The sequence below is a fragment of the Embiotoca jacksoni genome, unplaced genomic scaffold (genome assembly GCF_022577435.1).
Source record: "Embiotoca jacksoni isolate LCO1_2020_lvr unplaced genomic scaffold, fEmbJac1.0.p SCAF_18, whole genome shotgun sequence".
In the NCBI taxonomy this organism is placed as follows: Eukaryota; Metazoa; Chordata; class Actinopteri; family Embiotocidae; genus Embiotoca; species Embiotoca jacksoni.
In genome coordinates, this window is record NW_027185318.1 from 3,169,394 (window position 1) to 3,420,954 (window position 251,561).

Genomic DNA, 251,561 nt, shown 5'->3' on the forward strand with positions numbered 1-251,561 from the left:
CTCCTCCGTCGAGACGCGAGGGTGATTGATAACATCTTCCCAGCTCCTCACACTCATGCCCATTTGTTTAGTTGGTTGGAGAAGGGCCCCTGGTGTCCACTGACATGTACAGTGCCCATCATCACCTCACAGCGAACATGACATCAGCCTTGGAAACGTAGCAACTATGCCGTGACACATGCCAGGAATGTGCAGGGTCTCATTCATAAAGTGCAGAGTGACGGCCGCTGGCAGATCACTTGTACCGGATACTGATATTTGTATTTTCACAACAATAAAAGCATGAGCTAAATCAACTGTATAGCCCATATATTATCACAGTTGATAAATGTTTATTGCCTATTAGTTTGTTGGTACAGTTTATTGCTTCAGAGATCCTCAGCTGCTGAGTCCAGTCGGAGGGTTGAGATCACTGAGGGGAATCCTGAGTCGGTTTTTGTATACAGTTATATTGGCATCCTGGCCGAGCTAATGGCCACTTGGCACATAGACAGCTATCCATCCCAATCTCAGCTTCACTAATCCAATTGAGGCAACCGGCTTGGCATGAGGGAGACTCATCTGTCTTTACTGTTCATTAATAGGGCTCCTCCTCGAGCTCGCAGCCCATTCACATTCCTTCGGATCGGCTCGAAACCAAACCCTATCACTAAAACACTGGCTCTGTCCTGCGAGGGGAGGGGAGGGGGGGGGGGTACATATATAATCACTTCTCAGATACACAATCACTACTGTGTGAGGTAAAGTATCAGAAAACATGAAACCTCCCAAAGGGATGAGCTACATATTTTCACAGACAATATAAAACACACTTTCCTGTGCAGGTATGAAATTCAGCTCAATATTATGCTGCATTTTATGTATTTTTGAGCTTGTCTCATCCTGTCCTGAGTAAAGAGCCTTCTTCAGATTGTTTTTTTTCTGTCTTTCTGCAGCAGGGTTTTATGTCTAGCGGTGGGATGATAATAATGTTTCTAATCTTATTACATTGCACACAGAAGTGTTTTCCGTGTTAATGATAGACCAGCCCCCTCCCTGCTCCACTGAGATGCTTACTTTCAATTTGTGTACTGTCATCTCCCCGCCACGCAGTTGAAATTGATGCCCCCTCTTCCTTCTAATTAAATCAAAAAACAGTCGGGGGTCCGTGCAGGTGGGGGACCTGCTCTCACATGCAGCCCTCACGAAGACCTGGCTGACTCCGGGACGAATCAGGGCTGCCCCCTCTTCGTCTTTCTCCGTGTACGTGTCCACTCACACGGATATCTTTCAAATACAAGCACATAAAAGATCCCAATGAGGTTAATAAACTATATTTTACAATTATATTCAACTTCTGTCACTTTAGTCATGTGTTTTTGTCAGAAAAACAATAGAATTTTGGATTCTACTTCTTTCCAACTTTCTTATAGTATTGATTTTAGTCAAAAGCCAGTGGACATTTTTCCAGGTAAATAAATAGCCGTGAATCCCAGGAATCTTTCTCAGGTAGGTTTTCCCTCCGGGCATAGCTGAAGCCAAAGTCTAAGAAATGAGAGCGTAAAATTCCCACACATTAGAAGGCAGATAATTGGATTTCCTGTGTCCTGTACGGTGGGCGGTGTGGTTCCTGCAGCTGTGACATTATCAAGGTAACATAACCTGAAGGCTGCGGTGTAGCAGCACAGGCCCCGCAAGGCCTGTCCTCCAGTTCCACATCACTGCCTGCTTGGCTATTCATCCTGTGGACCCTGCAAATGAAATTACGGGAGGAAGAGCAAAGGACATTCTTTGGGAATTAATCCCATTTATGCCTAAACCCACTTCAGATTTTTATAGTGAGGGCCTCTTTAGATGTAAGGTGCATTTACAATTAGACAAGGCCTTAGTAGGATTGAAAATACTCAGTGTTGGTTTGTTTGGTGGGTAATTTGTAGATGCCGACAGAGGGCTCGAAGAACAAAAAATTAAATGGACTGAAAGTAAAACAAAAGTTACAGTGAAAAATTTGATTTCACACAATATGGAATACATTTCAGTCATTTGACTTAAAGTATCTAAATGCTGCAATACAATTAATATTGCAGCATGGACACTAATAAGCAAATGCATAAATGCCTTAATTATGGGAGTAATAAAAACAGATATCCTCCACAGTATCCTGCCCCTGAAAGAAAAAGACTTGACACAATAACACCTACAGTATCTGCAATAACTTAAAAAAAACCGAAAAACTTCTGTTTCAATCCTTTTCAAAAATATTTAAACATCAGAAGAGATGTCACATTTCACCAATTAAAAGAAAGAAGACACTGAAGTCCCAGGCAGCATTCACCAAAACAGTCGAAAGATAAACAGTCGAAATGACGAAAAAACACAGAATTGTGAAATATCCTTTACAAATTAATGGTGTAATATATTTGTCAAGAGTGATGCAAAGTTATGACTCCATTTTTATAGGCTACTTAAAATCCTAAATTTAAAAACGAGAAATCCTCATTAATATCAAACTCACTGTAGAGAAAGATGCCCACAGGGATGTTAAAGGGATTTTCTAGAAAGATTGTTTTGGTGGATGAACCAAATTTTACTGCTAATGGGTTCAGTGTTCACGTGTTTAGGATACAAAATCAAACACATGTCGTACCACCAGTTGTCTGATATGTTTTTATTTTTTTTATAAAAGCAATATTCCCACCTTACCTCTAAGACAGATGCACGTTTTGCATTCTTGTTGTTGTTTTTGTGCTTCGCATCTCTGTCCTGACAACACAGCCACGAGAAGCACCTGACATCAATTAGCCCCGTCTGTGTACTCTCGCGATGCATTGCAGATAAACACTGCCCCCTAGTGACGTCACGTGAATACAGCTGTACAAAACTAAGATTAATCTCAGCATGTTTGGAAGATTACAGGACAGTTATATACTCAGGTTTTGTTTTTGTTTTTTGTTTTTTTTAATTAAAATAAATTTGAAAGAGCTTTAATCGTATGTGGGTAAAATATACAGATGATTCATAGTTTTCCTTTACAGTACGGGCTATGTAAGCACCGAGAACAAAAAGACAAATATATTAATGTTCAAATTCACATTTTTAAAAAATAGAAAAAAGATATAAAAAAAATACTCCAAGTCTTTGCTCCTAATAGATATATATATATAGTATATATATATAAAATCTCGATTCAAAATATTATATAAGGCTGCTGTGTTCAAAGCTGGCTCTGCCTTCATATATGGATTAAGGCACATATGTTACATACCTAGCAATACAAAGCTGGACACACACACACACACACACACACACACACACACACACACACACACACACACCATACAAGTATTAGTACAAGGGCTGGGCTGATTACATCTCCTTCACTGTCCTCATCAAGACTACTGCAGACCACAGTCAGAGATGAGAGGCCCCAAACACACACACACACACACACACACACACACACACACACACACACACACACACACACACACAGTTAATACAATAATCTGTCCTCTCCACTGCACACACACACAGACGTACACACACGTACTGTACTTACACACATATAAACAAACAACCACATACACCATGACAGCCTCCTCAGGCAGCCTCGGAGCTCAGGCAGGTCCCTGCCATTATCCCGTCCTCTACCCTAAACACGCAGTTTTAATTTCAAAGCTCTGATTAGCTGATGATTGCATGACAGCCGCCGACCAGGTTCCCTTTTCGCCCGGCTCCCAGACTGCAACTCAATCATGCCCAATTAGTGGGTCCCCAAACACTCTCTCTTATTAGAGGACTCATAATCGACTCATTGTGTCCTGATTTGGCAAATAAATCACTCTGGAGGCTGCTGACTCCCCCACCTCCGCCCCCCCCCCCCCCTTCCCCTCACCCACTTCTCCCACCCTGTCTTTTCACTGCCCACTCCCTGTCTTTTCCTTGTCCAGGGGTTCAGTGACAACGTTTTCAGGCGTGCTTTTCATTGGAGCTGACAGTTTGAGCAAAGCCGGACTCCTTTTTTTTTTTTTTTTTTTTTTTTTTTTATTCCCCCCGAAGAATGAAGAATAATTTAGCAGCTAAGGCAAGGCAGGCAGCATGCGGGCGTCCTTGTCCTACAAGGTTAAGAATCCATTCCATCTGAGCAAGAAAGGAGTGAATTAAAATAAATGATGGCCCGATATTTATTGCGAGTTTGTAGATGAAGCCAAGTCACTCCGGTGGACCAGCGGGGCCTGCGCTGCCAGTGGCTCAGTGTAGCTGAGTGACCTCCCCTACCTCTCGCTGCCTAACTGGGGAATAACAGTCAATGTCACACTACTCTTAGCCTGCATTTGATATATTTATTTATATTCCTACACATAATCATGTCTATATCAGCATATGTTGGGGACATCAGGACAAATGAGATAGCGGGACATATTTGAAATGATCTGGTTGGGGGATGCTAAAAATAATTGTAATTTGATTGAATGAAGGGAATTCTTGAAAAAAACTGAGACACGGAGAAGGAGACTGTGATGAGACGGGACAGGAAACACGGACACACAAATGTCCTTCAGGCTGAAGACCTAAAACTCAAGGCCGCTCTGACATTAACGTGTCACAGGGTTTAGGTAAAGGTAACGCCAACAAACTGATGTTGATCATCGTGTTACATTTGAACACACTTGCTGTTGTTGCAGTGAAATTATCCAATCAAAAGCGAATACAGCTTGCTCTTCTAAAATGTAAACAGGAGCTGTATTGCTTCTAAGAATTTTTTCTACATCCAGATCCTCAGGACGGAGATCCAGGAGAGCTTTACGCACTCAGCGGGTGGACCAGCTGGAGCTCGGGGGCTCCAGGAGCACTGGGGGGCCTGTGATGTCTCACGCAAGCAAGAAACCAGCAGACTGTGATGTAGTGGACTCAGTGTCAGAATCTGAGAGGAGCTTTAGCAACGTCCCGCTGTGATATGAGCTCCCTACCCAAAGCTCGAACAGCTTCTCCTGCAGCAACGGATCCTGCAAAGTAACCTCAGGACGCTGCTTTCATTCGCCCCAACCAAACCGAAGCCTTTTCACCTACATCGCCTCCCCCTCCCCTTCCTCCATTCTACCAAGGGAGATGTGTGTGTGTGTGTGTGTGTGTGTGTGTGTGTGTGTGTGTGTGTGTGTGTGTGTGTGTGTGTGTGTGTGTGTGTGTGTGTGTGTGTTGAGTGGTCATTAGTCTCTGTTTACAGATGAGAAAGCCTGGCCAGCTGGCATGTGACGTGTGATGTGCCGCGCTGTGGTCTACCACTGTGAGACCCCCGTGGCAGAGTCGTGGAGGCCCAGCAACCCCCTTCCCCAGGCGGGCCGCCGAGACCGCGGCGAGCCCTCGGCAGATGGAGCCTCCAGCGCTTCTCGTCTCTCTTCCACAAGCAAAGAAGAGGTGGAGCGAACGCTGGAGGTGGGACTGGCCCCGGCCCCCATCACAGATGCCAGAAGGCTGAGACTCTGGCGAGGCCCTGCTGGGAGGGTGCTGGGCCGGAACAGGTGCAATCTCGGCCCCTCTATCCCCTCTGTCAGCACCTCAGTGGTGGAGCCCACGCTCTCTTCCTGTCCTCGCTCCTTCTCATTCACACACTCGAGAGGTGTTGTGGGACCACGTCCAGCCTCTCCCCTCCACCCAGCAACAAACCGAGACACCAAAAAAAAAAATCCCAACCAGACACAGTTCAACAATAAGAGGGCTAATAAATGTTGCTCCTGCTGCCTTCTGTCTTCCTTTCTGAAGGAACCAAATTACAAAGTACCAAGTTCATAGCAGAGTTGACCCTCAGAGGGCAAACTGCAGAGTTGTGTCGACTCAGGTGTTTTCCTCTGCCGGCCATGATAAGCTCCTCAGGTGACCTCGCCACTGCCAGAAGGGGCACAACACAACCACTCTCCCATCAGCCACTGCTTTATCGCCGGCAGCTACAAGACAAAGAGGTTCTGCTGTATACCTGGCCGCGGCCAGCCGGCATCCTGCATGATGGAAAGAGTTTATGACGGGGGGGCGGGGGGTGCGGAGGTAGGAAGGGGAGGTGGGGTGGCAGGGGCCTACAGGCCACCTTGACCTGTCCCTGCTCAGAGGACCCTGTTGAACCTTTTCCCATTGCCCCCATCTCTTCACGGCGACCTGGCCACTCCAACCGCCACTGAGTTATTATCATAATTTCCCAGAGAGGCGTTGCAGGGCCTCCAGACCAGAGAGGCACCCGTGTTTTACAGAATGTTTTGTGTTTTATTGCCTTTAAGTCACTCATAGGCCGGCGGAGAGGGCCCACAATGATAAGAAAACCAGTCATGTGAAAAATGAAGGACCTTGCCTACAGGACTGAGAGGTGAAGGAGGGAAATAATAAAATACATGACAAATGTGGAGCCTGACTGTATTTCATGTTCAAACCCTTGTCTCGCCTTCCAGCTCACAGCTGCACTAAAAAACATACGGGGAAGAAGCAGGAAGTGATAATAATGAATTCAGCCGATCTCACTGTTACTAAAAGAACAGAAGCTTTTTTTTTTTTTTTTTTTTTCCATCTCATGGTCTATACTTGAAAAAAAATGTAAAAAAAAAATCCTGGCCCTCGCACCCCTCCCCACCCCCAGGTCCTTTGACAACATGACGGCCGTAAGATGCCCAGGGGCATTCCAAGCTGCCACTGTCCCAGCCATTTCATGTCCGAGCCCACCTGGGGTAAACAAAAAAAGGACTTCGAACGATAGAATATTAACTAAAGAAGAGAGGGGAAAAAAATAACTGAAAATACTTTTCAGCCCGTCAAACTTTGGGTCTTAAAAAATACCACTTTCATTGTCTCTTTTGTGGAGTAATTCCCCCTCCTCTCCCACTACCCCCTGCGGGCTTTTAAAGGGGCAGTGTAACTAATGAAAAATAAAACAGCTGTTTAATCTAGCTGTTTCAAAGGCAAATCCCCTTTTGATCAAAAAATGATATTGATCTGACTCCCTTAGTTGTGTGTTGAGGATTTCTCCTTTAAACTTGAAATATCATGGAGTCTTTGTTGCAAATCAATACTGCGGCCGCTTTTTGAGGTTTCTTTCAAAGGGCCTGACTTCCATTTGAATATGGTTGCATTTGCATTTATTATTTCTAGCATCAGAATTCAAATTGACCTTGCATATATTTATGTTATGAATTAATGAGAAAAACATGATGTGGTTTAAAAGGGGGGCAGGTCTTTGTGTTCTTGCCTTTTTAAACTGATAATCATCCTCTCGTGGCCGCTTCTCGGCACCCGACTGACGCAGCGCCGGCCGGGTCACCGACAGGGAACCTGTGACAGGCACACGGCCCCTGGTGGAATGAACTGGACCTAATATTCCTTGAGCTTTAGCGTGTCTGTCCTCACCCCTCACTCTGTGTCTGAGGGGCCCCGGCATCGGGCCCCAGCTATCTCCACATCTCCCCATTTTCTTTAATTACACCTCGGCATATTGCTTTTGGGCCATATGGAAGGCAGATATTGAGAACAGATAAGATGTATAAACTTCTGTCAACGCCACAGCATATTAGGTAGAGCTGGAAGCATATTATCTCTATTCTATCCTTCCAATTAGCGCCCAATATCAAAATACATTAAGACAAGCCTGTCGACGGGGAGCGGGAAAAAACATTACACAAATGGGGCCCTCGTTCTTTTATTTTATTAATATTGTATTACCCTCCCTGCGTTTGTTTTCTTTGCCACAAAATGAAAAGTCATTTCCACCGAGGGACCCAATAACAACATATATAAATTACCCATTTAAACCAGTGGCCTGAGAACTGCCTGTGATCAGCTGGTCCACATTGGCCTTTAGGTTTTACAGGAAAAAACTGCCACTGTATAAATAAACAGTGCAGATTCACACGAGAAAACTTATTTTCCTCCATAAACTCTTGCGCCGTAGTGTCACATGTGTCCCGTCGAATCAAAGGTTTTCAAACATTGTGTCACTGCTGGAGCATTTTGAATGAAATATCGCATTACGGAAGCACGCATGGAGGCCATGTGGGGTTTTACAGCAGTAATGGCTCCATTATTTTAATAGAAAAATGTCAAGGAAAAACAAATTACATCCCAAAGCCATGTGAGGCCTGTATCATCTGATCTGATATGAAGAGAATCAACATGGCCTCAGACTCAGCTCACCTCCTGGTGACACCGTGTTCATCCGAAAGTTACCGCCATAACCACGAAGCTCGAGGAACGCAGCTGTCTTCCTTAAAGACATGATGTATACACTGTAGTTGTTTTGATGTGATGGAATTCAGTGCACCCAGGCAGGGAGAGGTCATTCCCAGCCTCGCTGCAGCATCGGGATATATACTGTATACATATGAGAGACACGGAGAGAATAAAGGAAGAGAAGCAAGCAGCGGGACGAGGCGGAAGAGAGAGGTCACTTTGAGAAGCTGGATGCAAGCACATGCCAAACAGCGTCTCTGGATCTCTCTCTCTCTCTAATCCCCTTCTCTGATCCACCGAAGCCCGGGCCAATCATTCGAGGCCGGCCGCAACCCGTGACCACCGGGTCCTAATCTGAGTCCTCGGCCCGTCCACAGTCCGCCTCAGACAGCACCGGCTGGCTGCCAGCAGAGGAGTGGCAGGCTTAGCCTTCTCCAGAGAGACAGCTAGAGGTTGTCTCTACATGGATGGGCACTTCGCAGCTCGGCGGGGGCAGGAGGAAGGGGCAACATAGCAGCTGCTCAGGGCATATGGGCAGAATTCATTAAGTCTGGCTAAATAAGCCAATTGTGGAGGCGGTAAAAAAAGTGTGCATCTGTATGTCTGATAGAGAAACAGAGATCAGTCGCTGAATTTGAGCACCGGGCTCAAATATTCAGTCACACACAAATATTCTGAGCACAAATGTGATCACTTGGTCCTGAGGTATTACACTTGATGAAGTTGATTCAAGGCCCCACCAAATGGAAAAAAAAAAGAAAAGAAACCTGGATCTATTTGTGATGGGCAGTGATTGAGCTGTTAGATGTGTAGATTGTGTGTCCTTGAGGACTTTGCTGTGCATCTCCAAATGTCATGAGGCTGCTCGCTGCTTTGGAAATCAACCTAATCACAATCTGTAAATGTTACAGCTGTTTCCCTAGCAGACCTGGCCTCACTTTGGAGGCCTGCATCTATATTCACACACATGAACCAAAGACAAAACTGAATGCTGATACACATGACCAGCACGCTGAAACCACAGTACTCAACGTAATTCATACGTTATGACTCCTATTATGAAAATGGCATTTTAAATTGAGAAATGAAAACATGTACTTCCCACCGGTCTGTCCTGCTTCCTCTACAATGCTGAAGAATTTGATGTTTCACTTTAAAGAGCAGACACCTGATACTTGCAGCTGTCTTGTTCCTGACTTACATCTCATCCCTCTTTATCCAGTGAAAAGGTATAATGTATGCTAATCCCCCAGGTGTCAATAGGAACTCTGTTCAATGCATTTGAGATAATAGTGAAGAAGGGGTTGCTCCTATCGAAGAGCTGGAAGATAAAGTCAATGGCACAGTCAATAACAATAAGGTTGTCGGCTTTAATGAGGAATGTTAATTTAAACACAATCAACTGGATTTCAGCTTAGCTGATTATCAACCTTGGACTTGTATGAGGCTGTTGATAATGCTGGCAGTACAGAGAGGGTGTTTTTATCTGTAACTGCTATTTTCAGAGGGGCTTTTCAAATAAAAATCAGTTTGCCTTTTGGCTGTTTAAACAAACAACCAAACACACAAAAAAGAGAAAAATTTCAAAAAACTAAACAAAGACAGGGTAACACTGCACATAAAACTTTATTTAGAAAAACCTTATAAAATATAAACTCTGGATAACAAACAGCAATTTAAAGTAAATATAGCCAAAGTCGCTGGTCCCTCTGTGAAATGGACGTCCACCCACCGTTCCCACTGGAGCCATTTAAAGTCTCAGTTCAAACCTCCTCCTCATGTTACAGGCAACGCAGCGAGCTCCTCACTCTCTCCTTGATCCCATTCCATCAGCAGCTCTGAGGACACCTCTGTAAACAGATGATCCCAGTCCCAGCTCACATCATCCTGCACAGCAAAAGAGGGGCAGAAAAGAAGAATTAGAGACGCACCAACGAAAGGGAGCATGGGGGAACAAAGGGGGCAAAGAGAGGAGAATGTAGGGAGGGCGGGGGGGGTTAATGTACACATCATAAATCTTGATTACCTGGGAGACAGAGTGGCAACCTCCCCTGCTGCTCTAGAAACAGCTGGACGGGCCTTCGTTGGGAGCTCACAAGCTATATTTACTAAAAACTCACTCACCTCCTTCACCTCCTGCTCCGGTGCTAAAACCTTGGTGAGGAGCTTCAAGTCAATCTCTCCGTCCTGAAGAAAGAGTGCAGGAAAATTCACTGAGCTTGAACAAGTTGCAAAGCATGAATGCACCACCTTGAAGAGAAAAGACACAAAGTTGTGAAACGTATTAAAAAATAAATGTCCTTTACTTACTAAGGTTTGGAATGCAGAATAGTTAGTCAGATCATTGTCCAGATCTCTGTAGGTCATCACCCGGTTCACCTGGATGCTAACAAGAGTGACAGGAAGTCCAGAAAGTTGAGAAAAACAGGCCAGTGATTGACTCATGCTGATAACGAACTTGTATTTCAATCAAAACATCACGTCGCAGAGAAAAATACTGTCCTCACACGCCATGGACAGGAAGACCGAGAAGTGGCTTTAGATAAGTTTGAAGTTTGTGCACTATTAAGCTCCAAGACTTCAAGCAAAGACCACAGAGAGCAGGAGATGGTTGCCAAGTGTTAAACGCTTCAAATTGAAACCCAGCTGCTTATCTGTGGGTTGGAATTAAGTGGGGGGGCTCTCAAAGTGGCCGGGGCCTAGCAGTGCATGCCAGTCCTACTTACTGCACATTACACGCTACATTGCCCCCGCAATGAGTTCAATGTGGATATTATCTCGCACAGAGAGCAAGCCCCAGCCTAATAACCTCCACCGCTGTCATAGCCTTGCTACATATTCGACACATGTCGGCGTGTCTCTCACTGCCCTGTAAATCAAAGGGCCCGGTTAGTAAGGACCCTGGTAACAGAGTTGCATAAATCACACCCAACTGTTATTTCTCCATTTCAGCCCTATAAAGCAGGGCACTCTGCGACGGCAGGAGTGGAGGACAGGTAACATCACAGTCACCGGAGTGAGCTGCTGATCCAGAGCCCTGTGCATGGATGGAGGTGTCATACAGAGCGAGAAGGATAAACTACGGAGAGTTTAAGGAGTTCGCTACCTCGGTGGAGCAGCAACCTGCATGGTGAGATCTTCTTCAAGGTCTGGAATCACTGGAATATCTGGAAACCAAAAACAGAAAGCGTCTGATTGAGAGAGGTCTAAAAAAAAAAATGTTTTTATACAATCAAATGACTATTCAGTCATTTTCCTCTCAGTACAAAAACACTGATTAAAATACAGTAAATCCCCTGTGAATGGCTGCTAGAAGTGTGTGTGTGTTTCTGAGACTATGTGTATGTGTGACCATATCTGTGTGGCACTTCCTCCCCTCCCGCTTGCTACATCCTCATAAGAGCTGCCCTGTCACAATAGCCATGCGGCCATGAATATTCAGGAGGCAAGGCGGCAGCTCATCCTGCTGTGAGAGGGGCGCTGGCCAGGGGCTCCCCAGAAAGCACCCCCTGCTACCTTAGCATTTGGGCCCTGTCAGCGCCGCCCACCCCGAGGACCTGCAGTGGCCGGTAGGCCGACCTCCGTGTCCACTCTGCCACTCCGACTGGGGCGGCATCCAGCCATGTGCAAGAGTATTTGCTTGCGGGCCCATCTGTGTGGGGTCGGAAGTCACAGTGCGGCCTGGCAGGGGCTGCAGTGCCAGGAGCCGCCAGCCCGCTGCTCAAACAGTGGGAACCCACTTTAATTGGCAAAACGCAACAGGACAGAGGATGGCTCCACTCCCAAGAAGGACAGGGCAAACTTTCACAGCATTTTTCAGATGGACATATCAGGGCAGGGAAATAACAGAGGGATAAAAAGGGATGTAGAGGGATTGGTTGGAAATCAGCTACATAGTTAATAACGAATAAAGAGACTGAACACCTCCCTGCATGCTGACTTTCATTGTCCTAAAGCCACTTTACAGGGAAAGATAATACAATAATATAGCGTTTTTTGTGTCATACGAATAGCTGCCAAAACTGTAACAGGCTACCCAGGTGTCCAAGCTGTGGGGGCGATGTGTCTTTCCTGAACAATATTTTGTGGCGGGGCAGCAGACTGCACATCCTTATTAGCTCCACAGCTCAGTGTTGACAGTAACAGAGCGAGAAAGGAGTGGAAGCAGGAGTCAGAGGAACAGGCAGATAGTGGGAGAAAGAGAGAGAGCTGGACTGCATGAAGAGGGTTGTCAGTAATCTCTAACCACAGTACTGCACCCTGAGGGGAAAGTCAATAGAGGAGCTAAATAGAGGTGAGGAGATGGAAGTCTGCATCTGATGTGAGGAAATATCTTGGCATCTGTGTCACCGTTCCTCCAAAATAACCCCTGAAAATAAACTTAAGTTGAAGAAACATCGATCTTTGATGGAAGGAGGAGAAAATATTTTGATTCCGGACATGTTTCTCAGGTGGATGAAGAATTCTGAAAACTACCCATCAAGTTTTCTCTATGGAAACCAAAAGCTCACCCCCACGCTGATAACTTACTTCTTTCTTTTTTTTTTAATTAAACCAAATTAAAAATGCCACGCTCGTTTAGCCGCTGACAAGATTCATCTGTGTTTCTGATATCCAAATAAATGCGGGCGCGGGTATTTCATATTCATGAGGCCCCGGTGACACTTTGTCCTCTCATTTACAAAGCACAGCGTTCAGCAGAATCCGTCCCCCCTGGACCCCCAATCAAATTTAATGGTCTTAGTGCAATGACATCAAAAAGCTTTGCCGTCCGGCTTTGCAAACAGCTTCGTGGTTGTCTATCTGTCCACACACTCCGTTTTTCATCTGAGCCGGTAATGCACTATTACCACAGTCCATGAGAGTTCGGTGTGACGTGCGCTGGCATATGTTGTCTATATGCAAAGTCTATTATTAAGTGAAAAAAGGAACAACATCTTTTTAAATGAGCCTCAACTTCAAACTATTACCGGAGGTCAAGCAGGGCACAAAAGCAGCTGCAAACAAGTCAGTGTTTTCTTCCGACTCCATCAGGAGGAGCCGTCTCTCACCGGCGGGCCACACATTACCCACACCGGCTTCCTTCGCTCAGCTGGACATGTATCAAGGTGGCTTTTGTCTGGCAGCGAGCAGGCCACGCGTATCCTTATTACACGGTCGCGTCCGGCTTCCTCGCTGAAGCATGTAAATATCAAAAGGGGATAATTTGCTTGTGGATGTAGACATATTCCCGGCAGGCACGTGCCAGTCAGCGACTTTGGAGAACAGGACGTCTTCTCCACATCGCTCGGGCTCCTATAATCTGCGCAGGGGTCCGGTCAAATGATTACCTCGGCACAGAATCCATTTGAAAGGCTTATGGGACAATATTCAACATATCACAGTCTAAAGAGCACGCCAGCGAGACATGAAACAGATGAGTGTGTTTGCGATACTGGTGCTATTTTAAGTGACCAGCAGGAGGCCGCGGGGCCAGCTGATAGGGAGATGGGAGCAGGGGGGGACTGGGTAGCCTCCTCTCCCTGCCTCTCTCTGTGCTTGTAGCCAGTGGACATAAGGGATAAGGGTAGGGGACATAATCAAGATCGCAGGGGCTATCTCACTAACCCTCAGCACTGTAATTTCCAATGCCCCTGCCTGCAGCTCTGTATTAAGAGGTCTCCCTCCACAGAGTAATAATCTTTCCGGCGGCAGTAACTGCAAGAGAACCAAACCTCTGGACTCGTCTTTCAACCGGCTGTTTTAGCCAGCATGCTGACAATACAGTATGTGTGTGTGTGTGTGTGTGTGTGTGTGTGTGTGTGTAAATATAAGAGAGATTTACTGTTTTATTAAACATTTACTGGAAGCCCTGCAGTTCATGTTAGCAATTCATTGATATTCATTACAATCTAACATCATCCATGTTTTAGAATTTATACTTTTTAAAATGTAATGTTCAACCAGCACCAGCCAATTAAATACAGTGTTGTAAGACAACACTGCAGCAAAATACAGAGGTGTGGAATTAACATCGAGCCTCAGTGATATTTAATGATATTGTTCACAATGTCTCTGAAAACCTGAGAAAATGATGATTAAAAGTAAAATATTTCAATAAATCAAAAACAGACATTTAATGAAATAAATTTGTTTTCATTGTTTGAAATGTCATCATGTATTTGTAGCTTTGGTTTAAGTTGAATACATTATTTTTCGTTTCTTTTCTTAGAATTTACTAAAATATCCTAAATTAAATAAATCTTGCTCAACAATTTTTAACAAAGTTACAACACGCAGGTTGTGATCAAATGTCATTTGTTAATTTGTTCATAACTGACATCATACAATAATATCGTTAGCACCAATGTCTTGAGGTCCTTCAGCAGCGTACAATAACCGATCTTTACTATTTCCTATTTCCACAGCTGCTCCACACTGCAAAATAGAACAATTATCTTTGGCAGCACCTTGCTGAACTTTCCCCCCTCAGTCCTCAGGTTGTTTGTGGTGTGCAGTCGAGCCCTCAGGTCACTCAGTCAAAAGCAGCAATGTTACGAGATCTGTATTCAGCAGCACCTGTCTGACAATGTGTGTGTTCACGTGTGTGTGTGTGTGTGTGTGTGTGTGTGTGTGTGTGTGTGTGTGTGTGTGTGTGTGTGTGTTTGTGACTAACTGTGTCGCTGTGGGTGGCGGGTGGACGACCTCAATCCAGCCACAATACTCTCCATCAGCGACGGATCTGATGTTATTAAATGAACATATTCACTTGTCATGTTCATCAAAAGGGTTCGAGCTTAGACGCTGCCGCACACTCAAAGGCAGACTGGTGACACATGAATCCACGCTGGATCCAAGGAGAAATATGGCCGGAGCATCAGTGAGAAGCGATGATCTGACTGCCTGCTTATCTGCTCTACTTTCACAGGATGAATGTGCCGGGGAGGCACTGAAGGGCTCCTCTTTGCCCGTGAGGAGACACACCGAGTGGGGGATTGCAAGGGTGCTCTTACCTCCTTCATCATCTGATCCCGGGGGAGTTTGTGGTCGCAGGCGGCGGCTGTAGAAACAGGAAGTGTGAGAGTATGAATTATTGAATGCTTTCCAAAGCCAGCCTGACGGTGAGGTCATCATAGGGAGTGAGTGAGTTGGCTCCTGGACTTTGCTTTGATGATGGGCCTGTTTTTGTTCTTTCTCGTGGTCGGGCACTTGCTCAGACTTCAGAACAGCAGCCTCTGACAAAGGTGCTCTGAGACGGCGTTGTGCTGTCTGGGCGAGCAGCCCACCGGCCGCCGGACAAGATCACCTCTAAGAATTTCAAAAAACAAAACAAACCCAGCTGGAGCCGCCGTCTGAATAAGTATTACTAAGACACGACAATTGTGACAGAAGCACAACGTAGGGGATTTTTCTGCAGGGTAACATCATCAGTTTCGCACAAAGCCTCTGTGTCACTACAGCCATTCAGACACCAGAGCTCCAGCTGCGATGATGAGTAAAACATACACGACTCCGTCCTCTACCTGCCTCTCCTCATGGTGATGTCTATTCTAGTCACAGAATGATGGGAGGGAGGGTGAGACAAAAAACCTTAGAAGAACAGGAAAACAGCAATAAAAGTGATGGCAACTCAGTCACGCTGTTTTTGTTTTTTTTAATCATGTTAAGTGATTGTTCTCGAAAGGCAAGGATTAGTTGCTACCAAGGACAATCTGAAAGCACAGCGTCATTTCCACTTTACTGCGAAGGAAACAAACGTTTAAACTATTTTTATACAATCACACAAAAATGTAACTGCCATCGATTTCAATCAACAACTGCAAGAGTGCAATGAAATGTGTTTCAGGTGTGACTCACTCTTCCAGGTCCTCAGCTGCAGGTCTTCTTGAAGATCTGTATATCAGCAGAAAGAACACATCTGAGACAAATTAAATAACACACTTATTACATTTTTTTCCTCCTTAAAGTACAATATTAAGCTTAAAGCTTCCTGACAGATAAATCTTCTTCGTCTGTATCTAACGATTAGAGTCTATAACAGTTGTGTGCCCTCGCCTGCTCTGTTCAGGATTATGTAACTATTTTCAGACTTCTCTCTATTTATTCAGCTCAGCATGAAGAAAGCATGCCAGCACCCCAAAATACTGCGCTTGACACTTCTCTACCTCAACACAGCATATTTAGCACACACTGTCTATTTTCTGAAAAGTATCAACCACCTGGTGTGAGAGGAGAACAAATAAAACCACATCGTCACTGCAATAAGATATTAAACACATCAATTCAGAAAGAAAACTAAAGTTTATGTTTTTTTTACTATATATATATATATATATATATATATATATATATATATATAAGTAGTCTAAAAAATATGTTTCAGTACAACAAGTTTGAATCTTTTTTTTCTTTTTTTATGGCGCACAATACTTTTGCTAGTTCTCCTGGTTGAGTAGTGCCCCCTACTGGACTTAAAGGTAATTCATTTAGTGCTGCAACAGTGTTTTCCTTGATGTTATTTCAATTCTTCTTCACTACCAAATCTCAAGACGCTCCAACTGTCAGTATTTACAGATGTACAATAAATTCATATATGAAATATGCATCAATTTGTAGCACAAGAATTAAGAGGTGCTTAATACAATATGGGGACAACACGGAAAACAAGCTTGGAAAATAAATCCAAGCTTGTATGTCTTCACAATAACTGTAACCCATACTTTTATTTCAACAAAAGAGGGATCCAGTATTTGTTGTGCTTCATTTTTTTTTTTTTTATTCCTGAAGGGATTCTGGGGGGTGATTTTCCCTTTTGGACTCGTGTGTCTACGGATGGAGGGTGTTGTACGCTGTGCAGATTGTAAAACCTTTGAAACCTTTGAGACCGATATGATTTGTGATTTTAACAACGAGAATATAACTGATTTCAACATTTTAAAAACAACTTGCCTTACATCTGAATACATACAGACACTCAAGTTTTAATGAATTTATTTATTAACGTGTATTCAAAAACATGGAAATCTCTCAGTTAAAATTGAGTTTCTTTATTGAAAAAAATTATGGATATGAAACATTATGAGATAACCTGTTATCTGCTAATAATGTTAACTCCTGCTTTGTCAGTCTTTTGCATGCTGTCTGGTGACACACCAACAGCCTTCAAGGTGCTACAGTCCAGCCAGGCGAGGCAGAGAGAAGCTGAGGGAGCCTACCTGCCTGCCCTTGGACGGTGTCCTGTCTGGGGGGGGCGGGGGTGGCGACACTTAAGACACATTACAGGCCCCTTGATTAAGACTCATGTAAGGCAAAGCGATAGACATGGTAAAACTGTCTGGAAAAAGTTGTTAGGGATAAAATATATTGTGACAACCTGGTTTCAAAGGTTCATCAATAAACTGACAGATCATTTAGTGTCAATTAGAAGTGATAGATCGACAAATCCTGGGATTTCTGCGCTGGGATTAGTGGGAGGAGGGCAGTGGTGATTGAGCATGAGGGGTGACATTGAAGGGAAAAGTCCTTGCCGGTTCCAGGGGGGACCATTACTTACTTTGTTTCAGAGAGGATCAATGCACGTGCAAACCCCTTTTACACCTCCTGTATTTCAATCACTTTGAGACTAAGAATCAAGTTGGGTTACGCAAAAGCGCAGAAGCGACACGCTGACCTTCTGTGAGAAAGGAAAGATCTATTGAGTTTGCTGTTTTCCCTGCTTGCACTAACGGTGCAGTAAACTACGCAAATAAGCACAATTGACTTTGCCTGCTCACTTCAATGCATCTCCGAAGCTCTCACCTCTACTGAGACTGAAGAATAGAATCAGTGGCAGGTGGAGGAACAAACTGCCCTGCAGTATATTAAAACGTCCCAGTCAGTCATGTACAGTGTTCAGATTTAGATTTGTTTGTTGGAGGCGAAAGCTTTTAGCAAACACCTTCCATCTGTTCCAAATATTTCATGAATTCTCCATGTTATGCTCCCTGTGTAAAGAGCAGACTGCAGTGGTAAGGGGTGATTAAGTGGCTTGAACCCCTGTGATGAAGTGGCTAGCTGACTAACAGTGCCCTCCTGTGGCTGATGCATTAACCATGTCAATTACCGCCTTGCTCACAGATGAAGACGAATGGAGAGTTGCCTGCTCAGACAGGCTCCCTCTAACCTTGTTGATTCACAGCCTGAGTGCCAAATATGCACTGATAAATAAGCTCATTCAACAGCATGAGAGTTCATTAATAACACATAACACAAGACCACAGCTCGCGGTCCCCGCAGCACAGGAGACGGAGGGAAAAGGTGAAGATACGTACTTGGCAGAACCAGGCCCGGAGCTCTCTTCTGCCCAGCCACCCTGCCGCCGGGCGGGTTTAGGAGGAGGGCCCTGGGAGAAAGAAAAAAAACTGAAATGGCAAACAGCTTCGTTGAAAGTCTACTCACTCACGTAGAAGACAAATAAATTCCTTTTGAAAGCATTATCCCTTCTGCTAGGCTTTAATCTTTGAAAAGAATTATTAAAAAATAGCATGTTTTTATAAGATAGCGCTTTAAATTTCACCACAATTATGTGTCACATTAATACGTATTTGATATAGCACTGAATAGGCTATATTTTGAGCTTTCATCCATAAACAAGAGACAAGAGACCTGTTTTCAAGACTTTATAAAGTGTAAATGTGCCAGTAGAGGGCCCTCTTGTCCAAAGCAGAAAATCAAAACGCCAAAAGGAAAAGCAGCCCCCACAGCATGGCATTAATGCACAAGGCAGGAAAAGTACGTTTAATTGTCCTGCTAAAGGCACAAACTTATCTTCTAATGTTGTTCTACAATAAAAGTTGCAGACTACTAAAACAGTAAGAACATTGCCTGGTATGTGCAGCGAAAGGTCACCTAATTGTTTTGTTTATTATAGTTTTCAGTGATGTCCGTTCGTAGCATTCAAACATAAAGAGCAGAGTGTGGGAACAACATCTGACCCTAAAATAAATTCAGAGGAAAAAAACGCACCCCCGCACCCCGACCCTACTCTCTCTCTGTGATTCTTTGATTCTGAAAATAGTAAACTGAGTATACATCTTGATCCTGAGACCGAGGCCCTGAGACCAGCACTTGAATGAATGAATTCCTCGGAGCACACGAGAGTGGGCACCAGACAAATGAATTAAAAGGGGGGACGGGGAGGGGGGGGGGGAGAGGCACAACATTTCTCATTACTAAATTGGGTCTGCAGAGGACAAAGTGTTCGTGAAGAATTTCTTTCATTTATGATGAAAGAGGAAATAATCTTTCATGGCTGGTTCTTTTACCGAAGCCATTTATAAATCTGAATGTCACCATTAAGCGGGGCAGAGGGAGGGGGAGCCCACTCTGCCCCGCTGTATATTACCATTAATCGAGAGAGCTGAGGCTGAACGAGCTCCCTCAACTTTGTGTAATTAGTAACTGTCTCTTTAATAAGAACAAAAAGGATTACAATAATGACAACTGAGGCTTTCCAAGCAAGATTACAAAATTTCTTCGAGTAATGTGAAATTCCTCTGATGTTTAATGTTTGGTATTTCTGACAATGAGCAATCTTCACGAGAGACAAGATAAGAAGGTCAAGTGTGTTTGAGTGTAATAAATTCTTCCTGTGAGACTTCAACAAAAAAGTGGAGAGGAGCATACGTGTCCTGAGAAACAAAACACATCCGTGCCTCAAATTCTGCATGACCAAATATGAACCTCAGAGTTGTAGTAAAATAGTTCTAACTGTTGAGGTAATTAGCTTTGCCCTCATGGTTTCTAATTTGGGATTTTCTGATGGTCTCTAGTGCACGGAAATAGTGATGGCCAAACCCTATGAGCCCATATAAGCAACTGAGTCTTTGTTTAAAAGGATGTCAAGAATGTGACCAATCAGTTGGGTATTTCAGGCAGAGGAGGTCAGGGTTGATAAACGAAGACTGCAAAAAAACACCCTTGTCGCACGACACGCTGGAAAAATGCATTGCATGTGCACAGCAGGTCAGAGAGAGCGCGAGAATACTGGTTCATACATTAGGGAAGTTTGGCCTAATTTGGGAAGATTAGCCTAAAGCAAGAGCATCGCTGACATTTTTTTTTTCGTGCTTCGGGAATGCTGGCTGGTTTACAGTTTGCCGATTCAGGAGATATGACTGATTCCATAAATGCCAGCAATAGCGAAGGGAAGTTATTTGTTATATTTAAAGTGTGGCTTCTGATACAACTTCTGGTGTGGATTTTATCCTATATTTAATCTAAACTTCATCAATACATCAAACATGTTTCGGTGGAGGGGAAGTGAACCCGGAGTGAATCATGTAAAACTAAGCAGTGTTAGAAGAGGGGACTTATTATAATTGATAGAAAGGTAATGGGGACTGAATTGGACCATTTACAGGAGCACATTACTGTGTTTTGTGACTCTAAAGTTTAAAAAGGGTTGCAGAGTTAATATGAGGTAACGCTTCAAACACTTAATGCAAACACACACACACACACACACACACACACACACACACACAGGGCAAACAACGAGGAGCAGCTTTTCTTTAAATCCTGCCGAAGTAGTAAATAGAAACTCAAGACGTCTGAATCTGTGCTGTGTGTGTTCAAATATCAAAATCCAACCAACTGAACTGAAGCAAACAAGAGTGTTAACTCACGTTTAAAAAAAAAAAAAAAATCTAAGATGACAGTAAACGGTATGAAGATGATATTTGGGGCTTTAGCAGCAGAAGCCATGCAAAGTCACTGCTTTTTGTACCATGCGACCTACCTCATCATCATCCTGCAATTCATGTATAAGAAAAAAAAAATGCATGTTTATGCAGCTTAATTGTAAAGTGTAATTATAGCACACGGCAAAGTGTTATCAAATAACCACCTACTTCTCCCCCTGAAGCGGAGGTGGACGACTTCCGTGTGTGGCGAGAATCTTCAAATGGCGACTGGTCGGCTGCAGGGCGAGCTCTTCGTCCAGACCTGGCAACCTGGAACATATGCCTCATGTTAACATGGGAAATCATTTTGTATTTTATTTATTTTTTTTACTTTTTTCAAGCCAAATGCTGACACATGCATTCATAATTTGTGGTTTTGCTTGAACTGCACCATCTGTTGACAAATGACACGGTTTACACACAAAATACAGCAGGTCAGGTTGTTTCTACTGACTGGAAGATGCATCGTTTTTTAGACAGAACAAAAACAATACAAACACGTGATTATCTAACGAAAGAAAACACTGAGCGGTGCATGTCGGGAAATTTCGGGTAGCATGGCAAACTAACTTATCTAACGTTAGTAGGATACTCAGATACACAAAAAAACATCTTTCTGTCGTTGCTCAAAAGAAGTAAATGACCGTGTGTGTCTCCAAGAAACGATTAAGTGAAGCAGCTTTCTTCCCGACTGACTGAGGTTCACGCTATCTTATTAGCTCCGTAGCTAATGCTCGTTGCCACCGTTACCGTGTGGATTTATTTCACGGGGCTCCAAAATGCCTGTTAGATCTGCCTTCCCATTTCCTCACAGCATCGTTCACGGTTCAACGCAGTTACTCACATTTTTTACCGGTGCAGAATCGCCGAGCTGAACGTTATCGTCCATTTTCCTTCCCTCCTCTTTCCCCGTGCTTAGCGAGCGAGGCCAGGTTCTTCCTGGGTGTCAACAAGCGTCACGTGGCAACGCTCTCCATGGTTACGCCAAAGTCAAGTCTCGTTAAAAGGCTAATATGAGAATAATAATAATTAAAAAAAAACATGATATGAATAAATTAATAAATTACCGATAAAATTAAATCGAACTGAAACTAAATAAACAGGAGAATAGCTCAAATACAAATAACGTATTTATGACAAATTAACTGTAATAACTGTTGCCCTTGCTGTCGCTGAGTATGATGATGATGATTATGAACCCCTCTAAAAACATTTTTACTTTTTCTTCAGACATGAAGCTCTATCATCCTAATTCTCTCCCAACTGAACTGGCCTGGATTTGAAAATATATATATTTAAAAAAAAAAAAAATATATATATATATATATATATATATATATATATACAGTTCTCCTTATTGCCCGCTAGATGTCACTGTCGCGCGTGTTTTAGTTGACTGAGACGCCGAACGGTAGCAGCACGCAGCGGATCAGAGCAGCTGGCCGGGCTCCCCTGTGCACCCTCAAGCTGTGGCTCTCTATTTGTCCTTTATTTTTCTTCTAAAACTTTATTCTATACTTCAAAAAACATAATAATGGCGTGCGCAATAACCACAAGTCAAGTCCTTCATTGATGGGGATGGATGAGCACGCAGCAAAAGGTTGCTTCATTTCAATCCTATTCATCAAAATACAAATGGTGTTTGTTCTCCATCTGAAGAAAGAACAGAAAACAAAAGTATTCCCCTGCCAAATCAATGCAGTCATTGGGTCTCTCTGTTCTCTCTTGCGAAATCACATTGCTCAACAAATACGCACGGTCCATTCAAAAACAGATTTCACTGCATCAAATTCGAAGTGTCATTTCAGAGTAGGACAGATCTCACTGTCCGAACACAGCAAAGCTATAACTTGCTGCCCCTCCCTCGGAAACGTCACAGCGCGTGGCTATAAAGAAGGAGTGCGAGCGAGAAGCGGCCGAGTGTGTTTGAGGTTGGACTGCAGGGTGATAACAGAGGCGCACTGGCTCCATACGCGCAAGTGGATGGTAAGAGACTAATGCAATGGAGAAGCTGAACCACGGTGCAGAGATCGGCCCCCTGTAGACTGAAGAAGTGAGGGAGAGGTGCTTGAATGAGACACGGGGGAATGAAGAGTACAATTAAGAGTTTTGATGAAGAGTTGAGACTATTTTCCAAAATGGCACGGATTTGCTCCCAAGCAAATGCGAACTTTGCAAAGATGACATAGCACTTGAGAAAATGGGATTCCTGCAGGAACAGAACTCACTCACGACCTGAATGAAAAGATAAAAGGGATTCTATTCAAATCGGAATTTTGTTTTGTTTTAATTTTTCTTCTTTTTATTTGACAAGCCTCGGTTGTGAGTGAACGCAAAGTGAAATATGAATCTGGGCAAAGCAATTCTGTTTTTCCTCCTCTCAAGTTGTGTGACAATGACTTTCTCGCTATCCACTTGCACCACTGTGGACATCGACCACATAAAGAAAAAGAGAGTGGAGGCGGTCCGGGGACAGATTCTCAGTAAACTCCGGATGACCAGTCCGCCTCAAACAACAGGTCCAAGTCAAGTACCGTTTCAGGTTCTGGCCCTTTATAACAGCACCAAGGAGCTCATTGAGGAGCTGGGGAGAGACCGGCAGCAGAGTTGCGGACAGGATAACACGGAGACTGAGTACTACGCCAAAGAGATTTACAAGTTCAACATGATCAATGGCCCTCCAGAGAACAGTGAGTTTATTGTTTTTGGTCATGAATATTCACGGTTTTCTTCCAACAAACCGTGTCTGTTCCATAAATGTGTAGAATTTGTCATATTTGATTTTGCCTGTATGGCATGCAACTCGAATTTGATGCCCAAACGCAGAAATCATTTTACAAATCTATCCAAAATCCTTTCCCTGTTGGGAAATTCACTTGCGCAAATCTATTTAGGCCCATTAAACACACGCTTTTATCTCGCCTCGACACGTAATTTGTAGGCGGTGTAAGAATGGCAAAAACAGTAATGAGATTTTTCCAGCTGGTGTGAAGTCCACTCGTGTCCGTGCAGCTTTTACGCACAGACGCGCCAGTGAGCAGTGGAGCGTCGCGCGAAGGAGAGGGCAAAGTAAACAGTCTAATTGGAATGAGCACCACTGCTCATACATACCTCACCTCGAAGCCATGGGAACTCCAGCCTTAGTCTGACACATTCCTATGCGAGGAAAATTCTCAGGCTGTTAAGTCTACGATTTATTGCCAACTCCAATACCTCATTTCCATTTTCTGGCCGTGAGTTTCCCAATATTTTTCATCCACTGTTACTCGCTTCTATTTCTCCACTATTTCTAGTTGCTGCGTATTATGATCTAAGTCCCTCGTTCATCCATATTGGTATTTCCTGAATAAAGCATGGCCCATTGATTGTCCCAGAAATCGAATCAGAAGCTCAGTGAGCAGCAGATTCTCCAGAGAAAGTCGGTTTTTGAGAGGAGCAGTTGGATTTGTGCCATATATTCACGGTCAGAGGCCTTTAGTGCCTGGTGTTACCAGTCCGAAATCAACAGGTGTTTATGCTGTGCTGTGACACTGAGCAGAGCCTCTGCCGGGTTCCAGCGTAAGCCCTGAATCAAATCCATTTCACAGGTCCCACAAAGTGCTTCTGACATTCAAAATACACAGCTCGGGGGTTTATCCGCTGGTCAGAGGTAGCCAAAGCTCCCAAAACAAACAGAGGTCTAAGGAGTGGGATCAGTGATGGCCAGGTGCCCGGGATACATCACTGGTCTCATACTGTAGGCCATAGGTGACAATACAATACATGAACTTGACTCACTACTGGCAACACTTTCTGCCCGACAGCTTATCCAAGAAAGATATTACTCAAATTAACAGAAGGTGCCAGCGTACATTAATTAACACTTTTCTCTCCCCTTTCCATTATGTAATTTTAAGGAGAGCTGGACATGTTGCAGTCTGTATGAACATAACGTCTGTCACCTTGATAATTTTGCAGTATAGTTCATTTTCATTCCTGCTGGATATAATGAGTTTTACATTCATCGTTCTTTGGAAGGTGGGAGTGTTTGGGAATATGCTCAAGTTTTGCCCTTTTTTTTTTTTTTATTCCTTCATGCTCAGTTAAGAAGTTAAACAGAAACGCTTCTCTCATACTTTAATGCACCACTTTGGACTACTTTGCTAGACACGACTACAAATGCAAATTTAAGGCATTTGCTATTTATGAGTGGATGAAGCAAGCCCGAGGCAGGGCAGCGATTTAGAGCTTCCTTCTCTGGTGCATCAGAAGACAAGTGTGTACAAAACCAAGACAAAGACATATTTTAACTGGGGCATCCCCCGGTTAAAATAAACACGATGTGACACGATGACATTATGAGACTCCTCTGACTGGCCATGCCTCTCGCACTAAAGCATGCAGTGCCAGTGAAATTTCAAGCCAATCATTGACTCAGTGTTGGGTCAGTAGAAAAATGAGGACTGGCGCTGAGGACAGCAGGGTATCTGATATATGGGATAGTAGAAAGATGATGTCATCTGAACAAACAGAGACAGAGGTCTTTGGCTTGCTCCCAAAGACACAGCATCTCTCCAACACACTCCTACGCCTTTAAAATTTTTCGCTTCCTCATCTTTTAATCAAGCGGGGAAAAAGTTGTTTTTCTTCAGAGTGGAGATCCATCACATTATCTCATCTACTGGAAGGCCAGCAACAGTCAGTGTCCACAGTCTGACGGAGGAAGTAGAGAAATTAGACTTTTTGAATTGTGAGCATTAAAATTGTTGTGTTAACTTCTTGGATAAAAGCTGAGTAAAAAAAAATAAAGCTTTTCTATTTGAGTTTAATGCAAAGATATTCAAATTCCAGATCCTGCAGTTGAAGTAGGATAACAGAAAAGTCTAACGAATACATTTCCAAAGACATTTCTGTTACGCTCTATGAGATCTGGACACCCCAGCGGCTGGCCGGCACCTGCCGACTTATGCTTCCTATTTCCCTTGTTTACCTCCACAAAGCTCCGGAGAGACTGACATCACCAACTATCCTCTGGGCAAAAGGGCAAAGAGAGGTGATTCCTGAGAGCTTTTATCAGGGAGCTTCAGTGTCATGGGAGGATCCCCGACACAGCAGGCTGAGCGTGTGTCAGGGCGTGAGGTGGGCTCAATATAGCGTTCTGGGCGAGGCACTTTATTTGGGGCTTTGCAGCTGAAGTATTCAAGCTGTCTGTCCCCAGGCTGTCTCTACAAGTTGACTTCTAAATCCCACATTTAAAACACATTCCATGTTTAAATTAATTGAGTGATAATATGAGAATGAAATCAAACTGGGCATCATTTTGCTATCCAGGCTTTTATATGGGACTATAAATACACTTTAATGAACGTGTTAATGAGGATACCACCCAGTAAAACTCTAAATAGATCAATTCTCTAATTAGAATCGGATCTAATAATAGAGTGTTATTTAACTAAATCGTTAGGCATAGCAGTAGGTCTTTTGTTTACTTACATAATGTTTAAATTAACTCACTTTCTTTTCTTATTGGATTTAGTTGAAGAAATTGGACTCCGGAGAAGCTTATTGACATTAATCTGTGCTGCGTCAAACAGTTGCCAGGTTTAGCTTGTGTCCTGACACCCTGGAGAGATATCATCTAAAAATTTAAGGGGTCAAACAATTAATGAATGTATCTCATTTTAATTACACAAGCAATTCCCTCCCCCCCTCTTCCCCCTCCCCCACTCACCAACATGGAACAAATTACCTTGCAGACCCTTGGCAAAAATAAGCCATAATGTGAAATCCACCTAAAACCATTGCAATGGGAAAAATGAGGTCATCCAAAAGGAAACCAAAGACTTGATTAGAATTTCAAATCTCCCCTCGAAGTGGGGCTTTCCACCTTCTGTGGGGGAGGCAGACGGGGGCGGGAGTGGGGGGGGGGGGGGCAGAGCAGTGAGTGAGGGGAGGAAAAGGCTACTGAGGTTTCCTCCTTATAGATTGTGTGGAAACACTGGACAGATATCTGGCTGAGGATAAATGTTGAGAAGGTCACCTATAAATAGGGAAAGTTGAAAACAAAAACTTAGTGGAAATATCAGATAATGACTGGGAGGACACTGAAATAGGATTATGGGTCAAATGAAGTACAGATACTTGGAGATGTGCGAGTTCCTTTTGCGTGACACATGAAACAACTCAACTTCTGAGTTTCCATTCGTCCCACGACTGCTCGAGGTGCAAATCAGCTAAAGGTGCAATGCGTCTCTTAACCACCAGCAAATCTGAGGCTTGGTAGTAAAGCTTAAGCTTGAGGTAATAAATTAGCCAAGGCTTGGCTGTAAATGACTGTTTCCACTTGGCTCATAAAAAGTTTGCTATGTGCTTGTTTTGCTCAACACTGCATGTGCTCGGCCTGTTAAAATAATAAACTGCTCGATGGTATAATGGTATAAAAAAGGGGGAAGGCTTCAATGCAGCAGGAAGCCTTTGAGAAAGAATCACAGCGTGGCCATTTATTCAGCTCACACTGCTAAAAGGCCAGCGTGCACACACACACACACACACACACACACACACACACACACACCATGTTAAGGTGCAGAGCAGGTTACTGTTTGTGAAGCTCGCTCTCAGTGGCACCGCTGTTATGATGGAGTCTCCCTCCTCAGCTGCTCAGGTATTGTTCCGCTCCAGCACGTGAGCCCACATGTTTCCCGCTAAACCTCGGCGTTCCAGGGAGCACTTGGCTCGCGTCCGAAATCCTTGGAGCACCTGTTGGGCTCCAGTGCTGGCAGGAGGAGGAGCACGCCGCCGCTGTCCCACTGCAGCCTGCTCCACCACCACATGGGACATTTGGTTTTCATTTCATGACTTCAACTTGTTGCTAACTCGGACTGTGCAAAGCACAAGCAGATGGTTTGTCGTAATGGCTCCCTGGAACGGACTAGAAATAGTTAAAAAAAATAAAAATTAAAAAAAAAACCACAACTTTTGTTTTTATCTGAAAAATATTTAATGTCGTGGAGGGGAATCCTCTGCAAAAAGCTGATTAATAATCACCAAGTAAACATATCCACCCCTGTAAGGTTGTCAGTGGAAAACAGGCTCAGATAACATGTACACAATGAGGTAACAGACGAGTAAGAGCTTAAAGGGATTGAGAGGGGGAAAAAAAAGACAATCTGTTTTTAAGGAGATAACATTATGTAAAGGTGCTTGATCAGTCATTGTTTCTACTTTCCCTGCAGATGACCTCCCCTACTGCCCCAAGGGTATCACCACCAAGGTGTTCCGCTTCAATGTCTCCATCATGGAGAAGAACTCCACCAACTTGTTCCGGGCCGAGTTTCGAGCCCTGCGGATCCCCAACCCCGGCGCCAAGAAAAACGAGCAGAGGATTGAGCTCTACCAGGTGTGTGTGAACCAACCGTTCGTTTCCACAGTGAGCAGAGGGCAGGAGGGGTTACGGGCTCTATTTCCCCCAGAAGGCCCGTGTAGGTCAGTGAGAAAGATGAAAACATTTATATTAGGGTGTCCAACTCCCTCTCTGCTCTTTTCAAGTGCTGATCATTATTCCATGTGCTTATAGTCAAATGGATTCTACATTAGGACAAATTTAAGAGCTTGTGCAGCCGTCTTTGAGATTACCATTCGGCAGTTTCTCCTTTCTCAGCTGTCAATCTCAAAGCAGTTGTCCGTCCATGTTAGATCAAGGAGGGTATATATATAGATATGCCCGTGCCTTTGTGTGTTTATGAACAGTTTTTGAAGTGTGTTAAAGCATACATCTGGTAGATGTCTGTGTGTAGGGTGGCAAGAATAGATTTTTTTTTTTCTGTTTCCTCATTAATCTCCCATGAGAGGCCAGGAGTAATGATCAGGTTCCAACATTTCCTGCCAGGGAGACAAGCGTCTCCGGACTGCATACCGCCTCTGAGGCAAGGCTCTGGCCAGCACTGAATACAGACTGTCAGGCCCCCAGATTGTTTCCAGGGGCCCGGGAGGAGATAGAGGCAGGGTCACCCACCGGGGGAGTAAACGTAGCGGCTCCCTCGCCCCCAGACTTTTCAGGCTGGAGCTGATTGGCAGCGGGGGGACGCTGGCGGTCCTCTGGCCCCTCGTTCCCACAGGAAGACAGATTAGATGCTGACAATGTTCAGGAACCTGGTTATCCATAGCGCCGCTGTGGGGCTAAGTGCTTGTACCCGCCACCCAAACACACATCTCTCACGACGGATAAACACCTTTGTTCGGAGGAGTGCCGGTGGAGATATGAACGTCTGTTGTATTTTCCTCCATCATCAGTTTTGTACAATTGAGGTCTTGACATCATAACACAGTTGGGACACGGTTGCCCTCTGAAATACTTTTTTTTTTTTTTTTTTTTCTGGACTATGTGACACTACATCTGAGAAGTTTAAGTTTGAATGGCTAATGTGAAGGACAGCCAGGTTCTCATTGGCAAGAGGGTAACACGCAGGCATTAACTTGCAAAATGGGGATATCAACACTGGGAGTCACTTTTTCCATGAAGAGTAGACATTTGGCCCAAGGCATCCTGGAGAGTCTGGCTCAGACAGATGGCCTCGGTTCTGTGTGTATATATGTGTGTGTATATATATGTGTGTGTGTGTGTGTGTGTGTGTGTGTGTGTGTGTGTGTGTGTGTGTGTGTGTGTGTAAAAATAAAAGAGTTTATGCAGCTGGGTCACATTTTCATCTTTCCTCACAGATCCTCCAGAAAGACGACCCCAAAGCCAAACAGCGCTACATCGGGGGCAAGAACGTCCTGACCAAGGGGACGCCCGAGTGGGTCTCCTTTGATGTGACAGAGACGGTGAGGGAGTGGCTGATGTACCGACGTGAGTGGGACACCTCAAACTTTTCCCTGCATCACACCTTATTACGTATCCTGCCAAGGAGTACTGGTTGAGTTAAAACTAAAAGATGATGGCCTCGGGGAAAAAATGTCGTGTCCTCACGTCCCCGCTCTGCTCTCGTTTCCTCCTCAGAGACCAATCTGGGCCTGGAGATCAGTGTGCACTGTCCCTGCCACACTTTCAGGCCTAACGGTGACATTATCGAGAACGCCAACGAAGTGCTGGAGGTCAAGTTCAAAGGTGAGATGGCATATGATATTAAAAATGAAGATGGTTTGGATTTGTATCAGAAAGCTTGTTTTGAAGCTGCTTTCAGTTTTAATAAAGTATCATGAAGGTGTTGGAAGCCAAATTGCAAAAGTTTCAAACTGATAATCATGTAGACAAAGGAGCAAGAAATAAAACATAAAAAGAAGATCAACAATAGTAATGGATCAGATACATATTGATTGATTGATTGATTGATTGATTGATTGATTGATTGATTGATTGATTGATTCACCTCCATGATGTGAAGTGAAAAGAATAGTTTGATATTTGTGGAGTTTGATGAGGAGACCACTCTCATGTCTGTACATTGACTTCGCTGGTTAGCTTCGCCGAGCTCAAAGCCTTTATAATCTGTTCACTTCTCTTCTGCAGCTCCCAGATGAACAGGACATTTCTGTTTATTTAATACATACAAAAACAAAAGTGGAGGGTTTAATGGGGCTTAAGTGTCACTATTTCTTAACTGGTTGCACTGATGGATTTTGTTACCATTTCAATGAACAAGACTAATTGTTTTTCAGTTAATCTACGCTAATGGCTGCTGGCTGCAGTTTCATATTTTAATAGAAAAATATTGTAAAAAAAAAAAAAGTTAATCTTCACATCGGTCGCTCAGCAAGAAAGCGAACGAGCGTATTTCCCCAGATCGACAACAATTCCTTCAATATCTCTCTCCCTTAAGAATGAAATGAGTGAGTGAATGATTCATAAGGAAATCAAACGAACAGCTTCAGCTTCTTCAGATGTTCAAGATTAAATCAGTCTCCGTCTCATTGTGTGTTGAACACAGACCGTTGCTTCTGCAGGTTTCCCAGATCTTTGGTCTCTACGACCAGACTGTGTTTGGTCGGGATTTCTCTCTGCTTCTGATCTCTGTCGTCTCAGAACAAACAGTCATTCTGCCAGTTTGCATTCACGATCAAGAGCCAGATAACTATTCGGTTTGTTTGACTCCAGTTTGGTTTGTCTAATGTTTGAGATATGCATCTTTTCTTTGTTGAAAAATGTGGTTTATTCTGATTAGCGCTATTAAAGCTCTGCTCGTGCTCGGGATGATTCAAGAGGCTCTTTTTGGCTCCTTTTTTCCTATTTTAGTTTGTAAGGCCTTGTTTAGGTGTTTTGCTAATTAGTTATTCATGGCGTTTGCTGTACAGCTAGTTTAATTATTTATGTTTAATATGGTTCTACAAAACTGTACAGGACACAACATCTGAAGATGCCATGTTTGCACAGTGGATTAGGTTTATAAATTAAAAGCTACTTTGTTTTTTTCTACTTTATTTATAATACTCTTCTTGTTTTAGAGCATTTACTGCCTGAGTTATCCGAGCCACAGATTTTGAGTCATTGTGCTGGCTGTGTTTGGCAATAATATTCCTCAGTCTGAATGAGAATCCAGTTATACAACACAGCGCTACACAATACTCCCTTCAGTCTGGTCATCAACATGTTCCTCTAGCGGCGACACTCATCGAGGTCTTTTGGTTAAGATAATGGGGTTTCTTTGTGAGAGGAAGAGAGACACAGAGCATGGGAATACAATTGATCTGGTATCTCACTTAGCGCCGGGGCCCCCGGGCCCATCGGCCCTGGGAACACTCCTGACTGGCTTGGCCACAAGGAATGTGCTGCCACGGCGCTCAGACGTTTGGCCCCAAATTAAAGAGGGCCGTACACATCCACCAGCGGCATCTCTCCTGAGATATCCACTGCTTTAGCTATCAGGGATAGATTGGATGAGCAGACACAGGCCCAGGGGGGAGAGCGGAGGGAAGAAGAAAAAAAAAAAGGAAGTTAGAAGGACCGGTGTTAAATAGAGAAAAGGATGAAAGGGATGAGACCGAAATGAGTGAAGCCGGGTCTAGAGATTATCCTTATGTAACACTTACTGATGTCTGGTCTTGAAGCGCAGGAGTTTACTTCTTGGTATCAAACTTCCTCCTGCAGGAATGGAAGCGGACTATGATCTGAGCCATGTGAAAAAACAGAAGGAGCAGCTGTACCCCCACCTCATCCTCATGATGCTCCCTCCTCACCGGCTGGATGCCCAGTCCTCCTCCCGCAGGCGCAAGCGGGCACTTGACACCAATTACTGCTTTAAGTAAGGCCCTTTCCCTCGGACTGGAAAATGTAATGCACTGCTTGGACTATCTCTCATTGTCTTTTTAAAATAATTTCTCTCACTGCAGTTTTACAAATTTCAACCACTGGGCTTCTTCAAATAATGCCAATAAATGGCCTTGCAGACGGGGCTAAAGAGTTAAATAGCCCAAAGCAACAGCCAATGGAAATATCAGCTGACACATCTCTGGAAGATGACAGGGAGGAAGCGCACATGGACAGAGTACACAAAATAAGCTTGTTAATCACCCAGACGAGCATGACAGAGATATTAGCTGATACAAGTCCGGATCTGTCGGAGGACGAGCAAAATGCTACCTCCTCTTGCACACAGCCTCCTCAGCTCTGGATTTCCTCTGTTAGGCTGACAGGCAGTACCAAAGACACCTGGGCTGAATGTAAGAGGGAAAATAAGGGCACACCTAAGAGTGGAATTTCTGTAATCCTCTCTCACCTCTGACTCAGGCCATACGGTGGAAAATGTAAACAACTCTTTCAATTGTGTGCTATCTGTGATCAATCCCGTCTCGCTTCTCTTGTCTGCAGCAATTACGAGGAGAACTGCTGTGTGCGACCACTATATATAAATTTCCGGCAGGATTTGGGCTGGAGGTGGATCCATCAACCTGAAGGGTACTACGCCAACTTCTGCTCCGGTCCCTGTCCTTACCTCCGCAGCGCAGACACCACCCACAGCTCGGTGAGACGGAGCGCCGCGACACGTTAAAGCCGTGAATCGCTTTAGGAAATGCGTCTGATTTATCTCCTCTTGCGTGTTTCTTCCACAGCTGCTGAGCCTCTACAACACCTTGAACCCCGAAGCGTCCGCCTCACCCTGCTGTGTTCCTCAGGACCTGGAGCCCCTCACCATCCTCTACTACGTGGGTCGCTCCCCAAAAGTCGAGCAGCTCTCAAACATGGTCGTCAAGTCCTGCAAGTGCAGCTAAAACTTCAGGTGTCCAAGGGCCCGGCGAGGAGACACGGGACGTGGCGGCTCCCAGCACTACTCAGAAGCGGGTATGAGGATTTAAAGTGGGCATGGTACAGTTTCTCCTCCATGAGTACCTCTTCCCCCTGCTTCATTCAGCCTTGCCCAAGCTCTCTCAAGAAAAGAAAAGAAAAAAAAAAGTGCAGTCCACCACTTCTGCTCAAAATCATTGGCAGCATTTTACCCAGAAGACTTGTCATACACCACTTCACCGTCAGCGCTCTCCAACCCATCAGACCTCTTGCTGATCTTCAGCAATTGCCTTTTGACATCAGTGTTTCTCATGTTTGTTTTTTGTTTTTTTTTATATTCCAGCATTTTGAACAGCCTGTACCTCATATGACTATCATATGACTAATCTAAGCCTGTTTTAACTGAAAAGAGGAACAGAACAATAAATGTCTTGCGATGACCAACACATTCTCAAGGACATAAAAGTAATTGCAGCCAAAAAGAGAAAAATGACAGAGAATGCCGACTAAACCCAGAATAAAAATGATGGTTTGCTGAGAGCTCTTGGCCCCGACGCACGGGACACGTTTGGATGTCCTTGCTGGAAACTGACGCTGTGCATGCCACGGCTCCCGACACTGTTTGTTTAGAAGTAAATGCTGTTGAATAAAAATGATCTTAGGAAAAAAGAAAACATGCTGGAAACCAATCTCGATTTCAAAGTAGTATTTCCATGGTTCTGTTTACCTCTGTTATGCAGCAGGATGGTGATTCCAGGGATTGTTTCGTTTTAAAGTGAAGCCTTTCTGTTGTATGAGATGATGTATGTCACTAAGTGAATTTAACTAGATCACAAACTGTAAATGTTTTTCTTATTACTCTTGAAAACACTTTTTTTTTTTAATTAAAAAACGGTCAGTTGGATAGATTTGTTCTATTTTAATTGGTGGAGGTTTGATGTTTTTGTTAGTCAGTATTTTGGAGCGATTTTACTTTGAAGGGTGAATTATGATGATCAAAGCTGAGAAATCAAAGTCCGGTGATTGAGCAAAGGAACAAACACATTTATTGACACAGGCGTCATGTTTAATGTTTTCTCGGCTTTCACTTCACTTCACTTCAATGTTTTGTTTTTGTTTTTGCTACAAACTGCCTTGATGGTCCAAAAAAATATCACATTTCCATGCACGTAAACAATCAAGTTTGAACAATGTACTGTAAACAACGTATCACCACAGTAGATTATACACATTGATTTGGATTCTGCTGTTGGAGTCTTGTAATACAGCAGCATGCACTGGCTTTAACGGGAATGGACTTTAACATCGATCACACACACGTTACAAAACCATCAGCATAGTCTGTAAATCCAGCTCTGCATTAAAAACTACAGTCTGTGCAGAGTCACCCTGATGATAAATCATCAGCTGATATGAGAAGTCATGCACAAAATTCAAGTATTTCTGACAAAGTCATCATAAACATATGGTGAATGTACTGACATAAAACATACATCTTTAATTCTACTAATACACCCCTGAGTGAACTCACTATATGGTCCCAAGCAACAGAGCATCCATGACGATATTGGTCTGCTGGTGCAGCATTAGATTCATTACAGGTCTGTACAACCATAATTCCTCTTTACGTTATGCTTTGAGCTACAGAAATGTCCAGAGAGAACTTTTGGTGGACAATATACGATAAATAAACATCGATGCCATCACAATAATTTACTTGTAAAAACAAAAATATTGAATTTGGTCCATTCAGGACAGACAACAGTTCACAGGAATAATCACAAGCTGACGTGAAACTTGAACATCCCTGCAACGGTGTTACGTCCTCCTTGTAAATAGGGAACAAGGCAACAACCAATCATATTTAAGCTCTGACAATCAGAATTTCCTTATCAAGCCTACAAAAAAAAAGGATGCAGTTTAACACATCTGTAGGCAATAAGCATGGAGTCTGATTTGGCAACTGTCAGAGGAGTCGAGAGTGTTTCCTGCATGAAAGGGATTTCTCTGCGTGATCACCATTCACAACAGTAAGATGAGAAGCTGCTCAGACAGTCTCTACAATACATGTCAAAGACTCAAAAGAAGTCTCCCATTACCCCCCCCCCCACCCCCACTGATTTATTTTCTGTGCAGGAAGAGAAATCTACATGTATGGCCGGGGGGAGGGGGGGGGGGAGGGGGGGTGCACATGCCACTGAGCACAGGGTAAAACCCCTGAATCCTGCAGTTAAAATACCAACAGGGATGAAGAACCATCTGCTGAAGGCTATCTGTCAGTGAAATCTTCCTGTGGCATCAGTAGCATGAAGAGAATGAGGGCAACTGTTGGGATATAGACAGATTGTAGCCAAGGGCGATGGGGGGAGGAGGGGGAGGCGAGGGAGTGGAGCTGCGCAACAAAATCCCAACCTGCGTCAAAGCAGGGCATTCCTGGCCTGGCAGACTGACCTCTCGCATGTCTGCGGCTGTATCACAAGGAAATTAATAGGACCTTGTCCAATGTTTGCCATACTTTTATTTGTTGTCCTTTCCCAGAATATACCTCCGTGAGATGTGGTTACATGCAGAGACACCTGTCAGGCCGGCAGAGTGGCAGGACGGGCCTCTGGTCGCCTTCCTGTCATCTGTGAGCGGGCTCCTGGCCCTGGAGCAGCTTGCGGTACACAGAGAGACCTGGGAGGGCGAAACCAAAGAATTTTTTTTAATTTTCTTTTTCAAAAAGAGGTTAAAAACAAAAAAAAAAGCACGTTTAAAGGATGTCGACCGTTCCTTCACTTGCAGCCCCCTCACCCCTCATCCTATCGCCTGGCATGCAGCCAGGTATCCAGTAGAAAAGGCATTCCAAGAACAGTTCGAGCTGCCGTGTTTGTGCTCCCAAACAGTATTCCCTTTCATTCCCTCTCCGCACTCTGTTTGTTTTGGTGCTCTTTTACTCCGTGGAGCCGGACTGAACTGCAAAACGAAAACATCTCCCTGACTTCCAATCCGATGACATGACCGCCGCTGGAAGTGGCTTCCTCTAGCTCAGCAAAAGACAGATGAAGGGACGATATTCTCCCCCAACCCCAAACGACACCGAACTACAAAAATGATCCGAAAAAAAAAAAAGACACAAACTAGCCTGAAAGATTAAAAAAGTATAACAGTAATATCATATTCACTAATCATCACCTTGCATTTGAAATGCAGCAATTTGCTCAAAAGGTTTTTACACTGAATCATATTTTCTAAAAAGAAATACCTAGAAAAATACATTGTTTAAGAAGAGAGACTCGGTGACAAATCAAACATCCATTAACTTTCATAATATATCTGAAACGAAAATGTCAGCCAAAAGTTATCTTCCTTTCCCACTTTTATTTTGACAGAGAGGCCTAAGATGATCAGACTCCCGTTAAAAAGGCACAAGTGCAGCATTCATTTCCTTCTCAAACTCCAGCAATAAATCTCCTCAGTCACCGAGAACTCGAAGGAAACTTCAAGGGAAGCTTTGTCGAACACATGTGGCCGATATAATCTAGTTTTGTAGGCTTTGGTGGGTCCTCATCAAAATCCTGCCCTCGTGTCACGTCAAAAATCAACACAGAAGAAGAAGTGGGGAAAGAAGGGGAGGGGAGGGGGCAGGAAAAGTTTTCAGTGGATAAAGGGAGAGTTATATGAGCGAAGGGAGGAAGAGATTAAGAGAGCGCGCAAGAGAGAGATAAAGGGCGAGTGTGATTAATGATGGTTGACAGCTGATCATAGAGAATGCTCTCCGTTTGGACTCGCTCTAACTGCCTGTCAGAGTCAATCAGGGGAGCTCAGTCATCTCCCTACAAAGGTACACTGGGCAGGCAGAAGGACCTGACGCACTTCTAAGCTCCACAAAGGCCGTGCCCCCTTTTAATAACACCCTCCGCCCCTGCAAAACACCACACTGCATCTCTGTTCAGCTCACAGTCCCATTCTCAATGCATGGTTAAACCTGCCCTGCTAACTGCTCGCGAGGTTTCTTTTTTTGTTTCAGATGGGTTTTTTTTATAGAGTGAAGCGTGTGCCCCCCCCCCACCCACCCCCCCTCCCCACACACACCCCCACACACACCCCCGCACCCCCACCCCGTGCACCCCGAACGACGGAAAAAATGCATTCATGAAATTCAGAAGCTGCTCCCAAAGGATCCAGTTACAGTAATTGATGAGTTTATAAGATGTTTGTTAACCTCGGCCAGCTTTCATAGTTTGGAGCGGGGTGGGGCGGGGCGGGGGGTGGGGGTGGGGGTGGGGGGACACAGACACACACACATCTTTTTCAGATGTGTGTGTGAGTGTCTTTGTGTGAGGTGGGGCGGGCGGGTGGGGGGGGGGGGGTCAATGCACAGCTACTGTATTTTTCCAACAAGTTGATCCCTTGACTGTGACACCGACATGATGTGAGGAGGGGCCTGATTTGCTAATGTACAGTAGGTCTCTGAAAAAAAAAAAAAAAAAAAAAAGGCCTTAATCAGACAAACAGATGTGTGCACAAACTGCTTAATATCAACGTTACTGCAGTAAGCTCAACACTTCGCCGAGGATGGAAAAGAGCTGTGGAAATATGTCAGGATGACGAAACACACGTGAGCGAGCGTGAACCCACAAACTCGGAGACGCAATTTGTCGTTTCTCTCGTGAGAGGTGTGATTTCTGCGGGACGGCATTCGTAGGATGGATCGTAATCACGACTACGTGGGAATGGTCAACAGATGGGAATGCCCAAAGTTTTCCCATCACTGGTTCTCATTACAAAATACTGAAGATTTCTCCACTGCGATCCCTCTTCATCCTTCAGTAATCCGACCACTGGTGTTGGATGCAGAAAATACAATCAGACAGAAAATTGCTGGAAATTTTGTTTGTGTCCATCTGGCTGCTTTAACCCCTCTACGTTTAAACTCTTAAAGGAATAATCTCAAAGATTTTTATGTGTGGAGCAAAATACTGTAGAAGAAGACAAAGAAGAAGAAGAAGAAGAAGAGGCATACAGATTTTTCTGGTATTTGCTAACGTTGCGAGGAGACCGAAAATCAAAAAGATCGACGACTACATATGACGAAACTTCCAAAACAAGTGCAAATCCAAAGAAAAAGACAAGATATCATACAGGTGACTCTGTTTGAATCTCTGGGAAGTGAAAGTCCAAAAACACAGCTGCAATTACCGTTTATCTCCACAGGTGCCGCCAAAGACATCTTTGAGATTGTTACTTTAAGAGGTCCTTTGAGAGCCGCCGGAACATAAAACATCCCTCATCTAACGAGACTGTAATTAGAGTGCGTTCACTTTTTATTAATAGGACAATGCCGTTATTATTTACAGTCTGCAAAATACATTTACACATCCTGCACTCAGCTGACAAGCAGGAGCAGGGTAAAAATATCCAGTGGTGTTTATCAGTCCTCCATGGGGAATGTGCACTATGCCTGGCTGTAATCGCTGATGCTGGCGGAGAAACGGCATAACTTCCCCTCCTGCCTGAGGACCACAGCGTAGTGTTAAACATATGCACAACTGCAGCATCAAACCCACCCGTTTTAGCGCAGATGGCCTCGTAGACCACCTGCTGGCCGCCGGACGCCGTCCCACCGGCCGAACTCTCCGAGGACTTCTGCCTGTTAATCACACACAGGAAGAAAAACACGGGACGTGATCATGACGCAGAAACAAACTGTATTTCAAAGATCATTGCTCATCTTCACAGTCGTCATTTAAAGCCGTGGGAGACCTCACTGGGATCGTCCCGTTGTTCCACGCTGAGGTAAATATCAGGATAGATACATAAAGGTAACTGCTGGTGAGGAACTTTCTGACAGAACAAGTCGGTTTCAAACAGTTGCTCTTTGGGAGCGGTCGGTGGAGGCGAGGTGTTTACTGAGAGCCTCTCAGGAGCTATTGTGACGAGAAGGGGAGAAATTCCTGCTACCTGTCCCGGGTGATGTGACGGTGACACTGCCAAGATCACCGTGGTGATTACTGACTGTGCCGACCAGTGGGAAAAAGATGCAGACAGAAAGGGAACGTATGGCTACAGTCTGCCATATACTGCAGGTTTATCCTACAGGGCTCCGTGCATAAGCCTGAAGATCACAGACAAGGAATTACACCGGGCCTTTAAATACAGTAAACATAGTGTTTTCACAGAGAAAACCATTATAAGAACTACTGAGGCATAGAGCAGGAGCAGACATGTCTGTAACCTTATACATTAAATCTGTTGAGCATTTTTTTAGGGGGAACAATAAATAAAGCTTAGCTGGCATTAACCTCTTGCCCCAGAACAGCAGCTTGCCAAAGGAGCATTAATAAGGTAATGAGGGTACACACTGCCTCCTTGTAAGGGGCTGCACAGTTGTTCTTTCATACCATTACACAACCACAAATAGAACTGGGCCACTTAAAGCGTGGCATACCTCGACAGGAAGCAACCTCTTTCATATTGAGAGGGTGGGGGCGGTGGTGGGTGGTGGTGGGGGCAACTTGACCTCAGGGCTCTTCACATCGCTTTCTTTGTCAACATTGTCTCGCTCTGTCACTTCAGGAGTCATGAGCCAGAAACACTGCAGGTGAGAGCTGATTCTGAACTTTGCAGTGTGCGCAGATGATACATGAGCCCAAAAGTTTTAAATTTCACACTCCTCACACGGAGCTGAAGTTCTTATGCAAACAGAGCTGAAGTGCAGCTTTACTCTGTGCGCTCAGGTAGTTAGTGGGCCTTTAATGTTACTCACACTGACCAAATGGGGGATAAAGTTTAACCATAAACACACGTTTGGCAGCTTCTGTGTGTATACAGTATCCTGTGAAAATAACTACTGTTGTGGCTGATTAATAGGGAGTGAAAGCAGCAGCGAGGCTGACGTTAATGGTGCTGCTGTAATTGTCACCCTATTAGTAATGCCACACGACAGCCCGGGTTTCCGTAGTTACAGCTGCAACTAACCAAAGCTTGCAAACAAAATACCAAACAGGCTCATTTATTTGTGTTACAAATTGCTAATTTCAAAGCCTTCACTGAAGTCATACCACTTTGAGCTCTTGCAGCTCCTTGAGTTGGCAGCTGGGGTGTGTTGATAGAGCAGAGAGCGCCCTGCCCGGTTCAGTACGATACCAACATGCTGCACATTTGCTTCGAGCAAGTGTGCTGTATGTTAGCTGAGCTTAGAACCAAAGGCACAGAGCACAGAGAGTTTCTGCGGTCAGAGCCAAAGTCTACTCAGCTTTACTTGAAAGTGAATGCTGACTTGTCACTTTGTCGAAATCACTGGACAACAGTCAACCCTTTCAGACAAAAGTCAGTGGAAAGCACTCTTGTTGGATTTTCTCTTGAGGTCTTCCAAACAGAGGAAATCTTTGGGCTGCATCAACAGAAATCTCAACTCCATTTCTAAACAAGAGCAAAAAGCAAAATGTCATTCTATTGAACAGATTCAACAAACAACTGTCAACCATCATCAGCGGCGTGTTCCTAAAGGGAAAACTAGGTGAAGTCAGTGCCAGTATACTTGTATCATTTGTACAGTTGTCTAATGTGTTTGAAGGGCTGGATAACCTTTACCTGCGTGAACACACCCGGCACAGTGGTTCTGTTATGCATTTCAGATGTGCCTCAATAACACAGGTATTGAGTTTCCCCTAGAATAAGCACTGGAAATAAAGGGAAGCAACTTATTATCCCACCATTATCTGCAAACAATCATTTCTGCTCTCCTGCACAGTTTACTTCCCTCTGTCATTCTCTCTTTTCCCCCCCTTCTCTTTATTCTTTCTTTTCATTGTTTCCATCAGCGCATTTTTTGGTCCTGAAGCTTCCGTTTTTCCCACACTCTCCCCTGTCACACTGGTCGACCACAAAAATGCAGGACAGAGGAGAGTGTGAGGGGGCTCAGGAATTCCACATGCAGAGGGTAAACACTGCAACTGCCAGGAAGACGAAGACACACACACACACACAGGAGCAAACACAGCACCTACCCGGCCGCCCTAACCTACTCTGCAACCCCTACGCCTGCCCTCTTAACTCCTCACTTGCCAGGTGCAGTTTGTCCAGTCGAGTGAGATGACTGAAGGCAACACGTCAGCAGAGCGAGGGCTTTCGCTCTCAGTCTCAGCGGCAGGCCTGCAAAGTTGCACTGAATGAATTAAGTCCCACAGAGAGGTGGACTGTCAGATTGTTGGATAATTCACATGCTGTGAGGGATTAAGTCAAACGCTAGAAAAACAGTCTGTGCTCCGGTCCAGTTGTGTCCCTTCCTCTTCCACATTAAACAAGTGTGAAGAGGCCCTCACGACTGCAACGGCATGCTTTAAACAAACAATCAGCCGCGATCACGAACATTTGCTGTTGTTGTGTAATGTCTCCAGATGTTGCAGTAATAAAATCATAAAATAAAGTGAGGGAAACAGCTGGCAGTTCAGCCTTTTCACTCCTTTCCTTTTATTTTTCCTTCTGTAGTCTTCAGCTTATCTCCAAACCAAACAGGATTTGAACAGCGCTCGGAGCCCAGGCCCTTCCACTGAACCGCGCTCTGTTTACGGTTCAGGCAGAAATCAAGCCTGTGATGAGGTTGTTTACCGAGCAGGCAGATACACCCTGCGGCCAAAATGAGTGGGAGTCCTCCACTACACGCATATTCTAACTCTCATTAGCATGAACCACGTCCTCTTGAACTCACCGAATCCCATGAACCCGAGCGGGGGCTAACAAATGCCCCACCCCCCTCTCCCCCCTCCTCTCCCCTCCCCGCTGCACTTAATGTGGTATAAATTAAGTGGTGACTGTTAAACTTACAGTAATACTCGATTTAAACAGCACTAGGAGTAAATACGCTGACTGTGCTTCAAGGCTGGTCTTACTTGATGAGGCGCTTTGTTGCTGTTTTCCTGATCTGACCCTCTCGGGCGCTGCTGGGAGGCTTTGGAGCGAGAACCGGGCTGACACAGGTCTGGATGTGGCCGTGGCTGTGACTGGGCCGGACGTGGAAGCTGGATGGAGGGCAGCTAGATGATTTTGTGGAAGCCTGAGTGTGTGGAGCACTTGTCTGGTCTGGAAACTGAGCCTGAGAAAGAAACAAAACAGACAACTGTCATTTATTAAGATTAAATTATTACAACAATCAAACGACTCCTGATTGTCTACTTTGATTGTAGTTTAATCTTCAGGGACAACGACTACTCAATAGTCAACATTTAATAATCCTGTGATGAACATATTCACTGGAGCCATTATTATCATGTCTGTATTACTTTTGATCATTTTATCCTTAAAAGCCTGAAGCTTACAATTAAACAACAGGATTCTTGATACTAGAAGCATCCCGGTGGACCAATTCCCGAGGGATTAATGACTCTACAATATGTGTCTGCATCAATGTGCAAACTGTTGTGAAATATACCAAATATTGAGATTTCATAAGCACTCATTACCGAAAAAAGATCTGCAACAGCAATTGAGCTCGAACTACCTTTGAAACTTTGGATAACAGTTTCATAAGTATGCTTACAATTTCCACACCATTACTAATGACTAATGATAATAATGACCCACAATCTATATTCTCTATTTTCTGGTAACCTCAAGATCTGTTTTTGATGCATAATTTGAAACATTCTTACACAACACAACTTTATTACTTCTACGTGAGTTTGAATCTACTGCGCTCTGTTTGCCTCAAATACCAAAGCTGCTCAGAACAAACGTCTTAACACCTTCATCAAACCTGCAGTGTGGAACTTTGATCTCCCTCCTCTGCCAGCGAGAGTAATTACAAAACCTCTCTCGCCATGCCTACATCCACTGACATTTGGAAAGTCTAGAAGAGCTGCGTGATTGAAATATTTAATCGCATTTCAAATTAGCATAAATCTAAATTATCTGCTGCACGCTCTGCCCATAGAGGATGTCCAGAATACATCCATCCAGCAAGGGAAATAAGTAGTATTTGCTATTGCTTGTATCAGAGGTTGGCCTGAGTTTGGGACTTTGCACGTGTGCGGTGTCTGTTTAGGACAAAATAAAGTTAAATTCTAATCCAAAAGAGGCCTCAGGAAGTGTAATCACATTTGGAATGAGCGGGTCATGGAAACAATGCAGCCTCTGGTCATCAAGGTGAAAATTCAAAGTGCTTGACATGAATTAGTGCAGATATTAATGAAATGCCATCCAGTGTCAAAATGAGCTCAATGTTTTTTGGCTGCAATGAAAAGCACATTTTTTTAACATTATTTATTTGTTTGTACAAGATATTTTCAAAGGCTTGGGAAGGAGGAAAATACTGTTGTCTTTCTAAAATAATATTTTAGAGCTACGTTTGACTCTGTCCTTGCAGTGCTCGGGAATGCTTGCATACATTCCTTCCACCTCTCATGTCCATGCTATTTTCTCTGCAGCTTTATACGGCTATCTAACAAGCTAATGGTTTTCCAGCTTCACGGTGGAGCCGTTCAAAGGGTCGGCAGGGTGACAGGGAATATCTGATGTAATTTCTGTGTTGATAAATGAGAAGCTGAGTTTCCAGGTTGCAAGGCCTATGGCCGCAATTCAGCTTGAGCGGGGCCAGGAAGGGCACCTTTCTTTGGCTGCCAGGTGGCCCGGGGCCAAGCCTGTGGAGGAGCCGTGCAGTCTGCACCCAGTAACTGGAACGTGGATTGGAGGGCCGGAACAGACCCCTGTCTCTCTCTCTCTCTCACACAGAAGTACACACTCACACGCACACACATGCGTACATAAACACTGACATTCAATGAAATGTTTCCTTTTGTGTCCCCAGTTTATCCAAAGTGAGACCAGGAAAGCCAGAAAGTTCAGGAATACAAAGTGCGTTTGTATCAAAAAAGAGCAAAGCCGCTCTATAAGGCCACGAAAGAGGGGAGTCAGGTCACTGACTAATTCCTGGACCAATCAAGGTGCACGTTCTGCGAAGAAAGATGAGGTCTAACCTCCGTAAAGTAGCAGACAGGACCCATGTGGGCGGAACAAACCGGGTGGGATGGCCAGGATTTTAAGGAGGGATGTCTGACTTGATGGTGAGACAACCATATCCAGAGTCAGCCTTCCTGTGACCTCAGTTTATGAGGGTGAACAACAGGATGACTCCGTCTTAAAAGTGAGCGTACTGCACTGTACATATGCAGCACTTCATGCCACAGAGCATTTTTAGATTGTAAGAGATCTTCCTGCCTCCAAATGCCTGGAGTTTGATTGACCAATGTGGTCAATTGTGTTTAATCTATGGGAAAAGAAAAAGATGAACAAACGGAGAAAGGCAAGGGATCGTTTTCATAAAGTGGCTTGCGTAAGGCCACCAGACCAAGCCAAGAGAAATATCACCTCAATTGCATTAATTAAGGCCCAACCAAGACGATGAAAAACAATGACGTGAGCACAACTGCATTACTCAGGACACATCGGAAAAAGCGGGTGCATCCTGTCCCGTGGCACTCTCCTGTCTTCATTACGCTCCATCCATAGATTGACTCCACAAAATCCTCTGGAAAATGAATAAATACAGTCTTCCTGTGAAAAGATCCTCTTTCAAAGTAAATGTACAGAAACACGGAGGTTCTCTCTTTTTTTTTTTTTTCAGTATTAAAATTACACTGTGCAAAATGCCCGAGACCTTTCTACCTTTCCAATCGCCCTGTAAAAACAGCCAAATTACATTTGTCACGGCTAGTCAGCCATGACTAAAAAGCTTTTTATCGCTACATTACTACTGCTGAGAAAATCATATTCCATAATTGTATTTGCGTTGCAATGTTAACATAAATGGAGCTCAACTCTGATATGAACTCTACTGGTGAGACTCATGCAGGAAACGGTGCCGGGGCCTCTCTCTGGTGCCCTCATGGGCAGAGTTCCTGGATTACTCACCCTCCATTATAAGCCTTGTCGAGTCACTCAGCCAGACAACGTAATCTCGGGGTGAGGAGTCATGTTTGGCTCTCTAGGAATGAGGAAGATGTTCCCACACAAACATGATTCTGTTAAGTGCTTTGGAAGGAGATTCTCAGAATAGCTCTGTTAATGCTAACATGAAAGCTCTCCTCTTGATGTGGGTGTGTTTTGTACTATATTTGACAGCGCTGTGGTTAGGTTAGAGGATATCAAATATGAGGGTTTTTATGAGTTATAATTTCATAGTTCTCATACATTATTATACATATTGTAGTAAAACATCAAACCAAAACAAAAGGATCTGAAAAACATATTCTAATTTGCCCAGATTTATTCATACAGAGTCTGAGATATCTATAGGAACATGAGTATAAGAAATAAAAATGGTGTCAACAGCAAATGACAGAAAATAGAACAAACGTAAACACTCCGGCCAGTTGTGAAAAGGAAAACCATATTTCCCCTGAAGGACCTGCGTGTCTGAAACTGTCCAGCTGTAGCGTACTTGAAGATAAGAGTCAACCTCTAATACCTCTGTGTGCTTTGTGGACGTTCGGGGAATCCCCTTTTAAAAATGATGAATGGTGATCATAAAAACAACAAACCAAACAAAAGACCTGTGCGGTGTCTTGTATGTACCTGATGTCTGCAGTGGCTCTGGTCCACAAACTGATGGGACTTCAGTCTCTGTTGTTGCAGCTGCTGAATAGCAAACTGAAGCTGGTAGCTTCCTGGGGTGGGCTGGTAGTGCTGCGTGGGGTTCACCCCAGTCACCAGGCTGTAGGCACTCTGCATCTGCCTCTCCCAAAGACCCCCGTCATCCTTCGGCAGCCTGTGGCTTAGAGAGCAGGGGTGAAGAGAAGTGAGAAAAAGTGAGACAAAAACTCAAATTCACTCTCTCCTCTGAATCAGATAAACCTGTGATGGTTTGCAGTTAATACGTTCTGTGTACTAGTGTTCGCTAAATATCATATTTGCACTCCACATTGAATATCTAACAAGGTTTAAGCTCATGTTGAAAAGCAGCTCAAACATCACCCTGAAGAAAAATACATGGTTATTTAAGGACATTTTGTCACCAAGGAAGTCGTTTGGTCATTTGGTCACACATGGAGAGCAGACAAAGACAGAGAGGGGAGAATCATTGTGATAAAATAGTGTTATTGCACACATTAAGAGGTAGGAGTGCAAGCTTAATGTTAAAATGATTGCATTGTTACAAAATATTGTCATTGGGTTAGTGATGACATCATCAGGTTTGTGCTCTGTACTCTTAAAAGAAGACACACCTGACTTAAAGATATAAGTGTATTAACGGAGCAGGCTTCAGTGACAGCATCTGCCGACATCTTTTCCTCGTTAGTTATTTTACCATCGATTCGAGGCGGAGATGTGACAGTAGCTAATTAACTTCCCGCCACATGTTGAGATGCAACACCGCCGGCTGACAGCATCCTAACCGGCGACCGCTGGACCCGCAGAAGCCTCAAATCAAAGTGTGCAAATCAGAGTCAAAGTAGAGGGCAAGCCTGTGGCAAACATAGGCTGAACTAAAAAACCTTCCCTCTTTGCCTCAGTACTTCCCGAGCTTCACGTTCCATTCACATCACAAAGCCACAACCTGGAAAGCAAACCTTTTGACGAGCTCCACGAGTTTGTAACTGGATTATCTGTCATTAGGACTAAGCCCGTTTCAGCCTCTTTTTTTTTTTTTCCATTTTGGCCCCTGCTAAAGCAATGAGGTGACCAGCCTCCCCTTCAGACATGCTTAAATTAAGTCTATGTGGAGTCTGGTGTGCTGCTGTATATATACCGCCTCAGCCAAAAATAATGCCATAAAGAGCACTATTGGGAGCTGCAAGGAAAAATGTAAAAGAGAAAAAAGGAGAGAGAGATGCACGTACAGCTGAAGAAATGGGATCCCTGGAGGTCTTAATGACAAAACAGTTCTTGGAAATTCCTCCCATTACAAGCAATAACATTTGTCCTTTGGTCTATAGTTAAAGAAAACACTGCAGACCTAAAATCACAATAGCTACAATATTTTTTAGAAGCAAACTATGATAAGCTCTAAAATTAGAATTCAATTAATCTTGAACAACAATGCACACTGTGGGATAATAATCTTCAAGTCGCTCAAGTGAAAAAAATATGGCCAAACAAAGACACAAGGGATCTTAAACTCATGTGAACATGCTATCCGCCCATGCATTTCTCAGTTCACATAATAGCAAATATATTGCAAAAGCAACTGGTGTGACCGCGGGCCAATTCAGTTTTTTTAGCTTGGGGAAACAAAGGCTTGTCTGTGAACCTCACAAGACCAGAGATCCTACAACGCCAGGAGACAAAACAAGAGCTCCTTCTTTGTTTACAGCTCTGAGTTGCTTTAACTTGGCTGCAGTTTGCACACTGGAGCACAGGGACCTCCAGTGCTACCATTTTATTAGAATATGGTTTAAAACCCACGATATCGGGTCGAGAGCACGTGTTTTTTAGTGCCACTGTAGAAGCCTTGTCAGACAGGGCTCGTCAACACAACACCTCACAAAAAACTACAACACATCAGCGTGGATTTTAAAACCAGGGGGAAGCACTACGGCCTATATTTTCGGCCCAACACGGCAACCAATGAAATGAGGAAAAAAGAAATGAGAAAGAGAGAAGAGCAGTTTTTACATCTGAGTTTCTCATCACAGCACACGTGTGGAGCTCCAACTATCTGGGACTTCCCTCCCTGCCGGACTTCTGCTCATGGGTGTCAGCTTACTCCCCACTGTGCTCGCCATCCTTTAATATGCTGATATAACTTACTGTAGAACAACACAGCAGTGCAAGTCGAGCACATGTGCGGCATCAATCTAACTCGGTGTGAATGTGGGAAAGTGCACCGTTTGAGATGACATCATGCCAGAGTATCTGAAAGCCCTGCCTGGTCAGTGTAAACATCGGCCGCCTCACGATTGTGACGGTATTTCCAGCCATTAATCAGTGTTTGTTTACCATGTATCATCGCAGCATCGTGACACAGAGTAGACCTGTACCTAAAAAACAAAACAAATGCCGAGTATTTGAATTTGTTGAGTGCAGCGTAGCGAGGGATGCTGCTGCTTCAGTCAGTGCAGCGATAAGCACTGCGTTAACTCTCACAGTGGTCCGTTCCAAAAAGCAGGTTGATGACTTTTCTGAGTAAAAAACCTTAAATCTTCTTTCAAATATTCCCTTTTCAAACTGAAAAGTAAATAATTTCATACAGCCAATATAATACTTGACTAAAATCCATGTTCACGGCAGCAACTAACAACTGCTTTCATTGTCAATTAATTTGATGAATCAATTAACCGTTTGTTCTATCAAATGTCAAACAAACCAAACAAACTATTACTTCAAATGAAATTCAAATGTGTTGTTTTGTCTGACAAAAAGTCCAAAACTTTTAATTCCCTATGATATAACAGAGAGAAGCAGCCAATCCCCCATTTGAAAAGCTGGCGCCTGAGAATATTCTTTTAAACAACTAATCAGTTAAATGACTCAGTTCAGCTCTACTCAATAAGAAACTGGGCAGATTTTAAATTACAGTTCAGAAGGGCATGGATTGGATTTTGGACATACATGTATATTTCCTATACACTCTAAACTGTAGAAACTATTTCTCCATGTACAAAATAAGAAAAATTGATACATCCCAAAATGATTGGCAGCTGAACTTCACATATTTAACTTGATGTCACAGCTCATCATGCAGCGACTTCCTGTTTACATGGCTAAGGCTTTACACTGGATGGCACTGCAGGTGCTTTTAATGGTGAAACTTGATTGAGTAGTCATTTCAAACTGGACAGTAGTGACTAAGAAGTTCCATACAAAGGGTTTTATACACAAACTTACTGAGAAAAATGTGCAACCCAGTTCCTAATTCACTCTGCAAAATGGATGATATAGTACATGTAATAATACTGCACACTGTGGGACTGAATACTGCTGTGAAGGTGTGTGTGTCGGCTGAACGACCAACATCTATTTTCATTGGAATTTCACTCGTTCTTACCTTAAGGGTTCTCCTTTCTATTACCACATCTGGCTTCAATCAAAGTGAATAAAAACGTCTTCTCTTTTAAATTCAAAGGAAGAGAGACATCGGACCAATTTTGTGGGGACTTTGTCCCCCATCAAAGAGTTTTTACATTTTCAGCAGAGTTTTTCTGATTAGTTGGATTGTTGGTTCAGCAAATGGGCTGTCATAAAATCCTCTGGAATGGTACTGAATGTCCTTACACAATTCGACCAAGTAAAACATCAATCTCAAGTATTGAACAGAACTAAAAATACCCTTTCAGAGCAGGGTTGTGCTGCTACTCAGCTGGAGTGAACATAACAATGCAGAGATAAAGGTTTTGCAGCTATTTGGACGTACAAGAAGAAAATTGGGAGGCAAATCTCGTGGTCAGCTAAATAATTACTATTCCCATAACTGAGGCAAATGGTGAGGACCCACCATGACCAGGTGAGTAAGAAAGATAAGCCAAATTAGCCAAATGTAAATCAAACCTGGGTCTCCGACACGTTTCATAATTTAACCAAATACAACAAACAGCTCTAGAGGTTGGCAGCAGTCTCAATGTTTAACTGCCTGCCATCTGAGTGTTTTAAACAGCTCGCATTAATTCAGGAGCACATTGAATGGAAATCATCAGAGGTGTACCAGGAGATCTGACGCCGGAAGTGATCCGTGTGTTAGCTGTGGTTTGTACGAAGACGTACTGCACCGTTCAAAGCCCTCTGATTGTCAGCACACTGGACTGAGGCGCTCCAAAAAGTGCTGATGCAGCATACCTGGTAGATCCTGGCAGCAGCACTTCAAAGAGCCATGCTACTCTTTGAAACCCATCATACTTCACCCCTGTGGTTGCTTAAAGAGCCAGTGTGCTTAACAGTTTCAGTATGTTTGGCACAAACCATCAGCCCGGGTGTGGGGGGGGGGGGACTCAGGAAATTCTGTGTTTTAAGAAACAGAGTTGAGAATGAAATCAAGACAATATCTTATTAAAGCCATTTCATCGCAATATGACGCCAAACAAAGAGCTGAAGCACAAGAGAGCTTTTTGTATTGCAGGCCAGTGACAAATGGACTGATAAAGGGAGTTATGTATTTTAATTTTTTTTTAACAAAAGCTACTGTATATTCTTCCTTTTAAAGATTGGAATTACTGTCCTGAGGTAAAAAAAAAAAAAAAAATTAAAAAAAAGCTGAACGCTAAACCCAAACTAACATTTATGAAAAGTAAAAGGGAAATGTCTATAATCACAACAGTAAAATGTGATCCCTCACACTGTTAAGATTACTCAAAATGTGATTTCTGTTTCCACGGTATCATATTAAAAAAAAAGTTAGACCAAGCTGTTCATACAATTATAAATTCTATTAAAAGTCTCTTCCTGGTTTGTGGAAATAAAAACATTTTAAAAAAGGAAAAGGCCAGACATTCCTGGAATTCCCTGACAGCTCGATACATAAGGAAGGGCTGGACTGGAAAAACAGAGTCCAAGATCAGGGCCAAGCTGTCTGAAGCATTGCCACTCACATATCAACAGAAGAAGAGGAGACCATTGATGCTATGTATGAGTAATACCTTCAGTCGCCTATAGGTTTATAATCCTGGCCTGGTACCACACACCACGACCATGTGATCTCTTTCTGTCCTTGTGTTTCCTTCCTCCTCCTCTCAGAGCGGTGTGACAGGGGTGAGGAAGGAGGAATTTCAATAGGTGCAGAGGCGAGATCCTGGAGCGCTCAGACTTTGTGGGTGTTGACATTGCACCACCGCCTCCAGCACCCCTCCAACGCAGCGCTTTAAGCTGCCAGCATGCTTCACACTCTGCCGGCGCTCAGGAGCCAATTCTACTGCCACTTAGCTCCACAAAGCACAATTTAAAAGGGAAACAAAATGCCAATTTCCAGACATGCAGTTGAACTAGCCTGCCCAGAGGGGTGTTGGCACTCTGAAACCCTTTTCCAAAGACTAACACTCTTCAAGCTAAAACTTTGCCGGAGACCATTAAAAAGGTCTTTAGATTCTATTGAGTGTGACCAAGTAGTCTATCACAATTTCAGCGTCTAAAGTAAAGACTTGTATAAAGCTGACAGAAAATCCTCAGGACAGTAATTTCGATCCCAAGATGATTTTAGCTTTAGAATGAGCTATATTCACGAGCTAAAATCATCTCAGGATCGGAACAAGATGCTTTCTTAAAGTTAAACATTCAACAATAGTATTTTAGTACTTCAGGCTTCATTCACAGTCACACTGAAACATCAATGCCTCCAACATCTGTGTACATCAACACAGGAGCTTGAACTAAAGTCTGTCTGTGGAGGCACATGCTGTTTACCTTGGCACTAGCAGAACCCCATTGAGACTGTAATGCACTATTCTCTGTCTGTTGCCTCAGGGAAGGGCAAATAAATAGCACACGTGTGCACAATGGTGAAACTCGACCAAAAGTATTAGTGATGCTTTTATAAGGCAGCAAAAAGGCAGCGTGCGATCAAAGCAAAAGTGAGTCACTTTAAACTGATTTTCACATAAATGTAACGCCCATACGCATTCAAGGTGATCCTTTCCATGAGCACAAACTCCAATAAAAATCCGCAGCATATACTATTTAGAAACTGAAGTGAAACATCGGAAGGTAACGCCTAAAGGTAGTAATTAAATCCACGGTCCATCCGAGATAAGGAACAAGAGTAAAAGGTTTTTTTAGGTGCTTGAATGTTTGAGGTTTCATGTGCAGAAAGATGTATGAAGGACGGCTGTTTACAAACTCATTCGCAGAAGAGGAAATCTTTAATTAACCTTAAATTTGAATGTACGCGATGATTTTGTGACGTCACAATATGTGTGGAAATTGGCGCACATTCACCGTGAGTGGAATTTGCAGTCTGGTAGGAGGCCTCCTCCAGCAGGTAAACTTTTGGAACAATTATATATTGAGCATATTCATAGACTGTGGATTGTAAAATGAGGGAGTAGATGTAATTTGATGAATTTGTCCCTAAATAACTGAAGTTTTAGAGCCAAATTGTAAATCAAAGCAGAATACTCTGACTGAAAGTGATAAAAACGTGTCTGGGGGGGAGGAGAGAGAGAGAGAGAGAGAGAATTTTAATGACCTTGTATATGTTGCGTTTCCTTGGACTCACCTCGTGCTGCTTCCAGAGGGAACGGCTCTCATCGGCCTCTGGGTGGTGGCTGCTTTAGGGTTCAGTGTGAAACTCTCTCTGCTCAGCATCCTGTTTGCCAGGTTCAGGTTGGTCAGCTGTGGGAAGAGAGATTCAGTTTCAAATAGCTGACATTTATGTTTATACGAATGTAACATTAAACTTACTGTATTAAGTGCAGCGTCTAAAGAAATGGACGTAATGAATAAGATATGATGAATAGTGTTAAGTAGTCTTCCTCCCTACATCAGGAGCTGTGTGAAATGTACACACAGCTCATGGCACAGCTAGTCTCCACTCAGCACTAAATCCCGGTGGTCTCCTTTCCCCCTTTCCCCCTCCCCCCCTCCATCCTCAACAGAATCAGTTATCATGACTCGCCAGGCTAAACGTGTTTACAACCACATCAGCACTTTCTGTAGCAAATGCACCTCTGTACTGCTCCGTGCTACCCTGGGAATTATATTCAGTGGAATCTAATGGGAGAATTCATCACACTGCTGTGCTGATTTATTTACTTTATTTCCTCCTGTGTACTAAACGTCCAATGGGAAAATTGTAAAGCTGCCAAGGCTTGCACGACATAAAATATGGTTCGGCCTGCTGTCACACAGCTACAGCTCTGGTTTACTTATTAAGGAAGACTGGTCGTATTCTTACAAAGTGTTAGAACTAGTGTGAGACCAAAGTGTGAAGAAATTAAAACACATATGTGGACACCAATGCTGTTGGGCTGTTGGACAAAATGTAGTTTAAAATATCAAGAGACCAAAATGTGAATATACAGTAAATGTCCCATAATAGGCACAGTGACCAGTGTATGTAACTGTGCATAATGACCAATAGTCTAAGATCTGTAATGCAGGTTTGTCTAGCTGAGTATCACAAGGACATCTTATCATAATATCTTGGATATAATCATGCTGGAGGGATTCACAATCATATCAATGCACAGCTAGAGCCTCACCGATGCATCAGCCAGCAGATTTCTTTTTAAATTCAATCAGCTCATATTGGCCTGTCACAAATGAATCAGTAATGTCATACATTATATGTTGGCTGATGTAAAACTTTTTTTTTTACAGAACATAATGCAAAATGAGATGCTTTAGGTAAATTAGAAATTGTTCTATTTGTGGGTTTTTTTTAATAGTTGTTTAGTATTATAAAATTCCCAGTGAAGTGATGGCAGTATAGATGATAAACTGTAAAATATCCTGCCTCTATTACATATCTCTATTACAAGTGTCAAAAGTATTTGACAACCACACTTGAGGGATGATTGCAAAAAATGTGTGTATATACAACATATATGTACAAAGAATATGGTCCAATATATCGATGTTGGAATTTTTACTCCTTAATACCGGTATTGCATCAGTGCCAGAGCCTGTGGCGCTCTAATCACAGCCCCACAGTGAATCCACTTTATTGATGGTGACCATGCCTGGCTTTCCTCAATTTCAGTTTCTGTTTTGTATATGTGTCCTAGCATGAGAGAGTAATTACTTAAACCTAAGAGGTCAACTCTGCAACATGGTGTTGTTCATGTTTACAAAGTTCTCCATTTAGTTCAGCAAGTGATTTAATGACTTCAAATCTGAGCCCTAAAAAAAAAAAAAAACTCTGAACATACTCCTGAGCCGTTAAGTGCAAAACACTGGACTATTTTACTGTGAAAAATAAACTGCTGCCATGCCCAGGATTAACTACACACAGGAAATACAGCAAACACCACTCAGATAGACAGAATAATGTACGGTGGAAAGGAAGCCATAAAAATGCAGTCTGTGTGGTCTGGTGCCATCACAAGAAACTCTGACAGAAGAACATCCAGAGAGGGAGAGAAGGAGATGATGGAGGAGGAGGAGAAGGAGGAGGAGCAGGAGGAGGAGGGAGGAATGGTAGAGGGGCTGCCCAAGCCAAAGGCCAAACCTTGGGGTTATATACGGCAGAAGAAGGTGGTGATGGAGCCAAGGTGAAGCTGCCACTCCCCTGCTCAGTGCCAATTTGCCACATTCCTCTATTTATAAGCATCAATTACTAGAAAAAAAAACAGTGGCTGCTTGTTAAGTATCAACAGAAATCGCTCCCCCATGGTGCATCTGATAATGAGACCTCACACAGAGCCGAGGCTTGATGCGGCTCACCACTGTTTAGGCCAGCCAGCTTCAAACTCCAGCTCCAGACCCGCCCCCATTCGAGCCCCATCCCAAAGACTGCAGGGCGAGCTGAGGGCTGTGGGAGGAAGGTGCTCGGTACGAGGCAGCAGACCCTCCGGCTCCAACAGGTCTGCTGAATGAGTAAGCGGCTAGATGCCGCCAATCAGCGTGGGGTCTGAGCCAGGTTTACGCATCAACAAAGAGAACTATCAAAGACCTCACAGTGAGAGACTCCAGCACAGGGGCCAGATTCTTCTCTCTCTAGAAACATTACACAGATCAGTTTACAGCTGCTTAATAACTCCACATTCAAAGCAGTTGTAGCTGTTGACTCGGTGGGCTGGAGAAGTTAAAAGTGCAATAAACCTACGTGTTGTGTCAGCAGGTTGATGTGACCGGAGTTGGTGTAGTGGCGAGCCACCTGCTTGTCAGCCAGTTTCTGCAGGGCTGAGATGAAGGCCTGCTGGTTGGACTGGGCCTGAGCAGACAGAGAGTTTAACTCCCTGAAAGTCCCTGCTGAGTCTGACCTGAGCTTACTGGAACTGCTCCTCCGTTTGACTGAAAACAGAAAAAGCGAAAGGTGAGAACATCATAGTGAATTTGAAGCAGCAAGCAGAATGTGTAGCGGTAAGTTTACCTTGGCCTGCAGATGTTGGTCTAGAGAACTTCTGGCTTTTGATGTGCGCTGCACTCGGGATGGAGGAGGCTGTTCCAGAGCCGGATGTGGATGAGGTAAAGGACTTGATCCTTCTGAGCACCTGGGTCGATGGCCCCGTGGTCATTCTGTTCGAGCCACTGGATGTAGCCGTCCCTGTCACTCTTGTTGGCTGTGTGATCACAGGGGCGGAGGTGTATGCAGGAGGCTCAGAGAAAGTCTGAGAGAGGCAGTAGTGAGACTTCGCCAAGGACTGCGCGTAAGACGGAGGCTGAGGAGGTGGCAGTGGCGGTGGTGGCGGTGGGGGCGGTGGCGGACAGTGAAGAGGCAGCGACGCCGGAGCAGGAGGGCAGCGCTGCATGTCAATGTGCATGCAGTCCAACGTCACGGGGAAACCGGAGCAGTGCTGAGACGACTGGACATGCGACTGGCTCCTGCCGGTCATAACCGCCGCCTGTTGATCTCCGGGCAACATGCGGACATAAGACTGACTCTCACTGCTGACTTTCCCTGTGGACAGCGAGGACTCTGGAGTGCTGGAGTCCTCTTTGGCCACAGGCACAGCTGTTCACAGGAGGAAAGAAGCCAGAGCTCCCTTTATCATCAGTTAGCCATTCCTCGGCTCTGACACTCATTTATTTTCCCGCAATGAGCTCTAATCATTAGAAACTGACCTTTTTCTTCACCCCAGATGACTCAATCTTTTTCCCTTTACTCTTTTGGGGGTTTACAAATCCAAACAATTCCCATCTACTGTACTTAAAAGGTACTTAAACCAGACCTAAAGTGAACATAAAATGGGGAAAAACATAGAAGAAACTCACGTTGGGAATTCTCACAGTTGCCCAAATCTCCAGAACCATTTACTTCATGAACATGTTTCTTAATACTTCTGACTTTTGTTCCTAGGAAAACGGTGGCTGATTTGTTTTTCTGTGTGTAGAATGTCAGTACTTCCTCCAGATCGTTTTCACTGTTAATAAAAAAAAAAAGGAAAAAGACAGGAGATGTGTATAGCAGATTGAGATCACTCTGCACTCAGTAGCATATATAACTGGAACAGGAAAGAGAACAAAAGTAAGCGGGGCTCGCCAACTCACTAACCTCGCCGCGGTGATGTACTCTTGAAATACAGTGGGGTTTACACAATGCTCCTCTTTACTACTCTCCTGTTTTTTCACTATATGTTCAGTTTCCTGAAAATAAAGACAGTAGATGTCATCAGTTGAAATAAAAAGTGCAACGTCTCCCGTGTCTCATTCACCTCTAACTGTAATTCTGTGATGCAACTGACGTGTGGGAGGGGCTACCTTGTCGTAACAGTGGATGAATTCCCCTAACTGGTGGGACAGGATGCGTCTGCGATCTTGGAGCGGTAACTGCCGACTGGGCAGGACTACCTTTATGTCTTGTTGAAGGTTACTGGCTGCTCTTCTCAGGAAGCGAATCACCAGGTCCTGTGCAGACAAAAACACACGAGAAATCTTTTATTATCACTGCCCTGAATCACTGAGATGATACTGCAGTTCTTGAAGCTGCCACTGTTTTGTTTTTTTCCATTTTTTTAAACACTGGGACTTTTGAATTTAAAAGGTCTAGAGATCGGCTTAAATTTGCAGATTTTCCCCAAAGGCTTGAGGTCACTGATGATGATGATGATGATGATGATGATGATGATGATGATGTATGCCATTACAATGCAGACTTTCCAATCGGACTCAGTTTTAAAGAGTCCACGTTTTCCTTCTATGCGGCCACAAATGCCTCACACACATTTCAGCTACAGCCAGGGTACAGATGAGTAACAGAATAATAAGAAGGGAAATCTGGCATATATATACATGCAAAGGAAACAATGCTCCAGGCTATTCCACTGCCCGTCTATTTATCAGGAAAAAGAGATTTAAAAAAGCTTATAGTTGTACCATTTGGTCGTTGTCCTTGTCTGGCCAAGCTGGGATTGTGTTGGCTCTGCTCTCTGCTAACAGTCTTTGCTGGACTCGCTGCAGGTAAGAGGAAAAAGCAATCCGGGCCTGCACTTTACTGAAGAGGAGAGGAAAAGTCAGAGGAGAGAGAGAGAGAGAGAGAGAGAGAGAGAGAGAGGGGAACACCATCAAGAAGTGCACAGGTAAAACAGTAGAAAAGAATCAGATGCAACAACAGATATCTGTTAGCTCCCTTCACACTGACAGGAAAGGCTGTTTCCAGTTGCTTCCTGTGATATAGAACAAGCAGTTGGACTCATTCTATTTCCTGACATATCACCCAGGAAAAAAAAAAAAAAAAAAAAAAAAAAAAAAGCAAAGTAAACAAAAACAGGTATGTATCGCCCCTTGCAGCCAAACTTTGTTGAATCACGGCGTATCTTGTCCTGCATCACTATCAAGATGATGAAGTGTCATCGTGTCCCAGGTGAACCCGGAAGGAGCACAGTGGTTGAAAACAATGTTTTGAAAAAAAAAAAAAAAAAAAAGCTGTCAAACACAAACAATGATATGCTGTACTATAATTTACCAGCTTTGTGCACAGTCCTGGCAAGTACTGAGGAATTTCTACAAACTCAGACATGTTATTGTGATTCCTCCTCAAATGATAATTTCAGGCACACGTTTAAAATCGACAGGAGACTGCATTCTTTGTTCCATGTAAGTACAGCAGTGCAGACAGTGTATTGTATTAGTATGTCTGTTTATATACATATACATATTACTCTTAAGTCAGTTAACAGAACATGCAGGTTTTAACTGGTGCTATAACAAAAAATCATACAATTTGATTACCAAATGATTAAAGATGTGGGATCTTTTGCTGACCCATCATGAACCTGGACACGAACAAAATCTGGGGTGGCGGTTCATTTTTCCATCAAGCTCCTTCATGTGAGGAGCCATGTGCCTCATTAGAGGTTAAATGAATGGTATCATCAAAGTAACATATATATTTTTTCTTTACATAAGTATTTGGGTACAGTGTGTACTTTCAGCTCTGTGACATATAGAAGTCAGAGGCGGTGGCTTAGCCTGTGATGAATAATTAGAAAATAAAGAACAATCTGTGTTTTGACCCCTGGTTTTTCATGTGGTGGCCCAGCAACACACTAGTATTGCAAAAAAAAAAAAAAGATAATCAAAACATAAACTACTCTTTGGTAGGTGAAAGTTCATGTATCTTCTTATGAAATAGGGACAAATGGGAATCTGAAGGAGATGAAAATACAGTGAGGGAGGAAGGTGAGAGGCGCAGCCAACAGGAGCAGCAGCCCAGAATACAGACTGACCTGAGGGCCCACCCCTGCTGAAGGATGTTGAGCAGGTTGACTTTGGGTCTGGCATTGTGCATGGCTGCCTCTGAGCTGGACAGAGCCTCACTGTGGCAGCACTCCAGTGGTGTGGCCACTTGTTTTCTTTGCTCTGCTACCAAAGCCTTGTGTGAGACCGGCTCAAGAACTTGTTTCACCCCCTCTCTTTCCTTCTGAGCACACTCCTCTCCCTCCTGACTGCCGTTCTCGGTCGGGGAGGCCTTGGATTCCCTCCCTGAGGTATGCAATAGCGCAAAGGGAAGACAAATGTCAGTTGCATCACTGGCATTTTGGATAAAATACACACATACACTGGAAATAGGCTTTTTATTGTTGCTGCAATGAAATGAACTCATTCGGAGTCATATTTGGCCAACCTTCCTGTGACACAGGGGAGCTATTTATTGGAAGCAAACGTGTATTAGCGTGTGATGTTGTCCTACTTAGCTACACTCTTCTCAGTTTTAGAGAAAAAAGCAGAAGCAGAATATATCAGGCCTACCCGAGCTTTTCTTCCCTGCAGCAGAGGGATGAGTCAGGTGGTGCGGTCTCTTCTTTCGTGCCTCCAGAGACAGCAGCTTCCTCTCGTACTGGACAACATGACAGCCGTGGACCATGTCCACCTGCAGCTGCACATTCCCTTTCACATTCCTGAGTGGCACCGCAAGACACGTCAGCGCAATCGTAAGAACAACAACAGTAATGATTTATATGTATGTCATCAACAATTACAAAGCAGAGAAATGGCTGTAAATTTCGACTTTAACTGAAGCCAATTGTGAAATGTGGTTGAGTAGCTTGTCCAGAAGCTGATGTGACAGATGGTGATGGTCCAAAGCAGAGAGCATCGACAGCAAACAATGACGAAAACTGAAGTCTTGCAGCAACATCTGTAATCTGGCTATCGAACGAACATGGAAAAATCATCGATGAGCTTAGCTGGGTCACAAATCTCTGGTCAATACAGCGCAATAGTCAAAGCTGTGGTTAAAACCTGAACCCCCGTACTGATTCAAAATAACTTAAATGCAAGTTGTATTGCAATAACAAAAATGTGGTTCAGTAAAAAGGCACAGTTCATCTTTAACTGTCTTTCCCCTCTCCTGCCCCCAAAATCAACTCCACAATGCCACATGGACATCGGGCGCGCGCTGGAAAAGCTGACTGTGCTTCATCTTTTCAGCTGTTCCTCTCACCTATCCAATCGAAAGACCAAACAAACACCACGTTAGAATCCAACCGTTCCCACAAACTGATGGAGAGATTTATTCCCCCACTCCCGACCACAATGGAAATGCTTACCTTCCATGGAAAAGCTTGGTTGCCAGCATGAAGTTCATTGATGTCTTGGACTCCAGATATCCACTGAGAGAAGGAAGATAATAACCAAATTACAATAATCATGAAGCGAGGGGGCCTCCAATGAGCCTTCACCTCATTATTTGCGGCAAATGTGTTAAAAGGAGACTTCTGTGATACGACTATTAAATGCACCAATAATTTCCCAGACCGCTCAATCACATGCTTTTAAAAATGCCACAAGATCCCTGCTGCTAAGAGACCCACAGATCCAATCAAGCAACAAATCCTCGTATAGGAATATAAATAATAGGCACAAGGATTTCCTCTCTAAATACGGGCTTCAGTTGCATTTCAATATAAATTCATTGTGGGACAATTATTTGGAACATAACACACAAAAGCTCTACAAATATCTTCTGACAACAAATTGCCGATGACTCTGTAGCCGCGCAGTTCCTTCGTCTGGTGCTTCTATTAGTCACAGCCAAGTGGAGTCGTACGGTCTGGCTTTAAGGAGACGATTGCATTAATTTATGCTAATTGTCCCATGTAGCCGAGGACGGCGTCACACCCCTTTCAGACTGCAGGTGAGCTGACAGATTACCTGTAGAGCTCCCACGTATCCGCGGTGGGGAAGATCCTAACGAAACCTCCTCGTCTCTCGTACTCCTCCTTGATCCTCCTCAGAACTTTGATCTGCATTCGTGACGGAAAAACAAAACACAGTTAAAGAATTAAAAAGTTTAAGATTAAAAGAATATCACTCCCAGTCAGTGTGAAGATCTCACCTCCTCAGCAGTCAAAGTCAGAGTGCTGTCTCCTTGGCTGTGTTTAGCGCCTTGCTTGTCTTTCAACTCGTCTGTTTCTGAGTTGTGGGCTGATGTGGGCCGCTGTCGCTGAAGGAAAAGAAAAGTAGAGACAATGTCACTCAACTGTATGTCGGTACCAACTGCTTTTCCTCATTTCAACACCGGTATTAAAACAAAAAGATCAGAATGATTTATGGAAAAAACATGAACTTTTAAAACAGAATTCATCTCCATTCAAATGTATTTAATTTCCATTTTTCAATGAAAAATGTGCAAACTGCACCACAGGTGAAGCAAAAGCTTCTTTTCTTCTTTTCTCCCTGTCACAAAAAAAAAGACCTTTTTTTGTTATTCATTGGCATTCCTGGCTGTCTCCCGGCTGCATACACTACCAGTCTGTGACTGACAACTTTGGCAGGCAGTTTGGAACTCGGGCCAGAGAGCGGGGCACAACCCCGCGAGATCACATACAAAATTTGTCATCTAAATAGCAGGGGGATTATATTTAATTTGTCTGACGCGGCTGGGGGGGATACAAAGGCAGCCAAAAAGTGACACGGCCTAATCCCTCAGAAAAAGCCTCAACTGTTGCCCATAATCAGAGTAAAGGGAGGGGACAGGTTCTCCGTGGGCCCCTGGACTTCTTCAACAGCCTGCTCGACTGTTGGGTTTGATTTACATATGTCTGAGCAAAGCTTCTGACCTTTTGAGTAAAGTGGTGCATTGCAGCATTCATAGCACTTGCTTACGAGGGCCATTTCCCTAATGTAATGAGGGCGCTTTAATATACAGCATTAGGAATCGATGGGAGCCGTCTGTGTGTCTCTGTGAAAAATTGTAAAGCCACATAATCAAATAAGCAAGAAGCAGTGAGCTATTTCTTACCGGTAATGAAATAGGCATCAGGGAATTGCAAAAGGACAAGGCAGAAGAAGATTAATACGTCTGAGTCAGAACAAAACTTACCACTCTGCTGTGTGCAGTGGCTGTCGCTGCAGAAAAAGGTTTCTAATAGGTGAAGACATTGCATCAGCATTACTGTTTAGCCTTTATTAAGGCGTACACAGACAACATGCAAACCACATCAACATGCAACAATGAAACATTGTTACTGTGTATAAACAGGCCCTTTACACAATATAAGGTGGAGCACAAATCCTTCTGATTTGGTAATATCCCTCCAGCAGATGCTGCGCCAAATTATGGTGCAGTAGTCGAGTGGAGGGAGCCAAATGCATTAGTTGTTGTGGCATCATTAGGCAACAAAGCCTAGAGAGAGCATTAGTCACTTGATTAGAAATGATAAAACAATAAGCCACAGAGAGTGTAGCACTCACAAACTGATGTCACTCAAACACTGTAATTACATTAGCAGTTGTTTTGCATTACAGTGAATTTTCCATGAGGGGAAGAGAAGAGCTCAATGGCAGTGGCAGGAATGTACTGTAAGCAACACAGGGATGAAGACAAGAATGGGAAGGTTTCACAAGAAAGGGTGAATGGGTGCAGGGGTGTGTGTGTGTGTGTGTGTGTGTGTGTGTGTGTGTGTGTGTGTGTGTGTGTGTGTGTGTGTGTGTGTGTGTGTGTGTGTGTGTGCGCGCGCGCTACCTGTGTTCTCGGAGCTGCTGGGTGCCTGGGGTTCGTCGGGTCCAGGGTGACTCGGTCGGAGCGCGGCTGTCTCGACAAGGGGTCCCGGCAAACGAAGCCTGCGAGGACCCAGAAGAGTCAGAAAGGGGGTATATTAATGACATCAGGTCTTAAATATGTTCCTCATTCCCATGACCTTTTCGTATTGCATCATATCATCAATGTTTGTGCAAAGCAAAGTAGAACATGAGGGGACACGGAGGCAATAAATTGAACATCATCCTAAATTTAAATCAGTTTTTACATATTTTAGTGGGAAAAAGGACTGTTTCGGATTTGCTTTGGTGACACACTGCTGCCCAATGCAACCACAGCCCCCTGCTGGGAACCACCGACTCACGTTTCATAAAGGGATTAGACTAGATTTGACTTTATTAATCCCACAGTGGGGAAATTCGGTAAATGGTCTGACATGATACCACATTCATATCTGTACAATAAAGACAAAGCCAGAAGCTGGTTAGCTTAGCATAGCATGGAGACTGGAGATAAACTTTCTGCCAATTTGTCCCAGTGGTCACTCGCAGTATTGCAACCAAATAAATCCCCTGCATCCCTGCATAAAAGCATTCTTTTTCATATACTAAATGAATTATAATAATAGAAAAAAGAAGTTATTCTTTTAATCCATGAAGAGTTCATATTTTGTAAAAACCCTAAAAGAGCAAAGAAAAAAAAAAGGTTTTTTTAAACACTGGTTTTTGTACAGATTTATTTTTTTTTTTTTTTTTTTTTTTTAAACGTATGATGTAACTGGTGAGTTGTAGAGGTGTTGGCAGGTTGGCAGGCTACCTGTTTCCCCAATACCAGCCTTTATGCTAAACTAAGATAACTAGCAGGATTTTAGTCTTTTTGTATTTTCCAAAATGTCAAACTTCAACTTTTTAGCCAAGGAAAGATGCACATTTTCCTACAATCACAAACTGCTGAGTTTATACATCTTTACATTTTAGTGCGTCATTTGTGAATCACATTTTTCAACGAGATGTTCCCACCCTGTCAAAAAGATTTATATCTATAATCTGCTCTTTATCAATTCCCACATTCCCTTAAAGCTGATGGTGAACAGTTAAGAAAAAAAAAAAAAAAAAAAAAAAAAAAAAAGTTTATGTTGTTTCTTGTGCTCACACTTACGTAGAATTACGTCTATTGACAGCTTGGAGCTTGAGGCTATTTGTTCTGCCTCATCCAAGCCGTCAGGTAAGAATCAAGCCGCTGCCATGCTCTTGCCTAAACACAGCAATTATTATAAACACGGGCGACACGGAGCTGACGGCTTCACGCAGGCAGAAAATGAATGCTAATGGAATGCTGTCATTATTTACAGGTCTGGGATGGAGCCCAAGTGTTATCAGCCAACAGCGACTTTGTGTGATGTGCTGTGTTTTACATGCCACTGCTCATTTTCCCCAGACCCGCAGTAACGTCTCCGTCCAAAGATAACTGGCAATTTATGATTCTAGTCTTTCATTTAATGAGCCGGAGGGGAGGGTTTCAAGCCGCAACACGGCCCAGGCGAAGACGCACGCGCTTCTGTGCATGCACACGTGCACGCACACACGCACGTAATAACCATTCTTTTAATATCAATAGACCACAGGTAGACATAATGGTTCGGTGCCAGTTCAGATGGACGCCTGTTAATCAGTGAGCTCTGTGTGTGAAGGTTAAAAAAAGATAAAGCAGAGGATTACATGGAGTTACATAATCGAGAGATGTTTGTGAAGTTTTAACTTGCATCTACAAAGTCAAAGACAGTATGTGTGCACTTCAGCATGTGGTGGTGGTACCGCTTTGAGATTCTACTTGTCTTAATTTCTCAGCTCTTCTTCTTCATGAGAATTCAATAATTAAGAAGGGAGGAGACACAAGAGAGATATATCTCCTCCTCCACTTCAAACGCTGTTATTTACACAGTGATGATCTCTGCCTTGGGCCAGGCTCAATGACAACACAAAAACTAAGGCCTAGGTTGACAATTTCATCCGCAAGTCATTTAATGTTAATTGATGGAGGCTGCGGTTTCTTCTCTCAACACTGGAACGCCCATTATGAAGCCGTACAGCTATTTTCGTCAGTTTGTGCAAATTTGACTCAGGAAAACGGAGCATTAAACAATAGACGACTGTTTCCATCAGCTTTCAAGCGGCTGGTTACGAGAACTAGCAGCTCCGCCTCTGCAGTGACACTAGTAAAGAAAATAAAACATAATTGCAGCACTTTTCATTATATATCAGCTTCTCCAAAATGTTTTCCCTGATTACATAATTTTGCAATGAAAGATCTCTCAATTGTGCCTCAAGATAAATGTTTTTCCATTCGGGTCTCAAGTATGAGGAATCCAGATTTTATCTTCAAGTATAGAACATCTTAACAGTCAGTGTAAATCAGTTTTTGAGCTCTGAATATGATTGTACCCATGTTATTAAAAACTGCACTGCATTGTCATTTTTAGGTACAGAGATTATTTCAGGTGTTTACAGTCTTAGTAATATAGATCTGTATTGTTTCCATGACTTCTAATGGGATGTATTACCTCAGGTTTCTCCTTCTCTGTTAATTATGTGATGGTTAAAAATGTAACTTAAAAATAAACACCTGTAGACTTCTGAAGTAGTCTACTATTTTTATCTGCATTAATTTTGCATCCACTAGATTTAAATATCTCGCTGTAAGTACTGAATATATGTATAACCTGAGCGTCTATGAAGTTCAATCACTTCTGAAAAAGCCAAAGTTTGTTTCAGCCTGCACTCACCCACAAGTGAGAACATGTCTGCTATCATGCTGGCCTTTATCTTCAGATCCAAGGGAGCATCACTGTAAATAAAGCAGATTTTTAAAGAAGAAGTGAAACAAAGTAACAAACAGGAAAAATAACATCATATACACAAAACCATCATGAGAAGACAGATTGGTTGTGCGACCTTGACGAAAATGTTCAACTGGCTAAACACTCAGCGGGAGAACCATTTATGCTACATCACAATTGAACACTGAAAATGTGACGCCCATTTATGAACCTAAATACTTAAAGGAAGACGTTTGAGATCGAGATGGCCGACTGATCGGAATGTTTTCGGGGAGAGATTCTCCTGAAACAACAAACAAGAGAATTAAATCATTGAGTCACTCACCAGGCCAGGGAGGGAGAGAGGTTCACCTCTAACAACCAGGGTTTGAGGTTGGAGTCGATGAGCACATCAAAACCATACAGTTCTACAGAGGGGAACACAAAATGAATCAAAAGGTTTTCACCGCAGACGGGGAAGTCAGCAGAGACAGACAGGATTAAAAAAAAAAGATCTGCTCGGTGAAAATGTAGGATGGAGGGTATCAAAGTCAGAGTTTTATCGTAGCCTCATCATGTGGCATTTGCCTGTAGGGCTTATGTCTTTCTGCTATTGATTACACACATGCTGTGAACCCAATCGCTCAAGGAAGAAACATTCACCGATGCCTGCTACCGAGGGACCGGCTCAATTACATTAACTAAGTTTTCATCTGTTTTGAGGCTGCTCACGTTAGACTGAAGATCCAAATAAAAAATTTAAAAAAGTGTGGCTGTGAAGATTTTAATTGATAATCGGTAATTATCTCATGAGTGGGATGATGAACAGGTCTGCATATTGTCTCTGCACATAAACAAGAAGGATGGTACCCTACCAGAAAAAACATGAACCCCATCATGAGTTAGTATCTTGTCCAACTGGAAAAATAAATCCACGCTATAAAGCTGGGAATATAACGGCGTGTCCTGAGTAGCAAAACCCAGGGAATTAGAAAGCCTGAGGCAATACAGTGTATATATTTCACTGCAGTAACAGCTTAGCATTGAGTGACACAATAAAAGTCTTTTACAAAGTGGTCAGGAAGTTCCCCGTGTAGAAATTCATCCTTTCTATCCCCATTTTCTCTCTTATTTCACGGACTAATATACGGCTCACTCTGGCCTATGTGCTATATGAAAGCCCTCGCAGCGCTCTGGGGAGTGTCACCCTGCAAGCCAACGACCCGCCGGCCCCAGCAGCGGCGTGCAGGGAAACCACAGTATTTTACAGGGAGAGGGTGAAGCCCAGCCAAATAGTTCGAGGGAAAAATCCTTCTAATGGCACTTCAAAGAACAGACTGTGTTAAGAATAGGCCGAGGGGGGTTGGAGGTTTCAAAGCTGCCATAACCAGCACTGTTTGTTCTAGCAGCTCAGGTCAATGCTGGTGTTAAGCACACAAAAAGCCAGCGTGACGGCGAGCAGTACTGCACTTAATATCACTGATAAAAACTGAGCAGTGCTAGTTTACGTTATGAGTTAACGTTACTTAATGTAGTTAAAACTCAGTAGAAGTTTTACTCATTTTCATGGACATGCAGATCTTTTATGTCTTTATTAATGTTCTGTTTATTTTCATTTAACATTGAAATTGATTTGTATTTGAGGGCAGATCCTACAAGTTTATTTAGTGAGTGATAAAACGATTATAGCAGCTGATGTGAATACTGATTTGGCAAAAATAGGACAAACACACCTGTTACGTGTTGCATGTAATGGATACGTTATTCTGTCTAATATAAAGCTGCCTGCTTCGTTCACTTCAAGAATGAACTAGAAATATGTCATCAGCATACCGTTTATCAGAGAAACTGATCTGCTGTGGTCAAATAGACACAAGATGTTAAACTCAAACTGTGTCTGAATTTACATGGTACTTGTGTCATTTATTAACAGTGTTGGTTTGGGCACCATGTGTTATTGAAATAGCTGAGTACACAATGAGCGGAGCTGCAGTTCTCAAGCATTTCTTTACCTGGGGGCAGTATTTTATGTTACATTAATCCGTTATTTACATTGTTAAATTGGCACAGTAAAAGTTTTAATATAAACAAACTATGGCATGAAAAACTTCCAGCTGTTGTCAGGGCGCCAAAGTATTTTCATTGAGAAACACCGCTCACCTAACAGTGCAGCATACACATGTTCCTTTGATTGCAAAACTGGCTCTACTTATGTTTTCATTTTCTGTATTAAGAAAATGTGGAGAAAATCCCCACTGGATTTTGCTCAGAATAAATCATTGGGCTACTGCATATCACACACGTGGGGAGTTCAAGTTATGGTGTCAAGGGTCCAAATTGGTATAACTGCAAAATGTATTTTCATGATGGAACAGAACAACGTTTGCCATACATGCATGACCCAAGAGCTGCAACACAAGCTGCCACTGCCATTTTTGACTTCTTTAACTTCTGAGGATGGACTGGACCCCCACTGCTAAACACTGCTCGCTTAAGCAGAGCACTAGGATTTTATTTTCCACTTGCTGGCGGAACCCCATCCTATCCACTTTTGTAGAAAAACACACCCAGATTGAGACTAAAAGAAGGATGGAGAGAAAATGTGTGTGTGTGTGTGTGTGTGTGTGTGTGTGTGTGTGTGTGTGTGTGTGTGTGTGTGTGTGTGTGTGTGTCATAAAACATTAAGCATTAGTTTTGGGGAACAGACCGCTGGAATAAATGGGTTTGAGCCTGCAGTGCCTCATCAGTGGCACCACAACAACAGGGGAAAATGGGGAGGTGTTACACCACCTCACCAGCCCTCGACAAGCAGGCTCCATGTGCCGCGAATTTTCCCCCAATTAGGAGCAGACGCCGCTCCTGCCCCACGAGCCTGCCGAGCCGCTCACTGTTAGACACGTTTGTTCTGCGGCTCGACCGCTGCCGGGTGGGGTGAGGGGGTTGTGTGGGGGGGGGAGAGGGGAGGAGCACTTTTAAAACGCGCCCACAGAGAGCCCACAACAAGCATCACAGACAAGGAGGCGAGAGGCGGCGAACATCCACATCACACCCATTAAAGAGGGAGGGAGAGACTCAACTGTGACAGAGAAAAGAGATGATGAAGAGCAGTTGTTTTTTTGTTTTTTTTTATGTTATTGGATGGGTGCTGCTGGAAAATTCACCACAACAGACAAACGCCCTCAAAACAATGATCTCCCCACCCTGGCCATGCAGCCTGTTGGCCCACGATAACAACAGCGACATGAAGTATTCTCTTCATGTGTTTTCTTCAGAGACAACTAAATTACTTTTGCATCAATGTGAGATAAATTATCGCTGCTGAACTGTTTCACTGCTGTTGCAAGGAGCCCAACAGAGCCACAATTGTGAAAACACTCCCGAGGACAACAAATTAAAGTTGCAGTTAACACTCTGTAGCCATATTGTGATAGTGAGACCCAAAGCATTAATCATTCTTAAAAACACCCAGTTCTACAGCAGCTCCACTGTCATCACAGGGATACAAACACTGTGCCGCAGCGAAGTGTGGGAGTATCTGACAAATGTAAAACAGCGAGAGTGGTTCACAGACAGGAGATCCAACCACACTCAGCACTTAATGAGGGACATTCAGTGGAACACAGGACCAGTAAGTGGAATGTTTTGTGTGTAATAAAATAGGCCTTTGGCTTGGCTAATCAGATCTTAGTCAAAACATCTCGTAATCAGCATCTCTCAGCAAAAAAGCCTGTCCATTAATCACACGGCAGCGGTAAGGAGCTGCATGGGTGGCATTTTCTCCCCGCAGACACACACACGCACACACACACTTCTTACAATGTAAAACGAAAAATCTGTTGTTTTTATTTCTTCCCACATGAGACATTACGGAGCTATAAAAAGATTTTGTTACAGTATGCCCGTTTAGATACACCGTGCAATTTGAGCAAAGGGAAGAAATCCCATTTGAAAACAATAAACATTGTATTAAAGCCATTAATAGACATTAAAATGGCAGGGAACAATTTGCAGTAAATTAAGATTATAATGTGCTTTATGGTCTTGCATGGCTCCCTTCCAGACAAGCCAGAGACTGTATAAAAACTCGAAACAATGGCTGCTTTTAATCGGCCCACTCGCTGCAGCTAACACGCATGTATTTGCTGCCATGCGTTCTGCCTCTTTACCTGTTTACTATTACTGGCAGCTGCTGAGGCCGATGAAGAAAGCTGAGTGTATTGTAGGTTGTGGAGTGGGAAAGTGTAGTCATGATAAGTGCAAGAGGAGGAGGAGGAGGAGGAGGAAGGGAGCTGACGCCAGCTGACTGAATATGACTCCCAGGAGATTTGGATGGGTTTTATTTAAGGGATGAGAAAGAAAAAAAAACACACAAAGACACTCAACTGGACCCCCTGAAGACACATATGTTTGTAAAAGTCATGCTTTCCACTGGTTCCTACATGCTGGTCCCCGCATTCATACCGTACTCACACACTGAGAGGGAGTTTGCATGCAATATGACCACACCGGTAGATACAGATCACCAGAAAGAGGATGAGGGTGGTCCTCTGGAACCGTCAGTGTCTGTCTTTGGAAACCTAATCCCAAAGACAGAGTATGAATGGCGTAATTAAGTTGCTTGGGGCCATCTGAAGACAACAAAATTACACTAAAGTCAACAGTAAACTGATACGGCTGAGGTAAGATAATGGGCATGTTCACGGCAGACCGCGCTGTATTATGTGTCCTCGTCAAAGGTGCACAACCTAATTGCTTTTGTTTTATCGGCCTGAGCATTAAATGGGATTCAGTTTCTACACTGCTCAACCAACACGGATGTAAAACACCCTTTAATAGTCTTAAAGCTGAAGGATGTTTCAGGTTTTTTTTATTAATTTCAGATTAGAGCATGAAGAAAAAAAGGGAAAACTAAAATAATATGTGTTTCTATATCTGTTGACACATGCTAAGACTTGGACATTTGTGACACAGATACAGGGATGTGTATGAACAAATATTTTACATAAAGGCACACCTGAAAGAAATAATGAATGAAAATAGTAGCAAACTTGTTTTTCCATTCGTGTTTTTCTCTCTGACATCAAAGATATGTGTCATCTGGTTGTTTATGCATGTCTGTCAGGTGTGTATGAGAGCCAGGTTGAGACTTGGTAAGCCACATTTCCCTGTAAATACCTGCATGGTCAACATTCACACCCCGGGTTCATGCGGTTTCCCAACCTGGCGGTGATGCTCAGGGTGCAGATAGCATCTTTATGCAGGCGAATGTCTGCCGGTGAGTCCATGCTGCTACGCGCCTACTGCAGCCCAAACAACCACCAATCGGGGGTCTATTACGTCTAGAGAAGTCTGGCAACAACTGCAAAGCCCTTTATTTTTTGAATATGCAAGAGGTGAAAGAGAGTGTGAGCAGGAGAGGGAGAATTATAAACAAACACAACCAGCAAGAGAAAAGGAAAAGAGGGTGAAAGAGAGGCAGTGGTGCTGATGGAGGCTAGGCCAGCGTGCTCGCTTTCAAACCCCAAAATCTCAGAAAGACTGCCAGACACGGAGAAACAAGCGCATACAATTAGTGCCAACACTAACATGGGTAATGGCTCCAAAATGGAGTTCACACGAGCCCGCTGCTCTGGGCAAGACTAGCCAAGAAAACAGTCAGCCTAAATCAGGCGGACCTGAATGGCAACAGAGGAGAGGAAGCAAATTCCTGCTTCAGTCAACAGGCCCTCTGCGACCCGGCAGCCAGTCAGAGGGCAGCAACAAGCAGGAAGGCTCCACATTGAGGAATGACTGTCTACCAGCTGAGCATGGCTCAGAGGACAAATAGCATGGAGGAACCGCCGGACAATGAATGTGAAACTGAAAGGAAACGTGAGGGGTGTGATAATGTTTATGACGAAGTGTGTGTGTGTTTCTGCACTGTGAGCAAAAACAGTTCTGGAGAGTTTCACTTTGTTGTCCTGAATAATTTGTACCGATGCCCTTCACATTCACACTGGCCCTGTGCAAGTGCCCCAACCGGCTTATGATTCTATCAAAGGATGTGGGTGGTGGACTAGATTGTAATAACTGTGGTTAAAAATATATATTAAAAAGAACATGAAATGATTACCAAAGCAATTTGTCTTGTGAGGAACAAATGTCTTGCAGGCGGTGCCTATCTGCAGCTCAGCACTCAGCACAGCTTTAATGATGAGGTCCTCCACTTGTCTCATCAGCACTGGAACAGACAAAACAGAAAGGACATCCTATCTTTTTTTTTCTTTATAACTATGAACCATCACTGGACAAACCATATGAATTTCACATGTGCAAAAACACATGTGACAACATGACACGTGATTGTGCACATGTGAAACATGTATTTTGCCCCATGGGAAACATGTGGTAAACATTTGTCATACTTCAGATCAAATATGTCTCATGTGTAAAACATGGGGAACTGGAAGGAAAGGTCCTCTGAAAAGTACGACGGAGTATTAGGGCCACGTCAAGAAAATGAGAGGAGGAAGATTTTATTAAATTTTTTATGGCTTTCAAGAAAAAAGTTGAAATGTTGTGAATAAAGATCCTCCACCATCAGATCAAGCCAGCAGAGTGACTGAATGTCATGCCAGCTGCCAGAGTGTGTCTGAAGAGGTGCAACTGTATTCCTGACATTTCAACTTCATTATTAACATTTCTTCATTTTTCTCGACTTTTCCACTCGATTCTAGACATTTCAACTTTTTTCTTAAAAGAAAAATTTCAAAAAAAAGTCCTCAATTTTTTTTTCCTTAATGTGGCCCTGTGTATAAAATACTTTGTAAGATTTTATAAAAACTGACTCTTTCACAGATAAAAAAAAATCAAGCAGAGGTTGAGAAGTGAAATGTTCTATCATCTTTGCATGGATGACAAAATAAAAAAAGAAGGTGAAGGTTTGACTCACATGTGGTGTCCTTTCCCTCCTGCTTCAAATACCTCAACACTGCACTCATACTCCATTTGTTCCCATAATCCTCAACTTCAGGGTCATCGCAGCTGAAAAGGAAGAAATGCACTTCAAACAGTGGAGCTGTAATAAATGGATGAGTCAGTGGGCTTTCCCGTAACAGCACCACACGTTGGATGTATGCTGGTCGGTGACGAGGCTCACCTGACATAATCACTGCTCTTTTTGTTCACGCTGTAGTTGGTGAGATGCATGAATGTGTTCTTGATGCTCTTTGAAGTCCGGTCATACTTGACTGTGGCAAATCTGTGGACAAGCGGCGTTTGTTTATGCAAGAAAAGAAATCGATATACCCATCATCCAACAGTTTTACTACATATCTATGTGCCATAACGTCCACATTCATAATGCTGACACTTGACTGAATAACAGGGGCACTCTGAGGAGCGATTCGTTCCTGGCAGTGTTCGAGAGGAGTGGATGCCACATGTGCAATAATGAGAATTCCTTGGCACGCACCATGTACCTGAATACCAACACAAGCAAAGGAATGTCAGGAGATAAAAGTGGGGATTCGGGATTTGGCCATGATTTATTGCTCACACTTGATAATGAAGCCAGCAAATTGAGGGGCAGTGGCACTGTGTTTCCAGCGAGAGCGCATACCTCTATCAGAGCCAGTCATTCTATAAATCATCTACCATCTCCTGACCTCCCTGTGTCTGATGATAGCCTCTAGTTGGTTTAATAAATTATTCTGGCTCTGAACACCCAGACACAATAAATATAGTGCAACAACTGTAAAGTCATCATAAAAGATGATATTTCAGCAATGACACAATCAGCTACATTTGATTAGCACATCCTAAAGCTGAAACAATGGAGCGCTTTGTTTCAGAGTCCCCGACACAGCACACGCTGCACAGCAGTTAGTCTGGAAAGTTCAGGCTGCCCTCTTCTGGGCACTGAACGAACACCAGCCGATGTGTCTCGGGAGGTTCATGATGGATTTATGAGCAGATCACTAAAAAATGTCCCAAGATTATTAAAACACAGAGCTTAAATGATCATGATAAAAAAACCAGCACATTACATACACTTCACAATCCCATGTGGAAGGTACATGTGTGGACAATTGTTCAATGGTCTTTACTAAATTTACTCTTAACATCTCCCCTCCAAAATGCAAAGAAATTAATAAAACACATCATAGTTCATCTCAAAACCAATTAAATCTACTACAACACAAATAAATGCTGCTTCACAAGAGGAACAAATAGTTTTTCCAGTTTCTCTCAGCCTTATTTGGATTATTTGTTAAGTAACAGGAATATGGTATGCACTTTATTTTTGTCATCTTTTGTGTGGCTCATTTTCAGAGTAACACTAAAACATACCAATTCAAACTCCAGTAAGTGGTACAGAAATGATACAGTACACTGTGCGTATAAAGATCTACTAATGACTGTACATACACATATGTCACGTATATAGCAATGCTCATAAACCCTCTCTCCTCTAATCCACACCACACCTTCAGTGTTCTCATGTAAAACAGCTGGAAACACCGTTCAGTCCTGATACAACCCCGACATCCATCTAAGCATTCAGCATTTATGGCATCCAGAGGAATTTTACATCTCTTTGTAGTTCTTCTTTGTAGTTTGGTTGAACAAGGAGTAAAATGAGGAAGAAAGGCCACCTGTGTTTCTTTATCTGGTTCCAATAGTTATTTTAACACCTTTGAGTAAAGCATGAACTTGTTGATTTTAAATATATTTTTACACACGTAGAAATGTAGGTAATTGCTTTATAATTACATTTTGTGGTAGATGATGTAAACAACTTGTATTTCAGAAAGAGAAAGAGAAGGCACTTGTGTCAACAGATATAACTTGTGAGAGAAGAAAAATATGGGAACTGGGGTCAGTTTGCCTCCATATGTACAGTTTCCTCAACATAGACTACCAACAAACAAAATGTCAGAAGAGTTTCTGAAAAAATATTCATACTATGGTCTTAAAATCGTCCCTGTGTGACATAAAGCATCGCCTACAGGACTTCACCACAGTTAAACAGGGATGCTTGTTTTTTACCAGGTTGCCCTGAATTTCTTAGTATGATATATCAAATAAGATGAGACAGGCCTACTTCTAATTTTAGATTTTCTATTTAAATGATGGAGGAACCTAAAACTGCACGACTTTATGTTATATATATCTTATTTCGATAGAAGTTAAACCAGAAAACAAACCTAAACTGTAACACAGCAGCATTGGGAGTTCCTTCGTGTCGCCTATAAGTGATCACTGAGCATTAATCATTCAAAGCCTCCACACACTTACCTGGCCAGGCCCTCCTCATACACATAGATGAGGAGTGGATCGTATGATGTCACCAACACGTACAAACGGACATCGAACTTGAACTCTACAAAAACAAAAAAAAATTAGGGAAAATCAGTGTAAATGAGTCCAAGTATGATTTACATACAAAGCATAACAGTATCTGCAGCAACTCACCGTCAATCAACAGCGGGTTATTAATATAGCGGGACACCAAGATGTTTTCATCCATTGAAATCTGATTTGGCTAGAGATGAAAAACAGAGCAAATAAGAGACAATATGATGAAGACACAATGAAAAAAAAGATACAGGCAGCGTTTTATCATATGTTAAAGCTATAATGTCCCTACTTAATTCATAAAGAGTGGCATCATTATTATTATTGTATTATTACTCATTTCCAAACAGCTTGCATGACACTGCACTTAACCATAAACATCAAAGAATAATAAAATGAAGAAAAAGTTTCAGTGACGCTGGCCACAGAAGGTCAACCTTCAATAACAGCCTATAAAAACACAATCTGCTGGTGGGAGATGGGTCATTTATGAGGTTGAAATGTGTTGCAGGTGGCGAAGTTGAGAAGACACGGGGAGGGAGGGAGGGAGGGAGGAAGAGGGGGAGGGGGGGCGGAGTAACCTCAGTGCTGGCCACAGTTCAGAGAAAATCCAACCCAAAAAATATGAACGTATTTCTTTCTTCTCTCCAAAATATCGCTCTGACATTCTTTCCACTGTTTCATAAAAATGCCTGAGAAGAAGAGGAATCGTGCATCTGTTTTCCAAGAGTGAGAACCTTGTTGAGCTCCTCCAAGACCCAGGGCCCTTGGAAGTGTGTGATTTACTCCCCGAAGCTTATTAATGCTTGCTTGATACTTATTTCGAAGACAGCTGTATCACATACACACACACACACACACACACACACACACACACACACACACACACAGAAAACATCTGGCCAAGTGACTGTTGGAGTTCACACAGTAACTTTTTATGTCAGTATGCTTACAGCTAACTCCCATTTTCCATTAATGTGAATCAGTGCTAACACACGAATTAGAAAGATTTTTTTTTTGACACACAAACAAAAAAGCTGATTGACACTGTCGTTATTATTGTTTAGCTTAGCTTAGCATAAAGATGGGCCGTTTTCTCTGTTTCCAGTGCAAACCTATGCTATGCTAACCTCAGTCTTGGTATAAACCTCCACTTGCATATCATTTAAATTTTTAGGTTTTTTTTAGCTTCTGTGCATGTACTCGTAGACAAAGAAAGGAAATGTGTTGTTTCAGTTTCTCATGCTTTGTGCTGTTTTACCTGCAATGAGGCAAAGCAGCTTTATAAAACAGTAACCCCCAAAAAAAGACAGTTTTTGAGTGAATAAATTTCCCTGTCTGTGGAAACACAGAGTCCATTCACTGCAACCTCAAACACAGGTTCATTTTATTCTGAAAGGGGTGTTAGAGCAGTGCTTCCCAAACCTGGGGTCGAGACCCCCCCACTGTGTCCACAGCAAAACTGAGAGGTCACACACAAGGTAAGAGAAGCAAAAATGTTATATCGCTACTCAAAGTTATGTTTGAGCTTCAAGGTTTATTCTTAACTTTTACACTGAGGACATAAACCAGTGGACGTGGAAATCGTTCATTTTTAAAAGGTTCAGAAGCCAAAAGAGTGAAAACTCTCAACAGACTCACATTGCTGACCAAGTAGATGCCCCGCCCTCTTGAAGATGCCACGGGTTTAATTATCCACGGGCCTTTGTCCTTGGCAAAACAATCTGAGAATGAGGAAGAGGAGAGGAAACTCAGACAGGAAGAAAGTCTGATATTTGCAGTGATTAATAATGTATATTAACGGGCAACGACTGTACACATATCATAAGTACAGCTCTGCTTAGACCGACAGCAGCAGGTGGGCGTCTCTTACTGCAGAATTCCTGGTACTCGGAGGGAAGGACGAAGGTCTGAGGAACGATGTGGAAGTTTTTGAAGCCGTGAGTCTGCTGCATTCGCTGGATGTTTTTATAGAGACGGTCTTTGCGCGTCAATTCATACGACCTGGCGAAGAGCAGAGCCTCCAGTTTAAAATGTTCGAGCGCTGCGCTCCTCTTTGACACCGACAGAACAAATGTACGAGTACATAACGGCAACCGAACGCCCCCCTGCCTGACAGGGTGATTCATTTCAGGCTTCGGAGAGGCACCGGTCCAAACCAAACGCTTGTTGCAGCAGAAGCCAACAAACACAGGGCCTGAACTGAGGGGCTTAGAACGGATCAGTGGTGATATTTATAATACAGAAAACAGTGGCAAGTATTTGATCTCTCGGTTGTACCTGGGAAAGTGGTTGACCTTCTGGAAGTCTTGAAGGCTGCGTAGTATGTAAGGCTTGAGGTGAGATCCCGTCCACATGAGGTTGAAGTCATTGCTGTTTGGGTGAACCTACAAAAAAAAAAAAAAAAAAACTTAACAACGCGGATTGACTTCAACTGACAGACCGGATCAAGTGATTTGGATTCAGCACAAATAAAATCAATAAACAGGGTTCCCACTCTAAGTCAAATGTCAAATTCCCTGACTTACACAGTCTAAACTTCCATAATCCCATGACCTAAAATGAACAGGCTACCTTTGTGCTGAGCAGACAAGAAACAGCAACATTTCTGTTAACATGCCTCAGATTTTGCTGAATGACAACTAAAATTTAAGCATGCAAAACAAAATTCCCTGATATTCCGTGACTTGGTCCAAAAAAAAAAAAAAAAATCAAATTTCCTGACTTTTCCTGTCTTGAAAAGAGTTTTTGAAATTCCCCTGACATATGGGAACCCTGAAGAAAACGCCTACGCAAAGATATCAACTTAAAAAGTCTAAAAACAGGTGTAGCCGTTGACGTTTTTGCTGAACGAGCTCTGTCAAGTTCACACAGCCCAGCAGACGCATTACACGCTGATGTCCATCACAAACCTGAAGGACTACAGCCTGAAAGTATCTCAACAGGAAGGTCAACTCGCAGATTTCCATCACTGCCATGTTATTTTATGTTCTATTCCAGCAATTCGTTAGGAGGCAGAATTCACATGACCGTCCTGTCGGCATCCAGAGGAGAGCCAGATGTTTGCAATAAAGGCTTATTAAAGTTTGGCCCTGTCGAGGCTGCGGCAGATACTCGCCTGCCTTTGATGATGGTTAGCAGAAGTCAAGAAGCATTGAAATGAAATAAAAAGGGAATTAATTGTAACGGCCGGGAGAGAGCAATAATGGAGATTGTGCGCCCTCGTGAAACGGGATTAATGCTCTTGAGATCATTTTATTTTCTTTCCATGGGTGCATTCCCGGGCTTTGACATCGGCATTAGCAGTCAAAGGGAAAACAACAGACGTGAAGTAGCGTCTGTTATTCTACATATGTGCATAGAAACTGAATATGCTGGAGAAAAAAAAAAAACACAATCTTTTGAATTTGTATGATTTAAAGGGGAACATTACCTCTTGGAACCCATGATTGGTGAGTATTCCTCGTACCAGGCGGCTCTCCGTGCGCACAATCTTGAAGGCCAAATTATATCGTTCTAGCCAAATAAAAAGAAAATATTCTTAGTACCCAACTTCGTTGAGGCTCTACATGTTAATTATATGCTTACTGCTGTTGTCATAGTCATTATTGAAGTGTACCTCCAACACAGCAGATATTTCCATCTTTGGAAACAGCAGCTTCAGGGAGAAACAAAAGAACAGGGATGGTCCTGCTAAGGCCGCTCCAGGCGATGCAAGGATGGTCTCTGGTGAGCAAACGAATTAATGAACCTCAATAATAATCAACAAGTACACAGAATAAAAACAAAATCCCAGTAACAGTGTCATAGAAATGTACTTTGGGATGAATTTCACTGCCTAAAAACGTCATTCCAGGGTGATGCGTTCTGTATATGGGCAGCTTACACCGGGAATGTGTCCTGACATGGTGTTTATGTCAGTCGGACAGATAAAGGCAGAACCACACACAGTTTCACGAGGTGCTGGGCAATAACAAACCCACGTACTGCGCTAACAAACACCTTCTCCGAGTACCAGACACAGCCCGCTTATCAGGGGGGTGGAAATAAGATAAGGGAGCACGATGATGGAGTAGGAGTCAATCAGGTATGACCTGCGGTGATAAAGAGGGGGGGGGGGGGGGGGGTCCAGGTATTTAAGCTCCTTGTTTATTATGAACATTAAGCGCCATCAAGAATACTGAGATACTACTCAACCTGTAGATATTGTGATATTTGCTGTGATATAAAGTACGATCTTTTAATTTACAGACATTTTTTCAAGATCTCGCTCTGACACGAACTGAATTCATGAAGATATTGAAATTAAAACAAACAAACTGAACATTACTCTCATCTGTCCACATTTGTTAAGCCTTAATGACATTTTCGTCCACTACACTACACGTGAGGTGTGACATTGTCAAGCAAAAAAAAAGAGAGAAAAAAAAAAAAGAAAAGTTAAAGGCCCTCTGCTGTTGTCTTTCGCCATAATAAGTTTCCTACTGCACATGCATTCACATGGGTTTGTCTGAATGAGGGCATGTCATTGATTCGCCTGCAATGTTCCACTCTGCAGTCCGTTCAACGCTGTCTGACATCACAGTCAGTTAGTACGTAAGTTAGCACGCTATCGACTGCTCGGGATGAATGAAGAGGAAGGTCACGCTGCCCTGGTCACCTCGAGGTTAAACCCTCATTCTTAGCAATCCAACCTGATTTAGTGGATGAAGCCTGATGCAGCGGCAGCACTCGGGAAGGTATAACTAAGTATGGCTTAAGAGGGAATTATTTGGAAAAGCAAAGGCCAACTGGTGGATCTATGACCGAGGGCTCGACGCTCTCCTCTCTCATTCAAAACTTTTCATCAATTATGCAGAAGGAAAGACGCCCGAAGGTTTTTATTTCGTCTAAACGTATCTTGGTGTGAATTATTAAACAAAGCCCAGGAGATCTTCTGTAATCCTGCAAAGATTACATTACAAATACAATGAATAATGTTCAGATGTAAAAAAAAAACTTTAAAAAAAAAACTACAACATTGGTTTTTAGTTCACCACGGTGGCATATTAATTATGTATTAAGAGGCAAATCTTGTGAAGCATGCCAAGAGGATCAGACACTTAAAGAAGGCCTGCAGGGACTGTGAGCAACATCCTACTCCGCTCCACAGTTTGTAACTCTGCGTTATAGTTATATAAAGAACAAAACATTAAGAAACAAGGATGTTTTGAAAGACAGAAAAAATAAAATCTGCAACAAATATAATACAAGACAGGTTAATGAATCATGTAAACATATAATAAAACAACAGATATTAAATGGATGTGAATACTAAAAAAAAAAGGTAAGAAAATGGCTTTTTACTGATTGTCATGCTGGTGTCTAATAACAAAAACAAACCAGAGTTCATTAAAAGACACTGACGTCACTCTTTTCTCTGCATTTGAATGTGTTATCCAATGCACGCGCATGCGCAGAAGTGGAGGCAGAGGACACGATTCACGTCGGTGAGGAGACGATGTCCGGGCGTGTTTTCATGCCGCTGACCTTTTGACAGTCTTGTTTCTGGAGCAGATCGTAGCAACAGAGGAGCGTTTTTTTTTTTGCGCGAACAGCTGTGAACTCGTACTTACTCCTGGTCGTCCTCGGAGGAGGACTCCGGGTCCTCTTTGTCCCGGGTAACGGCCGGCATCGTTACAGCGAGAGAGGGCGAGCTGCCCGGTGAAATCTCCCTGGGATCAAGCGACTTGGTTTCACCATGGCATCTGGCACCATGCGAGAGCAACAACAACAACAACAAAAACAAACAAACAAACCGAGAGTCAGTGACGAGCTCGGGACTGTTTACAAACTGTAAACAAACAGTCAGCTGATGAAAGCATCGCGTGAAACAACAAGACTAAACGCAGGCGCCGTTCAGCTCGCGTTAGCGAAGTAGGACTGAGGTTATTGTTTGTATGCAAAGCCCAATTAGTTTGTAGGTCTTTTATAACGACGAACATAAACACACCGATTCCAAACTCGCCTGTTATTTCTATGGAGCCCCGCTAACAGCCAGCTAGCTGACTAGCTCGTATCGCCGGGGCCGAGTTGATCATCGCGGTTAATCTTCCTGGTAACTACAACAACTGAGTAGCAACAAAGCGGGGAGCATGCGCACTCGCTGGCAATACTTGGTCCACGTGACCAAATTTGAACCTATCGGTAAGGACAAGAGCTGTAACTGTCAAAAAAAAACGGTCCAGAAAAGAGTTGTTAAATAGTGCGAGAGGATAATTTCTAACTTGTCTATTTAGATTCTGTAATGAACACGTTAAAATTAGACTACAATTGCAAATACAGCTCGATTTATGTTACTGGTACTGTTACTAAACAGGGTTATAAATCAAACCCGCTCCAGTCAGTGTCTCCAAATGGGAGCAAAGTAAAAACATTTTGTGCGGATTTGACTTGACGAAGACACAAGTGACGTCAGATACACTCTCGCTTCACATCTACTCTTTGTTCGTACAAGGTTCAGTTAAATCTGGTTTGCTTGATTTCTATTGGTTCGAGAAGGAAAATGGGCGGGACCTCGACGCTCGAACGGACCAATCGCGATAATGGTACGACTAAATGGAGTCATTTTTTTAAGCTCTCTTATTGGTTAACCCCGCGAGCGAACATTGAAGGATTTACCATCGGTAATATAACACTATACACAGCTGGCCTTAGTCCCACTTTATTGTTTTGCATGTAGTATTGCATTATTATTTTTTTTTTATCAGGTCGACAGACTCCTCCAGGTAAATACATCTATACTGCAACAGGCTATTGCGACGTCAGCCCGCAATGTCATATTAGTTATGGATGATGAAAGATGTTCTCCATGTCATGTTTTGGACAAGAGATTACGCAAAAGACATCTGTTAATAATATCGAGGTATTATTATATGATATTTTGTCCTTGACTTCAACCCTCTCCGGCAGGTGCGTCTCGCACACAGACGAGATGAGTCGCTTTATGAACGTCCTGCGGAGCTGGTTGTTGATGGTGTCCGTCATCGCGATGGGAAACACCGTGCAGAGTTTCAGAGACCACAGCTTCCTGTCCGAGAAGCTGTACACGGGCACGCCAGGGTTTGGTGAGCAAAGTAGATTACTACATTTTCAATTGGTGCTGTCAACTGTATAATATTATGTAATCAATAACTTCAGTGAACAAGTCTTTAAAAAAAAAAAAAAATCAGAGCCCTACTCGATTTGCCAATTGTAAGTATAAAACCAAAAAAAAATTATATGTTTTAAAAATATCACAAGGTAAATAAAACATTTTTGACACCTTAAATTCTCATTTACATAATGTGCTGCAGTTTCTTTAACACTGTCCAACACATACAGTTCACTGATTATTATTCCTTCTAACGGTTTAGCTCCAAATCTTGGCAGATAAAATACGTTAAAGCAGGTTTAACCCTCTTCAGATTTCTCACCAAAATCTCATTCTGAAAATAATGATGACTCTTATCATGATATTCCTTCGTTTTATTTATGAGTTGTCCGTTTCCTTCCATCTCCCCAGTGAACGGTCTCCAAGCTCGAACCTTTGGCATCTGGACGCTGCTGTCATCGATCATCCGCTGCGCGTGTGCCATTGATATCCAGAATCGAACGTGAGGCAGCTTCTCACTTCCTGCTCTTTGTTTCTGTTGGTTAGTCCACATTAGTCACGTGCTCTTGTTCTGGCTGCTGCAGACTCTATCACATCACCCTGTGGACGTTTGTGCTGGCGTTGGGACACTTTTTGTCTGAAGCCTTCATCTACAAAACTGCACCACTGACCATTGGAGTCATGGCACCTCTCATTGTGGCCGGTGAGTATAGACCGATACGAGGTTACATTACTAATCCTTACATAATCTAAATGTTTGGTTTTAACTGTGGACTTTCTTGTGAAACACATCACGATTGTTGAATAAAAAAAATTAAAAAAAACGATGTGTTTTTCCAGGTTTCTCCATCGTAGCGATGCTCATTGGGTTCCAGTGTCTTCCAGAGACGGAGGAGGAAGTCGGAGGGCGACAGAAGAAGCGTAACTGAATCCCGGTAGTTTGATCTTTCCTCCTTGTTGATTGAATCCACCGCCACCAGACACTTGTGGGCCGATCCTGGTGTGCTGCTTCTCGCCTTGAAGAACACCTCGTCCTGATGTTCGTTCATTTTCTGCTGTGACATTTCAAATCCGACTATTTTACATCAAGATCTTCGTTTTAACAGTTGACACTACAGTGATTACTGTGTGCAGGTTTATAAAAACCTCATTTTTAAATGAGTATTACGTGGAGGTTTCCTTTATATTCATGTTACACCTCAGTGTGTATCCACAGCTATAGTTTAATTTAAATTTAGTTTCAGTGTGTTGATGCTGGATGAAATGACATCAGAAATAATCCAGAGTAGATTTTTTTTTTTCAGGCTCTTCAATCATTGTTTTATTTCCAAAGACAACTTGTCTATTCTTTTTTTTTTTTTTTTTTACAATAGATCAGATTCACCAAAGCTCTCCAATGACCCCACAGTGTAAAACTATGCTCTTCATCACCAACACATTTAGCAGCAGTTACTCTTGATGTTTGTTCTGTGCCGTGAAATCTTTGTACAACCTCTGAATTTATGCACAATTACCTTCATATAAAACCTTTATAAAAAATACAATATTTTTCATTTCGTGTTTCCCATCGCAGTAATAAGAAAATATGTATTTTTCAAATCTGTATATGATATTTTTGTTCTCTAAGATCATATTTGGTATAAAGGAGCTGTCTGTACGCAGTCTGTAACTAGTGTTCAAGTTGCAGACTGCGACCAACTGAACACAACTCGCCTTTAAAGCGTGTATAATCTGTTTGGTTTGTCCCTTCTGGGACACTGTAGACATGGCAAAAGTTTACGAAAACAAGTATTCTTAGTTTTAGGTGATTAAACACTAATGAGGACATAGTTATGAATATTATTTCCCTCTACATCTTACACTCTGAACCTTTAAATCAAATATTTGTATATTTCAAATGACGAATTCTGACATTTCAGGTGTGTGGAGTTTCTGTTACTGTTGGATACGTATTCGAACATGTGGAGGTTCCCCGACAAACAAATTCATAAGCTTTCATTACCTCCAAACATACAGTACATACCGGGACATTTCTATTAGAGCCCACTGATTTACATTTATAATGAATTGACTTTTTTTTTTCTTTTTACTTGATTTGTTTTGTCATTACTATAATGCAATAGAACATCCATTACCATGTATAGTAGTCAAAAAAAATAATTATTGTCTGAATCAAATTACATCATACAAAATGGCGAAAACACTGAGGGTGTAGAAAACTCATGACACTGTAAAATGCCACCAGGAGAATTAACTAGCACCTCTCACCATCACAAAACAATCCTACTGAAATGGGAAAATCACCAGACAACGAGCCACAATACATGACATGTTGTTGACGTATAATATAAGTTCTGGTTACACAGCAGAACTACATTTCTCAGTAACAAATTTACAAGGTAAAAGTATACATAAAAACACGTATGTGTGCAAAATGACAAGGGTTGGATTTGCCTTCTGTCATGTTTTGTGCTTCGCTGACATTCTTTGTTGTTCCAGATATCAATCCTTAAAAGTCTGGTAGAGATCACTTACAGTAAAACAAGGACAAAACTGACCTTCTATAAAGTGTACTCAGATGCACAGCATCGATCATATTTAGCAGTATTTCGGAGGTACTCCTCCCATGTGATCCTGACCGCCGTGACAGGAAAACACGTCACAGTCCTTATTGTGCATTTAACATATTCTAAAAATCAGAACACACCCTTCAGCAATGTGAAGACTGAGATCTGTTACACACATCATTGGTCCAATATTAGGAAACACTCAAATATTTCTCATTAAATTCATAAAACACTATTAAAACTAGTCAAGAGAGGGGCGGTGAAAGTTAAAACTGATGTCGGTTAACGACATTATGTTGGACTCACCGAGGTGACAGGTTGCATTGCACTGATAAAAAATAAATTCCTTTATCGGAAAATATATAATGTTTTGGGTTTTTTTGTCTAGAAAAGTAAAATCCTTCCAAGTGAATTCCCTGTGTGCGCGAGTTAAGTTGCACTTGGGATAGGAGTGTCAGTTTGTGCAGCTCTGAGTTGATACAGTACGTCGCATGTGCAGCAGGTCTGTTGGTTCGTCCTCCACAAAGCTTCAAAGAGGGCAGCTCAGTTTGGTTCAGTCACAATGTACTCACTCTTCACAGCAGCTTTTTACACATTGTTTTATGTATTCCTATAACTTCTCCTCTTTTTGGATTGCAGATGGAGACACGCCTCCTTCCAGATCAGGTGTTATCTTTGTGTGAAGGACAAGGACACGTTATTATAATGCAACAAATGAGTGAAGGTTTTAAAATCAAGAGACAAATTCTCAAGTAGTCACAGCATTCAGGAAGGCAACAGAACTTAAACCAGAATTATTCTAGTCAATATTAAACATCTCAAAACCAAATTCCTGTAATCCATTAACTGTTACGTCATCATCAAAACCTATTTTTTTGTCAGTTCATCGTGAGATTTCATTTGAAATAGTTAAAAAAACACAACAAAAAAAAAACATTTCCTTTAAAAATGAAAAAAAGAAATCTGTTTTCTTAAAGATTAATTTCATCGTCTAAGTGAGTTCTCGAGGAGGAAAACACAGGATAAAGGTTTGATTCCCGAGTAACAATAATTCAGTTTAAATAATTTAACAGCCGAATGTGCAGTGTAGCAGAATAGACTGTAGTTCAGAAGAAATAACACATTTGTATTTTTCATGCAAAACACACGTCATATCTGTGTGAAGAATTAATTAAACTTTTTTTTTTTTTTTTTTTTTTTTTTTGCATATTCAAACACAATGTGGGTCGTAGCAGTTTTTTTTCACTGGCATTTTTTCTTATTGAAGATCTGCAGTGTGTTCGTGTGTGTGTGTGTGTGTGTGTGTGTGTGTGTGTGTGTGTGTGTGTGTGTGTGTGTGTGTGTGTGTGTGTGTGTGTGTGTGTTTGAGTTGCATGTAGTAGGACTGCAGTTGAAGCTCCAGAGAGTGTGTGTCCCTACCTTGGCAGGTGTGTGTTTTGCTTTTAGTGAGCTTGTGGGGTTTATGTCAAAACTGCCATTGCCGGGGGCGACTGCACGCTGTGGCCCCGTAGTCCAGCACCGACGACACGGAGCCTGTAGGCTGGAATGATAGCTTGGGTGTCACACCTCTGAGGGTCACCCCATCCTCCAATGATTTTTTTTTTTTTATATTACAGCCGCCACCAGGACCTCCAGAAACACCTGCACACCTAACGAGCCCGTCCACCAGCCCAGTAGGCACACTATATTATACGAATTATTTATTCATCTATTTTTATCTGTTTCGTCTTTTCATTTCTAACAATTTAACAGAACTGCCTCATTAATAAAACATGAAAAGTAGTGGCGATCTATTGTTATTTACGTTTTGTTGGTGTGCAGGATTACATGTGTGTTTAGCTGCTTTTTTGTTGTTAGAAATTGAATATTATGAAAAGAAAAAGGATGAGGAAAGCCAGCAAAAGAGGTCCCGAGCTTATTTTAAACAAGGCAACAGTGGAGCTGCAGAGCACACATGATGTGAGGGAATATTTTGTTTGAAATTGCATTCATTAGCAAAAATTCAAAGGTCATTTTGAGCAGCTGGTTGCTACTGAGTTTTGTCTCGTGTGCCAGTTAATTTGTTCTACTTAAAGTCAAGCAGCTGATCGAAATGATGCTTTTGCCGTTACCAGCTACGTATCTGTAAATTGTGGCTTGTCGTGTCTTATTGTCTCATAAATACAGGGATTTACAAATCTGAAAAAAAAAAAAAGCCGTAGAGCATCTGTCTGACAGCTGTCAACTGCACCCAAATGAAAGTATAAATGAGCATAACTGGAATGAGGCTCTGAGCGCCAAAACATGAAAACATGCTGTTTGTTAGCGCGAGCTGGAGAGCTGTCAGACAAAGCAGAGTTGAGAGAAAGTTTCCACGAGCGCAGCAGAGCAGCTCCTGCATTCAATCAGCAGTATGAGTGACTGCAGGGAAGCAGAGAACCAGGCCGAGTGTGTTCAGACCAGAGCCGGGATGTGAGGATCCCACCTCCAACTTCATGTCACGCGCACAGATGTACTTACGCTCACTGCCTGCACCTCCGTCTGAACGTTGGCCTTCTGCCGTCGGAGGTCAGATTTGATGAATCCTAAAAATATGGAGCAGTTTAACAGAAGAGCTGGATTTAATTATGTCGGCAAGAAACACGGCGAAATACAAAAAGTGTGTTCATTCAGTAATCAACAGTAAATCAGAGGAAACAGCATGACGGACGTGATTGGCTCCTGTTGACGGCAACAACACTGAGGACTATTGAAAGCAGGTGTCTGGATTGTACAGACAGTTTCTCATTTTAACATCCAGAATTATGTCACAACTTTCTGATCTTTTAAATAAGTTAAGTCCCCATTTACATACATGGGTTTCATGCTACAAGCAGTGGTTCGTGACCCAAACGTGGGCCACAAGGGCATTTTGAGAGGGTCACGGAGGTGTGTGTGTGTGTGTGTGTGTGTGTGTGTGTGTGTGTGTGTGTGTGTGTGTGTGTGTGTGTGTGTGTGTGAGAAAAAAGTTGGAGAATAAAGTTAAACTTTTACTTTGAAATCTCCAGAATTTCTGATGCTGCTCTTTTATTTTGAAGGACATACATTTCCAATGATGCAGCTGCCATTTACTGCCAGCGTTGTCATGACAATAACGACCAAAGCTAACATCATAAGTTAGCGCTCGGTCCGCCGTGTGGATTTAAGATTAGATAAATCTGCCTTTTAATTTAATTCAAGATAAGTTTGCCTTTCATTCCATATATCATTTAGTTCAGTGTGGTCATTAGGTTTTTAGTACCCACTTTAGTTTTATAACCCCTTTTTTTTTGTTTAGTTAATGTTATGAACAGGCATTACCGCAGTGTGTGCTTTACTGCACTGTTTTTTGTAGAAGAAACTTAAAAGGCTCCAAAATTGGGGTTGCAACTTCATGACTCAGTACAAATTTGGGTCCTGAGGCTAGAACCAGTGGAGAACTGTTGATGTCGCAAATATCAGAGAAACTACTTTATGATAAGTATTTAACTGAACAGTCAAAATGAGGTAACCACTAAAATGTTGGGAGAGTTATGCCAGTTAATGCTAAAGGTGCATTCTTTAAAAGTGAAAAATCCACCTTTATTATTTGACTTAACTGGGACACATTTAGCCACTAGGGGGCAACGTTAGCCTGCGTGTGTAACTTTAGGAATACAAACACTGAAGTCACAGCTGTGTTAAAATTCCCTTTAATGTCAAACAGAGGTGCAGTTCATACATTACCTGTCATTATTGTTCCTATGAGCAGAAAGATACACAGGAAGATGTTTCCAGCTAAAGTTCCCCATCTATCGATGATCTTCCCTTGACCAATGGTGAAAATGATTCCAAAGATCTGAAATGAGATTTTAAAAATCGATTACGAACCCAAACTCTTTCTGTGTTTAATTTTTCTTTGTTCAGCCACTGAGTTAATCATGTTCAGATTACTGACCTGAGCTGAACAGTTAAGCAGTCCAGATGAGGTTCCCTCTGATTCGGGGAAAGTGAGCTCTACTGCAAACTCAAAGCCCAGCGGTAGATATCCTGTCATGAAGAAGCTGCAGACAGAAACTGAAAGTCAAAATGAACGCGAAGACAAGAGTGTCTCATCTGTCACAGTTTATACCTCAATCATGTGATTAACTGAGAAAGTGCTCCGCAGCTGTGAAAGTAGGACGGGTGCATACTGCTGTATAATACACTCCGTCTGCAGTTCAGGAACGAAAACCTGACAAAAGAATTGCTATGGAAACCAGTTATGGGCATAAGCAGCTTACCGTAAATAGATATAATTATGAGGAAAAAGATTGCGGACTGGGGAGTTGCTTTGGCAAAGAAGCACTCACACCATTTAAGATCCATGCAGAGAACATGAACTCCAAAGATCTCCATCAGACTGTCAGACTCTGTTAGCGAAACCTGAAGAGGTGTTAGGAGAGGGGCGTTTAAATGTGACAGATATGGTTCATCATCACCCCGGAGTTAGAATCAGTCTCAAGTCTGGGTGATCAGACACGTCACAATAAAACCTCCTCTTCAGGTAACCACTTTTCAAGGCAGTCGCATTGAACTCATACAATGAAACACCTTAAATGTATTCGTCAGGTATTACAAGCTGTCACGATTCCCATTTAATGACATCAGTGAATTCCCAGCAGTGAGGCACCGGTCATATTTAAACATGTGTACTTGTAATCATCAAAAATCCTGATATGAATGGATTATTATGTTGTAGAGTTTTATTCCATCATCCATCTCAAGATTTCAAGAATCCTCTTTATTGCTCTAAATTCAGAAAAGACTGGTCCACAGTGTGTTTGTGATAGAGAGATATCAGACATATCGTATGTTGCATGCCCGGTTAATTTTTACTCACATTTAACAGGTTGTTGAGGGATATTTTCAAACCCTGACTGTGATGTTTATGACAATGGTGGCCTCCATTCATTAATGGTTACCTACCCTAAGAGTCCAGCAGTGACAAACACCACCCACAGGTGGCCCAGGTTGAGCGTGAAGGCGTAGACCACCATCCCGACCAGAGACAGGACGTACACAACCACGGTGGTCTGCCTGTGGAGACACGACACGCATATCAGCTGTACAGTGTAAAAAGGGCTGTGACATGACCAATAGTTTAATAAAAGGTTTTCTGTATACACACACATACATTTCTAAAAGCTATTTGGCTACCAAGGGGGGAAAGATTCCTGATTATGTGTGTTAATTACAAAAAACTGTTTTAATAGATTTGGCCGCCTGTAAGAACCTCGTTGAAATACTGGAGCAAAACACTTCTTTTAATGCAAGAAATTCAGGTGAAACTGGGATTGTTAAATGACCCGGGGACTCTTAGCAGACATCGTTCCCTGTGTATGCATCAAATGAATCAGACTGCATGTTATAACAGACCCTATGAACACCAACGCAAGCTATAATGAAGGGGTGTGCCTTCAAAATATCCGGGATGTTAAAAAAAGCACGTCTGAAATATCCATCATTTCCCACGATACAACAATATTCCCGAGTCGCTGAAGACCTTTTTGTCACAACGCGGTCCATCTGCAAAAACAGGCTTACTGTGGTGAAGCTATCTCTGGCACAACCACGCGTAAAATATGCTGCAAAACATTTTTGTTAATATAGCGTAGTCCCTTGACTCTCTCCAACATCGGACAATGGGAGTGTGAGTGTCCACAACATAAATCTGGGCCTAACTGCTTTGACAGCTGAGCATCCTAATGGCATGTAAGGAATCTGAGGATTTCTTCTAATCATAATAGTTTTCATGACACATCAGTGAAGGCAAACATCTACCACTCACACACTGACAGCGAGCTGGTGAAAACACTGGTAAGCACTGAAGAAAGTATTTAATTGACTTGAGCCAATGAAAAACAAAAGCATCAATAGTTAGATATTGTAACTTTCGAGACTTTTATGACTATTATTATGTTTTCCATGTGCAATGCTGTGAGAAAAGGCCTGAGATTTGACCTGTGAGCAGAGTACATCCTGTCAGTTCAGATAAGCCGAGAGGGACATCACATATAAAACTCAGCTCCGCTGGATTCCTCCTCGCGCCTACTTGGACCAAAAGCTTTAATTCACTCGGACATCTCTGTGTGAACGGGCGACTCGAAGGGCATTCACGCAACCAGCCGATATTTTAAAGCACAGCTAACATTGTCAAGAACAAGACTTGGTGTTCTCACAGGAAAACTTAAAATGACGTCACAGCACTTGCTTTCAGAGGTGACGGGGAGTGGTTTCATTTCACTTGAAGCTCGCGTCTCTTTAGATGCCAACGTCAGTCTACATTGATCCACATTTTGGATCCAGACTGAAATATCTTGAAATTTGTCGCAGGCATTCAGTCAACCCAAGACTTTAGTTTATAAACTGCAGAACGAACGACACTCGCATCAAAAATGGCGAGGACGGCCGTAGACTTGATTCTTCAGGGAACTTTCACACCTACATTGTTTGGTCCGGACCTCTGGGACTTTTCAGTTTGGTCCAAACCAAAATAGCAGGTGTGAAAGGTGCCACGGTCTGGACCAAAGGACCGGATCCAACTGAACAATGGTTCATTTTGTTTGCAGTGTAAAAATACTTTCTGGATGGCTTAGACTTTCAGAACGATCGTAGGAAATTGAGGCAATGTAACATCACTCGTTGAACAATAGAAGAAAGAAAAAGAAGAACTGGAAAAGAAGTCAAACTGAGCATCGGGAGAGGAGGGAAATTTGTCATGCAAAGTTCTTAAATGCGCTCGCAAAATTGTGATATGAAAGGAAATCAGATCAAATCTATACCACGTAACAAAAATATGAACCTTGGTTGGGACTTTATGGTGTGAAAGCGCTCTTGGTCTGAAGACAGCAGCAGTTTGATTTGAGGGAACACTGAAATATTCTAGGAATATCTTACTTGTAGGTTTTGGTCTTGTCCAGCCAAATGCCGCATATGAGGGACCCCGCCATGCCAGCGATGACAATGGTCAGACCAATTCTCCCAGCATTCACCTCTTCACCCTGAGAGGAGAAACGTTGGTATTTCTGGTTTCCATACAAATAAGACATCTGTGACATCCTGCAGGTATTTTTTTTCCTGCCGCTCTCAACCAAAACGGTCAGAGTACAAGACTCCTGCTATCTGTGTCAGGATCAGCTTTATAGTTCAGGGTCAAAGGAAGTCACACAAATGTCGCCACGCTGGGCCTGTTGACACTGAGCATGTGGCAGGAGAAGGAAACAAAGACGGGGGAAAGTTTCACAGAAGGTGAAATGAAAAAACAAAATTGCTTGGAAAATAAAGATCAAAAGGACGGTAACATGTTTTCCGAGCAAAAACACTCACAGGGTAGTGTTCGATGATCATCCGGTTCAGCAGAGTGGAAATAGCATAGAAGCAGCCGACGTTCAGCCCTGCAGACAACAAACAGAAAACAGTGTACGTGTATTCTGAGACTATCTGTAGGACAAGGACGGCGTCCTGATGGGACCTCCACCTAAAAACACTCCTGACAACCTCACACATCAAGTCCACAGCAGCCCTGAGACAGTCAGCACTTGGCTAAGAGAATTTAAACTTAACGCTGGAACACGTATCAACCAGCACCTCTTGGTGAAAAACGTTGTCGACACAAAAAGACATGAAAGTCAGATTGTTGTCACGTGTTCTGGACACATTCACAGAGTGTCTAATCTGAATGTGTTAACTATTACCTTGGCCATCGTGACCTTTGAGCAAAAAAATGTGACATTTCAAAAGACGGGTGAGTGTATTGGAAATCCGTGTGTTAGGATGACACATCCTCATATCTGCACAGCAGCTGATTGGGACTGATATCTATTTAAAGGATTTTACATCTGTTTTACCTTCCACCTCAATAATGTAACAACATCCTCTCCTGGACAGGTAATAAAAAATCAAATGTTGGGATGACGTTTGACAATAATCGAATAAACACAACACAGAACCATCTTATCAGACTTCTTCCTCACTAATCTGTATATGACCTACCAGGTCTTAAACCAAGTATTTTTGGATGGTTAGTAAAAGTGCGTAATTCTCCTCTCTTCTACTGATGAGAAAATCAATCAAAAACTATTCTCATAATTAATTAGAGAAGTATTTTATCAATAAAAATGTCAAACAGCTTCTTCTCAAACCGTTCCTACCAGGATGACCACAATAGTGTCTGTTAGGGAATACATTTTACTGAAACAGGTTTTTATTGTAAGCCAGGCTTATTTTACTTTGAGATGTCACGTAGACACGAGAGTTACAGAGAGGCTCAAACTCATGAAGGAGACCAAGACTTCAAAAATTTGATTACCAGGATGAAGAACGTCCAAAGCAAGATGAAATTATTTTCTGGCTTACATTAGGAGTGCAGTGTCTTGGAGAAGCTGCGGGGGTACTAGTTAACAGCTGACTGCTGTTTTTGTTTAAACAGCTGTCCTTTATTTTGTTCAAATTTGTTCTATCTATGTGTTTGTATGATGTCAAAATGTTAAAGTGAATTCAAATTTAAGGACAGAAAGATATTTGCAGCTTCCAGCGTTGATGTTTGGACAAAACAAGCAATTCAAACACGTTATCTTGAACTAATTTAGATTTTTACATTACATACCTAAAATAATTATTCTGATAAGTAAAACAAATGTGTATGTTAATTAAAAGCCTCATTAGTTGCAGCCTGAGCTAAAGAGTAGAGAATAACTTCTAAATCTGTAAATAAAACATATAAACAATAAAATAAAATTCCAGACAGGGAGTCGTTCTACAAAACTGTCCTGTTCCACCAGTGTGTGGAAATACAAACAAATGAAGACAGTAGGGGACAGTAAGGGACAGTAGGGGACGGTAGGGGACAGTAGGGGACCCACCATAGCTGACCACCAGGAGCATGAAGGGCTTGTTGCGCAGCAGCCTCAATATGGAGGCCATGTAGGAGTACTCATCAGGCTGCATGTTCCTGGCCTGAGCCTGGGCCTGTGTGGGAGGGATCTCTGGTCTCTCCTGAAACACTGCAAAACAAACACACACGATGTAAGACTCTTATTTTTAGGCTTTTCAGTAGGCTGGTCACGACGGTGTATCTTCTGCTCTCCTGTCAGCCAGTGGAGACGCAGACGGAGTTCAAAACCCTCTGTGATGCTGAAGGAAGAAGATCATGTGTGTGTGTGTGTGTGTGTGTGTGTGTGTGTGTGTGTGTGTGTGTGTGTGTGTGTGTGTGTGTGTAAGCCTGCACACGTGCTTGTACATAACAGCAGGCCAGGGCTGACATGTCTCTGGAGATAAGATAAATCAAGTCTTCAAGAGGCCTGTACAATCACATGTAATGATGTCACCATGCACAGTTGCCAGCTAAATATCACCAGTGACTCACCAGCGTCACACTTGTTATAAATAATCCAACAGCACAAGTTCATTATCAGCGCTTTAACTTCGCTCTGATTTGACCTCGGTCGAATATTTTGTGTGCCTTTTTTTTCTATTTCCCTTCTGTTGTAATTGGTTGTCTCTAAATTTCAACAAGAGCAAATGTGTTCACACATTTATGTAAAAAAACCACAAAAAAAACACAAAGTCAAGAGAGAAACAAAAGTTTGGAATCATGAGATTAAATAAGTGGCCATAAATATATTCCCATAGACGACACTTTTACAAGCAATGGGAATGAAATAGGAAATATGTTAGATATTAACACGTGGCTTTATGCATCCAGGGTCATCTGACCACAAGTAGACAGGTCTAATAAGCACGGCAGTTGACACCTGGTATTATTATGCATATACAGATGTGTCCCAAGTGACAACTTGTGATCAGATTTCAATTCCCAACTCTATATGCCAAATAAATATGCACATCATGTAAATATACAAGTTATTAGGCACAGGAACACAGAAACAGGAGGAGAGTAGTTGAACGCTGTAAGGTAGTGTACTTCGAAACCACCAAATATTTCCTCATATATTCTGTAAATAAACAAACGAGAATAACAACCGATCCCAAACAGCACTTATTTAACCAACAGAGTTTTGGCACTGGGTATGATTTAAAATGCAAAATGAAATACAGATTTTCTCTGTATGTGAGAGCCCCGCAGAGTGAAAGCTGGAACCACCAACCTTTTGCCCTCACACATGGTCAAAGCTCTGAGTTATCATCTCCGAGGAATATGTGGGAGCCCCTCTCCACCATGTTCCTCTGATCTCACTGAGTTTTAGTCTTCAGAGGAAGTGAAAGGAAGATTTAACAGAGTTGGGGGTATTTCATTAAAACACTTCTAAGGCTCTCTGAGCTCCTGCTTGTATTTCACATCATGTCTAAAGACATCTTATCAAAAGGTGGACAATTACAGCAATTACTGCAGCTGCTCATCTCGGGCACTGCGCTGCTGTGGAGTTTTTCGGTAGAAAGCACATCTCAGAGAGACTCAGCTTCCCAGCAGCGCCGGCTCAGGAGCCTGACAACCAGATACGAAGCTGTACCGTGAAGAAAGAGGGAACTGTATGTCAAAAAATCCACTTTAATGTTGCAACAACAAAAAAATATCTAGAGAATAATTTTTTCTTCTCATCTCAGATAACATTGTAATGCTTCTAGAAATTGCAAATCAAATTGGCATTAGAGAGGTTTGTCTGTAACACTGGAAACCATAAACTGTCAAGATGACTCTGTCCTTTATGTATTTTTACAGCCATGTTTGTAGGAGTTATGTGACATTGAAAGATTACGGCACGAGTGAGTGAAGAACCCCAACAGCTCTCACACACTTCCTCTGACGACGACTGGGGGATTTTAGTTATTCAAGTACTGTACTTAGGAAAATATTTGAGGTATTTGTACTTTGAGTATTTCCAATTTATGCAACTTTATACTTCTACTCCACTAAAATCTCAGAGGCAAATCTTTTACTTTTTACTTCACAACATGTCTGATAGTTTTAGTTACTAGTTACTTTTACCCTTCCTGTCCAGTCCAGTGTTGAAGACTTACCGATGATCACGATGACGAAGATGAAGGTCGCCACACCTGCACTGATGTAGAACATGATTCTGATGTGATACGCCAGCTCATTTATATCGTCCACATTAGGCACCAGGATGGGAGGGACCAGGAACCCAATGGCAATACCCATCTGTAGGGGAGAGGCAACAAATTAAAACCTGACTCTGTGCATTTAGGTGACGATAACACACACACACACACACACACACACACACACATTAACAAGTACACAGGGGGACAAAGTGGTAACAGGTTGAAGTAAAGAATCGGAAAAGAAAAAGAGTGTTAAGGTTTTTAGAAAGGGTTAAGTATGCTGCCCTGCAAAAAAAAAAAAAAAAAAAAGATGCAGTAAAAGCGCCGGACTCATTTGACTGCTGGACGTCTGTGTGAGTGATGGTTTACCTGTTTTTGTGAAAACAGTAGCGGTGGTGTGACTACGTTAAAAAATATGTGAAATGGGGGAAAGGAATATTTTTGACATCGCTGTAGCTTTTTATTTAACAGCCAGACACACAAGTGGCGTCGAAATGAAAGTGAGTAACACAAGGAGTCATCGTTTCCTGGGAAATGTGCCTGGCATGAAGATGACGTGTGAAAAAAAAATCTGAAACACACATATACACACACACACACACACACCGCAACCGCAAAGACTGACAACAACTCTAGTGGATCTTGGACAACGGTGGTGGTGGTGGTGGTCGTGGTGGTGGTGGTGGTGCTTATGTGGGGGTGCTGGTGGTGATAGGAGAGGGCCGTAAGCATTAACTTACCTGGTAGCCGCTGACAGCTTTAAAAGGATAATCACAAGAGCCTGTGAAGATCCTAAAAAGAATAACTAGAAAGTCATCTTTTCTTCATCCAGTCAGATATTTGAACTAAATAAAAGACATTGCGTCTCTATTTTTGTGCAGTTTTTTGATGTAGATGTAGATGAAATAGAGCGAGCGTTGAAAAACTTGTCAAAAATATGCAAAACAAGCTTATTCTCTATTGGTTCAATTTAAGGATGGCCTCACTGATGAAGATACTTTTTGGCACACAAACTGTAGATCTGTTTGATCTTCAAAGCCTCACAGCCCTTTATGGAAATCCTACCTACTTTTTGTCAATGTGAACTATTTCTAAATGTCCGGGGGGATATGTAAACTACTCCGGTCGGAAAACTTGGAAATATCCTGTTTAGGGACCGATGCCAAAGGAATTAGGTCGTGGTGAGCAAGAAAACATCAACAACAATGTCTCCTTTTATTTCCAGCGGCAGGGGGCGGGACGAGAGCACAAAACAAGACCGTGCCTGACAATGACCGGTGTTTGGTGTTTGTCTCATAAAGATGAGAGAGGACATACTTCAAATGAAGAGAAAACAGTTAAAGAAACAGAGGTTAAAGAGTATCAGAGGGGTCAAATGTCTTTTTACAGTCTATGTTTATGTACAGTGTCAAAGATCATGGTGAGATCACAAACTAAACACACAAAGCATCCATAAATAGCCAAATGAGTAACAGGTGAAGTGTAGATCCACTTTTTCTATTGTCTTTTTCAGAAGGAATCATTCTGAGCTAAACTAAATTATGAAGGCAGAACTTTTCCCTTTTGGAAATACCTTTTTAAAACTGTCAGTCTGCTGCAAAACCTCTCAATCTGTCACCTCAGTAACAAACCAGCACTTTTAGATAAATGATCGGAAGATCTGAGGTCAAGGAGACATGAGCCGCAACATGCTGAGATCCTTTTTGTGAGATGGAACGAAACTTTGTCATATCTGCCTTTCTGCCTTCATCTTCCCTCCCGTCTAGAAGAGTGTGAATCACACACCTGTTGCCGGTGTACGCTGCGTGGTGAAGAAATTCAAAGAGGAGGAGAAGTGGAGTCCCATTAAAAAATGTAGGAGCTTGATTTGACTGACATCTTAAAATTGTCCAACTTCAATCACGTATTTCTGAAAATGTTCTTGTGTTTTCTGTTCAAACTGAGCTTGTTTGATCAAAGAATATCTGTCTTCTGGGTTCCTCATTGAAGAATAGATATTTTGAAAAATGCTAATACTAAAATGGTCACCGTTTCGAAAAAGTAAAAAATAACTCATTGGGCATTAAGGAAAGAAACCAATGAGTGAATACTTTCATAGCCGAGAAATTCAACCGGTTGCTCAACTTCTAATACACGAGAAATTCTAAGGTAATTTACCAGAATTGAAACTAACCATGTAAACTTGAATTAGGTTTTCAGTTCTGCATCACTCCTCTTTAGATCTGTTTCGGTTTCTGAAGATGAAGGCGGTGACTTTGTGACTGACTTTGTTAACCCGACTGCCTTTAGGAAGAAGGATGGAAACAGAATTCCCAGCAGCCGAGAGACTCACTCACACGTCAAGATGACATAACATGTACCTGCCTGGCGTGTTAAAGACGTACTCTCTCACGCCACATTAGGATTCTCTTTACACCAACATGAGAAGTGCATGACACCATATGCCAAGAAGACATTTGCTTTTTCAGCCCAGGAGGTAAACGGAGACACACCTGGTTTCCCAGAACACCAATGGAGCAGGCCGTGGACACCTCCCGCTGCCCGAACCACAGGGACGCCAATCTGGACGGGATGCCCAGGACATAAACCGTGGCCACCGAACACACAAACTGCCCGAAGAAGGTCACGGCGAACATGTCGGGGTCGGCCGTGCCGGTCCTGATCCAGGCCCCGATGCAGTTGAAGGCAGACCCGACCACCACCACATCTCTGAGGCCCCGGTTGTCGAGCAGCCACATGACGGGCAGGATGAGAGGGATGTAGGTGAGGCAGTAGATCATGGAGAGCCAGTCGATGGCCAGGGAGTCGATGCCGTAGAAGCGCATGAAGATGTTGCTGATGATGCCGTACTGCAGCCACATGAAGGCGTTGCTCATGGAGTAGGCGCTGAAGACAAACAGCATCAGCCACCGCCGCTTGTACAACCTGGTCTCCGTCAGGGGGAAGAGCTGCGCGGTGTCCACGCCTGAAGGCTCCGAGGTGTCGCTGCCGTCTCCTTCAAGCAGGTGGTGTTTGTATTCTCCAAAACTACCTCTCTCTTTCCTTGACGGGGAGAAATCATTGTCCCCGGCGTTGTCAAGGCTGTCCGTCCACTGGTGGGAGAATTCTTCCTGAGAACTCATGTTGCTCCCACTGAAACTCTTCCCGATAGGCTTCTGTGGCACTTAACAGCTGGAGGGTCGAGCAAACATTTCTTCCTCTTCATTTCTGTGCGCTCTCTTAACACCATGGCAGTTTACCACTCCTCCTAACCAGCAGGCATGTCCTGATCAGGAACAAGCTCACCTGCTGAGCCCAAAGTGGAGATTACTACTTATTACTGCTGCTGATTTAGCAGAGGTGGATCGGGGGTGCAGTTTGAATATAATGAGCGGTGTTGGAAGGCTCCCAGGCGACAGTTTACATACCTGGCCGACTCTGCCGGTACCAGCGCTCGCTTGCCTGCTCCGGTGTTAAACACTTCTGGTCATGTGATAAAAGTATTTAGTTAGCTTTACTCCCCATTTTAAACTCCTCCTTCCAGGTTCGGTGAAGCACAACATAATAGAAGATTTACTAGACAGTCATGAGGAAGAAGACAAACTGGGAGAGCAAGTTGATTTTATAGCTACAGTTCAGCACAGGACACACAGATGTGTACAGAAGAGATAAAGTCCACTGAGGGTGATGCTCAACAATAACTGCAAGTTCATCAGAAAACCAACAAACTAAAGTGCAAACAAAGCCAAAAGGCTTTAAAACTATGTGTGGTTGCCTAATGAAGCATGTGTAGGTGTGAAAATACAGAGCTAAATCTGCAGCAACATACATTTATCATACCATCCCACCAATATATAGGAATAAATATTTAAACATTCAAATTGTATCTTGTATTACTACACTATAAAACAAGTTTCACAACCACTTCCAATTACAGCTTTCATGCTGTGGCCACAAAGTGCACCTTTGCACTCAAACACAAGGTGAAAATAACCCCCTGCTTGATGACCAGTTGTTAGAGTTGAGTGCTTCTGGTTCATAAATTGGATTTAATAATGCCCAATCACTGTATATTACATCATCTGTTTTAGGGCATAACAGTGCTGGCAAAGCTTAAGCCGGTTAGTTTAAGAAGTTGGTTGTACACACAGTGCAGTCAGAAAGTATTAGCACAGTGACAGATTTTTGTTGTGTTGGCTCACACGGTGGTGGACCGGATTTTTAAAGGGCACAAAACACTGAGGTTCAGTTTTAATCTGAAGGTGTTTACATCCACGTCACATGATTAGTGTATGAGCGGTGGCATTTTATATTTTAATTTGTTTGTTTGCTATTTTTGTGAAGACCACAAAAAGACCAGTTTGTAGCAGCTAATAGGGATCCAGATAAAGATTTTTTTTAAAAGTGACTAATCAATTGAGATTAATTTGGAGCAAAAATAAAAAATTATTTTTTACTAATTAGCTAAACATAGCCTACATGTTTAATGGTTCCTGCTTCGCATATGTGAATATTTTCGGGTTTTTTTAAAATATGGTTTTCAAAACAAAGCCTGTATGAATGGATTACGTAATACCAATAAATAGCCAAATTAATAAATTATATATATATATATATATATATATATATATATATATATATATATATGTTAATGAAAGGGATGACATTTTGTTATTTATTATATTTATGTATTATATACGTTTTTGTGACAGTCTTAAGCAGCTTGAACAGAGTGGAAATGTCCGCTGGAAGTGCTGCAGTGGCTCCGCCGTCTCCAGCCTCCAGCTGCACCACCTCTGTATGGAGCAAAGCCATGAATGGAAGGAGTGAAGGGAAGAGCAGGAGAGCTGAAACCTCTCTCAACATCAAACTCCAACCCCAGATGCACCTCATGTCCACTCCTCGCGAGTGTCTCAACTGGAATCAGCCTGGCTGCGCTTTAATATCACACCCAGTGACAGTAGAGCCGTGTTTGGACGTCCAGTAAAAGGTACAGTAGTTGCTGAACCGAGATCGCCTTGTTGGCAAGCGTGTTCGCGTTATTTCCATTAAAAAAAAAAAACAGCGCAATAAAATGATGAACCTCAACTCATACAACGATCGTAAAACTCTTTCAGCCTCATGCTGCTCCGCATCTCCAAAGCAGTTTTGGGCATTTGGGCAATACGTGGACATGTCACGCTTTCTGAAAGCGACGCGACAGTGTATCAGGATCGGAGCCATAAATATTAATATAAATATATATATATTTTTTATTTTTTTTAATTAAAAACTTTGATTATATTCTATAAGAGATTTTCCCACACATACAAAAAAAAACATGATAGAGTTCAAAAGAGCCGTCAGTTTACAGTACCTGGAGCGGAGCAGCATGGACAGCCTACAAAATAAAACTACACGAAAGATGGCGAAGCCGGGCCAGACATTGATGACGTCATTTCCCACGAGGCTGCCTCCCTCCCAAAAATAAAGCTTAAGGAATATTTCACCCAAAATGATCATATGTGAATATGGCATCATTTTAGTGGCCAACACGGGAGACTCCAGAGCTGTATGTCACTGCGTAAAATTATATTTGTGTTTGATTTGATGATTAAGATCTGGATATGAAAAGGTTTGTGAAATGAATGAGTGGTCAAAAGTATTTAACTCAATCTGCTCATTTTGTTCTGCTACATTCAGCCTTTTCTTTTTTGTAGCTACATGAATAATTTTCCACTCAGATTTATATTGTGTCCCTTCATATAGAAGCGGATCCTCATCTACTTTAAGTTGAAATTAGCTCCACCTCAGCAAGTTTCAACAGTTAAAATTCAATTTAAGATTTAAAATATCATGTGAAAATGTAACATGAAATGAATATACCAGCGACAGTGACCATCTCTCTGCAGACGACGTATTATCTGAATACTTTAAGCACAGTTTGAATGTGAACTTTTACTTGTAATAGACTGCTTTGACATTTTTCTCTGGCTTCTTTTCTTGATGTGTGGAGGCTACTGCTTCCACCACTGAGGGGTGAACATGGCGATGATGCAATGCAACAAATCCACTCCAAACGCAGTGACCGAGATGCAAAATCCCTCAACCCTTTTTAACTCTTTCGAGGTAATCAGCCCCTGTGAATAAGCCTTTCCACGTCAGCACACATTCACTCACACGCATCTCAAGACGAGGTAGTGTCAGCTCAATCAACACTTCAGAGCAATTTTACCAGGATGTTTAATTGACACCTGTGTGCTCAGTCTCAGTTCACATGTTTGCAGCGATATCATTTACTGCACCAACCCAACCAAACACACACAGAATAGAGTCGTCAGAGATAAATGGGAGACAAAAGGTATAGTGTGTGATGATAATGGGCTTCAGGATAGAGTTCGCTATAGTAATGGTACAACTCATGTATTGGGTATCCCACCACTCACACTTTAGTCAGAGGAATGACCGGAATGTTTTTGTCACTATTTCTTCCTTCAAGCATCCCTTTGGTCCCAAACTCTGGAATTTTAGATGTGTTTTCATGCAGGTGAGAAACATTACCTGATCATGATGAGGCGAGGTTGAATGGCCGGCTGGACAAAGCAAGAAACTGCACCAACAGAGACCACCACAAGCCCCGGCTTAAGTTCAAGTAATTTGCTTTTAGATATTTAGGTCATTCGTTTGAGAATTTGGTGAAATAATGTAATGCAACAAAGGGTCTTAAAAAAAACAAAAAAAAAAACATGTAGCTTTACAATATTAGTGCATACTGCACATACTGATAATTGTCTTCGATCAAATCCAAAACTTGGGGGTAGATTTAGCCTCGTTTCCGGGTCTCTAGACATGAGAGGTCAGCTGGGGCCAAAATGAAAATACTTGACTGCCAATCCAGCCATGGGTTTAGTTCATGCTGCTAATATCATTAAACATGTCAATAAAACATATTCTCTTGGATTTGTCAGGACAAACATCAAAATCAAACAGAATAGTCCTTTACTCTTTTAATGTGGCACCAACTCACCTGATTGCCAAAGACTCCAATGGAGCAGGCGGTGGAAACCTCATCTGCGCCGAACCAGACGGACGCCAGGCGGGCGGGCATCCCGAGGATGAAGACCTGGGACAGGGAACTTAAAAACTGCCCGAACATGGTCACCCCGAAGAGATCATGCCTGGCACTGGCCACCTTTATCCACGTCCCGGCGCAGTTCAGCACGTTGGCCAGCAGCGCTGTGACCCGCAGTCCTTTCTTGTCCAGGAGCCAGGTGACTGGGAAGATGAAGGGGATGTAGGCGAGCATGTAGATCATGGACAGCCAGTCTACAGCGAAAGCTTCCACGTTGTAGAACTTCATAATGACGTTGCTGATGATGCCGTATTGGATCCATTGGTACGCGTTGCTCAGAGAGTAGGCGCTGAAGAGGAACACGATCACCCAGCGCTTCTTGTATAGATGTGTGGTGACCGCAGAGCCGCTGTCACCGTTTGGGATGCGGCTGCATTCAGTTTGTTCCGAGGCTTCTGGAGCTTTGGCTCCTACACGTGGATCATTATCCATGTTCTGTGCGCTCTTGTCCCCCATTTTCGGTTTCTATTTAAATGAGCGCACTTGGAGGAGGACAAAAACAAAAGTCCTCCACCACCGCAGCAGTTTCCTCAAGATGCGTGCAAAAAAAAATCAGAAGAGTATTTGGATAAGTTTACAGAAGTGATAGTGAAGAGAAAAATTGTATCACTCAGTCCACGTGACAAAAAAAAAAGGTTCACTTGTCAGGAGTGTTGGTTTCCTTTGCTCTTCCACCAGCACTGAGATAACTTCACGCTGCTTCATTCCCGAGGACTGAACTGCTCTTCTGAACTTCTCAATACTTGAGCTGAGAAATGCCCTCTATTACAAACAGCTGACCCCGAGTTTTACTCCACCCAGCTGCTGAGATAAGAAATTACAGTGTGTGTTTAACGGGAACTAGGTATGCAGGAAAACACCCACAAGCCAGAAACAGCAGAGGACCTATAGATTAAAATAAATAAACTCACTAGAGACTGGTGATCCATATTGTCCGTATTGTTGCCTGTATAAAATCTATCTCCTATTGCAAATATCGAAAAACATCAACGTGCCACAACAACAGCCTATTCCATTCAACAAGGTTCTTCTAATTTACAATGTGGTTTCCTTCTTGTTAATCCGCAAAGTAAATGCACAAAACAATGAGTGCTTTGTTACTGCCTTTGGGCCACATGTTGAGATCTTAAGCTATGAATTTTTCATTATAAAATATTGATTAAATACCGAATCAGAACCCAACTATAATGGGATTAAATTACACTATTGCTCCCCTTGTGATTAAATGTTGTACATTCCCCACTGATGAAACTCTACAGGATTCCTTGTTATCTTTGAAACCAAAACCTGTAGAGTGACAGAGACACCACAGAGGCCCACATGCTGTAATATAAAATGGTAAATATGCTGCAATGTATTTTGAACATTTATGTAGTTAAAACATAAAAATGTATCATGCTTAGAACCAATTAAAATGAATGCAAGTGTGCGTGGTTAATTAGGTTGTGCTGCTACTCACCACAGGATGGCAGTGTTCACCTGACATTTTGGTTCTGAAAATTGAATATAAAATATAATACCTCATCGCACAAATTTTGTAAGACTCCAAAAAAAATAATAAAAAAATAATTTCAAATATCCAGTACAAAAAGAAACTAAACATTTATTTCTTAAGGAAATACAAAATGTGATTTTTTTTTTTTTTTTTTTTTTTTTTTTTTATAGCTTATATGCTTATATAACATCTTATACAAAAGTACAAAAACACAATTGGTAGTAACAATGTGGTAACAGAAAATAAAGTACAATGTAAACACTCCATATATATATGTGCATACATGACGCCTGCGCCAGAATAATGAGAAAACAAAAAGGTTCAACTGTTCTGCCACCAAATGTTTGAAAGCACCAACATGACCAGAAAATCATGAAGGTTATTTATGTGAGAAAAAGGCTTTTGTGTCTGGAGAAAACTGGGCATTTAGTTTTCTATGTCATCGGGGTGTGATAGTCGACGCATTCAAGCACTTATAAATGTTTCTATTAAGTCTTTCTGTTTCCCCCAGATTTCTGTTATTTTGGGCACACGGACACAGGCGTGTTACAACCCGTCCTCACAACAAGACGTCTGCTTCTACTTGACCACATACAGACATCGATCTACCTGGTTTAATCACATGCAGCTCAGTTCTAGCATCACCTTAAACAAAACTGTAAATAAGCAAATGTAAATCAAAGGAGAAATGACTAAAATTATTGAGTTTTCATGAATCAATTATGTTCTTTGTAGTGGAAAATGTTTCTGCATCCAGACTCCATTTTAAGTAAATAGATTAAAGCAATGCCTCAACTCTGTTATGTATTTTTGTTAACGCCATGCTGATTGTGGCAGGAGCTCTTGTGGCCAAAAAAATGACAAATAAATGGTAAAGCAAGAAAAAGAAAATGGTGAACACAGTGTCTGAGCAGACTGGACCCACATTTTGTGGTGCAGCGCTCTGCGTCTTGAGTTAAAGAGGGATCGACTGCTTTTCCTCCACGATCGAGGCCCAAACCTAAGTGCTGCTAGTTGGCTGCTTCTTCTCAGCTGTAAACTGTAGAAAACCCCGTCGCTCCTTCACTGGGCCTCCAGCTGCTGCAGCAGGGGGTTCACTTCGCTCTCCGGGGTTTTGACACTGTCCGTCCTGACAATACACGTGGGGCGATGGCGGTTCAGCATGAGGATCAGCTGCTGTCGTTCCACCTTCAGCTCCTCAATCTGGGCTTTAAGGTCAGAGTTTAACGTCTCCAGTCTTTCTGATTCCTATTAAAGGATGGGAGGAGAGAAAGAAATAAGAACTGAGAAATGGAGGGAAGTTTGTTCTGACAATTACAACAGGTGAGATAAATATGAGAAAATGTGACATAATAGAGAAGGTATGTGTCACCTTTTGTAGATAATCTGTCCTCTCCTTTTTTTTGTTTCGACATCGAGCTGCAGCCACTTTGTTTTTCTCTCGCCTTCGTTTCCTCCTCTCTTCCTCTTCATCTCTCTAAACGTCGGCACAGGGGAAAAGCTTTGACATATCTTAAGGTGCAATTAATCTCCTGCACATTGTCAGGCACTCCAACATTAAGTACAGTGTCATGTTGAAATTATGAAAGATTAGTATTTAATATTAGTATTAGTATTAGTATTTGCTGGGCTTTTTGCCTTTTGCTATTGAAGATGACACACCTCATACATAATGCTAGTCTTGTAGAGAAGTGCGTATAAAAAAAAGTAATTGCTTCAGTCGTTTTATATGTAGTTATTTTTGTCTTTGTGAAAGTTAATGTATTAAAACCACACCTCAAGAACCATCCGGTTGTATAATTCCTCTCATATTTTCCCGGGACAGTCACAGTGAAAAGATTTAACAACAGTAACACGCCCCACTGTGACCACTAGATGGTCCTCTTGTTTTAGACATAACCGCAAAGATGTTTTCAATTCAAGCAAATCTGCTTAAAATATACACTGCAGGGGACATTTTAAAAATAGTTAAGACAGAATTTGTGAGCTGAATGTGAAATATTGTGTAATAAAAGTTACATTAAATAAAAACATAAATATTCTAAAGTCCACTTGTACAGATGTGACCTCATAGAAAGAGAGTGTAATCTGATGTAAAACTTATAATGTATAATTCCTATCACTTTAATGGGTCTTGTCAGTTGCCATTTGCTCAGTGTGTCCAGTACCTCTGTTTTGATGACTATGGGCCTCTTCCCCAGAGTGTCCAGGAAGTGCAGAGGTGACAGCATTGTCCCAAACTCCTGGAGGTCGCCAAATTTGAGCTTGTCAGTCAGCGTGGTGGCTGAGATCCCAGCCAGCGGGCCCAGGCTGGGAAGGGAGCCTGCTGTCACCGAGGGATCTGGGATTTGTCCTGGCATCGTGTCAGACTCGGTCGGGACCACAGCTACGAGGCAGAGGGAGAAAATGGGAGACATACTCAGACGGCAACCAAACCAGATCAATGAAAAACACATAAAAGTTGGTCTGCCCTGTCTGTTACAGTAAATCTTGGGGCGTACTTTATGGCTTGAGGGTGAAAAACAGACATTTTACATTAACGAAGTGGAGACAAATAGATGCAGTATGTGAGTGCTTTATTTGACCTGCAGTATGTTAAAGGGCTTCAAGGAAGCTTTTGCCTGAGATGCACTGTTCCTGTCCAGCAGACTCTGTGATAAATTGCTAGTCTGTTATAGGAGCAGGATGCTGAGGCTGCTGCTCATTGGGTTATTTTACTGCTTTACTACTTTTTCTGAAATTAATATACGACCATTTACAGAGGCCTTGGCAGGTATTTCCCTTATTTTAATCCCAAGCGAGCAAAAGAAAGAAGAACAACAGTGCACAAAGGAGAATCAAACAAATTATGCTTTAGTCCAAGGAGAGTTGAAGGTAGTTACTGCCAAGAAATACCCGTTAACTGTGGTTTTATTCCTCATGAAAGTTAATGTCAGGGGAGTGGAATGTGTGGGCCAAAATTTAGCACATTTGACTTACGTGTGCTGTAAATAGATTGTCGCTGTTTTGTACGAGCAAATATCTGGACACAAGATTTAAATACACACAGAGGCAACGAGAGGGGTGTGTGAACGCTGCCGGCTAAAGACACAGGAAATTACTACAACAGCTCTGCAGATTTCCAAGCCACATGACACAGCCACAAAACTACTATCTAAGGTCAATTACTCAGAGATCTTTATCCCACACTGCAGGAATAAACAGGGCATATCGGATAGAAATATCACTACAGACAACTGGCTTGTTATTATGTGAGCTAACTTTACGGTAAGGGGAGAGTTTAGACAATTATGCTTCATTAGTTCCTGCAGAGGTGAGTTTACAAGGGAAATCTTGTGTGGGAATAACTTTCAGTTTGGCACTTCCCCAAACTGCAGCTCAAAGTGAAACTCTGGAGGCCACAGTGCTTACACAAGACGGCCATAAACAACTTGCGCACTGGTAAAAAGGTAATCTGTAACTAAAGAAAGTTTCCCATAAATATGAACTCCAGCAAAAGACAAAGCTACACATTAGCTTTCCAGAAAAAAAATGACTCCCAAACATCCAATGTGGCTCAGTGACTCCCATTTGGATATATGGTCATCAGTGCAGGCATGATTCAAACTTTCTCTAATAACGTTAACTCTAATATGGGCTTTGGACTTGTTGTATGGAGAAATTCCTGCATTATTTTATGAATTATGCATTTAGAGCTGCTTCCTAGTGTCCAGTCATGTTTTGGCCTCATTGTGGTGGAGCGTGCATCGCCCACTGAACTGGTCAATTTGAAAGCGGAAGTTTTTATTTTTTGTCAGTGCGGCATTAATCTTACGTAACTTTGTCTTTCCATCAGAGAGCTGCGGTGTTGAAAAAAAAAAAAAAAAAAAAAAAAAAAAACGTTACAGCTTTTTGGCCTGAACGGATTCCGCTTCAGATCAAACACGTTATAAATCACTGCGCAGCACAAATGTGAGTGTTAAAAGCGGCCAAAGGCAGAACATTTTGTTCTGAATTGTGCACGCCGTGATTCATGTAAAGAGGAGCATGCAGACAAAAGAAAAAGATCTTTGTGCAGCATGCTCAGTAAGATGTCAGATTTACATTGAACGACAACATTCAGAAAATGCATTGAAAGCACTGTGGAAGCGAAAACATCCGACCCGCTGCCAGACTGGGCTCGTTATGACCTATGCGTGGCGCGCCAATAAGCTACTCAGTAAAGACACCATTGAGCTCCCGACTTGTGAAGTTGTGAATACCGACCTGACTTTGATCCCAGGTGCCACAAATGTCCTTTCTTCTGGTCAGCCGAGGGTCGCGAGTAGATTTTAAAAAGTGGAAATCGTTGCATCAGCCCGACTTTAAACGTGATCCCAATCTGGGAGGATTTGGGAATGCGGAAATTAGCCTATGCCAGCCAAACGTAAGCAGGGATGTAAAAAAGTACATAGTGGGGGCAGAAGTGGGGAAGTCGCACCGCTCCTCCCATAAAGAATCACTGAGGCTGCACACTGCTGCAGCGACGGTAACACGCCTCAGATCTGTGACTGCAGTCACAGATGTACACTGAACCCTCCTCACAAGAAGAAAAGAAAAGAAAAGAAAAAGTTATTTTAAAGGGAATATCACTGCTCCTCTGCCTTGTTATTATTATTATTAGTAGTAGTAGTAGTAGTAAAGTTTCTCTGTATTATAACCTCATAATTTACATCCATGGGAATAACATACAAAGACCCTGTCGGTTCATCTTCAAAAAACAAACAAACAGATTCCTTATAGACATCAGCACCAATAACCACTGTGAACGTAGATTTATTATTATGCAGCAGCATAGATAAGCAATCGATGCCCATTTGACTTCTTTTTCAATTTAACAAATAAGTCAAAATCTGAAAGGTACAAAAATAAATCATGAGTTACATCTTGATAAGATATATAGCACTGGATGTTTTCATGGAAAACTTTTCAACATTTTAACAATGAGGTCAAACCACAGTTGATGACATTGAGGTATGCAGGTACTTACCATAGATGAATATGTAAATACAACATTTACAGCAATCAATACACTATTTGACACCAAAACACAAAACCATACTGTTTACATTGAGTTCCACATTACACCTTCAGATCTAGTAACAGATCAGATATATATGAGCTCTGAAAATTATTTGGAATTTCTCAGCATGCGTTTTTAAAATCAAAACTTACCTCAGTCCCTCCTGTTAAATTAAAAGCCATGCTTTTAGCTACATCACTCTGTTGGCTATGTATCTGGAGACAGTTTATATGTTTTTCTTGGTCACGCACAAGACATTTCATGAATGTGTTCCTTGAAGTGTTCACAGCATACTGTGGAATATGTTGTTTCGTTTATGTCATTTCAAAGTCAGGAAACCTGCAAAGAGAGAAACCAGAGAGATCAGACGGATCACTTCCCCTCTGTGTCTTATAAGGCCAGGAGAGTTGGAGAGTTGAGGATGTCAACAGATTCAGCCTTGCTTCCTCCACCTTTATGGCTGTCCAGTCCCTCTGTGAGAGAGTCCAGCTCGGGACATGCAAACGTGAACACGGACAGGTAGCTGCTGCAGGTGGGGGTGGAGGTGACCACGGGGGTGCTGAGGGGCTCCAGGTCGCTGGAGACCGACTTGTACAGGGTCTCCCAGTCCGAGACCCCGAGGGAGCTGCTCAGATCGATGTCTGGCACCGATCGAGCCGTCTCCATGGGGGTTTTCTCCTCCAAGCTGGGTAACATATTGTCCAGTAGCCCCTCCTTAATGTCCAGAGAGGGCTCGAGATCGCAGATGTTGATTTCAGCGCTGGCACACAGCAAGATGTTGGAGTTCCCGGAGATGGCTGTGGACGGGTCGCTGGGGATGTCCATGTCCTGGAGTGAAGGAGCTTCCTGGGTGCCATCCTCTGGAAGTCTGTCCTCGTCTGGACTGGGTGGGAGCTCTGGGGACCCCGCGGGCTCCTGGAAAATAGACTCAAGCTCTTCTGAAATCTGGCACACTGGTTTGTGTGTGGCGAGGATGAATTCGAGCCGCTCTTTCTCTTTGAGGAGGTTGGCTATTTCCGTCTCCAGGGCTGCTTTTTCCTCCTCCAGCTTGTCTGTCTCCTTCAGATAGAACATCCAACATCATCCGCATGGAAAACACACAACAGTAGGTGCAAATGACAGCTGAGCAAATGGATCGCTGTTTACTTACAGTTTGCAGTGTGTCTGTGAGTTCCCTCCGTCTGTTGCGACACTTTGCTGCAGCCATTTTATTCCTCTCCCTTCTTACCCTCTTTTTCTCCTCCTCCTCTGGAGACAGCTGGGATATAAAAGAAATAATTCGGTTACCACCTTGAAGAATCCAGCCATTTCATCTCCTAATCCACTACATCCGCTCCCAGTTCACCCTCTGAAGAATGGCAAAAGCATGTTTCGCTGCAATGCGTCTAAAAATAGAACATTGTTGCAGACTTGCTGTGACCTGAATATAAATCGACTGCCTAAGGAAGGCACACACGGCACCAGAGCAGCATGCACAACAGCATTGTTGCTCACAAGTAATTCAGAGGGGCCTATGTCAATTTTCCCAGCTGATTGTCATTCTGTCCGACAGCAGGTAGACTTCATCAAGGTTAACCTACCTGCTCCGCTTTCCCCTTCCTGACAGCATTTTTTCCTTTATTCCCGCCTGCTTTGGGTGTTGCCTTGTGAGAGCTTTGCGGTTCATTGGCTTGCCTGCTACCCAGAGACGGGGAGACAGATGTGATAATCGTAGGCTGGACCATCCACTGGAAATCTGGGGTAGAGGAAATTGCTGTAACTGTTGGAACAAACGGAGTGTCTTGTGCACTCATGTCTTGGCAGACATCCTGAAAAAAAAAATAGGAATAACCAACAATGAGGACGACAATGAATTTTTATTTTTTTTTATTTTTTTTTTATTTATAATAATGAAAATTTAAAGTGATAACAATAATCAATAAAACCGCACAAATCGTATGTTCACAAATAGAGGACACCCTGCATGCGTTGTATTGTCTTGAAATATACCACACCAGAAATAGCCTTCTCCGGATCAATATTTGACTTTATCATTGTTTCTGACGTCAACACTGACGCAGAGATGCTGTGGAGTCTCCTGAATGGATTTATTTTTCTCAATGAACCGCTGCATCGACACTCTCACATTTGGTCCCAGGACGTCGGGATCATAACAACCCAGCCGACAGTGCAATTCTGTCACGTTTCCACTTGCACTGATTTCTGCTCCAGTTTTACATCTAATGTGTCAGAAATTATGTTTGAGAATTAGGCGCGCACAGTTAATTAAAACCTTATCAATCAGCCCCCCCCCCCCACACACACACACACACACCCAACACGGAGATTAAAAAAAAAAAAAAAAAAAAAAAAAGCATTGGAGCATTCCGTCTGTGGTTCACATAAACAGGGATGTTAAATCTGCTTGAGCACGGGGTGCCCACCTCCCCACCCCCACCCCCACACCCCCCTCTCCCCCTCCTCCCCGGGGTGCGCGTTGAATAAATGATAAACAAAGCCATTCATACCTTTGCATTGCTCTCTGAGGAGGAAGCTGGAGAGCTCGCCTCTTCTGGCGTCTTCTGGCAAGGCGTCCCGACAGGAGACTCCGTCCGGCAGGGGACTGAATCCATATCATCCGTCTGGTTGTTGTGATACATCACGAAGAAGGAAAAAAAAAAACACACACAGGTCCTGATCAATGACAGATATGACTCTGGCCTTCCGCTGGGCAGAGCGGCTCGGGTCTCGTCTCCAGGTATATACCTGGTAACTGGACGACCAGGATGCAAGCCCCTCCTTTTATGCTCTGCTAGAATTTTATGAATGAACCAAGACTGTACCATCAGCGGAGGGGGGGGTCAGACTAGCCACACGGGCCTGTATTTGGTGTAAAAAAAAAAAAAAAAGAAGCATTATTTGGACATTTATCCTGTATAAATGTCCTCATCGAGAAGTATTTCAACGGTTTTTCTTAAATGCATCACGAAAGGCTGATCGCACAGACGTCAAACAGCAGCCTCCACTCCCATTCACAAATATCGGTCTCTTATTAATGCAATATGGGATGAGAAAACGTGAGTCTATTTATAAATACACGTAGCCCATGTCACCGTTTCCTGGGCGGTGAAAACTTAATGTTCGCGTGTGTTCATTAAATCAAGGACAATTAAAGCGCACTCAAAAGAGGTAAAACCCACCCGAGTGCGTTTTGTTCAATATACCCATTTTAATTAAATATATTTCATTCCAAGGTCGTTTTGCACGACCGTTTTTAAAGTGAGCGACTGTATTAAGCTTTCCTCGAAATTAATTTCCTCCTTCTAAATGATGAAACGTTGTGTTTTTCTGAACGGTCTGACAGACATCATCTCTTGCCTTCTCCAAAGATGGGAATCAGGGACTGTCAGCAGACATAATGAAATGACGCGGAATTGTTTACTTGGGGAGGGATGGTGGGGAAGAGGAGAGGTTGAACATGTGGGGGCGGACGAGTCACGTGGCATGACCCGGAACTGTGGGGGAGGAGGAGGGGCATTGACGGAAGGAGGGGCGGAGGTGGGTGGGGGCTGGAGGGGGGGCAGCAGCATCCTTCACTCGTCACAACTACGAAACAGCTGCATGTCGACACACGGCGTCTTCCTCGCGACGCCTGCCCTTCTGTCTGCAAGAGGACATCTGCAGGAAAATATGCAAATACAACTTCGATATATAGGAAGGTGATGAAGCAATCATTTATGACCAAATATCTCCCTTTTTATTTATTTAACTGATATATGAGGGATAACCATCTCAAAAAGATTGTGGCAATAACAACACCTTCTGCAAGGCCCACTACCATCTAGAGCCATTTTAGAGACACATGGAAAATACTAAAACCTGAAGTTTAAAGGGAAAATTCACCACTTTCCTAACGTATGTCCACTCGGTGTTGATGGTAGATGCATTGAACTGAAGCAATTCATTCCTCAGTGTGAACTGTGGGGACCAAGAAAGCTGAGTTTATGCCTGCACGTACCAGGACGCACTGCACAATCTTTTGATGCATCCTTCGGTTGCACCGACTCGACAAAAAAACAACAACAACAACCAGTAGCCAGGAAAGAAAGTAGTTATTCATCGGGACGCTTGTACTTCTTGGTGGTGAAACCCTCATAAGCCCCCTTTATTGTTGGCGAAAACATCATGTGACAAAAATACTCACTCAATGCTGGCGTGCCGTCTCAGGCCTGCTGACTGTGGTTTTTGTCTTTCGGTATCCTGAAGAAGGTGTCCAGCACACCTCTGGCCACGTCAGGAGAAAACTTGTATGCACACACGGCATTCTTGGTTCATGACAGCATCCCACAAAAACACTGGAATTCACTTCAGCAGAATGATTCGGTTTCTTTTGGCATCGGAGGACGATTTTAACAAAGGGCACCACCAGTTTGTTTCGGGATGGTCCCTGCCGACCACAATCTGCCTCAAATAAATACAGCTGAATATCCGAGTCAGCCAAAACACTGAAAAATCTTTCCTCATCTCTAAAAAACCTCTGCACTTATAATTTCAGATTGTATTTTCGCTGCTATTTCAGCCTGTCGTTCTTCTGTTCAAATAACGACATCACTGCACATGTCAAATGACAACACCGGTGCCAGAAGATCAACAGCTTTTGCAGCTGCTTCCCAGAGACCCAGTGGATTTATTGAGGAATGAATTGCTTCAGATGAGTACATTCAACATCAACACTGATTGGACACTCACATAAAGGCAAATTTGTACTTTAGGAACACCGTGTCCTTTTATTGTTTTGCAGCCTTCAGGATCAAAATCATATTATCTGCCTGGTCACATGTCGCTGGTTCATCAGCTTGTGACTCAAGAAGCCCTCTGCTCATTCTTTCAGCTTGTACACCAAAGAAAAACACCACAAAGGGAAGTTTTCAGTCAAAACTGAAATTTACAACCAGTTGGTACTCCAGTAAGCTCTTCAATGGGTGAGTGAGGTTTTAAAATAATATATAATTCTGAATAAATAAGACCTTCATGAGCAAATTGCATAATAAGCAATTACTGCTTACCTTTCGGTACCGAGTAGGTTTCCAGACCAAAACTGAACATGATGCGCAGCGTGAAGAACTACGAGGAGGTGACGGACTCTCAACGCTGAGCTGTCAAACATCACCCGGGACTTCCGACTATGCAAAGGGCCACATAACCTAAATATGTTTGACAAATATGAGTCTGGCAACTTCTGTGTCAGACTGAATAAATGGAGAAACTGACCTATCGGGAGCACCTCTCACTGTCCACTGCACATGACTTCAACTACCTGAAGACGCCACACAAACAGTAACTGGATGGAGCAATACGTGTATTTGTAAATCACCACTAGCGCAGAAAACTGCAGTCGAGCTGCTCTCCGGAGGCTGTTTTTTCTTTATTTGGCCGCATCCCGAAGTGTGATGTCATATCAGATGTTTTGCCTTTGGAAACAGATGGAAACCACCTGCTGTGAGTTTAGACTCGGGTTTGAATCAGTTTTCTCATCTATGCAATTTGAACCCTTTTTAACTGTTGTTTTCTATCTTCAGATTATACTTCAGAAAATCACAGAGGAAGTCATAAAGTTTGATCATAGTGGACATCGAGTTTGGGAACACTCACATATTCACTGCATTGGGCCTTTTACTGTTTTTCGTATGATTTCCTCAATTTATTTGAGTATTTCCTGTTTTTGGGTTCTTACAAAACTGTTTGTTATTCATATCTGACACAACATGTTATTTATCCCCAAAACATCCTGTGAATTCACAGTTGCTTCAGTATAAAAGAAAAAGTTTGAGCACTTGAGGAGAAAGCTTGAATTTCTGAACAATTTAATTAGAATTTCTTTCACTCAGGAGTTAGAATTCATTTTGTTGACAATAAACCACATTTTAAAAATAAAATACACACCCACTTATCTATTTCCATATAGTTGCCATGCTTTATACATTCTTCTCAGCTTTTGGAGGTTGGGTTTCTGGAGTTCCTGCAGGGACAAGAAATGCTGCGTCACCGTCAGAAGGCCGAGGTTCATTGCCGTGAATCTTACCTTCGCACCGACGTTCAGATGTGCTACTACGTTCTGGTACCTTCTGCTCTTTGTCCAAATGAAGGACGTCTACAAGGGGAACAATGGATGGACGGCCATGGGCACACTGGAAGGGCAGTTGACAGGAGGACAAGGATGCTACCAAGCTGTGGCATTCATCTCGGCTCAGGGTGTCGTTGAATTTGATGGCACCTTTAAAATGCACACGTGTAAAAACAGCCAGCGTGAAGATTTTAGGCTCAACGTGACAAGAGGAAATAAACTGAAGGACAGCGAGCAGTAAGTCATCTTTACCGTGACATGCGAGCGAGGCGAGCACTTTGAGAACGGTGAGAGGCAGAGTTCCTCTCACTCGACCCGTTGAGCAGAGCAGCTGAAACAAACAAGAGGAAAAAAGAGAAATGATGGATGCTACCCTGTAATCGAACAATAACATGCTTTCTGCAGCTCAAAATTGTCGAGAAGTAGGAAGACGGCGTACCTCGATCTGCTCTCGAAGATACTCCTGATGTGAGATAAAGCAAAGCAGTGAGCTGAGCTGTAAATCCTTCCTCAGCTACTCAGTGATATAAAAAAAAAATAAACAAGGAGATTACCTGCAAGTCTTACCTCAACAATAGGCTTGATAACCGAGGGCCTCCCACGCCGCAGTTCATTGCTCTCCTTTTCCATAAAGCACAACGGTACCTTCCCCACAAACACTTGTGGATCTGCTGCCTGTGAGAAAGTAACTTCCAGACCCAAACTCCTCAAATGTGGCTGACAAGACCTGTCGGGAGACGAGCGCACAACAACACTTCACTTGCTCCGTAAAAATGTTAATGTAAAAGTACAAAGTTTGTTTGTCTTTGTAAGAGTAAAATTAAAGCACCTTTCAGGGACCTAAACCAAAAAAGTTCTTACTACAAATGCAATTAAGTTTACAGATTTTCTTTTCTACCTGAAGTAACTACAGTTGATTGTCAATTTATTTCACCAGTTGTTCATATTCACTTTATGTTTTGATCATGATTATTTAATGCTTGCTATTTTCCAGAGTAACAGATCAACAGAGGACTAATCAAGCTATGAAAGGCGAGTAAACAAAAGAAAGAACTATCCTTCTTTTTTTTCTCTTTCATGGTATTGATATTATGATATTAAAAAATAAATCATATTTAAAGACTTGAAGCAGGCATGAGATGTTGTGGAGATGAAACCCCAAATTATTTGTGAAAATCAAGGATATTCAGGCACATTTCTACCCTTGAAAACACAACACACGACAACAACACAACACACGATAACAACACAACACACCGAAGCAGCCGTCGCTCCTCTTCGGTCACGCTGATCTCAAGAGGCGGCAAAATGGTTGATGAACACAGACGTTTCTCCCCGACGGCATCGTGGTCCTCCTCGTACGAGTCTACAACAGTATACGGTTACTCCTGTAGTATCAATGATTAACACATTTACAATCATAATAATACAACATTTTACCTGCAACTAAATTTTCCAGTCGAACTCTCTCATGTGCAGCGTGTTGATCCACCAGCACCAGAAGGTTTCCTGGGATTTGAATAAAAAAAATAAAAAAAATGTACAAACGTGAAAAATACAAAGTGTCAGGAAAACAACACACAAAAGCTTTTTTTTAAATTTTTGTGATTATTATCTCCCCATACCTTCAGCCACCGGCTCGTCATCTCTTGTATTGATGAGGCAAGCAAGAAACTTTTTATCCACTTGGTGAATGACCTGTAAGTTAATTGCGTAGCGGTTTTATTACATCGTTTCATAAAAATCTGTCAAAAACACTAAAGAAGGTGATAAATACCGAAGGATGAATTTGACCTTCATTGAGTGAATCATGGCTTTAGAGAAGCGGTATGGAAACAGGATGTTGTGGATCTTTACTGCCAGTCCGTCGGCTTGTCCGCCGGAAATATCCACGCCGACCTGTCGGCACAGTCGTGTTTTTTTTAATTTTTTAGAACAAGCAGAAATCACTGGAAATGTATGAAACGTAAAAAAGAAGTTTTCCTTTACCATCGGAGGGCGGACGAACACGGGATTATTCCATTTTGAGTACAATGAGGAAAGTGAGTTGGATCTCTCGGCGCCGTCATCTGGAAAAACAGACGAGATCATCCGTGAGCACAAACACGCCAAATGAGCTATTTCCATTTTGTACATTGTGTGTTACGTCCTTCCAGTCTGTGAGGTACCTTTATAATCAAGCCCTGAGCTAATCACTCTTTCTGGTCTGGATTTAGGCAGGAAAGGCAACACTAGATCCACCTGAAAGGGGTAACACTTGTACTCCAGCCCTGCGGTTGGAGGAACAGGGACAGGAAAGTAAAGACCGGGGGGCTCACACCTTCTCCACGTGAGACTACCACGTGTCCAGAGAGGCAGAGCCACTGAATCTATTACCACGAATGCAATAATGTGCACTAACTCACCCATTTCAGAGATGACACTAACTGCCATGTTGGTGACATCCGATGTGCAGCGTGCATGCGTTTCCTCTGCAGCCGGGTCCTCGTATCTGCTGAGCCCGGTCACTCTGTTGACGTAGACCGTCTTCCCAACAGACGTGTCGAAGTGATGAAGCCAGTCGCCCGACGGCGCGTCGTCTTCCTTCTCGGCCGCCGGACGGTCGCGGGGTTTCTCACCCACGTCGCCGTCTCGGACCGGATCCCGTCCACCACCTGAACACGTCTGGTCCTGCGTGGTAGTCCTCGACACGTGCAGCGATACTTCTGAATCTTCGGTCCCGTGTTCTTTCAGATGACAGAGTTTAGCTGCCAAAGATCGTTTCCCTCGACTCTGAGCTGAGACTGGTTTTAATGCGGTGACGCCCGAGTGGGTCGGCGGGCTTCGGCAGCTGCTCTCCGTCTCCTCTTGCTCTCGCGTCTCTGTAACATCAACCTCTCGCTGATCTTCCTGACGAACCGATATATTCTTAGGATTAAAAACAAAGATGTCCGTCCGAGGAAGACCGACTTTGTTCTGCAAATGAGCCTCGAGATGCGGCAATTTCAGTTCGTCGGATTTAACGTACATTCTTCTAAACTTGTCGAGAGATCCCGACTCCTTAAATATCGACAATTTTTGACAAGAAATGATTCTGGGGATCTTGGAGGGGATGATATCAGCCAGGTCTCTCTGTTGTCTCGGAGAAGATCCGCCTCGTCCCGCGTCCAGAGAGATTTTACGTTTTGATGCAAAGGATTTTTCTTCACACTTTGCTGCCACATTTTGTCTTTGAAATACTGGCCCGTGGGTTCGGGACACGTCCCGAGTCTGCAGACTGTCGTGGATGTACGGATCAGACAGAGAGATCTTTCCGTTACTTACTAAAGTCTCAGCACAGTTTAAATCAGCGTGAGCTTGTTGATTAAGGCCGTGTGGTGACTTTGAGATGGAACTATTAAATCCTATCGGTCTCTCTTTTGAAAATACATCCTCTAGTCTATTGGACATAAGTACAATATTAGAGCCCGCCCCGGCTTCTTCATTAATGTTAGTACAAGATGCAACCGAATCACATTTTGGCTCATCTCTACATTCTTGAATTACACATTTTTCACTGTGTATCTTTTCCAACTCGTCTGCAGCACTGTTTTGTTCTTCTCTCTCCTCCGTTTTGCGCTCCTGGCCAACACCGTCATCTGAGCACTTACGATGGACAGATTCAGACGCCAGTTTAATTCCCACGCCGCAATCCAGCGCAAAAGTAGTACAGAGACCGCTGTTCCCCTCCTGCTCCGTTCTGTCGGTGGCAAACATTTTTGGCGATGCACAGTCCAAATCATCTTGAGAAATCACAGCCACCAAGTTCTCCCTGCTCAGGAAAGTTTTCACTGCTTCTTCAACACAGAGCAAAACGCCATCCCAGTCTCTGAACTCAATCAGGGTTTTGGCAGGCTCAAGACAAATGTCATACTGAGAGTAGGAGCACCTGATATTGATGACGTAGACGCCATACAGCTCCTGGGTTCGTTTGTGCTTTGGACTCCTGAGGACAGACGGACCATCTGGACTGTCCTGTCTCTGGTTTGAACTGCTCACTCTGCGCAGAAGAAAGTTTAGCAGCTTGTGGATCCGCGTTTTCAACAGCAGTCTGTCGTTTACATACAGGAACTGCAAGCTGTTGTTGTAGTGGCCCTCTCTGCCGAGGTACCCAGTCACCTCAAACTGCCCGTGAGTGTGGCTGATTTCTCCCAGCTTCTCTGCTCGTCCTCGGCCGTGGATCTGGACGAACCTGTGGTAGGTGTCCCTGGCTTTTGAAAGCTGCACCATCATGGCTCCCGTGCAGTCATTCTTCAGGGTGAAGGACACGAAGGGGTGCATGAGGGAAATCGCCTCCAGCCTGTGTCTGATCCTCTCACCCTCCAGGACGGCGTCGACTCTCTTCCTCCGGACCGGCAGGTTGCAGAAGAAGTTACAAACAATGACGGTTGTGCCCGCGGAGGGTCGAGAGGCCTCCGCCTCGAAGACATCCAAACTTTTCCCGTCCTTGAATATCTTAACGTGCGTTTTCACCGACGATCTGGTCCGTGATGAGATTTCAACCAGCGCGGATAAAGAAACGACGCTGGCCAGGGCTTCTCCTCTGAAACCGAACCACCGCAGGCGGTCCAGGTCTCCGACGGAGCTGCATTTGCTGGTGTGGTACCGGTTCCCGACGCGCTCCAGATCCTCTGCGCTCATCCCGGCACCGTTGTCGATGACCTGGACTTTTAAAGCCTCCGTGTCCATCCGGACTCCCACGCAGCTCGAACCGGCATCGACGCTGTTGAGAAGGAGCTCCTCGACGCACTGTTGGAGCGACGGGACGGCGACACCGGAGCGAAGTTTCCCCTGAACCTCACCGGGCAAACACTTAATCATGGTGGTCTGCGAAAGTCCTGCTTTCTCTTCAGTCTTCGACCTGCGCCGAAACTATGGTCCAAAAAAAAAATAAAATAATAATTTTTAAAAAAAGGAAAGTAATTCAGCTGCTTTCAAACTGGCAGTTGCTTTCGTGAGTGTTTTTTCAAAAAAAAAGTCTGTTTCCACATCCGTTAAATGAGATAAATAGCACACACGTTAGTAATAATAATTAAAAGCATGCCAAAATAACCCAGCAGCTGTTGACAGTCAACGTGAAACTAAAAAAACAAACAAAGAGTTTACCTCCGACATGTGCTGCTGACAAACTTTACGCTTACTGCCATCTACTGGTGTGAGCGACTTCTGATGCTGCGTTCAGGTACACTCGGACACTTCGAATCATTTCACGCAGCCAGACTTCAGACACAGAAATGACGTAGGTAGGCTGCATTTAGTCAATAACATGGCCGATGGTACTTTGTATGTGTAATATACTGACTAAAACAATGTAAAAAAAAAAAAAAAAGAAGGAGATCCTTTTATATGCGCTGTTAATCTTCCGTTTCATTAATGTATCCTGATAAAATTATAAATATTTATGTTCCATTGAACGCACCATCGTCTAACCGTTTAATAAGAACACCGCCACCTACTGGACGGAGTGCGCTTTCTCACGTGTCCACTGACCCGTTGTTATCAAAGTCACATAATCCATTTCAATCACACTTTGTCTTTTAATTTTCCCATTGTGTGCCTAAACCGCATAAGTGAGTCTATTTAGGCCGCCATCAGCCTAACAGGCCCTTTTTTATTATTATTATTTTTTAAAGCAGACGTTTTGAATTTGTTAAAGTAGAAAAGCACAGGTGTTAATAATAACTCTAAATCCACCGAACGCCTCTAAATGATTATTTATTACAAAAAATAATTATAAAATAAAATTATATTATATTAAATAAATATTAAAAATAATAATACAAAAAAATATATTTAAAAAAACCTTCTTTTTCTTCTAATTTACAGCTGATAACCTTCTAAAATCAACCTCGTGAAATGTTCCCCCTTTTGTTGTTGTTGTTGTTGCAGTTATTACAATAAAATGAAAACAATATGAAGCTTGTTGAAGGGATTTCCCATTTATTAATTGAATTAAATATCCTGTGGATGTAAAGAAAACATATCGTTTTCATTCATTTCCAACCAATAAATAAAAAGAACTAAATAAATAAAATATCTGCTCCCAAGTTAACATTACAGGTTCCAATCACTACGGGTTATTTATTTTACTATGTCAAAAGATGAGTATTCTAGTTTGTCCGTCGTTTTCTCTTTCTTGAACTCGGCCCTCGTGATGTTTGACTTGGGACTCCCGGTGGTTTTCAACCATTCTTGCATTTCTTTCACTTTGCTGCGTGGGCCCTGCAGTTCCCCCTGGACGGTGCCCGCTGCCGTGTTTTGGACCCAGCCGACCAGCCCGTGTTTCTTCCCTTCTGCCTGGAAATGAAAACAGATCATTCATCACGGGGGGGGGGCTTGTGGCTGGGGACGAGATGATCTGAAGTCACAAGAGGTAAGAAAGGCTGCACAGTCCCCAATGATTAGGTTAGGTTAGGTTAGGTAGTTACTTTATTAATCCCAGAGGGGACATTTTTTTCACTACAGCAGCATACAGAAGCAATAAGATAATAATATAATAATAGAAAAGCAATAAAATAGCAGTAAAAGCAGTAAAATAGCAGTAAAATAGCATATGATTGGGCAATGACTGTCCACGTGTCTAGTTGGCAAGTAAATCAGTCCCCAAAGTAATTAATATTAACAGTACTAAGTCCAGTTTTAAAATTAAATACCATCATCATGGAATTAATACCAGGAAAAAAAAAAAAAAAAAAAAAAAAAAATCAATGCATCATTTAATGTCATGGACACTCATCAGGTCCAACTCACCTGAGTGTACTTTCGAAAAAATACACCTTGCACTCTGCCAAAAATCTCATATTCCACTGATATCAGGTCTTCATTGGACATGTTGGATCTGGAAAAGGAGAAATAAGAAAGTGCTTCAAGTCCTTCAGCGTGAATGTCAACAACCCATCGTGAATAGCAACAAGCTATGCTAACAACATTGATTTCTGTTTAAACAATTTGCGACACAGATAATTAAACACACTCGTGCTGTACGACAAAGCGAAAACTCGTCGTCTGCCGCATAATTCACCTGAATGGATGAAAGAAAAGCCGTTAAAAACAAAAACCAGCCAGCAAAACCACGAAAGATGTCGATTTCTTTTTTTTTTAAAAACATACGGGACTCCACCGGTTCAGGAAGTGATGCTTTAACGGACCAATCAGAGAACAGCCGAGACTTCTGTCGTTTCTAGGCAACAAATGTAAACGCTGGAATAAAAAAAAAAAGGACTCGCGTCAGTTTTTTTTTTTTTTTTTTTTTTGGTGGCAGCTGTCGGGTCGGTTTTTGTAGATAAATGTAGATATAAAACTTAATAAATGTCTGGAATTTGAATTTGAAGTGAACACAAGCAGTAAAAGATGTTCTTACTGGTAAGTAAACGGCGGCTCACTTTTGTGATGTCAGCAATGTTTTCTGCTGTTTTACTGTTTCCAAGTATTCTCCCAGTTTTTTTTATTTTTATTTTTATATATAATTTATGTTGAAAAGTTTTCATTATTCAGCCCACATTTAGGATTTTTCTTCCATTTTTTTTGCCTAAACGGAGAGCTTGGCAATCCTTATCAATTAATTGATATTAACTCGGGAGCTTTTGACTGCTGATATTTTCGTGTAAATATCTTAAGCTGGATGATAACTGAGCTTTATGTGATAATAAAGACTGCATGATGTTTGTAGATGAATGCCTTCATGGTTTTCATTTGCACATACACTTTTAACTGCTCAGCTGACTTGTCAGTAACAACTCAAGCAAAGTGTCTATAAATAGTGATATTATCCAAAACCTTTGCACTCTTTATCCCCCTATTTCGTTTTTTGCTCTTTTAACCTTACTTTATATTTCTGCAAAATAAAATTAAACAGGACTAAAGCCTGCAGATCTGGAATGGAGGACGCGGGTCTTATTGAATCTATGGAAAAGCAGCACAGGATGATCTTCAACAACAGATGAAGTCATGAGCACCACTCGTGCACAACACGTTGTGCCTAATAGGAAAGCAAATGCGGGAGACCAACCATTTCCAAACAAGCCCGTTGGCTACAGAAGACCACGAAGGACACAAGTCCCACTTGATTTCTCTGACTGTGGAATAAAAACGATTTCAGGACAACCAGGAGGTCCTCTGTCGTCCCAGGAACGTCATTCAAATGACATCCGAGAGGCCTCCGGATCCTGTCGTTCAGGAAGAGACCCGCACAGAGTGCCCGCTGAAGAGCTGCAAATGGCCAGAGCCATTCATGCAAAAGAGATCATGCTGCAGGAGAAGCTGTGGAAGGTTGAAGATAAAATAAGGCAAAAGATCCAGAGAGGCGGTCCTGACGCTGCGGCGCGTGTTGATCAAAAGAGTGGCGAGGAGAGGCACAACAGAGGACAAGCTCAGGTAAAAACCAGGATACCCGTGCAGCAGAGGAGAGACCCGGTGAGAAGCGGAGACATGTTGATGCAGGAAAGAAGGCATGTAGATTTAAAGCATCCCAGGAAGAAACAAGACCAGAGGACCGAGGATAGAATGAGGAATACACATGAAGTGCAGCAGGCCAGATGGGATGATGTGGAGAGTCCTCGGTACGCAGGGAAAGGACACAAAGGCACCGATGGCATCATATTTAAGCAAGAAGCAAAGGGAGAACTGAACAAATCCAGGTGGCAGAATGTGAAAGAGCATAGCAGGAGAAAAGGAGGAGAGGGAAAAGATCATGGCGTTTGGGGAGGAACAGAGAAAACAAAATGCAGTGAACAAAATAAGGCCTATGTGCGTGACACGGGTCGGACCAGAGAGAGAACACACAAGGAAAGAACCCATAAGGAGCCCGAAGGTGCAGACGCTGAACGAGCCGCGCCTCAGAGGAGTCACCAGAAAACTGCTCACAGACCGGCCGCAGGAAGCCGCAGAGCTGCAGAAGGCAAACCGGCTGAGGATTCAACTCTCCCACTGGTTTCCAGTCCCTCGGAGGGCAGTGGACCACCGCAGGGGGAGCTCGCGCTCGCGGACAGCACAGACGTCGGCCTCCAGCTTCTCCCTTGCACAATCTGCAACAGAAGGTTTGCTGGTGAAAGATTAGAGAGGCACGTCCAAATCTGTGAAAAACTATCACATCGTCAAGTCTACAGCTCCTACCTTCACCGGATGAAAGGAACAACCAACGAGGAGTACTTGAAAATCCACAGCAGGAGCAAGACTCCAGAGGTAAGCCGCATTTTTAACCTCCTTCAAAGGGCCAGCAGACCAATTTAACACATTAAGGTTTATGTTGAAGTGGAGCATTATTTTTAAGACTGGTCCTGTGTAACTTTGAATAAAATAAAATACTCTTTTAGTTTGTCATAATTGAATTACACTTTGTGAGAAACAAGTAAATCATTTTTGACACATTTCTTCTTTCATCTGAAATCTTTTCATCCAGGCTTTGAAGAAAGAGTACCAACAACGAAGGCAAAGGAGAAACCTAAGCACTGTGCCTCGTGGTCGACTCCCAGCCAAGTGAAAAATAAACATGCTGCGTGTATTCAGTCTCAGCGTCCTCGAGTATACTTGAAGCCCAACTAATCATCAGTGTAGTTCAAGAGTGCAAATTGAAACTCATTTTGTGCTGAATATATTTTAGTTGTAATTACATTGTTTAGTGTTTTTGTGTTAAATTGGAACTTAAAGTATGCTTTAGTACAATTAAAGTATATGACTGTGTATGTACTAATATACACGTCTGACAGCAAACTTAAATTACACCTTATCTTATTTGTGTTTCAAGTACGTTTGAAATATATTGTTACTCATTCCAAGTACTAATAAAGCACACTTTCTTATTACGATGCTATATTACTTTGTGCACGACATACTATTACACATTACAATATTATAAATATATCTCCAGTATACTAAATGTACTTCCCAGAGAGTAATCCTCTCAAGTCCTCAGAATCAGCGCATCAAAAGTTATTGTCAGAGTTGACAGGATAGTTTTTCACCTCTTTCAATTTGGTTATTAATCAGCTCTTGCTTTAATAATCTTCCCTGTAACTTAACAGAAGGGAACTCATGACTTCAAACGTAATAAAAGATAGCTGTTAGTTTTATTTATGGCTTGTACACACAGCATAAAGCAACAGTGTGAGTGAGAGAGAAGGAGGGTGTATACAACGGTTACATCTCCGCAGAATTTAAGAAGCTTCTGAAAAAAGTCAACCATGTTCAACACACTGTATAAAAACGTCACCCGAGGCAACACGTTGTCAGATCTGCAATAAATCCTGGATTCAATAGCTTGCTAACGTGGTCTGTAATTAATGCTGCATTTTACAGCATGAAGAGTCACACTGTTGGTGTCTGACAGCTCATCTGACCACGAGTTATTGGTTACACATGGGTTGTACACACGCACACACACAGACAGTAAACAAACCCAACAGAACACAAACAAACCAAAAATAAATCCACAAATGCAAATTACACATTTGCTTTTGCAACTGTTGCACAAAATGGCAAAAGAACATTTCAGAGTACCAAAGAGACAAAATGGTTAAAACAAATAACATTATAGCCGCAAGGTCAGCTATATTAAAAAGGCTTTAAAACCCACGTTTTACACAGGAAACAGTTCTGCATGTGCTACACTGACAATAATTCAAAAGTCAAAGTAAGCAATAAGAAAAAGTTACCTACTTGGTAAAAAAAAAAAAAGAATCAGTAGTTTTGTGCTTCACACAAACGCTCTTAAAATGACATGCAAATTGAAAAAGTATATATATATATATATATATATATATATATATATATATATATATATATATATATATATATATATATATATATATATTTGCATGAGATAATTAGAATATGTTTGTAATGACTACAATGTCTGATAAATATGAAAAGGTTTGAGAGGCTATTTGGTATTTGGCACTTTAAACCACTTTCTCCTACCTAAATCTTTGGATACATTAGGAATCGGTTTCCTTTTTGCATGAGCTTGTCTCACCTGTTATGTGATGAACACTAATATCTGAGTCACGGAGGACTGAAGCCTCAATGCTGACATCGCTAACAGCCGACAATCGCACACGTGGACTTAATATTCACATTGCAGCGTAACACTATGATCCGATTGTCTCTCGCAGGTGTTAAGGTCCGATGCGTCGTGTCGAGTCCAGCCAACATTTCAGTTTGTGGAGACATTAGCTGGATCACCACATCCAGGTGAAAGCATGTGTGCAATGTATTTTGCATTATGACATATGCAATAAAACGTAATCATGACAGTTAGCACATCGTTAAACATCTATACTGTATTGTAACCATTGAGTGGGAATGAGGACACCGTCTCCGCTGCACCGCTGACCGAGCCGCCACCTCCCATCCAACCAGCTTGTTTAACTCGGGCTGAGTTTTGACACTTCTCCCACGACCGGGACGTCTGCAGCCTCACACGCTGGCCCCTGCAGATCGGCCTCCGTGATTGGTGACTCCGCCTCTTCTTCCTCCTCCGTCGCCGAGCGCGCCGTCAGAGCGATGGTTTCCGTTCCTGTCGCATCCCGCTCCCTGTAGCGCTGAACGATTGATTGCCGCCCAGAGCCTCTCATTCTCCTTCTGCTGATCGCTGACCTGGAGCCGGCAGACATACACGCTTTCTTGTTACTGGATGCATTTTTTTTTGGGGGGGGGGGGGGGGGGGGGGGGGGGGGGGGGGGGGTGAAAATATTCTTTTTCAAAAATAACCCACCTGCTTTTCAAGCGTCTGGATCCTCGTCTCTTGACGGATGACCGTCTCTCGCAGCTGCAAAAGAAGCTCCGCTGTCACTGGGCCAATGCAGTGGACTCGTTTGCTCAATATTTGCACTGTTGAGTGTGTAGATTTCGTACCTGTGCCACCTCACTACTTTCTTTACAGCACGCACCCGACGCTCCTTTTCTGCAGGAGTCTGCCTCGTCCAGTCCATTGACTTTATTACAGCTCATTCGTTTAGTCTGCAGAACCAACAGACAGAAAATGAGAGAAGTATATTTAAATGCATTATAACAGTTTTTTTTACTACGTTTTTTTGGAGCACACAGTTGTCATACATTATGGTCTGGTTATGGATGGTATTACCGAAAGGCCTTTCTTAGTGCTGACTGCTGCAGCCGCGGCCTTAAGCTCTTTCAGCTCCTCATACGGTAGAGTAACGCTCTCAGAGACAGAAGAGAGCTGGTCAGGAGTGGATGGGTCAGAGTTTTCTGGCATCGGGATGAACTCTGCGTCGTCCAGCTCCTGTTGGATGACAACTTCCCTGAATTAGAGCGGCGTAAGCCTCCATGTTTTCATTTTTGAATTCAAACTAAGGCTCCCTTATTCTGATAACGAACCTTTCTCAGCCAGAAAGGGCAGGAGCTGTCCCCAGTCTGACTCGCCATCGACGTCATCGGGGTCTCCATCAGGCAGTCCTCAGAGTTGTCCTCCAGCGTTCCCCCGAGACCCCTGTCCCGACACTCCGTCTCTGAACCAGGTTCTATGTCCAGATCCACTGTAGATGTAGATGCTTCGTGGCTCAGTCCTAAATACACACACACAAAAATAATTATAGATTCATCATCAAGCTAATCAATAGACAAGTCTGTGTTTGAAGAAAAGTATTTACCGCTACCAACTGACAGTCCACTGCTGTTTGAACGGATGGTCTTTGAGTTCAGCACTTTTTCTATAAATAAGAAAGAAAAAAAAAACACAGTAATCAGACAGATGCTTTTGTGTTGTTTCATTGTACCAGTATCCATGTAATGACTCTGATAACTGACCCATTATGATAATGGTATGCCAGCCGCAGCAGGACAGGTCTGGTACATGGTGGAGGGAACCAAAGATGGGCCTTGGCATGGCAGGACAAACCTCTGAGCCAAATCCCTTATCAGCAGGCATCCCAAGTCTCCCGTTTCCTGCGTTTCCCCATGCGAAGATCTGGTTGTCTGACAGAAAAAGAGAACTGATTATGATCTACCTACAGAACCCAAAGTCTAATGGCAACATAACATACCACACAATTTGACATCGAAATCTGAGAAAAGAACCACCAGGACGATTTCTTACCCTCCGTGGCTACGATGGTGAATCCGTCTCCACAAGACACTTTGGTAACCATCTTCCCTCCGAACGGTCCAACGAGGACTTGGACACCTTGGTGTTTCTTAAAGTCCTTCACGCCCAATTGCCCGTACTTGTTGCAACCGTAGGTGATCAGACGGCCGCGTTCTGCAGAGCCAGAAAATCAGAAGAAATTAGACCTTTTTGAAACAGTGACACTTTACGCTCAAAGAAAATAACAGCTCCCTTTTTGCTGTACCATCGACGGCAGCTGTGTGAGTCTTCCCTGGAGCGATGACCTGGATCTTGAAACGCGACAGCTGCTTTACCAAGGTCAGTGTGGTGATGTACGGGATCCCCTGGTAACCCTGGTGTGCGTAACATGAAAAAAAAAAAAAAAAGCTTTTGAACACAGCTGCTTAAGTAAGCCTTTTATTATAGCACTTTAAATATAACCCAGTACCTCTCCAGGGTAGTTTTTGAGACCAGAGATTCCCTGGTTCAGCCCCAGCTTGTTAAATTCATTGTTTCCACATGCCAGGACTTTGCCAAGCTCTGTTAAAAAGAAGGTCCCATCGCTGCCACAGGACACTGAGGAGATGGTGGCGCCTTTAGGAATCTCCACCTAGAAATAAACAAGAGACGGGACATTGGACAGAAAGAGCGACATATAGGACTATTTTCTCTCTGGGATTGGTTGAAACCGGCTCCTGTAAGGCTTCACCAGACATCAAGTGAATCTTACTTGCATCGGAGAAGAGAAATCATCCTCACATTCAAGACCAAGACGCCCTGCAGCAGAAAAAAAAAATAAAAGAGATGAGTAAGGAGCAACTTTGACTGACAAGACTCCTTGTATATATATTGAAAGGCCACTGTCTCCACCTGCTGGTTACAATTATAAAAGCAAAAACAACCTGGCAGACACCAACTGACGTCCACTCAAAACAACAATAGATGGAGCAGCCCTTTATATACCATACTCTCCGCAGCCCCACGAGTAGATGTCCCCGTTCTGAGTCAGCACCACCACGTGGTTGTCTCCACACGAGACCTGGCGGATGGGTCGCTCGTCAAAGAACTCCAGAAGCACCGGCTCCAAAATCTCTACGCCCAGCTCGCCCTCGACTCCGATGCAGCCGTAATAGTCCGACCCAAACATGTACATCTGGTCCTCATCTGAAAAAAATAAGCAGCAGAACTTTCTGTGGGACTTCCTCGATACCAGTTCCTGTTTTAGCAGAAAGTTTTCTTCACTCACCAGTGACGCAAGCGGTGAAGTCAGCGCCACAGGCCACCTGTCGGATGGCCTTCCCCTGAAGCTTCTCCACCCTCTTCGGCTGCCGGTACGAGGCCTGGTCTCCGTGCCCCAGCTGCCCCACCATCTTGGCCCCGCACTGGACGTTCTGAGAGTGGAGGAGAGAAGGTGCTTGCAGTGCAGCACAAGAACAACTGGATCCAGCATGTCTGGCCCTGAGTGATGGATGACTACTCACAGCCCAGGTGTACAGCTCCTTCTCCACCGTCACCACTGCAAAGTGGCTCTCTCCTGCACACACGTGTTGAGCACTGGTGCCTCCTTTGAACGTGTCCAGTTTCTGAGGGGTGAATTTCCCCCCTCCCCAGAAATACAACTCCCTCGAGCGTGTGGTTACCACAGCAACATTGGTCTCAGACACCGTGTTCAGCCTACGGGACAGGTAGGTACAACAGCAATCACACTGGTGGGATGACAGCCAGGCTTTTACACACGAGAACATTTAAGAAATGTTAACTTACTTTGGTTTCTTCATCGCTGAATTCAGCAGGACAACTCGCTCTTCGAGCTCCCTATCAAAAAAAATGAAGTTTTCAAAAGTGTGCTGTAACTTTACCATCGAAAAACAAAACAGACAAATTCTGATTCCACAATTCAAGATATTCTCACTGTCGGCAGCAGGCGATGAACGGCTGGTCCAGGATCTGGTCGCCTGTGGGCCTCTTTGCAGGGTCCTGCAACACAGAAAGACCGCAGTGATATCAGTCCGAGATTTATTTTTTTTTTTTTTACTGAAAATGCAGTATTATCTCAGTATCACAGCAATTTGAAAAAAAAGAATCATACTTACTTGATCGAGACACTCGTAGACCAGCTTGATCAATGCAGAGGAATAAATATCGGAGTTCACTTCCATAGTCCAGTTGCCCTGGACTATTTTCACACAGAGGTTCAGAGGGTTCTGTACGGACACAAACAGCACAATACGTTCAACTCCTTCGCTCTGATTAATGCAGATGTTTAGAGCAAGTTACGCTGATTAGCAGAAAGCTAGCACACCTACCGTTGCATCAAATGTTCTCGTGAGAGTTAAGACTTCAAAAACGACACAACCCACGGCCCAGATGTCGGATTTGAAGTTGTACTTTGCTCCCTGGCACAATTCAGGTGACATGTAATACGGCGTTCCCACACACTGGACGTACCGAGGAAGAAAACATGCAGAAACAAAATGAGCGAATCAGGTATCTCATCTTGGCGCAGAGATAACGTCCTCCGCTGTATCATCCCACAGCTGCGTACCTACAATCAGGAGGATCACAGCTACGTACAGTTTGATCAGTTGATGGAGTCACAACTTACAGTCTCTGCCATCGAAAACTCAGAGTCGAGCTTCTTCGCGAGGCCGTAGTCGCCCAGCTTAATGAGGTCGGTCTTGGTCAGGAAAATGTTCAGAGTCTTGATGTCTCTGCAAGAAGTTAAAAAAAAGTAGTTTCATTCCCAAAAGTTTGATCATTCATGTCATACACTTCATCTTATCTGCATGATCACTATTTAAACACAAAAGAGCTTCCTACCTGTGTAAGATCCCAGCCTTGTGAATGTGAGTCACCGCCGAGGCAATTTGGTACAGGTACCAAATAACCACCTAAAGATGCATGTTGTAGATTAACATACAACAGAGAACAGTCTGTTTTGTTTCAAATAAATGGCCCTCGATGGTGCACACGTACCTCTTCAGAGAAAAGTTTCCCCTTCTGTTGGAGGATTTTATCGTACAGATCTCCTCCTGCGACGACAAGGTTAGTTATCATTCAGTCACAGATGAACCGCAGCTGAACTCATATCAATCAAACTTTCAGGGAGGTAAGTGTATTTTTTTCTTCTTCTTACCATTGCAATACTCTAACTCTATCAGAAGAGTGTTTTTATCCATGAAGTGGTTGAAGTAGGCGATGATGTTGTTGTGCTCCAGGATGGAGAGGATGCTTATTTCGTTCATGACATCCCTGCGCTCCTTTTCTGAGAGCGAGTTCAGGTCCACCTCCTTCCACACCACCAGAGAGTTGTCCTACAGAAGAAAAAAAAACAAAAACGTTTTTAATCAAATAAAGAGGAGCAAGAGCATCAGACAGATGCAGATGTTGACATAAGGACAGAGCAGGGGGGGGCATCAAAGGGTCCCCGTTGCTGCAGCCCGTGCAGTAGGGCTGCAGCATCTATTTTCTTTATTCATCAATTTGTTGTTTGGTCTTTAAAATGTCAGAAAATGGTACAGCCTATAAATGGCTTCACTTTGGGGAACACTTATAACAACACAGCTTCGAGGGAGCTATTTAATTCTTGCATGACGCGGTGTGTCCTCTTGTGTTTTTAATGTATGTTTTATTGTATAAAGTTGGGCTGTGCAGATAGGCTCTCTTATATACAGTCAACTTACCTCTGTTCTTCTATACAGAGTTGCTTCTCCAAACGCCCCCCTCCCGAGGATCCGAATAGGAACGTAATGCAGCTTCTCCTCTTCGCCATTGAAGGTGCTCGAGGCGGTGCGTTCACTGACCACAGACCCGCCGCCCAAATCCGAATTTAGCGAGTCGAAATGTCTTTCATAGTCCTCCAGTGACATTTCTGTTTCGGGACTTGTTAGCCAGCGGCAGTGATGGAAATAACCCGAACAGGCCTGACACCGGACAAACTCCCTCCGAAACACTCCTACAAACCCGCACACACGGCCAACATGTTCCCTCCGTGGGCGGATAAAAAAGACGCGTTCAAGTACGAGTACAACCGAGACGCCTCGAAGCCACTTAAAGTGGACAATGTCTGAAATAGACAACGTAGCAAAATACGTGCAACTACAGTAGTTGCACCAGTGTAAAGCATGACACGATAAAAATGAGCCAACTTTTATTTGGATTTTCAAAATAAAAGCCGTGTCGCAACGCGTGTTATGGATGTGTTTTACGATGAAAGCCTGCAGGGCGCATTTCCGGACATTTTACTACTCTGTTCCGCTCATCAGCTTGACTGGCTAACAAGTTAGCGAGACAAAAGTGTACATCACAGCCCGGTGCAATCAAATCCCGAGATGTCGTGTGAATGTTATTTCACTGACAGAGTTTCAGCGGGTCTGCAGAACAATTACACGAGTTAAAGACAGTTTAAAACCGGTTTGCTTCGGATTCAGAGACAACACGCCAACAACACGCCCATCTTTTTCTTGCTCTCAGACCCGGAAACTGTCAAGCACCTCCAATAAACCAGGGGTTTATTATAAGGGTGTTTAACATGGGTACAAATCACGTCATGGTATGAATAATTTTAGATAGCCTAAATATCTAGAATACACAGAACATCATTATGTAGGGTTTTTTTTTTTAAATAAATTAAAAACCCTAATTATGATAAACCAGACATGAATGCCTGTCAAATGAAACAGCTGACCTGAAACATCAGATCAGATCATATCAAAATACAATATTGTTATAAAGGTGTTGTGTTTGTTGATTTGAAAAAAAAAAAAACTACTTTGAATAGTCTTCTATTAGAAAGGAATATAAATGATCACTATCACTTTTCTTAAAGCAGCACATACTGCATATGGATTCACATTTTTCAACAACCCACTGACAGCTCAGACATGTAAAGTATCGAGTAAATTAATCAGATGAACTTGTTCTCATGTAGATCACGAGGAACAAGTGGGAAAAAAACGTGAGACTTCCTGGAAACATTTTCCCAACAGGAGAAAAAGGGTAAAGAGGATCCGAGAGGACACAAGCAGAGGCTGGTGCTTTTGTAATATTGACAGTGCAACCTCACATAGATAAACGTCACATCCGGCTGGAGGGGGATTTCTGAGTAAGAACCCGAAGATATTCAGACATGACTCCAAGCGATGATCAAAGCACAGATGGAAAATCCTCGCACCGTAAAGCACCGAGCAACAGTGGGCTTGTATTATTCAAACTGAACTCGCAATGCCTTTGCTAAACCTCCTGTATTTTCTTTTTTTTTTTTTGTGTTCATGTTAAGCTCAAGTGTCTGTTTGTTCAGGACCTGTGCATGCGGTCAGAGTTGGGTCCAGAAGTCTTCCAATGCATCCGCTGGTTGTTGTGTGTTTAGGACTGCTGAACGTTATTCTGCTGTTAACCGCTGTTGTTATTGGGATTTACTGTGAGTACAACTCATCCAAGAAAGGTATTGTAGGTCACGTAGGCCGACACCTTTTTATACCCACTGATGTGAACATGAGTGACATCAAAATAACAAAAGCTTGATGTGTTCTGAACATCCTTGAATACCTAAGTAGGTTTTTTTTTTGTTATCTCTTAATGACAGGTGGTAAAGTCAGTGAAGAACCCCCTCCCCACCAAATAGCAGCAGAAGAGATCATCATGGAGGTGAAGCAGCTTCAGATGATGCAGAATGATGCTGTCAAAGATCAAGAAAAGGCCAAACAGACAATCGAGATAATACACAGGAGCCATCAGCAAATGAAAGTGCACTTAGAGAGGAACAAGACCCTCTCTGACCACTTTCAGAGGCAGTTGGAGACTAAAAATGTGGAGAAAGCAACACTGCAGTCAAAAGCAACTGATATGTGTGAGTCATTCATTCTTCAGTGAATTTTTTGTAATCAAACCTGTTTTTCTTGTTGAGACTTTAACACGTTTTTCGTCTTTTAACAGCGGGAAGTTGTGGACGATGCACGTCAGGATGGGTTTTATTGAACTCCTCGTGCTACTTCCATGCTAAATCAGGATCCAGCTGGCAAGACAGCCGAGCAGACTGCATCAGGCGTGGGGCCGACCTGGCTGTGATTGATAACTGGGATGAGCAGGTGAGTCCTTTATGACAAGAAAGCGTTTTTAGAGTTATTCTTTTTTTTTTTTTTTCCCTGAAAAGAAAAGCAAGGTACGACACAAGTAACGTAACATACATATGTACCTGACATGTCACATGACATCTGAATAGAAGAGACATTGTTCATGTTAACAGCTGTGCTCTTCCTGCATGACAATTTAAAATGTCTGCTCTGACCGTTGCAGCAGCAGTGAGGTGCTTGAAAACAGCTCACAGACACATTCAAAATAACTGAAGCAATTTGAAACGACAACTTAATATAATGAACTTGTACCTTGAGCTTGATTTGACTTGGTCTCAAGCTCTGTAGTGACTTGTAAAAGGAGAGAGGAGAGTGGTAGAGAAGCTTAGTGAACCTGAAGGTAACCAAGACATTACGTTACATTTCATTTCATTTAGCTGATGCTTTTATCCAAAGCGACTTACAATAAGTCCTCCAACAAGACCTCATAAAACATTGATATGTGCATTGTAAAGGCAGAAAAGGCTCATAAAAACCAGTACATATGAGCACAGCTGTTGCTGTGGTGATCGAAGCAGCATTTGCCAAGAACATTGCTGATATGTGAAAGTGTTAACCTGAAGTACTAAAATGTTGATGTTCTTCAACTTCTGTTTACCTGCAGGTGAATCTTTTTGAGTTCCTCCCAAAGCAAGGAGTTGGCCGTTTGCAGCAGAAGACTGGAGGAGTTTGGATCGGCCTTTCAGACATTCAGACCGAGGGCTCTTGGGTGTGGGTAAATGATGCACCTCTGCAGGGTAACGGGTAAGAGCTTTAAGACTTTCTAAATAAATAAGTGCAAATTGAAGCATTCATTCATAAAGGCTCAGTGGTTACATGTTAAAAACCCTCATTTACAACTGATTCACATTTTTCCATCTGATTAATACAAACAACAGCAATATAAATGATGCCTGCAGTAATGCGTGAACCTTGCTTCAGGTACTGGATACCTACTGAGCCCAACAACTATGGAGTCCTCGGAGAGGACTGCGTAGCACTTCTGAACAGAGCCTCCCCTCAGAAAACGTGGCTCGATGGAAACTGCCTCATGAACAAGGAATGGTTATGTGAAAGGGAACCCAACTAGGGGTGCGTCGCAGTCCAAATTCAGCCTGAGTTCAGCTGTCAAACAGGAGAGAAGACGAACACTGTTATCCTTCACGGCAAAATTCATTTTAAGTTTCTTTTCTTCATCAATAAATATGTGAAATGTATAAACAGCGGTGGCTCTTCTGTTGCTTTTTTTTAGTTAAAAGTATTACACCAATGAAGGATCTGTAGGCTGATTTAATGTGGTTTCATATTGAAGCTTTTGAATCCACCTCACTTTATTTTTGTAATGATGTCTGGTTTGACAACGCTAAATCATATATAATTAATAACTCTTTCAAAGGAATGATTGGACCGAGGATGTTCAACGCTGTGTCTATGTGGGGAGGGGAGGCCACCAAGAGGACACTGTAGGAATAAAACAGCTTTTGCTGAACAGAATAACTCACGACACCCAAGCGCAGTAAATTGTGCAAAACACTGTGTATGGCAAATACTGGTCATTGGCAGAAATCATGAAGCCAGAGGTTCCAGATTTTTTGCAGGAGCCACTAGAAGACATGGGTGACTTAAATTTATGCAAAATGACATTCAAAAAAACAAAAAACATTGTGAATGTCGACATGTGCTGAATCAGCATCCAGACTTCAATCTATGGAAAGCATGTGGACATGTTTTTTAAGTTTTCTTTCAATAAAACTGTTGCAAATCCATATTCTCAAGTGTCATTCAATACTCATATATTTTCATTCCATTTCCTCAAGTTTAGTTTAAGTACTGCCCATTGACATATGTAAATACTTTGTAGTTTATACACCCACCCGTACAGTAGCCATAGTCTGCTGCTTGTGGGTATAAAAGAGGACGTAAACGGATCAGTGGGCAGCAACAGCGACACTGCAGTCATGGAGAATTCACAGAAACGGACAAATGACAACAAAGGTGGACATTTCGGACTTTCTTGTGAAATACTTAGACAAGGTATGATTTTATTGTGCAATTCCGCAATTTATTTCTTACTTTTTTTTCCCCAGTTTTCATTCCTTTTCATCTCTCTCTGATCAGAGGATTTTACTGAATCAATTGCTATCATCAGTAAAATGTCATTGGATGAATTCATCTTCAAAATGTGCTAAATGTACAATAAGTCGATTTGACTGGAACTTGAAAGTCATGTTTCTGTAAGTCATTACAATATAAAAATCACCGTATGAAGATGTCGTATGACTAACTGTCAGGATCCCTGTCCGGTCAGATGAGGGAGAATATTCAGATTTTCATGTTCATTTTCATATCTATTGTAAACAATACATTGTTTTTGCAAAGTTATGTTGCTACTGAGTTTTTCAGATGGATGCTTCTTTCAGCATAACATAATTTAACTAACAGCAAATTACATTTCATTTTCATTGTATCGCCATGCCTATACAGCAGGAGGTGCATATATATAAATATGAGGGAAAAGTATTTTCTGTTTAATAAATTACATATATATATATATAAATTTTTATTTTTTTTAACAATCGCAGGTGTATCCACTTTTCCAAACTACTGGCTGGTTATTCTGTGTCTGGGACTGTTGAATGCTGTGCTGTTGATCACTGCTGTTGTTATTGGAGTCAAATGTAAGTATGACAGTCGACAAAAAGTTTCAGTTCCCTCTTCATTGAATCATTGCACTTGCATAATGTCACTGAACAGACAGTTTATCACTCAAAAATAAAGTTCTTATGCAGAGTTGACATTTCAACATTTCTCAGAATGATTGCTGAATGAAACAGTTGTTCAAATCCTCATTTAGTTTCATCTTTATGCTTTATACGCATTGTATCTTTTTATTTTATCAAATTTATCACGTTACATGTCACATTATTTTCCAGCATAATGAAAAGATTTATTTTTGCAATTTTCCCAACAAAACAGCGTAAAAACAATCTATATTTTTTTTAATATTTGTTTGGTGTGAAGGTTTAAATCACAATGCACAGGTTACTGTCCAGTAAAGTGACAACAGGACTCCACACAGTTTTGACACAGAGCACTTTTGTTGTCTTTGTGATGGCGTGTTTTCACACTCTCAGGTGCCAAAGTCAAAGAGGTTTCCTACTCAGCTGCACCGAATCTCATCAATGAGCTCAACTATCTCCGTGGCAACTGCAGTGATGCAACTGAAGCTGCAGATAAGGCCAAGAGGGCACTGGAGAGTGCACTCAAAAACCATGCACAACTAAAGGTGCAAATTAAGCAGCAAGAGGCCATGAACAACAATTATCAGAGGAAGATTGAGGCGCTGTGGACGGAGAAGACAAATCTGCAGAGCAACAAATCCGTTTTGGGTGAGACGCCGTTGTATTGTAGTTTGTAAATGCAGGTTTCTTTTATCTGTTAATATAGAAAGCAACTGAAGTAACAATCATTTTTTGTGTGTGTCTTCCAGAGGAAACTTGTGGCAGATGTCTCCCTGGATGGAGTCTTCTCAACTCATCCTGCTACTTATTTTCTTACAAGCAGTCCTCGACTGTGAAGAAGAACTGGCCAGACAGCAGAGCCGACTGCATCAGTCGTGGATCTGACCTGGTCGTGATCGACGACCAGGAGGAGCAGGTGGGTTGAAAACAAATGAGAAAGGGGGTGGGGGAGAAAAGAGTCAAAAAAAATATGTCTATTCAAGAATCAAATAAATACTTATACATTTGGATGTTACAACTTGAAAATGTCCAACGTCTATGTGCCTCCGCAGAGGTTGGTGAGTGTCAGTATTGAAAAAATGAGAGTTGGCCAAGACCGGTCGGAAAACGGTTTCTGGATTGGTCTCAGAGACACGGAGACAGAGGGGACATGGGTTTGGATTAATAACATCATTGAAGTGGAACAACGGTGAGAGCTACAGTATTAAACTTTTAATGCTGAACTAATTACAGATTATTATTGATGTCTGTTTTAAATGGTTTGTTTCTTTTGAAGATACTGGATGGAAGGAGAACCAAAGAACTCCTTACACCAGGCAGAGGACTGCGGGGTGACATTTTATAGCTCTACGAGTCCGTGGCAAACCCGCTACGATGACAGTTGCAGCCAAAAACAAAAATACTGGATATGTGAAATGATATCCAGCTGAATCAGAAGCAGAAAATACAATGTTGGAAACATTTGAAAAATAAATAAATATATAAAACCGTCTAAGTCTGGTCTGCTGTTTGTGGAAATGTTACACCTTAAATTATTACAGCCGTATTTCAACTGTCTGTGGAAAAATAATATTAGGTTATAATATTCAGAGATCTGCCAATGATTTATTAATCAGCCTATCAATTTTAACTTTAAATGCATCATCACCAATATTTCAAAGGTGTGGGCTGCTTAGCTGATGACAAAGACCTCTTTTATGTCCAGCATGTCATATGTTTTTTATTATTATTATTTACATGTATTTACCTTTCTTTAAATCAGAGCCTTCAACAGAAATTTTATTTTTAATTATCAAAATTCTAGGTGGCCAAAACTTCAACTGCTGTCTGTACATTAAAAGGTATATCTTTATTTGACAGGTTAATGCATTATGGATAAGATAAGATAAGATAAGATAAGATAAGATAAGATAAGATAAGACAAGATAAGATAAGATACTGTAAGTGGAGAAATGTACATGTAAACACGTCAGACCTGTCTGAAAATAAATCATAAATACAAGAATCAGCATATTCGCATCCTGTGTGGCTCCTGAAATTTTACAGTTGACGACAATTTCACTTCCCCTTTCTCATGGGTTGGCAGTTCAACTGGGGTAACTGTTATTTTATTCTTGATGATCTCAGCAATTGTAGCTTGTATTGACACAGACCCGTGCAAAAGCAGATCATTACTAACACACGTTCTCACATAACGTATGTCAAGGAAACAGTGAAAATGGAGAGGACAGAACCCCCAGATTGTAATTTTGATGGCGGATTTAACACCCTGATTTGTCAAGACGATGACGAACATTCTTCTTCTCACCAGTTTAACCAAGACGGACAACGAGGTATCATAAAATGCAATTCTATGAACAGTTTTCTGATTGTGTTCATTCTTACATTTTTGTACAAAGTCCTAAAATAGTGCTGATAAAATATGTTGAAATTCAATAACACATGATACTCGGTATGATTTACTTCTGAATGAAAGGTTTGCAAGGATTTTTTTTTGCCCATAAATAACGGCTAGAACATAGAGAAGCTCAACTATTGGTGTTTCCTCAACACTAAGACGTCCATATAAAATGTTCCATATAGTGTATTGTTCATACAGTCTGATTGAGTTCCTGCTTCATGATGTCGATTCATTTTCTTTCTGTCTAGTGCAAATGTTCAGAGTGACTCCTGGGAGACGCTGCAGACTGGCTGCAGTGATCCTCGCGCTTCTCGCTGCTCTTCTACTCGCGGTTGATGTTGGCCTGGGCATCCATTGTGAGCCAAAGTTACTGTGCTCAGTAACATTGTGATTATTGACTGAGACAATATTTTCATGATCAAATAATTTCCTTCATCAGTCAATTTCTTAGGTGATGTCATCAAATGTATAATTGTTTTTACTGAACAGTCGAAAACCAAAAGATATTAAATGAAATGTAAAGGAAGCAGAAAGCAGAAACGAGGTATTTCTGCTTGAAGGCGATGAATAATCAAAATAGTTGCCGATTAATTTTCTGTCACATGGCTCCTCATTACAGCTTCAGTCAAAGATTCAGTTTACAAGTTGTTGTTTCAAGTGCTGAAATGGTCTGTAGGGGTGTCAGAAATTTGAAATAATGCCTCAATTTTAAGAAGTCAAATTGATTTTTTTTATTATAGCCTACGTGTATGTTATTAAAATGAAATGCACCTAGAGAGCAGAAGGCACTACTTTTTTTACTTATGATGGACCTTTAGGCCTAATGTGTATTTAGAGAGAATTAAAGTAAATACTTTAAAACCTATTTATTGATAATAAGGATTCACTAAAATGAATAATCTTTACACATTTATATGTTGAAGTTTAGATCAGGATGCTATTCCTATAAGAACGAGTTAAATATGTGCATGTATCAAATACCTTGTCAGACTGTTTTCTGGGTGGGAAGAACGAAACTTGAGGAAAAAAGAAACCTGTTACCAGCAACCCTGTTTGTTTTTAACACTCACAGACAACAAACTCACAGATACCCAAAACCCACTGAATGAGACAGAAGAAATCGGTAAAAAATTGGTCCAACTCCAGGATAAGTACAAGGCCGCAATCAAAACCATAAACGACGCCAAGAAGCAGCTGGACAGTGAGAAGAGTCGTCAGAGAGAAACCAACTGGGAGTTCGAACACCAGAACAAAAGAAACAAAGAATACGAAGTGCAGATGGAGAAACTTACAAAGGACGTTGCAACGCTGAAATCACACTTACCAATGATTCGTGAGACATGTTTCTCTCTAAAAATAGAAGCATAACAATCTGTAATATGTTTGTTTTTATTCACTCGTTGCTTATCTTTGCCAACAGACGGCGGCTGCAGACACTGTCCACCAGAATGGATTTTGATGAACTCCATATGTTACTACTTCCCTTTCTCAAGAGAAGTTGCACTCAAAACATGGCAAAAAGCCAGAGAGTTCTGCCAGATGCACGGAGGGGATCTCGCAATCCTCAACAGCAAAGACAAAGTGGTCGGTTAATGTTTCTGTGCTCATGTAGAAATTGTAAGTGTCGAATGTTTGTTTACATTTCTTCTGTTTTTAGAACTCGACTGTAAATCTTTTGATAATTCAAGACCACTCAGAACACTTGATGGGCTTTTGGATTGGCCTGAGTGATGTTGAAGAGGAAGGGACTTGGAAATGGTTGAATGGAAAATTACTAAGTGAAGGGTAAGACTTCGATATATCACACACTGGGAAAAATGTGCAAATCGAGAGGCAGGTGTTGTGTTTGCAGGAATTTGTCATCTTAATGTGCCACTGCTGGGTCTGTCTCTGGTTCACCCACTCAGAAGTCATGCAGTGATGGTTTCCAACATCAACAAGTAAACTCCGACTAATCTCTAAGAGCAGCCCCATTTGAGGCCCGCGTGCCAAGTTTGCACCTTCTTTGGCTCATCATGCATTTGATAAGCTTGTTCGTACTCTCCTTATTCATAAATGCTGTCAAATCCTAGTGACTACGAACTGTAAAAAAAAGTTCTGATAAAAAGTACGTAATGTGAGAATTAAATTACATTGGTCTCTGAATTTGGGCACCTCTGTCCCGCATTGACCAGGAAGGAGCCACCTCCACTGAATCTTGTGCACTTTGTATGCTGATCTCAATCAAGTGTCTTCAAGTTGTTCTTGACACAAATGTGACAAATGCATTTCTCAATTTAACAGAGTGCCGTGTAAGAAGTAATTCTGAGACCCACTAAAGCCGCAGACTTTCAAAGTGTGCAGACAACTGAATAAAACAGACGTTTAAAAGTTAATCTAGGATACACACGTAATTAAAATGGGGGGTGTACAGTGACTTAAATGTGGTTGACCTACTGACATCTTTTCAGTTGTGACACTTGTTACAGCAGTGTCTTCTCCTCGGGTATAAATGAGTGTGAAAAAAAAAAATGCATAAGGTGGACTGAGAGAAAGTAACTACCGTGTGTCTGTCGATGAACCTGTGGTTTGCTCCAGGTACTGGAACGATGGAGAGCCCAACGACATCGACGGCGAGGACTGCGTGGCCGTGTATGCCAGAGAAAACTTCTTCAAGTCCTGGAATGATTTTAGATGTGCAGTCCCACAGAAGTGGATTTGTGAAAAAGCACCAACTTCTATGAGCTGAAATTGTCGGTATCATTGAGGCACAGAAAATTCACAGACTGCACACATGTGCATGTTACTATCACACAAATATCCGTGATCAAACTTTAAATCCCCAATTAGGAGGTATAAGAAGTGTCCAGTTTTATATAAGGTGTTTATTTTCACACTATTCCGCAAGTGCTGCTATTGTGGACAATCACATACAATTAAAGTTATAGCATGTTATGATAAATGTCTTTATTGTTCAAATTCATTTATGAACGCTTTATAAACCTATGGTTACTTTTAATGAACCAGTTTGAGCCAGATGTTTAGCAACCCCTGTCCAGAAGGACAGTTGATGATTGACAGAACAAGATAAAAAAAAAAAAAGACCAACTAAATCACAGCAAAGCCATTCATTATATTTCAGTCAGTATTTCTAGCTCTATAAAATATGTTTTCGCAAAGAATTTGATGATTAGATGATCTTCCCATTTTGTGATTCAAACCTCTTTAATCCAAACTGAAACCGAAGTGTAACAATAACATGCTGGATTGTCATTTAAAATGAGATTTAACACGTTAATGTTGGGAATCAGAGGTGATAGTCGGTGGAGTTTCTTACCATCAGACAGGCAGTTTCCAGTCTTCATGCAGTTCTTTCAATCCTCTCATCCTCCAGGAAAGAAAGTGAATATGTGTATTTCCCAAAATGTCAAACTGCTTCTGTAATAAAAGAGGAGAAAGAGAATCTAAGCAGTTTTATCTCTTTAATGAATTCTGTATTTCATGGTTGGCATCTCATTCTGGTGAATTTGCTGGGACATTTGGACAGAATGGAGAAATCAAGTGATGCAGCAGTCTGCCAATAGGCTTACAAGCACAGTTAGAGACACAGTAAAAGTATTTAATTCACAGTATGCTCATATTTAAGTGTAAAAAAAATTAGCTTTTGTCGTACATTTGTACTAATATCACTATTTAAGATGAAAATGAAGCAATACGTGCTTCTGTATGATTTCAAATCCACACATACACACTGAGGCATTGCATCTCGACCAGAGTCCAATCACACACACACACACACACACACACACACACACACACACAAACCCTCTCACTGGAATAAGCCGGACAGAAAAACAGATCAACAAGCCCTGCCTGCAGCACTATAATGGAGAACTCTCGATCACAGTCAGAATTCAATGAAGAAATGTTATTTGAACGAAGGAGTTCTCAAGATTTCTGCACAGATGGACGTTTCTTCTCTCGCCAGACATTTGGAAAAGGTACAACTTAGTCTACATCCAAATTATCTGCTGCTTCTTAAATCTGTCCAACTTCTTTCACAGCTCCACTTGACTTTTTTTTTTTTTTTTTTTTTTTTTTTTTTAATCTTTGGAGCTGATGCTGTGTAGCTTTAGCTTATTCACTGACTTAAGAGTTTAAATACATGTAAAATGTTGTTACACATATTAATAAAAATAGACTGCTGTTTAAAACTCAAAAGATAATATTCAGTCATTCCTCTGTAAACTTTCAGAAGGGAAAAAAAGTCAATGAAGTAATGTTTCATTTTATTTAACGGGTTTACTGAAGACAAAACAAGCTATTGAGAGTTTAACTGAGAGGAACGTTTTCAAGGTCTGTTTGCAGAGAGAGGTGGATCTGCGTTTCCACACCACCAACGGTTCATACTGAGTCTGGGTCTGCTCGATGTTGTTCTGCTGGTAGCTGCTATTGTCATTGGGATGTACTGTGAGTATGAGTGTTCACAGGAAACTGCTGATTTCCTAAATCTGATGTCTCGTCCAATGTTCAGCTGGATCTCAATCACACAGCTGAAGTGACATCAAAATCTGGATGTAAATAGATCCAGTCGTAGGCATTGCACTGTCAATACTTTCTTTACATATCTTGCATTCGTTCATTGGTATATAAACAACCAATGAAGGATTAAGGCTCGTCACAAAACATCATGAAAGTGTGGTATTATGGAGCCATTTTCAAACAGTCAGCCAATTACTGTGAATTCATTGATTTATATTTTGGGGTGTAAAATGTCACAAAACTGAGAAATAACATGCAATCGCAAAGAATCATAGAACATATTCAAGCTGCTTTTTTTCGTCCAAAAAAGGGTTTCTAATCAACGGCATTCAGTTTGAGAAAGAAAGGCTCACGTTGTCGCGCTGTCCGATGTGCTCATCAGTCTGTTCTTCCACTGGAAATCCTTACTGTAGCTTGTATTGAAACTTTCAATACGTTTTAATGAGATTACAGAGTGCAGCCATGCTGACAGTTCAGCTGTACTGAGCTGTACTAAGCTGTACTAAGCGAGGCTAAATGTCAATGAAAGCTGTATTTTTTTGCAGGCATTTGGTAATAAACCAAAATATTGTACAATTTAAAATATCCTCTAAGAACCGTTAAAGTTTTGCGCCAATATATTAAATTAATGTTGAGACATTTCCCCGACAAGTGAAAACTCTGGTGAATCGACATGCTTCCACGTGAGGCTAAAAAATAATCACCTTGACTTCACACACCAGACTTGCCACAGCTCCTCTTCCTCTGTTTCATATTCTCCGCCTCAGGTGCCAAAGCCAAAGATCTTCAGATTCCTAATTCAGAGGCTACACCCCTCCTCATTGAGCTGAACTACCTCCGCAACCAGAGTGACATCATCAGAGCTAAGCTGGAGGCCAAGGTGGCCCTGGCGAACAAGCGCAGCATCCATGTGCAGCTGCAGACAGAAGTGATGCAGAAGAAGACCCTCAGTGACTTGCTTCAGAAAAGACTTGAGACTCTGCTCACAGAGAAGAGAAATATCCAGTTTAATAAAACTTCCTTAGGTAAGGTGGACCTCCAACGTGTCTTTGGTGGCAACAGACCAACCTTTTCCCCCAATGGGAACATTATGTTGTTGACTTGAACAACTTGAAACAAGGATTTTTTTTTTTTTTTTTTGGACAAGAATTGAAAAAAAATGCCTATGATAATAACATGTTTGCCTTTTTCCAATCTTTCATTGCAACAGAGAACAGCTGTGGCAGATGCCCACCAGAATGGCTCCTCCTTAAATCATCCTGTTATTATTTTTCTCATCATGATTTCCAATCTGGAAAGAACTGGCCGGATAGCAGAGCAGACTGTATTAGTCAAGGGGGAGACCTGCTGGTGATCAATGACCTGGCGGAGCAGGTGGGTCAAAAACACAAATGAAAGTAGTTTATTTTTAGTCCTTCTAAAGTATTTCATGCTTAGTTGTTTTTGATATGATGATATGATGGATAATACACATTGAATCACCATGTCTGCTTTCCCACAGCAACTCATGATGGACATCTTTCCAAAGTGGAGGATAAGCAACATGTGGTGGATGAACGGACTGTGGATAGGCCTGACTGACGCGGTGACAGAAGGAACGTGGGTTTGGATTAACAATGTGACTGAGGAGCAGACCACGTAAGCGTCTTACAGACCGTTGACACTCACTCTCCGTTTTGTGACAATACCGTAACGACAAACAAGTTTTTATGGAAATCATTTTTTTAATTTTGATTTACCCCAGGTACTGGAAAGACGGGCAGCCAATTGGAAATCAGAGCAGGAACTGTGGTGCTTTATATTCCTCCTACAATACTCTGCAGATGTGGTATAATAGAAACTGCCGGGAAGATCAGATGAACTCCATCTGTGAGACGGAGCCAAAAGAAGCAAGAAACCTCTTGTAGAAATCACAATTACTGCACAGTAATAATGACGATGAATTATAATAATAATTTCTTTCAGATGAATAAGCCACATCTTGAAATATTAACATTCATGTTTTGTGTGAGAATTTTTTTTACGGTGTATATGAAATAAAAGATATGATGTACACTTCTAATGTTTTTCACCAAATAACTGTTTCAGAGGAGAAAAAAATGCCAGGAAGTCTTTATCAATAATCTATCTGATGAAGTGCAAAATATACAGTTCTTGTGTAAAATACATTTTGTAATGTAATAATTTGAAGATAGATCATAGCTGACGAAATGAAATAAAAGATTATCTTTATAAAATCATTGCCGGGGTGTTGAATAAAATTACAAATCATCTTGTTTAAATCATTTAAAATAATTACACTGATTTTAAAGTGACCTGCGCCCCCACGTTAATTTTTAACACATGAACTTGACGTTCTGTTTGTAATGTTACACACACACCCACACACACACACACACACACACACACACACACACACACACACACACACACACACACACACACAGGGCAATGTCCTACCAAATAATCTCTCCTGGACAGTCACGTTAGCCTGAGCTCATCTCAACAGTCAAAATGGACGACAGTGGAAATTCAGGTGGTGTTTCTGATGAATATAGCAAACTGCCAGGAGGTATGTCGAGCAGATGAAAGATGTTGAACTAGAATCTTGTTTAATGTTCATTGATACTCTGATATTCTTCGATTGGTGTCTGACTCCAATGCAGGTTTTTGAAGGACATCACCTTCTATCAATTTCTAATCAATTCTGAATGTTTACTGTGTTCTCGCTTTGCTCTCAGATATGAATTGTATTAAAATCCATCACTTTTTGCAAGATAAGTGATTGATTATCATCAAATATCATGTTTAGAATATACAGATGACACATTGTGGGTGAAACAAACCTACAGAACGTGTCTCAGGAAAGTGTTTTCCTTTGCTTGTATGTATAATTTTGATTTGAATGTATTGTTTATGACTCTGATATTGATCCACCACTTTTTCTGTGTAGTGTCCATGTCCACGTTGAGACTTGCATCCAGAGTGAATCATTACAAACTGCTCGCAGGGATCCTGGTAGTGCTCGCTGCCATTCTGCTGGTCGTTGATATCGGTCTGGGTGTCTATTGTAAGTCATTGCAGACCCATAAAACTCATGTAATATTACAATATTGTGAAGATATAATGGAATAAACTAGTTGAGACCAGTTGACACCGCAGAAAAAAAGATATTTGAAAGTTTGATTTTAGTTTCAAGCTCCTATAAACAATAAAAACACTTTTTTAAAGACAATTTGTAAAGAAAGTTTGAGAGAAATTCACCTTTTGTGAGCATAAAATGAATCTTTGATTTCAATTAATGAAAAGTTGGACCAAAAACATACTGTAGGTGTTGCCTTCATATTCTGTATAATGCATAATGATGTTTTTTAGTTTTGTTATTTGTACATTTTGCTATTAAGAATTCAGAGCACAGGTACTCTAAAAAAAAAGTGCCAGTAATCGTCCATAAAGCTTTTAAAAACTTTAACTAAGGCTACATCACTTATGTCCCGCTTACAGATAACAAACTCACAGATGGGAACGATATAGTGACGGACATCGCCAGCGAGATGACCAAGCTGCATGCTACTTACGACGCTGCAATCAAAAGCAGAGATGAAGTGAAGAAACAGCTGCAATTAGAGATCAGTGAGCAGCAAGTTACCAAGTGGGAGCTCGAACATCAGAGCAGAAGAAGCAGAGACTACCAAAAGCAGACCGACAAACTTCAAATGGAAATTGCAGCGTTGAAATCCCACATGCCAATGATCGGTGAGAAACTGTTTTTTGTGTTATCATGTTATTTAATGCACCATTTTTGTGAGCCAACCAACCAACACTCGGTTTACTTTTTCTTTGGTAACAGAAGAGGGCTGCAGACACTGTTTACCAGGCTGGACTTTCATGAACTCGGTGTGCTACTACTTCCCTCTCTCTGATACTATTTCACATAAATCATGGCCGGACGCCAGGCAGTTCTGCAAGAAGCAAGGAGGCGACTTGGTGTCGATACAGAGCAGAGAGGAACACGTGAGACTCAAAATTTAGACAACCCGCTGATATTTCTGGACAAAAGCTGCAATTCCTTTTTGTTATTCTCACTAGAAGTGCTTCACATTTGATTTCTGAAGAGTTTAAGAGGTCTGTGTTACACAGAAAGCAATAACACTCGTGTGTGTACATTCCCTGTGTTGACAGCTGGCAGTAGCTGAATTGGTAAATAATTATCAAGACAGCTCGAGACAGGTAAGCCACAGTGGCTTCTGGATCGGACTGAGAGATGTAGAAGAAGGGATTTGGAAGTGGCTGGATGGGACAAGAATAACTGAAGGGTAACGATAACAACTCACAAAGACTAAAAAAACACAACTTTAAACTGGAGTTAAATACTGTGAGTTTAGGAGTTGTTCAAAGCGTTGTTAGAGCACGTTCACATACATCGAGTCGTGACACCCTTTTGATTTTGATGACTATAAATCTACAGTCCGATCAGCTCAATCCGGTATTTGTTTCAGGTACTGGAATGACGGAGAGCCCAACGATCAGGGTAATGAAGACTGTGCCGCCATCTATCCCAGAAGCAACCCCTTCAAGGCCTGGAACGATGCTCCATGCGCTTATAGTCTGAAATGGATTTGTGAAATGGAACCAAGGTCTTCAATTTAATGTAATTATATTCTGTAAAACACATTTGGTTCTGGATTAAATGTTTGAATGAAGAATTAATTATGTCTTTGAGGGTCTGACACCTGAATTTTTTGTAATTTTTTTTATTGTCATATCTGTTGAGACTACAAAATGGCAAGGAATCAAATTACAGGTTGAATTACAAAAAAATACATTTGCTTTATGAAATGAACTATAAAATGTTATTTCACTGTAACAGATAAAATCTTTACCTTTACTATGTACACTCAGTATGTAATACTACTGTACAAATCTGTACACTAGATTACCAGTTTAACTGGGAAAACCTGCCTTCACGTAAGTTATACATCCTTAAAGTGTGACGGATATTTGTCATCTGTAAAAACTGCTGTGTTTCGACACTGGAGCCGGACAATTTGGTTCTAGCAACTCCCAAACTGCTGTCGTCTTGGTCTTTCCACACCCTACTGTTCCAGAGTTTTAAAGAAAATAGGGTAAAAGGCAAATAACTATCATAAACCAGTGATTCTGTCCACATGCGTGCAGCTCGTGGATCAGAGAGGTCAAAGGAGGATGGCCAGTCTGACTGTCTGCAATGTGGCACAATACACTTAGTTAAACTATGTTATAGTGCAGGTGTACCTAATAAACTGGCAGTTTAGTGTAAATGTACCATTTAATAAATAAACACAAACCCAAACTAATTCCCATTTGTCAAATTCCATGTCTGACTAACCTGCCACCTTTCACTACTTCAATAACTCGGTGTCCGGAGGCCTGACGGCTGCCGACGCGGCGCCGAGACCTTCACAGCACGGCAAAGTGCTGCCGGAGTTGCTTGAGAAGCTGCTGAGTGTCGACATGTTCGGGGAAAGCATCTTCAGACTTTTGGGCCGCAGTGTAGCTGCTCTGAAGGTCTCCAATCTGGACACAGACAAAAACATCCCTTTGGAAAACTGCTTCACAGATCTTACCTTTCCTCTGTAGCGGTGCTGCAATGTTTACGACTTCAACGAAATGACACGGTAATAAATTACCTTGTCAGAGAGGATGGAGAGGTTGAAGTGTGGTTCGTACATGTGTGGGGCCAATGAGGCAGCAGTTTGCAGGAAGGCTTTAGACTGAATCACAGACAGGACAACAATTAATAATGTTGACATCACATACAGACACAGTTTATACAAATTATATATGAAAAGACATTTATGTTGATTTTGAAATGTATTTCTGTCATTTTTAATCCGAGTAAATCCAAATATGCCTACGTAACACAACTTTACAACTCTTTTTTTTTTTCATTTTCACGTGTGTTTGAGAAATATATTTTTTTAAATGCATCCTACATTAAGGTTTGTATTAATAGCAATGACAGTTTAATGACTTTTGGGCTGTGTTACATACTAGAGGGTATAAAACATTACGACCTCATACCTCAAATCTCAACATCTTAATAAAAGCGATGACTCAAAAATATGTCTTCACCTGTTCGATGTGACCTTTGCGCAGCTCCAGCACGGCCAGGTTGTTGTAGGCCTCCGCGTGGTCGTTATTAAAAGCCAAACTCAGTTTAAAACACTGATATGCTAACGTCAAGTCCCCAATGCCCTGCAAACATATAACAGACGCACACTTTATACCACGTAAGCTTGACTTAATTTACTTCAAATGCAAATCACATAAAGAAGGGGAACGTATAATCAAACCAACAGACACTCTGGGATGTTTTTGAGATTCAACTCACCACAGCAACGTGTCCTATGTTGTACCAGACATCCGCCTGCTCTTCATCATTGGCCACCAGGGCCAGAGCCCTCTCAAATGAGGACAGCGTCATGTCGTACTGCTGGGCGTAGAAACAGCACAGGCCCAGGTTGTTGTACAGCTGGCAATTATACACTCCCATCTGGAGCAGGCGTCTAGCAAAGGGAGAAGCATATTGAATCACAGATGAGACACACGGTAACAATACATTACGTAACTTGTACGGAACCGTCCGTCTGACCTATAGAAGCGCAGGGCGATCTCGGGCTGGTCCGTGTAGAAGTGGTTGCTGCCTATACAGGCTATAGCCTCCACGTGAGTGTTGTCTTGCTTCAGGACATCTTTGTAGTACTCCGTGGCAGATGAAATGTTGTTCATCTCCTGTGATGATGTCACATCAGAGAGGGTAAAAATGTGGTCTCACTTTGGGAGTCACAAGCGCGGACTAAGTGGACTGCGTGGCGACGTGCTGTACCTCGTGGATGCGAGCGATTCCTGTGAGGAGGGTGACCTCACCAGGGAAGTGGTCCAGGCCTTGCTTAAAAAGGTTGAGCGATGTTATAGGTTGATCCAGGCGCTGATAAACCTTAAATGAAAACACATGCAAAGGGTTCCATTCAATAGCAAACATGACTTTAGAGGGAATATATTTAAGTGCAAAAACTTAGTAATGGACTGTATTGTTATGACGTCTCTGCTCCAACCTTTGAGAGGTAGAGATATGTATCTACCACCTCTTGGTGGTTGAGAGCTGATCGAAACTGTTTTTCTGCTTCTCTATATAAACCAAGCCTGCAGAGGTCAGAGAAGTGAATCATTACTTTATTTCATAAACACAAAATGCAACTTCAATAATTGTCAGCTATGTCAACAGTGAACAGTTTGGATGTTTTGAATTACTTGCCTGTAGTAACATTTCCCCAGCTGAACTTTCCACCACCAGTCTTTGAACTGGGCATGCTCAGTAGCTTGAGCAGCCAAATCCAAAGCCTGTCCAAAAAAAAAAAGTATATCTGTGTCAAAATATCTTTAAATAAAAGGTAAACCAGATTTTCTTTAGAGCACAGTTTCATGTAACACTTACATTTTTCACATCATTTTCATGATGGAAGATGTACTCAAATAGTGTCTGTGGAGAAAAATGGTGATTACTCAACATGGAAGAAAAAAAAAAAAAAAAAGGAATAATGTTGATTCATTTTTGGACGTCTCAGTCTCACTCTGGATAAACTGGGTTTTTGGGAATACTTGGCCAGATTTAGTCTTGACAAGTTGATATAAGGTCCCTCTGGATTGGTTAACATCGAGGCCTGTGGGGAAAAAAGAGGAAAACAATCTCAGGCTTTCAAGCATTTCACACAATAAATAATAAAGATTAGTTTGAGAGCATGAAGGTAAATCAATCTGACAATATTAAATATTTAAAGTAATTGCAGAAAGCATGATGTCAAAATAGGCTTCTATAGATATGTCTTGCAGGGAATTACATTTTGTCTTTCACATGCATCCTTTATTACAGGTGTGAATACTCACGGTTCCTAAACGGATGAATCTTCCAGAAGCACTAGTGACAGGCCGAGCGGTGCTCGCAGTGCGCGGGGTTTTGATCGCCTGCTCCATCGTCCCGGGACGCCCGGACTGTGTACTGGGTCTCACAAATCCTGTGATAGGTCGCCCTGAATGTGTCATAGGCCTAAAATAATTAATAAAAAAAAAAGAGATATAGTTGCCCTTTTACTTTCTTTAAAATATCACCAGTGGTTAATCTTCCAGGTCTTATTTGGTTTGGTGGTTTACCTGACAGCCGGGGTGGGACCTCCGCCCTGACTTGTTCCAGGGAGTCTCAGTGATGTTCCAGGTCCTGTAGGGAAAGTTTTAATAATTAAAATTGTTAAATTACTCAGCTGAGAAAGAGCTGAAACTTACGTGCGACTTGAGCGATGGAGCTTTCGTCCAGCATCATCTCAGCGATCCCCTCCTGGTCAACCTCCACTTCATCGATGTACACCATCTCGGTCAGAGCGCAGGTTTTCAAGCTCCACGCAGCCTGTGGACACACACACACACACACACAGTGATTGAATTACATAGAAGACCTCAGATAGCGTTACAGGTATAAAAAAACAACAACAACAACCTATGTTGAACTTCCCCCTCATAACAAACAGGATGAAAACACACAAGGCAGACAGAAAACAGCGGGCACTCATGGTTACCTCCGAGATGAGCAAGGAGAAGTCCTTGAGACAGACCGCAAGTGGGTTCATGAGAGAAGAATAAAGTTGTGAATAAATGAGGGGCGGAAAGGAAATAATGAGAAACAACAACAACAACAACAAAAACAACAACAGTGGAGAGGAAGGTGTAAAATACAGAGCAAATCCCAGCAGCAAGTAGTAGATAGTAAACAAACGGTGATTTAAATAAGTCGTGATAGATGCGATGTTAGTGAGACTAAACTACGCGAAGCTCGCTAGTTAACACGTGTTAAACTAAACGACTAATCGGGATTACGCAGCAGGTTTCTCGTGTTAGCAAACGAGCACGCTTTCCCCTAAACAGCCCGATAATCGCTAGCACGCTAGGCTAGCCCGGCTAACGACACCGCAGTACCTGGTCGTACGGGTTGTCTTGTAATATTTTGGTGCAAATATCAGAGCACTGTTGGAGTTTCCGCCTCCTGAAGTAGCTCCAGGCCAGAAACAAAGGGTCCATCGTCACCTCCATTGCTTTTATGTAAGAGGAAGAACAAAAAATATCGACGTTAAAATCCCGGTTGGCGAGTTAAGACGATAGCAACACAACAACAAACGAGGCTTCCCCGGTCGCTAGGCAACAGCGGAAAAAGGGGGCGGTCCTTCACCGCCGCAGTTTCCGCTTATGAATTGAAAAATAAAATTACAAAAGTTTAAAAAAAATTTTTTTTAAATATGGGTATTTTACACTATACACTATAACCAATAAATATATTATAATAATACCATATAAGGGCCTATATGTCCGGATGTATATAAAAACGTGAAATAAAAATAAGTAAAAAAAAGTATTTAAGAAATAATTTCGGACAACTTTGAATCTTGAGTCTTTTGAAATATATATTTTGTAAATCAAAATCAAATCAAACGCAAATGAATGAAAGACATGTAATTCACATTCAAATTAGTATCACTATTATGATGATTTGTTTCTTTTTCACAGTGAAACGCCTTTTTTATTTCACAAAATCAAGAAACATACATGTAAATAAATAGCATGTAGATATGTTTGAAATTATAGGAGTAAGAACATTATGCAAAAAAAAATAATAGTGAAATATTGTTTTTAAAAAAAATTGTATGTAACCTTTCATTTAAATTGACAGAATATTTGAGCTAATATAACACTCCTATCCAGGAAGTAGGTTTGACACTAGCCCAGCGTTGACTGCTCTCGTCGTGACGTAGTTGTCCTCTCCTGCTTTTTTTTTTTTTTTCCTCGGGAATAAATCCAAGGATCTGATTGGACGACCGGCCGCTCCGTCATCTTTGTGGGCGGTGCTTGTTGGAATAACAGCACAGCTCCATCTTTGTAGGATTTGACAGGAGCTGTTGACCTGTGTCGAAGAGGACCGTCGAGCCCGGGGCTTGAAGAAGTACAAGCGGACTTCTCACAATGAAAACAACTGCATAGAAACCCGGTTCTTTTTCCCGAACAGAAGCAGGACGCGGGGCTTTCGTCTTTATCGGGCGAGCGAGGCGGTTAATTCCCGTTAACCGTTCGAGAAATGCCTAATTTCAACGCGCTCCGCGGAACTGGTTGAAATCCAGTGGACCTAATGGGACACGCGGGCTTAAAATAAATCCTTTTCGGTGAATGACACTGTTATCAGACGGCCCTTTGCGTGACAGCGACAGAGAGAGACACACACACGGAAGTGCGGACATGGCTGACAGGACTGCTCCCAACTGCCACCTGAGACTGGAGTGGGTGTACGGATACCGGGGACATCAGTGCCGCAACAACCTGTACTACACCGCCGCCAAGGAAATAGTCTATTTCGTCGCCGGTGTGGGAGTTGTGTACAACACCCGGGAGCACAAGCAGAAATTTTACCTGGGGCACAACGATGACATAATCAGGTACTTTTTTTTATTTTTATTTTATTTTACCAGACATGTATTTTGCAGATAAATGCACTGATAGTGTGGTGTTGTCATTGTGGGTGGCTGGTGTCACCTTGTGTAATGTAATGTGATATTTTATAGCTCCATGTTGAGCAGCATCCCCTTCTCAAAAGGGGCTTTTTTTTTAAATTTATTTAATTTATTTTAATTGTGCCTTGCTCATGGGAACTCCAGCCTTTAACCAGCCTCCCAGGCTGAAGAGTGGGTCTCTCCCACTGCTGACTCTCCTACCACTTCTTCTATAGGCTGCTATATTCCCATAGCAGCGTTGTCATTTAATATATTTAATTGTGGGAAATTATATCCGTCAAAAACTCAAATATTACTTAATTTATATAATGTCACACTAAAAAAAAAAAAAGCAGATAACCAGTCGTTGGAGGGTGTTAATAGAAAATCTTTGCAATTTTCTACTTTATAAATGTGTTATTTTATTATTAAACTGGGCTGTTTTTTTTTTCTTTAACTGGGTGCTTGTCTTGTCTTTCTATCACAAGAGGAAAATTAATACACATATGTGCAGATCTGCAAAATGCATTTGACCATAGCGGTCCTTGAATGAATCCTCGGACTGGAGAGCTTTCTGTGGGTTGTGTTTAAATCGTCTACGGATGGCTCGACAAACCTTGAAGCATCTGTTCTTTGATAAAAATAAATAAATAAATAAATAAAAAATAAAAAAACAGCAAAGTTGCTCGTCTAATGAACCTGCCTTTCTCAGTGTTTCTCACCATGCCACACACAATAATGACTTGCGTCCAACCCTTCAGCGCTCATGTTGTGTTGTATTGTATTGTGTGTGTGTGTGTGTGTGTGTGTGTGTTGGCCTGGAGATAACTAGCTTTATATACTGTGTCGGTAGTCAGCTGGGTTCCTGCTCCATTATTCATCGGACAATAGAGCTGCTAACCCTCCGCTGCCCTGTGGGTGAAGCTCCTGAGTGACTGACTCCACCGCCATGTGATGCTTGATTAGAAACAAATGCATTTACAAAAGTAGTGAATTAGTGATCAATCGCACTCATAACCCTGAACATTTGATCGGACTATTTCAGGCTGAATCATGAGGATTCAGACAGATCAGGCTTCCTCGTAGTGTCGTTTGGTTTCTGGGTGCCACAGACATTGACTGGAACATTACTTTACAGTGCAGTAAAACCAAGTGATTGTCATGTTTTAAACTCGGGTCTCAGAGGAGTAAAGCTCTAATAAATACTGCCTTTGACTTCCTCAGCGATCCAGTGCTGAATAAAGTGCTCTCGCGTTGCACCGACTCCTGTGGAACAGATGCAGCCCCCTCAGCCAGATCTACGATTTTAATGCCTCTCTGTTGCTCTTCATTTCATCTTCTTCTGTATTTTGCTTGCTGCTGTATATTGTTTGTGAGCTACACCTATAAGTTGGTGTTTTACTTTATGAGTTAATGGCTTCCCCTGGTTTCTCCCTCTTGGTTTTTTATTTGCTGTTAACTGGCCTCCCAGTCTGATGTGGAGGAGCTGATAGGCATGTTTGGTGGATAAAAAGGCTGAGCTGATGTGGTTTTTTTTTTATGAAATGTAAATTAGTCACGGTATACTGGGCAATAACGGAATAGACTCAGGAGAATAACCTGCTGTTAAAACACAGTTTCCTCTGAGGCTGTTGCAGAAACTGTTATTTGCTATTCTTCCCTCGTATCTGCTCTTGTTCCAGACGGCATTTATTCACGTCAGAAACTCGAAGAACCCGAGGCTGCTGCTAAAAACCCTGCAGAAGTCCATCCATCTACAGACCTTATAGCTTCTCCTTCCTGCAGCCGTGCTGACACGCAAGACACGTATTGTGTGCACAAATCTGACCCACGCACGTGAATACATTCAAGCCGAGAAGTCGAAGTCCACTGCGTTGACCCCTGAAAACACGCACATGCTCGATTCAGCGATGGAGGAGAAATTAAGAAGGGTCTTATATGGAGCTTCGTATTTCCTTTGTGAGGGAAAATTCAGAGATAAGCGGAGTGACAACACCTCGGAGGCACGGCAGCCCGTACAGTCGCCCTTTCACGGGTTCAGTCTTTGAAGATGTCTTCCTCCTCTTGCTTCATCCTCAAGTCGGTGATCAGGCTGAAAGTCAAACCTCAGTGAACTTCGCACAAATGGTGAAAAAAAAAAAAGGTGGTTTGGAAAAAGGCGCCGCCGAATGTTTGATCGGAGGATCTTCCTCAAGCTCATTGCTGATGTTTTTACAGTACGTCATTTTGTAATTTGTTACGTCATGAAAGAAGCATTTTGTACAGAAATGTGCATCAAATAGTGATTCCTGACCTGAAGGGTGGAGCTCCGTAGGGCTTCTGTAATCATGGTATTTAGATAAAAACACCCTCTCTTATGACATCCTGATGGATTGTTTATTATTTCAGCACCGGGATCTTTTTCTGCTGTTTATCTGAACCGTGTCTGATTTGTGTTTTTCCGTTGTGGTAGAGAATGAGAGTTAATGAGAGGATGTTATGGACACAAGGACCCGTCTCCTATTACGATATCTTGTTAACATTATGATGGAGCTCAGCCAGAGTTATAGATTATAGATGTCAGACCGAAGCTGGTCCTGTTTCTGTGAGCTTTGGAGAGATGCGCTGAATACATTTCTATTAATACTGCTGCGAGCTTCATACAATAAATATGTCAGGTTTTCAGAGAAGAGACTCGCAGGTGAGAACAAAGTCATTGTAGTGGGTTTAATATACACGCAGTGACGTATATCTTCGCTACTGCTTGAATTAGAGCCCTGCATGTGAAACAAATGACTGCTGTATTAGATGAGTTTGTGAGACTGTGCTCTCAGGCGGTTACCGGTGACAACGGCCATGAAAGAGATGCTTCGCACATCCTTGCGTCCGTCTTCCTTTGGTTTCAGTGTTGATCAGCGGGAACAGTTTGTGATCGTCTTCGTCAAACGTCGTCTTTGTCTGACTTTTCTGCAGCTCCGTTGTAAATAAGTGGGTTTACGTGCACATTGGTATCCTGGTTTTGATCCTATTCAGGATATGGTGTTTACATGGAACATTAGGAACCCGGTTATTGATATCTCTGTATGCATGGTGATTACAGCATCCAGGTTTATGATCATCTGGACACGGTAATGTCTTGATTTCTCACGATCACGCCACACTAATACCCAGTTTCTGTGTCAGATGCAGCTTTCTCAATCTGCAGGAGAAGATCTTAATCCAGAAGTTTGCATGTGCAATACATAACCAGGATACTGAAAGAAAAAAAACCAGGATACACAGCAGGAAAACGCACTCACTTCGAGTAGCTGCCTGGCCGCTCTGTGACAGGAAGGTTGGTCTCTAAAGAGCACATCTGTCTCGCCAAATTAGGATCCTCTGGAGTTTAGTTCAGTTACTTAGCACAATGGCATGATTCAGCACTGTTGTCGCTGGAAGAGAAACAAATAAAATCCGACAGTTTTAAGTGGTGTTATGAATGTTTTACACAGATGAGTTGGAAGTGGCCTCAGATGCTCGGATATTATCCTCACCTTACCCGCACTGCAAACAGCCTCGATGGCAGCGATGGCAAACCTTCAGCTATTATTGAACATTTAGGAGTTATTTGATAATGGAAGAAATGAAGTATCCCTTTTTTTTTTTTTTTTTTCTATTAAGGATGTGGCTACGATGATGATAGATTTATTTGAGCTGCAACAAACACTTATTTTCATTAATAATTAATATGTTGGTTCTTCTCTTTTTAGATTGTATCCTTCATAAAATGTCGTAAAATATGGAGGATGAAAAAAAAGCTGTAAATGCTCACTTTCGAAACACTAAAATTAAAATCTGCCAGCTCCAGCACACACAACCACTCATTTTGATTTTCTGAAGTTTTTGAGGACCCAGAAATCAGATGATAATATTCTGTGAGAGCGTCTTCGCCTTCGTCACGACGCTTTTCTCCCTTTGACAATCTAATCCAGCAGAGCTCCACTGTACATACCTGCTGCTGTCTTTCATTTTAGCCATTTCTATTTTTACTTTTTGGAGCTGGCAGCTGGATTAAAAACACTTTGCGGTATCCTGGGAAACATCCCCTACTGTATAGACCCTCTGAAACGTGCTAATCCTCGTCTTCTTTTTAATCCACGGTAGACAAAATCAGACACAGAAAAACTACCGTTGGAGAATGTGAATCAAAGTTGTCACAGAAGCTCACCTGAACACGAGGATGTGTCATAATTCATGCCTGTATGTACTGTAACTGTCTGTAATCAAAAAATATTGTTTTTTTTTCTTATATTCACGTTGCTGAAGGGACAGATTTGTTCTTGAGTAGATCACTCGTGTCCTCCGACGTGCTCAGCCGTCCCTTTCGACTCCTCCTGTGCTGCATCTTTGCATCTTCACTGTGAGAAATCGGCTCCCGAGGCTGTTTATTTGCCGACATGAAAAGATTCTGTTTGGTTGCCGCAGTGTTTGCTGAAGCGAGTCTTTGCACGACAGCATTTGGCAGATGGAAGACAGACGTAGCCTGTATCAGACAGGGGAACTGTGACAAGACACTGCAGGCTACTGTAAGTCATTAGTGAGGCATTTAGCTGAGCTCTTCACCTGACAAATAGAAATGCAACAGTGATCTTGTTGCTGGCTCAAAGGCTGAATTTGTCTCAAATGTGTAGGAGTGCTTCCTGTGTACACTCTCGGCCTGAGGTGGACTCCATAGCTGCTGGAAGCTTCATTCTTCCTGTTTTATGTTCTTCCAAGTGTCGAACCAGACAGATTTGCTGTGCAGTACCTGGTCACGCCAAAAGCAGTTTTTCTCTGCTGTGTCTGTCTGCAAGTGTTCCAATCATGTTTTTTTTTTCCTCTCTTCCTCTGAATGCTATTTTTAGCTGCTTTGCTCTGATTATATAATTCATAAAAAGTAAGAAGAGAATTTTGTGCCAGGTTGGAGAGAGGTTGAACAGAGACGGTGGCGAAGCAGAGGCGCTGGGAGAGAACCAGCAGAGAGGGATGAGGTTGGACAAAGATCAGGCCTCGTCACCTGTAGCCCACCTCGGCTCCCGGAGACGTTGCACCACCAACCTTTGGTCAAGTCCGTGGGGGACGGTGCATCTTCGGAGAGAGAGTGAAAGTGGAAACTCCCGGCCCGTGAAGCCTCTCCCGGCCCGCTGTCTAAACACACGCCAGGATTAGAAAATTCTGGAGAGCAGTTGGCAAAACAGGCTGTCTGATTATAATGGAGGGAGCGCTGTGGCAGCATGATATATATATCATATATATATGATATATATATATCCGCCTGGAACGTGACCGGGGTCCGTTGAACGGGCAGGTGGAGGAGGAGGGAGTGACAGCTTTATACAGCAGGCTGATGCTCAGCTGTAAGAGTAGGAGTGCTTGTAGGTTGGGGCGGTATGAGTGGTGGTGGTGGTGGTGGGGAGGGGGATTATGTAACAGTGTTACAAACATATGCCCGGCGATGCGAGGAAACCCCCCCAGATGAATGAGGAAAGGTGAACGGAGCAGAGAATAGTTCGAGGATGCAGGAAAAAAAAAAAAAGAACAATCTGCTGCTGGTTTATTGGAGGTTCACAGCAGGAACACGTCAGCTACGATCCAAAGCTGTAGAACAAACTAGCTGTTGGATATCAGGGAAGTTCGCTCAGTTCATACTTTTAAAAGAAAGATAAAAACGTATCTCCTTACATCAGCCTTTAACTAGTTACTCTTGAAGCTCTCTTGCACTTGAACCACAGCGCCTTGTTCTTATGCATCTCATTTATTATCTACATTTTTAAATGTTCCTTTATATCTGTTTTTATGTCAAACACTGCATGTAATTCTCTTGCTGTGAAACACTTTGAGCTGCATTTGTTGTAAGAAAGCTGCTGTACGAATAAAGTTTATTATTATTACTACAATGGAATGAAATTCACAGATTCAGCAATGATGCTTTATATACTCTGCGATCACCATGTAGGCCTTCATGGAGCCGAGCTGTGTGTGTGTGTGTGTGTGTGTGTGTGTGTGTGTGTGTGTGTGTGTGTGTGTGTGTGTGTGTGTGTGTGTGTGTGTCAGTTAATTGAACCATGTCACCTCATCAAGCTGCCCCTCTGCTGCCATATTCAGACCGATCGCAGACTTAATGTGTTCATCTCATCCCAGTGGTTTCTGCTGGGAGGGCGACTCCCCTTCGTCTGCTCTTAGCACACATAAACACACACACGCACACGCACACACACACACACACACACACACACACACACACACAAACAACATGGCGAAGCTAACCAGATGTTTTCTCTCTCCCTCTTTTCTTCTTCGTACAGTTTAGCGCTGCATCCGGAGCGCGTGTTGGTGGCCACAGGACAGGTGGGCAAGGAGCCTTACATCTGTGTGTGGGACTCGTACACCGTGCAGACCGTGTCCATCCTCAAGGATGTGCACACACACGGCATCGCCTGCCTGGCCTTCGACCTTGAGGGACAGGTACAGCTGCGACACAGCTATTCAGTATGACGTGAACAGTGTGCTGCTGTAGTTTACATTTTTGCACTCAGAGCTGAAAATTGTCACCAGATAAGTTCATATTGGGGCGCCGCGGCGACACCACAGAGCTTTGGGCTTTTTTTTTTTTTTTTTTTTGCGGCTCGTTTGTTTCTGTGTGCGTGACACATCTGCGTTTACTCAGACGTGATTCCACATGAAAAACAGTCAGCTGCCGTGTTTGCGATGTTGCATCACAAGAGTTTGGCGACGTTAAGGTGAGAAAAACTTTAACACCAGATGGCATCCAGGCAGCGGGACCTTCCAGTGTAGACACATTCTTCTTTCTTTGTTTAACCCCTGACACATTCAAGTAACCTCTTCTGTTGTGTTTTTAGCCGGCTCTCTGCAGACCTGCCACCAGTTAATCTTTACACGCTGCAGCCTTCACCTAATGTTGATTTGGACTGTAAAAATCAATACCGTACAGCACCATCGCTCGTTTTTCATCTGTGGACGTCTCTCGTTACCTTCCGTAGGAGCTTTCCGAGTGGAGTTGTGCATCCTGTATTTTGCAGTGAGAGACAGGGAGATGACCCGGTGCTGTTTTCCTGCTCGGGTAGAGAGCCGCGGATTCAGATGGATTGTGACAGTGTTTAAAGCCAGAGGAGGCTCCATCGCTTCCTCGGTTTAGCAGCTCTACTCACTCTCCATCTCTTTACCCTCCTGGATCAGAGGAAGTCAGAGCTGAACTCGGGACCATCCAAAAGGAATCCCCGGTGCTATTACTCGGGTCCATCTATTAAAACGATATCCAAAAAAATACACTGATGTTTCAGACATCTCGTGTAGATGTTTCAGCTGCAGTTGTGTTGGTTTAAAGAAACTCATGACCTTTATTTCACTTTGTTCTCACTATTTTAGCTAGCTGTCTACAAGCCACATGATATTGTGATTACCTATAGATTTCCAAACTTCTCGGACCCTGTGCCAATATGTGCAAAACCAAATTTACCAAACACCACCTCTCATAGATAAAAAAAAAAAAAATCCCTAATTTAACCATGAAATAGCCTCAGAAAAGCTAAATAACAACAGCACGAGGCTGTTTTGAAATCAGAGAAGATATTTGTTAATCAGAGCACTCACAAAAATCTCTTAAGATCATCGGGGGGGAGGAGATGTGTAGAAACAGCTGTTTGCAGCTCCCTCTCTCTGACCTGTCGGGTCCGACGTTGCCACTTTCAATCTCGACCGTCTTTCTTTCTTCTTTCCGACCTTGCAGCCGTTTTAAAATTCCCCTCACTCCGCTTCTTAAAAATCAACGACAGAGGAGTCTGAATCTGACTGCCTAAAGTCAAGCGTTGTGCTGCGTCAGACGTGATCACGTGACGAAGGAACATTTAAATGATTAACAGCTCATTGTAATGTGAACAGTTGGAGTACAATTGTTACGCCTTTCATCGAAGCTCTTGCCCGCTACCAGGTAGAGCTGGTGGTATATGTTCATATAGCGGGCCACTAAAGTCATTTGTCATCTGGAGACCATGGATGTCTCCAGAAATTTCATAGCTATCCATCCAGTAACTGTTCAGGCCAGTAGACAGAACAACCCCCGGCGGCCACGCCACAAACTTTTCAACCCCCTTTTCATCCACACGGTTTCACTTGGTTTCGCTTTACTCGTCATTAAATTAAAACGCAAGCGTTTCAAAAACGTGAAGTTAAAACTATACAAATGCTTCACCAGAGACTCCTATCCACAGCCAAACATTGATTCAGCCGTGGATCAAAGAGGACATCCTCTGCCATGTAAAGAAGCAGCAGAGCGCCAGAGGATTTCCATGAGAGCTGCTCTCTTCTCTTCTGCTCCACTGCTGCTGCTGCTGCTGCTGCCTACTCACTCAGCGAGCTATAGGAGGCTCCTCCAGCCAAAGCACTCAAATGTGCTCAGTGGAAGCGCCAGAGGCCGGACAACTGTTCTCTTCTGCTCTGTAGCCGTTATTAGCCCTTTCATTGTGGCCCACCATGCTGCAGTGGAAGTAGCTGAGTTGGTCGTGCGACGCGGCCGAGTCTGTTCAATCTGTGACGCGTTTTGTCTTTTTGTCTCTCTTCGCAGTGTTTGGTGTCCGTGGGCTTGGACTCTAAAAACACAATCTGTGTGTGGGACTGGAGGAAAGGGAAGGTCCTGGCAGCCGCCCCCGGTCACACAGATAGGGTAAACACCCCCTCCCCCCACCCCCCCACGAGCTCAGTATCGACTGCCTCAATTAGCTCTAAACGCAGGATGGACCACGCAGCCCAACGGGGACATAAACAAGTTAGGCCTGATTGATCGTGAGCTTCCCAGAGCCCGTCTGAGAGGGTGCACGCGTCTAATGAAAAGGAAAAAGATGAAATACAGGCAGCTGTTGTTTTCCACTGCAGCCCACACACATTATAACACAGGCAGTGCAAACACACTCACACTTTTTGTCTTCTCATTTCCTGCTTTTGCAACACATTTAATTATGAGAAGTCCAGACTTAAAGTGTGATGTTGTGGTATTTGTGGTCCAATAATGCCAATATTGAATGCATGGTGTGTTTGTTTGTTTTTTCCCCACAGATATTTGACATATCGTGGGATTTGTACCAGCCGAGCAAGCTTGTAAGCTGTGGCGTCAAACATATCAAGGTACAGCCATTTCACGGTCACTTTTACGTGTACATTACAGTTGGCTCCTTCGTGGTGAAGTTCTTTTGCCTCATTTGCATAACATCTGAAAACAGATTATGATTTTTTTGAAGTTTGAAGAACCTGGTGGCTCCGTGCCCCTTTCTTTCCTGCCCTCTTGGCTTTATCGTCTCGACCCTATCAAAGTCTTAAAATAGATGTATGCAAATTCACTTTATTCCAGAGTCCATGGTTATTATGCACTTAACATAAGTAGGACGGGCAATGACTCAGTCTCTCCTCCCAAATTTGTAGTAATGTGCACTGCTGAGAGGAAAACGGCCCTCTTTCCACGGAGGGTACCGAGGACCGTGACTCCACTACTCAGCTTCCCCTTTCCGCTCTCCTCATTCAGCTTTTACAAACCCGTTACTATAAAAACTGCAGCTGCGCTCGCTTTCCTTTGCGGGCCTATCTCTATCACTTCTTTTCACAGAAGAGTGGCGCTCATAAATCTTCAATGACTTAATGCAGGGTGTCTTCACCTAGCCTTCCCTTGGGATATGTAGTAGCAGTGTTCGCAGCCACCGAGGAGGTTTATTTCCGAAACACACTGGGGAAACAAAAGAATGAATCGTGCTCAGAGAGGAAACGTGCCCTCTGGCCCCGCGAGGCTAAACATTGCAGCGCGCTTAAGTGGGTTTGATGCCGTCCTGGATGTGGGAGGTGGAGGGGGTTTAGCCTACTGTGTCTATTTCTGTTTTGTAACATCTCGCTGACGACTCCCTCATCTCAATCCAGCTTGACCTGCCTGCTCTCTCGTAGTAATTCTCCCCTGAACTCTTCCTCTGCCGCCATGACACAGAAACCCTCCTCTGGCCTGCTGCACCCCACCCCCAGTCACTGCTCAGTTCTTCCCATCCTCCTCTTCCTCCTCCTCCTCCTCCTTCTTCTTCTTTCCTACCCTCTGGTTTTCTGATGCCAAGGCAATCCAGCAATTGTCCCACATAATTCCCCAGCCTTCACCCTGCGGACCATGTGACATCTGCTCCCCCGGCCTGTGCTCGCTCAGCGATTATAGCACTCAGAGCATCCAGGAGATTTAGCCCCAGTAATCCACTCACTAGCAGGCTGAGGAAAATACAACCTCTGTGACGAGGACGCTCTCCTCCTCCTCCTCCTGCAGCTCCTCATGACTCTTTGTGTTTTTATTTGTTCAGGACAACTCAGACCTGCATTTGCTCCTCTTCAGCCACCCAACACACACACACACACACACACACACACACACACACACACACACACACATCAGTTGTTGGGTTGCAGTTGCAGATTAGAGGCAGTTTGAAGGACTAGTACTACTAGTATTGTATGTTGTGGCTCTCAACTCCTCAAAACAAAGCAATATCTACTTTGCTTTATTTCTTTTTTAAACCAGTGCTGAAAAATTATTCAGCAGTTTATTGGTAAAACAATTAGATGTTAGAAGAAGAAATGTGTCTTTTACCAGCTCCTCTCCAGCCAATTATCTCACGACCCCTCAGATTTATTTTACAACCCCCTGTGAGGGTCCCGAACCCACAAATCCCTTGTATGTAACATCAGCATTTTGCCAAACATTTTTATTCTATTTTTTCATCCATTGTTTTCCATTCATTTGGAATCTACTATCAACCTCTGGAGTTGTGTAATCCTCAGTGACACACACTGACACGGTGCGCGTGATAGACTGTCATTCATAAGTTTGTGTTATCTGTTCTGTGTGTATATATGTTTTAATTATGACTTTAGCAAAGATGAATAATAGATGAAAATTAAAGTAGTTTCAAAAAAATTGCTTTAAGTGAACTGTGGCACAAATTATTAAATGGAAACAAACTCATGTTTTTCCAAAAACAATACAATAAATGAAGAAAAACATTAAATCTTTCTTGATTTTGTTATATTATCATCATGTGAACCAATCGGTGGTTCGTATGCATTATCATTCCATAATAATGTCCCATTGATAAAGAAATACTTATAGCCTGATGGTCACTATGCTGCAGGGAGTCTGCCAATAAAATTCCCCACCACTCTGAAATGAATGAAAACCAATGGATGTTCCTGGAACAGTACAAAAAAAAAAAAAAAAAATATATATATATATATATATATCTCCAAATCTTAAACTGTATAATTTAAAAACTGGTCCGCAGAAATGTAAAGTATACCTGATGTGTCAAAACTAAAATCTAGCTCTCCCATACAGACATTTATTGTCTCTTTTTGGATCACAAACCCACAAAGTGCCACAGAGGTGAGCTGGTGAGGTGAGTTGGAGTTTGACCCGATGTGGATGGATGATGACAGCAGCCTCTGGCCGGTCTTTTAGTTTTCCTTACAGCAAGACGCCAAACGTTTGACCTCTGCTGAGAGCAGCGGTTAGCACAGCATTCAGGGTCACTGCGGTCTGACAAGAGGGGATATCACGAGTGAGATGGCGGGTTTGCAGGAGCTAATGAATTACAGCCGTTACTGTGCTAATTACATGTGAAAGGTTTTCCTTGGAGTGATGATGGAGGTAACTGAGCTGATGTCATGCCACTAATCCTGTGTTAATGGGAGAAGCTGCCACCGTGCCTCAGGAACTCTGAAGGACAAACGAAAAATGAATATTCAGAAAAAGAAACCGTGTTAACCAGGTCTTGATTTCGTCTGATTTTCCAGCACGTTTCCACCTTTCCACTGTGCCCTCCTCCCCTCCTCCTCCTCCTCCTTGTGTGCCTTTTACCTACTGCTCCTGGCCTCGTCATAAACCCCTCCAGCATCCCGTCTCCTCTCAGTAATTTCAGCAGCGATGGGATTAGCCGGTGCCCCCGTCTCGCTGCCTTATCAGCGGCGGGCAGGGAGGGTTTGTGCAGTACGCCGCATCCATCCCCGCTGCCTCCGCAACAGGCTGGGTCACAATCTCCTCCACCCTCCTCCACCCCCCCCCACCCCTCGTCCTCCCACCAAACCCTTGACGCAAACACAGGACTTGACACACCTCATCCCGCATACACGCCTTTCCATCCTATCTGCACTACTTAACCTTCAGCCCGACCCCACTGGTAAGCTCACGCTCGCTCAAATCTCAGTCAGGAGCTCCGGATTGGACAAGACCTGTGCTGTGAAGGTGCAGACGAGCCTTGGATGTGCCGTATCTGAGCCTGCGATGCCCGTCTCTGATAATCGATCCCTCCTGTTAGCACACAGCAGCTCTATCAGTCAGGACGATGGGTGTTAGGGAGGGTGTGACAGGCCGTCGCTGTCAAGGAGCATCATCCCACCACCCATATTCCTCTCGGTTTAAGGTGTAACTTCCAATATATTTTTTGTAAAGAGCCAAATGTCAGCTAATGTGGAGGTAAATCCTCCTTTAGGGAGATGTGAAAAAGCCAACACGTCATTTTCCTGCTGTTTGCCGGTGATGAGTGTGTCTCGGTTTCACGTGCCGCCGGCTGTGTCTCAGTATTCGAGACGCCTTTCCCCGAGCTTTGTCCCTGTGATCTCATCTCCATGCAGACAGAGCGTCTCTCTTTCGCTCTCTCCTCCTCCGTGTGATGGATTTAGCCCTCAGACGAGGCCCGTGTCCGTGCATCCCAATGACCTTGTTCATAAATAATGAGCCTGCGTGTATGCGTGCGTGTTGTCTGTGTCTGTGCATGCTGATCAGGTGGTTACGAGCACTGACCCCCAGCAACAGTTCCCAGTATCACATGCAGAGGAAGGAGGGAGGGAGGGAGGGAGGGAAGGAAGGAAGGGATGCATTTGAATTTGACTTTGCTTTCTCTCAAGGTCTGTGGTGTAACCCTTTTTCAATGGAGTCTGTATATGCGTGTCAAACCATAAATGACTTGATGATTTTCACTGTGTTGATTCTAAATACTCCATAATTGTCCATTTGCTCTTTCAGGACAGGATTACACGGGGATTATTAGCCACCGCGCTCTTTCACTCTTTCTGTTTGTGTTTGCAGTTTTGGAGCTTATGCGGTAATGCTCTCACGCCCAAACGTGGTGTTTTTGGCAAGACGGGGGATCTCCAAACCATCCTCTGCCTCGCCTGCGCCAAGGACGAAGTCACATATTCGGGTGCCTTGAATGGTGACATCTACGTGTGGAAAGGAATCAACCTGATGAGGACGGTGCAAGGAGCTCACGGGGTACGTTTTTAAAAGATCCAGGTGGTTGGTGATCTTCGGCTCAGGCTGCTTTTGGATTCCCACCTGCTGCTCCGCATACAAAAGACTCACTACAAAATCATCTACTAAACTTAACCAGGTTTACAGCTACGCACGCTGACTTCATTTGAGTCTGCTCGGTGGAGAAGGATCAGCCTTTTGCTACACAGGATTAAATGATATCTATGGGATAAACAGCAGGGTGAGGGGATAGGCGAATGGGGGAGGGGATAATAACTACAGTACATGTTCATTCCTGCTTTTTGTAATACCAAATGTCTCACTGGGCTTCAACCGGGGGCCTCCCGTGCAGACCGCATCTCTAAAACAAATGAGGCCACCAGTAGATCTCTCCCATAATAATGGAAACAAATATGACACCTCCCGTTCCTCTGTTTGGGTGTTATCTCGAGGCTACAGAAACAGGTTTGTAATTGTGAAAGCCTTGTTAAACAACCTGCCTGGCTGAGCAGCAGCACCGTGCGGTCTGTAGCTGGGACTGGTTCTGTCGTTGCTAATTTATTGTGCAGATCCTCACTGACAGCCCGTCATTTCCTCCAGTCAGGGATTTTCAGCATGAATGCCTGTGAAGAGGGCTTTGCCACCGGGGGCCGAGACGGCTGCGTCCGGCTGTGGGATCTCAACTTCAAACCAATTACTGTCATTGATCTCAGGGAAACAGACCAAGGATACAAAGGTGATGTCAAACTGCCTGCTTTTTTTTTTTTTTTTTTTCTTTTAATCTGAGTACGGAAAGGTTGCAGGCCAAATTGTGGCCGCCTGAGGTGCTGCGAGATTGTATAAATGTACAAAACAGACACATCTGGATGAAAAAGAGAGTCTTTATTCCATTTCTGTTTACCCTACTAACATTTTTTTTTCTTGTTTTCCATTTTTCCATCTCCTTTACTTGTAATCTTGGACCTTTCAGTAGCTAGAGGTGAAAATAGCCGAGGTGGGTAATATCATTGAGGGCAGAGTTAAGCACCATGTCAGTCTGTTTGTAGCAGTCCCCATATTGTTCGGCTGTTCCTCTTGTTGTTAGTAAGTCCAAACTCTGTTGCAATTATTGCGCCGTATACAAATGTCTTCTTCACTTGCAGTCCTGTGCAAAAGTTTTAAGTGCTAAATTAAAGTGAGGATGCGTTCGGGGGGGGGGGGGGGGGGAGTGGAATGAATATTTTGTATTAATTAACTTCATATGACGGTCAGGGAATCGAAAAAAAACTAAATTAAATCAATATTTGCTTCTCTATGAAGCAGAACCTCCCAGGGATATGCACGCAGCTTTTCAGGGTGCTTGGCTGGTAGTTTGTTCCAAGCGTCGCTGTTATTCTTTGGATTCAAGCTGACTCAGCGTCTTCTGTCACTTCGTGTGATCCCAGACGGCCTCCGTGATGTTCAGATCAGGTCTCTGTCGCAGGACTCTTTGTTCCTCTTGTCGCTGAAGGTAGTTGTCCGTATGTTTGAGGTTGTTGTCGTGATGCAGAATGAATGTAGGACCAGTCAGGTGCCTAAAACCTTTGCACAGCACCGTATGTATACAGCACACGCATCCTGCATCCTGTTCTCGCTGTATTACTCGGAGTCAGTCGCAGATCGGCTTGAAAACATGTGCTGTCATTGTAATTCCTGTTAAACTCTCCGTCCTAGCCTGCACATGGCTATTATCACCTCCTGTCTTTATTATCCCTGTTTTATCCCCTCTTATAATAACTGTATAAGTGGCAAATGTCCATCTGCCTTTATGTTTGCATGTTTTTTTTATTCATTTTTTTTTTTTTCCATTTTGATTTTTAGTGGTCGTGTGTTTATGTGTGTGTTTCGGTAGGGCTGTCTGTGCGCAGCGTGTGCTGGCGGGGAGATCACATCCTAGTGGGCACGCAGGACAGCGAGATCTTCGAGGTGGTGGTCCACGACCGCAACAAGCCCTTCCTCATCATGCAGGGTCACTGCGAGGGTGAGCTGTGGGCGCTGGCCGTGCACCCCACTAAACCTCTGGCCATGACGGGAAGTGACGACCGCTCAGTCAGGTGACTCTTCGGTTAGGGTTAGAGGAAAATATGCTGTCATGTTATTTTCCTGTATGTGCATGTAGACTATTAAATCACAGGCATTTGCATTTATTTGGGTATCCGAACAAGATTGTGTAAAAGTACAGTTATTCATCTTATTTTAAGCTTTTAAAATGTGAATAACATTTTTTTTTATTTGTTTAGTTGCTAATTAAAGAACTGCTGCATGCAGTAATTTAAGGAAAATGTTGCCCGCTTTAGTTGTCTTAAAAATATGAGTTTTGTAACCTTGTTGAACTCTTTATTGTTGGTGATGTATTGTTTGTTCTATGAAGCATTCGTAACCGTCAGTACGCGGCCATAAAACAAACTCATGACAGGAAAGAGAATACAAACATGATTGCATTTTCATTTTGCTCTTATTCTGCTCCTCTGCTCTGGTTATTGGACTTTTATCTAATCACTTCACTGCTTTGCTTCTTCGTTTGTCCTGCTCTTCTACAGGATTTGGAGCCTTATAGATCACGCACTGATAGCTCGCTGTAACATGGAGGAACCGATCCGCTGTGCCGCTGTGAGCACTGATGGTATTCACCTGGCGCTGGGAATGAAGGATGGCTCATTCACTGTCCTAAGAGTCAGGTGGGAACGCCGTTGAAAAGGCGAACAGGAGATTTTCATCCTCAGGGAATCTCTTTCGCTCAAATGAAGGCTCTCCATCTCAGCTCTTTCATTCAAGATACATTTCTCTGCTTCCCTCCAGAGATATGACAGAGGTAGTCCACATCAAGGACAGGAAGGAGGCCATCCATGAGCTGAAGTACTCCCCCGACGGGGCCCACTTGGCTGTCGGCTCTAATGATAACTCAGTGGACGTCTACGGTGTGGTGCAGAGGTACAAGAAAGTGGGCGAGTGCATCGGCTCCAACAGCTTCATCACACACATGGACTGGTCCACGGACAGCAAGTACCTGCAGACCAACGACGGCGGCGGCAGGAGGCTCTTCTACAGGATGCCAAGTAAGTGCAAGGCCATCGACCGCTGTGTCCCCAGATGAATTGTGATGTCAATGGAGCTGCTTTGTGAGGTAGAATGTTTTCCTTCTTTTGTCGAGGTGGGAAGGAGGTGACCAACCGGGAGGAGCTGAAGCTGGTGCAGTGGGCTTCGTGGACGTGCGTGTTGGGCCCTGAGGTTAATGGAATATGGCCCAAGTACTCCGATATCAACGACATCAACTCTGTAGAGGCCAACTTTAACAATCAAATCTTAGTAACAGCTGACGACTACGGATTAGTCAAACTTCTACGATACCCATGTATAAAAAAAGGTAAAGAATATTTAATCTTTTAATACTGAAAAGAGATTAACGTATCGGCGTGTTGCTCATGCATTTCCTCTTGATTTCAGGTGCAAAATTTAAAAAATATTTAGGTCACTCAGCCCACATAACCAATGCCAGATGGTCACATGACTACCAGTGGATCATAACTATCGGTGGTGCCGATCACTCGGTGTTCCAGTGGAAGTTTGTTCCCGAAAGAAAGTCGAAAGAAGCTCTGCATATCGCCCCACAAGGTGAGACATACCCACTCGCTCTTTGTATCACTATACTTTCCCCTCACGTGGGGATTTAATTTCATCCCAAAATGTCGATGTTACCTCTGATCAATCCATTTAGGAATACCGCAGTGTTACGTTTTAATGTAGCTGCTGACTTGCATTACTGATATTACTCATTTTACAAAATCAGCGGCTCCTGCCAGTAAGACATCATCCAATTAGGCTAAGTAGAGAACCCTGATGGAAATTTTGATGTCTGCTCAGTCTCCTGCTCAAATGAGTGGGAGACTTCAGCAAAATTTCCTTTAAATACCTTTTATGCTTTTGAAGGGAAATAAGTAATATTTTGTTGTTTTACAGAGAGTTATATGATGATACCGCTGTCTGTGTGTTAAATACAGAACTGGAGTCAGGCAGTGATTAGTTTGGTTTGCAGAGACACTGACAGAAGAGGGGACATTTGACCTGACTCTCTCCAAAGTAAAAATAAATTAAAAAAAATAAAGCCTATTTTGAAGTATAAAAGTTTGACTGTTTCATTTTGCTTCCAGTGTTTATGCTTAGATTGACTATTCACGTCCTGGTTTTAGCTCCATACTCAGACATAAAATTGGTATAGATGATATCAGCAGACTCTCCGCAAATAAGCATGTATTGATTATTACTGCAAGTGTCTCTTTTTCTGTTACTTAAACAGTATTTTCACTAATATCAGCCTGTTAAAGGGATTTTTTTAATTTTTTTTTTTTTATCACTTTACATTTCTTTGTGACCTATAAGGGCTTTTATGAATGTGGCATCGTGCACACTGCTCCCACTACCCTTGTGAACTGGATGTGCGAAACCACCAGAGAGCAATGCACCAGATTTTTCCTTCTCCTTCTCTTTCTCAGCGAACTATCATTCCTATAAAGCTGTGCAAAGGAACGGCCATCCCATTAATTAAGACAAATCCAATAAAAGTGAATGAAGCTTGGAAAGTATAATTGCATTGTCATTCCCAAGTCATATTTTTTTTCCAGAGGCTGAGTGCAGTTGTGCTTTGTGAAATTAAACCACACACTAACTGCCTTTCCTTTTAATTTTCCTAATGGATCTTGTGAGGAGCCGCCCTTAGCTGCCAGCGCTGCTTATGGCTTTGTCCTGGCACGGTCTCACCGTGCTGCATCAGCATTTTTATATATTTGTCTTGAGCGTTGTCACTGTGAAGCACGACAGGCTAATAAATAGGAGATGTCGTAGTATCATTACATGATCGACCCTCACTCCCCCTGAAACTGGATGCAGTGTTAGTTGTTTTTTTTTCCCACTGTGTGTGCAGCAGGATATTTGTTCTGATTTAGAGGCAGGGGAGGATTTTACTGGCTAACTGTGATGTAACCTTGTTTCTGCCTGCAGAGACCTTGGCAGACTCTAACAGTGAAGAGTCGGACTCCGATCAGTCAGACGTACCTGAGATGGACTCGGAAATCGAGCAGGAGACACAGCTGACGTATCGACGACAGGTTTGTGATGAAATAAAAAAAATCTTTTTTCCCTCTTTAAACCCCATCATATCGTTTATTAAACAGCACGTAAACACTTTTCTCCACGCGTGCAGGTTTATAAAGAAGATCTACCTCAGCTCAAAGAGCAGTGCAAAGAGAAACATCGAGCAACGGCCATGAAGAAGAGGGAGAGAGCGCCGGGGAGCGGGGTGAAGCTGCACTTCATTCATGGGTAGGCAACTGTAGGATTTTCAGATTTCAATATCCTTCATGCATGGTCACTACATGAAGCCCTTTAACAGTCTTTTGTCCAAAACACTTCACCATCTGTTGTTTTGTTTGCAGCTACAGGGGCTACGATTGCAGGAGCAACCTGTTCTACACCCAGACTGGAGAGATAGTCTACCATGTAGCTGCTGTAGGCGTCGTGTACAACAGACAACACAATACCCAACGTTTCTACATGGGTCATGATGATGACGTCCTCTGTCTGGCTATCCACCCCCTCAAGGACTTTGTAGCAACGGGCCAGGTAGCTGCCAGGACTTCTAACATGAAATATTCAAGTATTTGTTTGTGGGTCCTTAAAAAAAAAAAACACTTTTGAGCTGCTGAAATCTGGAATTTCTCTGCAATTTCACTCATACTGGCTTTACTTTGTAAATTCTGTGCATATAAATGCTTTTTCTGTCTATTCAGGTTGGCAGAGATTCCTCAATCCACATATGGGACACCGAAACTTTAAAACCCATGTCCGTGTTGAAGGGTTTCCACCAGCTCGGGGTGTGCGCGTTGGACTTTTCAGGTAGCACCCAGTGCTGTTTTTTTTTTCTGGCTATATTTAGCGAACCTACTCAGACAGATTCAGCAGGACATACTTAAAACACTCACAAATGCTTCCAGACATCCTGATTTCACTGAGGAACAATTTTTTTTTTAAATTTCACACATAAGGGAAACTGTTGAATTCATAAGAAACACTGACAATCCTGCTTCTGACATCTTTTAGTCACGACAGTCTGACAGCGTAAAGGAAGAGCGGTTTGTCTCTCCATCCTTTAATTGGCCCCAGATAGAGGCATGGCATTGACCTGTACGTCAGTGAAACACCTGCCGTACATCAAACCCACCAGGATGCTTTCATGTTGCTTACAAGGGCCAAACTTCAGTGAACCGAAGCAGGCGCTGGCTCTCTCTGTGCTGTACTCAATGATTTTTTTTTTTCCCCCCCTCCACAGCGGATGGCAAACGGCTAGCCTCGGTGGGCCTGGACGACAATCACACCATTGTGCTGTGGGATTGGAGAAAGGGGGAGAAGCTCTCTGCCATGCGGTTAGCACAGTTATATTACAATGTTTACACGGCTGCAAGTCGGCCTTTTCTGCATGCAACAGCTGCTGCTCTCACTTCCGGAAAGCTTTGACTAACCTTTCTGTTAACTCTGCAGACTGTTTAAGCACGCTTAGTTTAAATATGGACATTTATTAATGAGAGCTAAATTGAAACCACTTTGCTGTGCGAGGCTGATTGATGAAGGAGTAGAAAGAAAGGGAATTACCTTTTTAGATTACAGGGCTGCTCCTCTGCGATACTAAACCCTGCCTGAGTCTGAATGGTCGGAGTAGAAGTTTGCCCCAGGGCCTCGGCTATAGATCCATAATTAACGAAAAATACTTTTGATTCATCTACGGGGAGCTTTTTCCTGCTGAGTCCGGGCTGCTTGATATAACCAACGTTAGTTTCACAAGGAAAAATATAAAGAAAACGTCTGTCTTTTAAAGATGTGCCCTGTTTCCCAGTATAAGTACAAGTACAAGCAGCATATAAAAGCAAATGGGTTGCAAAAATAATCAAGCAGTAAAACAGATAAATGGAAAGTGAAGTTAACCAGAAACAAATTGGACAATAAAGATAAAAGTCGACATTTTAAAAAGGGTATCAAAGATAAAGTAAGATTTACGCTCGGAGTTTACGAGAGAACGTAATCCTGAGCACAAGTGTAACGGACTGATTTCCTTTACCACCAGAGACAATGGTGCAGATGATGGCTGTGTGCATTGGATGTAAATGATACATGCGACCAGATATGGGGCGCACTCAACAGGCCTGGATTACTTTACCAGACCTGAATTATGAATTTCTTCAACACACGAAAGGTGTTGATTTGTAAACATTTTCAGTTAAATTTTCTGGTAAAGAAAAAAAAAAAGAAGTATGTGACCTGGAAACCAGAAGTAACCAGAAGTATCTAACTGGAAAAACATCCATAGCCCAAAATAATTTTTTGCTTTTGCTTTGTTGCTCTTCCTACTTGATGTTCATATTTAGTCTCTACTCCATTGAAATTCCCCCCCCGGCTACTTTGGAGCAGTGCATTGCGGGTTGCTCTCGCTGCAGCTCAGGGACAGCTTGGAGCAGCACTAATCTCCTTTGCAGACCCTGGTGGGCTGTGGGGGTGAGGTGGGCAGAGGGAAATGGGGTCTGACAGAGCCTGGCTTGTACAGCGCCACTGACGACGTCTTTAGCTGGCAGAGGAGGAGTCGGTAGGAGACAAAGAGGCTGAGGAGGGTGTAGGAATCTAAAGAGATTAGCAAGGAAGAGCCAAGATGAAGACGAGATAAACCACGGTGAAATTGTGTAAAGCAATAAGCAGGCAAAACAGTGAGACACTTAAAAGTGGGCTGGATTGTTGTTGTAGGTGTTGTCATTTAGTTTTCTGCAAAATAAGTACATTTATATCAATGAAACTTAATACATCAATAAGATTTAGTCTCAAAATACATGCCCACATTACTAAGATTAATACTCCTTTAGTCATACATTCAGTTCAATTTAAAACATTTTTGAAATAACCTCCTAATTAAATGACAGAATTCATTAATTATATCTTTTTCATAACATGTTTTTACAAAGTTGATCCTGTAGTCAAACAATACATATCAATAAGTTTATATTCACACAATGCTTCACAATGCTTTGTCCATGCTTCAGAATTTAGTTTCCATTATTAAAAGTCGTCTAGTTTTGTTTATATGGACCTTGAATTGTCGCTTTCAGACACAGGATATTTATTCTCTATATCTTTGGTCCCGATGTACTCGTCACTCCAGCTGTAAAAAAATGCAGTTGAAATTAAATGTTGTCTCTCTCAAGACCAAGATGCAATAATAAAAATAAATATAAAAACATATTAAATGTGCTGAAGCTTGAAAAAAAAATGTACGAGTCTTTTGTCTATATTTTGAGATGTGCGCTTTGTTTTTCAGGGGAAGCAAGGACAAGATATTTGTTGTCAAAATAAATCCCTACCTGCCCGACAAGCTCATCACAGCTGGTGTGAAGCATATGAAGTTCTGGCATAAAGCTGGTGAGACACGTATTCTTTTCTGTCGACTAGAACAGGCTCTAATAAGCAGAGTTCAGGCTGAGCTGGGACACGTCCGACTGCGAGTTGTCTGTCTGCTTCCCTTTCAGGTGGTGGTCTAATTGGGCGCAAGGGGAACATGGGGAAGACAGAGACGATGATGTGTGCTGTGTACGGCTGGTCGGAGGAGATGGTGTTTTCGGGCACGTGCACGGGGGACATTTGCATCTGGAGGGACATGTTCCTGATGAAGACCGTGAAAGCTCACGACGGCCCTGTGTTCAGTATGCACGCTCTGGAAAAGGTAGATCACAAACCCAGGAGGAGGGAAGCGTCTTTATATATAAAGTCAAATGGGCGTTTTCACTTTTTTTAAGCATTTTTAATATTAATGGACGTCTCAGATATTGCAAAAATTTGAAAATGCTGTTAATCTATCATGATTTTTTTTTAATAATCCTAGATAGTAATTCCCCAATCTGTCCCGGTTTAGCTCCCCCTTTTTAATGCAGGTAGTATTACATTAGTGACATGTTTAATCAGCAGGAGATCACTGCAGCTTTAATGTGCCGATATTTTATCTCTAGGGATTTGTGACTGGAGGAAAGGATGGCATAGTAGCTTTGTGGGATGACACTTTCGAGAGATGCCTCAAGACCTACGCCATAAAGAGAGCTGTCCTCGCTCCCGGCTCCAAAGGTAAAAAGGTCGTCCTGTTCTCAATTGTCCTCCGCCGTCCGTGGATCAGTCTTCTGCTCCAGCGATATAATACAACCATCAAATGCAAAATCCATTTAAAGCATTCAATGCTTTTAGCTGGAATGAAGATTGCCTCCATGTCTCCTGGTTGGAGTTCAGGCCTCTGACTTCACTCTGTGATTCATCGCCTCTGCAGGGTTGCTCTTGGAGGACAATCCCTCCATACGTGCCATATCTCTCGGCCACGGCCACATCCTAGTGGGGACCAAGAACGGCGAGATCTTGGAGGTGGACAAGAGTGGCCCCATCACTCTGCTGGTCCAGGTAAAATGAAGAGGAAAAAAACATGTCACACACATCTAATAATATATATCCTGCTAGTACGTCAGATTCAGCCTGTACCCATCTCAGTGATATCGCAGACAGGATATTCATGAGGAAGATAGTTTCTCTGCAGCACGATGAGTTGGCAGTCTGTAACTCGACAGCTGCAGATGAAGTTAACTTCTTCCAAGTCAGAAAAGATTTGAAAGGTTGAAGATTTACCCAATTTAAGCATTCAAACTTTTTTGCATTGTGTTGCAATTGCAGGACTGTTGTAAAGCATTTTCTTTGGGGGTTGTGTTCAAACTCTAACTAAAGCTTACATTAAACTTCTCAACTCGGTGCGTCATTTAATGCACCAACAACAAGGTGACAAAATGCTGATGTCATGGATTACTTATCCATCCAAAATTATTTTCAGTATTATGCGTAAACGAATAGCGAGCAGCTATTACCTGGAAGATAAGGTGATCTAACAACTGATGGTGTTCTGGTGAGAAGGTGAATGTGTGAGGACAGATGTCACGTTTCTCTTTCTGTATCTTACAGATGAGCCAAAAGGTGATGAATTACTGCCGCTCGGTGAAGGATTGTTAATTTACTTAAGTGCTCCTGCAGCGTCTCCTGGCCTCCCTTGATTGTAGGCAGACAGCATATGCTATTGATTGCCCTTTACATTGCACATTCTGATGGATGGAATCAATTGATGAGAGACGAGAGCCAAAGGTTATTTTTGACCATTTGGTCCACAGCTAAAATTCTAACAAGGTTACGATGTTCGATGAATGAAAACTCTATTAATGAACTTTGTCATGCAGGAGCATTGGTAACTATAAATTGTAAGGAAAGAAAGCAGAGACTTGTGAAAATGGTGCACAATGGGTCTGCCTGTTTGCTGTGCTGTGCTGTCAGAAAGGAGGCAAATGGAAAGGCTAGGCAGATGTTGTTGCTCTACATGTGTCCAAAACATCAGACCTGACTTTAAACGGGAAGCCAAGAAGTATAGGTAGTATTGGGTGGTAAACTGCAGACCATTTTAAACCCCTTGTCGAGCTAAATGGACGTAGTTCCACATGTAACGCAACAAAACAAACATAATCAACGAGTTGGGAGCCGAAACTTCAAATGACTTCATACCTGATGGCCAATTAAATATGTTAATAAATAAATACGGGTTGTTAGAGTGAGTTGAGCCACTCTAGATGAAATATTTATGCTGTCGTGTGTGTCTGCAGGGTCACATGGAGGGTGAAGTGTGGGGCCTGGCCACTCATCCCCATCTCCCTCTCTGTGCCACCGTCAGCGATGACAAAACCCTCCGCATATGGGACCTCTCGCCGAGCCACTGCATGCTGGCTGTACGCAAACTCAGGAAAGGTGAGTCACCGCTGAAACGCGAACGGCCGAGTGCACTTTCTGACAGGATACACACCGGTCCCAGGGCTTTAACAGGCGACCTGTTCCTCCGCAGGCGGCCGTTGCTGCTGCTTCTCCCCTGATGGCAAAGCCTTAGCGGTGGGCCTGAACGACGGCAGTTTCCTCATCGTGAACGCGGACACCCTGGAGGACCTGGTGTCCTTCCACCACCGCAAAGACATCATTTCTGATATCAGATTCTCTCCAGGTCTGTGGTTCACCTTCACAAATTCTTCGCCAGGCCACTGCGGCCATAAAACACCTCTTAAAATCCTGTCTGAGAAGTGAACGGCCCTCTAAAATCCCCGTGCACTCCAAAGCATCAGAGTTTACAGTATGTGGGCTGCCGTGCAGAGTTTCAGCAGGTGTACACATTTCCCTCCCCGCTGTGAGTCGGGGAGATATTGCTGCAGGCCTGACCCAAATTAATGCCGTCCTGTAATAAGGCCAGACAGAGAAACAGCAAGAGAGGAATGAGAAACAGTGGGGGCGGACAAAGTGAGAGCAAGAAACTAAACTCTCTTTCGCTTGGACACTTAACCTTAATCTACAATGCAAGGGATCCCGTTTCTCCACCTAACACCCATCAATCCCTGAGAGCATACGTCTCGGGGAAATGGCTTTTAGTATGCTTAAAACTATCACTTATAATTCGTTATTTTTGCAATGTTAATGTCTTATTTTTACAAGTGTGCAGCCAAACGTTTGTCCAATGGCGGATTTTAAATTTGTTCACTTAAAACCACAAATGGGGCCAGAGAAGAAGTCCGGAGATCACCAAGATGACATGTTTGCCTGTTGCTGTGTTTAATTGATTTAGCCAACCGGATATATTTTCTGCTGGTGCAAAACATTTTGCCAATCTTATCTCGTAGATAGCGACATACTTCATTATCGAAAGCTTCCGGTGGCGCGAGCCGAAAGGTCAGCGCCAATGTCAATATGATTTAGCCACAGAGGACCAAGAGTTGTTGAGATAATTCTGTCTGGACTGAAGCGGTGGGTTAAACCACGTGAAACTAACCGACACTTTATTCTCTTTTTCCCAGGAGCTGGGAAGTACCTTGCAGTAGCATCAGGAGACAGTTTTGTGGATATTTACAATGTAATGAGCAGCAAGCGGGTCGGCGTGTGCAAAGGATGCCTCAACTACATTACCCATCTGGACTGGGACAAAAGAGGTGAACATGCTTGCTTTTATACTATTGTCTCAGAAATTCCTTGCAGAAGAACCAGTTACGGAGTCTCTGAAACCCAGTTAACCACCCGGCCACGGCCCCACCGGGCTCTTTCATTCATTCACAGGAAAACTCCTCCAAGTCAACACAGGTGCTAAAGAGCAGTTTTTTTTCGAAGCTCCTCGTGGCAAGAGGCAGACCATCCCGGCTACAGAGGTAAGCAGGGAGAAAAGGCACACAGGAGCAGCCGTGGTTATGATGCTGTTGGCCCATATTTTCCCCTCGGGATCAGAGGAGGCTCGGGGAAGGGCAGTGATGCATTTCCATGGCCCATATATTTTTTTTTTTTTTACCAGTATCGTTCTAATTTTGGCAGCGGAAGCGGGATAGTGTTTAGGGTACCTTTTAATACGTTGTGACATTCAGACACCTTGCGAGGCGCACAGCGGAGGGGAGAACGGAGAAAATAAGGGTCAGCGATGATGCATGCCGTTAGGTCACGTCTCAGCGGAGCATCAGATGTCCTCTTCTACTTTTGCTCTCATCTCATTTTATCCCGTTGTGATGCATTTGTCTTTCTCTCGCATTGCTTACATGAGTCTCGAGGCACTTGATCACTGCGTATGGGCCTATGTGGTTCTACTTTCAGCTGTTTATATTGTTTATTTGGACACTACAAAATTAACATTTGACTCTCCTGCAAACTATTCTGAAACTTGTGGAAAAAGTATTTCTAAGTAATAAATATGTAATATTCACATCAGATATATTCCATCTTTTGAAAGAGGAAAATCATTTATTATACTTTTTCCTTAACAAGTGAGCTTTAACCTGCAGATGGTTAAAAATGCTGCCGTCTCTCTTGCATTTTTTTTTTTTATTTATGCTCAGAGCACATTTATCTGTCAGTGAAGCCACAGGAGTAAACTTCTGAAATGTCACGTTGTTTCTCCGGAGTTTGTGCGACATTTATTGTGAAACACTTTATAAGTCTTATTTTGAAAAGTCCTATATATATATAAATAGATTTTCACTGACTCGGTTCAGGTGGACAAGATCGACTGGAGCACGTGGACGTGTGTCCTGGGAGCGTCTGTTGAGGGCGCCTGGCCTCTGATCAGTGAGGTCACCGAGGTGACCGCCGCCTGCCTTAGTAACAACAGGAAGGTGCTAGCAACGGGAGATGACTTGGGATACGTCAAGCTCTTCAGATATCCTGTCAAAGTAAGACACTGTGCAGAGAATTATGCACAATCTCGTTTGAGCGTTTCACAACTCGAGGCGGAGTTTTCAGATTAATGCAAATGTTATGTAAATGCTGTGTTAATGTCACAAGTGTTAAATAACTGTTGTCCCTCTCCCCCAGGGGAAGTACGCGAAGTTCAAACGCTATGTGGCTCACAGCACACATGTTACCAACGTGCGATGGACCCATGACGACAGCCTCCTGGTGACGGTCGGCGGCGGCGACACGTGCCTCATGATCTGGGCCCACGAGCCCGAAGGCCACCGGGAGTTCAAACAGTGCGACAGCGAGGAGTCGGATATTGAGAGCGAGGACGACGGAGGCAAGAGTCCATCGTGTCATTGAGGTTTTTTTTATTTACAGGACCTTTTTGTTTCTGCATCCAAATCATCCTTCCCACGTCTTTTGAAAAAGGTTACGACAGCGATGTGACGAGGGAGAACGAGCTCAACTACACCATCAAGGCCTTATCCGCCAACATGCGACCAATGACGGGCGTGAAACCCCACCTGCAGCTGAAGGAGCCGTCGGTGGACGAAAGGTATTCATCACTGAAGCTGTGATGGAGCTTTAAAGATGCTCAGACGAATGCTCTTTAACACTTATATAAAACTTACAACGACGTCAAACCTGCCTTCTTCAGACAACACATCTCTTCTATTCCTCTGTGCATCCTTTTCCCTGCCCTGAAATAACTCCGCCTTTTCTGCTCTTCTTCTGTCTTTGGCTGTCCATCTGTCATTATCCTGCTTCGTTCTTTAATTCCACTTGAAGACAAGGGGTAGTTCGGTAAGTTCCTGTGATTGCATATGCTAATTTTATTTTTTAAAGAAAGAATAATTTAATGAAGCTGTAGACATAATATACGTATTACATTGAAAAGCCAGCTGAAGCATATTTTAGAAAGTTTAATATATCATATGGTCACCATTTAGCTTTTGAAAGTTAATGAATAGGTATTAACAATAATAACTTGTATTACCGGTTATGTATTAGGTATTGAATAACAAAAAGGGAAGAATGTCCTTTTTTGCCATTTCAAACAAATCTGTGAAATGTCTCTGATGTTTACTTAGTATTTGTTTTTACTTTCCAGTATTTTTTTATTTTTTCTTCCTTCATAATAAAATTGTGGGTGTTTTGAAATTAAATTGAAGCTTGAATAATTGACTTTAGTGTCCACTTTAAAAGTCAGAAGTCAGGTTGTACTGAAGGCGTTTTAACAGTCAGGGGAAATGGTATGATTAAATTGGATCTTAATTTCACACCTCAACTCAAAATGTCTTCGTATCTTAGTTTGCCATCTCTTTAAGCCTGTTTAAGAGCTGATGTTTATTGTTAAAGCTTACATGCATTATGAAAATGGTCACTTTTACATTTCCTCCAAAGTGTGTCAGAAACGTTCAGTGCTTCAAAGGTATTGATGTTGAGATTTATTTTTTATCTTTTTTTTTTTTTCTTCGACAATGATGCAAACATCCACGCAGCATCCTCGGAGTAGCAGTTGTCATAGAAATGGACTTTGGTTGCCATGGTTACAGGATGGGCGCTGACTCTTGTATTCTATGTCCTCAGCGCCTGAGATGTTGTGTTGCGTGTGTGTCCGCTGGGCAGCAGTGAGCGCTGTGGGAAGCCTTTTTTTTTTTTTTTTTTTTTTTTTTTTTTCTAATTCTTGTTTCTTCTTTGTTATTGCTGCCATGAAGAGGGTCACGGTAAGCCTCTTATTGTTATTCTATATTCTCTCCCCACTGTTACCTCGCCGGTCTCATTTAGATAATTGTAGATTAAATGTGCAGAGTTAAGGGTCTTTACGTGCCTCTTTTAGACCGCGTTTCCCCCTTCACACCTTGTCTTCACTGTAAAACGAGGTCGGGGCAATAGTTTGTCAGCCGCATACAGTCTTTGCATTATTAACTGTTTTCCAAACCACCATGTTATAAACAGACAGTTAAAAGTCCTGATAATTAAAAAAAAAAAAAAAAAAAATTAGTATATGTTGAATGTTGATGTTTTATTGATATATTGATTGACTATGACTGAAGATGACGACGCTCTGAGGTTAGTTTACTGTAACTTTTAGTTTTATTTTCACTGTGGATACTTCATATTTCTATTCATGCTCTCTGTTGAAAGTAGTAATGCATACGTTAAGCCTTTATTTTACAAAATAAATAAAGTTTTTTTATTATTTTGTTGGATTCCACCTCAAAAAGTTCTCGACGAAACAGTTTTATGACGTGGATTTTTCTTGAGACGAATGTAAACAGTGTGATGGTCCTACAGCAGTCGTATAGTGTAAGGGATCATCATCATCCTTATTATTATCAGCATGCTGAGCAGTGCCACTTATCCCAGCTGTCTGTTTCAGGCCTCCTGTCAGCCGAGCGCTGCCACAGCCAGAGAAGCTGCAGACCAACAATGTGGGCAAAAAGAAGAGACCCATCGAGGTAAGAAGGACCTCGCATCCTCAATAAAACCCCAACAAACTAATACATACACAGATAATTAACTTAATGTAAGAAGAAAGTGGCTCGTCCCAGTCGGAGAAGCAGATGATTGGAAATGCTGGTTTCTAATGTGATTATTTCGGCTGAAGACGCTGTGCGGTTCGCTCTCCGTCCAGACAGCCTTTCTGGGGACCGTGATGATGCTGTAATCCAATAACGACGCTCCTCAGCCGGCAACAGTCTCCGAACAACCTAGTTGTCATGGCGTTAACCTTTTCGACATTCAGATCGTCTTTTTTTTTTTTTTTTTTTTCCTGACTCTCCCGCAGGACCTGGTGTTGGAGCTGGTGTTTGGTTACCGTGGCAATGACTGCCGCAATAACGTGCACTACCTGAACGAGGGGGCGGACATCATCTACCACACGGCGTCAGTTGGCATCGTCCTCAACTTGACAACCTGTAAGTCGACGGTCGGGAAGACAAGTGTTCACGAGCAGAAAAGCAAACAGAAGGGACATTTCATTCAGTGTGTGTGTGTGTGTGTGTGTGTGTGTGTGTGTGTGTGTGTGTTTCCTTACAGCCTGCCAAAGTTTCTATGTAGAACACAGTGACGACATTTTGTGCCTGACAATCAATCAACACCCCAAATTCCCCAACGTGGTGGCAACTGGCCAAGTAGGTATGTTTGTGAGAAGTTGACCTCCCGCGTCACCTGCAGCCTCATTTTTCCTTCCTGTGTCCTGTGTTGTGCTCTGGACGAGGGGATGATTGTACACCACTGGCAGCCATCCTCCTCTCACCAGCTGAGAAGTCAGCGGCAATATAAGAGACTCATGAACAAAATTACTACTTTTGCAGACATATTTTTCATTAAAAGGTTCAAAAGTGTAATTAAATATAGTTGCATTTAATACTTACAACTCTCAGAATTGTACATCTTTTTTTCTTTTTTTTTGTATATTTCTAAAAATATTATGAAAGGAGATGCTTTTGTCGTAGTCATGGTTACCACTGTTGCCCAGAAACCACCAAAAAATGTACAAATAATTTGTTGGTTTTGTCAATAAATCAGATTTTCTTGCTTTACAGGTGATAGTGGTGACATGTCAGGTAAGAATTTTTTCACAAATCAAATGGGAAACATAATTTTAATAACCTTTGGAAGAAAACCTGTGCTTCAGGATGTTAAATCACTGCCCTCTAGTGGTCATAATTACCTTTTTGAATTTTGTTAAATTTAAATATGGAATTTGAGATCAAAACAAAAACACTAACTTGTAACTTTATCTAAAAAAAATATTCTTTTATATAATTCATTCAGTTGGAGAGAAGAAAGACAGAAGTGCTTTTATGTTATAGGAGTTAAATGTGCTCTGCCCCTCAGCTACGTCTCCATCCATCCATGTGTGGGACGCCATGACCAAGCAGACGCTGTCGGTGCTGCGCTGCTTCCACTCCGGCGGAGTTTGTTCTGTCAGCTTCAGCGCCACAGGAAAGCTCCTGCTGTCCGTGGGCCTGGATCCCGAACACACCGTCACCATCTGGAAGTGGCAGGAAGGTAAAACAAAGAAAAAGAAAATAAAAGACTTTCATTTATGATATTTTCTGAGATTTTGAATTGAGACATCACGCTTCCTTTGCCCTCTGCTTTGTCTCTCAGGTGCCAAAGTGGCCAGCAGGATAGGTCACACCCAGAGGATCTTTGTGGCTGAGTTCAGGCCCGACTCGGACACTCACTTTGTGTCCGTGGGCATCAAACACGTGCGTTTCTGGACGTTAGCCGGTCAAGCTTTGCTCAGCAAGAAAGGTGTGCTGAGTTCCATAGAGGACGCCCGGATGCAGACCATGCTTTCAGTAGCATTTGGAGCTGTAAGTCGATCCTACCGACACAGTACACAGCGTCTATTTTTATCCAAATGTTTCACTGTTTTGTTTGAATCTTAAAATGCTGTTTGTTCGTACGACGTATTACATTCGAAATTGAACCTGCTAATATTTAACGGGGATCCCAAACTGTCTGCTTAAATGTGCTGTGAATTGTTTGCTTGCTCTGCTCTCTTAGGCCACTAGATTAGTGCAGATTTGTTTTCTTTTCAGAATAACTTGACATTTACAGGTACCATAAGTGGGGATGTGTGTGTGTGGAAGGAACACATTCTAGTAAGAATAGTGGCCAAAGCTCACACGGGCCCCGTGTTCACTATGTACACCACACTGAGAGACGGCCTCATCGTCACGGGAGGCAAAGAAAGACCGTAAGTGCTTAGCGTGTTGCATTTCATATCAGTTAGATTTTCACTTTTTTATCAGGGCTGCATGAGGATTTAGTTTTGTTTTTCCTAATAAGCTGTTTTATATAAATGAATGATACCCAGCAAACTGAAGATATCACACTGAAAATCACCATGACACCTTTTTACAATAGTCACTTAACATGTCCTAGAAAAGTAGTTGATCATGTTTATAACAGCACGACTCATCATAGTCGAAAAAGCTCAGATGTTCAATTACAAAGACAGCAAATATGTTGCACTATATAGTTTATTTATAGTTTAATTCAGTCCCTGCTAGATTTACTTCCATCTGTGCTGTTCTGAAATCAATTGGTCACAATGTCTTTTATGGAGAAAAAAAAAAAAAAAACAACAACAGTTATTATGCATAATGACTCGCTGAAACAGCCGTTGTTGTCTTCTTTCACCTGTTGCCATGGAAACGGTCTGTCATCTATGAATACATGTATTGAAAACCGTCCGAAAGCATGATTTGAAGCTACGCTGACTTAACGAAACGGTCCTGAGAGGTGATCAGGAAACATCTGTGAGGGTCAAGTAAGGTCATGTAGGGCCTTTAACAATATGAACTAATATAATCATTTCCAGAACCTGTGTGCAGTAATTTGCTTTCATATTAATGACTTTAAGGTTGTGATTTCGGTCAGTTGAGGGTCTCTGTTGTTCTCAACAGGTCAAAGGAGGGCGGTGCTCTGAAGCTCTGGGACCAGGAGCTTAAACGCTGCAGAGCCTTTCGGTTGGAAACTGGACAGATCATAGACTGTGTTCGCTCTGTGTGCAGAGGAAAGGTAGGACACAACTAGTGTAATATGTGATTTAAAATCAAGCAGTTATTCACACTTAACGACCTGCATTTTGACGCATTTTGCCCGTCCAGGGTAAAATCCTGGTGGGAACCAGGAATGCAGAGATCATTGAAGTGGGAGAGAAGAACGCAGCGTGCAACATCTTGGTGAACGGACACATGGACGGACCGATCTGGGGTTTGGCCACTCATCCCTCCAGAGATGTGTTCCTGTCTGCTGCGGAGGACGGCACGGTTCGCCTGTGGGACATCCCAGAAAAGGTCCGATTCTCAGCTCATCACAGCACTTTCATCTTTGGTTTTTGGTTTTTTACTTTCACTTTTCACGAGGAGTTCACGGCGCGAAGTGTCTGAAGTGGTTCATAAGTGTGTGCTGATGTTGCGTTGCCTTGTGGGGGAAACAGAAGATGCTGAATAAGGTGAACCTGGGCCACCCGGCGCACACCATCAGCTACAGTCCCGAGGGAGACATGGTGGCCATCGGCATGAAGAACGGAGAGTTCATCATCCTGCTGGTAGCCTCACTCAAAATCTGGGGCAAGAAGAGGGACCGGCGCTCTCCTATTCAAGACATCAGGTACTGAGAGAGTATGTTACACAAGGCACAGTTGAGTTACCTGAGTTATGGATGTTTAAGGACATAAGGCAGTTTATTATGGGATGGAGACAACAGCTCTGGGGAAGAAGCTGTTCCTCAGCCTGTTAGTCTGGGTTTTGATTGTTCGGTATCTTTTTCCTGATAGCAGGAGAACAAACAGAGCGACCCGGGCGTGTGATGTCTTTGCTGATGTTGCCGGCTCTCTTCTGGAGGCGGCCAGCAAACGCAGCGTCGAGGTCGGGGAGCGCAGCTCCCACAATCCTCTGTGCTGTTCTTACAACCCGGGCCAGGTCCCTCCTGTTCTCTGCTGTGCAGCTGGCATCCCACGCGGCGAAGCACCGACACAGGACGGTTTCTATTACGCTTCTGTAGAAGTTTACCAGAAGCTGAGGGGGCAGCCCGGCTTGTTTTAGCTTCCTGAGGAAGAAGAGCCTCTGCTGGGCTTTCTTCACCAGGTGGGATGTGTTCAGGGACCGTGTTTGGTCTTCGGTTATGTGGAGTCAAAGGAATCTGATGTTGTTCATTTATGTGTAAAATTCCAACACGATAGCATTTATTTGAAAAAGCGTTGTGTTATTAGGGTAAAAAAAACAACAACATCATCATGTGGACAGAGAACAGACTTGTATTGAGAAAACTCAGGATGCTTTTGTTTTTCATTTGTGATATTTTTCCAATGTTTAAAAAAACAAAAACGTTTTTACACAATATGTTTACTAATGTATTAAATTGAAAGACGTTGAATGAAATACACAAAGTATTCTCAGCCAGAAGCTTCAAACACCAGAGTAGATATTCATCTGAAGAAACTACATTTTAGTGGAATTCTACTTTTGAAGCTAACCAGAGAAAACGTGTTTTCTCCTTTTAACTGCCCACGTCTCCTTCGCAGGTTCAGTCCAAACTCCTGTTACTTGGCCGTCGGCTCCACCGAGTGTGCCGTCGACTTCTACGACCTGACGCTCGGCCCGCAGCTGAACCGCATCAACTGCTGCAGGGACATCCCCAGCTTCGTCATGCAGATGGACTTCTCGGCTGACAGCGCTTACGTCCAGGTACGGGCGGCGTCAGGGTTTATCCGCTTGGCAGTGAGAGATCATATCTCTGATTACGCGTCTAACCTGCAGTGCCTTGAAACAGATCTCCACAGGTGCTTATAAACGCCTCGCGTACGAGGTGCCGTCCGGGAAGCAGGTCACAGAACAGGCTCACATCGACAGGATCACCTGGGCCACCTGGACGAGGTGAGCTGCCCGTCCCGACACGTTGCCATCTTTACGCACATCGAACGGCGAATCAAATATTGTTGCCCTGTGTGTGTCCAGCGTCCTCGGAGACGAGGTCGTCGGGATCTGGTCCCGTAACACTGACAAAGCCGACGTCACCTGTGCCTGCGTGTCCCACTCGGGCATCAACATTGTCACGGGCGATGACTTCGGGATGGTAAAGCTGTTCGACTTTCCCTGTCCAGAGAAGTTTGTAAGTGTGATTTTTATAATCTTCTCGCTGCTCCTTGTTATGTTTCCAGGGTTCAAATTTTTTTTTATTTGATTAACTACCAACTTTCAGCAGGATTAATACAACAAAACAATGTCATCAAACAATTTAGATCCATTTTAACGCAGCAAAATCATCATGTACGCTGTTCTGTTTCTGTGTAAGTCCCTTGTCCATTCATGGAAATAAGTGTTTGTATTTGCTGTATTTCTCAGCAGGAGCTGTCTGATATTTTTGTGCACTATTAAATACTATAAATGGAAAAATCTTTGTATACCAGTTTGAAAACGTCCACTTACATGCTGTGATTTGAATGTTTTAGGCCAAACACAAACGCTTTCTGGGCCATTCTGCTCATCTGACCAACATACGCTTCACCGGCGGAGATCGCTTCGTCGTTAGTGTCGGCGGAGACGACAGAAGGTACGAGCGAGGCTCCAAAGAGCAAAAAAAAAAAGTCTTACGACAGTCACGTGTTCAGAGATACTTCCTTTTTTTCTTTTTGTGTCCCCGCCAGCATCTTCGTGTGGAGGTGTGTCCACGCCCCGCACTGAGGATTCACATCCCGGACCATCCCGCCTCAAAGGAAGTCTGGGTGTCTCCCTGAGCATCTCTTCAGAGGAAAGAACCATCAGAGGGATGCATTTAGAGGAAGAGGAGGAGGAGGAGGAGGAGGAGGACAGACCCGGCAGCTTGTAAATGGGTTAAAGCGGTGATTCGACTTACTGCCTCAAAACTCGGTGCATGCACATGTGCAAGGCTCATTTTAGTGTCACAGTATCACAGTCCTGATTGTGAGAACAGGTGGAGGACGTACAGTCCTGCTCTCATCGCATTATCATGGAGGAAGAAACGAAACATGTGCATATCATTTCAGTGATGGAATTATTATTATTATTTATTTTTATTTATTTTTTAAATGAGCTTATCTGTGGACATCTCCCAAATGGCAGTTTTGCTACTGGGAAGGCCTGCGAAATTACTGACAATGCCATTTTTTAAACCATGTAGCAAACTGAATTAGCCTTAATCTGAGTGTTTATGAGGGTTTGGATTCTTTTTGTATTGTTTTACTTTTTTCTTCTTTTTTTGGGGGGGGGGGGGATATCATGTAGTCATTTGTTTGTGCTATTTTTACTGGTAATTCCAAATCCTGTGGCCTTCCTCCTGAATGTAACATCCACTGTTATGTTCTGGATGTCAGCATGCCAAAGCATACTATGCACTGTTCACCTGACCTGGTCACTGTGTCGCCCCGGTGGTTCATTTATGATTTATGTGGTCGTGTTGTTGACGGCTTGACCTCAAAACCTCCCTCGGCAGTGTTCCCTTCATGACATGTTCACGTGCGCGTACTCGTTTGAGGGTTCGTTTGTGGTTTCACGGGTGTGCATGGCTTTTACCGGATGACAATCTGTCCCAAACAAATTCCTCAGAAAAACAAAAAGAACAGCTGTAAATGGATATTTCACCGCTGCAATTCTCACGGTCACTTTTTAAGTGTGCTGCTATGATATATTTATCGTTGCATTTTCATGAATATGAACAGTGTGACTTTTTTTTTCCAACTGTAAGTGAAATGTTTTGTGTAATAAGATATATCGCTTAAATGGAATGTTTATCAGAGAGAAGAATATAAAAAGTGCAAAATATTTTGCTCCTTGTATTCAGAGTAACTACTAAAAAAAAAAAAAAAATGTTGCTGCATATTTTTGATTTACATTTCACCAGTGTAAATATCATTTGTAGATATTCTTTTTGTATATTTTTGTGAGATGTTTCTTAAATTCCACTTTAATAAAAAAAAAAAAAGACAAGGCAACCACGAACTTTACAAATTTGAGTGATCCGTTTTCACCGAGACTGCGAACATCCTGAATCTTGATCGGTCAAACTAACCTATTAAATATTGATTTATAGAAACTTTAATCATTCTCATGTAATGCAATTAACTATATAAAAACAACCTTTACATCACTTTGAATGCATCAATTCACGTATAATACATTAAAACAAGTCGACACACAAATATATTAAACTTTATTTATTCAGGTGAAACTAATTTAGCTCACAACTTTGCGTTCATAGTTATGGCGTATTTACATATTTTACATAAAGAGGCAAATTTAAGTCCTGAATATTAAAATACTTTTAAGTGAGCCTTTGGTTTGTTGGATTATATCACATCAACTATCTGTAAGTAGCACACTAAAAACATCAATATATCTGCTCTTACGTTTGATGCATATCTAGCAATTATAATGTTTGTAGATGTAATAATAATAATAATAATAATAATGTAACTGAATCATCAGAGACAGTCCAATATAATATAACAGATTATTAGGTACACCTGTAGCTTTTGTATCTCGAAGTAATTACTGGGGAATGCATTACGCTGAGAAATATCTCTTAATATTTTGCTGTATTTTGTGCACGTGCACCTCATCGGCTGATAAATCAGAGTACCGAGTGACGACGACGCAGAGATCGGCGAACGAGGTCATAGTTTGACGGAGAAGGAGCTTCCGCAGGAGCAGCCGTGGTCGGCTTGAGGGTTCTTGAGCACGAGGAAGGTGGCGCGGATCAGCTCCTGGCTGAAGTCCACAGTGGACCCTTTCACGAACTCCAGGCTGTCCTGGTCCACGATGACGCCCACTTCTCCCTGCTCAAACACTCTGAAGGCACAGCAGAGGAGTTGAATTCGTTAATAGACGATAAAGAGGAAAAAAAAACAACGACAACAACGACACCTGTGAGGAGGACGATGACTCGAAAGCTGGATTTGTGTTTACGTGTCATCTTCGTTCCGGGAGCCGTCGACGGAGAACTTGTACTGGAAGCCGGAGCAGCCTCCTCCCTCCACGTGTATCCTCAGGTACTCGCCTTTCCCCATGATCTCCCCGAGCCTCTGGATTAATCCAGCACCACACGTGGAGAAAAACAAAGCAGCCATAACGTTACACTTCTACCGCCAGCTGAACCGTCAGCGACCTCAACATCGGGGCATCTTTGATTTTTTTTTTTTTTTTTTTTCCCATAAATACTATTTACATATTTACACATGAAGCAACAACGGCGTTCAAACTCATCCCACACCAGGTAACAGCTGGAGATATCCTTCGATTACATTTAAAATACCATTAAATTAGACGTTTCATATTATAGTTCCCAACTGAATTGAAAACGTCTCAGATTTTAATAATTACACACATTTTGTACTTTATTTGCATCCTCAAGACTTGCATCAGATAAACAACATTATGAAACTATATATATATATCTGGGAACAAGAGCATTTCTAACAGAGGGAATAGTAGTTTGTTTTATTCTGCACAGGTCTTAAATATGCAGTAAACACAAATATGTGCAACCCTGGAAAAGGAGAGTTGTTGCATTGTTGTGTGCGTCTGCTGACCTTCACGCATGACTCGGTGAGGTGCACTTTGTCCTCGGAGGGACCGGGGGGACCGGAGGGACCGAGGGGACCGGGCTTCTCCCGGACGGAGGCGCCGCTGAAGTGCCGGAGCCCCGCCGGGCGAGACGGCTCGGGTCCCGGGGGAAGCCGGTGCAACTGTTCGCTCGCGGCGAAGTTGTTCAGGAGGGGAGATGTCCTGCAAAAAACACACACACACACACACACACACACACACACACACGTTAACGGGACGTCACGTGACAGCCAGCCGAGGGCACGAGCTCGTTTAGCCTCGCGGGTGAGCGTTAGCTTGCTTATCCTATCTCTCACAACAAAAGACAAATCACAACGCAGCTATTTTTTTGTTGTTGTTGTTCCGGGAGATCTATAATGATGTCTAAGACATGCTTCAAATTACCGTTACCTAGCAAGGCGTAATATTTTGGACTTCGACGCGGTTATCATCGCTCCCCTGACGAGCGACATCTTCCATAACAGAAATGTCGGTAAGCCCCGCCCCCTCCCCCGTCGACAACAAACAGACTGCATCCCTATTGGCTAAGAAGCGCCTCTTGCCTAATCGAATGCGGTCGTTTGATTCGTCACTTCACTTGACAGTCATGAGGTAACGCGGTTTATGAGTGAAGCCCCGCCCATCTTCTGTTGCTGACGGGCTCTGATCTCAACCAATCACACAACGAAAGAAATAAGGCGGGTCTTAGGCTCTTTGCTTGAAAAAAAAAAAAGAAGCAGAAGAAGCACTTTGGGTGTTTTGGTACCTCGGTAAAGCCTCTCAGGCGTCGCTCTTGCTTGCCTGTCCTCCGCCTTTATAGCTAACAATAAGGTCGAGCTGACGGAGAATTGCGAGCGTTTATTGTCTGATGTTTTGATTCTCCAATTACAACGCGGAAGGCGGGTCTTCCGCGCAGAGGAAGTTGCCTGACAGGTTAAATTGCGGGCAAAGGAGACGCAGGAGTCCGAATAAATAGGGCGTCACTTCGCTCTCGTGACACAAGGAAATACGAAAGAAGCAGCTGTTGTCGCTTTGGAATATACAGCGTGTTCATTCAGAAAGCTTTTCTACTACTTCTCCATACTGCGGTAATTAAAGCACACCGTGTTCACCGTGTTACAAAGATGTCTACAAGTAGTTTTTTGTTTTTTGTTTTTGTTGTGTTAAACTTGTTTTCCATTGTATGGGGAAACAAACAAGAAGTCATGTGATTGAACACCTTTCTGCTGACTGTTCCTGCAGAGTTTACTCAGCTGTTGAGTAAATTGCATATTTCCTTCTTTCAGGATTCACACAAAGCAAAGAAACAATGGACTCCCGCATCTGTGTGGTGGTGTTGTCCTGCTTGTTTGGACTCACCTGTGCGGACCCGGTGAAGTACGTCGACTGCGGTAAGTTTCGTTTCCCCTGTTTCTATTTTAATGTTGTCACTTATCCTGTTAAAGGAACTTTTTTTTGTTTTCTTTCGAAAAACTAAATTCAAAAGACTTTAGGGGGTGGAGGGGGGAAGACAAACTTTACTTGTTGATTTAAATATATCAGAAATATCCACCACAATTACCATAGTAACATCTCTGAATTGTTTTTTTTTTAATTTGTGTTTTCATTTCAAATATATATCTATATATAGATATATATCTATATATAGATGAAATGATCATCTTTGTGGTTGTTTAGTGCTTAATTAGGTTTCCTGATTGTTCAGAAATTTGTAATAAGCTTCACTTTCTACTGAAAATGGAGCACACATTTAAAAAAAAAATATATATATAAAGTGATATGGCTGCAGTTAAAAGACACTCTTCTTATTTCCATGTCGATGTTCAGGCTCTGCTACTGGCAAGGTGACCATGGTGGACATAAACCCGTGTGCCAGCCAGCCATGCCAGCTGCACAAAGGACAGGACTACAGTGTTAATGTGACGTTCAGCAGTGGTGAGTGGGCTCTATTTATTTTTTAAAAGAGATGACCAAACATAAGTGCACGTATTTAGTTCTAAAGTTGTGATCCATATTTCATCTCGAAGGTGTGATGAGCACCACGAGCACAGCAGTGGTTCACGGTATTATTGCTGGCGTTCCCATCCCCTTCCCCATCCCCGTCGGAGATGGCTGCAAGTCTGGCATCCAGTGTCCCATCCAGAAGCAGCAGATGTACCACTATCAGACCACGCTACCCGTGAGGTCGGAGTATCCTGCAGTAAGTAGTGCATGTGACATCAGCAAAAGTCTGATAATCCCCCCCACACACACACACAAGCTGCATGATTGAATTATTTTATCCCCATTTGAGTCGGGCAAATTACAGGAGGATATCTCTAGATTTAAAAACTGTATACCGTGAAGTACAGAGAGGTTTGCCTGGTGATGATAAAACTTAATCAGCATTGTGTGTATTAGTTAAAAAAAAAAATCCACTCGAGGATTAAAAGTAGAAAAATGGCCCCAGTGAGTAATGCTGCAACAATTAGTCGATTGATGAAGTAACGGTCAACGGTTTTAATCACTGAATGACTGTTTTAGTTATTTCGGAGAGCAAAACTGTTGGAAGGTTAAAAATAATAATAATAATTCTGTTTGAAGTGAGACTTTCATTTCCTCTGACCTGAGAGCAACCATGTGCACTTTTCTTCACTGACCACTCCTCTTCTGCTTTTCTAGATAAAGCTGGTTGTCGAGTGGGAACTGAGAGATGACGACAAAAAAGACTTGTTCTGCATCAAGTTCCCAGTTCAGATTGTGTGAGATTGAACCAAGCTAGCCGCAGAACACCTGACAAGTTTCTTTTTTAAAAGGGATTCAGCTTTAAGTTTAAAAAAAAAAAAAAAAATTATTGATTCATCAAATTCATTCGAAGATGTATTTCACTAGTTTGCAAAACTTTGCTGCACATTCATCTTAAAACCTGCTAAAATAAAAGTCACTTTTTGGTCTGTTACAATCTTCCTAACAACAGTTGATTTTTTTAAGAGTTGTGAATGTGACATAATGAGGTTAATGAATGTGTGAATGAGCCTGAACTACATTCCCCTAGAGGGCAAATGTATTGACTTACTGGCTGCTGTGTAGTCAGAAAAACTAAATGCTGTACTTTTTCTTTTCTATAAGTTTTGTAATTTTCATACTGACCTTCTTCAGGCACATTGATGGCATTGGATATTGTAAAATAACGAGTAAATTCTAATAAAGAAATGTGTACCCAACACGCATCCGTGTGATTCTGAGCAATTTGGGAACAAATGTGTTGCATGCAAAAGGGCAATTACAACACTTTGCAACACAAATATTTGTCAGACACTTGTTGGTAAAAGATTAAAGCGTTTACTGTTCCAGCGAGTCTAAAAAGAGCCTTTAATGCGTTACTACTTCCTCCCATGTTGGTCTGATGACTGCAGTGATTCACTATCACCTGGTGATGTCTGGGATGAGTCCAACGTCAATTAAAAAAATAAAAATCATTGCAGCACAATATATAGAAGTCTGACATGTCAAACTTGACATTTTTCACTGTGTTGCAGCTAAAGATGGATGCTGTCGTTGGTAGATTTTCATAAAACAATACATATTCGACGTAATATTTTACTGTTGAAGCTCGTCATGATGGCGCTCGTCTGGTTTATTCCAGTCAGAGTGAGGGGCCGTCCAGTCATAAGGAAATGTCAGGTGTCGTAAGATGATTAATGGTGGAATAAATTTAAAATTTTTTTTTAAAAAAATTAAAAGGATCGCTGCTTTTAAAATATGATAAATTTCATGTTTAGCCTTGAACAGTTATTGAAAAGAAACAACCTCGAAGTGTTTCTTGGGCTCTGAGAAATCTGCAAACAACTCTCATCTGAAATGTGATAAACACTTCGTTTGGTGAGATACTATTATATGTTGTCAGGTTATGTTTCCGTCATGTAAATTCTTGTAAAGTAGTCACTGCAACTCTGAGATGAAAACTGTCAAGCAAAATGTATAAAGTAGAATAAAAAAATTGAAGACTGACTTACATCTGAGATTTTATTGAACTGAGCAAAGACCAGCAGCAAGAGATAACAGAAGAAACAAGTTTTCTTAAAAGAGGTTTCATAACACCAAAGTAGAACAATAACCAGGTCACGTGTACAGAAAACCAATATTTTAAAGCAGCTCTAGAACTCTTCATTGAATATTAACAGATGTTGTTCATTCAGACAAAAAAAGAACTAAAAGTTTAAAGACAAGACCAAAACAAAAATGTATATCTTCAAAAAAACAGCTTTTTCTGAAATGCAAGCTTGAGATGCAATGCACTGTGCAGCAAGGAGGGGAAAAAGGAGCACAAATTAAACACAATTAACTTGAATACAGTGTCATCCTTTGTCAGAACGTAATCGGAGCTTTTTAAAATAAAGATTTCTGACCTCCGTGTGAAACGACAGCCCCACATTTCTGTACTTATCCGAACAAGCGTCGGTCTTTAAGGCAGTATGCTGTGTATCAGTTACTGGAAAAATAATCTAAGCTTCGACTCTTTCACGGAGACACCTGCGGAGGAAAACCTCGCTGGGTATATTTGCGCAGATATCAGTTATCAGGTCACAGCTTTTGGTGTGAGCGGGGCGGAAACGGGATCTAAGGATTCTTAAGAATCTTTCGATTTCTTAAAACAAATGTGCACCGTTACACATTGTTAATATGTGTAGACGCTGGAAGACCTTTCAGTATCAGCAAGACCCCGCAAAGCCACTCGGGAGCAGTCACTGAACCCAAGTAACGAACATGAGGTCAGTCGATGGTATGAAACTCAGAACAAAGCAGAGATGACAGGGCTGCGTGCCCCTCGCCGTGGTGGCAGCCAGGCAGTTAGACGTCACATGACAGGCTAAAATATTTGACAAGCTCTTATTCAAATATGCAACCCACATCATCAACCGCGTGTTTCAGGTGTACAACTTATGCAGCATCTTGGTCCTTTCTTTTTTTTTTTTATTTTATTGTCCGTTTTGCTTCAACCTCTCGAGCCGCTGGAGCAAAGCATTCCCAAAAGCTTCTCTGTAGCCCGGACTGAGCGTGTCCAGAAGCGAGTAAACAGTCTCGTGGTACTGGGTGTTTAAATCCTCGTCCACTTGATCGAAAGCGTAGCCCACCACCTGTTTGGAGGGAAGAGACGTATTGTAAAACGTGGCGTGTGCTCGGTAAATCAAACAAGGCGCCGCCTGGAGCATCTTACCCTCAGTCCGGCCTCCGTGAGCTCCAGACAGTACCGGTTCCCCTCTCTGGTTTCCACGTTGATGTAGGCCATGTCCGATAAGCTGCTGAGGCTTTGTGACACGTGCATTTCAGCCACGGCGAAGAGGACGTCGTTGACCACCGCTTCCGCCTCCAGTCTCATGTCCTTGACGTCACCGAGCTCGACGAAGTCTTCATCAAAAGTAGAGACGATGGACTCCTCCGGCTGGCAGTCTACCTCCATCCCCTGCAACACAGAAGAGCAACAACACGCCGACTTAACTGAAGCCCTTATTTCAGTATCTGCTGTTAAAATGCGGTTGAATCCCACGTTCAAGTTGCCCACATCTGATGAGGTCACCTCAGCAGCCAGATGAGTAGGACTGTTTTGCACTCTGCTGTCATGGCAACAAGCTTCATTTGATCATCCATCAGACAGTCACTCCTGTTAAATATAAGCTTGCAGCTTCATATGATTGTGATACAAAATGTGTGTGAAGCAGAAGTGAAACACACTTTTTAAAGCGCAAATTCGACTATTTTTAACATCCAGCTTCCTGTATGATGAGTTTGACTGTGAAGAACCAGTTTAAGTTTTAGAGGAACTTTCCCACATTAAGATTCCAATAACTTCCTCAGCTAAATGTTGTTGCTTTGATTAAGACAACATGACACATGTAGAAGGTGTTTTCAAATCAATTCTCAGCAGGCAACACAAACAGAGACACATCGGTTCAGCTGTAATTCACCAAGGCCACCAAATCTGTCCAAGATCCAATGTGTGACAAAGACTAACATTGTCTCCGTTGTGCTGAGCTGGTTAGAAGATTTTTTTTTTTTCTTCCAAAAACCAAAATCCACTGAAAAGCTGATAATGTGAGCACACTGCTGTGGAAAGGTGGATTCCAGTTTGCAGAGCTGAAGCCACATAATCTGAGTAATGCCGTACAGCATTTCAATCTGCTGAGAAAATTCAGTAAATCTACTTTATACACACATGCAGACTAATCACTGATGACCCCAACTGCTTCAAGTGTTTTATTTCTATGTGTCCACTGTTTGTTGAACGAGTCTTGTCGTGGCCCATTTACGTCGAGGTGCATTATGTTGTACATTCATGTGTGAGCCTGTTTTTTTTTTTTTTTCCCCTGCATGTCAGCTGTTACCCTTTGCTTCACATCTGGCCTCATCATCCTTCATTGTGTTGGCTTGATGCCAGTATGAACAAATGACACTCAACAAGTTGGACTTAACTCATCCCGTCTGAAACTACAGATGCTATTTTGTGCTTTTGTGTTTTGGTGGTTTTGGCAGCTGATCTAAAATGGCTTCAGACATTTTGCACAGCATCTTGAGGACCTTTGTCATTTCGAAACTTTTCGGCACTGGGCAAATCAACAACTGAATAAATTGCAGTTTTATATAGAAATAAATTATAGTGTAAAGTCCCTACTTGGATAAATTGTGCACTTCCGTTCGGCAGGGGAAGTATTTAGATCCCTGATCTAACTTAAAGTAGAAATATGATTATGAATAAATGAATGAATGAATGAAAAACATACAAGGATTAAATGTAGAAAAAGGCCCTTGTGAGCATTTTATCCTCATATATTTATTACTGCTGTATTATAATTAATATTGCATTATTACTTTTTTTGCAGAACATTTTGAATTATTATATGCTACGTGACAACATACATTGTTAAGCAATAAACAGCGACACCGTGAGGACTCTGCCTGCTTGTGCAGGGGGTGTGGTTACTGCGCGCGCACACACACGCACACACGTCACAGCTGGTACTGAATTCGCGTGTACGTTTCACGCAATTATTATAATAACTGTAAGTCTCAGAGACAGCGAGACGAGAAGGTTAAAAAATAATAATAAACCGATCAGTCACTTTATTTATATTTAAAAAACAAATAATAATAATTTAAAAAAAAACGTGCATGTTGAATGTAATCTAGAGAAAATGAATAGCGGAGTTTGATGCGATCATGCAACAACAACAACAACAACAACAACCTTTCAAAGTAAACTACGGGTATTGTTCTCACCTCCAGCCCCGCGTCTGTCCGCGAGCCCTCCAGCGACCACCGGGCGTTTTAAAACCCCCGAGTACCGTCGGCTGCTCCCGGTCGATCAAACAGCCAGAGGCGAACACACAGGAAGCACATAAACGCACACAGAGCTTGTCTGATCTGTTGTTGTTGTTGTTGTTGTTGTTGTTGCTGCGCGCGTGTGTCTAAACAACCACCGAGAGGAACGCTTTGACCCGGTCAGTGTCCCGTAGATCGGAGCGGTTCCGCCATGTTGTGTGACGTCGTCGGCTAACCCCGCCCCCTTCTTCCTCCTCCTCCTCCGCCCCTCCCCCCCGCGTCGGGCGCGTGTGCGCGCGCAGCACTCGGTCGGTGCGGCGTCATGAAAGTGTTTGTAAACAAGTCGGTCGGAAGGTAAAAAAAAAACAACTTAAGAGCCGCACTAATGTCGTCAATTCCGCCCCGTTAACTCGAGCGCGTCGGTCCACACAGCGAGGTGAAACGCCCGTGCGGTGGTTTCGTCACCGCGCAGCTCGGACACGTGACGCTTTATAACTTGGACATGTTGGATTTGTAGGTAAGCGGGCTAACTAGCATCAACCTTTTAGCCTTGACGTTAGCCGGCTATGCTAACTGATGCCACACACACACACAGCGTCACGCAGGCTAGCCGGCTAGTTAGCTGAATGACATGCCTTTGTCCGGCCGTCGGTCCGTGACGGAGCTCTGCCCCGAGTAAACACGGCGAAGCCCCGGATACGTGTCGGCGAGGTCACGGCGGCGTGCTAACAGATATTGCGCAATTTGTTTTTTTTAAAAGTTCGCACCGGCTCTATTATTTTTTTTTAACAACGCGACCGAGCGGCGGCACAAATCGTTGTTTTTCAAGCTGTGTTGCAAAAATACTCGTTGTGTGAAGTTGCGTGTTGTTGTCAAGTGTCACGTTACACAAATGGCCGGGGGGTGGGGGGTGCTCGTGGGGCGCACGTGTGTGTTTTCTGCAGGCGCAGCAAACTGGAGTCGGACCCCGTCCCGAGTGTCAACACATCCTCCCACGTGTCCCCGGTCTCGGGATGTGAAGGATGTTTGAGCTCACGACTTCTCGCTGTCTTCAGGTCCACAGGATGACACAGCTGTAACACAACAAGTCTCATTCAGAGCTGGGGTTTTTTTTTTTAAGTAGTTGTGTCGTTGCCAACTGCAGAGCCTTTGGGACTCCTTTTCACTTACCCGTGTACTGTTCACCTTATTGAGTAAAGAAAAAGATGCCTTGGCCGTTCTCGGAGTCCATCAAGAAGCGGGCCTGCAGATACCTCCTGCATCGGTACCTCGGCAACTTCCTGCAGGAGAAGCTGAGCTTGGATCAACTCAGTCTCGACCTTTATCAGGGCACGGGCTCCCTTGCACAAGTGCCACTGGATAAATGGGTACGTGTCGTGTTACAGCAGATACATATATATATATTTTATTTATTTTTTAAAACACAGAACCTGCATGAGTTTTAAACATGTTTTTTTCTTATTCCTCAGTCACTCAATGAGCTCCTAGAAACGGCAGATGCCCCTTTCGAGGTAATCACAGGCTTCATCCAGACAATTTCTTTAACGGTACCATGGGCCGCCCTGCTGCAGGAAAACTGTGCCCTGGAGGTCAAGGGTTTGGAGATGGTGCTCCGACCAAGACCGAGAGTGGGTAAGGAGACGCTGAATTAGATAAATAGATTTTTTTTCTTTTTTTTTTTTTTTAATTAAAAAAAATAATTATTATTTGCCTCCACATTATCATTTGTAAAAAAAAAAAAGTAACTGTCACAACTGGTTGTTCTTCCAGCATCTGGTGTTGAGCCCATGTACTGGTCCAGTTTCATGACAAGCAGCATGCAGCTCGCCAAAGAATGCCTGAGCCAGAAACTCACTGATGATATTGGAGAGAGTTTTCAGCCTTTTGAAGGATTAGAGAAGTTTGCGGAGACGATAGAGACGGGTACATTTTTATCTATACTGTTTTCTTTGTTTTAGTTTTCAACAAATTTACCAGCCTGCTATTGTGTAATGTCACTTCTTGTCATTTCTTGTTTCTGCAGTTCTCAGAAGAGTCAAAGTGACGTTTTTGGACACCGTCCTCCGAGTCGAACACATTCCAGAAAACTCTAAAACTGGAATCGCTCTTGAGATTCGAATCAGCAAGTACGTTTCCCCAGTCAATGGGACAGCAGACAATTTACAGAATAACGGAGTCCAAATCAAAGCATTCATCATTTATCAGTTTCCTCTGTTAGATCTTAAATCAATCAGAATGGGAGAGATGTAGATTAAGGTTCCTAACCTGCCATTAGTTTCCACCGGCATTCAGAAGCTCCTTGTTAATCTAACTTTGTTTCGTCGTTGTGTTCAGGATCGTTTACTGCGATGAAACGGATGAGGAGAGTTCAAGTGTAAATGTGCATCAGCCAACCACATTTGCCCATAAAAACGTGCAGATGGAAGGAATCACTGTATTTTGGGACGAGTTCTCGGATGCGTCTCGTGCTGGTTGTAAATCTTCACACACCCCAACGGTTGGTGTAATGATTAAAATTTGGCATGAAAAAAGTTGCTTTCTTTTCTTTTTTTTAAACCTTGTGTCCCTTTATTTTGTAGGAAACTGAGCCAAAGCTCTCCCCGAGCTGGAATCCAAAAATAATATGCGAGCCCCATCCCCAGTTCACAGAGCCTGTATCCTCTACGACGCCCTTCGAACCTGTGCAGGTTGGAAGCCTCAGTGGGAAAATTGAATTGTCCCTCACCTTGAAAAACAACCTAGCTATGCCTGGAGCAAAGGTGAATGAACCATTTCTTAATTCAAAAACATTATGAGATATAAATGATCCCTGATTATTTAAATCAGTGTTATGCTCCTGAGATGATTCCAGTTTTCACACGTACTTTCCCTTTCAGCTGGATGTTGTCGGACATATCGACACACTGATTATCCTGCTGTTCCCACGACAAGTTCATCTTCTTTTGGACTTGTTTGGTGCTTTCTCTGGTGGAGGTGAGCACCCCTGCTGTTTATAGACGATCGAGAGCGTTTGGACCAATCAGGTCAACAAATGGCACCGAATGAGTTATTTAGAAATAGAGAGAACCGAGTATTTCTTTCTCCTCATGTGCAGGTGCGCAGGAATGGACCAAAGATAGAAAGAGTCGCCCGATGCAGCAAGAGGATGAGTATCGTCTCCACATGGAACTGAACCGGTGTCTGAAGAAGGATAATACTGTAACGGGAACAGACCCCGACCTCTTTGAAAGCCAGACCACCAGAACCGTGTCGAGTCGAGGTTCGATTGAAACCACCACATTTTTTGGGGAAATCCGATTTTATTGGTTCACAAATCTAATGATAATCGTTCTTTTTGTGGTTTTGTTGTTTGTCGCTGATGTAGATGATGTGTTCTTCTCGATGGCTGACATGGACATGTCTCACAGCTTGTCATCCCTCCCTCCCCTCGGTGAACCCCCAACGGTTGACTTGGACTTGTCACTCAACAGTAACTACTCTGCCTCGCCGGGAGAATCTCCCTCTGGAAACGCGACGGTCGGTCTTCTTTAGTGTCACCGTGCTTATAAACATGCAGTAGAATATAAAGTGGGAGAGAGGAAGGGCTTTCAGAAAGATCCATAAAATCCTCCATGCAAATAAAGTACAGTCGTGTTTATACCGACAAGTTATACAAATATTTTGAATACGGGTGCTTTGGTCTGCGTGGTGATATTATTTAAAATTATTGGCACGCTAACGATATGACATCATACCTGTTTATTTGTGTTTCTAGGCTTTGTGGGATGACTACATGGACGTACCGCGACACAGAGAGAAGCAGAATAATGAAATTCCTGTCCAGTCACGAGATTCACAGCTCCCTCAGAAACTATTGAGGCAAACTTGTAAGCATTACTAGACACACACATACTTATGTAATACTCATTACATGATGAAATCCCTGTTCCTCTGTGGGCTTTTGCTTCGAAGAGGAAAGTGATTTTGTGTGTTTTCATTCCAACAAAAGATCACATCAGAATATCTTCTCGATCAGTTCATCCTCTATGACTGAAAGTGATCTGTGAAACCGCCTGTTTTGTTTATTCAAAATCTACAATCTCTTGTGTTTTACATGGTCGTCGTCGGACTAGAGTATTTGTTGTTTTGGATTTCAGCCCATTTGTCTAAAACTCACGGTGATGAATCGCGGCCTGAGCTGGTGTTGAGGTTGACTCTGAGCAGCCTGGCCGTCTCCGTCCTCCACATTGACCCGCTGCCACCGCCCCATGCTGCTCCCAGTCCCCTCGGTCCCATGGCCGCACACTTCTTCAGGATGGTGGGCCCCGGCCAGCTCGCCCCCGCTGCTTTCATGCAGTCTCGGACAGTGTTCAATCAGGCTTGTCCCCATGACCACCTCAGGTGCACTTGTTTTTTCCACTAATTCCCATTGTGCAGTGTTCGTGCTAGTTGTCCTGATTTGTGTCGGACAGGTTTGTTCATCTCTCTGACCGGGGTTTCTATTTGCAGGTTTGTAGGCCAGGGTCTGAAGATAAGTTATGAGCACTGTCAGGGATCGAGCCTGCGCACTTTCAGCACCGACATCTCCCTCAACCAGATGGAGTTTCTGGAGTGTCTGTTTCCGTCTGAGGCCGTCGTTGGAGGCCCCCAGAGAGGAATTCAGTACACCGAGGTTAGACTTTCACGCTTGAGCTGAGCACCCTTTTCACTTCGCTACGTTTTGGTTGGTTTGTCACTGCACATACATGCAGAACACCTGACAGCTGCAGCTGGCTTGACATGAGGAGGGTTTCACACTAGTTTCTCTGTCACTCCTCAGCTGCTGACATTTGACACCGCAGCCAGCGCTGGCGCGCCGCTTGCCACCTGCCTTCACCTGCTTTACAAACAGGCTGAGCGCAGAGGTCCTCAGGTAACAACATTTATTAGGCAAATGTGAAATCACATCACTAACACGCTACTCGCTTTTCCTGCATGGTTGTCTGGCATCCAAACTATTAAGCCTTTCCCTCTCTGTGCAGGGCGGCCAAGTGCGCCTCAGCACAATACCGAGGAAAGCTGAGATCCAGGTGGAGCTGGGCCCCGTGCGCTCCGAGCTGGACATCAGCATCGTGGACCGTCTCAACTCTCTACTGCAGCCTCAGAAACTAGCCACCACCGAGATGATGGCCTCACACATGTACACGTCTTACAATAAACACGTCAGTCTGGTAAGGGGAATTATTGTCCCACCTGTGCACCTGATCAGGGAAATCACCACGGTCTTAAAGGCCAGTTAGGACAGGAATCATCTTCAGAAGTGTTTTGGACTTCTTTCACTCGCTTGTGAAACAGATATACGTCCGTATTATCAAATGTATCAATCCAACATGGGGTGGCACGGTGGTGCAGTGGTTAGCATTGTCGCCTCACAGCAAAAAGGTTCCAGGTTCGAATCCGGTCCTGAGCCTTTCTGTGCGGAGGTTGCATGTTCTCCCTGTGCTTGCGTGGGTTCTCTCCGGGTTCTCCGGCTTTCTCCCATCATCCAAAAACATGCACCTCAGGTCAGGTTACCTGGCGCCGCGCTAGTGGCAGCCTGCTGCAGCAGCTGCCCCCTGAGAGCCCCCCTGCTGTAGCGAAGAAATTTCCCCTCGGGGATTAATAAAGTGTATAAAAAATTTTTTTTTAAAAATGGCACTTCCCACACTGATGATACACTTCCCCTGTGTTTTTATATGCTTCAAATTATAATTTTTTTCCCCCTCTGGTGTGATAAGTAAAGCCAACTCTCCATAGACAGCTGTCTTTTAAGTTCTGAACCTCTGGTCTCACTGGAGGCAAATTCTCTCCATCTGCCGCATCAAATCAGCAAAGAAATACAAGAAAAAAACAAAGCTGATTTCTTCCCGCTGAAACCTAATTTTGTCGAGTAAATTTGTGCTGTCAATCAGCCGGGTGAAGACACAGTTTCCCTGGTCACCGTCCTTTCAGCTCCTTGGATGCTGCTGAGAGACAGACAGCTGGTTGTGATGACAGAAAATGCCAAACAGAAGCCACTTCCATAGCGCTCACACTCTACACTCGTGTCTCACTTTTAATGTGGCTTGTCAGTTAGATTGAAAAGATCAAATTAATATTGCATATTTATGGGAACTTTAACACGGTGTCTTTCTCCACATATTTCACAGCACAAGGCCTTCACAGAGGTTTTCCTTGACGACAGCCATACTCCCACCAACTGTCACGTATCGCTGACAGTCAACGCCCCAGTTCTGGGCGTTACAGTGCGCTTCCCCATCCCCGACCTGCGTTCAGACCAGGAGAGGGGCCCTTGGTTCAAGAAGTCCCTGCAGAAAGAAGTACTGTACCTGGAGCTGCAAGACCTGGAGGTGAAAACCGAGTTCATGGGTGGCACTTCACCGGACCAAACCAAAATGGAGCTCACGTTTAGGGAACTTACTGGTATGCCGGTTTCCAAACTGCCCTTTGAAGATGTTTGACTGTTGAATTGCTCTTTAGTGGCTTTTCTTTTTATTCATTTGCACAGGGAAGTTCCAAGAGGAGCCGAATCAGCCGGCTGTCCGGTTCCTCAGAGTGTCCCACACCATGGACGGAGACATGACGACATCTGAAAGTGTGAAATTTGATTGGCCGAGGTAAGATTACATCATCGACGTCAAACCGGCCCGTCCGTTCAGCGGTATCCTTCGGTGAAATCAACCTTGGTCTGTGCAGGGTTGTGCTGAAGATGAACCCCGCTGCAGTCCATTCAATCCTGGAGCGCGTGACAGCTGAAGATGATGAAGGAGCCGAGGACCATTCCCTCGAAGAAGAAGAGGAGGAAGGTGCCGCTCATTCACTGAAGGATGTGTGCGACTTTGGGAAACCAGAGCCATCGCCCTTTTCTTCACGGAGGGTTATGTATGAGAATGAAGAGGTGAGTAAAATCCATCCAAAGTGTTAAATTACAACCAACCACTGTATGTATAATTACATTTACTTGTGCCACATGATGTGGATCTACTCTGTATTTTTCTCTCCACGGTCTCTTATCTCTGCTTCCCCTTAATTTTTCCAGCCAGTCAGTTAAATGACATTTAAACATCAGTATCATGGGGTTTATTTCCATTCCTGTTCGCAACATTAGTTCACAAAAGCCAGGAAGCGTTAATATCGATGTATTTGACATTAAGGAACATTTCTTTTGAAGTCCTTCAAAGTGTTTCCTCATGTTTGAAAATATTCCTTTTCATATTTGCAGTTACAGTCTTGATCATAGCGTTGGCCCAAAACAGATGCACTTTGTATAGGTGGAAAAATTTGCATTCAGGAAGGATTGCTATATCAACATGTTTGACGGATACCTCATGATGCAAATAGTGACAAGAGCACCTGACCTGTTGACAGAGCAATGTTGTTTTGTTTTTTTTATTTTTATTGCAGATGGTTATTCCTGGTGATGTTGCTGACATGACAGAATTTCAGGAGAAAACCATGAACAACTCTCGTTTTGTCCTTGAATTGTGTTTCCCCAACGTGCAGTTAGCGTTGCCAAGCAAAGCATTTTATGAAAAACTACACAACAGGTACGTCATTTGGAAAACAGTGGAACAACATGGTGAACGTTAGTTAAGGCTTGTTATAGAAATAAACTTATTATAAAAGGATTTAACTGCTCCTTTTTTTATGATTTAAAGAATATGTTATTTAAACCAAAGACAAACGTCGTTGACAGCCAGCTAAAGTTTTATAAAAAGTCCACTTTGGATGACCAAACCTGAGGTTACCCACTTTATTATTTTTTTTTTAAACCGTGGAACAACTCCTTGAGCAAGATACTTGTTCTCACCGTACCTGTTTCATATATAAAATGCATATTGTTAATATTTTAGGATAAACAATGACCTGCTGCTGTGGGAGCCCACGGCTCCATCCCCGGTGGAGACCATGGAAAGCATGCCATACGGGGTTGGGCTCTCCGTCGCCAGTCAGCTGATCAACACTTACTCCAAGGACAGCTTCAGCCAGTTCCGCTCTACTGGTCCTGAGGGTGAGAAGACGAAAGACATGTCACATCGTTTTACAGACTCGATCTTGTCGTGAATTGTTTTAATGTGAAGTCGCGTTTACAACCGATTGTGTTGTTCTTGCAGAGGAGACCAGCGGCTCAGAGGAGGAGACCATGCACTATTACTCTCCGGCCTCCGACCTTGGCCTCAGGTCTCGTAAGAAGAAAAAGTCCAAATCCCACAGCAAGACTTCCCAGAGCCTTTTCTCTGTCATACTCAGTGTTAATCACGGCCTGGTGGCTCTGCAAGCTAATGCTAAAGTAAACTTTTTGATATCTCTTATAAAATACTTTTTCAGCTAATCCTCGATTAGCTTCACATGTGCACAGGGGGGGATTAAGTTTCCATTTTTGTTCCAGAAGGAGGATAAAACTGTACTGAAAAACAAACACGGTGAATTCTGGCTGGAGGTGAAGAATGCTGTTTTGTTCAGTGTCACTCAGTATGAAGGCTATAAAGACCAACACTACATCTGCTTCCATACCAGCAGCATCTGCATGTATCACCAAGGTAAACCATCTGCACTTACTCTAATGCTACAATATCACTATATTAGTACTCCTACATATATGGTATAATTATTGATAATGTCGTCTCAAAATAGAAGTAGACGCTGTATAGTTTGTACTCCATCACTTGTGTTAAATCGTTCATGTACTCGTGCATCTTTAAATCCACCCAGGACTCATAGAGGGAGGCACCGCCGTGTCGGACATGAAGTTGCCATGCAGGACACATCCCCATTGGCTAGAGCCGACCATCTACCAATCAGAGACGCCTCCAGAAAGATCCTCGACACCCTCGGAGGGCATCGGCCTGGAGGCCCGCAGCATGGTGTCTGTCGCCGTCAAAATCTCATCACAGAATGCTGAACGCAACATCAAGGTCAAATACTCGAATTACAGTTTCTGTTTCTTATTTTGTTAATTAAAACTCCACCTCTTAGATTTCCCTCGTGACTGCTTGAACATTTCCCCGAAGTCACGAACTGTTTTCATTACACGACAGCAATATTTCATGCAGGTTGGATTATCAGATGCTTCCTGAATCTCCACCTGTACAGCTGCGTGTGTTATATGTTACACCGCCATATTTAGGCAGCCCTGGTTTTTTTTTGTTGTTGTTTTTTTTCAGTACATCAGCTTTTGTTTGCTGCTCACTGTGATTGTGTGTCTCTTTTTTTATGCAGGAGTTTCTGGTTGCTGTCGGAGTGAGAGGAGCCACACTGCAGCACCGAGTGGTCCCTCCCAGCCTGGGCTGGTACGACCAGGTAAAACAAACTGGGGCCACCATCTCTTGCTTGGAGAGCATTTGAAGACCACGTACAATCAGATCAGACATTCGTAACTTTACTGTCAATCTATGTGCAACAGATCGTTGACTTTCTGAATGTTTCCGATGAACCTGTGTTGGGTTACGCCCCTCCTACGTCTGTCACCACGCTACACCTACACCTGTGGAGCTGCTCTCTAGATTACAGGTAAATTACACTTCAGACCACCCACTAAGTCACGAGTTATTTGTTGTGTATGTGTGTACTCTAATGATCCGCCTGTTTGTTTGTTTTTTGTCCTCACAGGCCACTTTACCTGCCGCTGAGATCGCTGCTGCTCGTTGAGACGTTCAGCATCTCCAGCAGTGTCTCGTTAGATCATTCGTCATCAACACTCAGGTATGAAAAGGCGGCTGGTTTTGTCTCTGATGTAACCGTGAGGTTAAGAAAAAGTTGTCATTGCTGTGTAAGTCTAATATAATATGCTGTTTGCAGGATCATTTTGGATGAAGCTGCTCTGTTCCTCTCAGACAAGAGTAATGCCGTCTCTGTCAATCTCGTGCGCGGTGAGTCGGCTTTAGTGGCGATTTTAAATAAACTGTTTGACACGTTTACGTTCAGCTTCGACCAACGTTTGTCTTCGGTGTTTGTCGCAGACTATGTTCAAGTGGTCGACATGGGAACACTTGAGTTGAGAATCACAGCTGTCAAACCTGGAATGGACGGAAAGCTGGTAAGTTAACTTGTCTTAATGACGTAATAGCTTTCTTTGTCAAAAACAAAAAAATTCGACACCCGTTTTCACTTTCTCTTGGTTGATAGTCAGAGCCCAGATTTGAGCTGCGTTGTTCCAGTGATGCGATTCACATCAGAACGTGTTCGGACTCCTGTGCTGCCCTCATGAACCTTATTCAGTATGTCGCTAGCTACGGAGACTTGTTGCCGCCTGCAGAACCAGAGGCCAAGCACAGCAGCACTACACAAAGAAGCAAGGTCAGCAGTGACACCCGTCCGTCGTGTTGCACAGTCACAGCACAATTCAAAACTCAGTTCGAGTGTGTTTTTGGGCAGGCGGAGGCTCCCAGCCGGCCGACATCTCATCCGCTGCTCGCCGAGACCGAACAGCAGATGTTGCAGGACCTAATGAGTGAAGCCATGGAGGAGACTGACGGGCAGCAAGCAGCCGGGCCGCAGCAGAACGGTACCGACTTGGCACAGTAAAGAAGCGTTTGCTCCACGAGGTTTTATGTTTTTACTCACCGTATATTTGTTATATATTTTCGCACATCTGCAGGTGCACGTGAGGAACGGATTCACGACCACGACCCGCCTCGCTCAGACCTGTTCCTGTTCCCAGATGAGAGCCAAGTCAACCAGGAGTCGAGCCCCACCTACCCCATGCTTTGCTCTCCTCTCATCACACCTGCTCCGAGCCTGGCCCAAGAGACGGACGACTTTTGCATCTTGGAAACTCCCGGTTCCAGAGGCGAGGTTGGGATACGCTCACCGAGTTAAGACCACATAACACGGCGATTAATCCCGTGCTGCTTCACTGTAAGAAAAATGTGTTTCAGGATCGAGATCAGGAGCCCCTGGTAAAACTGCTTACCTCAGACCCGGTGGCAATCAAAGACGATCACTTCAGTCAGCCTCTGGATGGGACCGAGTCCAGCCGTGGAGCCGTGAACTTTCCCGTCCCAGAGGTGCGCTACCTCATCAAGGAGATCTCTGTCATCTGGCATCTTTATGGTGGAAAAGACTTTGGCAGCGTGACTTCCACAGCTTCTCCTGCTAGAAGCCGGGGGTGAGCCATGAACCGGGAACTCTTTACATTTGGTCAAAGGGACAAAGACTTTTTTTGTTTTTATGTTTGTCCTTTCTCTGTGTCTTGCAGATCTACGCCTCATAGCTCCCCCTCTCAAACTCCAGTCAGACAAGCCAAGGCTTCAGGACGGGCGGCGGGCGGACGGGGGAGGAACCCTGACGTCCTCATGGAGATCCAACTCAGCAAGGTAAAGATACTCGCTCCTTATGATGCACCATCATTTAAAGGTCTCGGGTCATTCCTGCACCATTTAACTTTTCTTTTGTTGTTTCCCTCAGCTGAGATTTCAGCACGAGGTGTACCCGCAGGCCGTGGTGGCGTGTCGCTCAGCGGTGGACCAGCCGGTGTCCCGACAGGTGTTTTCTGTGCAGGACTTGGAGATCCGAGACAGACTGGCTACCTCACAGATGAACAAGTTCCTCTACTTGTACTCGAGCAAGGAAATGCCCCGAAAAGCGCATTCTAACATGGTGAGGAAGGCGGCGTTCACAAAACAAGCGTGTTCAGTTTTGGCGCGTTGTAACTTCATGAGTGCTTTTGTTCTTAGTTGACGGTTAAGGCGCTGCACATGTGTCCCGAGTCCGGCCAGGCTCCACCGGAGTGCTGTTTACGAGTCTCCCTGATGCCTCTTCGCCTCAATATTGATCAGGTACAAGAGTCAGGCACAGATGATTTTTCCAGTGTTTGAAAGATATGACAAAGCCTGTTCATCCTCTGTAAAATCTTACTAAGTGGCAGCTTTGTTCGTTGTTTCTTTGCAGGATGCACTATTCTTTTTGAAAGACTTCTTCACCAGTCTGTCTACTGAAGTCGAGTTTTTCTCACCGCCTGCTCAAGAAGGTCAGGCCGATGATTCGCACAAACATCTGTCATTGTAAATCTTACTTTCACCTCACGGCTCCTGAATGTTTTGTTCTGCAGCCGTGTGTGTGACCACAAAGAAAGCGGCTGCCCCGGAGATCTCCTGCAGCTTCTCCAAGCACGCCTCCAGCAGCCAGGACCCGGCTCCGATCATCTCCGTGCCCACTCAGAGGCGACTAAGCCACAACGGCTTCTCCACATCGAAAAGAGAAGAAGCGAATGACAATGAAGCTTCTGCTTCTCCCTTCACAGATCAGCCGATATTCTTTAGGTCAGTGTTAAATAGCTGAATATTCCAAAAACCTGAAATTACCCAGATCGCTTGTCCTTTGAGTAACGGCTTTTCTTCCCAACAGGGAGTTTCGATTTACTTCTGAGGTTCCCATTCGCCTGGATTACCACGGGAAACACGTGTCGATGGATCAGGTACATGATTTACAGGGAAATGTATTAACTACACATTAGGTCATTTAGTTAAATTTAGGGATTTATGAATGACTTTATGAATACTTTGTTTCAGGGAACATTTGCAGGAATCATTTTCGGGTTGACCCAGCTGAATTGTTCAGAGTTGAAACTGAGGCAGTTGTGCTACAGACAAGGGTATGTTTATAATACACATAACACAGTGGTGCATTGTACTTTTAACAGCAATTATTTTTCATAGGAAAGTAATACCCGTCTGTATTTCAGATTATTAGGTGTGGACAAGCTGTTTTCCTATGCAATAAACGAGTGGCTGAATGACATAAAGACGAACCAGCTTCAAGGAATACTGAGTGGTGTGGCACCGATTCACACGCTGGTTAAACTGGGTGAGTGTAACACGTTCATAACTCAGTCACATGAGTTTTGTGTTGTCAGCTGAGTCGTGCTCTTAACACGTAAACATACTATATAGATCCGGTACTTCCCAGTTCTTATGATGAATGTTCTGTTCAGTTCATGGACTCAGGGACTTGGTCTGGCTCCCAATCGAGCAGTACAGGAAGGACGGTCGGATCGTCCGTGGATTTCAACGTGGCACCGCCTCCTTTGGAACGTCGACTGCTATGGCTGCTCTGGAGCTCACCAACAGGATGGTGCGGACCATCCAGGTAAACCAGTCTCCCACCTTTATTCACTACTAATTTCTATCTCAGGCTTCAAACAAATGAGTTGTTGATGTTGATGTTTCTGTAGGCCGCAGCTGAGACGGCCTATGACATGGTGTCTCCGGTCCCCGACGAGAGTAACACAAAGAGGGTGAAACGGTTCTCCCACTACGGACTGGCTCATCAGCCTGTTGACCTGAGAGAAGGTGTAGCCAAAGCCTACACCGTGGTGAAAGAGGTAAACGAACCGACAGCTGCAATGAGACCATCTTTCCACTTCATTTATACTCATGGAAAGAAAGGATTTTTGTCATTGAGGACCTAATGGTGTTTCCACCTACAGGGGATCACGGACACGGCCCTGACCATCTACGACACCGCCACACGGGAGCACGAGCAGCGTGGGATGACGGGAGCGGTCGGTGGAGTTCTCCGCCAGCTGCCGCCGGCGGTCGTCAAGCCGCTCATTATGGCCACTGAAGCCACCTCTAATGTCTTGGGTGGGATGAGGAACCAGATCCACCCTGACGCACGTCAGGAGGAGTCACAGAAATGGAGGCAGGGTGAGGAGTAACCCCTCGTTGTCTTGTGGTCACGGAAACCATGACTGTGCAGCAGCCGCAATGTGTTGTTGTTTTGTTTTTGGTTTTTTTTTAAAGAAAAAGAAAAGGTGGGCAGCTGGCGCTGGTGTAAATAAAATAGTGTTCATCTCGTGGCAGATTGAGCTACTGTGATTCAGCTTGTGTCAGCTTACCAGTTCCCTCACAGTGCCTTCATGGTCATCAGCATTGTCCAGCCGTATGTTTAATCAAAGCGATGCATCAAGACGGAGAAATTCTGGAGCCGCATATCGACTTAGTGGGGATTATGTTCTGTTGTAGGATAGACGATGCTCTTTCGGATCTAAAAGCAAAACGATGAAGAAACACCTGCAGGTTGTCTCATTCATTTCATTTTGAAACAGCTATGTTTACAAATTGTGTGGTTACATTCTCTTATCCTACTTGGTGTCAACAAACACTAATAATATAGGTGTAATGACCCTTAATTTATATAACATGTACTGTATGTGGGCCTTGTTATTTACTGTAAATATTCCTAATGTGTAACATTTCATGCAAATATAAGAGAACACGTAAAGAAACTGAATGTGTTACAGTCATGTAAAATTCTGTAATCAGCACTTTTAGGTGACTTGAAGGGTCGTGTGCCCAAATTAATGATGGATGAGGGGGGGATAACTCAAATATGTTGTCATGGTTCACACTTTCATCTTGAGCTGTCATCAGTGTTTTACCATTTTTAACGAAAGCTGCTGTCCTGAAAAGCTGCTTTTTGAATTGAAAAACTGTAAAAAATGTTTTATCCCTTCAGTCTGCAGCTGACGTTATCGAATGGTTGAAAGTCCCTCTTCTCAAGATCTTGAAGCAAAGTCTTAATATTCTGCACAATTGATTTTTTTTTTTTTTATTATTTTTTTTTTTTTTTCAGTGTTTATTTGAAAATTGATGTTTGGCGTGATATGTCATGTTGCAGATTTTTGATTTGCTCACTTTGTTAATGTGGAAAGAACAATATTTCTTGTACATACGTGTACAGTGAAAACGGATTTGTATTAAAAGCATGAAAGGGAAATAAAAATGTCTAAATTCACCGCAGTGGCATGTGTTTGTGTGTTTGTTTTGGGTGTATCTATATTTATCAGCAGGATTATGGGAAAACCTACGGGCCTGATTTTCATGGGAATACTCCAAAGCCCTGTTGTTCTTCAAGTAATTATTATTCTGCATTATTATTATTCTCCGTAAACAACTGCATTTTTGGAGGCTTTATCATATTCAAAAACTCATGAAAGTTGGTACACGCCGGCGAAAATGTGTCTTATTTTAGTGGAGTCGTGAGTGGGCGTGGCCAAATGGCCCTAAATACGAAATTCGGTGGACGTGTATCACACCGAGACGTACAAAAAAGTTCCATCGTACCATCATGTCAAGTCTGCCATTTTTAATTTAGTTGCCATTTTTGGCTTTAATGAGTTTTATAATTTAAAAGTTATTAAAATAATACGTTTTCGTCGATCGATGTGCCCGTGGCATGGCGGCCAAAAAGTGACCCAAAAGTTATGCTATAGCATGTTCAAAAAACTGACTGGTATTTTCAAAGTAAAAAAATGACTCGTGATTTTTTTTAAGTCACAACAAAAGGGGGATTGAACCCCAAACCTTCTGGCTAAAAGGCAGCAATGCTATCCACTGCACCACCAATCTTCCCAGGAGTTCGACAGCATTGTGACAAATCTTTGGCTCACTGCAACCTATAACTCCACCGTCCACAAATATTCATTCAAATGCGACCAAAATTGCCGCAGACATTCTTTGCATAGTAGATATACGTGTTTCCAAGGTGGTCTGCAGTGATATTAAATATCTTCCTGTAATGTGTAGTGTATGCAAAACTTTTTCAAATTCTCTAAACGTCAAAACTTCACTAAAAGTTGAAATCACCATCAACAGGTGGAATCTGAACCATTAATATCAACTTTGGTGAAGTAGAATATTTTACCTGTTGAGTTAACCAGACTGTCGGCTGAGCCGCTGAAAACTCCGTGAAACTCTTTCTCCTGCTACGATTCATCCTCTGGCACTGAAGATGGTCCACCGGTGTACGACGCCAACTCCGAGCTGGAAACGACCTCACGAAGACATGGGTTCGAGCCCCGCCAAGGCAACACTCACAGTTTACCCGCTGAGGTTAATGGTCTACGGAGGGCGAGACCCCCTAAGGCCAGTCCCTCTAAGGGTAAGCCACACAGGTATACTAATACCAAACCAAAGGTCAACAACAAAACAAAAAAGTCCAAAAGTGACTTTTTTTCTTTTATATTTCAGACATGATATAGTATGACACAGTGGTGCACAGTGAGAAGTAACTTGAGGCATGCATGTCAGTTCAGAAAAAGGTCATACTCCAAAAAGTCATGAAAAGTCATCCAAAATATCCAAAGTATGTCGTCCAAAATATTCAAAGAAAAGTCATACTATAGCATGTCGTCCAAAATATGATATAAAGTCATACCATAGCATGTCGTCCAAAATATGATATAAAAGTCATACTATAGCACGTCCAAAAAGTGACCCAAAAATGACTTTTAGGTCACTTTTTGCCGTAGTATGACTTTTTTTTCATAATTTGGGTGACATGCTTTCGTATGATTTAAAAAAAAAAGTCACTACAGAAGGGGGAATCAAACCCCCAAACCTTTTATTGAGAGAAAACAATGCTAACCACTGCACCACCAATCTTCCCAGGTGATGGGCAGCAGTGTGACAAATCTTTGGCTCACTGTAACCTATAACTCCACCGTCCATTCAAATGCGACCAAAATTGCTGCAGACATTCTTTGGATAGTAGATATACATGTTTTCAAGGGGGTCTGCAGTGATATTAAATATCTTCCTGTAATGTGTAGTGTATGCAAAACTTTTTCAATTTCTCCAAACGTCAAAACTTCACTAAAAGTTGAATTACCATCAACAGGTGGAATCTGAACCATTAATATCAACTTTGGTGAATTTAGTCACCATTTTTGTGGATTCACACATGTTGTACTTTAACGAACTCCTCCTATAGATTTTATCACTCCTCCGGCGTCGAAGATAGTCCAGCGGTCTACGATGCAGCCCACACAGCTGGAAACGACCTCACAAAGACACGGGTTCGATCCCCGCCGAGGTAACACGCGAGGTTCACGGTTTACCCGCCGAGGTAACACACGAGGTTTACCCGCCGAGGTAACATGCGAGGTTCATGGTTTACCTGCCGAGGTAACACGCGAGGTTTACCCGCCGAGGTAACATGCGAGGTTCATGGTTTACCCGCCGAGGTAACATGCGAGGTTCACGGTTTACCCGCCGAGGTAACACGCGAGGTTTACCCGCCGAGGTAACATGCGAGGTTCATGGTTTACCTGCCGAGGTAACATGCGAGGTTCACGGTTTACCCGCCGAGGTAACACGCGAGGTTTACCCGCCGAGGTAACATGCACGGTTCACGGTTTACCCGCCGAGGTAACACACGAGGTTTACTGAGGGCGAGTCCCCTTAATAAGCCACACGGATCACGGAGAGCGAATCCCTCTAAGGGTAAGCCACGTGGTTCACAGAGGGCGAGTCCCTCTAAGGGTATGCCATACAGGTTCAAAGGTCAACAACAATACAAACAAAAAAGTACCTTTTTTTTTTTTTTTTTCATATTTCATACATGATATCGTATGACACAGTGGTGTTAGAGCAGTTGCCTCACGGAGAAGTAACTGACATGCATGTCAGTTCAGAAAAAGGTCATACTCCAAAAAGTCATGATAAGTCATCCAAAATATCCAAAGTATGTCGTCCAAAATATGATAAAAAAAAAAAAAAAAAAAAAAAGTCATACTCTGTCGTCCGAAATATTCAAAAAAAAAGTCCAAAAAGTGACCCAAAATTGATTTTTGTTTTTAGTATATAGTATTTAGTGTATAGTATATAGTATATAGTATTTAGTATAGACAGGGCCAGCGGCACCGACCCACTGGATCCCCGACGTGCAGCCTGCGACGGCCCGCACATCACTGCTCGCAGTTTTAATAGTTTTTCACCTTCATTAACATTGAGAGACAGGGACGGCTTCCTATTTTATTTTGAAAAGCTGAATCGGAACTTCACGTTGCCACGACAACAGTGACTCTTCACAGGGGAGAAAAGCTCGTCGGTCACAGTGGGTTGATGATGATGATGATGATGGACATCACCGCCGACCTCAGCAGTATGTCCTTCGAGGTTGGACTGACCGGAGACGAGAAGAAGTTACTTTACCTCCGTGCACGCGCAGCCGGGATGACGTTCTGCGGGTGCGCGCACGCAGCTTTCACGGTTGAACTCGCCCACTTGATGAGGTAATTTATCTGCACCCCCCCTTTTTTTTTTATTTATTATTTATTTTTTTTAATAACTTTCCTCTGCATGCTTTGCGGTATAAGTAACTGTCACAGATAAACAGGTGTGCCATCAAAAGTCACACTGCAAACGGAGACAGGGCGGCATCAGGAGCAGACGGTGACCTCCGTGTGGGGGTCCTCGGGATGGGCAACCTGGGGAGGCAGCTGCTGCTCACCCTGCTGGAGAAGACCAGCATCAAACCATCACAAACCAAGATCTCCACCCGAAGACCGGAGTCAGCAGGTGCACTGGAAAAAAAACCAAAAAGAACAAATCAAAGTTGTTCTGATGTCCCATTAACTTCTCCCAAAATGATCGCACACGTTGCAGAAAGAGACACGAAAGGATTTAAAATTAGGGGACGTGCAACCGCCACAAAGAGACGACGGAGGGAATTAGAAAACGAGATGTAAAGCAATGAAAATACGGCGCAAAACAACTCGAATTAAATGCAAAGACAAAGGAGACCACGGGGAGACGCTCAATGAAAAAGGTTGACCAAAATCAAAACAAGCAGAGATGACAAAAAAACAACAACAACCATAATTCAGCCCAAAATGAGCACAAAGACACGCAAAACGAAAACAAATCGTTTTTGTGTTTTGAAACGGCCTTTGTTGCCGTGGGTCACCAAATCTGAACAAAACCCCGGTGACCCACGAAGAAGAAGTTGTCAGTAGAGATTTTTTTACTTGTCTGATTGACTGCAGATGGAGTAGATACAGAATATATCCTGAATATATATTCTTGTGTTTCAGGGGAATTCACCCAGAAAGGAGTCGAGTGTTTCTTTGATAATCGCAGACTTGGAGAGCAGGCTGATCTCCTGTTCCTCTGCTGTCTGCCCTCTCAGCTGCCCAAAGTCTGCGCCGATCTCCACGCTCACCTGTCCGAGCGCTGCCTCGTGTACAGCTTCACCACCGGCGTGCCCGTCGCCAGGTACCGCCGCGCTGCGCGCGAAACCTTAAGAGTTTGGACTTCGGACCGAGCAAATCCCTCTTGTTCTTATTTCAGATTAGCTCGGCTCCTCGGACACGACAACATTATAAAACCACAGTATGACTTTGTGGACTGTGACGACCCGGACGTGTGGCTGTCCTGCTCATCTCATCCCGCCGCAGCCCGGACGGATCCTGTGTTGATAGAAGCATCACGTCCTCTTACAATGAAAGGTAGTTTCTTCTGGAATATTTAAGAGCGACCTTTTTTATTTTTTTTATTTTTTAAATCTGACATTATTCACAGTCACGTAACTGTTGCAGGTGGCATTTCTCTGGGTCTGAACTGGACGTGTGCGCTGCTGTACAGCCTGTTGAACACCTGCACCTCCGCCAGCCTGGGATCGAGCGAGGCGCTCGCCCTGATGAACAGCATATTCAAAGAGCAAAGCACAAACACGTCGCAATTTAATTCCCAGAGTTTCATCAGTTCGTCTTGTGCTTTTGCCCTTCGTTCAGATGAGTGAGTAATTCAAGGTCGTGATTAAAAAAACAAAACAAAAACACCTGTCGCATAAAGATGATAGAAAAAAAACAACAACAACAAACAAATAAACTAATTTGAATAACTCTTGTCTTTATTATTCGAAGGCCTTTTCCCTGGATTTCTCTCAGGGATGCTCAGACCAGGACGACACCGCTGCAGCGCTTTCTATCGAGCAGTAAATCTCTGCAGCAGTTCATCTCTGCAGCGTACAAGTCACAGCTGGAGACACAGAAAGAAGAATTACTCCCAAATACAGAACTTACACAACATTGTGAAAAATAAAAAAAATAAAGAAAAAGGGAAGGAAGGCTGTATATTTTGTAATATCCTTTTCTTTTTTTTTTCAGTATGGGTTAATACGTGAATGCAAGATTTTTTTTTTTGTTGTTTTTTTGTTGCAAATGCATTATGAATAAAATAAACTGGACTCTCTCTTTTGTGTGTGTGTGTGTGTCTCGGCTTCAGGACTTTGTTTTACGATGTTTAACGATCGTAATTAATTCTCGAAAGTGAGATGCTGCAGGTTCGGCAATTTTCGTCAAAACTCGGGAAAACACGGAAGTCGACAAAAAAAAAAAAAAAAAATTCGTTGTTTTTCCCGTAAACGCGTCATCACAGTGGAGGAGAGAGAGAGCGAGAGAGAGAGGTCACATGATTGCGAGAGGCTGACGGGAGGGGGGGTGGGAAATAATGGAGGCGTATTCCTTCACGGTGTGAGAAGAACCGGACCAGAGATCGCCATCAGCTGGTCATCTTATCGGGGCCGAGCCCTCGTGGTGAGTTTGGATCGATCCGCTGGTTTTTTTGCAGCGCGTCACTTTTAACTGCTGGCGAGGAAGCTAACCAAGCTAGCCCGCCGGAAGCTAACGTGAGTTCACCGAGATTTCAGTCCGCACGACGAGACTTCAGCTTCGGACTCACGAGTCGGTGCTGTTTTGCAGACAAGGTTGTTTTTAAAAAAAAAAAAAAAAAAAAAAAAAATATTTATGTCATGTTTTATTTTCTCGAGCCTGCAATTTTTTTTTTGGGGGGGGGTGGTGGTGGTGGTGGAGGAGGAGGGAGGAGGGTGGAGGGTGGGGTGGTGGAGGGGTGAGTTTGAGTGTTGTCACCTCGCCCTCCCTCCCTGTTGGTTGTAAGGGGCGGGGCTTAACCTCCCCCAGCCACAGCACACTGAGGTGTTTGTCTTGTCATGACAGACATGGAGAGATTAGAAGCTGCATCAGAGCTCCAGTCGCGGCTGTCCTCCCTCTCCTTCTCCTCCTTTCCCGGAATAACATCCAAACAGTGCGACGACAGACCGCCGGACAGGTAAACCTGTTGCTGCACGCACGCACACACACACACACACACATATACAGCTGCTGAAACGTGCTTACGTCATCACCGGATAAAATGTTTTTTTTTTTTTTTTTTTTTTAATGTATTTTTTAATTTTTTTTTTCTGTTCTTCACTTCAGGCTGCAGAATACAAATCTTTCAGAGGGCTTTGCCAAACCCGAACGCCGGGCTGACATGGGAGACACCACGGAGGATCTGGGACGTCTTCCCGAGGTCGGTGGAAAACCGAAGTGTGACGACGGGCGAGCTGTCGTGGAGCAGCAACGGACGGGGAATCTGGTGTCATTTCTGTGCCTTCGTTTGTGTGTGTGTGTGTTTTCAGGGTAATGAGGAGGCCCCTGCTGAGCTGGCCCCGGGGGAAGGAGGCGAGGGGGAAGGAGGCGAGGGCGAAGGAGGCGAGGGGGACGACAGCGCAGGGAGCCGTCAGCTCTCCTCTGAGATGAAAGGTAAAAGACCTGCCGAGCGCTGCTTTGTTTAATCTGCGATTAGACTTCATAGGTTTCATAAATGTTTCACTGAATGGCGACGCGCGGGGCAGCGTATGCTTTAAAACGTTAAAGTCTGTTTGTTTGTTTGTTTGTTTTTCTAAAAACTAATATAATCCAGATCAATGACGATCAGCTGTTATGCCCTTTGCTGCTGTTTGTTCCAGCCCAGATGCCGCCCCTGCAGCCCCCGTCGACTTGGACGTCCGCCGCGCTGAAGGAGCTCAAGGCGAAGCTCCGAACGGAGAAGGACAGCGTGGTGACGGTGTACCGAGGCGACATCATGACCGTCCACGTGCCCACCGTCCCCGAGGCCAAGAAAGTGTGCTGGGAGTTTGCCACGGACGGCTATGACATTGGCTTCGGCATATATTTTGACTGGACTCCCGTGACGAGCCGGGCCATCACGGTGCACATCAGCGAGTCAAGTGATGACGAAGACGAAGAGGAGGAGCTGGAAGGTCAGTGTGTGTGTGTGTGTGTGTGTAAAACCCACCACTGCACCATGTTTATATTTTTCCTATCCTCCAGCGGGGGTCTGGAGGCAGCGTGTTGATGGGATTTCTTTTGCAGGGCCGGTCGGTAACGGCGACGTCGAGAAAGGCTCCAAAAGTCACTCCGACTCCAACTTGGCTGAAATCCTGCCGGTGTACCGTCAGGACAGCCATTTGTCCGTCCAAGGGGGGAGCCACGACTTTCCAGGTGAAGGCACCTACCTCCTAAAGTTCGACAACTCCTACTCCCTTTGGCGAAATAAAACTCTTTACTACAGGGTTTATTACAGTGCCTGAGATGCCAAATTATTGCTTATGAATGTATAATTTGCAGAAGAATATTACCCTTAAGAACAATGAACTATTTTTCCACACTTGGGGAAAAAAAAATACAATTATAATATAAAAGATTAAATATAGGCATATCTATTTTTTATCATCAGCCCGTCTCGTCACATGTTGAATTTATGTATAGATAGTTTTGAATGCATCATTTGCTTCGGTGTCTTGCGGTTATATATTTGAATAAGCCTCGCACATGGTGCCATATGCCCGCGTATGCACTGTGCTGTTTGGTCGAGTGCCCGTCAGAAAACATATACTGTCTTCACCTGTAACATTTCTCTGGTAGCAGCGATCAGGAAACACCTGCACAGCGGATATTTCGTCCGGCCAGGTGCTTATTCAGCAGTGCTCTCAAGAAATGGGGTGTTTTTTGGTTGTTGTTGTTGTTGTTGTTGTTGTTCTGTGTACGTGGCAACTTTTTATGACTGTGATCGTTCTGTTGCTTTGTCGTTGTATTTATCATTCGGCCTTGAAGCGTAATATAATTGTGGGTCCCTGATGAGTCTGTAATCGTGTCCTAATGCAGAATATAATATAAATGCAGAGTGCAGAGATGTCGGTAAAAGAGAGAAGTTGAATGTACTGAAGCGAGTGTGCTTTTTATGACACAAATAAAAGCCATCCCTTATCACATAAAGCTCTTATTATGTAATATAGATTCAATATTTACATTTGCCTGGCCCTGCCCCTTTAATTAGCTTTTTTTTTTTTGAGGTAGGGATGAGTTGTAATATTTAATCTAAATATATTTTGTGCACAGACATATATATATATATATGTATGTGTGTGTGAAAATCACTGTTTGTTTTTGCCTTTCCTCGGTGCGTTGGACACACTTTGGATGTGATTATGTGGAACAGCTCTGTTTTATCCTCCGTTGTGGTTCTGCCACGTTCACTTGTGCGCATGCTCCCAAAGATATCACAGATCCAGCTGCTAACGTCGTATAACAATGTAAAGCAACTGATTTTAAGCTTCCCATGTTTGCTGTACTGTATCTTCACTGTGAGTTATGCTCATCAGCATTGTTCCTGACATTTATATTCCACAATAAAGAGAAATATTGTCTAGTTTTCTTTGTGATTAATTGGGCGATTGGATCAACGTTGAACTGATAGTAGCTTTGATTAACTTCAAATTGTCTTTTAACCAAATCTGCCCGTTCCACTCCAGCCGCTGTCATTTCATAACAGTCTCGCTGCAGGTCCAGGATTAGAAAGCGCTTTAGGAGGGTCCCTTGTGTTTCCATTAAATTGTGGCATTAGGGGATTGATGTAATTGTTACAGAGGTGCTGATGAAACCAGGTTTTATTTTCAGCTCTCCCTGAAGGCCAGTCCCAATCTTAAGTTACATGTTGTCTCAGCCATGCTTTACTGGATTTCTAAAATGAAAATAGGACCATCCAGTTTTTCGCCAAAGATTCCAGTTATGATTTAAAAATCCCAGGGCATATTTTAAGACTGCAAGTAGTGCTGCATCATAATAAAATGGATTTTATGCTCCATGCTAAAGGGGGCAGAAGAAATTCCATTAACCCCAGTAACTCCCAAATTTAATGCCAAATTATATAACGACACTGGTAAATTAAAACTTATGTCATTTGTTATATATAATTAGAATTCCAATGCCATTAAAATATTCACATCAAATAGAAGAAGGATTAAAATCCGACCAAAGAGGCGTGTCTTATTTGTCCAGTTGGCGTAAGTGGGTCACCTGACACGCGGAAACAAATCCGCTGTGCGCGCGGGCTGCCTTGAAATGATTTTGCGGTCTCACGTGCGTTCTCGAGAATTCAGCACCTGAGCAGGTGACACGTTTGACTGCCCGCAGCCGTCAGACATCATGGGGAGGCTCAGCTTTTATGTCCTGTGGTCTCTGCGTGACGCGCCCCGCCAGTTCATCAGGTGGGTTGTGTTTTTGGTTTTGTTTGATTGATTTGTTTTGGTAAACCCACACGTGCCGACAAACTCGTTGTCCCGGTTGTCCCGGTTGTCCCCCTCAGCAAATCCAACCGGAAGTGCTTCCAAGTGCACATCCCGCTGCCTCTTCCCAAACAGCTGGTCATCTTCGGCCTCGGGGAGTGGAAGTGCAGCGAGACAACGATCTCAGTCGAGGTTGTGGTCAGTGCAGACATACAGGCCCAGACAATCGGGACTCTGTCCTCTCAAGTAAGGTAAGTACAAGGACACTTTTGGCATTTGGCACACACAGAAGAAGAAGAAGAAAAAAAAAAAAAAGCTGAAGTGTAATTTGCTGAGCTCACGTTTGACCTCAGGTGTCTGACCTGGGAAGGTGACTGGAGGCCTGACATCGTCACCACGGCTGCGGTTAAAGGCAGGAGGGGAGTTTATGGCAAGCTGGTGCTCACAGTGAGAGGAGAGGTATGAGGCTTTTCAGTTATTAGTCAAGCAAAGGTGCCCCCAGTTGTAGTTTATCATAAAGAAAACAGCTCGTATACCCGATGATATTAATATTGATTATTGCTGAATACGCAGGACGGCGGCAGCGTCTTCAGCAGCACCCCCGTGGGTCGAAGGAAACGTCCGTTCCCAGAACAGCACAGCGTGACGGATCTCTCCGGCACATTACACCAAACGGCTGAAAACGAAATGGTGAAGACGCACGAGGTGAAAACACTTTTGGTTTCGATGTGTCACATTGGTTCAATCAACACAAATCCTTCCAGATAACTCCCAACTCCTCCGAGCTGGGCGATAGTGTTTGCTTCGCTGAGATCCAGGTGAATAAAATGTACACCGGTGACTCCACCGCGGAGCGTAAACCCGCAGTTTGGCCTCCGGTGAGTGTTGTGCTTGTGAGACTATATTTACCTGCGTGTGAGGAAGTAGCTGAGGTTTGTCGGTGATGTTGCTCCGATTGGCCGAAAGGCTGAGACGCCCGGACGGACCGGCATCGGTAAGAGAGGCCAGCTGACGTGGAGCTCCGAGGACGTGGACGGTCTCACGGAGGACGAGGACCAAGCTGCGGCCCCCAAGAAGAAGAGGCTGCGCAGAATCAGCAGCCGAGAAGAAATGACCGCAGAGATAAAGAAGAAGAACAGAGGAGGTCAGAATTTGTGTGAATAAACAAAAAGTTGTTTTTTTGTTGTTGTTGTTTTTTTTTTATACAAAGATCCCGATCAGTTTCAGCGTGTCCGTCCGAGCGTTGGAGCCACACGATGTGTCTGATTGAACCTGACACCGGGGTCCTCATCGGAGGGGAAACGTCGGATCAAAACTACTGCGAGGACTCCCTGTGGAAACTCGAGTTGGGTCGGTGGAGTTTGTTGAATTATCTCATTTGAAAAGTCAGAAAAAATAAAGAGAAACCAGGAACCCCCCTTTGAACTGCTCGTTTCAGTTTACATGTTTTGTTTTTTTCCTGACCTCTTTTTCAGACGGTGACTTCTGGTTCCCGATGAACTGCTCTGCTTCTGGACCGGTACCGCCGTGTTCCCAAGGACACACGGCCACGTACGACCCGGACACCGAGGCGGTCTACGTGTACGGTGGCCTGAAGGAGGGTCAGCGCTGCAGCGAGCTGCACATCCTCAGTACTCTCACTTGGAAGTGGAGGCTCGTCACTGTGGGTTTGCTGGCGGCTCCGAACACGTTGTACCTCCTTTTTCTTATTTAAAACGTGTTCAGGAAATACTCACTTTTTTTGTGTGTGTGTGGATTTTCAACCTTTTCAAGGCCAAAGGAAATGTTCCAAATTTGGCATATCACTCTGCAGCCTTTTACAAGAAAGAGCTGTTTGTCTTTGGTGGAGTTCAACCAGGCCGTTCTTCTGGGGATAAATGCTGCAGCAACGCTCTCTACATCTTCAACCCGGAGTTTGAACTGTGGTACCAGCCCATCGTGGAGGGGGACCGGCCCATGCAACGGTTCGGGTCGGTAATTTTGCGACGACAAAATTGCCATCTAAATTTCCAGGAACGCTAACTCCGTGTTTGATGAACAGACACTCGGCGACGCTTCTCTCTCAGAAGTTGGTGATATTTGGCGGACGGAGGACCGCTGCTTACCTCAACGACCTCCACGTTTTAGATCTGGGTGAGATGAAGATTCGCTGGCTGCTTTCGGTGGTTCAAACGTTGTTATTTGCGCTGACGGTTTCGATGTGTTTCCTTGCCGAGTGAAGGATTCATGGAGTACGCAGCTGTGAAGAGTGGGAACATGCCACCGCTGGCTCGGGGGTGAGTGCACAACTTATCAGCCCTGATGAATGTCATCAATGTCGCCATCTGGGTTCAGTATTTTTGGTGTCTCGGATGGACGGAACTGCATTTGATTTACATGTTTTAACACTAGACATATCGAGGGAGAAAATTATACAAATTTCTTGTGTTGTTTAAGATTTTTTGTTTTTAGCTGAACATGAAATAATGAATATTTAAAAATATGTAAAGTGGGACAGATAAAACTCCTTTGTGTGTACATGGGCAGGTTTCATGCAGCCCTTCCAGTTTCAGACAACAGGATTTTAGTCAGCGGAGGCTGCAGTGCAATTGGAGCCCTGCAAGATGTGCACATCTTCAACACTGGTGAGTACTGATGCTTCCGCTGTTGTCTGTTGTGCCAATTCAACGGTGTGTACATGGTTTGGGCCATATTTGTCTGATAAGGTTAATGTTCGGCGCTAAGACTGATAGAAATGTTCTCTTTTTCTACTGCGTCTCGCCTCGTTTCCCCCTCAGACACCAACATGTGGAGTTCAGTGGCGTCTCCGCTGCTCTGCCTCCTGCCCCGTGCTGGACACAGCGTGATTGGGTTGGGCTGCACCATCGTCCCGGACACGGAGACGCAGGGCCACAGTGGAAACGCCACTATCAAGTGCACACTGCTGGTTTTTGGAGGGTCAGACTGCTCTGGTTCCTTCTACAACGACACTATCAAGTGCACAGTGGAGATTCCTGGTGACAAGTGATGCAGTTCTCCAACTAGGACTGTTGTTTTTAAACACATTGAAACCGCAGCGACTGTTGTGACCGGACGTGATAGAAAAGTGCATTTGTAAAGAGTAATTCTTCTGCAATTCATTTTATTACTTCAGTGTCTCAAGCAATAATCCATACTTTCCCCTCAAGGACAATCTGCTGCAAGCAGGGAAACAGGAGGTTTTTCTACTTTGCATAACAAATCTCTGATCTGCATGTTTTGCACATTACTTTATAACCTTCACCTCCTCGACCCACAGCAGAGTGTATCTGAAGGTGAAGCGCTCGACCGGGTGAATAAAGTCAAAATTAAATTTGATATAAAAATGCTAATAAATATTTGTAACTATTTCCAAGTTTCCTGGTTACTGAAAGTAAACGCACTGAACAAAGAATTGCTTTTGGAGCATTTTATTAAACACTGCACGCAGTAAAAGGGCATAAAGCCGCCGAGCTGTTATTTTACAGGCGTAGGTCTGCAGGTGTATCTGGCTGGCGAGACGGGTGACTCGCATTGAAAGCGTCGATCTCAAGTAAGGTTTCATTTAACCTTTTGATAGTTGGATACTGTTCGACGTCCACTTTGAACCTGTAGAGATTAAAAACACAGCATGGGGTGTTTAAAGTTCAGCAGCGTCTGGACACGTGGAGTTGTTTCATGGGCACGAATGTGTCACTGAAAATGGAATTTAAATCATTTATATTTGAACTGCTCAAAAATGAACTTGAATTTGCACTTTTTAACTTGAGTAACTGGATTGAAATAACTCCCGAACCAACAGTCCAGGTTTCTGTTATTGGCCCTGAAATTTGATTTGAGAGAGTTGAGTTTTTCTTTCGGATCAAATACACTTTAATAGCACATGAAAGCAATTTTATCATATTACTTTCAGTTCCAAACTAATAACTTCAATTTCAAATTATACTCTAAAGATTCAGTTTTTCAATGAAACTGTTCAATTATAGCAATTAAATTTCAAATATGAATGACTTAATTTAGTTTCTAGTGATTTCATGTAAACAAAGGGGTAAATAAATGTAAGACTACAATGTAAGCGCCATAAAAAAAATGTCTAATAAGTAATAAAGTGGTGTTTCTGTTGCAGTTTTTATGAAATGTCTGATTACGTACCTCTCTGCATTGTAGACTTGTGGGACCAGACAGATGTCCGCCATGGAAATCTAAAAAAATAAACAGTGAGGATGAAAAGTCTGTGCTGCATCTCACCCTGTTGTTAGTCAGTCGTATGGTGGTCGGGCTCTTGCCTCATCTCCTACACAGTATTTCCCTGCTGTTTGCTTCAGCATTGGCTCCAGAGCTGGGAGAGAGAAACCCAATTTTTTTTTTTTTTTTTTAATTTAAATCACATTGTATATACGAGTCAGGTGATAATAAATGAATGTATATGTGGGAAAACAGGATACAACTTCAACAAACCTTGAAAACCCCGATCAATGAAGTGCTGAGCCCACTGCACCTTCTCCGCTCCTATTTTCTGGATCACATACAGGTTCTGCAACATCCAGGATTAATATTTATTGTGACATTACTGAGTAATGATGGTCGGTGTTTCCGTTTCCGGACGGTGTTCTTGCTCACCTGCAGAGGCTGGATGCCCGAGGCGATGATGTCACTTATCATCCGAACCTGGGCCCGTCTCTTCGGGTCGGCTGGGAGAAGACGAGGTCCCGGCCTGGTCTCGTCGATGTACTGGATCACCGCCAGCTGCGTGAGCAGAGGAAAATCTCAGAGTTGGTGAAATCAAATAAGTGTTTTTGTCGATGACACAGAATCAGACTCACCGACTGAGAAAGGGTGACGCCATCAATCTCCACTGCAGGCACTTGTTGCATGGGGTTCAACGTTTTGTACTGCTCTGTAAGCTTTGGTACATGGAGGGGGGGAGGGGGGGGGGGAATATGCATTTATTGTTCATTCAAGGCAGCAGTATCTTCAAACACTTTTTAAACAAACATTCAGCATGTTGTAGGATACTTAAATATAATGACGTCATGCCAGTGATCGTGAACAGTGTGTTGTGTTTGCTTTAAAATGGATCCTGTGTTTATGATACTATACCTGCTGACCTCCATCTTTGATTAGATTGACTGGAACCTGGTCATATTCGATGCCTTTAAGAGCAAAAGCTGGTGCACAAAAAGTACATTTTTGACTTGTTGATATCAAATCAATGTAAAATAACCTTTTAAGCAGAGTGATGTTATTGCATGACTTACCAATGCGAACCCTCCAGGAGCAGGAGCTTCTGAAGTATCCATGAAGTACAGGCTAAATAGAAAGTTAAAAAAAAACAACACAAAACAAAGTACAGGATCAGTTTGAGAATAGTCACAGTGTCTCATCGCAGGTAAATCCAGTGTCTCGGTTCACCTTGGTCTGGGTTGCCATCACTGTTTGGCTCAAGTTTGTTCACTGAACTACAGTGAATCAACTTTTGCAAGTCGTTTTTGTGCAAAGTCTCATCAAAGTCCAGCAGCCAATAGGACGTGCTCCTAAACTCCCTCCTTCTCTCTCTGTGGTCCATGACGAAGCACGATTTTTGGGGCTTCATATGGTTCTCATTAACCAGCTGGTGCACGCACACGCACACGCGCACGCACACACACACACACACTTAGCAAACAGCTCAGTGTTATTACAGTACCTTGGCGAAGCAAACTAACGACAAGTGCATTGTTGTGGCTGTGATAGCTTTATGTTTACGATAAGATGCACTGCTAATGTCCTGCACATTTCACAGCAAAGTCCTCCTTCTGGTCATGAAGACATAACATCTGCAAGGAGAACCGTCAGCGGTGATTTCTTTGAGCCGAGCTTTGGGTCACAGTTCAGCTGCGGGTTGCATAACTTCCTGAGAGTAAATAGAGCTCCGCCTATTTTGTTCAGCCAATGGGTAGCTCAGGCGGGATGAAGTGACATACCAGGTAATGATTGGACAGAAGGCACGCCCGTGTAACCAATCACGCCGCGGTTTTCATGGGCGTGCGAACACGCAGCCAATAACAAGCCAGAATCCGTCTGAGCCCGCCCACAGGTGAGACGTCACCGTGAGGTGAGAAAGTTGAATGCCGTGATACCTGCAGAGTTGTTCGGTCACAGGTCGGCCCAGCACACGGTATCTCCAGCATGGCGTCAACAGCGTTAAGATCAGTGCTCAGGACAAAGGTAAGATTGACAGGTTTTACGCTTTTAAACTCTCCTCGGTTGCAAATGACGTCAGCTCCCATGTTTTGTTTACAAAATTCCGCTGTCAGGTGCTCCAGGATTTGCGTCTGGATTGCTTTGCAGATTTGCAGGTTTATTCTACACAGATGGGATTAACTTCACTTGTTTCCTCTCTTTAAAGATCTTCACATGATCTTTGGTGTTCTGCTGTCTGACTGTGACCTTTGTGTCAAGGCCACAACCCTCGATTTGAGTTTGAATAGTTATTATAAGAAGCAAGTTGGACTCCTGTTGTTACTCACAGGGGTACATTGTGGTTGAATGAAGCAGAGGTCTCACCTACAAGCTGGACTTTATTTCCTCCAGTCAGCTTGACTTTGTCCCCTTTTCATAACTCCTCATTTAGTAGTTGCTCATTAATCTTGTGGGCCAACAGGCTGCAACTGGAAATATCTGGATGTGTGCATGTAATGTTTTACAGAATATGCAAACCAAACATGCCTTTATGATTTTTGAATAAATTATATCTGTTGCATTCAACTGCCTTGACCTCCTGTCGTGTTTCTTTTTCTTCTCAGGTTCCACTTAAAGTCGGCCGTCTGTGCTACTCGTCCTCGGTGGTGAGTGGAAAAAGTTCTCGCTTAACTGTCGGCTTGGTTTTACGTTTGACCCCAGATGTCATTCAGAGATGATTAACCTTCGGAGTAAATGCAGACCTGTATTGAAGTTCAATCTTTCTCTTTACAGCCCACGACCAAACTGTTCATCGATGGGAAGTTTGTTGAATCCAAATCTTCCGAATGGCTGGATATCCACAATCCTGTAAGTATTTCACCAAGAACCAGGAACGATGTTTTGTTTTTTTGTTTCGTGTTTTTTTTTTTCCACATCCACATATGTAGCTGGGTCAGTTCTGTCCTGCTGCAGCTGGAGTGCTTTATGACCCTCTGCTGTACTCTGGTGCAAAATCTGGGGACTTGCTTATGTTACATAATGTGTATATTGGCCTGTTGTTACAAACTGGTTTCTGTGGTTGAACAGTCTAAATTTGTATATATGAAGATCAAACAAAAACAAAACTTTGCTCGTTACCTGACAGGTGAGATGTTGTGAATTGTTGACTCACTCTCATGGACACCTTTTTATCTGTCCACTACAAGGCCACCAACGAGGTGATTGCCCGGGTACCCAAAGCCACCCAGGAGGAAATGTTGGCCGCCGTGGATTCATGCTCCAGAACCTTTCGGTCCTGGTCCGAGACCTCCATCTTGGCTCGGCAGCAGGTGTTTCTGCGCTATCAGCAGCTTATCAAGGACAACATTGTAAGTCACAGGGTCAGAAGGTGCACTGAAGCTGAAATCAAGAGTTCATCACTAATAACTTGGTTTTATTAACAACAATTGTCACATTTTTAAGCCTTTCCACGTCAGTTCAAAGCTGCTGTCTATACGTGTGATAATGAAACTTTGAACGTCTTCTTGTGTTTCAGAAAGAGCTGGCCAAGGCCATCACAGTGGAACAGGGCAAGACCCTCGCAGATGCAGAGGGAGATGTGTTCAGAGGATTACGTAAGTTTATCAGCTCCACACGTGCGCACACATACCTTTTACAAAGGGTAACAAATGGTTAAATATTTGCATTGTTATGTAGGCTTTTTACTTAGTTGTTGCAACAACTGTTAATGAGTTATATTAGCTGTGTATCTGGGACAACCAGAACAAAGGCCGGTTTATCTCATGAACCTGTTGTAAAAGGAGAATAACTTGACTTTGCTTTCTTTTTTCACATGTACTGTATCGGTCGATGCTGATTTTAATATTCAAAATATTGTGCATGTGCTTATCTTGTAATAATGAAACGACAAATTAAGGACACAATCCAATTAAATGAAAGACAAACTCGGCAAAGCAAAGTATCAACATATGTATGTGCAGACCAACACGAGCACCTCGACAGCTTGTCTGTAAGATTCATTTTGTAAATGTACCTGACCTAAACAGGCCTTTCATTACTTGCGTGTTGCATGATGTGTTCATGACTTTAAAAATGTCCCCTTGCGGGATTAATAAAGTATCTATCTATCTATCTATCTATCTATCTATCTATCTATCTATCTATCTATCTATCTATCTATCTATCTATCTATCTATCTATCTATCTATCTATCTATCTATCTTACTCTGCAGAGGTTGTGGAGCACACCTGCAGCATCACCTCCCTGATGCTCGGTGAAACCCTGCCCTCCATCACCAAAGACATGGACACCTACACTTATCGCCTGCCCGTCGGGGTGTGTGCCGGCATTGCGCCCTTTAATTTCCCTGCGATGATCCCTCTGTGGATGTTCCCTATGGGCATGGTATGTGGCAATACGTACCTGCTGAAGCCTTCGGAGCGGGTGCCGGCCTGCACGATGCTGCTGGCTAAGATGTTGCAGGATGCCGGTGCTCCGGACGGGTCGCTCAACATCATCCATGGCCAACATGACGGTGAGGCTCGGTCTCTGTTGCCTTTTGTCATAGATTGTCTGAACATGAACAGGACAGCGGCTGTGTAATGCTACAGAAGAACCCTGTGTTGTGATCTGACTGCATTCAATTCATTGTTTTATACCGGGGTCTAAAAATGGTCACGTTTCGTTCAGCTTCTGCCTTTTTGTGTGGCTGAAGATTTTTTCCTTGACAAGAACCTGCTTTTCAAAGTTTGATTAATGATCCCTTTCACATTTTGTTGCAACTCAGCGTTTTATCTTAAAAATGCCCTTCCAGTATTGATGTGTAAAAGCAAGATCATCATCATTTCCTGAATCACATGCAGACTTATGATTTGAATTTTTTTTTGTAGCTTTTAGGTAATAGCTTGATATAATGTAATACCCACTGATATTTGACATACATGTGGTTATTAAGGACATTAACGGACATGTTAATACAGTTCTATGACTGTCTTTGTGGCCACAGCGGTGAACTTCATCTGTGACCATCCAGCCATCAAGGCCATCAGCTTCGTTGGCTCAAATCAAGCAGGGGAGTACATTTATGAGAGGGGCTCCAAAAATGGCAAGAGGGTCCAGTCCAACATGGTGAGTATTCAAAAATAATGCAACTCAAGTTTAATGTCTGAGACTTGCTGTAAATGTCCAGAAGGTGGCAGCATTGACCAACAGATTATTGAATTTCTTTTTACCCGTGTTGTTCCTCATAACTGCCAAATGTTCAGATGAGATTGTGCAAACCACAGTGCAGCTGTGCATCACTGTCAAATGTAAATGTTCATTTTATTTTGATTGGTGTCCATCAATCCTCTCACATGGACTAAAATGTGAAACAAGTTTACAATGTCAGATTTGTAGGTCATTAGTTTCCAAATCCCTGAAATTATGTTCCTACTTGTGAGTAACCAGTTGCTGTAATGTGCAGATCAAATGGCAGAAGGCTAACCACTTCTTGTGTACTGTAGGGAGCCAAGAACCATGGTGTGGTGATGCCTGATGCCAACAAAGAGAACACTCTGAACCAGCTTGTGGGTGCAGCGTTCGGGGCAGCGGGACAACGCTGCATGGCTCTGTCCACAGCCGTCCTGGTGGGCGAGGCTCGGAGCTGGCTGCCGGAGCTGGTGGAGCGTGCCAAGGCTCTGTGCGTGAATGCAGGTACCACACCCCGTTACCCCGCCCTGCACGCCGTGTCTCTTGAGCCCGTTCCCCGAAGGGCCTTTGGTTTAGTCATCTCGGGGCCACCCACGCCGCCCTAACCTCACATCTCCCCTCATGCCCTGTTGTAACTTCACATTGGAGTCAGCTGGGAGAGAGGGCTCGTCAGCCATGCTGCAAATTTGTGGCCAGATCTGCGGCTCAGACCTAAATAGCGGTTTCGAGCATCAAATCCTTGTGAACTTGATGTGAAGTAAATTGGAGAATAATTCTCCCTGTTTAGAGTGATATGGATTTTAATTTGTGTCAAACACAGGAAACCCGCAAGTAGCCATTTTGGAGGGAGTGCCTTCGGGGTGCCCCTCGTCCTGGCTTTTGGGTGTTTGTGGCACAAGAAGTTTTCTGAGTGTCTGTGCCCTTAATGTGCCATAGCATGTAACCTTATAGCTGGTTGTTTTGGGGGCCCTGCTAGGAGACCAGCCTGGGGCAGATGTGGGGCCTCTGATCTCACCCCAGGCCAAGGACAGAGTCTGCAGTCTGATCCAGAGCGGTGTGGACGAGGGAGCCGAGCTGCTGCTCGATGGCCGAAACGTCAAAGTGAAGGGTTACGAGAATGGCAACTTTGTGGGACCCACCATCATCGGCAATGTCACAGTACGTGGCCGTGTGCAGACAGTGAATGTATTTGTGTCTCAGTACCATTATTTATAACGCTACTACCAGTAAAAGTGTCCTTCTTTGTGCTCCTACAGCCGCAGATGAAGTGCTACACTGAAGAGATCTTCGGGCCTGTGCTGGTTGTTCTTGAGGCTGACACCCTGGATGATGCCATCACTTTAGTCAACAGGAATCCCTATGGCAACGGTACAGCGATCTTCACCACAAATGGTGCCACTGCACGCAAATACACTCACGAGGTGGACGTGGGCCAGGTGAGTGGCTGCAGCCTCCAAATGTGCTCCTCTGTTTTGGGATAAAGGAGGTATTCACATCACTCTGTCATGTCTGCACAGCATCTTAAACAGGGAGCACATCACACTTCTGTTTTGAAAACATGCACACACATTTAAAAAAAAAAAAAAAAAAACAATAATTATTTTCCATGTCAAGTATACCTCTTGTTTGCTCCCGAGCTAAAATACACACCTTCGGCAGCCCCCTTCCCTCCACTTCCCCACCTGTCAACACTACAAATAGCTACAGCAAATATGTGTCTGTTAAATGAAAACAGGGGGTCATAGAAACATTTTTCCGGTTAGTATTCAGGGGAGGGGAAATCTTAAATTAAAACTCAAAAGGGAATCCTAGGGTCCTGTTCAACAGCTAAGCATAAATATGGCCAGTCTTTACCCTGTTTGTTTGCCTGTGGAGCCTAGTTATGCCCTGTGTTTGCTGTTCACATGTCGGGGAATGCTGTGCAGGCCATGTGCTGTACTTCTCTCCAAACCTCCATGCAACAAACATCTACTTTTCTTTTTTTTTTTTTCTTTTTTTTTTTTATCCCCACCTGCACCTTTGCCAAACGGCCTTAGTGTGTCCAAACTTATTCCTGTCATTTCAAACATTCTAAACTGACCAGGCCGAGCTTCTTTTCCCCTCATAACAAAATGTTTTATTTGTTTTTTCTCTCCTTTCATAAAAGCATGCTAAGCTTTCCAAACAGCAAATAAAAGCCACAGGTTGAGCTTTGTTTGGAGCAATCATGTAAGCTTGTTTTTTTTTTTTTTTTTTTTTTTTTTATTTTTTTTTAACGCCATTGATATACCACATCTTTCATCGGCCGCATGTTCGTCCTCCCGGCACTTTACGATCTCAGGAATTTGTTTCACAAAGCTTACATTTATGGAAATGAAAGGGGACAGTACTTGTGTTTTTTTTTTGACAGGTTGGAGTCAATGTGCCCATCCCTGTGCCGCTGCCAATGTTCTCCTTCACTGGATCAAGAGGATCCTTCAGAGGGGACACAAACTTCTACGGAAAACAAGTAAGTATCAATAAACAAACATGTCCTGTTATTACACGGCAGACATACCTGTGTGAGTTTTGATATATATGATTTCTTTCTTTTTTTTTCAGGGCATCCAATTCTACACGCAGATCAAAACGGTCACCTCGCAATGGAAAGCTGAGGATGCTACCTTGAAAACTCCTGCAGTTACCATGCCGACGATGGGACGCTAAATACTCCATCCAGGTGCTGCGTATTAAGTTGCTCTTCTTATACATGCAAAACAGACTTCTACGTTCACTGTGAATAGTTCATAAATATGAGTTATGAAACAATACGTCCCTTTTAGAGAACTTTATATTAGATGTGTATACATGGATATTGTGTGAATGTACACCTCTACGGAGAAGTTTTTAGAAATACAAAACCTCTGTACAGACAAAATCACATTATTGGCTCGATGTCATTTCCCAAAATACACCACCAGTATTAAACCTCTCGTGTACTACTGCTCCAGTGTCATGTATATAATCCCCAAGAATGAAGGTTTCTGTGGGCAAACGCATGCATTGATCGTCTGGGGTTATGTAGTGTATTGTCTGGTGCATATTTTGGTATAAGTACTTCGCGGTCAGAAATGAGTTTTGCATTGAGGAATAACAATCGAACAGGGTTCATGTATGAAAGAAGGAACTCGCTCGCATGCATGAGTAAGATATTTTAATTTAGCACAAACAAAAGCACAGGCAAGCAATGCAAGATGTTGAGGCCACTCAGAGGTCGTATGGTGTGGAGACGCAGCAGGCTGTGGAGGAGTGAGGGCGGCGAGGGCTCGGGCGTCCGGGTGCTGAAGGTCGCAGGGGAGAGCTCCTCCTAACAGTGGAGGACGGGCATCATTATGCAACGCTCAGATGCATCTGATTTGATAAAACGCATTTAGGCACTCGTGTTCTCACAGCTGCTGCATTCTCCGCTAAACATGGAATGCGAGACCAATAAATCAGCGCAGGCTGCTTAATTGCAAGGACGATGTTTAACTTTCCTATTCTCCAACATTCCTTGCGTGTCTTACCCGGCAGTATCGCTGCCAATATGGCTCTTCTTCTCCTCAGACGCAGCCAGATGTTGGCAGATGTTCCTATCAGAAAAATGCAGAGTTGCAGTTGAATACAGAACCTCACAGTGAAAAGACATGTTTCAGCACTCCGGTGTCCCTTCACTCAGGCCTGCAGCCTGTGCTGAGAAGGGGTTACTCTGGGTCAACACAATGCAAATGGGTTTGGATGCTGCTAACTGAGACTCTCTTTAGCTGCCAAATGTTCTGTGTTATTCTGCCGGACTAGGTGCCAGACCACTGTTAACATGAATATACTTCTCCCCTTGCCTGCCTTACCCCCATACATTCAGATCCCCTGCACACTCCTCTCTGAAATCATGTTACCAGCTGCTCGCTGACCACAAGCGTTCAAAGAACAAAATAAACTGCTAGTGCACGTGAAGAGGGACCAATAAGCTGAAAGCAAATCGACGAGACCAGATGTTTGTTTCCAAGCACACGACTCTGTGGCTGGGGCCTATTTTTACGATTGTGCCCAGACTCTTTCTTCATTCTTTTTAAGCAGCTAGATGGAAAAGAAAATTGGTCGAAGCCTAACTGATGTTTTATGGTATCCTCTTCTGCTGAGAAAATGGCTGTTTAAAACATTAAAAAGAGGGAGGAGTCAGCCGGAGTTCAGCCTGAACTGCTGCATGGTGTCACTGCACTTTGTTCTTCAGAGTTAATTGATGCAGAAATTTCGCTTCATTTTAGGGGATTACAAATGGATTTTAATGTATTATCTAGGATGAAGTCAATGAGTGATGAACAAACAGCGAGTGAGATTTTTGCAGAGTCAAACATCAACCAATTAGTGGGCTGTTTTATTACCTTTCCCTATGTTCATTTATTTTAGCAAAGAGAAGACCAATCACATGTTCCTTCTGCTCCCAAGTGAGATCTGAGATTAGGACTTCGCTGTCAGGGGGATAAGTCCTGAGAAAAAGCAGATGAAATCAAAATTAACTTTACTTTACACAGCAGAGGTTGTATTGATATGAACCACAAAGACTTTGGTTGACCATTGAATAAGCTGCAAACAAAATCTCTCGGATATACACAGTGATCCAAGTTTATGGAAAGCATGTGGAGGGACGTGTGCTTACCATGTCGCAGCTGCCTCCATGTCTGAATAGACACAGTTGGTGCTGTGGGGACTTTTATGGAAGGTGCGGATGGGTGGGAACTTTATCTTTCCTGCTGTGGCTTCTCTAAACCTCGAGCAATAATCCTGCAGTGCCTCCTTTTTGTAAAGGAGCCTGCTGGCCACAACCTCCTGCCTCACATGATCCAGTGCTTCGTGGAAGAAATCCGACAGCTCCCTGTGTTTCTTCACCATGCTGCTTGCTTGCTGTTTGACGCGGCCCAGCTCCTGCTTCTGCCTGGCGAGGGCATTCTGCAGCTTCTTCACATCTATCTGGCTGGCTTGGATCGTGACCAGGTTCTCCTTCTTCTCCTTCTCCAATTCCTCAAGTTCCCCAGTTTTTAGATTGAGGGCCTGCTCCAGTGAAGCTACCTTGGTCTTCAGTTTAGATAGCATCTTATTTTGGTTCTGCATTTGAGCTTTGTTGTCCTTCACCGTCAGCTCCAGCATGTCCTGAGTGAGCAGGCGTAGGAGAAGAGTAGTAAGATGGATGACAGAGCTATCTTTGGAAAACCTGTTCACTTTCATGCCAACATAGAGCTAGAACAGGTAAAGATTTGTACTCTAGCATGGCGTGCTGAGTGAGCGGCCAAAGCTCCAGCGGTGGTGGATTTACTCTCTTGATTTGCTGTCACCATCGGAGGTTAGATTAATATACCCAATATTTATTTATCTTAGAGTCAGGGCCAGAAAACTGTGAAGGATAAGCCACTGAATTTGAACCCAGACACCAGTGGAAACTCACCACAACCACTGACCACTGAGGGGCTGGATAGTAGTCAGGAGGTGGAGGGGGGGAGGGAGGGGGGGAGGGAGGGGGGGGGGGGAGTGGGACCACAGGCAAAATACACAGGATCAGCACAAGTAAACAACACAAGGGAAAAACCACCTGAAATATATTCTGCACAGGTTGGACAAGTGTTTCATAACTAAAAATGATTGAAGAGGACTCGATGGAGATGAATGGTGTCTGTCCAAGGACCACTGGTGCTTAATAGTTCCACGGATGTTTGCTGTCCCACGGTTCAAACGTACCTTGTTCAGTTCCAGCGAGGCGTTTCTATCAGCCAACGACTTTGTCAATCTCTCCAGGTCCTTCGTCTCCTTTTTGTGATATTTCAGTGCTTCATTGAGTTGCAACTTGAACGAAGTCTGCAAGCATTCATGCATCTGCCTAAAGCGTTTACAGCACAAACAGAAGAGCCACTGAGAAATTTGTCTACAACCATGAACGTATCTGTAAGGCTTTGAATGTGAGGCGAGTCCCACTGCGCAGGACGTATCATACATCTTCACGTACAGGAAACTGAATAAACTGGGTCGTTCTACTTGATTTTCAAAGATAACCCGTGTGTGTTACAAAATTAAATCGACTACTGACACAAGGACCAAACCGGCAGGACCACACCAGTATCAATGTTGATGTTTTACGAGCTGGAAAAAAATAACTAAACATAGCAGAAGCAGAGTATACATCCTTAAACCTCAAAAGTAATAAACGATGGTCTTCCACACACGCTTTACTCTCTCCTCGCTGCGAGAGTTTCTGGGAACCCCGAGGATGTGATCTTTTGCTCAGGTACCAGTGTGGTCAAGAAAACAGCATTAGTTCTGCTTCTGTACACGTATATACATAATCCCTTTTGCGAGTACATCACTTTTTCTGTTCTGTATGACAGTGCAGTTTAAAGAGTAAAATTAGACTGTAAAGTGACAGCGGAAACACTCACACAATGGTTTCATGGTGGTCCTTCTCCACTTGGGCTAGCTTTTGACTGTAGTCTTTCAACATTTCCCCCTCATGCAGTATCTGCAGGGAGAACGTGTTCACTCGGAGCAAATCCAAACTATTTCATGCCTTATTTTGATGAAATATTCTTTCCACATGAATAAGAGAGGGATGCTTTCAAACTGGATACCTTTATTTGGACGAATCTCTCCATAATGTTGGTCAGGTCTTCGTTGTGCTCCTCCTCAGCACCACATAAGCTTTTTCTGATCTACAAAAGAAGAGGTCCGCGGTTAATGGTTGCATTTAATGCAACGGACAACATTTGAGCCTGTTTTTTGTTTCCTCACATCAACGAGTTCCCACTTCAATTGTTCTGCCTTCTCCTTAATTGTCCTCAGGTCGTCATTTATCCTGTTGTTGTGACTGACCTTCAAAGAATCACACAAACAGACTAAAAACAATCTGCATATTAATAAATACACTCTGTAAATGCAAAAAAAAAAAAGGATCTACTCAATGCATCTATATACAGGAGCTGCTGCAAAAGTCCCATAACTGCATCTTGTAAGTTGAGAAAGAAGATTTTTTTTTATCCCAGAGTTCATGTGGTTGATACTCTTTTGCTCCTTTGCAAACCAGTAAGCACAGATCAGCGGTGCTAAATACCTCAAGATGCTACTGTGGAGAAGCCAGTCTCAGCAGAAATGTGACAAAGTGACCAAAGTCATGAGCGTCTAGAAAAACACACACCCACAAACATGTACATGACGAGTAAATGAGAGGTTATCAACCATCTGATTACAACTTCAGGCCTAATCGCTATTCTTCAGATAACTCTGTGTATATTCATCTACATCAGTGCACCAGTCCACAGTATTTACACAAGTTGGTTTGCTTGTTCCGATTTTACTCCGTGTGATCTATTAATGGCCTTTTTTGTTTTAAAAATATCTACCAGTTTAAAGATAAGTGTGCCTGCTTCTGTCTTTGCCTCCAGAGCGCTCATATTCCCATTTTCAAGATGAAGAGACGAGAAAAAATGCCGCACGCAGGATGTCTTGAAGGCACATCTTTCCAGTCAACCGCTGACATATATGACAGCTCCATACATGTCAGAAATAGGGTTGTTTCAAGTTGCTCCAGACCATAGCGCTTCTTTTTTTTGTTTCATCCTCAGAAGCTCCATTTTACCATCATGAAGTAAGCGTGGAAGCTGGAAAACAGCTGGAGGGCAAAAGGCTTTTCTGTACCATTTTTGTTCCTGTGAAGCCACTTGAATTTGTCACGTAAAGGTTGAACGCTCAGTCTTAACTACCAGCAGCGGAGGTCAGTGAGGACGGGAGTCAAAAATGAGCTCCTTCATTACTAGTAAAGATCTGTGCAACGAGGTGTAGGGGTAAACGCGTTAGGACCAGCCGAGAGACGGCCTTTTCCCAACCGAGCGCTTTTAAATTATGCTTTATTTTTGTGCCCACTGACATGCTTTAAAATAACATGAGGCCATGTAACGCGGAATGTGAGGTTTTTTTCTTTTCTTTTTCTTTTTTCAGTTTTAGAGCCACTTTGTTTGGTTGTTGTTTCCTTGCATAATACATGTCAACATAATTACACACAAGCCAGCTGTTAAGACACAGCTCAGCGCATTTTTGAGATGCTACAGGTTTGAGACGTAAATCACGGCACCGCTGTCCTCTGCTACAACATGCTGGCTTGCCTATGTTTTTGGGACTGAATTAAAGATGAAGTTGCATTTCTTTTCTTGTGGCTGTGTTGTTAAATTAACTCACCAGCTTGTTCTTCTCTTGATGTGAAAGAGCCTCATGGGATTTGAGGCTTTTCTCCAGCTTATGGATCTGTTGAAAGCATTGGTGGAAAATAACTATTCAGGCAAGTACTGCACTTAAGTACAATTTTAAGGTACTTTACTTGAGTATTTAACTTAATGCTACTCCATACTTCACTATATCTCAGAAGGAGATATTGTACTTTATACACTACTGGATTTATTTGGCAGCTTTAGTTACTTTTAGGATGAAGATTTAGCACGATAGATAATATAACAGGCTTTTAAAATACAACAGTTTGTTGAAAACAGTGTTTTCCAACTTTTTTTTTGTCTTCTGATGTCTCACAAAAAAGGGTCTTATTTCAGAGATATACAGTATGAGTTGTTAACAGCTCACATAGTGACTTTTTCCCTTAAACTTCTCAAACTGTTTTATTTCAATACACGTTAAAATAATCGGAAATCTCTCCAAAAAAAAAGGGAGAACAAGTCCAAAAGCAGATTTAAATAGCCTATCACGACTGTATTTTCTCCTCTCCTTTTCAATGAATCATCTCACAACCCCTCAGGTTCATCTGCTGTCTCCATAACATAAAACTGTACATAAAGTAAGATATATAGTAAAATGCTGTACCTACACTTCACACTGTTTCAGTAATAATAATTTAATGATGTCATAAATAATATATCAGTCAGATAGGTAGGCTACTTTTCCTTTAATACTTTGACTACTTTTTGCCACGACAGTTAATATGTATATTAATATGCAAGTTACTTGAATAGGATTTCTCTGCAGGATGGAGTATTTTTACTTTGTTGTGGGGTACTTTTACATCAGTAAATATTTTGAATACTTCTTCCACCGCTGGTTAAAAGCGACAGTTTGTTGTTAAACAAAACAAAACAAACAAACAGATCTTGTTTCTCACACATTTCTCATTTGCACCGTAAGAAAGGACTTTCCTGACCTTCTCGTCTTTAGCAGAAAGCTCTCTCATCCAATGGCCGGTTGTTTCGATGGTGTCCTTCTCGGCGCGGAACAGCTGTTCGGTGAGGAACTCGTTGGCGCGTGCGAATTTATAGCAGGTCTCCTGCGTCTCGGAGAGCGACTGGTTGGTGACCTTTAACCTCAGCTCCCACAGAGCAGCGTTGTCCTTCACCTTTTCCGAGTCCGACTCCTTGTCCACTTTGGGTTTGTTCTGGCCGTTATTCTGTCCTTTCCTGTGACAATATACGCAGTTTAAGTTCGGGGTTTTCCGCTTTAACGTCGCGGGCGACGACCGATCACTTACCGGGCTTTCCCCCGCTTTTTTTTGGAGGTCGCTAAGGTCGGCATTATTTCTTCACCTTACACTACAAATAAAAGTAAAACATTGCGAGGAGACGAAGTTACGAGTTATTAACGGAGGACTTTTACGGTCCAGAAAGAGCTCAGGCCTCCTGCTGTGAATGTTTGTTAGGACTGTTGCCATGGAGACTCACTCAGCGCCTCGTCGAGCTTCTTTAATCCTGCTGAAAAAAAACCTCTGGAAGAGTCACTGATAAAAATGATTGGTTAATAAAACCATTAAAAAAAACTCTGGAAGAGTCACTGATAGAAATGATTGGATAATAAAACCATTAAAAAAAACTCTGGAAGAGTCACTGCTAAAAATGATTGGTTAATAAAACCATTAAAAAAAACTCTGGAAGAGTCACTGCTAAAAATGATTGGTTAATAAAACCATTAAAAAAACTCTGGAAGAGTCACTGATAGAAATGATTGGTTAATAAAACCATTAAAAAAACTCTGGAAGAGTCACTGATAGAAATGATTGGATAATAAAAGCATTAAAAAAATAAAACTCTGGAAGAGTCACTGATAAAAATGATTGGATAATAAAACCATTAAAAAAATAAAACTCCGGAAGAGTCACTGATAAAAATGATTGGTTAATAAAACCATTAAAAAAAACTCTGGAAGAGTCACTGATAAAAATGATTGGTTAATAAAACCATTAAAAAAAACTCTGGAAGAGTCACTGATAAAAATGATTGGTTAATGAAGCCATAAAAAAAAAAAAACTCTGGAAGAATCACTGATGAAAATGATTGGTTAATAAAACCATTAAAAAAACTCTGGAAGAGTCACTGATAGAAATGATTGGATAATAAAAGCATTAAAAAAATAAAACTCTGGAAGAGTCACTGATAAAAATGATTGGATAATAAAACCATTAAAAAAATAAAACTCCGGAAGAGTCACTGATAAAAATGATTGGTTAATAAAACCATTAAAAAAACTCTGGAAGAGTCACTGATAAAAATGATTGGTTAATAAACCCATTAAAAAAACTCTGGAAGAGTCACTGATAGAAATGATTGGATAATAAAAGCATTAAAAAAATAAAACTCTGGAAGAGTCACTGATAAAAATGATTGGATAATAAAACCATTAAAAAAATAAAACTCCGGAAGAGTCACTGATAAAAATGATTGGTTAATAAAACCATGAAAAAAAAACAACTCTGGAAGAGTCACTGATGAAAATGATTGGATAATAAAAGCATTAAAAAAAAAAAAACTCTGAAAGAGTCACTGATAAAAATGATTGGATAATAAAACCATTAAAAAAAAAAACTCTGGAAGAGTCACTGATAAAAATGATTGGATAATAAAACCATTAAAAAAAAAAACTATGGAAAATTCACTGATAAAAATCATTGGATAATAAAAGCATTAAAAAAATAAAACTCCGGAAGAGTCACTGATAAAAATGATTGGTTAATAAAACCATTAAAAAAACTCTGGAAGAGTCACTGATAAAAATGATTGGTTAATAAAACCATTAAAAAAAACTCTGGAAGAGTCACTGATAAAAATGATTGGTTAATAAAACCATTAAAAAAAACAAACTCCGGAAGAGTCACTGATAAAAATGATTGGTTAATAAAACCATTAAAACAACTCTGGAAAAGTAACTGATAAAAATGATTGGTTAATAAAACCATTAAAAAAAACAAAACTCTGGAAGAATCACTGATAAAAATGATTGGTTAATAAAATCATTAAAAAAAAAACTATGGAAAATTCACTGATAAAAATGATTGGATAATAAAACCATTAAAAAAAAAGTAAAACTCTGGAAGAGTCACTGATAAAAATGATTGGATAATAAAAGCGTTAAAAAAAACTTCTGGAAGAGTCACTGATAAAAATGATTGGATAATAATATCTTAAAAAAAAAAAACTATGGAAAATTCACTGATAAAAATGATTGGATAATAAAACCATTAAAAAAAAAGTAAAACTCTGGAAGAGTCACTGATAAAAATGATTGGATAATAAAAGCGTTAAAAAAAACCTCTGGAAGAGTCACTGATAAAAATGATTGGATAATAACATCATTAAAAAAAAAAACTATGGAAGAGTCACTGATAAAAATGATTGGATAATAAAACCATTAAAATAGAAGAAAAATTAACATTTAGAGTGTGGCTTTTTTTTTTCTCCATATTTTGGATGCCATGTTATAGTATGAATTTTTTATCATATTTTAGACGACATGTTATAGTATGACATTTTTATCATATTTTAGACGACATGTTATAGTATGACATTTTTATCATATTTTGGACGACATGTTATAGTTTGACATTTTTGTCATATTTTAGACGACATGCTATAATATGACATTTTTGTCATATTTTAGACGACATGCTATAGTCTGACATTTTTATCATATTTTAGACGACATGCCATAGTATGACATTTTTGTCATATTTTAGACGACATGCTATAGTATGACATTTTTGTCATATTTTGGACGACATGTTATTGTATGACATTTTTATCATATTTTAGACGACATGCTATAGTATGATATTTTTGTCATATTTTAGACGACATGCTATAGTCTGAAATTTTTATCATATTTTAGACGACATGTTACAGAATGACATTTTTTATCATCTTTTAGACGACATGTTATAGTATGACATTTTTATCATATTTTAGACGACATGTTATAGTATGACATTTTTATCATATTTTAGACGACATGCTATAGTATGACATTTTTATCATATTTTAGACGACATGTTATAATATGACATTTTTGTCATATTTTGGACGACATGCTATAGTATGACATTTTTATCATATTTTAGACGACATGTTACAGAATGACATTTTTTATCATATTTTGGACGACATGTTATAATATGACATTTTTATCATATTTCAGACGACATGCTGTAGAATGACATTTTTATCATATTTTAGACGACATGCTATAGTATGACATTTTATCATATTTCAGACGACATGCTGTAGTATGACATTTTTGTCATATTTTAGACGACATGTTATAGTGTGATATTTTTATCATATTTTAGACGACATGCTATAATATGACATTTTTGTCATATTTTAGACGACATGTTATAGTGTGATATTTTTATCATATTTTAGACGACATGCTATAATATGACATTTTTGTCATATTTTAGACGACATACTATAGTATGACATTTTTGTCATATTTTAGACGACATGTTATAGTGTGATATTTTTATCATATTTTAGACGACATGCTATAATATGACATTTTTGTCATATTTTAGACGACATGCTATAGTATGACATTTTTATCATATTTTAGACGACATGCTATAGTCTGACATTTTTATCATATTTTAGACGACATGCTTTAGTACGATATTTTTTATCATATTTTAGACGACATGCTATAGTATGACATTTTTGTCACATTTTAGACGACATGCTATAGTCTGACATTTTTATCATATTTTAGACGACATGCCATAGTATGACATTTTTGTCATATTTTAGACGACATGCTATAGTATGACATTTTTGTCATATTTTGGACGACATGTTATTGTATGACATTTTTATCATATTTTAGACGACATGCTATAGTATGATATTTTTGTCATATTTTAGACGACATGCTATAGTCTGAAATTTTTATCATATTTTAGACGACATGTTACAGAATGACATTTTTTATCATCTTTTAGACGACATGTTATAGTATGACATTTTTATCATATTTTAGACGACATGTTATAGTATGACATTTTTATCATATTTTAGACGACATGCTATAGTATGACATTTTTATCATATTTTAGACGACATGTTATAATATGACATTTTTGTCATATTTTGGACGACATGCTATAGTATGACATTTTTATCATATTTTAGACGACATGTTACAGAATGACATTTTTTATCATATTTTGGACGACATGTTATAATATGACATTTTTATCATATTTCAGACGACATGCTGTAGAATGACATTTTTATCATATTTTAGACGACATGCTATAGTATGACATTTTATCATATTTCAGACGACATGCTGTAGTATGACATTTTTGTCATATTTTAGACGACATGTTATAGTGTGATATTTTTATCATATTTTAGACGACATGCTATAATATGACATTTTTGTCATATTTTAGACGACATGCTATAGTATGACATTTTTGTCATATTTTAGACGACATGCTATAGAATGACATTTTTGTCATATTTTGGAAGACATGTTATAGTATGACATTTTTATCATATTTTAGACGACATGCTATAGTCTGACATTTTTATCATATTTTAGACGACATGCTTTAGTACGATATTTTTTATCATATTTTAGACGACATGCTATAGTATGACATTTTTGTCACATTTTAGACGACATGCTATAGTATGACATTTTTATCATATTTTAGACGACATGCTATAGTATGACATTTTTATCACCTTTTAGACGACATGCCATAGTATGACATTTTTATCATATTTTAGACGACATGCTATAGTATGACTTTTTTATCATATTTTAGACGACATGCTTTAGTACGATATTTTTATCATATTTTAGACGACATGCTATAGTATGACATTTTTGTCATATTTTGGACATGTTATTGTATGACATTTTTATCATATTTTAGACGACATGCTATCGTATGATATTTTTATCATATTTTAGACGACATGCTATAGTATGACATTTTTATCATATTTTAGACGACATGCCATAGTCTGACATTTTTATCATATTTTAGACGACATGCTATAGTATGATATTTTTGTCATATTTTAGACGACATGCTATAGTCGGAAATTTTTATCATATTTTAGACGACATGTTACAGAATGACATTTTTTATCATCTTTTAGACGACATGCTATAGTATGACATTTTTATCATATTTTAGACGACATGCTATAGTATGACATTTTTGTCATATTTTAGACGACATGCTATAGTATGACATTTTTATCATATTTTAGACGACATGCTATAGTATGACATTTTTATCATATTTTAGACGACATGTTATAGTATGACATTTTTATCATATTTTAGACGACATGTTATAGTATGACATTTTTATCATATTTTAGACGACATGCTATAGTATGACATTTTTTATCATATTTTAGACGAAATGTTATAGTATGACATTTTTTATCATATTTTAGACGACATGTTACAGAATGACATTTTTTATCATATTTTAGACGACATGTTACAGTATGACATTTTTATCATATTTCAGACGACATGCTATAGTATGACATTTTTATCATATTTTAGACGACATGTTATAATATGACATTTTTGTCATATTTTAGACGACATGTTACAGAATGACATTTTTTATCATATTTTGGACGACATGTTATAATATGACATTTTTATCATATTTCAGACGACATGCTGTAGAATGACATTTTTATCATATTTTAGACGACATGCTATAGTATGACATTTTTATCATATTTCAGACGACATGCTGTAGTATGACATTTTTGTCATATTTTAGACGACATGTTATAGTGTGATATTTTTATCATATTTTAGACGACATGCCATAGTATGACATTTTTGTCATATTTTAGACGACATGCTATAGAATGACATTTTTGTCATATTTTGGAAGACATGTTTTAGTATGACATTTTTATCATATTTTAGACGACATGTTATAGTATGACATTTTTGTCATATTTTAGACGACATGTTATAGTATGACATTTTTATCATATTTTAGACGACATGGTATAGTATGACATTTTTATCATATTTTAGACGACATGTTGTAGTATGACATTTTTATCATATTTTAGACGACATGGTATAGTATGACATTTTTGTCATATTTTAGACGACATGTTATAGTATGACATTTTTATCATATTTTAGACGACATGTTATAGTATGACATTTTTATCATATTTTAGACGACATGTTATAGTATGACATTTTTTATCACATTTTAGACGACATGTTATAGTATGACATTTTTGTCATATTTTAGACGACATGCTATAGTATGACATTTTTGTCATATTTTAGACGACATGTTATAGTATGACATTTTTTATCACATTTTAGACGACATGTTATAGTATGACATTTTATATCATATTTTAGACGACATGTTATAGTATGACATTTTTGTCATATTTTAGACGACATGTTATAGTATGACATTTTTGTCACATTTTAGACGACATGCTATAGTCTGACATTTTTATCACATTTTAGACGACATGCCATAGTATGATATTTTTATCATATTTTAGACGACATGCTATAGTATGACATTTTTATCATATTTTGGACGACATGCCATAGTATGACATTTTTGTCATATTTTAGACGACATGCTATAGTATGACATTTTTGTCATATTTTAGACGACATGCTATAGTATGACATTTTTGTCATATTTTGGACGACATGTTATCGTATGACATTTTTATCATATTTTAGACGACATGCTATAGTATGATATTTTTATCATATTTTAGACGACATGCTATAGTCTGAAATTTTTATCATATTTTAGACGACATGCTATAGTATGACATTTTTGTCATATTTTAGACGACATGTTATAGTCTGACATTTTTATCATATTTTGGACGACATGCCATAGTATGACATTTTTGTCATATTTTAGACGACATGTTATAGTATGACATTTTTATCATATTTTAGACGACATGTTATAGTATGACATTTTTATCATATTTTAGACGACATGTTATAGTATGACATTTTTTATCACATTTTAGACGACATGTTATAGTATGACATTTTTGTCATATTTTAGACGACATGCTATAGTATGACATTTTTGTCACATTTTAGACGACATGCCATAGTATGACATTTTTATCATATTTTAGACGACATGTTATAGTATGACATTTTTTATCACATTTTAGACGACATGTTATAGTATGACATTTTTGTCATATTTTAGACGACATGTTATAGTATGACATTTTTTATCACATTTTAGACGACATGTTATAGTATGACATTTTTTATCACATTTTAGACGACATGTTATAGTATGACATTTTTGTCATATTTTAGACGACATGCTATAGTATGACATTTTTGTCACATTTTAGACGACATGTTATAGTATGACATTTTTGTCACATTTTAGACGACATGCTATAGTCTGACATTTTTATCATATTTTGGACGACATGCCATAGTATGACATTTTTGTCATATTTTAGACGACATGCTATAGTATGACATTTTTGTCATATTTTGGACGACATGCTATAGTCTGACATTTTTATCATATTTTGGACGACATGCCATAGTATGACATTTTTGTCATATTTTAGACGACATGCTATAGTATGACATTTTTGTCATATTTTGGACGACATGCTATAGTCTGAAATTTTTATCATATTTTGGACGACATGCCATAGTATGACATTTTTGTCATATTTTAGACGACATGTTATAGTATGACATTTTTATCATATTTTAGACGACATGCTATAGTATGACATTTTTATCATATTTTAGACGACATGCTATAGTATGACATTTTTGTCATATTTTAGACGACATGCTATAGTATGACATTTTTGTCATATTTTAGACGACATGCTATAGTATGACATTTTTATCATATTTTAGACGACATGCCATAGTATGACATTTTTGTCATATTTTAGACGACATGCCATAGTATGACATTTTTGTCATATTTTAGACGACATGCCATAGTATGACATTTTTGTCATATTTTAGACGACATGCTATAGTATGACATTTTTGTCATATTTTAGACGACATGCTATCGTATGACATTTTTATCATATTTTAGACGACATGCCATAGTATGACATTTTTGTCATATTTTAGACGACATGCCATAGTATGACATTTTTGTCATATTTTAGACGACATGTTATAGTATGACATTTTTATCATATTTTGGACGACATGCTATAGTATGACATTTTTGTCATATTTTAGACGACATGCCATAGTATGACATTTTTGTCATATTTTAGACGACATGTTATAGTATGACATTTTTATCATATTTTGGACGACATGCTATAGTATGACATTTTTATCATATTTTAGACGACATGCTATAGTATGACATTTTTGTCATATTTTAGACGACATGCTATAGTATGACATTTTTGTCATATTTTAGACGACATGCTATCGTATGACATTTTTTTATCATATTTTAGACGACATGTTATAGTATGACATTTTTATCATATTTTAGACGACATGCCATAGTATGACATTTTTGTCATATTTTAGACGACATGCTACAGTATGATATTTTTGTCACATTTTAGACGACATGCTATAGTCTGACATTTTTATCACCTTTTAGACGACATGCTTTAGTACGATATTTTTATCATATTTTAGACGACATGCTATAGTATGACATTTTTGTCACATTTTAGACGACATGCTATAGTATGACATTTTTGTCACATTTTAGACGACATGCTATAGTCTGACATTTTTATCACCTTTTAGACGACATGCTATAGTATGACATTTTTATCATATTTTAGACGACATGCTATAGTATGACATTTTTATCATATTTTAGACGACATGCTATAGTATGACATTTTTATCATATTTTAGACGACATGCTTTAGTACGATATTTTTATCATATTTTAGACGACATGCTATAGTATGACATTTTTGTCACATTTTAGACGACATGCTATAGTATGACATTTTTGTCACATTTTAGACGACATGCTATAGTCTGACATTTTTATCACCTTTTAGACGACATGCTATAGTATGACATTTTTATCATATTTTAGACGACATGTTATAGTATGACATTTTTATCATATTTTAGACGACATGCTATAGTATGACATTTTTATCATATTTTAGACGACATGCTTTAGTACGATATTTTTATCATATTTTAGACGACATGTTATAGTATGACATTTTTATCACCTTTTAGACGACATGCTATAGTATGACATTTTTATCACCTTTTAGACGACATGCTATAGTATGACATTTTTATCATATTTTAGACGACATGCTATAGTATGACATTTTTATCATATTTTAGACGACATGCTATAGTATGACTTTTTTATCATATTTTAGACGACATGCTTTAGTACGATATTTTTATCATATTTTAGACGACATGTTATAGTATGACATTTTTATCATATTTTAGACGACATGTTATAGTATGACATTTTTATCATATTTTAGACGACATGCCATAGTATGACATTTTTGTCATATTTTAGACGACATGTTATAGTATGACATTTTTTATCACATTTTAGACGACATGTTATAGTATGACATTTTATATCATATTTTAGACGACATGTTATAGTATGACATTTTTGTCATATTTTAGACGACATGTTATAGTATGACATTTTTGTCACATTTTAGACGACATGCTATAGTCTGACA

The 251,561-nt window shown here is 42.4% G+C and overlaps 28 protein-coding genes across 53 annotated transcripts; 15 read left to right on the forward strand and 13 right to left on the reverse strand.

The window, feature by feature from the left end:
* Positions 1–9,788: 9,788 nt before the first annotated feature.
* On the reverse strand, positions 9,789–21,816 carry LOC138199848 (Intraflagellar transport protein 43 homolog). 3 transcript variants are annotated; one of them, XM_069152092.1, is made up of 10 exons: positions 21,727–21,816; positions 21,051–21,152; positions 20,939–20,950; positions 18,471–18,541; positions 16,018–16,053; positions 15,174–15,220; positions 11,288–11,348; positions 10,492–10,567; positions 10,306–10,368; positions 9,789–10,068 (listed from the first exon to the last, which is right to left on the reverse strand). In XM_069152092.1, the coding sequence occupies exons 1-10, from the start codon at positions 21,769–21,771 to the stop codon at positions 9,958–9,960; spliced, it is 624 nt and encodes a 207-aa protein (XP_069008193.1). In that variant the 5' UTR covers positions 21,772–21,816; the 3' UTR covers positions 9,789–9,957. The 3 variants fall into 3 exon arrangements, with proteins under 3 accessions (XP_069008193.1, XP_069008192.1, XP_069008194.1); XM_069152091.1 differs by having other exon boundaries at positions 20,939–20,958; positions 21,050–21,152; XM_069152093.1 differs by lacking the exon at positions 20,939–20,950.
* Positions 21,817–22,788: 972 nt separating this feature from the next.
* Positions 22,789–33,982, forward strand: tgfb3 (transforming growth factor, beta 3). The gene is made up of 7 exons (XM_069152102.1): positions 22,789–23,572; positions 28,097–28,260; positions 29,580–29,709; positions 29,860–29,967; positions 31,945–32,098; positions 32,665–32,818; positions 32,907–33,982. Exons 1-7 carry the CDS (start codon positions 23,227–23,229, stop codon positions 33,063–33,065), a joined length of 1,215 nt encoding a protein of 404 aa, XP_069008203.1. The 5' UTR covers positions 22,789–23,226; the 3' UTR covers positions 33,066–33,982.
* Positions 33,983–34,101: 119 nt separating this feature from the next.
* On the reverse strand, positions 34,102–79,917 carry ttll5 (tubulin tyrosine ligase-like family, member 5). Of its 4 annotated transcripts, none has more exons than XM_069152095.1 (31): positions 79,832–79,917; positions 77,836–77,942; positions 77,650–77,732; positions 76,497–76,603; positions 76,090–76,220; positions 75,858–75,940; positions 74,334–74,403; positions 74,157–74,241; positions 72,016–72,117; positions 71,809–71,900; positions 70,990–71,097; positions 65,224–65,305; positions 64,845–64,906; positions 62,048–62,145; positions 61,406–61,447; positions 60,419–60,526; positions 60,235–60,326; positions 59,631–59,693; positions 58,831–58,979; positions 58,308–58,563; positions 56,956–57,073; positions 56,341–56,487; positions 56,135–56,226; positions 55,855–56,003; positions 55,013–55,594; positions 54,746–54,933; positions 52,196–52,311; positions 45,631–45,823; positions 41,952–42,154; positions 38,628–38,710; positions 34,102–35,754 (listed from the first exon to the last, which is right to left on the reverse strand). In XM_069152095.1, exons 1-31 carry the CDS (start codon positions 79,888–79,890, stop codon positions 35,702–35,704), a joined length of 3,903 nt encoding a protein of 1,300 aa, XP_069008196.1. In that variant the 5' UTR covers positions 79,891–79,917; the 3' UTR covers positions 34,102–35,701. The 4 variants fall into 4 exon arrangements, with proteins under 4 accessions (XP_069008196.1, XP_069008195.1, XP_069008198.1 ...); XM_069152094.1 differs by having other exon boundaries at positions 45,631–45,829; XM_069152097.1 differs by lacking the exon at positions 61,406–61,447 and having other exon boundaries at positions 45,631–45,829; positions 60,419–60,520.
* On the forward strand, positions 79,687–82,900 carry erg28 (ergosterol biosynthesis 28 homolog). Of its 5 annotated transcripts, none has more exons than XM_069152107.1 (5): positions 79,687–79,705; positions 81,168–81,322; positions 81,760–81,850; positions 81,933–82,051; positions 82,189–82,899. In XM_069152107.1, the coding sequence occupies exons 2-5, from the start codon at positions 81,190–81,192 to the stop codon at positions 82,275–82,277; spliced, it is 432 nt and encodes a 143-aa protein (XP_069008208.1). In that variant the 5' UTR covers positions 79,687–79,705; positions 81,168–81,189; the 3' UTR covers positions 82,278–82,899. The 5 variants fall into 5 exon arrangements, with proteins under 5 accessions (XP_069008208.1, XP_069008207.1, XP_069008206.1 ...); XM_069152106.1 differs by lacking the exon at positions 79,687–79,705 and adding an exon at positions 80,319–80,402; XM_069152105.1 differs by lacking the exon at positions 79,687–79,705 and adding an exon at positions 80,336–80,803 and having other exon boundaries at positions 82,189–82,900.
* Positions 82,901–83,493: 593 nt separating this feature from the next.
* flvcr2a (FLVCR choline and putative heme transporter 2a) lies at positions 83,494–102,759 on the reverse strand. Of its 4 annotated transcripts, XM_069152099.1 has the most exons (11): positions 101,941–102,759; positions 94,911–95,052; positions 92,795–92,935; positions 91,260–91,327; positions 90,831–90,934; positions 88,860–88,970; positions 87,850–87,955; positions 87,639–87,750; positions 86,415–86,479; positions 85,335–85,455; positions 84,513–84,588 (listed from the first exon to the last, which is right to left on the reverse strand). In XM_069152099.1, exons 1-10 carry the CDS (start codon positions 102,499–102,501, stop codon positions 85,381–85,383), a joined length of 1,485 nt encoding a protein of 494 aa, XP_069008200.1. In that variant the 5' UTR covers positions 102,502–102,759; the 3' UTR covers positions 84,513–84,588; positions 85,335–85,380. The 4 variants fall into 4 exon arrangements, with proteins under 4 accessions (XP_069008201.1, XP_069008199.1, XP_069008202.1 ...); XM_069152100.1 differs by lacking the exon at positions 85,335–85,455 and having other exon boundaries at positions 83,494–84,588; XM_069152098.1 differs by having other exon boundaries at positions 84,225–85,455.
* Positions 102,760–103,623: 864 nt separating this feature from the next.
* LOC138199857 (jun dimerization protein 2-like) lies at positions 103,624–108,253 on the reverse strand. Its single transcript, XM_069152113.1, has 4 exons — positions 107,786–108,253; positions 105,709–105,926; positions 104,913–105,017; positions 103,624–104,788 (listed from the first exon to the last, which is right to left on the reverse strand). The coding sequence occupies exons 1-4, from the start codon at positions 107,871–107,873 to the stop codon at positions 104,603–104,605; spliced, it is 597 nt and encodes a 198-aa protein (XP_069008214.1). The 5' UTR covers positions 107,874–108,253; the 3' UTR covers positions 103,624–104,602.
* Positions 108,254–108,318: 65 nt separating this feature from the next.
* On the reverse strand, positions 108,319–111,313 carry fosaa (v-fos FBJ murine osteosarcoma viral oncogene homolog Aa). The gene is made up of 4 exons (XM_069152112.1): positions 111,089–111,313; positions 110,162–110,389; positions 109,732–109,839; positions 108,319–109,640 (listed from the first exon to the last, which is right to left on the reverse strand). Exons 1-4 carry the CDS (start codon positions 111,218–111,220, stop codon positions 108,972–108,974), a joined length of 1,137 nt encoding a protein of 378 aa, XP_069008213.1. The 5' UTR covers positions 111,221–111,313; the 3' UTR covers positions 108,319–108,971.
* Positions 111,125–119,737, reverse strand: mlh3 (mutL homolog 3 (E. coli)). 4 transcript variants are annotated; one of them, XM_069152108.1, is made up of 13 exons: positions 117,090–119,737; positions 116,853–116,954; positions 116,674–116,753; positions 116,479–116,583; positions 116,310–116,382; positions 116,125–116,193; positions 115,942–116,050; positions 115,252–115,411; positions 115,124–115,147; positions 114,937–115,015; positions 114,683–114,834; positions 114,504–114,579; positions 111,125–111,202 (listed from the first exon to the last, which is right to left on the reverse strand). In XM_069152108.1, exons 1-12 carry the CDS (start codon positions 119,521–119,523, stop codon positions 114,508–114,510), a joined length of 3,459 nt encoding a protein of 1,152 aa, XP_069008209.1. In that variant the 5' UTR covers positions 119,524–119,737; the 3' UTR covers positions 111,125–111,202; positions 114,504–114,507. The 4 variants fall into 4 exon arrangements, with proteins under 4 accessions (XP_069008209.1, XP_069008210.1, XP_069008211.1 ...); XM_069152109.1 differs by having other exon boundaries at positions 111,130–111,202; positions 114,508–114,579; XM_069152110.1 differs by lacking the exons at positions 111,125–111,202; positions 114,504–114,579 and having other exon boundaries at positions 114,701–114,834; positions 115,239–115,411.
* Positions 119,738–120,616: 879 nt separating this feature from the next.
* acyp1 (acylphosphatase 1, erythrocyte (common) type) lies at positions 120,617–121,828 on the reverse strand. Its single transcript, XM_069152115.1, has 3 exons — positions 121,724–121,828; positions 121,453–121,540; positions 120,617–120,999 (listed from the first exon to the last, which is right to left on the reverse strand). Exons 2-3 carry the CDS (start codon positions 121,531–121,533, stop codon positions 120,784–120,786), a joined length of 297 nt encoding a protein of 98 aa, XP_069008216.1. The 5' UTR covers positions 121,534–121,540; positions 121,724–121,828; the 3' UTR covers positions 120,617–120,783.
* Positions 121,829–122,607: 779 nt separating this feature from the next.
* LOC138199858 (zinc finger C2HC domain-containing protein 1C-like) lies at positions 122,608–124,248 on the forward strand. Its single transcript, XM_069152114.1, has 2 exons — positions 122,608–123,882; positions 124,100–124,248. Exons 1-2 carry the CDS (start codon positions 122,650–122,652, stop codon positions 124,178–124,180), a joined length of 1,314 nt encoding a protein of 437 aa, XP_069008215.1. The 5' UTR covers positions 122,608–122,649; the 3' UTR covers positions 124,181–124,248.
* A 1,266-nt stretch (positions 124,249–125,514) lies between these two features.
* On the reverse strand, positions 125,515–131,868 carry LOC138199860 (serine/threonine-protein kinase Nek9). Of its 2 annotated transcripts, XM_069152117.1 has the most exons (23): positions 131,446–131,868; positions 130,899–131,076; positions 130,739–130,794; positions 130,583–130,653; positions 130,368–130,473; positions 130,069–130,200; positions 129,856–129,966; positions 129,675–129,739; positions 129,527–129,577; positions 129,244–129,436; positions 129,009–129,153; positions 128,726–128,926; positions 128,493–128,539; positions 128,211–128,372; positions 128,007–128,115; positions 127,754–127,915; positions 127,465–127,632; positions 127,308–127,367; positions 127,036–127,223; positions 126,782–126,940; positions 126,553–126,657; positions 126,413–126,466; positions 125,515–126,294 (listed from the first exon to the last, which is right to left on the reverse strand). In XM_069152117.1, the coding sequence occupies exons 1-23, from the start codon at positions 131,629–131,631 to the stop codon at positions 126,115–126,117; spliced, it is 2,889 nt and encodes a 962-aa protein (XP_069008218.1). In that variant the 5' UTR covers positions 131,632–131,868; the 3' UTR covers positions 125,515–126,114. The 2 variants fall into 2 exon arrangements, with proteins under 2 accessions (XP_069008218.1, XP_069008219.1); XM_069152118.1 differs by lacking the exons at positions 125,515–126,294; positions 126,413–126,466; positions 126,553–126,657 and having other exon boundaries at positions 126,816–126,959.
* Positions 131,869–132,861: 993 nt separating this feature from the next.
* Positions 132,862–135,095, forward strand: LOC138199862 (C-type lectin domain family 4 member E-like). Of its 4 annotated transcripts, none has more exons than XM_069152120.1 (6): positions 132,862–132,954; positions 133,062–133,205; positions 133,347–133,610; positions 133,697–133,848; positions 134,498–134,637; positions 134,815–135,095. In XM_069152120.1, the coding sequence occupies exons 1-6, from the start codon at positions 132,891–132,893 to the stop codon at positions 134,960–134,962; spliced, it is 912 nt and encodes a 303-aa protein (XP_069008221.1). In that variant the 5' UTR covers positions 132,862–132,890; the 3' UTR covers positions 134,963–135,095. The 4 variants fall into 4 exon arrangements, with proteins under 4 accessions (XP_069008221.1, XP_069008222.1, XP_069008223.1 ...); XM_069152121.1 differs by having other exon boundaries at positions 133,062–133,181; XM_069152122.1 differs by having other exon boundaries at positions 133,131–133,205.
* Positions 135,096–135,809: 714 nt separating this feature from the next.
* Positions 135,810–138,104, forward strand: LOC138199863 (C-type lectin domain family 4 member M-like). 2 transcript variants are annotated; one of them, XM_069152124.1, is made up of 6 exons: positions 135,810–135,906; positions 136,455–136,550; positions 137,007–137,261; positions 137,363–137,529; positions 137,666–137,802; positions 137,890–138,104. In XM_069152124.1, the coding sequence occupies exons 1-6, from the start codon at positions 135,831–135,833 to the stop codon at positions 138,041–138,043; spliced, it is 885 nt and encodes a 294-aa protein (XP_069008225.1). In that variant the 5' UTR covers positions 135,810–135,830; the 3' UTR covers positions 138,044–138,104. The 2 variants fall into 2 exon arrangements, with proteins under 2 accessions (XP_069008225.1, XP_069008227.1); XM_069152126.1 differs by lacking the exon at positions 136,455–136,550.
* A 697-nt stretch (positions 138,105–138,801) lies between these two features.
* On the forward strand, positions 138,802–142,447 carry LOC138199861 (CD209 antigen-like protein E). Its single transcript, XM_069152119.1, has 6 exons — positions 138,802–138,946; positions 139,263–139,370; positions 140,087–140,347; positions 140,435–140,598; positions 140,672–140,799; positions 141,592–142,447. Exons 1-6 carry the CDS (start codon positions 138,832–138,834, stop codon positions 141,740–141,742), a joined length of 927 nt encoding a protein of 308 aa, XP_069008220.1. The 5' UTR covers positions 138,802–138,831; the 3' UTR covers positions 141,743–142,447.
* A 384-nt stretch (positions 142,448–142,831) lies between these two features.
* Positions 142,832–145,776, forward strand: LOC138199658 (C-type lectin domain family 4 member E-like). 2 transcript variants are annotated; one of them, XM_069151796.1, is made up of 6 exons: positions 142,832–142,994; positions 143,350–143,463; positions 144,303–144,560; positions 144,746–144,909; positions 145,037–145,173; positions 145,280–145,776. In XM_069151796.1, exons 1-6 carry the CDS (start codon positions 142,880–142,882, stop codon positions 145,440–145,442), a joined length of 951 nt encoding a protein of 316 aa, XP_069007897.1. In that variant the 5' UTR covers positions 142,832–142,879; the 3' UTR covers positions 145,443–145,776. The 2 variants fall into 2 exon arrangements, with proteins under 2 accessions (XP_069007897.1, XP_069007898.1); XM_069151797.1 differs by lacking the exon at positions 143,350–143,463.
* A 194-nt stretch (positions 145,777–145,970) lies between these two features.
* Positions 145,971–148,299, forward strand: LOC138199865 (CD209 antigen-like protein C). The gene is made up of 6 exons (XM_069152128.1): positions 145,971–146,107; positions 146,489–146,605; positions 147,040–147,291; positions 147,386–147,549; positions 147,718–147,851; positions 148,035–148,299. The coding sequence occupies exons 1-6, from the start codon at positions 146,050–146,052 to the stop codon at positions 148,183–148,185; spliced, it is 876 nt and encodes a 291-aa protein (XP_069008229.1). The 5' UTR covers positions 145,971–146,049; the 3' UTR covers positions 148,186–148,299.
* A 675-nt stretch (positions 148,300–148,974) lies between these two features.
* ttc8 (tetratricopeptide repeat domain 8) lies at positions 148,975–152,745 on the reverse strand. The gene is made up of 14 exons (XM_069152127.1): positions 152,542–152,745; positions 151,855–151,975; positions 151,726–151,789; positions 151,462–151,621; positions 151,149–151,238; positions 151,013–151,057; positions 150,833–150,918; positions 150,633–150,720; positions 150,404–150,514; positions 150,170–150,309; positions 149,909–150,083; positions 149,650–149,772; positions 149,205–149,288; positions 148,975–149,091 (listed from the first exon to the last, which is right to left on the reverse strand). The coding sequence occupies exons 1-14, from the start codon at positions 152,653–152,655 to the stop codon at positions 148,975–148,977; spliced, it is 1,518 nt and encodes a 505-aa protein (XP_069008228.1). The 5' UTR covers positions 152,656–152,745.
* Positions 152,746–153,518: 773 nt separating this feature from the next.
* On the forward strand, positions 153,519–190,326 carry eml5 (EMAP like 5). 2 transcript variants are annotated; one of them, XM_069152129.1, is made up of 45 exons: positions 153,519–154,046; positions 160,403–160,562; positions 162,679–162,777; positions 163,167–163,235; positions 167,215–167,400; positions 167,980–168,115; positions 168,350–168,373; positions 169,250–169,451; positions 169,938–170,075; positions 170,197–170,453; positions 170,549–170,761; positions 170,842–171,009; positions 172,393–172,499; positions 172,595–172,713; positions 172,827–173,013; positions 173,181–173,286; positions 173,720–173,813; positions 175,748–175,848; positions 175,956–176,149; positions 176,433–176,544; positions 176,741–176,868; positions 178,104–178,245; positions 178,340–178,492; positions 179,334–179,465; positions 179,590–179,678; positions 180,510–180,686; positions 180,829–181,030; positions 181,123–181,249; positions 181,483–181,497; positions 182,412–182,420; positions 183,077–183,155; positions 183,485–183,614; positions 183,736–183,834; positions 184,245–184,265; positions 184,540–184,713; positions 184,816–185,024; positions 185,253–185,410; positions 186,123–186,237; positions 186,327–186,515; positions 186,659–186,831; positions 187,745–187,907; positions 187,993–188,096; positions 188,178–188,331; positions 188,672–188,772; positions 188,867–190,326. In XM_069152129.1, exons 1-45 carry the CDS (start codon positions 153,781–153,783, stop codon positions 188,901–188,903), a joined length of 6,018 nt encoding a protein of 2,005 aa, XP_069008230.1. In that variant the 5' UTR covers positions 153,519–153,780; the 3' UTR covers positions 188,904–190,326. The 2 variants fall into 2 exon arrangements, with proteins under 2 accessions (XP_069008230.1, XP_069008232.1); XM_069152131.1 differs by lacking the exon at positions 168,350–168,373.
* A 46-nt stretch (positions 190,327–190,372) lies between these two features.
* isca2 (iron-sulfur cluster assembly 2) lies at positions 190,373–192,289 on the reverse strand. The gene is made up of 4 exons (XM_069152132.1): positions 192,192–192,289; positions 191,768–191,963; positions 191,145–191,260; positions 190,373–191,027 (listed from the first exon to the last, which is right to left on the reverse strand). Exons 1-4 carry the CDS (start codon positions 192,251–192,253, stop codon positions 190,853–190,855), a joined length of 549 nt encoding a protein of 182 aa, XP_069008233.1. The 5' UTR covers positions 192,254–192,289; the 3' UTR covers positions 190,373–190,852.
* Positions 192,290–192,740: 451 nt separating this feature from the next.
* On the forward strand, positions 192,741–194,983 carry LOC138199868 (NPC intracellular cholesterol transporter 2-like). The gene is made up of 5 exons (XM_069152133.1): positions 192,741–192,868; positions 193,067–193,171; positions 193,608–193,715; positions 193,808–193,980; positions 194,442–194,983. Exons 2-5 carry the CDS (start codon positions 193,090–193,092, stop codon positions 194,523–194,525), a joined length of 447 nt encoding a protein of 148 aa, XP_069008234.1. The 5' UTR covers positions 192,741–192,868; positions 193,067–193,089; the 3' UTR covers positions 194,526–194,983.
* Positions 194,984–195,771: 788 nt separating this feature from the next.
* On the reverse strand, positions 195,772–199,306 carry gskip (gsk3b interacting protein). The gene is made up of 3 exons (XM_069152134.1): positions 199,035–199,306; positions 196,978–197,223; positions 195,772–196,897 (listed from the first exon to the last, which is right to left on the reverse strand). The coding sequence occupies exons 2-3, from the start codon at positions 197,218–197,220 to the stop codon at positions 196,739–196,741; spliced, it is 402 nt and encodes a 133-aa protein (XP_069008235.1). The 5' UTR covers positions 197,221–197,223; positions 199,035–199,306; the 3' UTR covers positions 195,772–196,738.
* Positions 199,307–199,386: 80 nt separating this feature from the next.
* On the forward strand, positions 199,387–213,814 carry atg2b (autophagy related 2B). 2 transcript variants are annotated; one of them, XM_069152135.1, is made up of 43 exons: positions 199,387–199,593; positions 200,021–200,443; positions 200,546–200,708; positions 200,847–200,999; positions 201,100–201,202; positions 201,411–201,573; positions 201,656–201,835; positions 201,953–202,049; positions 202,171–202,335; positions 202,441–202,592; positions 202,831–202,942; positions 203,213–203,456; positions 203,565–203,727; positions 203,875–203,967; positions 204,077–204,265; positions 205,223–205,496; positions 205,582–205,690; positions 205,770–205,971; positions 206,478–206,620; positions 206,927–207,084; positions 207,188–207,363; positions 207,463–207,613; positions 207,786–207,988; positions 208,293–208,373; positions 208,477–208,583; positions 208,683–208,775; positions 208,872–208,942; positions 209,033–209,109; positions 209,199–209,369; positions 209,448–209,577; positions 209,671–209,867; positions 209,951–210,180; positions 210,271–210,388; positions 210,480–210,671; positions 210,749–210,850; positions 210,963–211,041; positions 211,123–211,333; positions 211,419–211,488; positions 211,583–211,665; positions 211,756–211,877; positions 212,005–212,159; positions 212,245–212,394; positions 212,500–213,814. In XM_069152135.1, exons 2-43 carry the CDS (start codon positions 200,282–200,284, stop codon positions 212,728–212,730), a joined length of 6,225 nt encoding a protein of 2,074 aa, XP_069008236.1. In that variant the 5' UTR covers positions 199,387–199,593; positions 200,021–200,281; the 3' UTR covers positions 212,731–213,814. The 2 variants fall into 2 exon arrangements, with proteins under 2 accessions (XP_069008236.1, XP_069008237.1); XM_069152136.1 differs by having other exon boundaries at positions 199,387–200,443; positions 207,466–207,613.
* Positions 213,815–216,912: 3,098 nt separating this feature from the next.
* Positions 216,913–218,976, forward strand: noxred1 (NADP-dependent oxidoreductase domain containing 1). The gene is made up of 6 exons (XM_069151798.1): positions 216,913–217,089; positions 217,194–217,375; positions 217,891–218,071; positions 218,147–218,304; positions 218,395–218,593; positions 218,722–218,976. The coding sequence occupies exons 1-6, from the start codon at positions 216,920–216,922 to the stop codon at positions 218,897–218,899; spliced, it is 1,068 nt and encodes a 355-aa protein (XP_069007899.1). The 5' UTR covers positions 216,913–216,919; the 3' UTR covers positions 218,900–218,976.
* Positions 218,977–219,287: 311 nt separating this feature from the next.
* On the forward strand, positions 219,288–222,349 carry tmed8 (transmembrane p24 trafficking protein 8). 2 transcript variants are annotated; one of them, XM_069152139.1, is made up of 6 exons: positions 219,288–219,393; positions 219,814–219,925; positions 220,075–220,168; positions 220,278–220,401; positions 220,608–220,901; positions 221,014–222,349. In XM_069152139.1, the coding sequence occupies exons 2-6, from the start codon at positions 219,816–219,818 to the stop codon at positions 221,229–221,231; spliced, it is 840 nt and encodes a 279-aa protein (XP_069008240.1). In that variant the 5' UTR covers positions 219,288–219,393; positions 219,814–219,815; the 3' UTR covers positions 221,232–222,349. The 2 variants fall into 2 exon arrangements, with proteins under 2 accessions (XP_069008240.1, XP_069008238.1); XM_069152137.1 differs by lacking the exon at positions 219,288–219,393 and having other exon boundaries at positions 219,807–219,925.
* An 874-nt stretch (positions 222,350–223,223) lies between these two features.
* On the forward strand, positions 223,224–226,655 carry LOC138200272 (rab9 effector protein with kelch motifs; the record flags this gene model as incomplete). The annotated part of the gene is given in 12 exon segments (XM_069152851.1): positions 223,224–223,456; positions 223,559–223,664; positions 223,779–223,972; positions 223,975–224,083; positions 224,172–224,349; positions 224,427–224,555; positions 224,681–224,868; positions 224,979–225,175; positions 225,247–225,338; positions 225,427–225,481; positions 225,732–225,829; positions 225,983–226,655. Coding segments are annotated over 12 exon segments (1,809 nt in total), but the record flags the coding sequence as incomplete, so codon positions are not given.
* Positions 226,618–229,075, reverse strand: gstz1 (glutathione S-transferase zeta 1). Of its 2 annotated transcripts, none has more exons than XM_069152140.1 (9): positions 228,889–229,075; positions 228,461–228,512; positions 228,303–228,370; positions 228,026–228,106; positions 227,823–227,948; positions 227,661–227,736; positions 227,489–227,541; positions 227,355–227,404; positions 226,618–226,811 (listed from the first exon to the last, which is right to left on the reverse strand). In XM_069152140.1, the coding sequence occupies exons 1-9, from the start codon at positions 228,916–228,918 to the stop codon at positions 226,685–226,687; spliced, it is 663 nt and encodes a 220-aa protein (XP_069008241.1). In that variant the 5' UTR covers positions 228,919–229,075; the 3' UTR covers positions 226,618–226,684. The 2 variants fall into 2 exon arrangements, with proteins under 2 accessions (XP_069008241.1, XP_069008242.1); XM_069152141.1 differs by lacking the exon at positions 228,889–229,075 and adding an exon at positions 228,615–228,718.
* Positions 229,076–229,301: 226 nt separating this feature from the next.
* aldh6a1 (aldehyde dehydrogenase 6 family, member A1) lies at positions 229,302–235,511 on the forward strand. Its single transcript, XM_069152142.1, has 12 exons — positions 229,302–229,409; positions 229,988–230,029; positions 230,157–230,231; positions 230,570–230,731; positions 230,899–230,977; positions 231,596–231,898; positions 232,370–232,491; positions 232,869–233,058; positions 233,531–233,712; positions 233,811–233,990; positions 234,944–235,042; positions 235,135–235,511. Exons 1-12 carry the CDS (start codon positions 229,371–229,373, stop codon positions 235,237–235,239), a joined length of 1,578 nt encoding a protein of 525 aa, XP_069008243.1. The 5' UTR covers positions 229,302–229,370; the 3' UTR covers positions 235,240–235,511.
* Positions 235,512–235,711: 200 nt separating this feature from the next.
* LOC138199875 (basal body-orientation factor 1-like) lies at positions 235,712–242,207 on the reverse strand. Its single transcript, XM_069152143.1, has 11 exons — positions 242,057–242,207; positions 241,733–241,985; positions 240,766–240,831; positions 239,326–239,406; positions 239,166–239,246; positions 238,977–239,056; positions 238,282–238,420; positions 237,209–237,699; positions 236,934–237,038; positions 236,079–236,144; positions 235,712–235,879 (listed from the first exon to the last, which is right to left on the reverse strand). Exons 1-11 carry the CDS (start codon positions 242,098–242,100, stop codon positions 235,780–235,782), a joined length of 1,506 nt encoding a protein of 501 aa, XP_069008244.1. The 5' UTR covers positions 242,101–242,207; the 3' UTR covers positions 235,712–235,779.
* Between the last annotated feature and the right edge of the window lie 9,354 nt (positions 242,208–251,561).

What these genes read in the sequence shown, in the direction of transcription:
- noxred1 (XM_069151798.1), top strand. Translation starts at nt 216,920, where the DNA reads ATGATGATGATGATGATGGACATCACCGCCGACCTCAGCAGTATGTCC. An exon ending in CCGAAGACCGGAGTCAGCAG is followed by an intron (nt 217,376 to 217,890) that starts GTGCACTGGAAA and finishes CTTGTGTTTCAG; the next exon opens with GGGAATTCACCCAGAAAGGA. An exon ending in ACGTCCTCTTACAATGAAAG is followed by an intron (nt 218,305 to 218,394) that starts GTAGTTTCTTCT and finishes TAACTGTTGCAG; the next exon opens with GTGGCATTTCTCTGGGTCTG.
- atg2b (XM_069152135.1), top strand. Translation starts at nt 200,282, where the DNA reads ATGCCTTGGCCGTTCTCGGAGTCCATCAAGAAGCGGGCCTGCAGATAC. An exon ending in ATGCTGAACGCAACATCAAG is followed by an intron (nt 207,989 to 208,292) that starts GTCAAATACTCG and finishes TTTTTTATGCAG; the next exon opens with GAGTTTCTGGTTGCTGTCGG. An exon ending in CTCACCGCCTGCTCAAGAAG is followed by an intron (nt 211,042 to 211,122) that starts GTCAGGCCGATG and finishes TTTGTTCTGCAG; the next exon opens with CCGTGTGTGTGACCACAAAG.
- LOC138199861 (XM_069152119.1), top strand. Translation starts at nt 138,832, where the DNA reads ATGGAGAGGACAGAACCCCCAGATTGTAATTTTGATGGCGGATTTAAC. An exon ending in TGTTGGCCTGGGCATCCATT is followed by an intron (nt 139,371 to 140,086) that starts GTGAGCCAAAGT and finishes TAACACTCACAG; the next exon opens with ACAACAAACTCACAGATACC. An exon ending in GGAAAATTACTAAGTGAAGG is followed by an intron (nt 140,800 to 141,591) that starts GTAAGACTTCGA and finishes GGTTTGCTCCAG; the next exon opens with GTACTGGAACGATGGAGAGC.
- mlh3 (XM_069152108.1), bottom strand. Translation starts at nt 119,523, where the DNA reads ATGATTAAGTGTTTGCCCGGTGAGGTTCAGGGGAAACTTCGCTCCGGT. An exon ending in GAGGAGCGACGGCTGCTTCG is followed by an intron (nt 115,412 to 115,941) that starts GTGTGTTGTGTT and finishes GTCTCCCGACAG; the next exon opens with GTCTTGTCAGCCACATTTGA. An exon ending in CGCCTCGCTCGCATGTCACG is followed by an intron (nt 114,835 to 114,936) that starts GTAAAGATGACT and finishes TGCATTTTAAAG; the next exon opens with GTGCCATCAAATTCAACGAC.
- LOC138199868 (XM_069152133.1), top strand. Translation starts at nt 193,090, where the DNA reads ATGGACTCCCGCATCTGTGTGGTGGTGTTGTCCTGCTTGTTTGGACTC. An exon ending in GGTGAAGTACGTCGACTGCG is followed by an intron (nt 193,172 to 193,607) that starts GTAAGTTTCGTT and finishes GTCGATGTTCAG; the next exon opens with GCTCTGCTACTGGCAAGGTG. An exon ending in TAATGTGACGTTCAGCAGTG is followed by an intron (nt 193,716 to 193,807) that starts GTGAGTGGGCTC and finishes TTCATCTCGAAG; the next exon opens with GTGTGATGAGCACCACGAGC.
- acyp1 (XM_069152115.1), bottom strand. Translation starts at nt 121,533, where the DNA reads ATGTCCAATGAAGACCTGATATCAGTGGAATATGAGATTTTTGGCAGA. An exon ending in TTTTTCGAAAGTACACTCAG is followed by an intron (nt 121,000 to 121,452) that starts GTGAGTTGGACC and finishes TTTCATTTCCAG; the next exon opens with GCAGAAGGGAAGAAACACGG.
- gskip (XM_069152134.1), bottom strand. Translation starts at nt 197,220, where the DNA reads ATGGAGGTAGACTGCCAGCCGGAGGAGTCCATCGTCTCTACTTTTGAT. An exon ending in TCACGGAGGCCGGACTGAGG is followed by an intron (nt 196,898 to 196,977) that starts GTAAGATGCTCC and finishes CCCTCCAAACAG; the next exon opens with GTGGTGGGCTACGCTTTCGA.
- tmed8 (XM_069152137.1), top strand. Translation starts at nt 219,807, where the DNA reads ATGACAGACATGGAGAGATTAGAAGCTGCATCAGAGCTCCAGTCGCGG. An exon ending in GACGACAGACCGCCGGACAG is followed by an intron (nt 219,926 to 220,074) that starts GTAAACCTGTTG and finishes TCTTCACTTCAG; the next exon opens with GCTGCAGAATACAAATCTTT. An exon ending in GCTCTCCTCTGAGATGAAAG is followed by an intron (nt 220,402 to 220,607) that starts GTAAAAGACCTG and finishes TGTTTGTTCCAG; the next exon opens with CCCAGATGCCGCCCCTGCAG.
- LOC138199658 (XM_069151796.1), top strand. Translation starts at nt 142,880, where the DNA reads ATGGAGAACTCTCGATCACAGTCAGAATTCAATGAAGAAATGTTATTT. An exon ending in TATTGTCATTGGGATGTACT is followed by an intron (nt 143,464 to 144,302) that starts GTGAGTATGAGT and finishes TCTCCGCCTCAG; the next exon opens with GTGCCAAAGCCAAAGATCTT. An exon ending in TCAATGACCTGGCGGAGCAG is followed by an intron (nt 144,910 to 145,036) that starts GTGGGTCAAAAA and finishes GCTTTCCCACAG; the next exon opens with CAACTCATGATGGACATCTT.
- gstz1 (XM_069152140.1), bottom strand. Translation starts at nt 228,918, where the DNA reads ATGCACTTGTCGTTAGTTTGCTTCGCCAAG. An exon ending in GCGTCACCCTTTCTCAGTCG is followed by an intron (nt 227,949 to 228,025) that starts GTGAGTCTGATT and finishes CTGCTCACGCAG; the next exon opens with CTGGCGGTGATCCAGTACAT. An exon ending in CATTGATCGGGGTTTTCAAG is followed by an intron (nt 227,542 to 227,660) that starts GTTTGTTGAAGT and finishes TCTCTCTCCCAG; the next exon opens with CTCTGGAGCCAATGCTGAAG.
- fosaa (XM_069152112.1), bottom strand. Translation starts at nt 111,220, where the DNA reads ATGTATCACAACAACCAGACGGATGATATGGATTCAGTCCCCTGCCGG. An exon ending in CCTCAGAGAGCAATGCAAAG is followed by an intron (nt 110,390 to 111,088) that starts GTATGAATGGCT and finishes TTTTTTTTTCAG; the next exon opens with GATGTCTGCCAAGACATGAG. An exon ending in TCACAGACACACTGCAAACT is followed by an intron (nt 109,641 to 109,731) that starts GTAAGTAAACAG and finishes TTCTATCTGAAG; the next exon opens with GAGACAGACAAGCTGGAGGA.
- eml5 (XM_069152129.1), top strand. Translation starts at nt 153,781, where the DNA reads ATGACACTGTTATCAGACGGCCCTTTGCGTGACAGCGACAGAGAGAGA. An exon ending in GTGGCGTCAAACATATCAAG is followed by an intron (nt 163,236 to 167,214) that starts GTACAGCCATTT and finishes TTGTGTTTGCAG; the next exon opens with TTTTGGAGCTTATGCGGTAA. An exon ending in CGTCCTCAACTTGACAACCT is followed by an intron (nt 183,615 to 183,735) that starts GTAAGTCGACGG and finishes GTTTCCTTACAG; the next exon opens with CCTGCCAAAGTTTCTATGTA.
- LOC138199848 (XM_069152091.1), bottom strand. Translation starts at nt 21,771, where the DNA reads ATGGACGATAACGTTCAGCTCGGCGATTCTGCACCGGTAAAAAAT. An exon ending in CTCCGCTTCAGGGGGAGAAG is followed by an intron (nt 20,959 to 21,049) that starts TAGGTGGTTATT and finishes TTCTTATACATG; the next exon opens with AATTGCAGGATGATGATGAG. An exon ending in GCAGCTGAGGACCTGGAAGA is followed by an intron (nt 15,221 to 16,017) that starts GTGAGTCACACC and finishes CTGTTTCTACAG; the next exon opens with CCGCCGCCTGCGACCACAAA.
- erg28 (XM_069152103.1), top strand. Translation starts at nt 81,058, where the DNA reads ATGTTCTCCATGTCATGTTTTGGACAAGAGATTACGCAAAAGACATCT. An exon ending in CACGGGCACGCCAGGGTTTG is followed by an intron (nt 81,323 to 81,759) that starts GTGAGCAAAGTA and finishes CCATCTCCCCAG; the next exon opens with TGAACGGTCTCCAAGCTCGA. An exon ending in ATTGATATCCAGAATCGAAC is followed by an intron (nt 81,851 to 81,932) that starts GTGAGGCAGCTT and finishes TGGCTGCTGCAG; the next exon opens with ACTCTATCACATCACCCTGT.
- aldh6a1 (XM_069152142.1), top strand. Translation starts at nt 229,371, where the DNA reads ATGGCGTCAACAGCGTTAAGATCAGTGCTCAGGACAAAG. An exon ending in TGTGCTACTCGTCCTCGGTG is followed by an intron (nt 230,030 to 230,156) that starts GTGAGTGGAAAA and finishes TTCTCTTTACAG; the next exon opens with CCCACGACCAAACTGTTCAT. An exon ending in AGATGTGTTCAGAGGATTAC is followed by an intron (nt 230,978 to 231,595) that starts GTAAGTTTATCA and finishes CTTACTCTGCAG; the next exon opens with AGGTTGTGGAGCACACCTGC.
- LOC138199865 (XM_069152128.1), top strand. Translation starts at nt 146,050, where the DNA reads ATGGACGACAGTGGAAATTCAGGTGGTGTTTCTGATGAATATAGCAAA. An exon ending in ATATAGCAAACTGCCAGGAG is followed by an intron (nt 146,108 to 146,488) that starts GTATGTCGAGCA and finishes TTTTCTGTGTAG; the next exon opens with TGTCCATGTCCACGTTGAGA. An exon ending in TATCGGTCTGGGTGTCTATT is followed by an intron (nt 146,606 to 147,039) that starts GTAAGTCATTGC and finishes TCCCGCTTACAG; the next exon opens with ATAACAAACTCACAGATGGG.
- LOC138199875 (XM_069152143.1), bottom strand. Translation starts at nt 242,100, where the DNA reads ATGCCGACCTTAGCGACCTCCAAAAAAAAGCGGGGGAAAGCCCG. An exon ending in TTTCTGCTAAAGACGAGAAG is followed by an intron (nt 240,832 to 241,732) that starts GTCAGGAAAGTC and finishes TGCTTTCAACAG; the next exon opens with ATCCATAAGCTGGAGAAAAG. An exon ending in ATGGAGGCAGCTGCGACATG is followed by an intron (nt 237,039 to 237,208) that starts GTAAGCACACGT and finishes GCTTTTTCTCAG; the next exon opens with GACTTATCCCCCTGACAGCG.
- LOC138199860 (XM_069152117.1), bottom strand. Translation starts at nt 131,631, where the DNA reads ATGTCACTGGAGGACTATGAAAGACATTTCGACTCGCTAAATTCGGAT. An exon ending in AGTTTTCGATGGCAGAGACT is followed by an intron (nt 130,201 to 130,367) that starts GTAAGTTGTGAC and finishes CGGTACGTCCAG; the next exon opens with TGTGTGGGAACGCCGTATTA. An exon ending in TCCAGACGCTTGAAAAGCAG is followed by an intron (nt 126,295 to 126,412) that starts GTGGGTTATTTT and finishes TGCCGGCTCCAG; the next exon opens with GTCAGCGATCAGCAGAAGGA.
- ttll5 (XM_069152094.1), bottom strand. Translation starts at nt 79,890, where the DNA reads ATGCCGGCCGTTACCCGGGACAAAGAGGACCCGGAGTCCTCCTCCGAG. An exon ending in ACCAAGCTTTTCCATGGAAG is followed by an intron (nt 58,980 to 59,630) that starts GTAAGCATTTCC and finishes GGTGCCACTCAG; the next exon opens with GAATGTGAAAGGGAATGTGC. An exon ending in GCAACAAAGCGCCTCATCAA is followed by an intron (nt 38,711 to 41,951) that starts GTAAGACCAGCC and finishes TGTGATTAACAG; the next exon opens with GCAGAAGTCCTCGGAGAGTT.
- tgfb3 (XM_069152102.1), top strand. Translation starts at nt 23,227, where the DNA reads ATGAATCTGGGCAAAGCAATTCTGTTTTTCCTCCTCTCAAGTTGTGTG. An exon ending in GCTGGAGGTCAAGTTCAAAG is followed by an intron (nt 29,968 to 31,944) that starts GTGAGATGGCAT and finishes TTCCTCCTGCAG; the next exon opens with GAATGGAAGCGGACTATGAT. An exon ending in GACACCAATTACTGCTTTAA is followed by an intron (nt 32,099 to 32,664) that starts GTAAGGCCCTTT and finishes TCTTGTCTGCAG; the next exon opens with CAATTACGAGGAGAACTGCT.
- flvcr2a (XM_069152101.1), bottom strand. Translation starts at nt 98,077, where the DNA reads ATGAGTTCTCAGGAAGAATTCTCCCACCAGTGGACGGACAGCCTTGAC. An exon ending in CTTCGTCATCGTGATCATCG is followed by an intron (nt 92,936 to 94,910) that starts GTAAGTCTTCAA and finishes TTTGTTTTGCAG; the next exon opens with TGTTTCAGGAGAGACCAGAG. An exon ending in GCTCCTGGTGGTCAGCTATG is followed by an intron (nt 91,328 to 92,794) that starts GTGGGTCCCCTA and finishes TGTTGTCTGCAG; the next exon opens with GGCTGAACGTCGGCTGCTTC.
- isca2 (XM_069152132.1), bottom strand. Translation starts at nt 192,253, where the DNA reads ATGTCGCTCGTCAGGGGAGCGATGATAACCGCGTCGAAGTCCAAAATA. An exon ending in AAAATATTACGCCTTGCTAG is followed by an intron (nt 191,964 to 192,191) that starts GTAACGGTAATT and finishes TGTTTTTTGCAG; the next exon opens with GACATCTCCCCTCCTGAACA. An exon ending in TCCCGGAACGAAGATGACAC is followed by an intron (nt 191,028 to 191,144) that starts GTAAACACAAAT and finishes CTGTGCCTTCAG; the next exon opens with AGTGTTTGAGCAGGGAGAAG.
- ttc8 (XM_069152127.1), bottom strand. Translation starts at nt 152,655, where the DNA reads ATGGAGGTGACGATGGACCCTTTGTTTCTGGCCTGGAGCTACTTCAGG. An exon ending in GGTCCCACCCCGGCTGTCAG is followed by an intron (nt 151,622 to 151,725) that starts GTAAACCACCAA and finishes TAATTATTTTAG; the next exon opens with GCCTATGACACATTCAGGGC. An exon ending in GCAAAGGTCACATCGAACAG is followed by an intron (nt 149,289 to 149,649) that starts GTGAAGACATAT and finishes TCTGTGATTCAG; the next exon opens with TCTAAAGCCTTCCTGCAAAC.
- LOC138199863 (XM_069152124.1), top strand. Translation starts at nt 135,831, where the DNA reads ATGGAGAATTCACAGAAACGGACAAATGACAACAAAGGTGGACATTTC. An exon ending in TGTTGTTATTGGAGTCAAAT is followed by an intron (nt 136,551 to 137,006) that starts GTAAGTATGACA and finishes TCACACTCTCAG; the next exon opens with GTGCCAAAGTCAAAGAGGTT. An exon ending in GAGCAACAAATCCGTTTTGG is followed by an intron (nt 137,262 to 137,362) that starts GTGAGACGCCGT and finishes TGTGTCTTCCAG; the next exon opens with AGGAAACTTGTGGCAGATGT.
- LOC138199862 (XM_069152120.1), top strand. Translation starts at nt 132,891, where the DNA reads ATGACTCCAAGCGATGATCAAAGCACAGATGGAAAATCCTCGCACCGT. An exon ending in GTCAAAAGCAACTGATATGT is followed by an intron (nt 133,611 to 133,696) that starts GTGAGTCATTCA and finishes GTCTTTTAACAG; the next exon opens with CGGGAAGTTGTGGACGATGC. An exon ending in GCACCTCTGCAGGGTAACGG is followed by an intron (nt 134,638 to 134,814) that starts GTAAGAGCTTTA and finishes ACCTTGCTTCAG; the next exon opens with GTACTGGATACCTACTGAGC.
- LOC138199857 (XM_069152113.1), bottom strand. Translation starts at nt 107,873, where the DNA reads ATGCAACGATTTCCACTTTTTAAAATCTACTCGCGACCCTCGGCTGAC. An exon ending in GCACCTGGGATCAAAGTCAG is followed by an intron (nt 105,927 to 107,785) that starts GTCGGTATTCAC and finishes TCTGCCTCGTAG; the next exon opens with CTGTGGTCCCGACCGAGTCT. An exon ending in GGACAGATTATCTACAAAAG is followed by an intron (nt 104,789 to 104,912) that starts GTGACACATACC and finishes ATCCTTTAATAG; the next exon opens with GAATCAGAAAGACTGGAGAC.
- LOC138199858 (XM_069152114.1), top strand. Translation starts at nt 122,650, where the DNA reads ATGAGCACCACTCGTGCACAACACGTTGTGCCTAATAGGAAAGCAAAT. An exon ending in GCAGGAGCAAGACTCCAGAG is followed by an intron (nt 123,883 to 124,099) that starts GTAAGCCGCATT and finishes CTTTTCATCCAG; the next exon opens with GCTTTGAAGAAAGAGTACCA.